Here is a 261,039-nt window from a genome sequence, read left to right on the forward strand (position 1 = left end):
ATAAACGCCCGTTGCATATCCCAAAAGTCACCATGTGGATCGCTATGTCGGCTAACAGCATTATTGGGCCATACTTTTATGAAGATTACAGAGGACATGCAGTGCCTGTAACTTCTGCACTCTTGGTCGACATGAAACGCAATTTTGTCTGGCCTCAACTGAAACCATATGAGCTTTATAACCGGCTGACTTGACCCCACCTGATTTTTTCTTTTGGGGTTATCTTGAGAGCGTGGTCTACGAGAATAATCCATGAAATTCGACACATTTAAGAAAATTTTGAACAAAAGATCATGAATATTCCTCGACCACTTTTTTAAAAATGTACGCAAACGGTTTCCCGAGAAGTTGGGGGCATATTTGCTGGAAAGTGCCTTCTATTCTAATACTCATATGTAATCCTTAGTATTAGACACACTAGTTCCATATTAATATTGATTTTGATTACAAATTTTTAGATATTTTAGCTTTGCCATATATTTAATTTTATTATCTATTATCTGGTTGATTCACATCAATGAATTCGTTATATTTTGACAATGTATACATGTAATGTAATACATTTTGAAAAGTAATATCCTTAGTATATTTTATATTTACATTTTATTTAATTTTTGAATTTATTTATTTGTTTGTTTTGTAGTTATTTACAAGCTCTTTAGTCCCAGAGCTACCTACAAAAAATGCATGTTATAAGGTACATGAAAGGTTAGTCCATAACTTTGCGGCCTAAAGGTGACACATTATGAAACTTTCGTCTGCCGGACCAGATCCGTCCCGTTTGAAAATCCGAGCCGCTTGAACTTAATGGAAATTCGGAAAAATAAAAAAATAAGGTACATACAAGATTATTTTCTCTAAACGTTATTTGATCGGTAAACTCATCTGAATAATTACATAAAATACACGCGAGATTCTTTTTTCCATTTCTTTCTTAAGTCATCAACAACAGCGAGAAAGCTATGGCAGACATTTTTTCTGTAGTCTAGTCCTCGGCAGACGTGAAAATAAGTCGTCGGAAAACTCACCTCACAAATGTAATGAGGTACACGCGAGATTTTTTTTGCATCTCATCAGTAGGTGATAACTAGCAGCGAAACAGCAGTGACAGATGGTTTTCCGATCCCAAAGTCCCTGGTTGTCGAAAAAGAAAATTGCTCTTTCCTCGCCCAGTGTATTTGGTTATTTCTTACAGTTTGATATTTACACTAATGTGTTGATTATGCGCATTTTGACAAGTTATCCCAAATAAAAAAAAATCGCAATAAGTGAAGGAAACTGTTTATTTCTTTTACTTATAAACTGAAAAAATCGTGACAAATATCTCATCTCATTTATATTACACTTTTTTCATAAGCTTTCTGCACAATCACATATTTTTACTATACATATCAACAATATCGGACAGATCGCAAACGACTAACCGCGCAGCCTCGACTGAGATGGGTAGTAATGAGCCAAGATGCTTCAAATGCCGGACACCGGAACAGTTATTTTCCTAACAAGTGCGGAAAGTGATACTTTCCCGCATGCGACTGCAGTTGTCCCGAACGACGCGGAGCGGAGTTCGGGCAAGCGGTCAAGTGCGGGAAAGACACTTTACGCACGAGTTAGGAACATTATTTTTTCTACGACCGTATATACGGCAGACGTGAAGTATGTGAAGTAGTGAAGTATACCAACCCATTTTTCAAAAATTATTTTATTCCAACAAACATAATAATATTCAAAATTTTAACTAAAAACTATTAATTATTATAAATATTAATATTGAAAACATAATTTGCTGTATTCTGTAGACTAGTAAGAATTGCCGGCCCAGTGGAGTTATTTGGTTTCAACTGGAAGGTAGATGACGTCGGTGAAGATGGCATCGGTTGCAGGTCGCATAAAGATGACGATGACGGCAACGGTTTTAAGTCATTTGTAGTACAGAGAAACTTTTTACCATCGAATAGCGGGACCATAATGTATTAGATTTCAAAACCTTACTTAGGTCTGAAAAATACGCCAGAAATACCTCTTCCTTATAAGTTTTGGCCCCTTTCTCCTTACACCAAGTAACAAAATGGTCGTATTGCTTCTCATACTTTAGTCTGGATTTGGCAGGTAACAGCTCGGAATTAGCTTCATTTGCAGCCTTCAAAATGGCTTCGGGATGAATCCATTAATATTATTGTATCGGATTCGGTTTAATGTGGTTTAATTTAGAAGAAGATTGCACTTATTCGGTCACTTCCAAGACGTTTTGAACAACTTTGACGTTTTAGTAACAATTAAACGCTTGGGTTGTCATAGAAACTGATATCAAACTCGGGTGGTTTGGTCTCCTTTAAAGAATGTCTTGTGACATTTTTGAAGTGAGTTTTCCGACGACCCAGTTTCACGTTTGCCGAGGACTCGGCTGCAGATAAAACGTCTGCCATAGCTTTCCCGCTGCTGTTGAAGAAAGAGAAAAAAAAATTAATCTCCGTGTACCTTATCTAATTTTTCAGGTGAGTTTTCCGATCACCTTTTTTCACGTCTGCCGGAGATTTGAGGACAGAAAAAACGTCTGCCAATGGTTTGCCGCTGATACTTACGGCTCAAATAACGTTTGGAGAAAGGAATCTTGTGTGAACCTTATTTTTTTATTTTCTCAAATATCGCCTACTGATGAGATGCAAAAAAAATCTCGCGTGTACCTCATTACATTTGTGAGGTGAGTTTTCCGACGACTTATTTTCACGTCTGCCGAGGACTAGACTACAGAAAAAATGTCTGCCATAGCTTTCTCGCTGTTGTTGATGACTTAAGAAAGAAATGGAAAAAAGAATCTCGCGTGTATTTTATGTAATTCTTCAGATGAGTTTACCGATCAAATAACGTTTAGAGAAAATAATCTTGTATGTACCTTATTTTTTTATTTTTCCGAATTTCCATTAAGTTTAAGCGGCTCGGATTTTCAAACAGGACCGATCTGGTCTGGCAGACGAAAATTCCATAATGTGTCACCTTTAGGCCGCGAAGTTATGGACTAGCCTTTTCTGTACTTTATAACATGCATTTTTTGTAGGTAGCTCTTGGACTACTTGTCTAAAAATTCTTCTCTCTCTTTCTCTATCGAAATGCGCGTCAGACAGTGTAATTGTGAGGGTTGGTATAGTGGTATCAATAACCAGTGTATTCAGAATGGATACATGCACTTCTGGATAACTTTATATTGCCAATATTTGTTGCAAATAATTTCTTCTTCTCATACCATGTCTCAATAAAACACTGGTTAGCCCAATTGAAAGTTTTTTAATGAAATCACTAAAATACGTGCGTGTCTTTGAAACTGTGTCATTTGCAATGCGTTAGACGCATTTAGGTAAAACGTGCACGTGATGATAAATTAATAAAAGTTTTAAAAAACAGACCGTGAATAATTGAAAAAATATCCAAAACTAAAAACATTCCGTGTGTTAATTATGAGTGAAATTCTAATTACACTTGGTGAGTTTTATTTATTATAATAAAGTTTATTAAATGAAAAGTCAGCGCAAAGCAAATGCGGTTTAATTGAGATTTTCATTGTCGTATGTCTTATCTATATATGGCAACTTGAAAGACATTAACGTCTTATAATCTAGATGTCACACAAATATAAAGAAAAATGTCGAATGATTTAGATTTTTATAGTTGGACCGGAATAACTAGACAACTGAGAAATGAATACGCGTTAGTAAACTTTCCATAAAGCCGCATTTTCTTCCGCGATCGCTAGTCGTAGAAATAGATTCACCAAGTCATGAGTAGTGCTTTCCAAATACGATTGTTTTTCTAGAATTTACTAGTGAACGAAAAAATTGAAACTGAAAAATTGTTTATATTTTGTTTTCTTCTTCTTTTAATGTTTATCGATTAATGGATGTTCGCGACCACATTTTTCATGGCTTTTCTATTTCTAGCGGTATGTATCAATGTCTGAATATCTTGTGAATATCTTGTATACCCGTCCACTGCCTCACGTTTCGCAACCAAGACATCCTCTTCCATCCCAATCCTCTCTTACCTTCAATCTTGCCCTCGACTATCAGCTAAAGGAATTGATATTTATGGCCTCGCATTATATGGCAAAGATATGCAATCTTTCGTTTCTTCACGATGTTTCTTTATTGATACGCCTGAGAATATCCTCATTCCTCTCTTTGGCAGTCCATGGTATCTTCAGGATTCTACGATATTCCCACATTTCGAATGCCTCTAATTTGTTGATGTTTTTCACCTTAAGGGTCCAACCCTCCATCCCGTAAAGAAGCACTGACCAAACGTAGCACCGCACAAGTCTCAGTCTAAGATCAAGATCAAAGTCGGTATATGTAAATACATTTTTAAATTTTATGAATATACTTCGAGCTTGTTCAATTCGGCATTTTATTTCACCGTCCGACGACCATTCTTCATAGAGCCATGTTCCTAGATATTTAAATTTTTCTACCCGTTCTATAGGTTTTCTAAACGTATTCGCTTCCCTAGTGATAATCATGAATTTAGTTTTTTTGATGTTGATGTTTAATCCCATGTTTTGGCTATGTCCGCCTACTATATTAATTAGTTGTAGGTCATCTATATTATCTGTAATCAGTACTGTGTCATCAGCGTAACGTATGTTGTTGATCCAGACTCCATTGAATTTGATCCCAATGTCTCTATCTTCAAGTGACTCTCGAAAGATGGCTTCAAAGTATATATTAAACAGGAGCGGCGACAATATACAACCTTGACGTACTCCTCTGCGAATCCAAATTTGCTCAGTTATACCATGATTTACTTTCACTTGCGCTTTTTGGTGCCAGTACAGATTTTCGATACAACGAATGTCTTTTTCGCCAAAATCCAATGCATAAGTTTGTGATGTTGAGCTTTATCGAAAACTTTTTCGTAATCTATGAAGCATAGACAAACATTTTTTCTTTGTTTATAGCAGTTCTGTACAAGGACCTGTGTTGCGACTATTGCCTCTCTTGTACCTAAATCCAAATTGCGAGTCGCTTATATTATTATCACATTTTCTATATAATCTCTGATGTATTATTCTTAGGAATATTTTTAGGGAGTGGCTCATAAGGCTAATTAGCCTATAATCTTCACACTTTCTTGAATATAGCTATTGTTCAGGGTAATGACCAGTATCATATATCTTGTTGAACAAAACATATTTTGTTTTGTTATGTATTAAATGTTCTGGTGAAAAAAATGACTGAAATTCTTCAGTTTTTTTATAAACATCGATAAAATGTCTTCCTTCTTTCGCTTTCTTAAGTAGCCCTATGTATAATTTGTTCATCTTGCTAATTTAATAATTTTAGAGTTAACTGTTAAACTCTAGCGTTGTTGAATTTTCCAAACCTAAATTCGTCGTGTAGCTCTGATACTTACCAATCGTGGCACTTTTGTAATAGAAATGTGTCATTACAGTCAATGTCAATTATCAAGATAAACATTTTTTCACTTTCCTAAACGCTTTGCTGATGTGTTCTGAATTGGAAGAATTTTGTAAAATTAAACATCAAATTATCCCTTGTGGGAAAATCATTTTCTGAAAAGTGATTTTACAAAATTCAATAGAAAACATTTGAAGTATAAAGTTAACCTATTTATTCCTGCCTTCATTGTATACTATCACAGTTATACTAAAGTTAATGACTCTATAATAAACCAAGAACATTCATTTGCTGTAAATACAGATATAGAAGACACTGATTTCATTTACACATAACACTTTTCATTCTATTAGAAAATGTTGATGTTGTAATCAAGTCTTCTAATTTTCATCGTTTAGTTGAAAATTTATGTTAATATTATTTTGTAAATAAACTTGTCCTAGCTCTAAGATGTTTTCTATCATGAATTCAGAAAACTGTGACATCTGAACTGGGTAGAAATGAATAACATAGAATACAGTAGATATTCTGTGTTGTAAATTTAAATGCACCGCGAAATTAGATTAGTTCTGCTACGTACCATCGTACCACTGCCATTCTCAGTGTATGTTCTGTGCGTGTAGATAATACAGAAAGTAATACAGGAGGGGTGATACAGAAAGATGGTGAATAAGCCGCTTTTCGGTCGTAGTTGCCGACGAACGGCAACCGTGAGAGTAAACGCGGCTTTAGCTGTAGATATGCAGTGGCTTAGATAAAGTTCTAATATTTCTCTAGTTAATATATTACCAGTTACATACAGTGGGCTTACAACTGAAACTAAACAAGTCAAAAATTAATTTGGAGTTAATATGACCAAGCCACTGATAAGTCACTGAGTGGACTGGACTACTAAAAATTTGACCTAGTCTTGTATTTGCCCTATGTTGTAATAATAATCTTGGCCATAATGACATTCGTCGCTTGCAAAACACCACCAAGTAAATTTAGCATGGAAAGAGGTGAAAGTTATTTATTATATACTACTAGCTGACCCGACAGACATTGTCCTGTCTTAACGATGAATATTGAATTCGAATTGGTTTTGGATTGGATTGGTAAAGCCGATTAAAAGTTATTTAAAAAATCAAAAAATATTTACAATCTGGCTCATTTTCGGAAACCAATGAATGTAAAGGTTGTGGTGGCGGTACCAATGGCGTTGACCAATTTGACTTGACCGCTAGCGCAATATAATCTATGAGCTTCATTTTTAAACTTAAATGCTTTGCAATACTGGCATACAACGTTCATTGGTCCAATGGCAACGATTTGCTGTGAATTGTAATCGATTTCTTCGTTTTAATTGAATGTAACATTTCTATGTTGTTGTTGATTTCGATTTCATCGATTTGGTTCAACTTCATTCCGCGCTTCGACTTGCTCTTGTATATATTTGACTTGCAGCATTGCGAGTTCTGCGACTTAAGTTTGTTACGTCTAATTGCTGGCAATTTCAAAAACAAAAATTCAACTGTAAATTAAACAAAACTATTGTATTCTTCTTTATAACTTATCACTTGTTTTGTTAGTAACGTTCATTTTATGCTATTAAAACCTACTAAAACTCTATATTAAATTGAACTTTTATACGTTTTAAACGTCATAAGGTTACATTAAAAAGTTTAAGGTTAGATTAGAAGTTAGTATTCTTGAGAAAGTATTCGCGCCAATTTTTGAAATTTTTCTATCATAAGAACCTTCTCCTGACAATAACCAACATAACAACAAAAAATAGTGAAATTGGTCCAGCTGCTCATGCGTGATGGTGTGACTAAGGGAAATAGGGAAGACTACAAAATGGCATTCTTCCATACAAAGAGAGATATTAGTTCGGTGCGTGCAATCATTTTAAAAATAAGAACAGCAGTCTAGACAAATTTTCTAGACAAATCTTTTTTATTAGTTTCCCTGAAAAACATAACTGAGGATAATAGCAATAGAGTGTCGTCCTTGAAAATTGAATTCATGTATCATGAAAAAAAAACCTGTTTGAATCTCTTTCAAATACTATACCGATGTTTTTTTGAATATATGTTAGAGGCAGACCAGCTTATCTTCTACAAAATATTCCAACATTGTAAACCAGTCTATTATCAATACCAGAAGAAGAAAAAACAGCCTTCTCTTCTCAATAAACGTTACTCTCAAAAGTTCCATGACTGGTATGAGTCAACCAAAAAATATTATGGTACCAGAACCATCCAACTATGAAAATGATTCGAAGTAGAATTCTAATTAGTTCAGTTTTGTGTTAGTAGAATGAGTTAATTCTGTTTCAACTTCATTTTGACCAAGGCGAGTGTTTATTCTTTTCTGTTGTACAGAGTCGTATTTTTTCAGAAAGTAAAATCAATTACACTATTATATTTTATACATTTATAAAAAATTCACTTGCGAAGGAATAGTGTCTGATTTTATAGATGTATCTAAACTTTTCTCAAGAAATATACCCAAATAGGGTATTTTTATTTTATTACATGAAGATCATGAAGATCAAAAAACAATTTTTTTCTAATCTAACCTAACTAACATGGAAATTAACAACTGCTAAAGTCCTACGCATTAGTATATCTTACTGTCATTTAAACTAGCTCCCTGGTTCAAACGGCTTTATCCTATTGCGCCTTTTCAATAAATTGGATTTGTCGAGGAATTAGATAACCTCAACGTTACCATGCTGTAGTATTCGTTGTTCATGGCTACTGACGAATTTGGTTATGGACGGGTCAACAGTTTCTACATCGAGATCCTTACGGAGATCACTCCTAAGACAGCACCAAGGTACATCAACGATGTTCCCATTTTGAAAGCATTGTATCGTTCGAATGTTTCTTTTACAGATACAGCTCCAAAGCTGTATACCATATGTCCGACGAGTTTCAATATTTGTTTGTAGAGAAGCAGTTTGTTGTGTGTAGTCAATTTTCTTCCTAGAAGCCAGTACATCTTTTTATATTCTATACCTAACTCGTTGCTTTTCTTTTTAACGTAGACTCTCTACTTTGTATTGCTAGTATAAGGAATTGTTTATTGTTACTAGAATATTTTGTTAGGTACTTTTGAATTCTGTTCATACAGAATAATTCAAATATATTTATAACTGAGTAGGTTTGTTTATACATCAGAGTTTACCTTCAGTCTCTGAAGACGAAAACTTGGTTATCAAAATACGCGGCAGATAGTGTAATTATGAGTTTTGATGTAATAGTGATGTAAACAGTGTATTGAGTTTTCGATATTTCGGAAATATATTAGAGTTAGTAAACTTTGGTGTTTGCCACAATCCCACTACGAAAACGCCCATAATCTAACTGGCAAAAACCTCGTTCTAATTCATAAATATGTATGTAGATATTATCAAATATTATTTACGACGCTCGCAGAAGAATGAAAATTAAATACTTGAACGGTATGCAGATCCTTGAGTCTCTACGCACGAAATTGTCCAACTTTCATTTTATGGTGTTACCAAAGGAATGGCTCTGGCACTTTACTCGCTCACTTGTACGCAGAGGGTTGTGGCCCATCATAGAGGTTTTTTGACATATTAACGCACTCGAAAAGGTTTGCGTTTACACTGTCATTTGTATGGGAAGAATCAGAAAATATGTACCCGGGTCCCTCCATACTGAGGGTTGGGCGCTTTTCCCACGCCACCGGACGCATCCGCAGGTTGCGGATAGAGGAGTCCGGTGCAAACCTAGGTGAGAGTAATGTCGCACAGGACTCTAACACAATGACACACAATGACCTGACCGTAGTGGCAGGGGAGCAAAAGTGCAAAAACCAACTGCCTCTAGCCTCGGTGTACATGCCCTATGAGGAGAAAGAACCATCACCAGCAGCTGTCAGAGATATGGTCCGAAGGGCTGGAGCTCAGAGAAAGCACGTGGTGATAAGATGTGATGCCAATTGACACCACACCCAGTGGAGAAGAAAGAATATAAACGAAAGAGGTGAGTCAATACTTGATTTTATTCTAATCACGGGCCTTGTTATTTGTAATAGGGGAGAAACCCCAACCTTTACGAATAGGAGTACCGAAGCTCTTATTGATCTAGCTTTGGCCACTAACTCGGAGGGTTTAGCGATTGAGAATTGGAGGATAACACCCGAATACGCGTTCTCGGACCAGGAAAACCCTTCAGGAATCCTCGGAAAACCGACTGGACGGGATTCGTAGAGATCGTGGGGGAAAAACTCGGGGAGATGAGAACCAAATGGGACTCGAGATCCGTACAGCCATCGATTGAGAAGCTCGAAGAAACGGTTGGCACACTGAGTGACATATTATTGAAAGCCTTCAGAAAATCTTTTCCGATTAGCTGAACGCGCAAAGAAACCAAACCATGGTGGAATGCGGAGTTGAAGCAAAAAAGGGCAGAGACTAGAAGGCTGTACAATATGGCAAAGCGAAACAAAGAAGATGATAGCCTTTGGCAAGCTTATAAAGCTAGCTTCAATGGCTATAAAACAGAGATTCGATGCCAGAATATCGAAAACCAAATGCCAAAGAGTCAAAGGGAAACGATTCCAGAGCACAATGAGAAGTTGATTAGGAGAACAATCACCAAGGAGAGGGTAGCGTGGGCGGTGGGCTCGTTTGGCCCATATAAGTCTGGAGAACCGGGCGAGATCCTGCCGATCATGTTGCAGAAAGCTTTGGGTGAGATAATGCAAGTGCTAATTGAGATCTTCTCAGATTGCCTACGGATCGGGCATGTTTCGAGAAGATGGGGGTAAGTAAGGGTTGTTTTCATACCTAACCTTACCCAACCTAGCCTAACCTAACTTAACCTCAACCAAGCAATACCAAACCGAAGGACTACAGACCCATAAGCCTATCATCGTTTCTGCAAAAGACACTAGAAAGGCTACTGGATCAAGTTGTCAAAGAAGATACAAAAATAGAAAAGCAGTGCATAGCTCAACACGCATACCTGAAAGGTAAATCCTAAGTGACTGCTCTGTATGAAGTTGTGAGAACAGTTGAAAACTCCCTTGAAAGAAAAGAATACACTATGGGAGCATTCTTGGACATAGAGGGAGCATTCAACAACGTCAAAACGGAATCAATCAGAAGAGCTCTGGAGAATCACAAGGTTAACAATACCATCTCAAACTGGCTGGTATGCATGCTGGAGAGTAGGTAGATCAGTTCGGAAATGGGAGAAATCAGAACCAAAAAGAGGACTAAGAGGCACACCACAGGGTGGTGTAATATCCCCATTATTGTAGTTAATAGTAATTGAGGAAATCCTGAGAAAACTCAGGAGTAAAGGAGTAAAGATAATAGCATATGCCGATGATATCGTGCTAGTCGTCACGGGCAAGCACCCACAAACGCTAAGCGATTTGATGGAGGCATCTCTCAAGGAAATCATCGATTGGGCAGAATTCAATAGACTTGGAGTCAACCCCGAAAAGACCGTACTGATTTTGTTCACTAGGAGATACAAGATAGCCAATTTTTGGCTACCAAAATTGAAGGGGCAAACTCTGACCCTCTCACTGGAGGCGAAATGTCTGGGATTAATCCTAGACTCAAAGCTTTCCTGAAAAAGGAATGTGGGGGATAGGATGAAAAAGGGAATCTACATACTACATACTACGCTTTCTACATTTGCAGAAAGATGTTTGGAAGAAAATGGGGACTACAACCAAAGCTTATACACTGGCTGTATACAGAGGTTGTATACAGATGTTGTAAAACAAAACATTTTCTTTAGAAAAACAAAGGCTAGGCCAAGTTTTTTGCGAGGCCCGCTCAGGCGGTCGCTGACACCTAGAGCCGCCACTGGTACAGAATCTTATATATTTCTGAATCTTTCAAGAACACACCTAAGATATTGATCCAAAATCATTCCAATTAATTCTTTATGGTTTTCTGAACCATTCGAATTATTGCCAAAGAAAAAATGATGAGAAATATAATGAAATAAGAAATTTAGTTCAAGATTCAAGAATGATCACAAAAATAAATTATATGAGGCGTGACACGCGAGATCAAAAGCCTCCCAGAAAATAGTCGGAGAAAGTAAAAGATACGACATAGTTCCGTTAAAAATTTCTTGATGCTGAAGGTCGTAGAAGTGTATTCTTTTCATAAGTAATTGGTCAACTAATTGGCTATTAATTATCAAAGATTTGTATAGAAAGTGAGTTAGTTTTTTGCGTAATAAGCTTTTACATGACACTCGTTATAATAAGGATGCGTGTAGAAAAGTAAATTTACACATTGTATATTGAATATTTATAACACACTTAATAAGTCGTGTGACTAACTAAGAGAAACACATTTTTGCCAAAAAATGGTTTTCATTCATCAATGTGATCTAATTCGAGAACAATACAATCATTCCAACGCTTCTCTAACTTCTCGATGCCGTGCTTGCCTCAAAATAGACTTGAGTTTCATCAACGACTTCTTTATTTGAACTGAATTTCTTACCAGTAATCACTGAATATCAGATCTTAACTATACGGGGGATAAGGAAGCAGTCGAAGTGTGATTCGTTCAATTTAACCGTCGTTGCCATCGACTTGTGAATCGGGGCATTGTCTACAGTAGTTTTTTTTTCGACATATAAGGCTGTTTTTGTATTCAAACGATCCAACAGCTCTATCACTATTCGCTATTGACTGTCTCGTTTGGAGATAATCGATAAACAATATTTCATGCACATCCCAAAATACTGAAGCGATAACCTTTCCAACTAAGTGTTGTGCCTTTGGAGGCTTCGGACATGGTCCACCGTCTACAGCCCACTCAAATGATGATCGTTTTGATTCCGGTGAGTGGAATGAAGGATCAATGTTTCATCCATTGTCACATATCGACGCAAAAAACTGATTTATTACGTGTAAATATGGCCAAACACTGTTCTGAATTATCAACACGTTTTTGTTTTTTATCGACTGTGAGTAAACGCGGCACCCACTTTGAAAAAAGCTTTCTCATGGTCAAAAAATCATGTATAATCGATATCGCCACGGTCTCAACTACCTCTCAATTTACGATTAGATATAACTATTTTGTGCATGTTTTCTGGAGTAACTACCTCAATCGGACGACCCTAAGGTCATCACCATCGGTGTCTGTACGACCAGAGTCCAGATAACACTTTTGAAGGCATTGCTAAGCTCTTACAGTATTTTTTTATTAAGAAGCAATGATAAATCAACACACGATTGTGTGTTGATTGTTTAGAATCAATTTTTAGGAAAATAACACAAGTAGCTTCACTAAAATGGCTGTCACTTTTTTCTGACTAATCGAAATGTCATGACATTTTACACATAGTCTTTTGAAAGTTGGTACTTAATAAAATGAGTCCATATGAACTCAGAACTAATTAACAACTGTATGAATTTTTCAAGACAAATCAGATCCAACAAAAGTTGTTCGTGACAAGGCCCGTTTTTTCGGAATAATTGGACATGTCACCCCCATTCCATTAGAGGTACGTAGAACTGTCAATTATAAATGGTATACCAGCTTTTGTTTGCCAGAAGCATTCGCAAAAATCAAGGAAACCAATCGCAGAAGACGAATGATTATCCACCATGACAAGCGAGCTCGCACACATCAGTTCAAACAAAAACGTTTTTGAACAGTCAAAATATCGGATTGATAGGTAATTCACCAACCGTTCAGTCATCGTTTGACACCTAATTATTTCTTTTTATTCTCGCAGATTAGAAATTATTTGCGATGTCAACGTTTCTCTTCATCTGAAGAAGCGGTCAACGCGTTCAATTCACATGTTGTGGAGCTACCTCAATCGGAATGAACTATTGGTTCAAACTCATACAAAAGTGTATTGATCTTAATGGAGATTATTTTGAAAAACAATAAAGCCATATCCAATTATAAATATTAGTTATTTGTCTCAAAACTTAACTAGCAACCCTCGTATTTTGTTTTTTAATGTTAATATCTGTAATAAAAATTGTACATAAATCTTCTAGAATTTTCTGAAGAATCCAAAAAAATAGATAATTTACAGAGAGTTGCTGGGTTAGTGGCTCCCCTGATTACTAATCGGGCATACTTTGGGAACGACTGCTTTTCTTGATTATGATATAATCAAGACGAAGTACAGAATACATTGTTAACTACTAGTCTCCGAAGAAGACAAATTGGTTGTCGAAACGCGCGTCAGACAGTGTAATTGTGAGTGATGATGAAGTAGTGATGTAAACAGTGTATTCAGTATAAATATCACCAATGGTTTTACAACTAATAAAAGCAGAAATGAAAATTGATTTATCTGAATTGGTAATATCGTCGAAGCAGTTGACTCAATCTATTTTGATATTGATGCGCTAAACTTCTCTAAAATCTAAATTTGCTTACTACTACTAACCATTGAAATAAAACTGATCAATTATTCATTTATTTTTTTAATATTTCAGTTAAATGAGATTACATTGATATTGAAAAAGAGCCTTGCATCAAAATGAGATCATCTGATACGGTATATTTGAGTTACTAACTTGGAAAGTTCCTTTCGGTGAGAATTTGTAAGGCATTTTTGGTGAGCGAGGAGTATATGAATTTTCTCCTTTCAGAACGGATTCCGCTGTTCTATACAATCTATTCAAATTTTCTGGATCTTTGTTTTTCATTACACTATGTTGTTTACTGGAAATATTAAAAAATTTGAGTACAATTATTTTTTAAAAGGTGTGCAGAAATTATGAAAATTATGTCCCCAAATAATAATAGCAGCTTATTAATGCTTTAATGAAAATTCCGAACAAAGAGTTTGGAAGGAAATATTTTTAAAACTGCTTTTCGTGCATTTTTATTAAATCAACATTGCAGTTTGAAATTGGTGAAATCACTAAATGAGAATTAGATATTTATTTGAAATACTACAACAGATTCTGCGAGATAGTTTGTCTGAAAAGTTTCCGACCTCAACCTGAAGAAATCAGCACTTATCAATATAAGTTGGGAAATATATTTGCACATGACTTTAGAGATTCCCGATTAAATTTCAGGTGTTTTGTACACTTTGTTTGTTTGATAATTATATAAGTCGTTGCGAAAACTCCGTATACGCTATACGGAGACTCTGCACCATTACGTTTTTTTTTATATGTCTTCTGGTATCACTTCTGACTTATGTGAGTACTTCATATCAGGTGTTTGAATCTTGCTTTTGAGTAGTAGCACCCAGCTTTCACTACCATATATAAGAACAAGTCGAAATATTGATTTGTACTTGCTAATTTTGGTGTTTTTGGTTTTCTTCCCAGAAAATTTCGACGCATAATAAAGTTTGATTGCGGCGCTCGTTCTTTCATTTACCTCTGCTTCTTCATTTCCATTGTTATGTATGTCTACGTCTAAATATTTAAAACGCTATTCCATCTATTTCGATTCTTCTTGTTTCTTCTTATTTCTTCTCGTTTCTTCTGGTTTCTTCATGTTTCTTCTTGTTTCTTTTTGTTTCTTTTTGTTTCTTCTTGTTTCTTCTTGTTTCTTCTTGTTTCTTGTTTCCCCGCCACCTTTTCTATCTTTTCCATATTGATATTCCTGTTCCACAATTTTGATGCCCATTTTTATATCAATAAGTTATGTTTCAATTGCTCTTCACTTTTAGCAAACAATAATAAATCCTCGACAAAAAAAAGTCAGAGATTTCAGCCATTTCCATATTTCTGTAGATATCCTACTGGTATATGTTTCAATTTAGTTTTACGTTAAAACATGTCGCTAACAGATTGTAGCGGAATCCGTGAGTTATTGGAAGTAGAAAACTAAAGATTATCATCATATATCAGCAAGAAAAGTGCTGCGTACAATAGGCTAATTATTAAGTACATCCCTATTAGTCCTAATGCCAATAGGGAGACGTAGTAAAGAAAAAAATAACCTAGCTAAAAGCCTCAGAGTTGCAGACAATCTTTCATGAGGACTTGTTGCTTCTCTCATCACGGAATTGCTTTTTTGTATTAGCGGTGTAACTAAAAGCAGGTGGTGTCTCTTCATTAATCATCAAATAATTGTGCCAGTCTTTCGGGGAAATTTTCAACTCGTTTAATAATTGTTTGTAAGAGAATGACTGTCTTTTAAGAAGCCAATCCTTACACCACACACTACGTGAATTTTTTTTCTTTTTGCACAAGGCTAGCGCAAGCGCTTCATCGTCTTACATCACCAATGACGTTTTTCTTCATAGTTTCTGCCGAGAATTGACACAACCAACGTACGATAAATTGAGTTAATGAACTGTGAAGTTCGTTTCGGTAGTTTTATCGCTGTCGGGTATACCGGCCATTAGTATATTTTGCCAGCTAACCTGCTTTTCTTCTTTTTTTCTTCACTGCACCTATATGATAACTTAATAACACCATATTGCATGAAATTTTTTATTACCACTGTCGTATTTTCCGATTGGTTCAAGTTAATAATGGTTTTTTTAAGAAAATATACTTTATATAATGAAAATAATGTTGCATTTTGTCAATATCTACCTCCTGTCATCGAATCCACAAACAAGTTCCCTGTGGTGGGTATGAGAATTCATACACCAACCAACTGGGTAGGCAACACGCAATGCTACTACGAATTACATTAACCCACAGCGTCCTCTTTTGAGGACAGTTTTCTAAGATTTTTTTTCGGCCACTTGGCAGTAATATTAGCAGCTTTCACCCTCCCTACTGTAAACGTCAAAAATCGCATTGTCAACATTCCTTATAAATGACATTTAACAATAACATGCACGTGCGTTTTGAGAAGAAAACTTAAACTTCTTGGTTTAATTAAATTACAATCAAATTTTTATTTACGTAAGACTTTATTTGGTCTATTTACACAAATTTAGTCAGTTAAAAAACAAAAAAACTTTCAGAATTAGCGAGATATATTTAGGATTGAAAGAGTGATGCCCCTAAATGTAGGCAGCACATTATGCAATTTCTTCAAAAATAGGACACGTTTTCTTAAGTAGCATGCATGAATGGGCGTAGAAAAAGTATAGTACGTTACACGAGTTATAAGCTTCGTGCATAAAATTTTTCACTCCGTGCGTAATGGGCTACTTACAACCCTTCTTATACTTTTTTGGGTTTTAGTAACGATTATGTGCATGACATATTCAGATTTCTGCAAAATTCTTTTAACGCTGAACGTTGATGTTTCGAAACGAAACGAAATCTTTAAATGATAAAGTTTTGGCAGCAAAATATCTCGAACACTTTTCAAAACGTCCAAAGAAGGCATGGATTATTTATACTCGGAAAATATCGAAGCCTACATAATCTCTTGACCTTCCGAGGTTGACAATTTCACCGACGAAGAGGATGTGGATGATGGAGATCTGCAAGTTCCCAATGTCTGTGATATCGATGGGCATATTGAATATGACATTCCACGTCATGTTGACTTGAGTGACGATGATTTTATTAGTGATGACGATATACCTTTGGCACTATTAACACCGTGTACAACGTAAAATATAGAGAAAAGGAAAATCATTTTGTCTATTTGGAAAAAAGCTCCTTCACATTAGAGGTCATCCATAAATTACGCCACACGTTAAGGAGATGGGAATCACTAATCAACAAAAGCAATTATATAATTCTATTAATATTTAATGTTTTGTTAATTTCTTTAATATAATAATAATTAATCGTTTTTTGTTTTGTTAATTGTTTGATTTGATGTTAAAAAATCATGGAATTTGTGGACTTGGTCAGTTAGACAATTGGATATGATCCACGCAGCGGTTCGAAGATTGTGCCAGCGTTATGAGGAAACTGAATTTTTGTATAAACAACCTGGAACAAGTAGAAGACGTTTTCAACCGCTTGTACTGACCGCTTTATTATGTCAATAGCATTAAGAAATCGCCACCTTAAAGCCGTTCAAGTACAACGACAGCTCCGTGAGGTGCGAGTAGTGACTGTTAGTCAAAGGACAGTAAGAATAAGACTGCAGGAAAATAATCTGATTCCTAAATCACCCACGATTGGTCCAAAACTAACTCCAGCTCATCAGCAAAGACGGCTTCGCTTTGCACGGGGTCCTTTAAATTGGACGTTGGAACTATGGGGATCTGTTCTGTTCTCAGATAAGACCAGAATATACCTCCATGGTAGCAAACGAAGAAGGAAATTATACTGAAGACCAAGAGAGCGATTTGCAGATTGATGCTTTAAAGAGCGGTGTCCTTATGCAGAGAATTCTTGCATGGTCTAGGGTGCAATTTCTGTAGGCGTAAGTAGGGTCGACCGTGTTCACGGAGAAAGAGGTTTAACGGCTGATAGATATATCGAGAAGATCTTAACAATTCATATGGTACCTTACATCAACTACATTGGAGACGAATTCACCTATATGCATGTCAATGTGAGGCCGCACACCACCAGAATTATGCCAGATTATATTGCAGAAGTCGGGATAATATCCCACAAGAATCAATAGCTATCTTGTTTAGATATTTGCCTAATCGTATGAGAGATGTTATTAGGACAAGAGGAGGTCATACCCATTTTTAAGAAATTAAGTGTTAAATTTTATATGGTCAATAAATCCATTTGTGTTAATAATAGGAATAAATTAATACTCACATTAAAGTATATTCAAATGTCTTTCAAACAGCATATATTTTTGATCTGATGAATAATTTAAAAATTAGATATAAAGTCAAAAATTTACAGTGGGCCGATTTCTATGCACGCAAGTATATATTATCCACACACTTGGTCATGAAATCGAAATTAAATATTAAAAAACAAAAAAAATCATTAGAACTTAGTTCTTTGTCCTTCCTGTAAAATATGAAATATGACACATCTTGGAACGGAAGGTTTCAGATATAACTTTAGTTTTCAACTACACCCATCGAATAAAATAAAAAATATGCTACTTACTTTAATTTTGAACCATTTTTATTGTAATAGAAATCGTAAGCGTTAACCTCCTTCATTAACCGATTAATGAATTTCTTTCCTTCAATGTATCTCTGCGTATATTCGCTTGCCAGCCGGTTTTTTCGGTAGGGCTCATTAGGAATCGCGTCAAAAGAGAATGGTTTCATATGAATGGAATATAACCGACTAAAATATCTATTCAACGGAAGAGCTCTACATGATAGAGGAATTCGTAAAAGGGATTGCATGAATGAAAAAATAATCTAGAACTTTAGATTTTGATTATACTAATGTCAAAACGGACATATCACATATTATAGATGATTTGATTTTGAAATTTAATTATATGATTTAAAGGGACGTTCGTATAGATGCGTACAAAATGCGAAGTCTTGAATAAAGCTTAGATATTCTTCATATATTTGCATGGAACATGTGTAGTGTGGCGAATAAAATAAAGTCTGCCTTTTAGGTAATAGTTTTTAATTAATATTATCTAAAAGTACGTCTATTATTATTTTTCGTTTTTGATATATAAACAAGTACCATTTTCAAAGCTGTGGAAGATTCAATTTAACAATTATTTTACAGAAAATGATGAAATGTATAAATATCTCACGTAGGAAAATTTGAAAAAGTGTTTTGCTGTACGCTGTAAATAATTCAAAAATTCATCGTGACTACGCTGATAGAGATACAGCGTATGAAATATGTCTAATTTTACTAAACAGTAAGTGACACTTAAAGACATTGATCTCTTACAGTTACTCGTACAAGGGACAGATTTTTACAATTTTTTAGATGTATAATTTGACATTCCTTGCCATTTATACCAATATTAAGTTATCAGGTAATTATTTACAAAAAAAATTTTAATTTTACCATAATTATTAAACCTTTCAGTCCGACTGAGAATAACTGAGAATGAGTATCTTCATTTCTTCTGAAGACTACTCAAGGGCAATAGGTCCTTCACTAACTAATACTAAAATATCTCTTTTTTATACTATACTTTAAAGTCGACTTTACAGTATGAGTTCGGAAAATGCCACTTTATGGTATCTTTGCACTTTGCAGAACTCTTAAATTCTCCCAATCCCGTTTGAACCAATTGAAAATAAAAAATCAGATAACATAAATAACTAAACTTTTATTCTAATTTTTGAATGTTAACAGTAACGGTGCATCTACTGTTACCAGAAACATTTCTTGTAGGAATTACTGGATTTACTTCTTTATTTTCCATAATGCTGGGAGATGTGTGGTTTTGGTTTAACACTTGTACAAAAGTTTCGCCCCCTTGAATCATTCTTGCTATTTTCTTGTTGCTCTCGATGGATTCTTCCACATATTTTCCAGCCACTGATAAACTCTTCCATCCACCAGGCCGTTTTAAAATATTGATATCAGCCCCAGCGTTGTCCAATAATGTTGACGAAGTTCTTCTGAAGCAATGTCCGGTGTAATTTTCTGGATGCTTAAGATTGAACAATTTTTTAGGTGCCCCGCCAACATTTTGTATTCCAGCTCTTTAAACTACGTATTTTCCTTGTCTGTAGCCTACCAAAAGTGCTTTTAGTGAAAGGTGTTTTCGAAAATTTTTATATTTTCTGAACACATCCAAATATTGCACCGCATTGCTGTTGATCACAGTAAAAACTCGTCGAACATGTGTTTTTGTGTGAACCACGAACTAAGAACCAGTATCCTCTACATCGTCTACTTCAAAATTATAAATGTCGTCCCTCCGACAACCTCCGGCAATGCCAATTAATATGATAACTTTCACCAGTAAATAGTCTTTGTCTGAGGCGTCCCTCAAGAATGTTCAAACTTCTTCCTTTATTAGCACTTTCGACTGGTTTTGATGGTAGTCTAAACTTTGTTTTTTTTTTAACTATTAATTTAGAATAGAAACCATAATCATTGATTTGACCATCGAGTATTTAGACCATAATGAAGAGCTATTTGATGTTTTTGACTGAAGTGACTGAAGGTTCGAAAAGAATGCTTTTAACAAACCACCGGTCCTTATCACATCAAAAAACTAAGCCAACTTCACATTTTCATTAGCACTTTTTACCTCGTTTTTCTTAAGCCAGTCGCAAAACATCGTATATTCTTTTTCATACCTTTTCGAATAATTAATTGGAAAAATTTACCCTATGCTTCCGCACTTTTCTCAGCAATTTTATTTGAATTTCAGCCATTTTTTCGGAAAATATTTTTAGTATTTTGTTTACAATGTTTCCTTAGTGACTTTTATTTTTTTAAATAATAAAAGAATAATCAAAGGAGCTATCTTTCAATAGAATTGTCAGATATGACATTTCATATTATGATATAATTTTGCTTTTTATTTAAAACCAAAAACAGTATTAAAAAAATAGTTATTTGTATGCCAAGGACTGAAAGTGCTACTTTGTTAGACGAGTTTAAAAATTGCGAGACGAGCGAAGCGAAGCAAGCAACAGACGAGTCCAACAAAGTAGTTTTTCAACCGCGGCGTAAACATTTTTTAGACGGCGCATAAGATCCAATACTTTATCAATTACCCCGAGGAAAGAAAATAAATAATAGAGAATTATTAACAATTTTATTTATATTTTTTTCTGGTGGCACCCATTCATAAAGAACTCGTACTGTTTTTCGTACCTTGCACGAAATTTTTCCGGCAACGAATTAAGAACGGCCGCATTGCTTTCTTCGGTGAAATCAGGTGGCGCGGATTCGAGTAACTCATAATCGTTGATATTTTCTTTTTCATCATCATTCATTATTATTAATTTAGACAAAATTTCGGATGAAACAAATAATTTCAGAAAATGAAAAATTTAAGGTTATGCAAAATCATCGAAGTGAAACTGTCAACTGTCAACATTGAAGAGGCTAGAGTCACATTTAAGGAAGTTAAAGTTGTCTACTCCAGACCGTTCCGAAAGTGTATGTATCCACAAGCTGCTCAGGAGTATGAAGGACTGAGTAGAAACGATTTTCGAAGATCTCTGATAAATGGATAGTCCAAATACGACAATTACACAAAAATGTAGAGGGACCTCTATGTCGGATATACACAAGGAAACTAACAGGAAATAGGAAATAGAAAATTGCGCGGAACTCTCAAGAAAAGATAATGAAACAAAAATTAGGTCAACTAAGAGAAACAAGGCAAGAACCGAACAGAAATCAAAAGAGGCTTATAACAAGGCAGGAAAAAGAGCCCATTGCGAATGAGAAGTCAAACAAAAGTTTTGGGTAGCTTCCAATGAAAAATCAGCTTTTTAGTACTGTTATATCTCCCTACATGAACACTGACCGATTCATCATAAAAAAATCGTGATTTCCGTTCATGTGAAGACATTTTGAGACGCGATTTCTAAAGAGTTGTATTATTGAATAGATTGAGTGTTGCAAATAGAAGAAAATGCTTACAGCTTAAGGTAAGAAGAGATTGAAAACTTATTTTCGTCAACCAAGTTTTCTGGAATAATGAATTTATTTATAATAAAAGAAATTAAAACAATTCTGTATCAAATGAATATTTTCACAGGGAAAACCTCAAATCCGTCAATTTTGTTTAAGAGTTTGCTGAAAAAATATAGCCCAAAGCTCTTCCTACCTAGAGATGTTAATATTATCTAAATTAATGAAATGAAATATGGAGGTGCTGTTTTCAATAGGTTAAATAGTACCTATTGAAAACGGCACCAAATTGTGTGTGAAATTGGTTCTCACTAATGTAATGCAAGTAAAATAGTAAAGATTATTAATAAATCAATAAAAAACGCCACATCACACATTTATACAATTTATTTTCAGTGACAAGTAATTTTGAATGATACAGTCTATATAATTATTATCAATTATAATTACTTGGATGTAAAGTTTCTGCCTGGAGCATTTTGGTATTTGTCTTGGGTTTCGGTAATATTCTTCATAATTTCTTTTTGAACTTTAGACAATCTAAGTTGTGAAGGCTGGTTTTCTATTAGTTTCGTATTTCGCATTTCTTTAAAAATTGTATTATACATTTTCTCTAGATTACCGGACAAACCCTGCTTCAGAGAATTGCGTTGAAGGGTTAAAAACATATTGATTTATATATGATTAATTAAACACAAATATTTCATGCAAGCGATATTGACGATACAATTTATTTTGACATTTATTGTAATTTTTAACAAATATTTAAATCGCAACCGCCAAGTTGTCAAATGATCAACGCGATTTGATTTTTTTTTTGTTTTTTAAGTCAAAGAGATTACTTGTAAGAAGTATAAGATAAAATTAAAAGCAATAACAATCCCAACCAAAGACCATAGGAGAGTGTTTACGTCGTACCGTTATGCTCATCTGATTTTCGATACACTCGACCTGCAGGTTTATGTTAGCTTCGACTTCTACATTCTACTAACCTTTGATCAGCAGATCTAGGCTAACTGCTATGTACAGTTTCCATAGAACCACTATGATATGTGTAGAAAACAACCCAAGTACAATCCTATCGTATACTAACATCATTAAAGAAGCCCTCAAAAGGAATAAGAAAACACACCGAACCCCTACGAGGATGGTTAAAAATAACAAAGGAAAATTGGATCAAATATTAGATTTAATGAGAGGCATGAAATCAGAAATGGTTGATATGAAAAATGCAATTAAAAATATGAGTTCTGAACAAAAGGAAAGGACGAAATAAAAATAGTAAAAGAAGAAAACGGAAAACTCACAAATAATTATGAGGTAATAAAAAAGGAAAATAAAAAAATTACCAAAGAACTAAGCGATATTAGGAAAGCAGTGGGGTGGCTGGAAAAAGAAAGAAGGAATAAAAGCGTAACGCTTATTGGATTAAAAATCGAAATTACAACTCAAGAGGAACTGAAAAAAAATTAGTAAATTCCTTGAAACAAATCTAAACTTACATGCAAAGATGAAAGAAGAAGAAGAAATAAGATACAGGCGATGGAGATGAAATATCTAAGACGAGTGAAAGGGATAATCAGGAAAGATATTAGAAACCAGACAGTAAGAGCTGAATTAAAAGTAGAACCCGTATTGGATTTTATAAAAAAGAAGCAACCGAGCTTGTGGGGACACTAGCACAGAATGAAGAATACCAGAGTAGTGAAACAAGTATGGCAGGCAAGACCAGAGAATAAAAGAAAAAGGAGGAGACCAAAAATTGTAAAACAATTGCAAAAATCTTTAAACAAAGAAATCTAACGTGGAATGATGCAAAAGCAAAAAACAAAATAGAATTCGTACATGGATAACAGATAAAATGTATAGGCTAATTTAAGTGGAATGTCTCTTGCAAGAAATGAAAAATTTTTATTCTTATAGGGGGACATTGGACTAATTCAAATATTAAAAAATCGAGATTTTCTCGAAGACTATCCAAAAAACCTATTTTTCTGGAGAGTGTATAACATCTAGACCATTGGTTTTCAAACTTTCTTGTTCCAAAGACCACTTCAAAAATTTTGCTGGATCCGGTTGACAATTCTCACAAATTATATTTAGAAAACTTCTCTTTCCAAGCGATAAAAAGAAATATAATAAATTTTCCTGTGTTATAGGTATTTATTAAAATATATAAATTATTACAGTTTGGAAAATACAGGAGTGAATGTCGAGAAATGTACGAGAGGCACGAAGTTAAAATGAGAAAGTATTGAGAAAAAAAAGAGGGTAATTAAGCGCCTGGTGAATTAGTACGATAAATATTGAACGTAGGTATCCACGCAGTGCTCTTCACTATCTAACAGACACAATAGAACTGACAATAGTAGTCAAGTATACCTGCTTGCAGAACCGTACTAATCCCTACTACCATCATCTATAAACGCGCATTGACGGGGGGGGGCTATTTCACACTATTAATAATTATTGTTATAACAGTCGTAATATAACCAAAGCTAAACACTTATATCGTAATGTTCTTGTTCAATAGTAATTACAGATAAAAATATAATTTCAATGAGAGGGTTGTTCTTGATAGATTGATAGCAAATTATCAATAGGAGACTTGAGTTTTGTAAGGAATAACCACAAAACTCCCCGTTCTGTGATAATCAATCTGCTCCTTCTTTTGTTAATAAGTTTGTAGCGTCACTGAAGGTTTTTTCGACGAAATATGACACTTTTTAATGTCACTTCCAGCTCCTCATTAGTGCTGACATCGAGTAGCTCCTCTTGTAATTTCACATCCTTCACTTCCGTTTCATCAAATGGATTTATGGTGGTATTTCCATCGACAGAATCTTTTAAAATTATCATGCGGGGCTATCAAATGTTGAGCGTATGAATGTATTTCTTCATCAAGACATCTTTGTTGCGACAAGTTTGAAAATTATGAAATTACACTTTTTGTTTTTATTATGAGGATGTATTGATATCTATTTAGCCTATACCAGTTCCATGCATAAACAAAATATTGCGTTACCATAGTAACGGACAATAACTTATTGGAAGTGTCTGTGTAAAGTTTGACGCCAAAAAAGTAAACCAGAGTTACGCAACAAATTAAAAGAAAAAAGATGTCCACCGAAATTGTGAAAATCGAAAAATTGGAGTATCGAGCCATCATCAATTACCTGTATTTAAAAGGGTTAAAAGGTAAGCAGTTCTACGAAGATATACTTAATACCCTTGGTGATCAATGTCCTTCGTATGAGACCGTGAAAAATTGGACTGCAAGCTTCAAAAGAGGTAAATTTTCCATTGAAGATGATGACCGATCGGGAAGGCCAGTTTCTGTATCACTCCCCGTATATCTGAAGCATTGAATATTTCAACGCGTTCATCATATAGTTCACGTCAATTTGGACATGAGAAAAATTGCTGCAAAATGGATCCCCATTTTTTTACCAAAAACGTGCAAGGGTAGAAGCATCGCGTTCGATCTGTGCTCGATATTAAAACAATGTAGACTTCTTAAGCCGCATTGTTACTATGGATGAGACTTGGGTACATTTCTACGATCCAGAAACAAAGCATCAATCGATGGAATGGCAACACTCTGGATCTCCAAGACCTCCAAGAAGTTTCATGTCCAAAAATCTGCTGGAAAAGTTCTTCCTTCAATTTTTTCGGATTGCCATGGAGTAATCATGATTGATTTTTTGGATAAGGGTAGAACAATAACTGGAGATTACTATTCGACATTACTGAACACTCTACGGGAAAAAATTAAAGAGAAAAGACGCGGAAAGCTATCCAAAGGTATTTTGTTTTTGCAGGACAACGCCCCTGCACACACATCTCATATTGCCATGCAAAAAATTCGTGATTTAGGGTTTGAATTACTAGAAAAAGCTCCCCCCCAATTCACCAGATTTGGCTCCGTCCGACTATCATCTCTTTCCTCATCTGAAAAAAACTTTAAAAGGTCGTAAATTTTCTTCCAACGAGGAGGTAATAAAAGCTGTGGAGGTCTGGTTTGCAGAACAAGAAGAAACATTTTTTTTTGAAAGGTCTAGAGACGTTGAGGTTGGCTGTAATAAATGTATCCAATTAAGAGGAGAGTAATAAAATATTTTAACATTGAAATTTTGTTTGGTTCTTCTATAGTAGGCTAAGAGTTTTTTAATATATCCTCGTATAAGCTCACAATAAACTATTTCTACATTGTCATCATTAGCATCTTTTATTTAAACGATTCTTGAAGACCAAGTGTACCAAGAATAAGTGAATAATATTAAAAAAATGTGGTTTTTAAAAATTTATTTTTCACCTAATTATTTGTTATAAATTTACACCCACGCTATAATTTTCCAAAATAAATGCACAAATTATTTTATTTTATAGTTTGTTTTTCCTTTTGACCATCACAATGACTAGTAGTTTCTTACATAAAGCATCAGCTACCCAAATTACAATCCGTATCATGAGGATACACACACTGCTGCTTTGATAAACTAAACTGCAAACCTTCTGGACAATACATAGTGATTGGAAAACCATGAGCACAAATAATAAATTTGTCGCAATCACTAGGATGCTGCAGGTAACTTCCATCATCATTCTTGTAACAGATAGAAATTAAACTATCGCTAGGAGTTGTACAGCTTAGAGTGACAAGTCTTATTGGAATCACTCTACTTATTTTACAATTAGATTTAGCAGGTTCTACACAACTAATTAATTGGCTATTAAACCACAGGTTGTTGTTACATTTCATGACATAAGCTGTACCGTAAGAACAAGCTACAAACGAAGTGCAATCATTGGGGTGAGGCGCTATAAAATATTCAGAGGATAGATCTGCGCAGACATAGTCCATGTTTTCGGTAGTAGCCACAGTTGTTGTTATATCTTCAGTTGGTATTGTTGAAGATATTGTAGATAGAAATGTATATTCAGTGGGCATTTTTGAAGATATTGTAAATAAAGATGTTGCATCTTCAGTAGGTATTTGTGAAGATATCGTAGATAAAGATGCTGCATCTTCAGTAGGTATTTGTGAAGATATCGTAGATAAAGATGTTGCATCTTCACTAGGTATTTGTGAAGATATCGTAGATAAATATGTTGCATCTTCATTAGGTATTTGTGAAGATATCGTAGATAAAGATGTTGTATATTCAGTCTGTATTTGTGAAGTTACTGTAGATAAAGATGTTGTTGTATTTGATATTTCTGATGTTATAAGAGGTACAGTACTTAAATCCAGAGAAGTAGTTTTTCTGGTCGTATAAACATTTTCAGAAGTGGTTGATAATATCGCTTCAGTTGATACAGATGTAGAAATTATTAAAGAGCTTGTTGTTGCTTGCGTAGTGATTGGTGAAGTTGTAATAGTCGCCTCGCTTGATACGGGAATAGTTTTCCGAGTTGTAGATTTTGTACACGCTGTAGATTTTGTAGATGTTGTTGTAGTACTCATTGACGGTACCTTTGACGTTGTCGAAGAAGCAGTTGTTGATGTGTATGGGGATGTTTCTTCGGTAATAGAAGTTTGAGTTTTATCAGCTGCTGTCGTTTCTGATGAATCTGAAAATACATATTAAAACTGTGATCAGTGGTATCGAAAATATTATTCTCCAACTTAATTTCCGAATTAAATCATCGAAATGCAGAAATCAAAATGTAAGCCATATAGTTAGGATTGCGGCAAATTAAACAAAATCTGATAATAATGTAATGATATAGAAAAAGATTAGTAAGAAGTACTTTTATTAATAATTATATTTATCAATTTCACAATTTACAGTGATTGCGGCTATGATCTTGAAATGTTAATCGTTAAGCTCGACTTAATTTATTTGCTTTTGTCGATTAGTGTAATGAATCGATTGTTTTAAAGGTAATTATAAGGGTCAGGAATTGTAAGGCAGTCAGTCTTAGGTTATATCCTGTGCAGCTAACTATGGAGAGCAAGTTTTATGCTAATATAGCACCCCAAATGTTCAATTGTAGCTAAAAGTCCCATATAATTTCCCTTATTTTTATTTCCCGGAAAATTCTGAATCACAAAGACGAGAGCTGTCTAATCCTTCAATTCTAGCTAAGTCATAAGTTAGAGTATCTTTGGTAAGTTGTCGTATTTGAGAGACATTAAAAATACCAGCTTCAATATTGTGCATTTTAAGCTATTTGTCAAATATAAGAAAAGAAGTTTCTCGATGCACACTTTTTTATGTAATGGTGAAAGGATAATTTTCTCACGAGCTACCAATGAATTCTGCATTCTATACCTGTCTTTGGAGACCTCTTACTTTGTCTTTCCAATACTCTTGTTTGGCTATACTGTCCCAAAGGCATAAAACAGAAAAACTTAGTGTAACCATTCTATTGATCGGCAATAATGATCACTAATGGTCATTGTATTTTATTTTGCTCAAGACAAGCAAAATGGTAAAATATTCTTCCTTCATTATTTTACTGTATTATAACTTAGTCTAGTTTTTGATATATGAACAAAAGATAATACCTCTATATTCAGAAAAATAACACCGTACTTTATGTCTTTCACGATAAAAACTTATTTTAGTATCTCTAGAAAGCATTTTTTTTTCATTCAGTTTTGAAGCTAACAAATCTGAACTTTGTTTAGAAATATTTGAATTTCATACAAGATCATTCAACTCAAACAGCATTTTGGCTCATTCGACGTACGTTCAAAATCAGCATCATTTTGTGATGAGCTTAGTCTTTCAATATTTTCTTCTAAGGGTTCAGTCAGATATGTGAAGAGTCAGATGATTGCTGTATTTGACGTTAAACACAACCATTTAGCTCAATTTTCAGTGTTTAAATCATTTAAGTTCACGCATCAAAATAACAAGTGACTCTCACCTAATAGCCGTAGTTCTAAATTGAAAGGCACTTCTTTTTTTACCACTTTTACATAATCTTAAATATTCCAAATACGATTCACAATTCAGAGCTCAAGACTTCTTATTCTTATCGAAGAGCATCCCAAATACAGGCAATTTTCGCCAACTCTAATATAAATATTTTGTGAACTAGTGTTATACAGGATGTTTCAAAAAAAAAGGTAGATAGAAAAATATTTGGGGTTTGTACAGTAGAAATACACATTTTTTACAATTTTGCCGCAACTACTGATCGATTCGGAAAATGGTGAATCAATTAATTACAACACCTTCTGTCAAAGTGCGGTGGAGCTCCATTGGGCAAAAGAAAATTGAGATTTTCGCTTGTTTAGCGTTAAATTTTCTAATATCTCGAATAAGTGAATGCTTAAAAATTCTAGGTTTTATTGATGGGGTCTCATTTACGCGACAAAAAATTTTCAATTCACACAATGCTGATTAATTAATAATAATATGATTAATAACTTTATCTATACTTTATCTATACATAGCAGCATCAGTTATTACTTCATAATTTTCAATTCAAAATATTCCGAAAACGAAAGTATCGAGTTTTATCAAGAGTAATATTGAAAAATATATGTCCAATACTACTTGGTGCGAACCATGTAACTAGCGCTCTCTATCAGAGTCAGACATAAAAACAAATTCCTTGAATGTATGAGCTTCCAAAACATATTCGTATAAAATTTAAATACAATGTTGCCAGTAGTTGCGGCAAAATCATGAAAAATGTGTATATTTTTTTGTCAACGCCCTTTATCTTGAATACGGGTGGCGTTACGCAAGCCACCAATATTTTTCAGTATCCTAGAGACGGGATCACCTTTTTTGAAAAAACCTGTAGGAGGCTAAAAATACCCAGCCAGACAAATACAAGACAATAACGTTAACATTATTGAGATAGTGTCAAATGGTATCACTCCAGTTAGGAGATGGAAAGGAGTCGACAAAGTCTGTAAAAAACTAATAACCATCCATGCATTCGTAGGAAATAAAGCACGCTGATCTGTAAGGTTGACACATTTTAAGGATACAAACATCTTTTATTTGATAACCTCCTTATTAGAAAGGAAAATGACTACCAATTTTACGTTTTTTTTTTTAAATTTAATTTGGGGTGGGCGGGTACAGCTGCGGCTGTATTATTCCCTATTGTCGGCCATTTGGCTGGAGAACCGGTTCACCAGGTTGCAAGGAAACCGCAGAAAACCTGCAACACCGACGATCGACGAACCGTATAGGGTGGGTGTTGGGGGTCGGAATTTATCTGATTGATATGGGGGAATTATCGTGGAAGTCGAGGTAGATTTCAGGGAGATCATCGTATGTTGTTGCTAGCAGTCGAGGTGGCGGATAAGGGAGTTTTTTTGGGTTTTAAGCCGAGGGGCCGCATATTGTTGATACAGGGGATGATAAGGGTTTTTTTCTCGCAGTGAAATTAGTTGATTCGATGGTACGAATCACAAAACGGGATTGGAGATCATTTAGGCGGCTTGAAATGGGGGTTATGTCTGTATTGACATAAACGGTTTTGCTGGGGCTAAATCTACACTTGTATTGGCAGTACCTGCGAATGGACAGCTTGCAGGTCAGGAGTTTTTTGAGAAGATATTCGGGCGAGGTGCTGAAGACGTTTACTCTATATTCGATAATGGGGCGGATGTATGTTTTATACGTATGAAGTAGGGTGGGGGGTGGGTTCGTCCGAAATTTCCTTCGAGTGCCTTGATGAGACAGACTCGTCTCCGTACTCTGTTTAGAGTGTCATTCAGATCGACCGTCCAACTGAGAGTGTGAGTAAATTTCACACCCAGATAGACGGCTTCTCTGCGGATTTCGTGCCTCTCTCCCAAAGTCTCAAGTGGAAGTTTTAGGGTTGATATTTGCTCTTTGAAGATATTAAAATATTAGTCAAAAAGTCAAATAAACAATTGATATGAATCTAATAGGCTGCTGTGTGTATTTAAAGTTACTAAAAGACGTCAGTGTAATATTTGTAAATTTAATTATGGCTCATTTGTCCGAGACTCAAAGAATAGACATTTCGATTATGATTGGTTGTGGTTATAAAACAAGAACTCAAAAGGAGGTTTGTGAAATTTTTAATAATAATACCCTAGTCAACATGTTTCGCAGTCTACAGTTAGCAAAACATATAAAAATTATATATAAAAACCAGGTAAAAATATTCAATTTACTGATGAAAACAAGTTAAATGTACTTCTAGAGATTGAAGAAAATCCGCATAGGACTCGAAAACTTGCCATCGACAATGATGTAAGTAATCATCTATTTTGAGGGTTTTACGTAAATAAAAATACCACCCTTACAAAGTTCAAAAACGAAATATTTTTTTCTGAAGCAGCAAAGTTTCATTTAAACGGAACGGTTAACAAACACAACTGTAGATATTGAAGCAGAAAAAATCCTCAACTGGATGTGTGAGACTCACACCCAATATCCTAAGAAAGAGAACGTTTAGGTTGGTATCATTGACAATAAAATTATTTGCCCTTATTTTGTTGAGGGCACAGTTAATGGTGAGGTTTATCTAGATTTTTTAGTGCCTACACTACAAAGACTTTATCTATTTACTACCTACAAGCGGGAGCTCCACCGCATGTTGCACGTACAGTTAGAAATTATTTAAACGAATATTTTCCCAATAGGTGGATTGGAAGACGTGGAACGATCGAATGGCTAGAAAGATCCCTCGATTTGAATCCTCTCGATTACTTCTTACAAGGCTTTTTTAAAATCTAAAGTATATTTTGATAGACCAGACAATATTGCTGTGGCTACCGGAAAAAATTAAAAAAATAACCCCTGAAATCACACAAAATGTTTTACAAAAATTTCAAAATCGCCTCGGTTATTGTCAAGAACTGAGTGTTGGTAATTTTGGACATTCAATTTAATTGTAAATTACATTGAAAATACATTTTAAATATTATGGGACATTATTAAGTTATGACCAAATTTCAAAAACTTCATATTGCTGAATAGAGGACTAAAATCCCAAGGTGCCCACGACCCCCTTTCTTATTTACAATTTTCGAGTGGGTGCTTATAATTCGGAGTAGATGCTGGAGGAGGATAATATTTTCTTATCGTAAATTGTCAATTTGAGAATAAAAATCGACCTGTTTCAGGTTTTTTCACATAGTACATAATAACGCTAAAATTGACCTTGATTTTCACGTGGAAATTATTTGAAGGTATTAGAATAACTCAAAATTCATATAAGAGCTGTGCCATGAGATTGCAGATATATTCACAAACAAACAAACAACGAAATAAAGTTAGGAAATTAAGGAATGTTAAAAATTTGAGAAAAAAAAATGAATAATGTCCTATACACAGAGAAAAACTCTGTGAGATATAAATTTGAAATATTTTGATGAAATTAGCGCACAAAACTAAACTAATGAAATATTAAAGATATTGCTGGTGGAATTTCAAATAGCCATCAAAAATTGGACGCGATTTTCAAAAACTATGATCAAAATGCCTATCTGGGTTGGGATTTGCAATGAATTGATAGGTGATCTATCTAATTCTGGATCATAGCTTCCGAAGAGCCCCAAGATCTGTGATTCAAGTTTATAGAGTCACTGAGGTTGAAGAACTTCCATTTTAAGAGAAAAATTAAATTTAAGCGCAGATGATTTTTAATACATTACATGTAATTATAAATATCTATTCAATGAAGGATTTCCTCGGAAGGTTCAAGAGACCCCAGATTACATTTTCATAATTTCTCTACAAAATTTTATTTCTTTGTATTTATTATTTTTTTTTTTGTTATTTATAAAACAATACTATGATATATGCTTTCTTTTGTTTGATAATACTTTAATCTAGAGTAGTAAAACTCTAATTAGTAGATATTAGAAATCCACCTCCATAAACTCAGATGAGACTCAACTTTCTGGAGAATAATGATATCAGCTTTATTATTGTTTTGAATTATTTGAATTGTTTCTGTAATTGATTGTAAAAAAAACGGACCAAACAAACAAATATGTCTCCCTTTTATTTTATACTTCATTCCCGCATTTACTCAACTCTCTCAAAATAAAATATGGAAATTCACGACTCGATGTCACTAGTACACACTATACACTAGTTTCCGTATAATACACAAAAATTAGTTTAAAAATTTGAAAGAAAGCACCCCACGCTTTTATAATAGTGACATTAATTTTATTGTTATTTTCTATTGATTATTGCGAAAGGGGTGTTTTTTAGTTTTTTTTTTTAACTAATTTATTTTCTACTTTATAGAAGAACTATAAAAGCGTGCTTCTCAGTGTTTTGAAACTGTATTTTATGTTTTGATTATTAGCTAAATTTGCTTTTTCAAACCCGTCTCTAATATGTATTTATGGTTGCCTCTCGATTCTGAAGTCTAGGAGTGCGCTTTTACGTATGAGGTTGTATTGATATCTAGTTAGCTTAGACCAGTTCCATATATAAACAAAATATTGCGTTACCATAGCAACGAACAATAACTTATTAGAAGTGTCAGTGTAGAGTTTGACGTCAAAATAGTAAACCAGAGTTACGCAATAAATTAAAAGAAAAAAGAGGACTATCGAGCCATCATCAAGTACCTGTATTTAAAAGCGTTAAAAGGTAATCAGATTTACGAACATATGCTTAATACCCTTGGTGATCAATGTCCTTTGTATGCGACCGTGAGAAATTGAACTGCAAGCTTCAAAAGAGGTAAATTTTCCATTGAAGATTATGACCGATCGGAAAGGCCAGTTCTGTGTCAGTCCCCGAAAATATCGATGCAGTTCATGACATGATTTTATCAGACCGTCGAATTGGGCTGAAGCACTGAATATTTCATACGAACGCGTTCATCATATAGTTCACGTCAATTTTGACATGTGAAAAATTGCTGCAAAATAGATCCCCAAATGTTTGAATGTTGACCAAAAGCGTGCAAGGGTAGAAGCATCGCGTTCGATCTGTGCTCGATTTGTAAACGATGTAGACCTCTTAAACCGAATTGTTACTATCGATGAGACTTGGGTACATTTCTACGATCCAGAAACAAAGCAACAATCGATGGAATGGCGACACTCTGGTTCTTCATGACCTAAGAAGTTTCGTGTCCAAAAATCTGCTGTAAAAGTTCTTGATTCAGTTTTTTGGGATTGCCATGGAGTAATCATGATTGATCTTTTGGATAAAAGTATAACAATAACTGGAGACACTCTAAGGGAGAAAATTAAAGAGAAAAGACGCGAAAAGCTATCCAAAGCTGATTTGTTTTTGCAGGACCACGCCCCTGCACACAAATCTCATGTTACCATGAAAAAAATTAGTGATTTAGGGTTTGAATTACTAGAACACCCCTCTTATTCACCGGATTTGGCTCCGTTCGACTATCATCTCTTTCCTCAACTGAAAAAAAGTTTAAAACGTCCTAAATTTTCTTCCAACGAGGAAGTAATAAAAGCTGTGGAGGTCTGGTTGGCAGAACAAGAAGAAACATTTTTTTTTGAAAGGTCTAGAGACGTTGCAGGTTCGCTGTAATAAATGTATCCAATTAAGAGGAGAATATGTCGAGTAATAATATATTTTGATATTGAAATTTTGTTTGGTTCTATAGTAGGCTAACAATTTTACAATTTATCCTCGTAGTTCGCCCACTAGCTTTATCTTACTCTCATGTAAAGGATACAAAAAAATTTATTAATCCGGTTAAATATAATCAGGATAATGTGATATTTTCATAGAATTATTTCATTGTCGTCAGTTTTTGACAAGAGTGCAAAGTTTAAATTAAATCTGATCTCTCAAAGTAGGAAAAAGTTGATATCAAAAAGTAAGTGATAAATATAGAAACATAAAGGATAAATTACTAAAAGCGTATTAAAAAAATACTGCTATTAATAAAGCAAAGAACCATATAGAATTATGCTTATATCTGGAATAAAAGCTAAAGAATAGAAAAAATGGAGCAAATCGAATATTTTGCAATCGCTTTCACAAATGAAAGAGACGAAGAAAGGGACAATAAACAAAACATATAATTAAAACACGAGATAGAAGATAGATGGGTAAAACAAGAGAATAAGGTGGGAAAAAACCAAAGGAAGACCAAGGAAAAAATGGTTTGAGGAGTATAAAAGAAATTAGAAAACAGTAGGGGTGAGAGACTGGTACAGTGAGGCAAAAAGCAGAAAAAAAGGAAAGGGAGAATAAAAGAACTTATAACCGAGGGAGGTACATAACAATAATCACCTTCTGTTGAAATTACACATCCAACATTCTGGGGGTAATCACAAACATTCAACTCAGGATTGAAATGAAGATTTGCTGGACAATTGAATAGATATGGGAGTCCATTTGAGCACTGCCAAAAACTCCCACAGTCTTCTTTATTCGGAAAATACGCCGCATTAGAACCGTCGCGTGGACAATCAGCTGTAACAAATGAATTCAATTTTAGTAAAACATATTTATTCAGAGTATTTTGATGCTCATTTTTGTATTAGTAATTTGTTTCATTTATTTAAAATACGCCATCATGATCTGAAATTGATCGAATTATTTGATTTAGGCTCCGGTAGTGGGGCCGACAGCGGCAGCCTCCCACGCACGAAGATAAAAAAAGTTTTTATGTTACTGTTAATGAAAATTAATGTTAGCTTGCTGTTTCTCAGTGGAAAGTTCGTCAGCTGATAACTTGAAATGTGTACTTGAAATGTGTAACGTAGAAACATCTATCACCTACTGAATCTTATCAGCTGACGACTTTTCCCTTGATTTACAGCTAGCTAATTTTTTTATTATTTACTAGAGTATATTCTCTTATTAATTTTCACGCGGGAGGAAATCACTTTTCTCTAGTTATTCTTTTTTTATATATAAATTGAAGTTATACATAAGCCCTTTTTACATTGTAGCTAGATTGTGAAGTCGAATTACCCTATCTAGATGTTATGCTATAGCTACTAAAGGTACACTGAGAGGGGGCAAGATGTACCCATGACTATATACAAAGGCCCTTTGTTATGTTGTATAGTACAGATGGAAGCTTCTAGGTAGAAAAGAAATAGGTGGGGAATATAATGCATTCTTCACGAAGAAGTAAATCTAATAAAATGTCAGAAGTGTTACCGGACCAGATTACAACAACAAATTTAATCGATGGAGAATGTGAAATTCCGGAAATATTCATAAACTTTTATATAAAATTAATATCTGGTGAAAATTATCGACGGAGACAAAAGATAAGAACAAGATGGCTAGCCGAATCCTTTTCTAAAGATATAATTTATACTATTTCGAATAGTCGAATTAAATTAATCGAAGCATATTTGTTTGAGCATATCTTTGAAAAGTTTAACCAACAGCAAAAAAAATATTAAATTTGTTAATCGGCATGGTCATTGCTGTAGTTATAGTACACTAGAAGGCCTTGAGACTGAGGCAACATTCACTTCTTGCGAGCTCGCCGAAATTTGTCCAGAAGGTATTTTACGAACATCTCATTTGTATACTGGAGTTGCATTCGGCAATTACAATCGTTTCGTAGACACTACCACTGGCAAAGATACACTCCACGATACTATAGGTGTCATTTTCCAAATTGAAAACAATATCGTCAGTGAGGAAGCAGTTAATGAAGCAGTAGTTGAGGATGATAATCTACATCAAAATCTTTAGACGGAAAATAATGTCATCGGTGAAGTAGACACAGGCATCAATGTGGATAATGTTTCGGTATCTCGATCTCGCAAACATAGAGGAAGTTTTGATATTGTTACTCCATAGCAACATAGGTTGAACAAAAAAGATTTATTTGCCAAAATTCAAGAGTTTACTTGCCAAATGTACAACTTTAACCGATTGAAGAAGATAAACGATGCTAGAGTTGCGATATTCCAAAAAACTTATTAAGTTTTTGGACAATACAGATGAATTCAAGTTGCCCAAAAAAGGTATTGACGGTTCTTCGCTACCCCCATGTGAATCAGAACATATAAATAATATTTAAGGGCGTGTTACAATGCCCAAATTTGATCTCACGAACACCTTGAAGTTCGTACAACTGAAGAACCTTCAGATTTTGGTTGGGAAGAAATTGATAATAGATTTGAATTTCATTGGTTTTCTAGGACTCAGTTACCAATGTCGATTGAAGAGATAACCATTCAGCCTGAAAAAGTTATCATTTCTTTTTTCATATTGATCATATTTTACTATGCACGCGTACTAATAATTTTTTTTATCTTTTAACAGATGATAATGATTATGATGACATGATCGTATGTAATAACTCCGACAGCGAATCTGGCAGTGAATTTGAGATAATTGAAAGCGACTCAAGCCAAAGCGAGAACGAAAATGAATAATTGTTATTATTATTTGTATTCATTTCAATAAAATAAGAGTTCAGTAGTTGATAAAATTATTCTACAATAAATTATTGATTAATTACATTAGTTATACCTATATTTCTTTCATTATTAAAGTCATATTTATTATCAACATACTCAAATCAAGTTTACTGCCAAACAACTAGAGCAAAGTGATTTCCTCCCGGATGAAAATATATAAGAGAATATACTAAGAGAGAAGAGAATAAGGTAATATACTCTAGTAAATAATAAAAAAAATCAAGGGGAAAGTCGTCAGCTGATAAGATTCAGTAGGTGATAGATGCTGCACGTTACACATTTCAAGTTACCAGCTGACGAACTTTTCACTGAGATACAGGAAGCTAACATTAATTTTCACTCACAGTAACATATAAACTATCACCAGATTAATTTTAAGTTGAGAGGAAATCATTGAAAATATAAATTATTTTTACATATTCGAGCGGCCAGCTGACGTATAATCCGCCATATTATAGTCAGCTGACTTTATTTTTCCTTCAAGATATTAGATAAACTATTATTCGAGAAATTTTAGAATGGGAGGAAATGACTAAAAAACCTTTTTTTTCTTCATGCGTGGAAGGCTGCCGCTGCCTGCCCCACTACCCAAGCCGGAGCCGCAGCTGACGATCGCGAAGCTTCATAACACAACTTCCTATTGCATTTTACGAATTCGTGATAAAAATTTGTCACTGGCTCCCGGACCATTAGTCTCGGCTAATTCATAAAAGTTCAGTTAGCAGTTAGATTTAGCGCGCACTACGTATACCAGCTCCCAGGACCGTAACTTGTGAACCACTTCGAATATCGAATAATCCTTTGACACACATTTTTTACAAATGCTATAGATGTGATTTATGAAAAAAAATCGATTTATTCGACCCGAGAAACTAGAGATCCCCTTGTGTGACGAAGTTCAAGTTGTGCTGAGTTACAACTTGCAGTGTGCAGTCTCGTGTGAATATGGAAAATTTGGAAAGGCCACGTGGATGCCGAAAGAAAGTCCTTTAACTTTTGAATTATTTCATTGTTGTATTTATGTAAAAGTGTTGTGAACACAGTGGAAACAATTAGTTTTACGCTTGGTGTTGGAAAATCTTCGAGTTACAGAGTAAAGAGAAATATGGCGAGTTTCAAACAGCAAACCTAACCAAACTTTCATATATGATATAATACAAAAGAAAGACTTGTATTCTTTCTTTTTACGAAAAATAATTTTCGACAGTAGGTTCGAGATGATAAGAATTACTTTGAAATTACTCGACACACATTATGGAAACTTATAAAAGAATTAGGTTGTGGCCGAGTAAATTATTCCAAAAAATCTATTTAAATAGAGAGAACGATATTGTATAATGGATAGAAATTACCTAACGACTATAAAAGAAATGAGAATTTATTCACCCAATAAATTTTAGTAAAATGAAACTGTCACAAGTCGATGACAAGCTTTTCAAAAAACTTTATCTACTGGTTTCAATCCACAATCAGAACAGATACTTAGACTTATAATAGGGCTCATTGGTATTTCAACGGTTTTCTTGAAATGTACTGATGACAAATCTTCTTCCTCAGAACTGTATAATAGTAATATATGTATGTATGTATGTAGAGATTGGGGTATCATATACACTATGACCCAAAGGATCTGTTGTATCATTCTTCCTTGCTGCGATATTGAGGAATCCAGTATTTACACGTGATCCATTAATTCCACTTCTTTAAGAAAGGTACAGAATGTGGGATAGCTGTAGCTACCAGATATCTTAGTCTAGGTGTAGTGCTCTGGAGTTCCATTGTGTTTCACACTTCAAGATGCCGTGGATAGAGGTTTCGTCCACTGTGTAACAAAATCTGCATGCCGCCTTATCTGCTAAGTCTAGCGTCTTCAAATGTCCATAGATGCGACAATGCCCCGATAGGACTTCTGTTAGTATTCTTAGATTGTTCTTACTTGGGTTGTTCCATTCAGCAGATCTTCTCTGGTTATAGTTTCCCAGGAGAGTCTTTGCTAATCTCAGCTTCTGTAGGTGGTTGTCCCAATAATTGGTTATGCTCCTATCTATCTTCTTTTCCAGTGCTTTGTCCATTGTTCAGTAGCTGATACCACAGAAGGGTTCAAGTCCCATGAAGGACTTGTCTGCCCCCTCTTTAGCGAGTTTATCAGCTCCTTAGTAATAGATAATGCAAATTATGACTCGAGAAAAATTACCCACAACCAACAATATTGGCTAAATTCAAAGAATATCAAGTTTGATACCGGTACTGCATTCTTTGTGTGTTCCATTCATATAGAGAAAAAAATAAAAAATTGATGACATGTCATTGCAGAAAATCGTAGAATGACGGTGGTTAGATCGCCACCATATCATTCCGAACTAAACCCGATTGAACTGGTATAGCCACAGATATAAAGATTAACATTGTAAATAAAAAAACTACGTTCAATGTAGATACTTTGCGTAGACTAAAAATAGAAATAAAGGGAAGGCTAATATATCAGTAATGCAATTTCTGATCATTTTTGCTAAAAAAATGACGTATTCTAACAAATCTGAACAAGTTCACAATGCCGAAATTGTCATGGACTTTTATAGAAAGTAAATTCAAATTTCGTACTTACGATACGTTTTCACAGCTACAATTGAAAGGAGAAAATAAAATAATCGTTGAGAATACATAAGTACGGAGGTACATTTTTTAACGCTTCTATAGGAACTACACATTTTACTGAATATGGTTCAATATTTTGTTGATATCGACATATGAATTTATGACAGGTTTAAAACATGGGAGATAATCTATGAATTCGACGAATACAAATTTATAGATATATTGTATAGTTTTAATCTCTTTTATATTGAAATACTTGATTGAATTTTCCAATTGATTGCGGAAATAATTTATTAATAAAGGAGTTTCATATTATTAGGAGTGTTAATGAAAGTTACTACGAAGTAGCTTCACTAGCTATTTAAGAGCGCGTATGCTCTTTCATTTCATCGGTATATCACTTATTTCGTCATCGATATGCTCTCCTTTCCATACTCTACACGATTTGAAAATTCTGAAAATCGCTTTCTCTTCCCTTTGCAATTTAGTAAAATTTCACGTGTATTGGGTATAGATTCCATATATTTTAGGATCGCTGGTTCCAAAAATAGCTCAGATACCTCAAAATGTGGCCCTGACGACGACGAGTCGATGGACGAAAAGTGACTAGTAAGTAATGATACTTATTGTTTTGCCGCTCATGTGGTAACTCTGGAGCATCGACTTCTACGACGTAATGTGGTAATACCACTCTTTCCAATTATCTCAGAAACGGCTTGTAGGATTTTAATAAATTTTTGTGTACAATGGTCTTATGATACGGCCGGTATCATTTGTTCTTTCAAATTGATCACCATGTATATTTATTATTTTTCATCTGTTCCCTATACCTAAATGCCATAATATTGCTTTCAGCTACATTTGCGTTATCTCCGCCATAAGCTGAAATAATACATTTAGGTGTCTATTACAGCTACAATAACAAATTTGACGTTTCAATAAATTATTATTGTTGAAGTTTATTGAAAGTCACAATGGATCGTTTATCTGAAAAAGAACGAATTGATATTTTAATGATATTAGGATATGATGATAGGCGTAGTAATCAACAAAAAACGTGGAATATTTTTAATAATTTATATCCTAACCGAAATCTCATAACTAGATCTACTGTTAGTAAATTAGTAAAAAATTTTAACGAAACTGGTTCAGTAGTAAAAAATTTATCCAAATTAGGGCGCAGAAAAACTGCATCAACTGAAAACAAATCTTTAGATGTTTGTGTCCTGTTAGAGGACGATCTTCACTTGAGTACTAGACAAATATAGTTGACAGATGACGATTTTGATAGAGGTTTCAGACCTAATCATGGAAAATATTACAACCAAAACGCTACAAATTTTTTAAGTAATGTTACGTTTTGCGCTGAGGCTACTTTTTGTATTAATGGAAACGTAAATCGGCATAACTGTAGATACTAGTCACGTAACAATCCTCATTGGATTCGTGAATGCCAGACCCAATTTCCCAAAAAACTGAATCTATGGGCTGGAATAATAGGCGGCAAAATAATTGAACCCTTTTTCATTGAGGGTAACTTAAATGGTCTGGCGTATTTAGATTTATTGGAAAATATACTTGAGTTGGCTCGGACATTTTCAAATCCCAATAAGTATTTTCAATTACATTTTAAAAACAAACTTCATTATTAGAAATTTTCAAACAATAACAATATCCCAAACGACAATATTTGGCTACAACAAGATAGTGCCCCACCTCACTATGAGTGTGTGGTGAGGCAATACCTAAATAATGTGTTTCCCAGGAGTTGTATTGGAAGGAGTGGTCACGTCACTTGAAAAACATCGTTTATAAAACAAAACCTGCCAATATTCAGGAATTAAAAGATAGGATTACCACAGAAATAAGACGAATTGAGCAGTCAGGGATGTTGCAAAATGTTATACAAAGTTTTAAAAATCGCAAGGATTGTTGTATTGAAGTAAATGGATAACATTTTGAGTATCTGCTGTGCTAAGAGCCTCGCGCCTCGCAGCCGAAAATAAATTTAACCACACTATATACGCGAATAATCTTGTATGATGTTTGGATCCCAATATCTCCGTAATTACTGTATATTATGCGTTCATATTCTACAGGTTATCAATATCGAAAATAAATAAGCTGGAAAATAATCAAAGATAAATTAAAGCTTGCTATGAAGCCTTTATCAGACACAAAGTGGAAAAGCAGAGTCCAGGAGGTGAAGGCTGTATTATTGCAATTTGTTGCATAAAAAACTTAAAATGCCAAACGGAACAATTGGACACACTCAGTGACTGCGATTCTGTTCTTAAACGAAATGTTTAGTTTGGAATTTATCATATCATTACAAACATGGTATTAATTATTAACGCGTGTCAATACCATTAGCAAATTATGGCAATCTGTACAAGTCCATTTAAGCATTACTAGTGAACATTTGCGTACATTTTGTGACTGGATCAAAGAATATCGACAAACTGGATTCAAAAAATGCTTGAAAGACGCACAAAATTTCCTGATGTTTCCAGTTTTAATTTAGTTACAACGCCCGAATGTTTGCCATCCATGACAGGAGCGCCATTCGTAGTTGTGCTGCTAAGTGTATTCCATTCGAGCACATATTCTGCTAATAAATGCTCAATAGCAGAATAAATATCATTTGCTGTTGTAATACCTGACAATGGAACGCACTTTAATTGTTTATACAGCAAGTTGAGCTGTATAAACAGTATCAGTGCTCTCGTCAACAGCCAGTGAAAAGTTTGTAAATTCCTTAATTTTCTCCTTTAATTGAAGAACCAAATTTTGAGATAAATCATTTATTCTTAACATTTTGAGATAGAAATGAAACGTCGGCAACTTTCAACATACAGTCTGTAATAAAATCACCATCAGTAAAAGGTTTTGATATTTTCGCGATTTATAATGCAATAATTAATTTCAGAGCATATTCGCTTTCTGTATTAGCTTTAGTAAACATCGATTGTTCACCTTGAAGTTTAAATTTTCAAAATGACAATGAGTGTAACAATCGAATTTTGACTTATGATTCGTATCATAGTGTCTCTTCAAATTAAACTCCTTACAAACAGCAACTGTACGATTACAAATCAAAAACAGTGGTGTATCTTTCCATTCTATGAAAAAATATGCAATTTCCCATTTGGATAGAAAAACTCTGCACTTACTATTTTACGTTTTTATGACATTATGCCAAAATCGTAACAATTATGGAACTCGACACAACAATTATGGATATCGCACGCGCACGACACAATTACAATTAAAATCCTTCTCCAACCGTATCGCTTCGATTACTGAACTCAACTGACTCACGTCGGCCTAGGGGCCGGAAACGACCGTTTCTTTGACATGAATGATAAAGGCATCGACTTTGTGGACTACATATTCAATGTTGAGATCTGAACTCACCGCGGGCAAAAATGTTGATATCAAGAGTAGTACATTATGCTTTTGGCTTGGCGAAAGCGACGGTCAGCAGGATACCATGGAAAAAAATCGGAGATTTTGACGAAGAAGAATATTATTAAATGAATCTGTTTCTTAGGTCCCAATGATAATAGGGAGTGCAGGAGCCTGCAGGAAGGCTGACTGACTGACGTATATTCCGAGTAGCAAAACTTTCTTGGTTAAAGATATTTGGGCAATAAAGGAGACGATGAAAATCATTTCGCCAACTTTTTTCCACAAAACAAATTCATTAATGGTGTGATTAAGAGTCTAATCATAATATGGCAAGAGGTCAAGGATACTAATGGCATTTTGGTAAAAAAAATTATTAACAAATTGAGTATGTATGTACGAATATGTATGGATTTGGGGTTTCGTATACACCTCGACTCAAAGAATCTATTGTGTCCCTCTTTTTGTTCACAGCTGATCTAACAATTCCACTCATTTAGAAAGTTTAGAATGTGGGATGACTACAGCTGCCAGATGTATTGTATACGATCCCAGGTTTAATGCTCTGTACGTTGCACTAACTGCCAAACCTAGCGTCTTCAGATGTCCATTGTGGCAGCAATGAGATCTTTATTGATTATAATTTCACTCGAGTCTCAACCCCTGTATATTGTCCAGTAAATGGTTCATCCCTTTCTATCTTCTTTTTCAGTATTGGAAAATTGAGGAAAAACTTTATAGGTGGCCCCACCTAGATTAAGAAAAATTATTGTCGGCGCCTTTTTTCGGATAAAAAAATAACTACAAAACTATAAACAACATGGCGCAATATTAACTAAACAACGGAAGTACCTTCTTCAGTAAATAATGATACAGCATATAATAAATAATCTATTTGTTTATCATCTTTATCATTAAATTCACATTCGCTCACATTCTAGTTGCTAAGGTTTATTTTTTATTAAAATATAGATAGATTAATAACAATAAAAATATATTTACTTGTCACTGAAACATAAAACTAATAAAATTTTAAAAAGCGATATATTTTTGTCTAATTACAACAGGTTATGGGCCATTAACCAATAAATGACGCATATTTCCAGAAATATTCAAATTTATACTTGAAAAAATAACATTTATTATATTGCTGTAACAATCTACTGGAATGGGAAGAATCACTGAAGACTTATAGATGGAAGAAGAAGAGGACTGTCAAACTAGAAGAAGAAGAAGAAAATGCTGTATTGTCAAAAAATTGTTCACAATTTGAAGACAAGAGTTTGTAAAATGTACATTATAATGAAGATTTAAGGGCTTTCCGGAAACTAAAACCGGGTTCAGGTAGATAACCTAACAGAACAAGATTTACATCGCAGTTTCCGAAAGTCGCATTCAATTTTCGGTGGAAATTTCAAATTAACAAATGATCTATAAGAACTTTAACGTTAATTCTTCCATGATTTTTATTTAGTTGTATAATAGATGTTTAAAAATTGGTATTAAGCAGTAGTCAATGATTTAGCAGAAATATTTGTCATATCTGTGGACAAGCTGTTCAAAACCTTATTCAAAGTTGCCGCCAATGTAGCCTAACCGTTCAGTAACAATAGAGTACAAAACAAACCTTGAAACTTCTGGATATTCCGTAGACAAAAGCACTAAGGACGAATCTGTTCTCTTTAACCATTCTGTCAACTCGTTGAACCAGGTAATCTGAAACGACAGATTTGCGTCCTTGGCCCCCTTCATCATTACAGCCATCTTTAAACTTTTGACACCATTCTCGCACAAAACCATCACTCATGAAGTTTTTCCCATACACACGACTCATTCTCTGATGGATTTCTGCAGAACTATTGCCTTCAGCCTGTAGAAAACGAATCACAATTCGCGATTTCCACTTGGCGGCAGCATTAATAATGGCGGACATGTTTACGTGACTATAGCACAACGCCGAATGACGCCTGAATGTCAACAATGGCGGAGTGTGTAGTGCGAGAGATTCACAGTCGCCTACAGGCTTTTACTTACTTTTAAGCGCAGGCCAAAATGAGATTTTCAAAACGTCTCCCGGGCCGGAGCACTATATCGCGTACGCTATATGGAATAAAGCCTTTTTTATTACGAATTATTTGTTTGATTAACCACGTACCTTAACAACAAGAATATAATGTTTGCCATTCCCGCGTTATATGGATTGTAAGGGAGATTACTGTATGTATTCTCCTTTTATAGACAGTGCATGATTTAGCACCACCAGTACCCTAGACGAAATTTCTCCGCCGCCCCTTAACTGCTAATTAAATCTATACCAAATTCATTAAATATGAAGCTACATTGGTGATAAGATCCAAGAAAGAGTCAACTGATCAACGGCGTTGTTGCCAATAATGTTGTTTTAACCGATGACAATGCTGTTGTTGGACATAATCTACCATTAGAGAAAGATATGAGGTACAACTATGCAGATAACTTTAAATTTAATGATACATCTTCACAACAATCCTCGAATTCTTAATCGCTTTAACAATATAATTCAATATCACAAAATTAGAGTTCTAGGAGATTTACATAAATTTGTAAGAGATTATAAATTCGCAGTAACCGACAAATTTGCTTATCACTTATAACTTTTTAAGGGATAAATATCTACTATCTAGTTTGTTTGGGAAGTCGTTTTGGCTTTTCAGTCGCTCTACACCTATACCCACGAGATATTTTGATCAAAACTCTAAATCCAATTCTTCTGATCCGAAAGGAAGCTATTTTTCTGATGTTTTGGCGTCCCACTTCTCAAGGTGTTAGTACCACTCCTTCAAGGTTTTTAAGCGTTTTAGCGAAATTGGCTTAAGGACACAGTAGGGCTCTGGTTATTTTTTCTGTTAATTATTGCTTTTAGAGTTTGTTTGCACTCCCACGCTAGTTTAGATGTGTACTCAGTAACTTTCAGAGCCTTCAAGTCTATCTGAATTTGAATGTGCTTTTCAAAGAAGCTTCTACTTAAATATTCCTGAGCACATTTGTTCATTGCTAGTTACTCCACCCGAAAAATTATGAGTGATTTTCCCATTGGTATGGAGAGCTTCCATTTTGGTCTATAGATGCCCAGTCCAGCTTCTTGCGCTAGCTTCCAATTAGAGAGATAAATTTCGAGTTTGTCTAAGATAAGATCTTTATTGACCCAGAATTGTTAGGTCCATTAATTTTATTATAGACCCAGAGCCAAAGTGCTGAGGAAACAAAACTGCCAACATTTGGGCTTTCTGGAGTTAATTATAAGTACATCTTAGGAAAAGAAACAATTAATACAAAAAACAACCTGGTCTTATTTCTATTTTAGAGTTATAACAGTTTGGAACATATCAATTCAAGGACTTCTCTTTTTTCGTTACTCTTCCTACCAAAATAGTATTCTGAATATCTCGAAACTTTCGAACACAGTATATTACATCAAATTTACTCATTGCATCGTCAATATCACAACTTCAACCACTACGAATCAACTAAACTGAAGTGGTGTTCGAATTTGGGATATATGTCCTTATTTTTGATACAGTTGAGACAAAATCCTTTACTATTAATGCATGCTACTAAGGAGATAAGAGCTGCTTTTTGTATCTGCAATGCTTATTTCAACATAATAATTTCCCAATTAAAATTATTCAATTTTAAAAACATTGCACGAATGTAACCCAGACAAAGATACAACCTATTGTGTGTAAATTGTCTCACCTCCTAATGGAACCATTAGGATCTTAAAGATTAATGTATTCATTAAGATTTATGGTACACAATCCTAATGGGGACCCACATCATTATTAACTGACTACAAGTATTTCTTGGACACTTTATTTTATATCGATGTGCCTCTAAGGACCATACATATAATTATTTACAGCCTTTTGTACAATAGGATTTTAGTATTTTAAAGCGGTCTGTAAATAGATACGAGGTCTTAATAGTCTGGCATTCGTCGAGTATAGTGGATTATTGAAACGAAGTTTAAATAATGATTTTATTGTTTAATAAATAGTTTATTCCAAAGTAGTTTTAATGTTATACATTTACACTTCTGTTGTTGCCTCATTAACATATAAGCAATATTCATAATGATTCTGTACTAAAACAACATAGAGAGAGAGATTCGTTGAATAGAATTTGGTAGGATAAGAATTATTTTAATAGGAGGATTTGTTGGAGTGGGTCCTGATATACGAATTTTTCCTCTGCAGAGTAAAACAACATAATAAATAAATAAATACTTTATTGAAATGGTCCTACATTTGATTCTAAAAATATGTTTAACAAAAAACAAATGAGGAGTCCAGTTGCAAAAGTCGCTAATTTACTTTTTTTTAAATTTTGAGCTGGCAATGTCAATCGCCAGCCAATTCTACCTTCTATCGTTCTGTCTACTATATACGGCGCCAAAACCCGCTTATTTCCTACAAAATCAATCACAAAAGTGAAATTGGTTGCAAAAGTCATTAATTTATCACGGCGTTTGACTCCATAACTCATTTATTTTCCGAAAGAGGTTAGTTGTCAAAACTCGTTACTTTTCATATAAAATTTCATGTACCGTTGCATACGTCATTCATTTCTCATTTTTGAATCTGACAATATCATGTTTGACGTTTTACTGTATCAGTGATCGTGAACAATTCAGTCTTCGGCGTTTGTGCGGTTAGAGTGCCGGCTTTGTGAAAAGGTAAATATGAGTGCGTGAAAAATGTAATAATCGTATAGTTTTGTTAATCTAGCTGTGGTTTACAGAGATGGGTCGATGTGTCGGAGATTACGATCGTGGGAAAGGAAGAAAGAGAATTGCAAACAAAAGGGAATGGAAAAGGGAGAAGGCCAAAAGGATTCGGTATAAACTTTGTAATATTATTTACTATTCTTTTTATTCAATTATCTCTTTTTATACACAGGTATAGTGCTCATGCGCCTCCACAACTCCCTTCTTGTAACCACAAGGACACATCGTCATTTAAGTGTGCGAAACTCACGCAGCTTGACATTGAAAATTTCCACAAAATGTTGTATGCAAACAAATCAAAACAATCACAAGATTGTCTGTTGCTCAAGTACACCAATCAATCGCTGCCGAAAAAGCGAAGTGAAACTGTTGATGGCAAACGAAAAGTTGCTGTAACTACAACATACTTTGTCCCGAGAAAAACGGGAAACGTTAAGGTCTGTCAGAAAACATTTCTGAATGCTTTGCGGGTATCAAAGGACAGAGTGCGAATTTTGTGCCAACGCCACTTCCTCAAAGGAGAAACGCCAAAGGAGCGACGTGGCGGATATCGAGTTAACCAGGCATTCGCTGAAAAAAGACACACCGTAAAAAATTTCATCGACCAGTTGCAGCCTGTTGAATCGCATTACGGGAGAGATAAATCAACGCGTCTGTATTTACAATGTGATCTCAATATCAGGAAGCTTTGGAGGCTGTACAACAGTGCACAAGGAAGTTCCTGTTCACAAGTGAAATATGAGTTTTTTCGCGGTATTTTTACCAAAGATTACAATATAAGCTTTAAAACTCCAGCAACTGATGCCTGTTCAACATGTATAGAACTTCGGCTCAGTATTCAAAATTCAAATGGTGCCGAAAAAATTCATAACATGGCTATGTTACGAGTTCACCGCCTAAAAGCAAAGGCATTTTATGATGAGCTGCGGACTGAGAAAAGCGACACCTTGATGTTAGCGTTTGATTGCCAAAAGAACTTAGTATTGCCAAAAGTGCCAGATCAGTCCGCATATTTTAGTCGGCAACTGTACTTGTTTAATTTTACTGTATGTGCAGGCTCATCTAAAAGTGAACAAAATAAGGAAACTGTCACTATTTATCCTTGGTTGGAAAATGAGTATTATCGCAATGCAAATCAAATTGCTTCCGCAGTTTTTTACCAATTAAATACCACTGCTTTTGAGACAAACATTACAAATGTCCAACTTTTTGCTGACGGTTGCCCTGGGTAAAACAAAAATATGGTTCTAATGGGAATGCTAATGTACTGGCTGCAAATGAAGGCACCTAAACATGTTAAAATCATTGAAGTGGTATTTCCGGTAGTTGGACATTCATTTTTGCCGCCAGATCGTGTTTTCGGAAGAATTGAACGGAGCATTAAAAAAAGAGAATCTATTGTCAATCCCAATGAATATATTGAAATTTTTGAGGAATCCGGCACCGTCAGACAGTTCGGCAATAACAACTTATTGGTATACAACTGGAAATCAGCCCTTGGCAAAATTCTTAAACCCACAGCGCAGTGGCATTTTAAAATATCACTGTGTAAAAGAATTAAAATATTAACATCGTCACGTCAAGGAACGACGGTCGTTAAAGGCGAAATTTCCTATAAGAACGAAGTCTCATGTTTTCGTTCTCTTCTGAAAAGGGGTTGCAAACTCAGTGATTTAGATAAGCACCTAGAGATCGTTCCTCCTGGAGTACCATTAAAAAGTGCCAAAGTGAATGATATACATAAGTTACTAGAGAAGCACTTTGGTAAAGATTGGGCTGGTGACGACCATTTGGCTCTGTATAAGTCACTAGTTAATGATAATGCAGAAAGTGAGGCTCAAGAAGAGGTTGAAATGTATGAAATACAAGCAGAAGTTGGTGATATAATGCAAATTTAGAAAACTAAGTATTGACAATATGAATAGTATGATATTATTTACTTTTGTTTTGAATTTTTATTTTTTATTTCTTACGAACTCGATGTTATCTGATGTTTATTAAATTCAATAAACGATGTCCATTTGTTGACAAAACTCAGTTATTTTAATTCATTCCCGTAGCAAAATTCATTCATTTTTGTGCACAGTAGCAAAACTCATTCATTATGATATTTGATCCTTTAGGGACAAGAAACGGCTTGTCTCTGATTTTTGATCAAAGGACACATAAATAACATACACGACACTATTGTTTAACAACAATAAATATTTGCAAAAGTATTAGTAACAAAAGTTAAACATTTTTCCTGATTTATGAAAAATAACAAAAAAGTATATTAGCGACTTTTGCAACTGGACGCCTCAAATACAGGGTAGCCCATTTCCCTCATATTTTGAAAATATCAAGAGATAGGTTACAATAGACTTATAGTAAAACTTTCAACTAATAGTTAGAACAATTGAAACGTTTTTGAAAAAACAGTCATAGTTTATAATTTTCACGTGCACCTCATGAAGTAAAATGAGTTTGAGACTGAGAAATTGTCTTGTTCTCAAAATTACAAGATGACCAGCTTTCGATGTTTCTACAAGTCTGTTGAATGAAAGGATTTTCAGTGATAATATACTTAAAATACAAAATTTGTTCACCTGATTGGTTTAATCTCTATAAAAAAATACTAATACAGTATAATATTCGATTTATAAATAGGAAATTAGAGCCATCAATCTGTTGTGAAGCATTCACAATACCTTAACAACCAAGTCAAATTATTGAAAGTTTTTCCTTGTATTTAATTTTTTTTCCAAAAATTGTAATATGTTGAGTGGATTATTGATAACAGAAAAAATTTTCAGCAACACCAGAAGCTTCAAACCCATCACGGGGAAAATCTCTCCAATCTCATTGGTAAGCAAAAAGGTTAGTTCAACAAAATGGGAATATATGACAAAGGATGTCACCGAAAACATTAGTAATAGAAATTGAAAAGTTGCGTTGAACGTTTTTTTGTTTGCGATTTTTTGATACACATACAGTAAAATATTTTGGTAATAGTGCAAGTTAGAGCCATCAACTTGTCGTGAAGCATTCTCAACACCTCTATGACCAGTCACATGATTGAAACTTTCCCGTAGATATAATTTTTTTTCCAAAAATTGAAATATATTGAGTGGATTATTGGTAACAGAAGAAACTCCCAGAGAACCACAGCCATACCAGAAGCTTCAAATTCATCACGAGGAAAACTCTACAATCGCATAGAATTGGTAAGAAAAAAAGGTTAGTTGAATAAAATTGGAAAATATAGCAAAAAATGTCACTAATAACGTCAGTGGAAGAAATTGGAAAAAGTTGTTACGTTTTGTAGAGATCGCGATAAACCTTATTTTGTTTTCAACTTTTTGATATACATTCAGTAAAATAATTTGGTAATTGTGCAAGTTAGAGCCATCAAACTGTTGTGAAGCATTCTCAACACGTCAACTACCAAGTCACTTGATTGAAACTTTTTCCATGGATCTATTTTTTTCCAAAATATGTAATATGTTGAGTGGATTTTTGATAACAGAACAAATTACCAGAAAACCTACAGCAACTCCAGAAGCTTCAAACTCATCGGAAAATTTTGTAAAGATTGCGTCAAATCTCATTTTGTTTCCCATTTTTGATATATTTTTTACAAACTAAACATATTATACTAGAATGTGATTTCTATGTTCTTTAAAAATAACAATTTTTGTTTATAATCTCCCAATTTTTATCAATACAAAACAATAAAAAATAAAATGTAAAACATTTGTATGATTATGATCAAAAGTAAAACCCAACCAATAGCTTCTAAAAGATCATATCTGTCATTCTTCGCAGGTAATTTGATATTTTAACCGTGCTTCGATTCCTAAAACAAGATTGTTTGTTGTTCCCCTGTAGTCGTTGAAGTTGTAACCAATTTTGATGTTAAAAAAGTTCAAGTAATAAGATTACATCAGCAGAGTTTCATGAGGGGAATGTATAGTAAAAAAAAATACCTTAGACTAACTGAAGAAGAAGCGAAACAAACCCTGAACTGTAATCAGTAAGATTAAGACCTTGTATAAAGAAAAAGAGCAGACCAAGAGGATCACAGAATGTGGCAAAATGCTCAGAAATAAGACATATTATGGATAGATGTTTTTGGTATAAGATATTCAGTAATAGATGTAACTTGAACCCTATAATATTCAATAAATGATTCAGTTTGTGAACCTTTTGATGAATTTTTTTCTACATCATTTAGACTATGACTGTTTTTGTTATGATACCAAATATATATATATATATATATATATATATATATATATATATATATATATATATATATATATATATATATATATATATATATACAGTGCTTTTCAGATATCCACCTTTAATAACTTTTGTAATACTGGTATTTAGAAAAAATCAATCCAAAAACACGTCAATTTATGTTGGAAGGGGCAAGCATTATGGCTTATTTAAACTTACTGGAAAAGCCACCCCTCACCCCTAGCAGCATCCCCTTTATTTTTTTAAATTACTTTTCATATTTTTTATGTAAAATTTGGATACTCCTCTTTGAGCTGATTTCAAAAATGTATAATACTTGTAGGTTAAAGTGGTTAGTTTATGAGATAAACAATTTTTCTTTTAAGAGCACAAATTTTACTTATTATTTACTTTCACCTTATTTGCCTGTACTAAAATGGGTTGTACAACAGTTCAAACTCTTTAATCTTTTTAACTGTGCTATTTATTCTACTTAAAAAATACAAACAACAAAAAACTCTACTTTTTATTAAAGTTTGACATTGTCAACTAGAATTTGTAGTCACTATTGATAGTGTAATTTGATACATTATTTATTTTGTTTCTCTGAAATGGTTTACTCTTTGCAAGAAAGAATTGAAATTGTAGGTTTATACTACCAAAATAATAATTGTGCAAGAGCTGCTGCTAGAATATTTAACGAATTACATGACGGAAGACATGCAACTCATAAGTATGTAATTCAACTGATGGAGAAATTTACCACAACAGGGTCTGTTTGCAATAAAGTGCATAAGCGAGAGGGACTCGTAAATAACGAAGCAATCCAAGTGGCAATTTTAGGGCAAGTCAGCTTAGAGGCTCAACAACCCCAATCGTTGTCAACAATAAGTAGAGCGATCGGTGTTTCATCTTCTACAGTTTTCCGAGTTCTACATAAATTCAAGTACCACCCATACAAAGTTAAGTTGGTGCACGAGTTGAATGAAGATGATTTTGATCGTCGTCTAGAGTTTTGCGAATCAATGACGCAAATTATCAATAAAAATCCAAAATTGTTAAACAATATTTGCTTTTCTGATGAATGCTCATGGTCATTAAATGGCTTAGTAAGTAGGCATAATTGTAGATATTGGGCTGAAAGTGATCCACATATTATGCGTGAATTCCATACACAACATCCCCAAAAGTTAAACGTTTGGTGTGGTATCCTAGGTGACCACATTGTCGGACCTTTCTTCATCAACGGAAATTTAAATGGTGAATCATATCTTGAGTTACTCAGGGAAGGGGTTGACCCACGTATTACAACAATAATAGAAAATGATGATAACCTTTCCGAAGATTTACTGGTATTTCAACAAGACGGAGCTCCCCCACACTATGCTATGCCTGTCCGACAATTTTTAAACGAAACATTCCCCGCTCGTTGGATAGGTAGAAGGGGGCAGATGATAGAGTGGCCACCTAGGTCACCGGATTTAACACCCCTAGACTTTTATGGGGGTATTTAAAAACAAAAGTTTATGCTACCCAACCAGAATCTCTGGATGATTTACGAGAGAGGATAGAAAATAAATGTCGACAATTAAATCCAGCCGTATTAAGCAACGTCAGAGAGGCATTTCAAAATAGATTATACCATTGTATGGAAGTGAATGTTACTCATTTTGAACACTTATTGTAACTTCATAATAAATAGCACAGTTAAAAAGATTAAAGAGTTTGAAATGTTGTACAACCCATTTTAGTACAGGCAAATAAGGTGAAAGTAAATAAGTAAAATTTGTGCTCTTAAAAGAAAAATTGTTTATCTCAGAAACTAACCACTTTAAACTACAAGTATTATACATTTTTGAAATCAGCTCAAAGAGGAGTATCCAAATTTTACATAAAAAATATGACAAGTAATTTAAAAAAATAAAGGGGATGCTGCTAGGGGTGAGGGGGTGGCTTTTCCAGTAAGTTTAAATAAGCCATAATGCTTGCCCCTTCCAACATAAATTGACGTGTTTTTGGATTTTTTCTAAATACCAGTATTACAAAAGTTATTAAAGGTGGATACTTTTATCTGAAAAGCACTGTATATAAACAATTCAATTTCTTTTATCAATAAATAATTTATAAATATTATTGTCTCACGAGAAGTTGAAAAGTTGTTTTTTGGGAGTAGTGGAGCTATGTATATGAAAATTCTTTTGGAAACTTTGCTTTTTTTAACTATGAAATGAAAGGCGACCGAAACTTACATAATACTTCAAATACATAAAAACAGAATACCCTGCATGATATATATTTTAATGATTTCGACGAAACATCCGATTGTAGGTGATTGAAAGCGATTATTTATTAATAAAACGTATATCAGTTTGGTCATTAACTTAATCAAGGAAATTACTAAAATAAAACGTAACCTAACAATTCTACTACAAAAGGCAGGTACTAGCACATAAGATTCAACAAAGAGTTTGCAAACGCCATCGGTTTAACGTTAGGATGGGGCTGAAACAAAAAAAAATAAATTAATATTTGATTAAACAAATAATTTAAAATTAATAAACGATAGTAAATTTTGAATCCAACCTTTGTAAAATGAAATTAAAATATTCTTTAACTAAAACATAAAGATCTTTTTTTACACTCATTATAAATGCAAACCTGGGAAAAATCGAATACAGCGGGTCTCATAACATGATAAAAAACATGTTTTCATACTACATACTTCCCATGTTCAAGTTTCTAGTTCATTCTGTTCATGTACTGATCAGTGATGTAATTCTGACAGAGGTTGCCACAAATCACATTTTCATAGTTTCCTAATATTCTAAGTTAAAGTAAATTTTAATTCCTAAGACACCCAATGTTTTCGAAAACGTACGCTCATCAATGCTGCGAAAGGTCAGGGCGTGTTTAAATGAAGATCTAGCACTTGCAATTTTATCGATTAGGTGCCATTTTTATTGAGTCTAAGTTTCAATTTTATAGAGAAATGAGTTTCTATACTCTATATATTACGGTTTATTCTCCTCGAGAGTTTTTTAAATGTATCTTCATCCATTATCTACTAATTTTACTATGTTTTAGGAAGACATAAATATTGCGAGTGTTTGAGGCTAGGAAATTGTTTACTTTTATTTTGGAATTTTGATTAATGGCAACCCTGATGCAAGTCTCTTACCATTGCATCAGGGTTGTCAAGCGGCCTTAAGAAAACGTGTAGTTGAACGAACAAATATCATAATCCAGGGGCCGGTAACAGTAAAGGACCCGTCATACCACCTTGAAGTGCATAAACTATATTAGCATCTACACCTAAATGTACGATGTTCAATAAATTTATTTTGGAGTAAATGCTTTTTGTGGATTTTTCTTTGCTTAGATTTAAAAAAATATGAGGGTTAATATGATTCAAGGAATAATGGGAGAATTTTTATATTAGATAATTGAAACTATAAAATAATATTGAAACAGATGACAGGAGTTTATTCTCAAATTTAGTATATTCATTAATAATTATCGAAATAAATTTCATCTATATCACAACGGTTTTCATTTTCTGATTCTTCGCGTTCTTCTTCATTTAATTGGCTACTAAGCTTCAATTTTTGAAGGTAATGCTGCGCCTTTATACCTTGATGGTTCCAACGAGGCATATTCTTCTCTATAATTAAACAGGTGTAGGCGTTCTGTAGCATGAGAGATGATAGTCTTTATCATTCAAATCATTTAAATTTAAACTTAAATCCGCATATTTTAAGTTTTTCATTCGTCTGAAGCATAGCACACTTTGACATTTTTGAAAAGATTCTTCTTTCGAGGTGAACGGTGTTATCTTCTCCTTAATAGATGTATTGCAAATAAAACATTTCATTTTGAATTGACACAGATATATAATTGTTTTACCTCAAAGTACAACACATTTAATTAATTGTCACTACGATACAGTACAAAAAACAATATGTGTTGATAATATCCAAAAATATAAAAATGCAACATTACTTTCCAAAATATAAAACGAAATGACGAAACATTCGACACTTGAAGGCGAAGCAGACTGAAATGACAGAATAGCTTCTACCTTCTAAAACGCCCAAAGAGAACCTTACCTGAATTTGAGAAAAGTAAGAAATATATACATAGAAACCATGGAGACTATATAGTTTATTCTCCACGAAAGAAACTATTGCAACTATTCCAGCTCTTGCGATAAGTGGCGAGAGGTACCCGGGATATGTAAAATATAATCCTTCAACTTATTAGTAATCAATTCTTTTTAATGCTCTGGATAACGTTTATGCCAGCCGGCAACATCGTGACGATTCCAATTTTAAAGGAGTCGCATAAAAATTAGACGAATAAGCGCGAGAAAGTCAGATGCTCAGAAGACGTGAGCACTGATGATTTATGATATTCTGTAAAGATGTAAAGACGACGGATCGCTTAATCCAAAACTTGTGTAGATTAACCATTATTTTATTTTGTTACAATTATATCTTCATAGTTCTTTTTTTTAAACTTACATTGTTAACGTTTATTTCTGCGTGAGTTATCAACTTTTCATCTAACCCGCCGAAATGTTTTATTCCAAAATTCCCTAGACAACACGACCTAAATAAGAACCCTACAATTGGAATCGTCGCTTTCATCTATATCATTTTCATCCCCAGATAATATATCAGCATATAACTCATCAGTCTCATTGCAAATATTATTACATTCAAAATCATCCTCTTCCATTATAAAACAGGTTAAATAATTAATTTATTTATAACTATTTAAAATCTGATTAAATAAATTTTGTTTGACTGTTTGATGACAATGCAACTAAAGGAATAATGAAACAAAGTTAGATACTGGATTTCGAGTAAAAAATAATGTATTACTATCAGAGGCCATTCATGGGTTAAAAATTATAATGTGAAATTTTACTTACCACAGCTTCATAAGTAGTATAAATGGGCTTCATAGATTTTCCCATTAAAGTAATAAATGCACCTTTATTACCCATAGTATCACTGAAATAGAAAAATACAAAATAAAAAAAAATAGTAATTTTATCATTATTGTGGACTTTTTTTATGTTTTCTGTACTCAATTGGACGACCTGAACATTCACCATCCTCAACCACGTTTAAATTCAAGAAACCAATAACAAATGGTTCTTTTCGACGAAACAGAGTCCGGATAACACTTTTAATGCCATTGCTGAGCTTGTACACGAATTTTTTTTGAATCCATTGTTTTGAAAATAACAAAAGTAGCATCACTTAAATGGCTGTCACTTTTTTCTGAGTAATCGAAATGTCATTTAATTTCACACATAGTCTTTTGAAAGTTGGTATGTGACTAAGTCATACGACTTAATAAGTTATGTAATATGTGTTCAGTGTTTCATCCTCTTCTCCTTAAAAGCTACAGACCCCAGCGTTTTTCATTTTTGTTCTCACAATGTGTTCATTTAAGCGACTATCCCTTGGGAATCCGTAGGTCTGCTTAAGTCTTCTTATACCTTTTGCGGTGATAAACAGTCTCCAATATCTAAGACCAAATATAGGTTATTCAGTACCTAAGAGATTCATCGATATAAATGGATCACACTATATAATTGAAGCACAATCTATTTATAGATCATTATATTTATAGTTAATAATCAAAATATTAGATATAAGGCATTGAAAATAAGCAATTTCTTTCTATCTATCTTCAAGCGTGGCAATGGCCATGACAATTTGGTAACTATCTGTGACTACTCAGAATAATTGTTCTACTCCCAGTCAAGTCCAATATCTTCAACCTTTCCCTGAATAATCAGGCTAAGGGTGTGATGTTTGTGTGTCCGAGGGTAGCTCGCATTATATACCCGAAATAACTTGACATTCCTTCTTTTTATGATGTTTTTTTTTTGTAAAAACCCTATTACACTCGAGTAGTTCGAGTGGTCTCTGCCGTGTGGAGATGCCTGTAGATATTGATTGATTGAATTTTTGTAGCGTTCGGGAAAGAAGTGCCTTGGTAACTGATTCTACGGGCTTGCATTTCTCCAAACAAAGGAGTCTCGATAAATTATGAATTGACGTTTTAGTCTTCTGCAGGCGAACTCAGTGGTCATGAGCCACGTCTGCCTGTCGAGTAGGTCTTACAAAAACTGTTCCAGGTGGGATTATATTGGACAGCTAAGAAGAGCATCTGCCGTGGTAGGATCGGTAAAACAGAGTCAGGTCAGCGACCTTTCTTCTATGCTCTAAGCTGTCCAAATTTTTGGTCAACTCTGGATCGCCTAAGGTCAAATTGCTTTCTTCTGTATTGAGTCGAGCATCCTCGGGGTATGCTTGGGGTATCCTTATCCAGCTGTCTGAGTACTTCTTCATTAATGGTATGTACAGTCCACTGGATCTTGAGGATTCTCCAATAGCACCACATCTTGAAAGCTTCTATTTTATTTATGATGTCGTCTTTAAGCGACCATGTCTCACAACCTTACAAAAGTATGCTCCATACATAACAGTGAAGTGTGTGAGCTATGAGGTTTTTATTAATGAGAGTTGGTTTACATTTGCTGTATTCCCTACGTGCCATTTCAATCCTCGCTCTTATATCTTCATCGTTATGTCATTGTTCAGCCAGCTACCCAAATATTTGTAACGTGATATAGGTTCAATATTGTGTTCATTGGTTGTAAACGGAATTGGTTCTATGTTTATTCTACCTGCAGTCATCTGTTTCGTTTTTTTGATGTTTATATTAATATCTCGTAAACAAAATCTGTAAACACACTTCAAATGTTACAATCCGAGTCACTAATGAGTACAGCAAATGCCCCCTGGATTGTCAGCTTTCACACACAAGTAGAGCCCCCTGTTATGTATGTGACTAATTAAACAATTTATAACGATCTGAAGATTCCACTAATCAAAGATGTGATAAAGAACTATTCCACAAGTTACAAAATTCGATCCAATGACCATAACAATGAATTAATAAATAATCGATTTAACCAGCCATTAGCAAAGAGAAGATTGAAGAGAATATGGCCAGAAGATCTCCCACAATAAATATTTTCAGAGTAGCGTCAATGGATGGTTCCTGACTCACTTTAGTGACTTTTTACGACAATTTACTTATTACTCTGCTTATACAGTAGATTGTAAAACTGCTGTATATTAATAATAAAAAATATGCAAATATATCAATTAAAAAAAATTTGGGTTAAATATATCAATAATATCGTTTCCTGAACCACATCTGGTGATTAAAAGTATGTCTCAAAATACAAGTATACAAGTATCGCAAATTTATGGCAAACTACAATCACCACTAGTGCAGTCATCCATCAGCAAGTCGCTAAAAAGATTAATAGATATATGTATTGGTCTATAAGGGTTGGTACCTGTTCAAGATAGACAAATCATAACATATATTTATAATTGGATATGGTTTCAGTATTTTTCAAAAACTTTTGCATGCGTTTGAACCAATTATTGAAGCTTTTTCCATTCCGATTAAGGTACCTCCAAAACATGTAATTTATTTTTGATCTGCGAAAATATGAAGAAATAATTTGGTGTCAAACAAGAACTGTAGGGCGGATGATCTAACGTTTTTGTTTGAACTGATTTCTGTGAGCTCGCATTGTCGTGGTGGAGAATGATTTGTCTTCTGCGATTGTTGTCTGGTGTACCATTCAGAATTGAACACTCTACGTTGCTCTAAAGGAATGGTGATGATATGTCTAATTATTCCAAAAAAAGTTATCCTGTAGCGAAGGTTCACCATTAAAAATCACATCAGTGTTGCCATATCTCAAAACTTAAGTACCTACTATTATATTAATTTGGGTAGATATTAAAAAACTTACCAATAGTTAGGAGCTGAGAAAACTGTTATGCACAATCCATTATGAGCAACCTCGTAACCATCATTTTTGACTTCATGACTTCTAATAATATAATCGAGTTTATTCAAGTCTAGGAATGTCTTTGTAACATCAGGTCCGAATTGACAACCTACACCTCTTTTACTAGGTGCTCTACCAGGTTGGGGTTGAGGATCTGACCATAATAATTCACACATAGGTCCTTCTTCGGGAGGTTGTCTATTCCTATCAATTTTTCTAATTTCGTCTAATGTAACGTCGTCTCTGGTAAAAAGACCTCCGTGCATTACCTAGGGTAGCAAATTGTTTTTAATACACACAAAGCTATGAAACATAAATGGACAGTGTACTTGTAGCATTCCACAAATATCTTTAATGATACACTTTATATATATTTACATTTTTTTGAAATAATTCTGAATCTTTGGATATGATTTAGAAATCCAATGATGCACAATTAAATTAAAGAATATTGGTAATGGAACAAATCCAGTAAGATAAAATTTATTTTTATATATTCAATTTAACATAGAAATTAGCTTACCAGCACTCTCTTATTTAGGCAGTGAGCTAACGGAAGCCAATTATATACTTCTGTAAATAAATCAGCCATTTGAGCAGTGTATTTCGACTTAACTTCTCCATCGAAACCATACACCTGATTCATTGTAGCACTCTCGTGGTTCCCTAAAGATAGAAAGAAAACCAAATAATATTTCAAGTCCTGCATTTTACCACATACTACCTAACAATGATAAGATACAACTTTATTTTTCCTCAAATAAACACTAATATTTGGAAAATAATGTGATATATTATAATAATAGTACAGCACTGAACCACTAATCAAAACAGAGTGCTAAAAAACACTTGATGTAATAAACAGAAAGTCTCTTCAACTTGGGTTTCTGATCATATAGAAAATAAAGAAAACAATACACTTGACGGGAAAGGAGAAAGAACGTGTTTTATTAACCCAAAGCTTTCTATAAGAGAAAAAATGAAAAAATCCTGAGAAGTTTTAGAAAAACAAGGAAACCAAGAGGATCACTCTGTAGATATCTTCATGGTAGACTTCCTCACAGCTTTAATACTGCTGACAACAAAAAGTATTTAGCTGCATAAACCAAGCTTAGAAGTTAAAAGTTAGAGAACTCTAATTTAATTTTAATTTAAATTTACTGTTAATTTTCAGCTTAAGCTATATATACCATATCAGTGTCTTTCAACCAGTAATTTGGTTTGTTAATTTAATGGTAATTTCTATTTTGGCTGCATAAACCAAGCTTAAGAAGTTAAAAGTCTGCGAACTTTTAATTTAATTTTAATTTAAATTTACTGTTAATATTCAGCTTAAGCTATAAATAGCGTATCAGTGTCTTTCAACTAGTAATTTAATTTGTTAGTTTAATGGTTATTTTTAATTTTGACTACATAAACCAAGCTTAAGTCATTTATAAGTTGTTTTCAATTTATAACTGCTTTGTGTTCTTGATTATGCAGTTAACAAAAATCATATTAATAAATTTATTTTGCTAAAATTTTTTTTATTGTTTAGAGCAATTTTTATCAATTTGGCGAATCGAGGTATCCAGGATAGTTTTATTTGTAAAATTAGATTAAATTTTTTAAGGTATTTTCAGTTTTTTCTTAATTTTTTTGTCACATTAAAGTGGTGACGTCCAATTCAATATTCACCCCATCTGAATATCATTTATGTATAGTTTAATTGGGGCCTAATATTACTTTCAGTGGAAGAGTTTTGAATAAGATCAATGGCTAGATTATGATTAATGTTATTAATAAATAGTTTATATTAACAAATCCATGTAATTTCATATTTGTCAATTCTCCTCAAAATATATAATTTAATGAAAAAAAGTAATTGTAATATCTTACCTCGAGACATGAAGAAATGATTAGGATACAACAATTTAAATCCAAATAAAGTAAAAATACATTCAACTGAAAAGGATCCCCTATCCACAAAATCTCCATTAAATAAATATGGATTCGTTTCGGACGGAAGACCATTCAATTCAAATATGTTCATGAGATCGTAAAATTGACCGTGTATGTCTCCGCAGACTGTAAATTTGGCGTCGTCTTCAATTGGTACATCAACTAGTGTGGGTTGCTTCATGAAATACGCTTTTATATCTAATAATATCTACAAATTTCACCAAAATTGTATTTGTCTATAAACACATATAAGATAATTTTATATTTCTAAATTGGAAGTAATTTAACTGGAATTATCACACTTTCAGTGTACCAAGAAATGTGGAAAAGTAAAATAAGAATAAAGTGAAATTGTGAGAAAGATATGGGAAGGATTGAAAAAACAAAAATGGAAAAAAATAGGTATTGAACAACACTGTTTAGGGAAGATATTAATAAATGTAAGAACTTAATCAAAAATACTTTAAAAAGGTCTAATTACATCTACAATACCTTATAGGCATATTTTCGGTGGAGTTTTCCTTGTTTTTTATAAAGTTCCATTAAATCTTTCATAAATTGAAGTGTGACTTTACCATCTTCTAATTCAGGCCCCGTATATTCATTTTCTATAGCTGTAAAATAAAAATAAAATTAATGTGATTTCATATTTTTGAATCGATTTATATGATTAAATTATGATTCATTATACAAGCAAAATCAAATGTTTTAAACTGATGAGGACTAGCAAACATTTTTTCGTTGCAATAATAAACATGTGAGACATCAAATTTAATTCTAATATTTTCAAAAATCATAAAAATAATTTATTTTGCTTCACCAGATGATCTTCAAAGATCCTTTAATCTCACAGGAAAACAGTATAATATGACTATTTCGACTAAAAAAAAAAAAAACTATGCATGACAATATCAAGAGCCCATTAGATGCAAATTAGAACTAAAAGGTCAAATAATACAACAAAGAATGGAATTCAAGTACCTTGGTGTTGACATAACCAGTTATGGAGACGTAGAAGACAAGAAACGAGGACAAGTAGGGATGTCTTTAGAAGGTAGTATGACAAAAGAAACAAAGGTACGACTTTACAAAGCAACGATCAGACCTATAATGACCTAAACATCAAAAACAAGACCAGAAACATCAAAACGAAACAGGTCTTTGAGATGAAAATTCTCAGGCGTACCTCAGGAAAAACACTACTAAACCGAGAAATAAGTGAAAATATCAGACGATCATGTGACGTTAACGAATGGGTATCACAGCGTAAGAAACAATGGATCGAATGACAGATGATAGACTGGTAAAAATAGCATAGAATAAACCTCCAATTGGAACACAAAGTAGAGATCGATCACGAAAGAGGTGGAGTGACAACCTAAATCCAGGACGAAGAAAGATTTCGAACAGGCGTCAGACCTACTATGGAAGAGAGAAGAATTTTGCTTCACCAAGATTTTGTATGGCACTATCAACAAGAAATCAGCAAAGATATGATGAGGAGATGACTGATAGAGTTTGATTTGATCCCCTGAGTTGCTGTAATTAAAGATTTTTTAACTCCAGGAAAATTTTAAGAACATTTTCAATGAATTTTGCGAAGCTGGTGGTTTTAAACCCAAGAACAATCAGAAAAGCCAGCAAAGCCCGTATTTCAGCCATGGTTTGCACTAACTCTACTGGCGATCACAGGCTGCTTATTGGGAAAGCAAAGCAGACTAGATGTATTAAGAGCATAAGCAAGCTCCCTATTGTATACAAAAATCAAAAAAACTCCTAAATGGAAATATAGATTTTTGGTGACTGATTTGAAAAAACAAAACAGATTTAACCAGTAATCGACTCACCCATCAGACGTTGTTGTGATCTCACATGATGGCAAGTTCAATGTGTTGTTTTTTTCCACCAAATGTGACATCAGTCCTACATCCAATGGACCAGGATGTGATAGAAATATTTAAATGTTTCTACAGAAAGCTATCACTTCAAATGCTGCTTCTAAATATGGAGAATAGTGAAAAAGAAGCATGAAATAAGCTTTGTCCTAAACCAGGAGTTTCGCAAGAAAATGGTGATACTGATGCAGATGATCCTCACGAACCACAAGAATGTGATGATCCAGATGAAATAAGAGAAATCATCAAAGAAGCATCAGGTTTTGAAGAGTGTGACAATGCCAATATAAACGATTGGGTAAATTGCGACGTCGACGATCTTGGTAATCAGATTCTTTCTAATTAAGAAATTGTGCAACAGATAAAGAACAATAATCAGAAAGTAGGAGAGGTAAAGGAGGATGGAGAAGTTACTGAAGTAGAAAACGATATTCCGGCCAAGGATGAGGTGTCTACCTGTTTGGAAAAAGCTATGAAGTAGCTAGAGCGTCAAGCTGAGTGCCACACCATTCAGATTTTGTCCTTAAAAAGATTAAGAGATTTACAACTACAACAAATATTAATGAAAAATAATGTAGTCAATATTTCAAAGAATTAGTAACGGAAGAATACAGTGAATACAAAGAAGATGATATAAGTGACAATGACATAATTAACAAACTGACATAATTAACAAACTGAAACACAATAATATAGGAAGACCAGACGAAATAATGAATGAACCAATAAAATATGGGGGAGATAACCTCGGATAAAAAATATTAAAGATCATAGAAAGAGTATGGGAAACAGAAGCAATGCCAAGAGAGTGGTTTACTGAATTGATTATATCAATATTGAAGGGAGAAAATCCCAACATATGTAGCAATTATAGAGGTATTACATTGCTTAATAACATAAATAAAATATTACCAACAATAATAAATGAAAAACTGAAAAAGATAGTGGAACCAAAAGTAGGTGAGTATCAAAAAGATTTTAGACAGGGAAAATCAACAGTAGATGACATCCATACTATAAAACAAGGGATAGAAAAAAGCTATGAACATAATATTAGTGTGAAAATGCTATTCATCGACTTCAAACAAGCATTCGACAGTGTGAAAAGAAGAACATTTACAGAGGGTATGAAAAAACTACAAGTACCCTTAAAGTTGATACGATTGGTGATGGAAATGACTAAACTAAATTCTAGGGCAAGGGTAATAACCAAAAACGGATCAACTGAGGAATTTGAAATAAATGCTGGGGTCAGGCAGGGTGATGGACTCTCAGAGGTATTATTTAACATTACAAGGGGAAGGCATAATAAGAGAATGTAATATCGATGAAAGTTTCATTAATAATCCAATACAAGTAATAGCATATGCTGATCTATTAGCAAAGGACCAAAAAAGTCTTGAGAGCACATTAGAAAAAATTGTAAGAGAGGCAGGAAAAAGAAGATTGAAAACAAATCAGAAAAAGGCAAAATATATGGAAATTGAAGAAGAAAGTTCACAAACAAGAAACAGTAAAGATAAATAACCTTATCTTCGAAGTAGTTAACACCTTTAAGTACTTAGGAACAATGATAAGCAACAAAAATGAGATAAGACAAAGAATTCTTGTGGGATATATTAGAGGAAACTCATTAGGAAAATTCATGGACCAGTGAAAGATAGAAATAATAAGTATAGAGATCTTGAAATTGGAATATATAAAAAATGAGGATATATTAAACACAATTAAAGCAAAATGAATACAATGGTACAAACACATTAAAAAAATGGAAAGACGGCAGGGTACAAGTATAATTACAGAATGGAGACCGAACAAGTAGATTGCTTGGTAGACCAAAAAATAGATGGAAAGATTAAATTGTGCAAGATATGCAAAATTTGGAAATAAGAGACTGGAACAAATAGATGCAGGACAGAAAGAAATGAAGAACAATACTTGAAACTTCAAAAATATGTAATAAGCTGGAATTAAATAGTGATAAAATAAAATGAAACTACCCACAAAAACACAAGGTTAAAAGAGTTCAATTTGAGCATCTACAATTCTCAATAGAATATATATTCTGGTATATATTTATATATAATCAATGCACTGACTGCAAACAAACTAAAAACTTCTGGCACTTGATTTAGGTGTACATTTGTTATTTCTTTTTTTTTTAATGTTATTGCGAACTTACTCATTGCATCTAGATTTATTGAATCGGCTATATTTTTCTTATTGTCATCTACAGCTATCGCCCGTTCAAACGCTAGTTTTTTAACCACTTTGTTGCATTCAGTATACTTCATTTTAGCATCTTTATCATTTGGCCTTACTTTAGTAACCTGAAAATTAAATTATGGATTTGAGAAATCAAATTGTATCTTCAACGATAGTGAACAAGACAAACCAATGAATATTCATATAATAAAGAAACCAAGAAAAGCAATCAGCAACAACAAAACTAAAATGACTGAGTAAAGGACAGTTGATTAAAAATAGAAAAGTTTTATTAAAAACCCCAAAAAAATATGTTCGAGAAGCAACAGTAAGTACGAAATTTCAGAAGAAAATGCCGTAATTCTGTGAAGAAGAGGAAGAAAAATAAGGAAAAGCTCATAATTTCCAGAATAAGTAAAAACAACCACTAGAAACAAGGATTGTATTCATAATACCCACCAGCCTTCCACTCAAAAAAAAACAGATATCACCGCTAAAGTAAAATTCAAAAGAAGTACAGTTGGAATAAAGAAAGTAAAGATAAAATTAAATGATAGAAATACTACAGGCAATGATGAAGTAGCAAATGCGCTATTGAAATATTGTAGAACCCTGATGATAAAGTAATGAAAAAAATACTTTCAAACTAAAATAATCCTTGAGAATAATAGTTATAATCAGAAAGAATCGAATAGATGTAAAATTTACGCTGACACCAATATTGCATGGATTGTGGAAATCCTTTATTTAAGTATTCATGTACCCTATGCTGTTGATGTTGAGTTAGTAGATTGATCTCACTCAAAGATTAAGTGGAATTCTTCAGTGAAAAATTTCTGCTTGACACTTGCAAAGCTTTGTACAATCTATCAAAATGGGTCGTTTAGATGAAGGATTAGAAAAGGTGTAAACATTTCTTAATCTTAGGTTAAGTTGGAATTTCTGGAACCGTTGGCAATAATCATAAAAGAATTGAAAATATGTTAATCAATAGTCACAGGTTTAAGAAATCTCTATGTGAAACCACTTTTTTTCCAAACCCAAAATTTGCTCTGATATCATTCAATTCTATTTATACAAAAAGATTGGAAGGAATATTTAGCAGAGTAGGTTTTAAATTGGTGTATAAATCCAACAATACATTTAAACAATTGTTGGGCAATTCTAAGGATAAAATAAAAAATTTGCTGTGGTGATTGTGACGGAAAGTATATAAGTATATAAAACTTTTAAATTGGTGCATTCAAGAAAATAAAAAAGCAGCAAAATAAAAAGTACAAAGCTATGAAGGCTTTTTAGTATTTTACTTCAAATAGAGATAGGATTATATTATAAACTAATCATATGAAAATTTATATTTAAATTATCTCACTGTAATATAGAATACTTACATATTCATAGTCTTTAAGGGCTTCTTTGAACTTTCCTAATGACATATGAGCGGCAGCTCTACGGTAATAACCTTTAACATATGACTTATCTAGTTCTATTGCTTTTGAAGCATCTGTTAAAGCATAACCAAAACATTCTGTTTTCAGATATGCGATACTCCTGTTTGCATAATAAACAGCTACAGTAGGATTCTTTTCGATTGCTTTGGTATATAGTTCTATTGCATTATTGAAATCTTGTTCTGTAAAAAATTACTACATTAATAAAAATTATTTAAAATGTATTAATTCGATAATCATAATTTGTATGGAATCATTACGACACTTATTCTAATAAAAACATTTGTCATGCGGTTTTTACATGTTATAGGTTAATTACTTTTAAAGGATTCATTAGCATCCGACTTGTACTTTTCAGCTATTTTTATATCTTCGGTTGTTACTTCTTGATTAGTTTGTTCCTCGGTAGTCATTTTTGATAATTTAATACTAATTACAATAAATTATTTCTTTTAATTCTATTTACTTGACCATAACACAAGTACAAAATTAGAAAATTAGGGATATTTGTCTTCTGTTTAATATATACTTTTTGACTTGACAGTTTTACAAAGCACTTGTCGATTTGAATATCGGTTTGTCTATCTGTCAGTTATTTCCATAGAACTGTATTAATTTTATTCTGGGTCTTATTTTTAATTGATTTATTGAAGATTCGCTAATTGTAACGTAAAGCGTTATATATAAATGTGGCTAATAGTACCATATAATTTTTCTCAATAAAGAATAATCTTTTTGAGTATCCCAAAAGAAAAATTCACATTCTTAAGCTGTGTAATTTAGGAACGATTAATTTATTCGTATTGACAATTGATGACACTCTGGGATTAATTAAGTTCTGTGCGGACTTGATAACAACATAATGGTAAATGTTATTTAAATTTTTAATGAAATACTTGTTCATTTTAAAAAATAACCATAAGCGTTCTCTTTTCATTTATTAGAAACTTTGGTAACAATAACTATAGTTATCAATTATTCAGATACCCCAGTTTATCTATAAAAATTTAATACAATTCAGGACTATAGATATTTAAAACATGTAACTAATCTACATCAAGGTTAGCGAATAATGACTTTTTGAATTGAATGATGTAAAATATGATTTGACGTTTTTTTATACATTTTTATAATGTTACAATTTTTAAATTCTCATATTCCCAATTGTATCGTCTATGGTGCGACAGCGGCATATTTCAGAGGTAAACAGTAATCTAATAATTATTTGTTCTTTTTTTAAGTTCTTAAATCTACGTAATTGATAAGAATTAAAAGTTTGATACAATAAAAATTAATTAATCATTGTTGAAACACAGAATTACAATTTTTATAAGTTTGAAATTATAATCCATAACTTTATAATTTCTATCAGTACTTGATATTGGTATTATATACATTTCATCTGATCTCATTGTTATCAGGGCTATTAATGTTTATTGGGTCATTTTATTAGTTTTTGATGTTTGACCCTTTTTAAATAAATGATACTCACATTTTCTCAGTTTTAGATACTTTTTGTTTGTCGTTCTTTATTATCTTTTCAAACTGAGCTTCAAGGTTTAAGTATTTCAAAATATGCTGCATATCATCAATTTCATAATTTTATTGAATATAAAGTACAGTAGAACGTCGATTATGCGAACTAATGTGGTCAGAGGTGGTTCATATAATCAAAAGGAAGATCTAAAACAACAAATTTGTGCAAAAAAGTTTCTTTATTTATATAAACATAGTATGTAAGTGCATAGTGAAGAAACAAGTGTTATGAAGTACACAAATATTGATTGTTTAATTTAGCTACATGTACATAATGAAAAGAATAAAAATATGTATTTAAGTGTAAACTATACACAACCATTTAAATGAATGGAAAGGGTCTCACAAGAACAGACAGAACAGGAACAAAATAGGTATACAGTTCTAAGTAAACAATATTTATCCAACATCTAATTTCATTGAACAGACGTACACTTATGAACCAGCTACAAATATGTAAGGAAGCAGTTTCTAAGAAATTATTCATAATGGCTTCCATTATAGAAAAATAATTTTGTTTTTATTAAACTTTTTTCATAATAACAAAAACTTTGGTTTCAATAATATAATGTTCAGATACTTAATGCTATACTGTATATACATATTGTAAAAAACTATCTATACCTGGAATTCTGCACCCGTTTTTGTACATCTACTTTATGTAGCTATGTTTGTTTCTTTTCTGTCTTTGGTTATAAATTTATGCCCTATTATCTCAATCACTGCCTACTTTATCATAATATTTGACCTTTTTGCTTTTATTTTCCTATTTTTCCTTATATCCTTTACCCTATTTTCTATATTAGCTTCTATTATTTTTATTTAGAAAATATATGTTACAATTTGAACCTTGTTTTTTTATATTATTTCACATTGACTGTCACCATTGAAGAAAATGGGGAGTTTATTGATAATATAAGTGAGCACATCTTGTAGAGATAAAATACATAACACTAAAAAAGGTCTAGAAAAAGTCTAACTGGAATTTCTTGGTTATATTCATACTGAACACACTGTTTACACTACCACTACACCAACACTCACAATTTTCGATAACCAAAAATCGTCTTCAGAGACTGAAGGTAAATGGTTTACAATGTGTTCAGTATAGAGTCTAACATAGACTTTGTTGTAGAATGGAAAATCCTTTATTTAATAGTTATTTGATGAAAATAATAAATATAAATAGATACAGATTTTTATTGGTAATACTTAAGGAAAATATGTTTTTTTGTTTCTTATTAATATAAGAGAGAGAATGGATCATATCTAGCAATTATGATGATGTCAAAAAAATTTTGTACATACTCTCTTATTTTAAAATTATCTGGATGAAACCAAGAGAAACTTTTTTGAACAATCCTGACATACATTATTGACGTGTAACTTTTATTTTGCAATGCACACAATGGAAGCTGTCAAAAGCAATAAATTTTAATAATTTTCTCCTATTGTTCACAGTGTGATGTTATATAGTCTTTCTTTATTAATGACTTACCCAATAGATGCTGTTATTAGCAGGTTCAACCAAACAGATGATATATTCAGCTGTATAATAGATATAACTGAGGGTGGTGTTTACCCTATTGCCTATTACCTACCTACTATAATTTGTGTTGAATGAATAATCTTATCATTGTGACAAGCAATTAATTTAATGAGTAAATATGAAATTTAAAATTTGGAATTGAATAGTTTTCTGAAAATTCTTTAATTTTTGAGTTTGATATTGACCAAATTTGTTCATGAAATATTGCTTCTTATTATTTTTGTGCGAGGGTTGTTGTTAGTTTTCTGATTCTAATATAAGATTTCCGTTACAGTTCGGGCTCGTCTGAATAACGGATTTAATAGATTTCACAGTAATCAAGTTACTATCGCATTACAAAAAATGAAGATCAAAATTCTTCCGGCTCTATCGGACAACTATATGTATTTAGTAAGTATCAATTGAAGTTTATTATATACATTCCTCATAAAAGTCAACACATGATTTTTTATTTGGCTATAAATTTTATGGAAGAACGTTCGATTTTTTTCTGGTTCAATTTTGTTACTGTCCAATTTTTTTTTAACTGAAATCAAGTTAATTTTTTGAAATTGATAAAGACTCATGGGTCTTCTCAATGACTTACTAATAACTGTAAGTCACAATTTGCATTCCTAGTTGTTCTACGTGCACTTGATAAATCCCCTTATAAAGCTAAATTGTAGTAATCGAAGGTATTAGGCAGGTGTCATTTTAGCTTTTACATATAGGTGAGACGAATATCTTTTTAGAGACCAAGGATTTAACTCCTCTTAGCTAAATTGTAACCTCTCCCTTTAATTTTATCATTACTTTTTGAATCTATTATGTTGAAAATTCTGAATATAAGCCATTATATAGAAATTTGGAAAAATGAAAGAAATAGCATCATGGTTCATGAATTCTTTTATTTGAATCAATGAAAATAGGAATAATAGAATTATGAGAAGAATGGAAACAATTTTTTGATGAAAAATTGCTACATTTTGTTGCAAATATTGACATTCCATTCAATCATGAGAAAAAAGGTGTACGATTATAGAATTGTGTTTCCGCTACATATTTTTATGAAAATTTGGAATTAATTTTAATTTACCCTGTAGATAATTTTTCAAACGTTTTTAGTACCGGCTTTTTTATTCTAAAGGGGTGAGAATCACTCCTTAGGCAGAATAATTAAAAAAGTTAAGTTGAAAAAATACCTTGCATGAATTGAAATCAAACTTTTCAATATAAAAAAGTATTGTTACATATCGCGGCATATAATTCTTAAAATATTTATCATATTTCAACCCCTATAAACTACTCTTAATGATAACATAAATAAAAAGATTTTTTTTCAATGCTACATAATAACTAATAATCATTGTAATACTTAGTGGTATAAACATTTATTCATAATAATATTTTCGCCCTTAAAAACAACCCTTTTATCATGAAAAAAGTGTAAACCCTTTTTTTACTGTATTTCTCAATGTTTGAAAGTTGAAATTAAAATAATATATATAATATTTTTTTATTGTGTAAAAGTGGTGCATAAAATTGTTTACAAAGGTCTAGAGATTTATATTTCTTTATAGATTACATGTGAGAACACCAAGGAGGCAGCTGTAGTAGATCCTGTTGAACCTGATACTGTTCTGGAGGCCGTCGAAGCAGAAGGAGTAAATCTTACAAAAGTTTTAACTACTCATCATCATTGGTATGTATTCAAATCTAAATATAATAACTTCGTTGTATAAAGATTTCATTATTGATTCTACCTCAAATTATTTTTAGGGATCATGCTGGAGGTAACGAACAACTTGTAAAAAAAGCAAAAGGGTCTTTACAAGTTTTTGGTGGTGATAAAAGAATTGGTGCTTTAACTACTGAAGTGAAACAAGGTGATAGTTTCAAGATAGGTGACATTACAGTTACGTGTTTATTCACTCCTTGTCATACATCTGGACATATTTGTTATTATGTAACTGCACCTGATCAACCACCAGCTGTTTTTACAGGTAATAATCTATTGATTATTGACCTTTTACTGTTAAATTTAATTAATAATACTGTTCCTTAGTTGTGGCAAACATTGTAGAAGATTTAGAACAATTTTTAAAAGATGTGGCTCATATATATATATATATATATATATATATATATATATATATATATATATGTATATAACAGCACAGCCTTATAGGCCATTTCTTGAAGTGTCTCTACTGCTTTTCTCCAACTCCCTTTGTTCAAGGCAGCATTGTGCCAATTCGCTATGTCCATCTTCTTTACATGCATCTAGCCATTTACTAAGTGGACGCATTCTTCTTCTTTTTGCACCTCCTCCACTTATTAAGGCTTTTTTCACCTACCTGTTCTCGTCCATTCTAGCTATATGTCCCAACCAACGCATTTTCTTTGTCGATCTATGCCTGACCATATAACCTTTTAATCTCTGCATTTGTTCTTCTTCTCCATTCATCTTGTTCCACTCATATGCATCCAAAGATTTTTCTTAACACTTCTCCTTCCCATGCATTTAACCTGTTCTCCTCTCTCTTATTCATGATCCAGCATTTAAAACCATATAACACCATAGGTTGTACTCATATAACTGTCCTGTAAATTCTAAGCTTCTCTACCCTTGAGATATCTTTGGACCTTAATAGGTTTACTGAAGCTCCAACTGTTTTATTGCCTCTTACTAATCTTTGTCGATTTCTTCAATTTCGTCTCCTTTACTTGTTACCGTCACTTCCAGGTATTCGGACTCTTGTAAACTATCAAACCATAACTCCTCGATTTAATCTGTTATGATTTTCAATGGGTTGTCATTACCAATTTCCATATACTTGGTTATATTTTCGTTGACACGTAGGCTATATCTTTTTGCTATCTTCAAGTAGTAAAAACATTTTCAGTAGTTCCTGTTTTGTTCTGGTTATGATCACTTGCCTTTTGCTGTTATAAATTATTCCTTGGGATCGTAATCCACTATCCCTGAGAATCACCTCTAGTAGGAAATAAAACAAAACTGTTGATAACGGGTCGCCCTTGTTTAGTGTCATTTTCACCAATTGTATCAATTTCTTAGGAATTCCAAGTTAGAGCTTGGTGCAGGTTTTTTCTTAAAATTGAATCATATGCCTATTTAAAGTCAATAAATAATAGCTTTACATTCAGACCTTGCTCATAGCTATCATTCTGTATTGTTTGCAACACAAAAATTTGATCGCTAGTGGATCTTCCTCTTTTAAACCCACCTTGATATTCCTCTACTTGTAGGTCCAAGTATTTGTTTAACCTGTTTTGTGTGATTCTCGCTAGCACTTTATACACAACATCCAGTAAGGTAATGCCCCTTTAATTACCGCAGTCATCCTAATCTCCTTTCTTACGTATGGGGCAAATAATTGCTTTATCCCATTGGCCTGACATCTCTTTTAGTTCCCAAATTTTGTTTAATATGTCGAATATGCCATCTAAAAATATTGTGGAATAACTCTCACAGTGACATCAAAGTGTATATCACTTGTTGTGTTTTTTGTTTGTTTTTAATCTTAAAATAAATAATTAAACTGAATTTTTATTAGGTGATACTTTATTTGTGGCGGGATGTGGAAGATTCTTCGAAGGAACTGCAGAACAAATGTATTCGGCATTGATAGAAAAATTGGGAAATCTTCCAGACAATACCAGAGTATTTTGTGGCCATGAATATACCACACAGAATTTAAAATTCGCTAGATTTATAGACAAGCACAATCCTGAAATATTAAAGAAAATGTCCTGGGCTGACGAACAGAGGAAAAAAGGTTTACCAACAGTAAGGGAAACATACTTTGAATTACTTTTTAACTAACTCACTATTTTATAGTTAACTATTTTGTTTTTTAATCCCCATTATAAATAATACTTTGTAAGCCACTGGTTAAAATACTGTTTTTTGCAAAGCGTCCATGTATTATATACATTAAAAAAATTTTTTTATATAAATTTACAAGGATTATTTGTATAATAAAAAATAAATCAACTTAATTTTGCAAGTGCTGCTGCTGAAATACCGACAGGTGCCCTTTGCTCCACAGACGATGATGGAGATGAATTAAGACTCCATACCACGGAATGGTTATCTTGATCTTAACTCAATAGAAAACTTGTGGATTTAATACATATGATGATATGAGCTAAAAGATCTATTGTACCCCTTCTGATAACTCTTTTGGAAACTAGTAGTTCTTCTATTTCTTATAATTTAATCGTTGTTAAGACATCGGTCGGTTTCAGTACAGGTAAATCTATCTGCTAAATTCAGTATGCTCCCAACCACCTCTGTCCATCAGTTTTAGATTATTAAGGAATCCAATCTAGCACCAATGTTCTGTTAGAAAGTCTGATATGTTTTATGGGGAAAGAAAAGAAACAAAGTTGTTGTGGGTTAAGAGTTTATACAAGACTACTTTGTTGATAAAAATAACGGAAATTGGACAAACTTATTGTTATAAGACAATACAGTTTACAATACTCTCAATTAAACTATTTCGGCGATCTACACTTAGATGGCACTAAATGAGTACCCTTTCAATTATTGATACAACATAATAACATGATAAACTTGTAGACTTGCTCTGGCTAATGTATTTATTTGATCTCTTCTGGTCATAGTTTCCCAATAGTATCTTCAGTTGTCTTAATCCTACTACCAATTTGAAATATTTTTTCCAATATTGCATCGGTGCTGATTCCAGTAAAAGATTCTGGTCTCCAGGAAGATGTTATGGCCTCTTTTTTCACTAGTTTATGAACTATTTCATTTTTTTTACTTAAGCATGGTGTGTCTAAGCATTCTCGAACCATTTTGGAACATATATACCTGTAGAAGAGATTACTGATTTAATGACTGTCTAGCCAACCAACTCAATTATTAGTATTTACCATCTATATTGAGTCGTGCGCACTTCCCTATACCATAAATGAACGTACCTTAGGTTTTTCCAAGCTTTTAGATTGTTTTGTTCCAAATCCGTACACTCATATTCCAGTTACTTTCTTTATTTTCCAACTGTGTGTATACCATTTAATGGAATTTTATTTGTCTGGTAATGTTTCGATACTGTATTATATATTTAATTTCTTCCAGAATATATTTTTTTTCTCATTTCATCCTGTAGCATATTCCACGATTTGTGTTCCTTGACTTCCAATAAAGTTCCACAACTTATGGGATATTAAGATTAAGAATGGAATAAATCGGATTAAATAACGAGTATCAAGATGTTTTTATGATTTGTATGGGAGATATGAATACACTCGTTTTCGATTCATTTACTGTCCCTTTAGAAACTTTTACCAAAGTCTGAAATTGACCAGTTTTTGAGACTTGTGTTATTGTGTGCTATAAAAGTTGTTCAACTTTCAGGTGCCGTCGACTATTGGAGAAGAGAAAATATATAATCCGTTTATGAGAGTTATGATGGGCGAAATTCAAAGTCATGCTGGTACCAGTACTCCCGTTTCTACAATGCAATATATTAGACGAGAAAAAGATGGTTTCGTTGCGGCATAAATTATTGAATTCATTTTAATAGATTTTACGTTTCTTGAATATACAAAATTAGTTTTTCCAAAAACGTTTTTTATTATTTCTAAAACGTTTGTTCAGCTTTTTGAGACACAATTGAAAAGCATCATGAAAATGGACAGCAAAATAAAGAAAAAGTAAAAAAAAACTGTAGATTTATTTATTAGGAAATTATGAGAAGTATAACAGAATATATAACAATCCTTAAAAAGTTACAATTTTTGAACCACAATTTTCAGTCACTTGTATAATGTATAATAATTTGTTGTCTTTTATTTTAAATGCATATTCAACTATATCAAGGATCGGTAACCTTTTGGGCCAAGAGGGCTAAAAATTGAAATTACAAAATTTCAAAAGTTTTAAAGAATTACAAAAATTTTTGTTGCCAATAATAAAGAGTATTCGGCATAAATAAAGTTTTTTGGTAAAAAAACAAATTTTTCCATTAAAAAAATTATATGGAATTATATAAAACTTCATATTAAATTGTAAGTACTTAAAATTGATATTAATAGCTCAAACTTGGCGAGAATTTTTTTCTATACGTAGATTAATATTTTTTTCTAGTCTAGGCACATTTCCATTCAATGGAAAACGGACCAACTACCAAGGATAAGGTAGGCACGGGCAAAACAGAAAACCTCGCCAAGGAACCAGAGAGCACGTCGTCCAGGTATTTTTAAGCCATGGCGACTCTCATTGTTTTCGTTAGGATCGTAGTAACCCCCTAACGATTTCCCTTCCTCTCGTGCCATGTTTTACTACTCTAAAAGGGTAACAGACAAGTTTCTTACCCTTGTGCCGTTCTGTCACTGGTGACAGCAACTACCCTCCTACACAGGAACGACTTGGTTTGATTCCTATATAAAGTCAAATCAAAAGTTATACTAGTGAAAAGCAAATTTATTAAATGTTATAACGATTTACTATGAATGCTAGAGTGGTTTTGATTTGCTAAAATCTGAACCAATTTATCTTTAATTTTTCTTATTATTTCAAATTTCGTGGTTTATTTTGCTCTGAAGAATCCTTGTTGCCTTTCATACTTCCGGCTCCATCGGTTGCTATTGAAACGATTTTATTTAAATTGATCCCATTATCTTTAAGGCATTTTTGCAAGGCATTCGCTAAATCTTCCCCTCCAGTTTGTCTCAAGAACTGTAACAATTCTAAAAGTTCTTCTTTTTGACCTTGGGAAGGCGTATATCTGACAATGAGAGCAACTTGTGCCGTGTCTTTTATGTCGTATGACTTATAGATAGCAAATGATAAGTCTGAAGAAATTTGAATATCTTCCACCTGGAAATATGAAGATTAGAAGACATTTTAGCTATTCTATCTTGTACTGTTGTTTTTGAAATCACGAAACAGCTCTTCAGACAAAGCAATCCTTGAGGTGTGTCACGGGGAAGAAAGCGAAAAAGGCGTTTACAATTATTGTTAATAGATTTAGAACGATTTTTAAATATTTTGTTTTTTGAGGATATCAATAAAAATTGCGTATGGAAGTAAAGAGCCGCAAGTTGCCGACCGCTGAACTATATGTATAGTAGTTCAAAATCCTGATAAGCTGTTAATATTTTGGAAGAAAACTTTTTTTTATTTCGAACTACTATGCAATATTTTGCTTCTAAAAATTGTAAAATATATTTAAAATATAGTAGAGCGTAGAATATCTAAACTAATGTTTTCAGAGGTGGTTCGAATAATTGCAGTCGATATATATATATATATATATATATATATATATATATATATATATATATATATATATATATATATATATATATATATATATATATATATATATATAATATATATATATATATATATATATATATATATATATATATATATAATAATTTCCATTTCATCTTTTCATGACAGAACTACTAGTTATATAGTTATATATATATATATATATATATATATATATATATATATATATATATATATATATATATATATATATATATATATATATATATAATAATTTCCATTTCATCTTTTCATGACAGAACTACTAGTTATCTTTTTTTTGACGACATATTTAACACAAATTCACAATACACCTCACAAAGAAAGGTTTCAAATTGAAAGTAAGCTATCCACAACCAGTCGGAAAGGGTTTCACACAAATGCAATGAACAAATTAGGTATACAGTTTGAAATAAACCAATACATATTCAACATCTAGTTAATGATATTATTTTCGTTTCATTTTATTCGAAATAACAAAAACCGGTTTCGATAATCTACCCTCTACTGTAACATTATATCATTACTAACTATGAAAGATAAACTAATAAATTCAAGAAATGTATAAAGAATATATGAAAGTTATGTATGTAGATATGTAAAAAAAGTGAACTGAATTTGAATATTCTACCATTATTTCTGTGTATACTGAAGAAGATCTATAGCGGTGACGATTCCTATAGGTTCTTCTTTTGTTCCTGAAACAATCAATTATTGCAATAAATACAGAGACTATATTATATTAATATCCAAAATAACTCTGTTTTTTACAGCCAGATATGAACACAGCAGTTATTATCACTACACCAACACTCACGATTACATTGTCTTACGATAACCTTGTTATCGTCTTCAGAGAAGAAAGGGGAGGAAGACTCATTTGATGAATCGTACCTATTACTACTAAATATTTTGAATGAACTAATGACTTATGGAAGGCTTGAGGGACCTGATAGTTTCAATGTGAATATTGGTGTAGTGCTTCAGTATAAATATCAATAAGATTTCCAGAAATTCCCACTTAGTTGATTAATAATAAAAATTCACGAGAAACTATGTTTTACATATTGAAGAGTTCATTGTTATTCAATATCATATGACTGTAAATACCAATCAGGAAACAAGCTGAATTATGTCATAACCAGGGATGTAACGGAAGTGGTTAAATAGAAACTGAAGTCGGAGGCAGATTAGATATGTGTTGTACTTTGTCCATTCGTTTATTATCTTTTTAGCAGCTACTGAAGAATATAACTTTTATTTTCTCATTATATGTTAGTACAGTAAGACCCCGTTTAACGCTGTTTTCGTCTCGCGTTCTTTTATTCCAACACGAGGATTCCCCGAAATTGTGCACAGCGCTTGGTTTCCAAGTAACATATCCGAAACAGTGTATGTGTATTAGATAATTAGCTAGAAAACTCAACAATTAGCTGAAAAAATTAAAAAAGCATGTAAAAAATTTCAAACATTAACTATAAAACTCAAAAATTAGTTAGTAAACTCGTAAATTAGCTAGAAAACTGACAAATTAGCCAGAGTACTCAAAAAACAGATATAAAACTGTACAATAACTTAGACAACTTCAACATTAGCTAGATAATCTCAAGAATTAGCTAGAATATTTAAAAAATTCGCTTGAAAATTAAAAAATTAACTAGAAAAATAAAAAATTAGCTATAAAACTGAAAAATTAGATGGAAAAACTCAGAAATTATCTAGAAAAACTCGAAAATTATGTATGTGTAGTTATATTGGTTAGGTAGTTGCGATACAGTACGGACGCATTTTTATCAAAGCATGAATAATTAGCTAGAAAATCTCAAAAATTTCCTAATGAACTTGAGAATTAACTAGAAAATTCAACAATTATCTGGAAAAATTCAAAAATTATGTAGAAAATCTCAAAAATTTGCTAATCAACTTCAAAATTAGCTGGAAAAACTTGAAAAATAGAGAGAAAATCTCAAAAATTAGCTAGGAAAACCTAAAAATTAGATAAAAATCTCAAAAATAAGCTGGAAAAACTCCGAAATGATCTAAGGAAAACTCGAAAATTAGCTATAGAATTTAACAATTTAAAAATGTGTGTATATTGCAAGTACTGTATAACTTTACTAATGAAAATGACACTTTATACAAAATTGCCATTTCATTTTTATCATATTACCAAAAATTCGTATGCTATGAAATTTCATATTTATATAATACTGACCTTTAGAATCCAAGACTAAAACATATGATTCCCTTTCCAAAATTCTGGAAACAACACCGAGATTTGCGGATTTCTGAACTTTAGGATATATTCTAACTAAACATCTTTCGATACTGCCTTCAGGCTTTACCTTACCAGATAGTAAACCCTGCATCAAATTCTGTAGAGTCAACATCCCAACCATACTCCTGAAAATAATGGAAATTATTAATTAAACTTGCAATAAGGATTATTGAAACTTGGCTATAGTTAGTATTAATTAATTTGTATTGTTTTTTCTAATTAAAATGACATTGAAAATATCAACATGAGATTGCCAGTAACAACGTTATATCTATAAATGTGGAGCAGTACAAATGGGAGCTGGAATAGTCAGTATTGTTACCAGATGTTCTCTACCGCTAGCCTCTTTTTAGGCAGTACTCTGTATTGAGTGAACTGCTCTGCTCTGGAGGATACTTTCAGGACTAGACGTCTTTGAAAAATTCCTGTGGAACTAATGCTGTAAAATCTGAGAAATATCTGGATTTTCGTTATAACACCTCACTGGCTTACTTACAGGATACTCCCACCTCAGGAAGCACTTGGTGTAAAAATCGGCAAGTTCACGATTTCTGTAGGGAATATAAAGAAACACCAGATTTCCTAGTTACAGAATGAATTGCCATTATAAAACAATGAAGGGAATGCTTCGGATGGAAAACCTGTAGGAATAAGGATGTGACCTTCTTGAAGCCAGCCTAGATATTATAATTCAGAAGCTAGTGGGTCAGCTGTGAAGAGCCACAATAGTAGCAAATGCTTTTTAAATATCATTTGAACATTTTCCAACACATTTTACAAAATAAAGTGCAAAATATTAACATATTTTCAATATCGAAAGTTAAAAAAAATATTTCTAAGGTTTACATTGTTTTTGATGGCAATTTATGTAAATCAGGTTGGAAATACCAACATGGAATAATTTCTTGCTAGAGTTTTATATCTGAATACAAGTTAAAAATTCACCAGTAATGAAGAAAAGGTGCTATAGTAACTAAGCACATGATATCATTAGACCCAGTATTGGAGATTTTCAAAGACACTTATTAAAGAAACTATAAAAAACCTTAACAAGTAAACAATAATTATTCATGATTCCGTTAAAAATTGAACAAAAATCTTTTCTGCAACAAGTTTCCTGCTAAAGTTCACTTTACTAGAGAAAAATATGAAAGAAAATATTTTTCAAACTTCTTGGGCTTTATTTGAAGATTATCGTTGACTAAATAATAGCAAAGCTCTAACAATTGAATAGTAAATTACTCATTATTAACCTTCTTTGAAAATTGAAATAAAAATCTTCTGTAGGAAATATTTTCCGTTGTTTATGGTGACAATTTTTGTAATTGGAACGGCATTCATAATGTCTGCATCAAAGTAATATCAAAGTACTGACAATTAAATATTAAATTACTTATTTTGAATCTTCTGTTAAAAATTGAAACATGCTCTTGCTAAACTTTATATTCTGAAAATAGGGAGCTCTACAAATGAATTGGCAATGGGCAAAAATAATCAAAGCAGCAAAGATAATCCATATTTTTTTAACTGTAGCTAGAAGGGTTTTAAAAATAATGGCATAATAATTAACAATCAGATGGTAAATTACTATTTTTAAACATTTTTCTCAAAATTTAACAAAAACCTTTAATTGAGAACTTTTCAAGCTTGCATTGTATTTGACAATTTTTTTAACTACAACCTGAATTTAAATTGCAGGTTTTTGAAAATGATTCACATAATAATAGCAAAAACTAATAAATAATAAATTATTACTTTTAACTATTCTGTTAAAAATTAAAAACTATTATTTCAAATTTGAATTTGTTTTTGGTGGGCAATTTCCATAACTGAAACGATATTTAATATATTTGCGTAGGATTTGTTATTCTTTTAAATCCTTTACAGGAGAATTTTTTTCAAATTTATATTGTTTCTTTGGTTTTTATTCTCTTAACTAAAATAAAATTCAGAAAGTTAACATGGGAGTTCCATAAATGTATCGGTATGGTAATGAAAAGGTATCAGAGTAACAAAAAAATATATCTAATGCTTATGGATGCTTAAATTGGAAATTTTTTAATACTCAATTAAAAATTAAACGAATATTTATTCTTAAAAACTAATTCTTCAATATTATTATTGCTGCTGTCTTAATATTACCCTTTTCAGGCAAGATATATTTTGTTACAATTATTTAGCAGGAAATGAATATTAATTTAATAAACAAAGAATCAATTTTGAACTTTTCACATCCACACAACTGTGTATAGTGCCATGTCAGTTATTGACTAATGACATGTACAAATGAACATTTCTAGGTATACAAATAATTATAAATAAAACCGTTTTTTCAATCCATAAACTGAAGTAACGTAAAATTTTAAATAGCACAACCGCTCCGTCATATTGTAGCGGATTTTTGGCACTTGATTTAGAAATTTAAAATAAGATAATCAAACATTGTTGTCTGAGAGAAAACATAGTAGTTGTATCAGATACCAACCCATCCAGTAATAGCAAACTGAAGTATTAATAGTTACCGAGAACGAGTAGATCAAGTTTCATCCTTAGGTTCTCTATTTGTCACCAATTGAGCATATCAGTTATACCACTTACTCTTTCAAGTTACTTTAGCATAAACAACATTTAAACATACATTTATGGTTGAAATAATCCGAACTACTCACCCTGTGCTATCCACTATTGGAATTTGATCAATACCAGCTTTTTTTATCATACTTAAAACTTTTTCACACTTCATACCAACTGTAGCCAAAAGTAATTTATTTAGATTTAACTTTGTCACTGGATCATTCCACCACCTGAAAATAGTATCAAGTTTTTTCATTTACACTGAACATAATGTTTATAATCATTATAAAAAAATCACCATTTAGAATGTCTGGTCCTTCGAGCCTTCCATAAATCGTTGGTTCATATCCGGCTCGAAGGACCAGGCTTTATAGATATAAGTTTTGGTATAGTAGTAATGAAGAGTAATTTCAGTTATGTTTTTGTGACAAATAATTATAATGGATTATATTCATGAATGTGAAGAAGATACAAAAGACAATTCGCTAGAATTAATTCCCGAAAATGGCAGTTTTCAAGAGTATTAATAGATTTCATCTTTTTACAGCTGGGAAGTCATTATTTCGATTCACACTGTTCATTGCCGCTACACCAAAATGGTCTATTTCATTATAAGCCAGTTCAATGGTTCAAATCCGACCCAAAATATCGGACAGTGTAATTGTGAAAGTGATATAGTAAATATTGTGTTCAATATCAATAGAATTCATTTTTTTCTCAACTAAAGTCCTATTTTTTCACGTTTCTAAACATACTATTTATTAACATTACTCCAAAGCTTACTAATTACAATGCCTGGTCCTTCGAGCCTTGCATAAATCGCAGGTTCATATTCGGCTGGAAGGACCAGACTTTAAAAATTCGACTTTTGGTGTAGTGGTAGTAAACACTATGGTCAGTTAGGTTTTTCCAACAAATAATTATGATCGAAAATATTCATGAATTTGATGAAGGTATTAAAGACAATTCGCTAGAATTAATTCCCGAAAATGCGTAGGAAAAAATTTTTTGATGCATATTATTTCTTACCAGTGATTCATGGTATTCTTAGGCATCCTAAGGTTTCTAGCTTCCATCCATTGATCAGAAACAAATTTTGTGATGTAATTTCTTATACTATCAGGTAAAACAACAACAACTTTTTTACCTGCCTCTAAATGTTTCGCTGCTCTAACTGCCGCTGCTACCGCTGCCCCACTACTTGATCCTAAAAAAAACTCAATAGTGAACAAGTATATTGAGCTTGGAGAAAAATAGTTTTTGTTTTTTTTTGAACTTTTAGGTTGTCATAAAGAGCTTTTCAAATATAACTACAATCCCTTTTGAAAAAGCAACGTGATTTTCCAATTTCGACAAGCAGTAATATTTCATTTGGGTATGAAAACTTACCAACTAACAATCCTTCTTCCTGAATTAATCTTCTTGCCATAGGAAGTGATTCTTCGTCTGTTGTTTTGATCCATATATCGACAACATCTCTATCCAAAACTGTTGGTACGAAATCATATCCAATTCCTTCTACTTCATAAAATCCCGCGTCGGTTTCATTAAGAGATTCTGGTAGAGCTAAAATTGATCCTACCGGATCGGCAGCTACGATTTTAGTCTGTGGTGATATTTCTTTAAATTTGCGTCCGACTCCCGCTACCGTACCACCTGTACCTGCACCCATAACCTTCAAACAAAAATCGATAATTTGAGATGTTTGAAATTACGATGGAGGACCCAATAATAACCGAATTTATTTTCTAAAAAAACTTTGATTCCAAATTTTTCACAAAACAACATTTTTCCATCGGTATTCTACTGTTCTACGAAACATTTTTTGTACTCATGTGTGAGAATGATTCACGGCTTCTTCCTTATTTTTTCGTGTTCTCTTCAATATTGTGGAATCGGTGTCCTTTCAGGTAAGGAAATAAGAAAATGACACACGGGACGGGCCAGGAGAACAAGAGGCACAGGTTAGTGTAATCATGACATTTTCAGCCAAAAACTGTTGAATTTAGATGGCTGTCCCTGCATGTGGAAGCCCCACCAGTCTCCTGTCTGCCACAAATCGAATCTTTTTGACAAACGTTGTTATGCTTCTTCTTAACACTTCCAAATAAAGGGTTTGATTGATGCTTTACCCTGAAGGGAACAAAAAATGTTGAACTTAAATAGCTGTCTATGTACGGGCATTGTCATGGTGGAAGAACCAGTCTTCTGTCTGCCACAATCGTATCTTTTTGACAAACATTGTTATGCTTCTTCTTAACACTTCCAAATAAAGGGATTGATTGACACTTTACCCCGAGGGAAACAAAAAATGTTGAATTTGGATGGCAGTGTATGCAGGTGCATTTTTATGTTAGGAGAACCATTCTCCAGTCTACGACAAATCGAATCTTTTTGACCAACAATATTACGCTTCTTCTTCTTAACACTTCCAAATTAAGGGTTTGATTGACACTTTACCCCGAAGGGAACAAAAAATGTTGAATTCAGATAGCTGTATATGCAGGTGCATTATTAGGTTAGGAGAACCAGTCTCCTGCCTGCCACAAATCGAATCTTTTTGACCAACACTGTTACGCTTCTTCTTAACACTTCCAAACAAAGGATTTGATTGACGTTTTACCCTGAGGGGAACACAAAATGTTGAATTTGGATGACAGTGTATGCACGTGCATTATTAGGTTAGGAAAATCATCCTTCTGTCTGCCACAAATCGAATTTTTTTGACATTGACATTTTGACGCTATAGCCTGGGGGGAATCAATTTGCATCAACTACACTCTTGCTATCACAAAATCAAATCAGCATTGTTTTAATGTTTCGAGTTGACTTGGTGGAATTTGTTTGGAAATGTTGACGTTGGCCTCCTTCATCAATTTGACTGTTTCTTCGATTCTGGGTCACAAACATAGTACCATGACTCATTACCACTAATAATAACCTTTGATAGAAACTCTTAGTCAACATTGATACGGTTTCAGCTGCATTTTTACCAAGTAGTAAAACAAAATATCATAGTTGTTCAAATGACATAATAAAAAATGAAACAATGACAAAGTAGTGCTAAAAAAATTACCGTCGACGAATAGAAGAAGCCATAGACAATACTGCACTGGTATTGAGTTGCACTATCCAACATCTTGCAGAAGAAATTAGTGTTACATAAGCCTCCTAGGCAATGCTTTTGTTGAGTCTCCAAGTAAATGATAAAATTGCGACAATTTAAGGTGTAAAGTTTTTGTTGCTAAATTCCTCAACATTATAAATATTGACACATTAAAAAATACTTACAATCATATCAACTTCTTTGTCACATTGGTCGTAAATTTCTTCTGCCGTGGTATCATAGTGTGCCAAAGGATTTGCAGGATTTGAATACTGCAAAGATTTAGATATCCAATGAAATTAGTAAATCCCAAGTTGAGACATAAAATTATATAAAAAATGAAGAATTTTGAGATGCATATACAAAATGTTAAATATTATACCTGATCCAATATAACGGAATTCGGAATTTCTTTTCTTAACTTATGCGTCATTCCGAACATTCCTTCAGCTGAATTTGAATCTGCATTCACCGGCGTTCTAACTATTTCCGTTCCCAAAGCAGATAAAACAGATACCTTTTCATTAGACATTTTTTCAGACATAACAATAATACATCTATAACCTAAAAATGGAAACCAAATGTTGATATAATAAATGTGATAATACAAAATGGAAAAGAAAAATGTGAAAAGCTGAATTTGAGCAATACATATTTAAATCTTGATAATTTTATTTTCGAGTACTAATATTACTGCTTTATACCTGGAAATATGCATCTTTGCAGCTTTGTTGGAGTTTATTATCCCACTTTAATTGTTGACGAATTTGAGGTAGATTGGATTGCAGCAATATTCTTATACTTGTCTTCTACTTTTATCTTTCCAGTTTTTGTATCAAGTTGCAGTCCTTCTTGTACCCCTAGTACTTCATCTACTGTTTTCATTCTTTGACGTTTCCAGTCACCAATAATCTGTCTTCATTTTTATGATATATCCACAAAAATTCAGCTTTTTCTTCTTTATTCTTGCTTCTTGTATGCAAGGGCGAATCCAGGGTCTTGACAAAGGAGGGGTCATTAGTATTAGGACGAGTCCTCCCCCAAAGATATGGTATTTTAATCCTTTTACCCACAAAATATTAGTTAATTACGTTATTTTTACAGCATAATGACGAATTTTACGCAATTTTTACTTTAAACTTCAATTCCTCATTGACTTTGAAGCAAAAAACCGAATTAATTAATCAGGGTTTATGGGGGGCTATGACCCCCATAATCCCCCCTCCTTGGATCCGCGCCTGCTTGTATGTATCTTGCTGCACTCAATTCTTCCCACAATTCTTCTCAGCTATAACGCCTATGATTTTCTTTCCATTTATATCTATATTCTTTTTGTTCCATTATTGTTGTATTCATTAGTATTTTCATTTTTTCTATTTCCTGCGAAAAGATTTTTTGGATTCTAATCTTAGAATTTGCTATAATGACTAAATCCTAAGGATACAACAGGAAAACCAATCAAGGTGTTCCATGGTCCTTTATCCAATTTTTGTACTTAGATGTTTAAAATGTCTTTGTTTAGGTAAGCAACCAAGTAGCCATCCTATGAAAGCTTTAATCTCGATGACATTGACAAGAACAATGGTAATATTTTCTGATACCGCTGTCAATTGAAACAATGATACAGTTGAATACTAATTTAGAAGCTCCAACTTGGAAAAATAGAGTTAAACTTATTAAAATATGATGTACTGTTCAAATTTTCATTGCTCACCTTATTATAGACCTTAATAGAATAATAGATTTTAATATTGTTAATGTTAATCATTTTATTAATTTGTTATGCTAAGAATCACAATTTTCAATATGATATGAAACAATATTCTAGTACAAGGATGAACTGTCATATAAGTCCTGAAAGCATTGTGTATCTTTTTATTTTGAAAAATAGAATTATTACAAAAAAAATGAAAAAATAAGATGAACCTTTTATTGCTGCTGCCAACGCCAATCCGATTCCAGTGTTTCCAGAAGAAGGTTCGATGATAGTCGATCCTGGTTTGAGAATACCTTGTTTTTCAGCATCTTCAATAAGCCTCATACCGATGCGATCCTTAACTGATCCTCCAGGATTGAAAAATTCACATTTAACATCTGACAAAGAAAAAGGAGAATTAGAATTTAAAAAAAACGAATATAAAAATAGTTATTTTAGGTTAATAATTGAATTTTAATTTGTATTAAATACTGGTGTAACTGTTATTTCCATAGAAGGTCACACAAATGTCGATAGCTCAAGAGAGTTGTACTCTATATTTTTCTACAATCTATTAAAGAAGCGACTTAGATTATTGAACTATCCGGAAATAAAAAACAGGTTTAATTTGGTGAAAAATTGGCGATTTTAAGTTTAAATTGGTCGGAAATTTCCATTTCTAAATTTAATTATGTCAACTATGAGCTTTTTTATATTTAACTTGGTCAAAATGTGCTTTTCTATGATAATTTGGGAAAAATTACCTTTAATTTCTTTCAAAACTCAGTTTTCTAACATCAAGAGTATCAAACATTCTTTTCTCTAAGTTGAAATTTGTCAAAATTACTTTATCTCATTTAATTTTGTCAAAACTTCATCATTATATCTTTAATTAGTTCAAAAATTGGATTTTCGCATTTAATTTTGTTAAAATCGTTTTTCTAACTGTATTTTGGTAAATAATACTTAATTTAGTCACTAGTGTGATTTTCTTTATATAACTTGTGCAAAATGGTGTTTCTCTTAGATTAATTCGCCATTCTATATTTAAATTCGTGTTTCTAAAATTAATTTGGCCAAAAATACTCTTTATAAGTTTAAATTGGTTCACATTAATGTAGTCAAATATACGTTTTTATAATAATTTATAAGTTTAGTTTCACCAAAACCACTTACAAAATTCACCTTTGAACCTTTAGTATAAAATTGGAGAAACTCGTATTTATCTATATAATTTGGGAAAATAGCATTTTTCTAAGATCAATTTGACATTATATGTTTGATTTGGCCGAAATTTCGCATTTCTATTATTAAATTAGTCAAAATTTTATTTTATAAGTTTCAATTTCTTCAGAAAAAGTTAATTTTGACAAAACTACTTTGGCTCATTTTGTTTCACTTTTTTAAGTTTAATTTGAAAAAAATTCGCCATTACATCTTTAATTTTACCAAATAGTGCATTATCGAATTTAATTTTATCAATTTCACTTTTTTAAGTTTAATTTGAAAAAAATTCGCCATTACATCTTTAATTTTACCAAATAGTGCATTATCGAATTTAATTTTATCAATTTCACTTTTGTAAGTTTAATTTGGTGAAGAATTTACACTTCTATATTTAAATTCTTCAAAAACTGTGCTTTTCTATATATAATTTTAGCAAAGATTAAGACTAATTTGCCATTTATATCTTTAATTTGATTAAAAACTAGATTTTCGTGGTTAATATTTGCCACAACATAGTTAGTTAAGTTAATTTGGTCAAATATTGGATTTATGATGTTTAAACTTGTCAAAATTAATTTTTCTATAATTCAATTGGTGAAACCTTAGCATTCCTAAGTTAAATTTCAATTTAATTTGGTCAAAATAACTCTTTCATACTATTCATTTAGTCAAAAATTCACCTTTCTACATTTAACTTGCTTTTTTCAAATTCTTATTTATCTATTTATTTTGGTAAAAAATGTTCTCTTCTAGTTATATAATTTGGGAAAATTTTCTAAGATTAATTTGACATTATATATTTGATTTGGTTGAAATTTCGCATTTCTAAAATCAAATTGGTCAAAATGATCCTTTATAAGTTTTAATTGATTCCAAATAAGTTAATTTTTACATAATTACTTTGGTAATTTTAATTTAGTGAATAATTTACGTGTATCTATTTAATTTGTTCAAAAATGTTCTTTTCTATATATAATTTGGATGACATAGTGCTTATGTAAGACTAATTTGCTATTTATATCTTTAATTTGGTGAAAAACTTGACTTTCGGGATTAATGTTTGCCATAACGCTTTTATAAAGTTAATTTTGTCAAATAATGGATTTATGATGTTTAGATTGGTCAAAATTCATTTTTCTATAATTGAATAGGCGAAACCTTCACTTTTCTAAGTTAAATTTAATTTGGTCAAACTATCGCTTTCATTAAATTAATTTGGTCGAAATATCTCTAATCTATGTTGAATTCGTTCAAAAATTCACCTATCTACATCTACATACAATTACTTTTTTCAAGTCCAATTTGGTGAAAAATTTGTTTTTAACAATAGTTTTTTCAAATTCTCTTTACTAAGTCAAAAATATGTTTTTCTAGATTTGATTTGGTCCAATTTTCACAAATCTATATTCAATTTTATCAAGAAATCTATTGTGCAAGTGTAATTTGTGAAAAAATTGATTTTTCATTATATTTATTATACATACATATATATTATCAGTTATTTGCATATTTTGTTTAAATTACATAAACGAATTACAACATGATGGGTATTTATTCCATTTTTATCTTATAGAGTTTTGTAACTAAACAGCTAGATAACTTTAATTGAAATTCCGACTTTAACGCGCATCATACAACTATGTATGTACGAGGGTTGTTTTAAAAGTTTTCGTCCTCAACCTGTCGGTACTTATCGATGTATGTTGGGAAATATATTTGCAGATTTCCACTACAATTTTAGATCATTTCAAACGCTCCGTTTCTGTTTGACAATCGTATTAGTGATCGCTTGTAAAGATTTTCCTTATTCTTCCTACTGATATTAAGTAGAAGAAATGAAGCAAACAAATACGTTCAAAAACGTTCTTAAGGCCCAAAAGATTTTATTTGCTTTAAACGTCTTACAATTATTCCTAGCTCAATTCTACTTCTCATGAGAGGGTCTCTCTCTCTCTCTCTCATATTTAAGTTAAGAATAAGTTTTTCAATTGCAATTTAATAATCACATCACATTAACAAAGTTTGTGTTATGAATCATTGGTGTACTATTTTGTCCATTCTTCTCCTTCACTTCAATGTCCTTGGGTTATTACTTCTAAAAAGCAATAAACTTGTGTTCTTTTCAAAATGATTTATTATCCCGAATTCGGGAAATCTAATAGATCCATAGAAATGTGACTAAATAGGATCCTAAAATCACTGAAACCACAACAAGTACATGTTTCTAAATTTATACTAAAAATACAATAATTTTTGCCACTTCTATTACAGCAAAAACAACTGATAACATTGGGAAATCCCTGAAATGTACACTTATCTGAATTTTGAAACGTAATTTTCAAATTATCTAGTTAATAATAAGATACTATATTACAATAAACACAATTGATCAATTAGTTAATTTGAAACCAAGATAAATGTAAAGTACAGTGTGTCCTATAATCTTATATGGGATCGCCAGGAAACGAACAATCATAAATGGAATCATTAATGAAAAAAACTTAAGAATCATTTATGATTATTTTAATGAATGTGTTGATAATTTATTTTAATTACTTAATAAATAAAAATTTCTAAATTAAGTATTAACATATATTCTTCACCAAAAACCTGATAAGGTTCTATAGATATATTCAATAAGACATTAATGGAGTTTTCAACAAGTTGCGTTTTGATTTAATTAAAAATAAGAACTTAGAAGTTATGTGAAGTTTACCCATATTTGAAAATTGTAAAAAAATTATTAAAAAATTTCCTGTATCAATTCTAATTTTAACTCTATGATAAAGTGACCTTCCAATAAATCTTATTGATAAATTTTGTTTCTTTACTGATAAATTTTTATAATTACTTAAGTTTAAACTGTGTCTGATTATTTTGAAATAACCTCAATATTTTTGAAAATCTCTCTCTCTCTCTCTCTCGCGCTCTCTCTCTCTCTCTCTCTCTCTATATATATATATATATATATATATATATATATATATATATATATATATATATATATATATATAAAGTTTAGAACTTAACCAGCCTCCTTTTCTTTCCACCTCTTCTATTGTGTCAAATTTTGAACTGGTAGCTCTGCTGGAAATTTTTTTGCAATTTGTCACTATCGAAAAAGGAAGGGAAGTGGCCTAACAACAGGAGTCAGAGGGCACAGCCCCTAGTGTAGATAGTAACTCTTCTCGTGTCACAAAATCTTATCTAAACATTCATTCGTTCATTACATAAACCGTTGAAAGCTTAACGTGAAAAATGTAAATATTTCTTCTATATAATATTATAGGATTCAGGCACTCGACAGTTAATTTGCAATGTACTTGTTAATTATTTTGTAATTATACAAAATTCATAATAAAAAATATAATAACTTTTTATTGATGTATAAAGAAATCATAAAACAGTAAAATAAAATTATGTTTAAAATGAGAAATATTTTTTTATTACTCCTTAAAAATAATGTTTCCTCTATCTTTACATAACTTATTTTACACCCTACAAGGATCTGAAGTGCAGCAAAAAATTTTTGTAGTAAGTTTGGGGTGGAACCCCACTTCTAAATATTTACCCTTATTCCACATAAATGCCTGTTATACTCACAGTACATGAATTTAAATGAGAATCAACTTGATCTACTATTATGTGCAGATTTTTTAACTGTATTGATAAAATTAACAGTACAAAGTTAATTAAATTAATCAGAGAAAGAGTCCAAACACAAGAAAATTTTTTCCTTAGTGAAAAAATCTATTTTGCTGCATATAATTTGCACTCAATAAATTGTAAAATGATATGCATGATTTTAAAAATAGATTAGACCAGATGACTTGCAGAAACAATAATTACATGACAATAACATTAATATAATTTATATAACACGAAATGTACTTACATAAATCACATTTTAGTCCTTCAGCTTGAGGAATTCTATTAAGTTTTATCATTGGAGTATTCCCAATAGCAGCAAGTGCATTTGGTAAAATTTTCGAAGTTCTTCTCCTAAAACATTTTTCAGAATTTTTTTGTGGTTTTAAAAAATTTCAATATTTACCAATCATGAACTGTATGTGGTGTTGTTGTTCTGTCAACATTTTTATGCCAGGTACAACTTGATTTTTTATCTGGAGGATTAAAATTGTCATTTAAAGGTGACGAAAAAGTTAAACCAGATTTAATTTTTTTGATGTTATCTTGATTAGAGTTTTCTAAAACGTTATTCATATTTTAACTGTACAAGTAAATCTTATAACCGAAACTAGCAAACACGTGTACCTACTCAAAAAATGTAAACACAATTTAACGACTGTGAGCAATGTTGCCTGATGATTAATAAAGCTGTTAAAAGCAAGAAGTGGGAGATCGAAGGGGAAACGTGAAAAAATTAATGAGTGGAATTTGAATTCCCCATTATAGGTTAAATATATTTAAGCCCAGTCTACACTCAGCGTTTCTATCCATTCCTATTATACAGTGAAGTGATTTAATCTACCGTATCGTATCGTAGAAAATCAATATGAGCATTAAAATTGTAAACCCAAATGGAATAGATTACGAGGCGTTTTGAGCGTTGAGATAAATATTAAGAAATAACAAAACAGAAAATATAAAGCGAAGCTATAAGAGTTTGTTATAATTTGAAAGTCATTGAACTTTTTAGTGGAGTGGTTAACTAATTTATATTGAAATAAAATCAAAATATCTTAGCGGCGACAGTAAAATATTCAACGCTGACTTCGATCCACCTCTTGTCAAGGGTCGTAGCGAACGTTAGTTATGACGTTCTAGCCGGAGGAACACCCAATTGTATTTCAGGCTATTTCAACTATAAATTTTTAATATAAAACAAATGTATACAATTTTATTATCTATTTGATTTGTTATTTTTATTGTTAATAATAAAGAGATTAATCGTTCAAAAATGTATTGGAAAAACGTAACCTTACCAATACTTTCTAGTATCCGATTTATACTAAATTTCTGATTACAAACACTAAATTAATTTCAAATTATATCTAAATGATTTGTTAACAATAACTTATTTTGGTTCTGAATCTATCATTCCATGTAATAATAAATATAAATAAATAAAAATAAAAGGAGTTATTATTATTTCTATTTATTTCAGACAAATCAATTACGGAATGACACTGTTTTTAAACGCAGGGTGTAAACTAAGACTTATTATTTTTTTAGTTTAAATCGATTATGGTACATAGAATAATTAAAACGATAGAGATAACGATTTGTGAAAATAGTTAGATATAGCTTCTGAAATGTATACAAATTCACATAAATTTGTGTCTATATGAAGGTAGAAATAGGGAATTCAACCAAGATTTATTTTTATTTGTAATTAAAAAGTTTGTAATATTGTCAAACCACAAATTAAGGTTCAATTTTTGATAATTAATTCAATAAAAAGACAAGAAATTCGTTTTCTATTATTATTTCAAGATTAAATAACAATAGAAATACTCAACTACATCATCAAATTTTTCATCTATTGTATTTTTTTGGAACATGAAGTATCGAGTGAACTCTCGAGTAATCGAAGTTCATTTGTCAAAAGAAATTTCATAAACGTCAGATTGCTGAATCTTTGGTTATGTTTATATTAGTATTAATAGTCCGGAATATATTAAATAACACCTAAATGACATTTGAAAATGATTAGAAGATTATTCAGTGTGCTAGAGACAACATTACCATCTGAACAAATTTCTTACACGCACTCAGTAATAAAAAATGAAAACATACCTTTTGGATGGCTTCTTACTGTTGCACCATGTTTCTCTGTAAGTGGTAAAGATATAACGATTTTAACGGAACCTGAAGAATTCTACAATACTCTACTAACAAACTGTTCTACTGCCAAAGAACGTATTACCTTAGTTAGTCTATATTTAGGAAGTGGTAATTTGGAACAGAAACTATTAGAGTCCATAAGGAATAACAAGAGTTATAGAAATAAAAAACTCAGAATTAATATTTTGTTAGATTATACTAGAGGAAGCAGAGGTACATCGAATTCTAGAAATATGATTTTACCATTAATTCAGGAAAATACTAATTTGAAAGTATCTTTATATCATACACCAGAATTACGTGGTTTTCTTAAAAAGATTGTACCTGATAGATGGAATGAATTATTAGGCTTGCAACATATGAAAATCTATATTTTTGATGACACGCTTATAATTAGTGGTGCAAATTTATCAAATGATTATTTTACTAATCGTCAAGATAGATATTTTGTAATCAAGGATAAAAATTTAACTGATTTTTATTCTGGTTTAATTAATGAAGTTCAAGATTTCAGCTTACATTTAGATAAACATGACAATATTGGATTGTCTAAAAATTGGAAACAATTGCCATACGAAAGCAATAAGAAATATTTTGTCGAAAAAGCTGCCGATAAAATAAAATATTATATACAAAATGCTATGGATAAGAACTGCAACTGCAACGATAACAATAATTCAAAAGGTAAGTGTATTACAGAGGTCCAAAAAAAATGGCGTCAATACAGAACTATAAGCATAAGAGGAATTTTCAGAGAGGCCGCACTAGCGCCAACTTTTAGTCATAGTTATTGATCTGAAACATAAAAATCTAGCTTTTTCTTAATGTTTAAAATAAAAGCAATAGAAGTACGTAGGGGTTTAAATATCAAATTTTAACAAAATGGCGGAAGTTTGAAAAAATAATTTTTTTTCGTATAAAAAAATCATGAAAAATCTTTCGTAAAACAAAAAACTTTCAATTTATTCTCAAAATCGTACTTAATTCCTTAGAAAATGATATTGTAAAGCTTCTTCTATCAAGGTTTTAAATTAATAGGATCAAAATTTGCTAAATAATTATGGTGTTAGTGTTTAAAAAATATGTTTAAAGTTTTAAAACGGAACGAAAAGCATGATGCATTGGTCAAACTGACAACTGACGCTACACTAATACATTAACACAAAGACAGTTCATAAGCTCACTAGTACCACCCATAGGTAGCCGTGTTTACTATTTACTAGTAGTAATAGTCTGGACAAATTAGACCAATAAATAATAGGAAGCTACATAAATTTTCACCAAGCTGAAAATCGGTAAAATTGCTTAAAATATAATTAAAAATAAAATTTGAAAGTTCCCGATTATGGAAAAAAATTTATTCAAGGTGAAAGGTCAAAAAATGTGTTTTGGCGATTTTCAGCAAAACGTAAGTTTTGTCAAAAAAATACTTCAAACAAACTATAATCGTCATAATATCCATAAGTACGCCACGTATATATGCTACGCTCATAGATCGAAAACGGCCAATGGTTGTTTAAAACAGTCACAACGCGTTCTGTGCGACTGGTGTTTGCCAGAATGCGTTGTGTAACACAAAATGGTACAACACTCATTATTTAAATAAATGTTTAATGACAACGTTTTTATATGTTTTATATCCATATAGTCAATAGTTAATATAAATTATTAACAGTCGTTTTAATGTAAAAAAGTATATTACTAAAATCAATCTTCGCTGCATATCAACTTATTTGTTTTTGCATGAGGAATTGTTGTGGCATTTTGAATTGCATTGAACTTTATGTTTGACACAGTTAGGTTAGGTTAGGTTAGTTTAGTTATATAAACTATTGACTATATGGATATAAAACATATATAAAAATGTTGTGCGTATCATATATACACATTTGAGTGAGGTGTTTTCTTAATTTTTTTCCTAATATCGGTTTTAGACACATGGATATATCCGATGGTACAAATGGGACAACTTGATATTAATCATGACGCCTTGATTACCAATAAAATATTGGCTGATGCTCCTCCAGGGAGTAAGTTGAAAATAGCTACTGGATATTTTAATCTAACAAAAGATTATATGAATACAATAATAGATAAATGTGAAGCAGACTGTGACATTCTTATGGCTCATCCCAAGGTAATGTGATGTGGTTGGGGCATTGGGGACTTGAATAACACGATTTCAAATGAACTTTACATGTTTCTAATAACAAATTCAAGAATCGGTGCTTAGTTATGAAAATTCCTTGAAAAATTATTTATTAGGTTCAGCTTTGATTATAGTTAAGACGTGACAGACGGTGACATTCATGTCGTGGCATCAATTGCTGTGACAGCGTTTGTCAATCGACGTTATGACATTAGGTGTTCACACGTACCAACACTTGAGTTTCGACATACTATTATCAGAAATGGCGGAGCTCGTAACTGCAGTAGCGGATGTATTAGAGGAACTAATTAATTGAAGTTGAGGCAGTGTGGGTAAGAAAGTAGATTAGACGTAGGAACACATTAGGTGCATCAGGAACACTGTTGAGGGAATTGCAATTGGAGGACCCCAAGTCTTTTTACAATTTCCATCGTTTTTGGAAAGGAAGGCGTGAGCAAAATTATATCAGTGGGACTTGGGCTTATAAATTTCATCAACACCAGAACCAGTTGTCATTGATTTTTTCACCTTTCGAAATTCATTGTTGTATGTTCCTCGAATTGATCTAATTTTTGCCCTCAATGCTTTCACATTTTCTAATTTAAAAATGTTCAAAAACGCTTCGTCCGCTTGATCCCTTTTATTTCTATCCTTAAAGGCTGAAATTGACTTATCCTATAGACAAGGGTTTTGCTGGTAACATTCCAGAAATGTAAATATGTAAAACGGAGACATGATCAAATGATAAACAGCAGATTCGCGCCAAAAAATACGTATTGTAGTATCGCACTCTCAGTACTGTCACCGTCGCCGATGTTCAAACGATGAAACAAGCGAGACATTTGATGTCACTGCCGCGACATCGCCGGTGCACGATGTCGTATATCAAAAATTTTTGATATGCGGCACTAGCGTCACGACACCATGACATCGAGACATTCAACCGTTCAGACAATGCATTGTTGCGGCATTCACGTCACGGCATTAGGTGCCACGACATAAAATGTCATTGTCTGAACGAGCCTTTAATCTCACTGGAAATAAGTCAGTTAGCCATAACATTGGATCTTGACTTACTATCTTTCTACCCAAACTATTCCAAGTATTTCTAACCAGTGTTCCAGTACAGTATTGGATTGTTGTTTGTAGCTTTTTAGGTTATAGGGCACACCAACCTAACCTAACCAACCTTAAGGACTTTTGTGCTCCTCTATCAGAGCTGTTTTTGATATCTATGACTAAACTTCAATATCTGTTCTGTAGATCTTCGCACCTAACGGTTTCTTGTAGAAGAATTTTTGCATATGATTACTACTGTGAGGAATTCTAGAACTATGTCCACAGAAGTGTCTTCCTCCCCACAGGATCTGTATTCTCTAGTTTCTGGTAGAGATATTCTCTTCGGGTACTTCCTGCGTCGATAGTGTCATGTAAAAAAGCTAGTGTGGTGGTTTATTTTCTTTTTACTAATATCCAAATACTTTTTAGCCTCCTTTTCGTCTTTCCTGAGCATTTTGTTGTACAACATAAAAGCTACCGTGCAATAAAAGACGTTTTTGGTAAAAGTATTGGTATCTTTGATTCATGTATGCTTCGAAACAGCAATTAAAGATACATTTTTAATCTTTGTTAATACTAATCCTATCGACTAATGGTAAGAAGATGGTAATTCATCAGTATTCTTCAGCACTTTCATGTCAGTTTTGAGCTGGTGATATAGAAGGTCGTTGTTTTAATAGCTGCTTCATTATAGATAGTTTCTTTCCATTTTCAATTTAACACATAATTCTTTTGAATGATTTGGTTACTAGACCTAGAGATTTGATTTAATTATATAACATTGGTAATATTTTATCTAAAATCTGATTGTTAATTTTATTTATTGGTTGATTATGATAGATACGCTAATTTAGGTGGAAGTTCCATAGTATAGAACACTTAAGGTTTTTAGTAAAAATTAAAAAAAAAACTATTTTGAAAACTTATTTTTATTGACAACTTAACTAACTCAATAAATTTTAAAATCAAACTAAAAGAACAAATTTGCAACCTCTGCAATAAACATATTCAAAAACATAAATTAAACTTTGGTGAGAATAAACGCAATCTTTGGAAGTGGCGGTTAGTATCGGATAGTCTTCACTCCAAACCCCTAGCATCGGACAGGTACCGTCCGGCGTTAAGGGACTTCCTCCTATCTGGTTCCCTACAAAGGTTTAATAATTAGGTTTTTTACCCACTTCATAGATTCGTTGAATTAAAGGAAATGAGCTAAAAGGGAGTGCTTGATAAATTTAAATAACTTCACATTTCTAGGTTATGTTCTTGACGTGTTTGCTTTGTTTATACTTTTGCTCTATTAATAAATTTTTGATACATAAATGTAAAAATAAGTGATTTATACATTTATATTTTTCATTTTTGGTAATAAATTTAGATGTAACTTATGATGATGATAAGGTTTAATTGTTTTGGTATTTCCGTTTATTTATTTATAAACAGTATTTAATCACAAAACGGGTGAGATGAATCAATACACACGGTATATCTTACTTAAATAGTCTATTTAAGCTCTAACTATTCACTAACACTTACACACTTAACTATTCACTTTGTCTTTGGAATTTCATATTTTAGGTGTTTATATCATATTTTTTAAGCCATGAGTAAAGCTTTTTGAGTGCGGTTTTTTGTTTAGTACAAATTTCGGAAAAATGGAGACAATTTAAAAAAAAATCAAATCTTCGCGATTTTTTCCCGCTAAAAAGTAATGCAAAAATGTACTATCGTAACAACGATTCGTCATTCCGTGAAGACATATTTTCTGAGTATTCTCTCTTTAAAATATACCGTTTAACTCACTTTTTGTATTCAGCTGTCGGTCACACTGTCCCGATCTATTCACTATGCCATTGAATTGTTGATTGACTTAAAGCTATTAGACTCTCGCTTTATATATTAAAACAGCTTTCTGGAACTTCCGGATTCTTAAGATCCCTAGAATACCGTAATCAAACGAAAAGGCCTTCTTAGAAGTTATCTCTATGAAAACAGTTACAAGAAAAAAAACAGCTCCTACAAAAAAAATACCCGCGGCATTCGCCAAACTTTAGCTTTTATAACCTAACAGAACCGACTTCGCGGTCTTTATTAGTGGGCGAGTAACATAAATAAGAAAGTTAACAACACTATACCAAAAATGTATGAGAAGTGCAAAAGTAAGAAAAGTATATTAGATAACTAGTCTTTAATTTTTCGTAACTAAGTTAGAAATTAAGGAATCCTTAGGGATTTCATACTAAATATACTGTTTAAACTAACACTACACCAACACTCATAGTTCATAGTTGTGGGCGACCAGGGAGCGGTTGAGCACATAGGCCTTCAGATAGGCCCGTCGCGCCCCACTTGACGTTACCAGATGCCGATGTCCTTTGAGAAGCCAATCGTGCGCTTTAGCTTGAACCCTTTAATGTCATTAGGCAAGTTGTGAGGTTTGCCTAGACAGATAACGTGGTCTGCGGTTTCGTTCTCCTCCGTGCACCTACGGCACTTCGGATCGTCCGTGATTACCCATGGTGTGGAGATAGCAGTGTTCGGTCACTAGTCTGATTTCGCGCCTATTTAGCTGGAGCAGTTGTTTGGTGAGAGACGCACGGGGTCCATCTATCTGAGCCTGCCTTGTGAGTAGACCGTTTAGAGACGCGATGAGAATGCTTTAGGCCACACCAAGGATGGGTTCTGCACCCATCGGTGGGTTCGTCGATCAGAGTGTAGCGAGTGAGTCGCACTTCGTCGTTGCCTTTGTTGTCAGATTCTGTAAAACTCTCTTGCACTCCAACACTAGCCTAGAGCACAGGTTTTCGTCCGTTATATCTTGTATGGTGGCTCTACTGTCAGAGCAGATTGAGATTACTGTGTTCCTGTGGCGTCTATTGAGTGTCGCTCGTCCGCATTACATCACGGCTTGGAAGACGGTGGCGTGTTCCCCAAGCGAAAAAGATTCGCTTATTTTCAAATGTCCTCCCTAGAAGCCTTTTTCGGTCAAGCCATTCCTTCTGGAGCCATCTGTGTACCAGGCGGCTCCATTATTCAAAATAGCATGGAATCACCATTTCATCGCTCCTGCTCAGTGATGTGTACTACACCAACATTCACAATAAACTATCTGACATGCGTTTCGATAAATAACCAAGTTATCATCTTCAGATACTGAAGGTAAACAGTTGGTGTTGGTGTAGTGATAGTGTAAACTGTGTGTTCAGTATCTAACTGATAATAGTCCTATCGATGCATAAACTCCTCAATTCATAAGACAGTTTGAAGTACAAGTACACTAAGCTACAATACAACTGTCAAAACAAAAAAGGGCAAGTAAATATGTCATGAAAATGAAACAATTAACACAGAAGGTGATGTGCAAAACATAACCTCGAAATGCGAAACTTCTCTCTATGTATCGAGTACTCTGGGTTAATTGATTCCCATTGCATGGAACTAATTTTTTTAGGCCAATGGTTTTTTAGGAGCAAAAGGTTTGGCTGGGGGGATACCCTATGCATATTCATACATAGCCAAGAATTTTAAAAAGTTATATGAACAAAAAAATCAACAACATAGAATTCGCTTATTTGAATATTATAGGGAAAGTTGGACATATCACTCTAAAGGTTTATGGTAAGTATTTCAGTATAGTTTTATGCCGATTAAAGCTATTTGTGTAAATAGTTCTTTACATGTTTTCTTCATATGACCACTTTAATATATTTATTAATATTCTCTAGGTATTACATGCCAAATGAAAATGTTCCCTCGATGACATTGATTGGATCTCCGAACTTTGGAGAAAGATCGGTGAAACGAGATTTAGAAACCCAAGTGGCAATAGTAACAAAAAATTCAGATTTGAGTAATCGCTTGAATCAAGAATGTTCGAGGTTATTTGAATTAGGATTGAAAGCAGAAACGGAAAGGAAAGTTCCAGTTTGGGTTAACACTTTTGTTTTATTTTTCAGGAGTTACTTTTAAAACATATTTTGTTGTAGATTTTGTTGATTTCATTTTTGAATATATTTAAAGTTGCCAATTGAGTTTACATCTTTGTCCGAGCGCGGTTCAAATCATTGGGCAAGCCTCACATTTTGCGTAATGACATCAAAAAGTTCAAGCCATAGCGCCTAATTGCCTTCTCAAAGGATTTTGGCCTTTGGTAATATCAATTGGGGCATGGTGAGCCTATGAGAAGGCCCATGTGCTTAACGATCCTTGGACGCCCACAACGCTACTATCAACATGTTTGCCTACTTTCCATGGTTTGTTGAAGCACTACTCTATATATTCTTAGCATGATTTCTCATCTAGGTTATGTTAGTACGGGTATGTTCGATCAAGATTGGTCGTGGTTCACTTGGAGGCCTGAGGCCCATTGTGTTAACCTACATTTTTCACCATTTGGAAACTTAACTAGCTAACCGATAGAGCACTGTTAGAGAAGATACTCTATGGTCTCTTCTTCTTTGCTACACTCTTTTCAACAGTTGTGACGTTTTTGGAGTATTGTGCTAACAGTATAATGTCGAGTATTCACTTCAATGGTCTTCTTACTTTCTGTGGTTTGTTAAAGCACTACTCTATATATTCTAAACATGATTTATTATCTAGGTTAGGTTAGTACAGGTATTCTCGATCTAGATTGGTTGGGGATCACTCGTAGGCTTGAGGCCCATGGTGTTACCCTACATTTCGAACCGTTTGGAAACTTAGTTACCTAGCTAATTATCCTCCCATGTTTCAAAGTCGTTTCTCACTTCAAGATAGAGCAGATACTCTATGGTCTCTTCTTTTTTCCTATACTCTTTGTAATAGTTGTACAGTGTCACTCCCTATTTTTGAAGTCTTGGTTTAACAGTACAATGTCGAGTGATCATACCAATGGTCTTCTTACTTTTCATGGTTTGTTGAACCACTACTCTATATATTCTAAACATGATTTATTATCTAGGTTAGGTTAGTACGGGTATGCTCGATCTAGATTGGTTGGGGATCACTTGTAGGCTTGAGGCTCATGGTGTTACCCTACATTTCGTACCATTTGGAACCTTAGTTAACTAGCTAACTCTCCTCACAGGTTTAAACGTCGTTTCTCACTTCACGATAGGAGCACTCACATAACAGATGATCGATTAAACGATAAACGTCGATATAGACAGTTTTTATAAGTGGAAGCTTTTCACTGGGGCGCTCTTCTATAGTCAGGCCAGTGAAGCTTTCCCGGCTTTGCCCAATTTTAGTAGGTTTTCAACATTTGACTGCTGCAACTGATAAAGTTAGTCCCATAATGGATTTCAGAAATGATTTATGAAGTGAAAAGGTTAATAGTGGGACATTTCCGTTTAAACTGTTCATATACGAGGGCCGTTTTTTTATCAACATCCAATCGCTCCGTACATACGCTAGGCGGACAGAAAAAAGCGGACAAGCGGTGTAGACGACTGCGAAGCTCTCGCATTACACACTCCGTCATTGTTGACATTCAGGCGTCAGTCGGCGTTGTGCTACAACCACGTAAACATGTCCGCCATTATTGATGCTCCCGCAAAGTGTGAATTGCGATGTGTGATTCGTTTTCTACAGGCTGAAGACTATAGTGTTGCAGAAATCCATCGGAGAATGAGTCGTGTGTATGAGGAAAACTTCATGAGTGATGGTGTTGAAAGTTTTAAGATTTCTAGAAGTTTCAAGATCTGTTTTATACTCTACTTGAATTCATTGGCGGCAACTTTCTTTGAAGAGGGTATTGAAAAGCTTGTCCACAGATATGACAAAAGTCGCAATCTCTTCAGTGATTATGTCGAAAAGTAACCGTACCAATCTTTTAGTAATAAAATTATTGTTTTATATAGATTTGTCTTTTATTTACAGCCTATCGGAGGTTGAAAAAAAAAACGGCCCTCGTAGAAATATTCCAAATATGTAAGCATGATAAAAATCATTCCGTCATTTAGAGTTTCAATAAAAATACACTTAATTTTAAAATCACTTTTAATTTTTGCTTTTTGTTACAAAACAGTTGCCAAAGCATAACAGCAACGGTGTTTAAAACAAAAATTGAACATTTGTGAAGACATTTGAATAGTTATAAAAACTATTTCTAAACAACACTGTTTCTACCTGAGTATAAAAATACAATATTTCTTTGCGATAGTGGTATTCTACCTTAATAAGGCAATTTTTGTAGTTTCAACTGGGTAAATATTAATTAACTAGCACTTTCTTTGGTAAGCTTTGCTTATTTTAAATTATATGACTAGTTATTGTATCACTGAAAACAGTGGTTTAACTTACACAATATAGACTATACATTAAAACACGATTTTTTTTATTATGAGAGAGTAATAAAACCTATTAAAAATGAAAGAAATTGTGAAGAAAGAGTACTAAAAAAATATTAAATGAAAATGCAGTACGTTCTGCTCAGCTTCTGATAGGCAGAAAACGTATCCTCCATCATGACAATTTGAAAGGAATAATGTACTGGAAGTAATAATTTGGTCATCACAATCGCCCGACCTCAACCTGATTGATTTGATGGGAGAAATTGGACAGGGAAGCCGGAAATAGGTTTCCTGCTTCCACTTCAAATCTTTGGAATATCTTGAAAAACGAATGAAGTAGAACAAATATTATTTTTATTTGTTGTTTTTCACGTAAACTTTTGAGTGGGTAAAAAATTTTGACTGGTAGTGTATAATAACAACGGGAAATAGTAATTAAAATGTTCTTTTATCAATAAATGTTACGTTAAATAAATAGTTCTGGTGTTTTAGTAGTAAAGTATTTCTTCTTCCATTGTTTCTTTTTGTTGTGCTTTATTAATAGTTTATTCAAATAAATATTTTATCCTATAACAATGTTAATTGGATATTAAGATATGATTAATTCGATAAATCAGTACAATATTGAATTTCAACAAATTAATAGTGAAACATATCTTGAAACCAAAAATGCAGTTGAATAGTGCCACTTGTTCATTGTTATTTATAATAGCATGACAATACTATTCTACATAATTCAGATATGAGTGTTTGGATCTATTTGACCTGCTTATATCCAAAAATTGGAAGAATCTACTCGCAAAATAATCACAACAAATAAAGATAAGAAATAGAACTGTTACAATAGTGATAAAAACAGCGAAAGAAAGAATTAATTCTTCTCTACTCTGATTGGACATACTCTGTCTGAAGGATCTGGGTTACCACTAATTACATATTTTTATACTCCTTTGAATTATAGTCATTCAAAGGAAAACTGTCATTTTTTTAGTTTCATAATTTTTTTAAACAAAAGATTATAAATCATTGTTGTTTCTTACTGAACAAAATACCGTAGAGTGAAAAATATTATAGTGACTCTTTTTTATGAAAATCAAAAATTTTAAAAAAGTTCCAAAAATAGCAGTGAAATTAAGACTTCCCAAAGTTATCATCATTTGATATAAGATTTTTCATGTTCAAATGCTCATGTAGGTTATTTGACAGCATGGAGAAGAAAACCACAAAGAAACACCTCATGCAAAAAGAAGAAAAATTTTTAATAAATAAAGAAAATGCACCATGTGAAATGATGATTGAAATTAATAAATTAACCTCAAATTGTTTCCATATTAAGTGTAAATTCTGATGTACAATGAAAAAGCACCAAGTGAAATGATGATTAAAATCAATAAATTAACTTCAAATTGTTTCGATATCAAGCATAATCTTCAGATGTACTTTCCCAGAAACTAGTAATTTATTTAGAGTGAAGACAACAGAATAAAATTTAAAGAAGTAGAAAACACCACATAGTTGCCTTATGGATATGTTTGCACGTTCAAATGTCCAAATAAAATGATGTGAGCATGAAGAATCTATTTCTGAATTGGTACCTCGTTTCCTGACTATTACTGAACATTATTTGACCGAACAAAGAAGAAAACCACAAAGAAACGCCTCATATGTAGAAAGAAACAAATTTTTATATTTACAGAGACAATAGAACATGTAAAATTATAATTAAAATTAATAAATTAACATCATTTTTTTGTACTAACCGTATGCTCCAGATGTACTTCCCAGCGAATAGTGGTTCTTTTCAGACTCAATAAATGTTCCAAAGAGAAAAATATGAATAATTTGAAACAGAAACCTTTTTGGGAACAAAGAAAAAAATAATTCTAAAAGTTGTACAGGATCACTGGAAACTGTTTTCATGAATAAAACGAAATATAACTGAAAAAACTTGTTTTCTTTTGCTAGACCAGAGACTTCCTAATCGATGTATCTTTGCTAATTTGGAATTGTAGGCTATTAATATAAAAAAACGTGTTTTAAGGCAATAGTTGTTACTTATTTGGTGCAAGTAAAAATATTTTATTCCAAGCTAAAGAAGCTACTAATTGTAGTTAAAAACCTATCAGTATTTTTTTCGATATAAATATCATCTTCAGCTTGGAGGTAATACAGTGAACTTACTATATATACTATAATAGAAGTTATTGTCAATTATAACATTATATTTATAAATAAATGACAATAGTAAGACATTTTTCACTTGTTAAAGACTTTAATAACAACTACATCAGACAGGTGAGTATCTAAGAGAAAATAAAAACACCGTTCAAGGTATTTTAACATCGAAATTAATGAAAGGTACTAAAGTTTTCAAATAAATAATAATATTCATACAACTTGCAATTTTTGTACCAAGATAGCAAGATATGAATACAATTCAGTTGAAAACTTTTACTTTCTGAAGAACTAAATTCTATATAGCAAAAAAAATGATAGCTACAGGTTACTTAAGCCACGGGGTAAGTACTAAAAAGTTGACACAATATTGACAATAACTTCTATTATAAACTCTATTCTAAACAACTTTTATCCAACTCAGTCTTTGGCTTGATATTAGAAATAAATAAATTATGTACATAAATAGTATAAACACAAACATACTCATTCACAAAATTCTTCTAACAAAAACCTATACAAAAAGCACAATGATTATTTGACCATTATGACAATACTAATGACATAAAAATCAGTACAATACACTCACAATTTAACAACATATTGTGTATATACACAATCAGAGACACAAATATATTTTTTTGAAATTTCTGCAATTCGGAACATAATACTACACAATTACTCTGTCTGGTCCTTCGAGCCGGATAGAACCATGGAAGGCTCGAAAGACCAGACAGTGCAGTTGTGAGAGTTTTGTTGTAGTGGTAGAAAATAGTGTTTATATCCGCAGTTAATCTTATTTTGGCAATTATTTGTAGTTCAAGATTTTCAGTAAATATATTGAATTATATTGATAGAATTTTATACATAACAGTGAACGATTAAAGAGGAAATAAATCAAAAAGAACTTACAAAAAAGCATAGAAATTAATTGAAGGTTACTATTAATGATACAGATTTTTAAAGATAACCTTGATCATGGATTATATGAACTAATTCATTGGTAGTAAAAAGATTAGCTTTATAAACAATAGGGTGGGTTAAAAATATTCGATAACTTTTTTAACAAGTGACACAGAAAAAAAATTCTCACCAAACAAAGATTTAGATGACTCCAACAGATATCATAATTATGAACCAAACTCTGAATGTTCTGAAGAGGACCTAGACTTGCAACTGTGCTCGAAATAAAATTACCTGGGAAATGTATTGCAAAATATATCTTATAACCTTAATCTTTTCAGTTACACTTTTAATTTTCAAAAATAACTCTTTGGATAGAACTGTCTCCAGGGACATAATTTTTCACAGCACTAAATGAAGGGATTTTATTCTTTTAGCGTTGCATACATATTGTACCTTCAAAAGCACATAATTTTCTAGCTATTGTGTGAAGTTTACGGAAAAAATATTAGATAACTTTTTTGTAGAGCATTAAATTTCCTGCGAAATTCCTCAAGAACATTTCTGTACAATCAATCTATGATGAAGTATAACTTTTTTTATATTAAATTGAGAATAAATGGAAAACTGCGATGGGGGGATATTCCTAATCAAATTAAGAGCTCATATTTAGTAAAAATTTTTTTAGGTGTTTAGCAACCAATTTTTCCGTTAAAAAAAGTTATTGAATATTTCTGATCCACCCTAATAAACAAAAACTAAAAGAAAACTAAATCTTTTTGTTTCATGAAATTTTCTGTAATATTGCCATTACTTTTAATATCCAGTTGGAAGTGTCTCTGTTGTATATTATTTGAAGCACAAGATTTTTGGTAAATATGTTGAGAAATCAAATTAACATTTGAAAAATTTTTTATATCAAGAAAATCAATGCATTTTTACAATAATATATTATACAATACCTAAAATATGACATGAAATGAATAGGTACAGTAAGAAATTTTGGAACAGCATGGAAATTATTGTTTTGTATTGAAAAAAATCGAATGAAATTGGCTCCCAAGAAAAATTTTGTAAGTTTTCATCAATTTTTTTGGATTATGAAAAAAATTGGCATCAATTTTTTTGTATTATGAGAAACAATGCATTTAATACATTATAATGAGGAAAATACCTAAAGCATGACATGAAATTAACAGATATAAAAAGAAAACTGTGAAATAGCTGGCAAATTAGTGACTGCTATTGAAGAAAATTGAAGGAAATGATGATAACATAAACAAGACGACATAGAAATTAGTAATTGTCGTTGAAGAAAAAATACCACAAGAAAATTTTCATCATTTTTTTTATATTCAGAGAAAAAAATGTTTTTTATACATTATAATGAGGGAAATATCGAAAACATGACATGTAAAGAGTAGATACAAAAAGCAACCGTATAATAGCATGAAAATTAGTGATAGCTATTGAAAAAAAATTACTAGAAGAAGAAAATTTGCATCAATTTCTCAATATTAAGCGAAAAAATGCATAAATATCTAAAAATAACATGTAAACAATATGTACAAGAAGCAATTGTGAACTAGCATGGAAATTAGTGATCGAATATTGATCGAAATGATAACTGCAATAAGAAATTAGAACATAATACAAAAAAATAATATAAAAATCCAGAACACTATTGATAAAAAATATGTTTAGATAAAAAATTATGTGGACCAAATCAGTGATCAACAACAGACTAGTTAGTAGTATTCGGTAAGGCAGAACTAAACCACATAAAAATCAAAACATATGAGGATGTAAAAGAGGAAGGTGAGCACAAATTGTGAATGAAGGTCAAATAATATAGTTCAATATCAATTTTGTATCTCGATTTGATCAGATAAGCTATACACAGTTTTAATTTGAACATCTCGATTTTTCACTAATAATATTTTAAACAACATTTTTCTTCAAATGCCATATGGTAGAAAAATGGAAAATAAAAAAGTAAACAGTAAGAACGACCAACATTCATTAACAAAAAGATGAGTTATTTTGATTACAATGCAGTAATTCTCTTGTAATACGACATATTTTCGAAAAGAGTACAAATAGCTATTCGAAAAAAAGGAAAGCGTTTACAAGATGACATATTCCTAATCAAGTTTTTAGATATGTGTAAACGAATAGTGGAAGTGACGTACTTCTTACTTCAATAAATGACCCAATTTAAAAAAAATCCACTATTTTATATCTATTAATAACAAATATTATGTTATAAATTTTAAGCAATTATGACATAATATCCTAAATGGTGTTTGTGTACCTTAGATTATAAATTAACAATCTTTAACAATAGTGATGTAAATATTAAAAATTCTACCTAAATAGAACCATTATTATATTAAAACAGTGCAGGTACCTAGAAATTACCTTGTTTGTTCATATTTAATCGTCAAATAGCTAAATTGTACTCTATAGTATAACGGATTAAGTGTTACACCCCCCATTTGTTATACATTACATAATGACTATTTACTCCATCTCCTAAATTTTCACTGGCATCTTCAGTTCTGTTCATAACGTTGAACAAAATGGCGAAAATGGTACAGGCTGCGTACACTCCTAAGGCCACCCACCATAGGAGTTGTTCGTGTAATTTTTGTTCGAAATTTTTCAGTACTAACAGACCGATTGTTAATCCTGCAAGAGCTCCTGTCAAATGAGCTACATACGACACTGGTAAGCCCATTGCATCATATCTTGAGTAAATTGCGTAACCGACATCACAAGATGCTGGAATAAAAAAAATAGAAGGTTAATTTTGAGCCTGATATGTAAATTCCGTTTAGTTATATAAAAATTATTCATTGTACAACAATCTACAAATCTAGAACAAGTTTTTGTATACCTTCTTCATAGAAGGTTGTCGTCTGTGTTTTCAACATGTTATTTTAGTTTGACCAACAAGGTAGGAACAAATGGAAATCGCTTAGAGCGAGGTCCGGGCTGTACGGAGGATGATCAAAAGCCAAATTCCTTAAGAGTTTTTCTTTTCATGGAAAGAAACAACACCTTTTGACAATAACCCTAGGCGCTTGTTGTTAATTGAGCAATTTCTTAATGGTCTCGCAGGAAATATGTGCATTGATTGTTTGGCATTATGGTAACAAATCAATTAGCCTTTTCTTCCCCAAAACCGTGTAATGAATTTTCGAGGTGACAAGATTTGCGTAGGTTCACCTTTTATTGTGAACGAAGTGTGTTTATATTCCATTGATTGTCGTTTAGTTTCTAGGTTGTCCCAAGATATCCAAGTTTCATTCTCCGTGACTATTCGAGGAAGAGAATCATCACGAAGAAAACACAAATATGTAAAGCGCATATTTTATATATTTCCATATTATATGTATTTTTTGAATATTTGCATATATCCTCAATAAAAAAAGATAATATTGAACAAATTTTGAAAGAAGTAGAGTTCTGGCAAGCGGTTCAAGACTGAAGCAATTACTCTTATCGCTGTTCTCAAGAAACTATATCTTGAAGCAGGTTTAAAACCCCAAACCCTAATTTCTGTTGGGCGGTGTGTATAGGTTATAGTCGAATTTGTGTCAGCTCTTATTGATAGGTGTTCTTAGTGACATTCTTCCAAAATCTTACGATGTCGCTTCTAAAAATTTAGAAAAATCAAATGCACTAACAGTGATCAGATTTGTACAAGAAGCTCTTTCAACATTTTTTCTTCCTACGCTGTTCACTTGGTTGTAAGCGGCTTTTTTATCGCACAAGAATCTTTTTTTTTTTTTCGCCGAAACGTCGTTGATTTCAATTTTTTTTTGAAATATCTATTGTGGAGATTCCAGGACTATAGCTCAGACAAACTTCCCCTAAATCCAATTCTATGGTTATATCAAATTTTCCAATACAAGTTTCACTAATTTCTAATGAACTTAATTACTTTCTCGATTTTGATATATATAATTCAATAGTTCTAATTTGAATTTTTCTCATTATACGAGGTCTGGCTATTAAATAACGAGACTGGTTACGAAAAAAGGTTTTATTATAGAAATTATTCTACATTCGAATGCTCCCCTTCAATATACTCCCCTCCCCGCACACCTTTCCATACGTTTTTTCCATTGATTGAAGCAGTGCTGGAAGTCTTCTTCGATGAGTGCCTTTAGGAGCTCTGCAGTTTTTTGCTTTACCGCTTCCATAGACTCAAATCGGGTCCCTCCGTTCGTTTCAAACCGCTACTGCACAAATATTATAATAGTGACGGAAACGTGTTTTGGAACGTGCATAGACAAGATATCTAGATACCCAACGCACTACTCGTTTTTTACCCCACCTGTCTAGGGCGTTATCTCGTTATTTAATAGCCAGATCTCGTATATTCGATTGATTTAACATTCATAATAATTTTTTTGTAAAATGAGATTTTGAATGTAAAATAGCATTGATAGCTTAATGGTCTAAAACTATTTTCAGTTTCATATAAACTTTTTTTAAAAGACCATAATTTATTTAAAACGCACAAAAAATTTTTTGCATAAATCTTAGATATATTTAAAAGCTAGATACTGATGATGTTAAACTTAAAAATATAATGTGAACATATAAGTACAGAAAAGTGAAGGAAAGTTTGTCTTCTGGGAACTTCTACTTTCTAATAATTAGCTGAAAAATCCGCTAAAGTTGAAATTCATCGTTTGGATACTAACGTACAGTGCGATAGAGTTAAAATTATTGGAAAATGGTTGTAATATGTAACTTTTCCAAGTGTTGTTTGAAAAAAATTGTCTTGTACTTACCAATGGCGAAAATTCCGAATAATCTCAATATGCCACATTGCATATTATTATAATTGAGCAAAACATTAGCTAAATGTGCAGCGAGGAGTGCGTAAACTCCCCCAGAGGCTCCAACTAAATAAACGTCATTATCAAAAACAGACGTTCCCAAAGAACCGGCCACAACGCCAGCCATGTAAATAAGCGCTACTCTCCCCGAACCGTGGACCATCTCCAAGGGCAGGCCCACTAAAAGTTGAACTACCAAGTTGAAACCGAGATGGAGCCATCTGAAAATGAAAATAAAATCTTAAATATTAAATTATTTGTAACTTTATTAGAATTTACAAAATAGAGCTATAAATTTTACTTAAATTATTCAGGTTTTTTTTTATAATTTATAGTATTTTCGTTCTTATGAATGTGAACCATTTAAAAAAATTCTCTTTTTCGTGTATTAGATTCCGTTTAAAGAATTTTTGAATCTTTATAATTGAATTTATTTTTTTGATATCTCATGGTTCGTTAATGTAGTTCTATTTTTTTATCGTATTGATGACCTCTTAGTCTATTTTTTAAATACTGAGATGTTTGCCCTATGTAGACAGCGTCACGATTAGTACAAGGCACTTGGTATATAATATTATTTCTTTTGTTTTTTGGTGTTTTAGATTTTAATTTAGTGAAATATTTGGACTTATACTAATATCATATTTATTGAAATAATTTGATAATTGAGACCTAAAATATATATATATATATATATATTTTCATTTCAGCTTTTTTTTGCTTATTGGTTCGCCTCTGAGCAGATGATTCCTATTGGCGACGTGCGATATTCTTCAATGATGCGACCTCTTCAATCGTTTCTTAGATCAGCTGACCATTTCCTTTTGAGTCTTATATTATCTTGTTGTTCTAATGGATGTGTGCTTTTAGTCTTTTGTAGTGTTTTCTACTTTATTTTGCAATTATATCCAGTGCGAACTGTACTCTTAAGTCTTCTTGGAGCGTTAGGTTTGACACATACCAAGGAGCGTCAGTTTAGTATTTTGGTTTAGAGTTGTATTTTTTCCCGTTAAGCTTTGAGTTGCGATGTTTTCCTAGATACTAGGGGATTGCGGAAGTTAATATTGTTAAGTAAAACTGAAGGTCACTTGGACAGATTTCGATTTCGTTTTGATTCTCCACTTGTGTAACCATGTCTGGACGTTATAAAAAATGTTAGATGTTGCTACTGGATTTTCTGGGGCTAGAATGACGGTATCATCTGCGAAGGTACCAGCGATAGTTTCATTGCGTTTGTTTCATCTTTAAGTTAAGGTCTAGCCCGTCCGTATTCGCAACAGTCAGTCAAGACAGATTTGGGTGAGACCTACCGTCGCGTCGTTGCCAATATAGGTTTCTGGTTAATTACATGGATGTAAATAATATTAATTGAATTTTTCACATATACTGGGTATCGACTGAAGACTACACGGTTGACATTCATCAGCACAGAATCGAAGGTTTCTCTATGAAATTTTTTTCATATATTCATAATGCTGCAATGGAAGTTAATTGTTTGAGAATTTTTGATGTTTCGAAATTGTGAAATCGTACACAACCTCCAAAACATCGTAAAAAATAAATATTTCCTTATTGAAGTTAGATATTTCAACGTTTCAAAATTTTACTGTAACGTACATATATTTTCTCAGAGTATACAGTGTAATAGTGATGACGGGTGGATTCCAAAAGAAAAACGAACTTGAACGTGGATCCATCAAAACATACCATAGACCAAACAGCGATCGAAATAGTGGATTTCTCGGAACGAATCGGAGCCAGACAAGATCAAACTGAGTGGGCCAGCAAATAAAATCTTAGCGTATTTTTGAGAAGCGTGCATAATTTGCATTATCATCAAGAGGATGAAAAAATCAATAACTGGTTTAATGGGTATTTGGAAAAAAAACATATTAGGTCAAGATAAAAGCTTTTTTGTACTAGGACAATCCAATGGTGCACATCTACGCAGTTTTCATTGTAAAAATCAATGATTTAGACTATGAATTGCTTCATTATCCACCATATCCTCTAGATTTAGCTTTGATTGTTTTTCAGTCGATTTTGTCCCGATTTTGATCTTAACCTACGACTGAGGTTCGTGCTACGTTTGGTCGGTGTTTCCCTACGGCATTGATGACCACTGCGATTAACAAATTGGAGGCTTTCAAGATGTGGCTGCACCGCAGAGTCCTTAAGGTGCCTCGGACGGCTAGATTGAAAAACGAAGAAATTCTGAGGCGCATCGGCAAACAACGTGTATTATTTGAATTAATTAAGAAGAGAAAAACGGCGTACCTAGAGCATTTTTGCACCTACTGATCGAAGGTAAAATTGAAGAAAAGAGGAAGGAATAAAATATTTTGGCTGCGAAACATCAGGCAGTTTACAGGACTACACGATATACAATCCTTAATAAACACCGAAAGAAATAGAGAAGCAATGGAAAATGTTATCGCGAACATCCATTAATGGATATGCATTGAAAGAAGAAGTTTTTCATTCCCAAACCAATAGAAATGGGTCGTTGGAAATATGTTTAACTACAATAATGAAAGGGATGAAAAAATTTGAGACATGTTGAAAAATATGATTATTTATCATAAAACTTGAGGTTATTTAAAAAGTCACGGACTCATTGTCACGCTTAAGCTTGTAGGACAAATTGAGTAAATTTTAGTTTCGGTGTCTGAAGGCGGTAACTTATTTTTCGAAATGCTAATCAATCAGATATTATAATTGTGATTGTTGGTGTAGTGGAGAAGCTACTATTATATATATGCTATAACTTCATATTCTTCATGCCTTCTAGTTTACTGATTCATATCCGGCTCGAAGGACCAGACAGTCTACCTGTGAGTGTTACTGTAGTGGCAGTTTACATTGTAATTGTGACTACTTCCACCATACTGTACAATCTGTTTACTGCCACTACACTTGAACAAGCAATACATATTCTGCTACTTGGAGCCTTCATAGTTTGTTGATTGATATCCGGCTCGAAGGACCAGGCATGTGGAAAATTTTCAGCACATTTGGGTCAGTTTTCCACAAAACAAAAGACGTACGTCGAAATAAATAATTACCAAACTTAATTTTTAGGTTTAAGAAATTAGATTTGAAAATATTTAGATTACACCTTCCATATATCGTTCACAGGTGGTTTTAGTTAATAAATTGACCTTTATATCGAGAACATGCGTATTTATATGTAAATATAGATATCGAAGGTGTATAACCTATAATTAGGTTTTTGACGTTTCATCTTTGAATTAAAATTCAACCTCGACTATTATCATCTAATTCTTAGTCAATTTCATAATGATACGAACCGTGTGGCGTCTATTCATCGCAGCTAATTCGAATAATAAAAAGAAGAGTATCTTCAGAACACAAAAAGAGGAAGTCGTTATAACTGTACAGGATGTTAATAGTTAATGCAACATTAACAATTGTTCTCTATTAAGAGGTTTTATGAAGCTACGAATAAAATAATTAATGAGAAATGTGTGCTATTTACGGAGAAATTATATGATATTTCGCTCGATTTATTAGTTCTTGTTACACAAGGTGTCGATTCGGAAACATACCACCCACGTGATACTTTTATGAGGGACACCCGCTGGACCCCACGGGCCGAGCAGAAATTACGATATCTTAAAAGTAAAGGGGTGGCTAACTGATACATCATTTTAAAGATTGTTCAATTAGCTGTTTAAGAACACACTGGTGGATAAGCAAAGACAAAAAGAGAGCATGCAAAATATACGTGAATAATAAGAAAGACAAGGGAAGCCATAACATGAATACAAACTAGTAAGAACAAAGGTCAAAAAAATGATTAAGGGAGAAAAGAAAAATACATGAAAAGACTGAAACTGATTCAGTCAGTTAAAACCTTTTCTATGACACGACGAGGAAACTACGAAAAAAGGAAAATAACCCTAAAGAAAATGAAAGACAAAAGAGGTTGCGTTTATATTTCAAGGAGACGAAAGTGAGAAAAAAAGAGAAGTTGTAGACGAATAAAATAGAATAAATCTGGAAGAGGAAATTACATTAGAAGTGATGCCAATAGCAATAAGTAAAACCAAGAATCACTATAATACGATAAATGAAATGATAAACGCGCTACTGGAAAGGGCTTGGAGTTATCTACAACATCTAATGAAGATCATAATGAAAATTGGAACAGCCTCCAATTGGGAATTAAATTTAAATATTTTAAAAAAGAGATAGCTATGAATGACTTACTGAGTAATGTAGCGAATATATTTGCCAGATTAATAAACCAAAACTTAATGGAAAGCAACAACTAAAAGAACGCAACATGGAAAAACAACAATATTTGAAACAGACAAGGTTGCATACGAAGATGGACCCAGAAGTACCTGGCCCAACAAAGAAAATCTCCTTTAAGCTCAATACACTTTTCTCAGCGATGTTCATTAAGTTCGATACCATTTCAAAAAGTGCAGTGCATCGTAAAATAAACTGAAAATTTGGTCATGAGAAAGCTGTGTGCAAATAGGTGCCGCGTTTGATCACAAAGTAGCTGAAAGGAGATTACATTAATTAATCAATATATTTGTTTCCAAAATTTTTGTGTACTCTAAGGTACTTTGATTTCGTTGTATCCAATCTGCTGTTAATTTTTTATCGCAACTACAACTTGAACTTTCAACTAATATGTTGAAATATATTTTTATTGATTTACTTACCCAGCATGTAATAGCATATACAAGAGGAACCTCCATACCTCAATTCTTTTATCTGGTCTGTATATAAATATCGAATCTACTAGTACTGATCCACTCGGATTCAGCTCTCCTGTTGTGAAGTAATAGTATAAGTAGAATCCCAACTGAAAAGAAAAAAAAATAATTTATTTAAGTATTGTTTATTAAAATCTTTAAAACCAGCGCTTTTTTGACCAAGACGGCGTAACTCGAATGCTTGAAATATATATAATAACTTATACTTTGAAAGCATAAATTCTGATATTACGAGGGTTGTCTAAAATATTTCCGAACTAGCAAAGAAACAAGACATTTTTCCAACTCAACGCTAAGATAGCTTGAGGTCACGTATAAGAGATGTTTGACTCATTCTACCAACCAGTTAGAAGTGCTATTTTGATCTGTCAATTGTCATAAACACTTAATAGTTAATAGAATAGTTGACATAACAAAAAGTTCATTGCTTCCGCACAAGTTGGGGCTTGTTACCCAGTTAGAACCGTCCAAACGATGTGCAATATTATATCGTTTGTCGGCTACCAAGATACTAATGAAAAAATTATGAATGAAGTTTTTTACAAATGAAGGGTGTTTTCAAACTTCCTAGAACCTAACCTAACCTAAACAAATCATCATTCACAAATGTATTATTATTTTTTACTTTCATTTATTTTAGTATCGATCCATGATTCGGTCCATCTCTTTACAGATCTGCCTTCTAATTTTCTGGTTGTTGACCGATCCTCCCCCATTCTGTCGACGTGTGCCTTTCACTCCTCCGTACCTTTATGACTACTTCCTCTTCCATTTATATTAGGGCTTGTCCTGTATTCTTCAATTTCTTGAGTTTTGATCTTGTCCATAATTCTATCCATATCTTTGGAGGTCTGCCTTCTGATCTTCTGGTGGTTTGCCGAACCTCCCCCATTTTGTCGACGTGTGCCTTCCACTCGTCTTCTCATCCGTGCCCATCTGACTACTTCCCCTTTCATTTATTTTAGGTCTTGTCCTGTATTCTCCAATTTCTTGAGTTTTAATCTTGTCCATGATTTTGGGGGTCTGTTTTCTGATCTTCTGGTGGTTGTCCAATCCTCCCCTATTCTGTCGATGTGTGCCTTCCACTCGTCTTCTCCTCCGTACCCATCTGACTAAATCCTCATCCATCTATTTTGGGGCTTGCCCTGTATTCTCCAATTTCTTCAGTCTTGATCTTGTCTGACTACATTTGTTATCTGTTAATTCGTTAATTAATTCTTATTTTCTCTCTCATCGATCATTTCAAACAAAATTTAATTATTATTCAGTTTAATTATAAAAGAAACAAAAATACGTCTCTGTACTTATTTATCTAAATTTCAAAGTTACAAACATTCTTCGGCTAATTTCTGTCATTAGAAATGGGAAACAAACGGCATCTGGTGAGGAAGCTATTAATTTACTAGTAACCGGTGTTTTTCAAAGTTTCTACAAATACGTAAACATATGTTGAAAAAGGCACGCGCTTATTTCTATTTTGGTGTATACGATTCAAAATATATCCAAATAAATAGGTGAGACACTTCACTGGAAACAGAGCGGTACTAATTTAGTAGATTCGAAAATTTCTAAGGTTTGATCGATATAAAGTAGTTGAAAACTGTTAGGTTATATATTTTATTTATTTTATTCACTTTATTGACCTTCATAAAATAATTAATTGAAAAAATCAACTATTTTTCTTTGAGATTTTGATTTAAGAGATTGAAGATCTATGATATCACCGATGCTATGTAAAGATGAAAAAATATTATCACCATTTTCTTCTGATCTCTCTAAATACTTTCTCAATGTATCAAGGGGACGTTTCGCATCATGATTTGGCACAGAGTGTAGTGTCTTTATTTTTCGAAATCGTTGACAATGTGCTACTAGGAATGCCAAAGTCTTTTGCTATGTCTTGCTTATTCTTTTCACTTCGATCCACAGCTTCAATAATCTTTATTTAATCAGGAATGCTCAAACATTTCAGTTTTCTCTTAGCACCTGCCGTGACAGTAGTCAAAATGTAAATACCGAGGCCAACTCATACGTACTATTTACATGCCTTCAAATTTTCGCATTTCGAGTTGCAGAGGCTTGTGATCGTCTCTTCGAGTTATAGAGGCTATTAGGGCTAAATATTGAAAAATAAAGGTCTTTGTCGGTCGATCAGATTTCGAGTTGTGATTTTACATTGATTTTTTTCAAGTTAGAGAGGTTTTCGCACGGGACAAAAATTTTTTTCGAGTTGGAGAGATTTTCGAGTTAAGGAGGTTCGAGTTAGAGAGGTTCCATTGTATTATAAATTGATTTCGATTAAAAAATCGTAGCTATACATTTATGGATCCGATCTGACCGAATGATAAAAGGTTATAAAGATGCTATTGAGTTTTACGTGGTTTCCGCTAGATAGCAGTGGAGCGCTTTTGTCTACGACCAGTTGAAAAAGTGTCCAGCTGTAAACAGCAAATTATAATTCGAAGAACCGTCAAAATAGCGCTAGTATAGCTAGAGGAAATGATATGAATTTAGCAGTTATATACTTTATGTATGATTTTCGAATGAATTTGTATAATAATAGTTTCTTTGAAATAGTTAGGACTTTCAAAAGAGATTTCAATTTACTATTCTAGCCTAATAGTTTGTGGCGCACTTTTTAAATTTCTTCCGCTATTATAGCGCCATCTTAATTTGCTTGCTTTCAACAGACACTTTTCGATACCCCGAGATGGTTCTCTTTAACTCTACCCTCCATAGTACAGCTCAGTGATTGTCAAAATGAAGTCTACACATCAAAAAGCGTTTGGTTAGGTTCGATTCAGCAGAGCCTCAGGAAACTTTGTGAACAAAAATTATGGATAAGAAATGATAAATGTATTTGTGCAAGGAAAAAATGCATTTTGATGGTTAAAAAATGAAAAATATTGCTGGAAATAAGTGCAATTTTACTACTGGGGGGTTTTCTAGGTCGCTGAACACATAAAAGAACTACATGGTACATGGAGTCCAGGGTAGTCGACATCTACGTCGACTCCTGGAGCAGCACCAAATTCCAGCATCCGTACCACCACAAAGTGACTTGGAGTGCCCCGGACACAAAACATTCACGCAAATTGACCATATATTAATAACAAGAAGGAAACAAAGCTCTGTAAAGGATGCCCGAACATTTAGGGGAGCTTGCGCAGATACGGACCACTTTCTAGTTACAGCAACTATAAAGCAGAAGGTTAAAAGATGTAGAAGAGATGCTAAAAAAAAAAAGAAATGGAACATTGAAAAATTGAACCACACAATTGCAAGAAAAAAATACAGAGATACTTTAACAAAAAAATTAAGAGAACAGACAAAGTCAAATGATATACAAACTGAGTGGGTACAAATCAAAGACTGTATAAAAGAAGCAGCAGCAGAACATGTCGGAATAAAAGAAAAAACAACAAATAAAGGCTGGTATAATGAAAATTGTCATGAAATACTAAATAAAAAAAACGGGGCAAGACTAAAATGGATCCAAACTGGCAAGCAACAGGACTTACAAAAATATAATGAGTTAAGAAAAGAATCAAAAAGCGTTAATACAAGAGCAAAAAGAAATTGGATAGACAGCAAAATAAAGGAAATAGAAAGGGAAAATCTAAATATAAACTCGAAGAAGTTCTATAAGAGTATAAATGAACAAAATAAGGTAAATAAAGGGAAGATAAAAGGCATAAAGGATAGCAACGGAAAAGTTACGGAAGATGAACACCAGTACAAAATGACATGGACGCAATATTTTAAGGAAATACTTACAGATAAAGAAGTACTCCAAGATGAAGAATATCAACAAATAGAAGATCTAGAAAATGCAACCGAAAATACGGATGAACCAACAAGAGAGGAAATCTATGAAATAATCAATAAAAGCCGCAATGGAAAAGCACCTGGATTAGATGGCATTAATATGGAGCTAATAAAATATGGAGGCTTTGACCTCCAATATCGGCTATATGAATTGATCAAAAAGATATGGATCGAAGAAAAAATGCCTTGGGATTGGGAAACTGGTGAAATTATTACTATACACAAAAAAGGGGATCAACAGATATGTAAGAATTACAGAGGACTCACGCTGCTAAACACCGCATACAAAATACTGTCAACACTCATACAAAAAAGAATTTCAAAACAAACCAAAACCATAATTGGACAGTACCAAACCGGGTTTACATCAGGAAAATCTACAATAGATGCTATCCATACGGTCAAGCAGATAATGGAGAAAGCGCATGAGTATAAAATGGAAGTGGAAATACTCTTCATAGATTTTGAACAAGCGTTTGATTCGATAAAAAGAAGTAAGCTCATGTCGGCACTAAAAGAACTGGGAATACACCCCAAACTAAGAAAACTAATACAGTGTACAATGAAGAAAACAACAGTCACAGTAAGGACACAAGTGGGGAACACAGAAGAATTTGAAATAAATCAGGGTGTAAGACAGGGGGATGCTTTATCAACGACGCTGTTCAATTTGGCACTGGAATATGTGATGCGTAAAATAGACAAGAGAACAATAAAAACTAGAAGTGGACAAATAGTAGCATATGCAGACGACATAGCACTTATCACAAGAAGTCGAAACACAATGGAAGAAATGCTAAAGGAAATAGTACTAGAAGGAAGTAAAATGGGTCTCAAAATAAATGAAAAGAAAACAAAAATAATGAGGCTAGATAAACGTATTATAGGAGGTAAGCAGAAAATAAAAATTGGAAATTTTGATTTTGAGGAAGTAGATACATTCAAGTACTTAGGAACAACCTTAAGTAGTGATGGAAATAAAGAGGCAGAAGTCAAAGAAAAAATAACAGCAGCTAACAGGGCATATTACGCTAACAAAAAACTACTGCAAAACAAAATACTAGGAAAAAGTACAAAAATGAGAATATATAAAACAGTTATTAGACCAGTCATGATGTATGCTGCAGAAACTATGACTATGACAAAAAAGCAAGAAGAAGACTTAAGAATTGTTGAGAGAAAAATATTAAGAACAATATTAGGACCAGTAAAACTAACAGAAAATGAGTACCGAAGAAGAATGAACCATGAAATAGCACAAGAAATTAAAGAGGACATAGTAAGAAAAATTAAACAACAAAGAGCAAGATGGCTGGGACATGTATGGAGAGCAGGAGAGGAAACAGTAGCGTACTCAATATTAGATTGGACCCCTGGAAGTGCTAGAAGAAGAGGAAGACCAAGGTCTACATGGTGGCAAGAGGTAAAAGACGACCTTAAGAGAATTGGGATGTGGAACTGGCAAGAAAAAACGAAAGATAGACGAGCCTGGCAGGATATGTGCCACAAGATATAAACAGAAGAGAATGGGGACTGATCTACCCCGAAACAAAGAAAAAAAAAGATCTAGAAAGCTCGTAAGAGCGGCGTTACCCCATCTGGGGTGTTTAGCCACCATATATATATCCAATTATGGGGGTTTTCGAGGTCGCTTAACACGAATTTCACGATGGTGATGACCTACGAGTTACTGGTGATCGGGGTGGCTGGTTAATATGTCGTCTCCTGGAGCCCTGTGGAAATTCATTATGAAACTGGCCAAATATGTATATCCTGAGGGTTTTCGAGGTCGCTGAATACGTATATCTCGACAGAAAAAGTGCACTAGGTTCTCATTATTAAGGTTTCATAAAATTTCAAAAGTTTTATATAAAAAATGAAAAACAAAAATTCTGAGCGAAAAAAGCGAGAAATAATCGTGGTATAACGCACGATTATTGGAGAATATGTCTTATATAATAATGAAGGTGTATCACATAAGTACCATACATACAAATTAAAACCGGGAGATTCTTCTTCTTTTTGTTGATATTCGTAAAGATATTTCATGAATGCTGTCAATTCCATTAAGAGCCCTAAATTTGGAAGGATTTATTCGGAGTTTTTCAATGAAGGCTCTGCTTCAGAGAATCTGCAGAGACTTCATTGAAACGGCAGTCAGTTTATCTACGAGTCAACGGAAATAAATCTAAGTTCATGATAATGACCACCACAAAGAAAGGGGGTAATGAGAAGTTTCTCAATACAACCACAAAAGTTTCCAGAAAGGCGTAGGCGATTACTTCGTACTGCCTCAATCGATAAATAAAAGACTTCAACTTTTTTATAAAATAAACAAAAAGGATTCCTTTTTTTTTATTAAAACTATTACCGTTCAAACGGTAGGAACTACTAGCTATCCTTTAAAATAAAAGAAAATACTTTTGAATAAATGAACAAATCGTATTGTACTTTTTGAATTGTCTTTTCGCACAAAACACTACTCACATTTACAAATTCGACAACGACCAATTGATTTTAGATTTTATTAATTAATCAATTTTATTTCACCTATTTCGTATTTATTTTGTCGCCGCCTCTGTTGGGCACGTGTGTTTTGTCTGGCCGCCGTTTCAAAAAAGAAAGATATTTCCTTATTCCAAAAATAAATGAGCATATTTTTCGACACATTTACCCTAATTTGAAGTAGGAAATAAAAACTGGGGAGGTTAAGATATCGCTTCGCAACTGACTCGTGCTTTTCGATGTACAGAGTTAAATAATTCGGATCTTTAATCAACTGTGTACGAGGTCTGGCTATTAAATAACGAAACAGGTTAAAAAAGGGTTTTATTATAAAAATTATTCTATGTTCGAATGCTCTCCTACAAGATATTGTCTTCCCCTCGCCACACACCTTTCCAAACGTTTTTTCCATTGAACAAAGTCCCTTTCGAAGCAGATTTTATCTTCGGAAACAAAAAAAGTCGCACGGTGCCAAATCTGCTAAGTACGGCGGGTGTTCGAGCACTGGAATGCGCTTACTGGTGCAGAATCGTGCCGTTTTTTACAAACTCGTTCTCGCAGTTTTACCAAAACTGACAAATCGTTAGTCTTGTTGACTGTCTCTCCCTTCTGAACCCACACGATACCGTTAATGTAGAAAAAACGATCAACATTGCATTGAATGTAGATTTGCTCTCTCGGCTCTCACTAAAGTGCTTACACCACTCAAAAACGCGCGCACCAGATAGAGAATTATCGCCATAGCCCTCTTACAACAATTTATAGCACTCAGTCGGATTTTTTTTTAATTTAAATTAAAATTTGAGATTGAAACGTTGCTCCTGTTTTTCGTCACACATGGTTTTCGGCACGTGCAGTCTCGTTATTTAATAGCCAGACCTCATATATTATAGTATTCGATAATTGTTATCATTGTTTTAGATGAATTTATCATTAAATTTTATAGTAAAATATTGGATTTTCTACATTTTATAATGTGTATCTGGGGTTCACATAAACATTGTTTTAATACAATAGACCTTTCATAGTTCATAGTAGAATGGTGGATGGCCAAAGGACGTTAAGCACATAGGTCTTCTGATAAACCCGTCGTGCCTCACTTAAAATTAGAAAAGCCCATCAGGCGCTATGGTTTGGATCTTTTGACGAATCAGGATGATTCCTAATCAACCGAAGACGAAAAAACTGCTGTGATTGGCGGATGAAGACCGCATGATGGCTCGCGTCGATAAATTTGTAGCACACGACTCACGGCCAGCATCACGATTCGATCGTTCCTCTGATTTCGCGTAGTTAGCATCAAGCTCTACTGTGGGAGCAGTTTTAGGGCTTTTGGCGCCAATTCTTGTCTTAACAGGCTTTACTTGGACCTCCAGTTTGGAAGCCCTGGACAGAGGATGATTGGAGGAACATGCAATCTTAGAATCCGGGGCCTTTGAGACATGTGGCATCTCGGGAACTTAGCATTGTTCGCGGCACCCTGGAATAAGTCCATATAAATGAGGCATCCTTTGCATCAGCCCCCTCCTTATGACCACATATGTGTGCCCGACGAGGGCGGCTGCTAGGACCCCTTACAAATGTCAAAGTCAAGCGGCTCCTTGAGGGGCAATAGACTTTTGTATGTACGTGGAACTATTTGTAAATATTCTCTTTTTCTTATATTTGATTCTATTTCTATAATTAAATGTATGTTAATTTGACTTTTGATGTTTTCTTGTTGCAGTTTTATTTTTTTTATCGTATTGATGACCTTTTAATCTATTTTCTAAATATTGAGATGTCTGCCCTATGTAAATAGCGTCGCACTCATTACAAAGTACTTGATATTTCATATAACTTTCTTGGTTTTCAAGTGTTTTATATTTAAGTTTAATGAAATATTTCGATGCTGTATTATGTCCTTTACGACTTATAAGAAAATATCTATTGAAATCATTCGATAGTTGTCTTTGTACGAGTACATATGGCAAGGAAAAATTATTTTATTGGTTTAGTTTCAATTTGGTTTATTGATTTTTCATAGTATTTGCTAGTCTTTGTCTGAAATATGTCATTTATCATTTTTCCGAGATAATTTGAGGAAGATTTTATTTTTTGAATAGCTACGCATCTAAATTCAGGATCTACTAGTCGTATAGCTTTATCAGCCAAATTCATTGTGAATCGATACGAATTAAATTCTTCATTTTTGTTTTCAATTTCGATTTTTTGGTACAGCAATAAACGCGTATCTATGTAACAAAAAAATAATGGAATATTCATATTAAAGACAGTTTGCTTAAGATCTTCCATTACTAGTTGTACTATAAGACTTGATACCTATGCTCCCATAGCACATATTAAATCAAATGGATACTAGTTTGAGATGTGTCAAGTCCCGGATGATCAAAAATAACATCAATGCTAAGATATGAAGGTAGGTTTGTTATTTTTGAGTATATTTAGATTCCTATTTTTAGGATACCCCGTACATTTGTTTCCAATGAATTAAAAAGCATATGGAGAAAGTGTATCTTTGGATCGGTTTTGTTTAAGTAGACTTTGTCCAAGAAATTAAACTTTCGGAAAACTAAAAAAAACTGTTTAAATCATAATATTTCATTAGGAATATTTTCAAAAAAATGTCAACATGTAAAGAAATATACCATTAAATGTCAAGTAAAAACTGTAAGACAATTACTAAAAATATAGTATAATTACTTAAATGAGTTTAAAAGTGGAAAAAAACCAAAGATGTAGATTTGAGGCCGTATTTCTGATTTATAGATCATGGATGGTTTCTTCAACCTCGAAATCGCTGGTAATCTCTTGAGATCTGTCGGCCAGTTAGAAATTTCTTCGAAAAATCCCCGATGCTTGTCTGGAATGTAGGATCTCAGTTTTTTAATATCTTCCATCTTTGCAGTTTTTATTGGTACTCGACCTAGGTAAGCCTTAACCGGAGGTGGGGAGAGAGTATCTGCTTTTGTTTTAGCCAGTAAAAAGTGGTGATGAATAATACCATTTATTGTAGGGTAGGCTTCAACACATCCTTTTAACTTAGATTCATAAACAAACATAAAGAGAGTACCAATCTGAAAGTACATTTTATCCGTTTAATCTGTGTTTTTTCCTTTTATTTCTTGTGATATACACGATTTTTTGTAAAATCTATTTTGCAATCTCTTGAAATCTAAAACTATGTCAGATGATGTAACCTCATGAACACTGAACATATTAAATCGTGACGATTTTTTCAAAATTATGTCAGTTATTTCGTGAACATCAAAATTGCAGTCATGTTTCTTTAAAGCCTTAGATATTATTCCGAAATCACTGTCACACGGGAGGAAACTGTGGCCGCGAACAGGGAAATACTGAGTGACCCTCTGGAAACGACCTGAATGTCTGTCAGTTATTAGCAGAACCTTGACATCGCTTGGTTTTTGTTTTGGCCTGAACAGTTATCACTGAACAGACGAAGCTCATCGTATTGGCTTGTACTGGACTGTACAAGGATGTTTAGTAACAGTCATTACAATATTTTGGAGGTTATAATAACAATAGACAAAAATGAGCAGTAATAGCTGACTGCAGATAATAGGAGAAAGTCCAGAAATCAAACAACAGAATCCATAGAGGAAGTGGACTTTTAAAAAAACTATTTGGACTCGCGTCCTTTTAAAATAAATCAAAAAATCAAAAAGCTGATTTGATCCATTGTGATAAAATCGCCATTTTAACAAAAATTTATGTATTCTGATGTTTAGACTACAAAATCACCAAAGCCTGGAAATCGAAAAAAAATGGAGTAGGTAACGTTACAAGAAAACCGATTGATTTAATGCACTCATCTATCATTATAGTGTAAAGGTTTGTGATCAAGACAAATATAAACATTCAAATGAGCGAAATATTCAGTATTTTTTCTGTTAGATTGTAAAACGTCAAAAAATTGCGGATTTTAATCCATTATCAATCATATTTATTATGTACTGGATTACTGGAAAATACAGTTTTTTCTAAAATGTCATATGATTACAATTTATAAACAAATGTGTATCAATTTCTAAAGGCCGCTTGACATAATGCAATATACCGTGCAAGGAATTGCACGCAAGTCTCGGTAAACAGTAAAAGTGAACCAATTCCTAACCTAAAATTTTATCTTTTATTTTGTACATAGTTTAACAATGAAAACAACTAAGCTAAGTTGTACGAAAGTCAACTGATCTGCATGCTTTTGATCAAGAAATATCTTGCACTGTATTACACGTTGTACAAATACCAAATACTAGTAGTACTATAAAAGTCACAAATCAAGAAGTAGAATTGAAAAATGATTCCCTAAAGGCCGCTTGACATGATGCAAGACAACATGCAAGAAATTGCATCTAATTCCTCAAAATATTTCATTTGACATTATGTCGGTCTTACCACTGCATCATGGTTGCCACTAATCAAAATTCCAAAAGTAAAAGTAAACAATTTCTAACCTCAAACTTTATTTAATATTTTGTGGGCAGTTTAAAATTAAAAATAACAAAGTAAATTAAAATAGACAAGAAAAAAGTGGCGAGTGCATCACTGGCAACAATTATATCTGCCTCTGCCTTGCTTTTGGAGTATGATGGACAGATTAGCTAGAGAATTAGATGAGAAAACAGAAAAATTAGTTGAGAATGGATAAAGAAACTCCCAAGGAAAATAAAACGTAATATCAGCAGATAAGAAAATCATTTGCGCATGCTTTTGATAAAAAAAATATTTTGCACGTTGTCTTGCATGATGTCAAGCGACCTTAAAAAATATTAATATTGAAAATCGCAATAATTGTAAATATGTAAATATTGTTTAAGTTAAATTATTCTTAATTACTCGTTCCTAACGTTCTCAATGTCTGAAATTACGCTTGTTATTATTTTACACCTAGGTAAATAAAACATTTTTTTTTTACATAAACGTAGAAAAAATTGTATGAAACTCGTGCAAAAAGGGTTTATTGCACTCGGCGTGTGGTTAAACTCCGCGTGTGGTCAAACTCGGCCTGACTGCCTCATTAGACAAATTCGCAATACTTTTTGTATAAATAACTGTTCCCAGCAGTATAATTAATATAATATTGCCTTACCTCGGCTAAAGTAATAACTAATATAAAAATCGGTGGTGGACAACAAGTGTAATGGTCGGCATAATATTTTCTATCTCTGTCATCTGTCAGAAATTCATTCGCGACTATAGTAACCATCCTGCAAAAGAAATTATACTATCAGTTATTTATTCAGTAATTACAAATTACAAAAAAAATAATAAGTAATAGAAGAATAGACCAACTTTCAAGTTCAAGTTTCAAATTTAAAAATTTTTCATGATTGATCGATAAGCATTTCTCTTACACAATGGCAATAAATATGCCTCGATGTTTATTCGACATTATTTGAAAAAATCTTCCGAAAATCTTAAGTTCATTTAGAATTAAATTTGTTACTTAGGCCCCTTTCACACCAAACGAATCCGAATCAATCTGGATCACTCCGAATCAAGTTGAATCTGATTCGTCATCTCCACTCTTTCACACCAGCTGCATCAACCTGAATCTATAAAAATCCTTTCATCTTCTTTTTGTTTTCCTTCTTTTAGTTGCTTTCGAACTATCATCATGGACGCAGTTGTTTTAAATGCAATTTAAATCGCCAATTTTCATCCACACAGAAGATAGGAGATTTCTGTTGCTGTGATTTTTATCACTGGCGTCATAAATCGCACTATTTTCTTCAACTTTTAAAATTAATAACTCCACGTCCATCTCGTATGGTTGACCGGACGAGGAATCTGACAGGTTGAATCAAGTGCGCCTCGAATCAAACCTGATTGAACCAGATTCGTCCGGTCTGAAGGCGGAAAAAGAGTCCCTTCACATTTAAACGGAGCGCTCGAAGCCAAATCTTGGTCAATCAAACTCAACTTGATTCGGAGTGATTCTGATTGATTCGGATTCGTTTGGTGTGAAAGGGACCTTAGATTACAAATAGCTACAGTCACCCTTTGCATTCTATGTGAATGGTCTAGTCGTGAGAAAAGCCAACAGTAAAAAAGAATGGTAAAAAATAAAAACGTTGCGAGTTGGAATTTGGAATCTTGAGAGGAAGAGACTTGTATATTAAAAAAAAAGTATTATTTTCACCACTTCGCATAAAATTGAGGTTAAGTGGAGGGATTATCAAAAGAGAGACTCTTTTACATAACTTTGTGAGCAGTTTATTGATATATCCGAGGAAAAACTGATAGGAGGTTTACTCGGCCTGACATCAGGAAAGGGATGCTAACTTTGAGGATATAAGAGACAAAACAAGACAAAAACTATCAAGAAATCGTCGTTGACATGTTGAACAAATCCATTTTCTACACTCATACGTTGATCAGTTTCCTTCAAATATCATTAAAGTCGGAAAAGATCAGAGCGAAAGATTCCATAAAAACATCAAAGAAATGAAGAGAAGATATCAAGGAAGATGGAAGGTCAGCGTGAAAATAAAATACTGGTTGATGTTAAAAAGAGATACATTGGCACCCATTTAGGATTTTACGATGGACCCAGTATAGACCCAGACTTTGGTCAAGTATGTACAATTCTGGCGCTAGCTTTGAAGCCGTTATTGGCTCAAACTTGGTGGTACTTTGGGATGATAACAATGTCCCTCGGTTGGTTTAGAATCCAGGACCAGTCCTGGTTGCCTAGATAAACCCAATACCGGTCTGCAACCCTGGGCCAGGCTGGTTACTGGTAAAAATAGATTTTTAATATATTGTTAATAAAATTATAGTTTTATGACAAATTTCTATCAATGCACTCTAATAATTTTCTGTACATAAAAATATTAGTTAAATAATTATACATACTAAGAAATGATTCTATTTTTCATTGTATTTTATAACTTTATATAACTCTTTGAATAACTTTATGTAGTTATTCAGAGTTCTATCAATCTGGCTGACTATAGGATAGCCGAGGCAGGGTTACCCAGAGTTCAGCCAGGTGAATATGGGATGGTCGAGGTTAGGTTATATAGAGTTCAGCCAAACATGGCGGACTACAAAATGGACGAGGCTAAGTTACCCAGACTTCAACCAGGCTTGGGCTATTATTGTTTTGTCAAGGCCATGTTTCCCAGCGTTTGCCCAATCTAGGCCCCGTTGTTCCAGTCTGGGGGATCCAAAATGGGACGGGAAATTATTTTAGGCTCAATTCCCAGAATTGATTTCTTCCACTGGTTTAGAGCGACAGAGGATCGAGAGGTCAAGGCGTACATTTTAAAATTTACTAAAACCCTTTTTTTGCTTTTCCTTTTCTTCTTTTATTAAAATCTGTGGGTAATACAGACCAAAATGGTGTTTTAATTAGTTATACATGGTGTTCCGGAACTTGATACAAAAAACGCGGGAGTAAAAATAATGCTGTGACATAGTGCATTCCAAATTATACATTCTAATATTATGCATTTTTAAAGGATGATTACGATTGTCCAAGAAGTGTGTTACACGGAATAAATAATTCTAAACTACTAAAAATCCGACACTTTTACAGGGACAACCTGTACAATATAAAGATAGCGAAAATTAATTTTTAATTCGATTTTCCAACAAAGAGATACTCTTTGTTTAACTCGACAAAATTTGTGGTTCAGGAAATATGTAGATTTTTAGATCGTTGTACATGTCAAGAAAACCGTTCGCCATAAAGAGACATTCTGAAAAAAATTATCATAAATTAATTATTTATGGAAAATACTCACAGGAGAAATTAGAACACAAATTTTTGGAGGATTAATAAATAAATTAATATTTATATATTAAATATAATTAAAACATTTGTACTAAAAACTATCGAAGATCATATTACTTGCATAAGGAAAAACTCGAAAGAGATTAATAATTACAATATAAAATTTTTATTTAATAAGTGAATTTGTTGGGGAGGTCTATTTGCATGGCCAGCATGTTCCCCTGAATTAAATACCTCAAAAACTTGGTATATGGAACAGTTGATTCTGTTTAAATACCTCCTGTAAGTATTTTCAATAAATAATTAGAATTTATGATAATTTTCTTCAGAATGTCTCTTTATGTCGAACAGTTTCGCGTGTAATCTGTGTAATTAACTGTTACTCGAAACACGTAAATTCGATGATCATTTGACTGGCCTATACTCGAAATTTTGGCGAGAGCGCGTCAGTCTCGCCATGGAAATCCTCTCACTTTCTTATATGTATTTATTTATATTCGAAGACAAGTCTGGACTTGAAAATATCAACGGGTCATGCTTTCGGAATGTCTGTAAGTTCTATTTCGGTTAATATGTCCGTTATTTTTTTGTTGTTTGAGTATATTATTTCTTTTATGAGTGTTGAGATGTGGTCGGATATTTTTGGTATGTAAGAGACAATTTTTAAAAATTAATCTAAATATTGATAAAGTATATTGAAATGTACTACATATGGAGATAAATATTCTATTTATGATTACAAATATAGATGCACAAACTATACAGTGAGACTATTTAAGCTAGAAATATCAAATTTGGGGAGCGTTTAGGCAAAAAATGTCGAGTTTCTTCAAGGTGTAGATTAAGTTTTGCTTTCAATAAAAGCCTTTATTTTTAATAGCATATCTAAATATATTCCAAAATATATCATACTATTTTCACCTGACAATATGAGAATTCTCTAGTATGCATAGAACTCTTCAATAGTTAAATTTTAGCACGTTAATTATTTTTTTTTATGTGTAAATTATATCCATCAATTGCCTTCTTATTGGGATAACGAACCATTTCATTATTGAAAATGCTTTATAATGTTTCACTAATTAATGAAGTCTTTATTTTTGTATCTTGGTGAAGAGTACATAAGAGAGTTAGGTTAGGTTAGGGTTGTTTGAAAAGTTACCCACCTCAACCAACAAAATATTGATATAAGTTGGGAAATATATTTACACATGCGTTGGGAGATTTTCTCTAAAATTCCAGTCATTTTGGACGATCAGCTTCTACTTCTTCTACAAGGGATTCCTTCATTCCTTCCCTCCACGCCGAATGTGTGCAGCTTTGGATAGAGGAAGAGCCAATGACCAATTTTAGGTGGTCAAAAGGCTTGAAAATCACCACAAATCACGCCGAATGGGTCCAGCTTTAGATAGAGGAAGAGCCAATGACCAATTTTAGGTGGTTAAAAGGCTTGAAAATCACCACAAATCACGCCGAATGGGTCCAGCTTTAGATAGAGGAAGAGCCAATGACCAATTTTAGGTGGTCAAAAGGCTTGAAAATCACCACAAATCACGCCGAATGGGTCCAGCTTTAGATAGAGGAAGAGCCAATGACCAATTTTAGGTGGTTAAAAGGCTTGAAAACCACAAATCACGCCGAATGGGTGCAACTTTAGGTAGAGGAAGAGCCAGTGACCAATTTTAGGTGGTCAAAAGGCTTGAAAACCACAAATCACGCCGAATGGGTGCAGCTTTGGATAGAGGAAGAGCCAATGACCAATTTTAGGTGGTTAAAAGGCTTGAAAACCACAAATCACGCCGAATGGGTGCAACTTTAGGTAGAGGAAGAGCCAGTGACCAATTTTAGGTGGTCAAAAGGCTTGAAAACCACAAATCACGCCGAATGGGTGCAGCTTTGGATAGAGGAAGAGCCAGTCACCAATTTTAGGTGGTCAAAAGGCTTGAAAACCACAAATCACGCCGAATGGGTGCAGCTTTGGATAGAGGAAGAGCCAGTGACCAATTTTAGGTGGTCAAAAGGCTTGAAAACCACAAATCACGCCGAATGGGTGCAGCTTTGGATAGAGGAAGAGCCAATGACCAATTTTAGGTGGTTAAAAGGCTTGAAAACCACAAATCACGCCGAATGGGTGCAACTTTAGGTAGAGGAAGAGCCAGTGACCAATTTTAGGTGGTCAAAAGGCTTGAAAACCACAAATCACGCCGAATGGGTGCAGCTTTGGATAGAGGAAGAGCCAGTCACCAATTTTAGGTGGTCAAAAGGCTTGAAAACCACAAATCACGCCGAATGGGTGCAGCTTTGGATAGAGGAAGAGCCAGTGACCAATTTTAGGTGGTCAAAAGGCATGAAACTATCCAGAATAAATTTTCTATTCCAATTGAAAATCTTTTCTTCTAGGAGAGACAATTCTTTATATTTTGAAGATCCCAATACAGGTATAAACAAAAACTGGAGATCTTCTAACAGTTAGGAGTATCGTATACGACTCAACAACTCAGTAGTCGTTCACGACTATTTTTAAAGGACAGTTTTACTCGTGCGTCAACAGTAGGTAACGACAACATTGATATCGAGGCAGATTATGCCAATATTGATGATAAATTAATTTTTTCTATAAATTGCGAACATCAATTCATAAATATTCGTAAAATATTAATTATTAATCTTGTTAATAGATAAAGCGAATTTAGAGCTTCGAATTGAGTCAATTGAAAATTCGAATGATCCTGAATTGAGGATCACGGCGAACAATATGATGCATGGTGCACGCGAGGATGAAGACTACCAAACAACTGAATAATTTCAGGGACCTAATTGTGACAAAAATGATTTATGACGTTTTGTTAATAATTAAGAGAGAGGCGTAAATGTTCTTGAACTAAAATAAGTCTTAGTTCTTACTCTCCTTAAAATTTACGGCTATCCGAAGCATGATTTTCGTATTGTTGGTTTCCTCTCTGGTTTCTATTCCGTAAGTTATGATTGGCCTTATACAAGTCTTATAGATCCTAATCTTGCTATCCTTTCGCATGTATTCGCATATTACATGCCTTGAGGAGCCCGATATGACAGTCGCTTTGTTGATCTGGCTTCTTAGGTCCTTCACTGCGTCGTGGTAACTCGACAGGTGCATACCCAGGTATTTAAGTTGTGAGACTTGTTCGATGATTTTGTCCTGAACTACCAGTTTACATAGTACGGGCTCTTCAGCAAAGGTTATGCTTTTCGTTTTTTCTGTGGATATAGTCATGTTCATCAATTGGCTGATATGGAAGAATTTGTGTAGTCTGTAGGTCGTCCTGCCTTTCCGCGAAAATAGCTGCATCGTCAGCGTAGCCTATCATGCTGATTCTTTTATTCTGTCCCGGGACGGAAATTGTATTCGTGCTAAATTGTGTGCGGATCCGCGTTTTTTGTCACTAAGCCATAGTTCTACCCCGATTAAATTTAAAAAATGGCAAAATATTGTATTCAAGAGCCAAATTTAATATATATAAAATAGTTAAGCAACATGTAGTAGAACGTTCTTACCTGCGAAATAATGGCGGTTCCACAAGAAGTAGATGGAAGTCGTTTTCTGACGAAACTTCGCGATCTCGATGATGGACGGCACATTTAAAGCTTCTCGATCTTTTTCCAGTCATCTGAAACCAACAATTACATGCGAATTAAATTATACTGCTCGCATCAAAATGACATTAGAGTGACAAGGTAAATTAAATTAGAGGTTATACGATCTTGAAACTTCGAAACAATAACTTTTCTAGCGATTTCTGATAGATATTTTCGAAAATAAATGGGCCCACGATACCATTGGCAAAATTGAAAGGTTATTGATTTGATAGTGACATTTATCACACAAGATAAAAGTTGAAAAATCTTTTCAAAATAAAATCTAATGATTGAAAATGAATTAATTAAATGCATTGTCTATTATGCTCCATATACGAGGTTTGTATCGAAGTATCTGAGATTTTCTGAAAATGACAAAACTCAAATATGGAACTGTCATTAAATATTTGTTTTCGAGGCAATACACCAACGTGAATGAAAGGAGTGAAATTTTGGATAGATGAAATCGAACGTTGCCATTTTGACTGATGACGAGTCGTATCATCGAAAAAGTTCACCAAATGTTCATTAATTCCGAATAAGGCAAAGACGGCTTCATCAGCCAGAAAAGTGATGGCGACCTTTTTTGGAGATAGTCATGGGATTATGTTCATCGACTATCTTCATTGCTTTATAAGTTACAGTAAGAAATTGCTAAAAGTGATCGCATTTGAAGAAAAAGAAAGTGCTTTTCCATAAGGAGAACGCATCTTCTCACACTTCCTTAATCGTCTTGGTTAAAATTCACGAATTGCACTTAGAAATAGTTGACTACCCACGGTTTTCACCACCATTCTTTCTTTTTTAAATTACTTTCTGTTTTAATAATATTTGTATAATCAAACTGATGTTTCGTTTTTATATTTTGTTGGAGCTGTGGCAGAATTTTTTTATCATATTTGTGACTTTTTGTTCTATTTTCCAGTGTATTGGCTTGTTTGGCTAATATATGTAACTGAACAATTATTACAATGAATTTCATCAACAGTATTGCACTTTTTTATTTCGATGTTATTGATTTCATTATAGAAAACTGTTTTAACAATAGGTTATTACGTTTGTTGCAAATTTTTAGATCATATTTCTTGACTAAATGTTGAATTGTTGTGACAATCTATTTATGGAAGGAAGAGATATAAATTGTTGATTATTATTTTGTGGGTTGTAAAATTCTTTTATTCTGAAAATTGTATTAATTAGTTTTATGGGGTAAGCATTTAATTGCAATGCATTTTTTGCCTTGACGATGCTAGTTTTTCGGTATTCAGTATCTGAAAATTTAATAGCACGATGTGCAAGATCTTATTATAACTGATTTTATTGTGAAAAAAAGTGGTTCGAGTTACAATTAATGTATCTAGATGACCAGATTTTCTTGGTATACCATTCTGTTTTTAAATTGTTATTTTTGTGATGTAAAGTAGTATCTAGAAAGTTAGTTTTATTATTTTCTTCAATTTCCATTGTAAATTTTAATTTTACATGAAAACTATAGAATTGTTTTATGACATTTTCTTTTTCGTCTTTAGGTATTGTTGTTATGCAATCATCAACAAATCTATAAAAAAATGGGATTTTTCATTGTTTGCTCTTCAAGTTCTTCCATAACTATTTGTGCTACAATGCTGGATATTGATGAACCCATTGCACATCCGTCTATTTGTTTAAAAATTTGATTTTCATATGAGAAGTAAGTAGAATTAAGGATTAATTCCAAAGCATATAGAAATTCATCTAGAGCGTTGTCGATGAGTCATGCGATAAGAAAAACACGACACAAGTTGGTATTCCCAAGGTCCAAAAGGAGAACCCGCTCTCGGGTAAAACTAGAGGGAAAGATATAGCAAATACCGTGCCAAAATGTCTTAAACACAATGGGATCAATTTAATTAAAGTCGTTTCAATAGCAACTGAAGGAACCAGAAGTATAAATAATAAAAGGGCAACTACGATTCTTCAGAGCAAAATAAACCACGAAAGTTTCACCGTATAATACATTTCCGGCCGAAATAGTTGAGGTTATGAATTTGGTAATCAAAATTGTTCAAAGCGTCTTGTCAAAAGCTTTTCACCATCACCAACAAATGGTTGCAAAAATTTTACTTTATGGTGGATATCATTTAGAAATTGAATGTACTAAAACTAAGATTACAAGGAAAGGGAAACCAATATTTTGGTAGAAGAACTGGTTTGTTTTGAAGAAGCGCTTTGTACTCAAACATTTTAGTATACTTTTGTCTAAAAACTTTTTTCGAAAAATTTAGACAACACCTGCATCTCTAAAAATTTACTGAAAACATTTAATATCTGGATAACGGTAAGGTTTAGCTATAGGAAAGTATACTTAAATTTGCCTTATTGTTAACCCCTGAATGCATTAAAAAAGAACCGGGTGGTTCTATTTGAAACAATTAAAAAATTTGATATTTATGAAGTTAAACTTTGAAAACTTATACACACCCTGTATAAAATGAAAAATTTTTCATCCGCTAGAATTTTGAAAATATTTTAGTTAAAAAGATCGTCTCCGAAAACCCAAACGTAAAAATTTTCATTATTTTACTATAAGTATTTGGCCATATACAGATAGTTTTAACTCGTCGTGGGACACCCTGTATATTCAAAGCGGTAAATAACTTTATTTCCAATTTTTAAAGCAATATTTTGGTAAAGCCAGTACAACTATTCACACGAATTACTTCAGCATGCTTATAAAAAAAAATTAAAAATGAATTTGCTGACAGATTTGTGCAATTCAAAACCAAAAAAAATTACTCTAATATTCATAGTAAATTTTCTAAATACAAATAGTAACGAACTGGATCTCTCGAAATGCAATTGATCGATTTAAAAAGTATAGCTTTGTGGAGTTGAAAAGTAAGTTAGAAGATTTGGAGGTCCAGAAATGTAAGTATCTAACGCACCAAAAGTGGAGAGCTTTGAAAAAAATTAAAATAAGTTAAGGCCCTTATATTCAACGCATAGAATAGTCTTCTAGATTGCTTCAGAGACGTGAAGAAATTGGCATTTGGAGTGCTGAAAGGTTTGAAAATATTTTTTGTTTTAAATAAATTTTAATTTTAATTTAAAAAAAAATTTATTCATGCAAATATTAGTTATTACAGACGACAAAACATTTTCTGCCTCTTTAAAAAATTTGTAAATTGTAATTTTTGGCTCTCCTGACTTAAAAGGTCTATATAACATGATTATGGAACAAAAATTTTATTGTTTCTTTGTTAATTCTGAACTGAACGTTTTTAAAAATTGTTGGTAGATTATGATGACATCAATTAATATAGGCATGTGATAAAACCCAGAATTTGTTGGATAATAAAATGTAAGAGAATATACTTAGTACATGACTTTGTAGTAATTTAGAATGCGAAATCAATTACCGCGGTGTGGCCCCGGTAAACGAGTTTTCGAAGAATTTTTCGCTGGGCGCACTCAATAAGGATAATAATTGGACATGCAATGGATTTCTGCTTAAATATACGTGTTTCGAGTTCCGAGCCAGCACCTGCCACTTTGATGATTAAAACTAAACGCTAGTATGGCATCTGTGTGCATCTCGGATCTCTTTTAGTTAATACCAGGACCGGCGTACAACAAACGTAAGGCACGTGCCTAAAATAGTAAACAGCTTCGTATTTTATGACCAACAAACAACGGTTTTTGTTGACAATATGGAAGTATTCGTTTTTTTTTATTACTTGAACACAAATAGCCCTAACTAAAACCACCGATACAATTGAGGGAACGCCAGAAAAGTCGATTTTAATAAATAATGTGAAATTGGACAAAATTTCATATTGTGAATAGCCGCAGCGAGCTTTAATTAAAGTTTGTACACGATTTCTCGTGCTTTTGACTACTTTGTATTGTTGTTGAGTAAATTGCCTCACTTTTCCAAAAACGCCAATTTATGTGCATCTATTTTATTAGAGGTTCGATTCTTTTGTCGAACCCTTCTATCCAGGCAGGCACATCGGATTTATATCCTAGGATCGTGCTAGCCAGGTCATTTGAGTGATGCCCACCTCATCAAGCAATTTTTTCATTATACGCGCGTTTGTTATCATGCATGGAAATAAAATTTCGTATATGAATGTGATTAAAGACATGACAGACATGGAGTTCTAAAATGTCTACCACGTATCGATCCATTAGTGACGATCACTAGCTCCGTACGAGCTCTCAAACATATACCACCTCATACCATCACTGAATTATCAACATATGACTCAATGACGATGAACTTTACTCTATTCCACGACGTCTCTACATTCTTTCTCTCCCATCCACGATATTAACGCTAAAACGACTCTCGTCTTGGAGAGATCTTGGAGAACCAGGATGTCGCGATTCCATCGATTGTTGCTTTGTTTCTGGATCGTAGAAATGTACCAAAGTCTCATCCATAGTAACAATTCGGTTTAAGAAGTCTACATCGTTTTCAAATCGAGCACAGATCGAACGCGATGCTTCTACCCTTGCACGCTTTTGTTCAACATTCAAACATTTGGGGATCCATTTTGCACCAATTTTTCTTCTCATGTCCAAATTGACATGAACTATATGATGAACGCGTTCGTATGAAATATTCAGTGCTTTAGATATCCGTTTTAGTTCAATTCGACGGTCTGATAATATCTTTTTTTGAAGCTTGCAGTCCAATTTTTTACGGTCGCATACGAAGGATATTGATCACCAAGGGCATTAAGCATATCTTCGTAAATCTGCTTACCTCTTAACCCTTTTATTGCGTAACTCTGGTTTACTTTTTTGACGTCAAACTTTACACTGACACTTCTAATAAATTATTGCTCGTTGCTATAGTAAAGCAATATTTTGTTTATACATGGAACTGGTCTAGGCTAACTAGATATCAATACATCCTCGTATTTGATTTATGGTTATAATTATTTCGATGCAAAATTCTTGATGTTAGTGAATCGATTCTGTAGTACCTGCGTTATCAAAAATAGATCTTGATTATTATTCGTTACTCTGCGGTGTTTTGGTTCATATAAATGTAAGAACCTTTTCTATGAACGTACTAGGAAATTTTTCACTTCGCACCACTCTCAATAACATTAGAAATCAATAATAGCAGCAGATCAACCCAAACTGTGTACTAAAAATAATGTTTCAAAACAAATATTTTTTGTTTAATATCGTTTTCTCAAGCAAAATTTGACAAAGACGGGTAAACAAGGTAAGTTTTCTTGGAAACATTTCATTTCAACACATATTTTTTTTACTACGAGCTGCCAATACGAGGGAGGATTTTATATTATTGCCTGATGGAGCTTCGTGCCATACGAAAAAAAAACAGTATTGAAATGGTTCGACTTGGTTTCTAGCTGTTCTGACTTATTGCCAATAAAAAATGTATGGCATAAAATGAGAAAGGATATACCTGCATCGCCCACGGGAACAATGGGAGACTTTGAGCCAGGCTTTCAGAAATATAGCATGTATTCACAGAAAAAATATTATCAAAAACTTATAAATACAATGTCCCGGGTAATCTTTGCAGTAATAAAAGTTAAAAGCAATTTAAAGCATTGGTAAAGGTGCGTTAATGTTTGTGAAAGGTAGTTCGCCTAGTGTTTCATTACATATAATTAGTATATTGATTTTTTTTATTAAATAATTTGTAATTATTGATGCTTGATGAAAAATAAACAAAAAATCGTTTAACATATTACTTCATCAGAGCTAGTGGAAAAAAGATAAATAGTTTGTTAGAGACGTAAATTTTGGAAACAAAATACAAAAATGTCCTATTTAGATTAAACCTAGTTGAATAAAGTACATTTTCTAACAAAATTCTGACAAGATAAATTCTGGGTGTATAACATGGCAGTTTGCTTGATATTTCTTACAAATATTACCATGAAGAAATAATTGCTGGCATTTTTTAAAGGAACATATTAGATGGAATGAAAATTTCGTCGACGTATAGATGGTGCTACTAATATTGAATCCACAGGATGTTGAGTTAGCTCTAATCTTTAAACGATGCCCGTAATGGATGCTCCAAAGAGGCTGTCATCGACGAAAAGAGTCCACAACATAAGTTCGGATAACCGTAACGCTGATTTAGATAGCTAAGATCCTAAAACCCAAAGAACTGAACTTATCCACCTCCTTAACAGTTTATTCTACCCTTATTGAGTCGCATCTCCGATATGCTCTTCTCTTCTGGGGGTACGTTTGAAGCGATTCAATTTGATCGAATCGTCAAACTACAAAAGAGAGCTATTAGGTATTTACTCAGACTAAACAGCAGGGATAACTGCGGGGATTTCTTTAAAAGATTAAAAATTCTGACTTTTCCTTCCTTATTCATCTTTGAATCCGTTTGCCTAATTCGTAAGCACGCTTCTCCAATTTCAGATCGTTGCACGGCTATCCACTTAGAAACGCGGAGCACGTCCTTTACCTACCTACTCCTCGTTCAGAATTAGTTAAGGGCTCAATATTTCACAATGCAAAAAATGCACAATCACTTACCAATTGAAATCAAATCGATATCATCTTTTCCCGCATTTCGCAATAATTTGAAGACATATTTACTGGAAAGTGCCTTCTATTCTGTAAACGACGTCTAATAATGTTATTTTTATGTTTGTTTTTCAGTTTTTACAAGCTTTTGTATACCAATTGTAACAATTTTTTGACAATAAAGCATTTATTTCTCTGTAAGATATTATAGGCACGTGATGGAGATATAGTGAATGAATATTTATGTAAACAAAAGCTCTGTTCAAAGTGGGTGCGGCGCGAGCTCACAATAGACCAAAAACAACAACGAATTGATGATTCTAATTAAAGTTTGGATCTATTGAATAGTAATGAACCCGGATATTGGATTCGATATGTGACAATGACTGACATGAAGACAATATCTCCAAGCTCCATAATGTACGAATTAATATGTACAACTGCACTAGAATGGAGGAATATGGGGCCTCTAAATCTATTGATCGAACTAGCTTTCATGTGATGGACAAAAACAAAAATTGGCAGCACTACAAGTCATTTTAGATTTTCCCTCTTTGAAGACCTTTCTGTAAAGTGAAGCAGTGCGATAGGCAATAAACGCATACAAGGAAAAGAATATGGGGTAACGGCATCCAAGCATTCTAAAAGCATGTAAGGTGCCCATTAATATGATCATGAGAACCATGTCTTCCAAATTATGCCTTATAACTAACTATGAAGTCATGATAAAAGGTCCATGGCTTCATCATTTCACACCGGAGTCAAATCGTCAGTCAGCCGAATAGATTGCACGTGATGAACCGACTTCAAAACGTGGAAAGACGCAAAAATCGGATGGAGAGGTTGGGGCATCAGTATTATGGGATGCGCATGTAAAACCGACCCCATTTGAAGAAGAGAGTGGTGGTACATTAAGACAATGCACCGTGTCAAAAATCAATTCGAACTAATAATGATATTTTGAATGATGAAAATTTAACAATGTACCTTAGGTTTTAAAGAATACACCTCTTCGATTGTCACCATAAGGTCGTGATTGAATCCGGATGAGCTTATTTGGAGACAAATTTAGTACATCACAATAAAACGTTGTGAAATTGATGATATTTGGCAACTTTTATCGCAATAATTATCGAAAATTGTCGAAAAAAGTACAAAACATTTGATTATATAGGAACAAAAACATAGATCGATTTGTTAGATCTTTTGAAACGGATTATAGACCATGTGATACCTCGACTAATTATTTATGAATATATAATTATGTTGGATGAATGAACATTGACTTCCCGTTTTAAAAAAAGCGAACTGAAAATCCTCTCTGGCTGATGTTAGTCTTAATGAAGGGAATAGTAACTTTTCTTTGGTCGAGAATAGGAGGAGTAACTATGATCTGAGACTACATGATTGTTGATAATTCCCACACTAGGTGAAATTTTTTCAAATAGTGTCCAAGAATAAAATTAAACTTGTATAAAGTTAATCACCTTCAAAGTGCCTGGAAATTGAAGATATAGTATGATTTCTATATTGCAATTGAAAAATACAAGTAAAGGTTGTTGTGATACGAAATTTCTCTTTTTTATAGGAAATATCTCATGAAGATGAAGCAAAGCGAAGATGAGAAACCGTTTAACGTAGACTCAAGATTAAAACTAGAAAGAAAAAATGTACGCTAACCTTTGAAGCTAACAAAAAAGTGGAACAATTTGGGCAAATAGATCATGACAGGATAAAACTAAAAGTAAATAAAATTATAAAAAGTATGCATGAAACGAAATTATAAGCCCGAAGTCGGTTTGACTGTATAGTTATTTTTTAACCTAATTTTCATTCAACTTTACACATCCAGTCAGGCGAATTTACTCCAATTTTTTCAAACAAAAATGATATTTATTCAGATTTCAGAACACGTGATCGGAGTGAGTTAAATCAGGTGAATAAGGTGGATGGAGCAATAAATCTTGATGCAGTTCTGCTAATTTTTCTGCAACAAAATCGGATGAAGGGAAGAATACTGTAATGATGGAACAAAGCTCTTCTTCAACAAATGCGGTCATGTTTTTTAAGTTCACCATCAATACAGTAAATTATGGTTTCGAACGTTCAGCATTGTCCGTATTCATATGAGCACTTTTAAACTCAACACTCACAAATCACTCCATGAGACAAAGAGACTTTTAGGATAATATTCTCATAAGGTTTCCTCGGTTTATTTATTTTTTCACGTGAAAAACATATTTAATTAAAATTTAGCCAGATATCGATGGTGGAAAAATTATATAATCACAGTAGAGAAAGTGATGTTAACCTCTAAAAAGTCATTCTTCCTTTAAGCGGACGCCTATTAAATAATTCTTATAAAGTCGAAACTATTTTTAAATAGGAACCGGACCTGTTCAGTATTCGGATCGCCTATACCTACTGAGTGAACGCGTGCTGCCGACACAACAACCCAAAGGCAGTAACCCTACGATTATATTTTTATTTTTTTAAAAGATCACATAACGTGCTCGAAATAATCAAAAGAGGATTCCTACCTTTTACATGTTTTCAACAATTTTCGAAAATACGCATGTAGAGTATAATAATGAAAAATAAAAAAAGCCGTTAACTATCAGTCTCTTATTTTGGGGTTTAAGTCATTTATACTGCAGATTTTTGAAATGGATCATAATTTTATGATAATATATTAGGTGATTACGTTGAAATAATGTTTTGTTAGGAAGTTAGTCCAGTCATTTAAGGTAGTTCACCTAGGAAAATCGAGATACCCAGCTATACGTTAAATGAATAAATTTTTGAAACAAAAGTTGTAGAGATTTTAATGCTCTACAATATTGATAACAAATGCAAATAGCGTAAAACCCATAGGACAACCCATGTGCAAAACATCGATTTTTTTTTTACTTTTGACTCTCGATTTTTAAAGTCGCTCCCATCGAATTATATGTGAGTTTTGAGGGGATTTTTAGGATGTCAAATGAACAAGTTTAAACGACTTTATAGCTGGGTATATCGATTTTCCGAAATTCTTGCCTAAATCTACTTAAAATAACTAGAAAAAGTCGAGGTTTTGTTAGAAACTACAGTTAAATGTAAAGTAGTCTAACAATCTTATAGTATAATTAATATATATGATAAACATTGAGAACTCCCCTTCCTATATTAAAAAAAAACAATTAGTATAAGTATTGAATATTAGATTACAGCAGCAGTAGAAATGATCATATAATGTAACATTCAGAAAAACAATTTCTTTGCAAACTTCGATTCTTGATTTACAAATTTATATACTTTGTATACTTCATCAATTTTTACTTGAAGGACTATAAAAAGTTTCAACTGTAAAAAATATTAAGCTCGATAAGAAATTCTGAAAACATACCATCTACTTCAAGATCAAATATTTTGGAAAAAAAAGAAAATACAAATATGACATTACCGTGTCTAGTTTCCAAACATTACGTTTCATTATTATAACAATGTGACCGTCAATATTGTGAATAATTAGATATTTGTTTCGAACCTTCAAAGAAAAATGAAAATACCGTTTCTTCGATTTTTGTGCAGTTTACATTTTTATTGTACCTCAATGAAAATTTCGAATGACATGTTATTCGTTATATTATTTCGCTATTAATCTATTAAAGACGTAGAAAAAGTATAATGTATAACTCACACGGAATGTTAATTTTCCATTCGTATGATTTGCAGTCAGTCGTAGGCTTCATACTATCAATGGCAGGTTTACAAAAAAGGTTATGAATCCATTAAGGAATCTAAGGGCCTTATCATACTAGCGGATTGCGAGCGTCTTCAAAGCGGAGCGGGCGCGCAACGATAACGACGCGCACGTGTAGCGAATTCGTTGCGGACATGTAACGAGATCGCTGCGAATAGTAGCGTGGACGCCATTTCAAAATTCAAAATCGTTACGTAATATGGGACCAAAAAAATAGAGAATTTAGTGATCGCAATTTAAAAAAAAAGCATGGGAAGAGGGTAATATGATTACGAAGTTAATGTAAAGGATGAACAAAGACAGAAAAAGTACTGAAAGTGAACCCGTAGAGTGTTGTCTCTGGTTGAAGATTTGAAATCAATTTGCATCTCTGCCACGTTCGCAACGTCCTCGCAGCGTGTTCGGGACGCATCCGTGAAAATGAGCTGAGTTATTTGTCAGTTTTTACACCTAATTATTTTCAGTTTTACTGCGACAGACATTCTCAAAGAGTTGCTACTTGAAGAAGTGCGAAATTTCCTTCCGGAAACGTAGCTTTGTTGTTTTTATGCAGTGTTGTGCTTAATGTAGGTGAGCAGGTATCAGCAACAGCTGCTTTCAGTATCCGTTGAAATTAAGGCCAGGCATAACTCCGCTTCGTTTGAATAATGCGGTATGAAACACCTGCAACTTTAGAAGTCCAGAATGTATCTACACGTTTCCAGTGAATTCTTAGTTGTTTGCTTTATCACTAAACATACGTATCACAGATCTAAACGAGTTTGGTTTTAGTTATTCATTGAAAATTCAACATGAGCTTCTCATATTTCGGTATGACCACCCACTTAATTACCAGATCTGACCCTCAGCAACTTTTTTCTGTTTCCTAACCCAAGTTTCATATGATTGTCATCAGATGAGTACGTTACGGCATTTGTAAATATCTATGATTATGGAAAAAAACCTCGTTTTTCATGCTTTTTTGTTAAATAATAAATATAGTCCAAAAATGAACTAAAGGCGAACTTCAATAAGATTATCTATGGTTTTTATCTATATTAATCATGATATGAGATCTGTTTCTCTGTAAATGAAATGTCATATTTCTGAGATATGCGTTTGTATCAGATATCTGGTATGTATTAATTCCATCAACATTAACAATTACATCAAAGTGTTCTCGTGAACGTAACTTAAAAAATTGTTTTAATTAGAAGACAATCAAATTTAAAGTATAAAATTACTACCATATTGTAGCTCCACCATGCGGGAAGCACTATAAGCGCTGAAATCTTTGATCAAAATCTGTGTAACCTCAATTTATAATTTATAACGGTCATTTTCAATTCGAAATGACTAATATGCTAAGTTTGTTAATGTTACGTTGTATTCTAGACCAATCAAGCAAATAAGTAAGTAACTCAATGATACAATTATTCTATTTAGATAATTAGCACTTCGAGTTATGTCTCCATTCGAGAAGACAGACGATGAAAAGTTGTATCAAATTAATCTATTAGTGTCGATTTAACATTATATAAACACTTCCTGTTTACTAATTAGAATCAATTTGTGCTTTAGAGGCCGTTTCACAACTCAAAGCAAGGTCGAATTATTATTTAGAATGGGTATTATGTTAGTATCATAGCTGCGATAACCAAAACTAACCCTTTTCTCTTTTATGCTCCTGTCGACTCTCCAGAATTTAAGGTAATGTTACGAACGTGTCTCCGCCCTAGAGCCAGTCCTGCAAAGATGTACTGAAATTCTAAAATTCGGCGAAGGTACGTGTGACGCCACTGACATTGACGAAATCTGTTTGATGTTTGTTCTATATAAGTTTTTATTATAGCAGATGGTTTATTACATTATTTATTTAAAATAATTTCTAGAAAGGTCTATTTATTATTTTTTTTTGTTTCTTTATGTTCTAGAAGTTTGGAGAATTCTATTTGTTCTAGTTAAGTTATAGTGAAGTTAGTTAAGTGTAGTGTAAAGTAAATTATGTACTGTAACGTTTAGTGTATTTATTTACACTCTTTCTTTTCGTGTGGTAAATTAATAAACACTGTCTATTACGTTCTCAATTTATTTACACACTATACAATACACTCAACTTATAATAATTTACTTATAAATATCACTTAAATAATTTTTGCGATTACTTTTTCTAATTCGTTCTTTTCACTACGACTATTTATATAAAACTAACTAACTGCGCTACATAAACTTATTTCTATACCTCAAATAGAATTCTACAAAATTCTAGAACAAAAAGAAACAAAAGAAATAAATAAATAGACTTTCTTAGAAATTATTTAAAAGATATACTGTAATGAACCGCCTTCTATAGTTAAAATTCCATCAAAGGGGCGTCCACCATTTATAAAAAACCAGATTAAAGGCGCCACGCGAATTTCCCGAATTTTAAAATTCTATTGTAGCTGGACAGAGTTGACCTAAGAACCCATTTCGCGAGCTTGTTCGTAACAGTACGTAGGAGAGTCCATTAATTTACCCCACGAATAACAAACTGATAAGTTTGGTGGGAGAGATGAGAAAATTCATCTCAATATTATAAAACTTTGGGGTGCTTTCTATGACATCTTTAATAGACCGGGAGGGATTGGATCGAAGTTCGTTCGCGATTTTTTCTTTCGTTCCATGTTTATAGAACGATAGTTTATTCCTAAATCGTTGATAAACTATCTTTCTATGAACGTAGCAGGTAGAAAATGTCAATGGAACCACAAGGATTTTTCCAGAAATCTCAAGTACTTTGTATACTCATTCAGTACTCCAAGAAGGCAGGAATTGGAAAATTGTGGACAATCACTGGTCCTACCCCTCCCGGTCTATATTAAACTAACTTTGCGTTTTGTAAACAATACATCTGAGTGTGATTCCCAGTTCGGGGATTGTCCGAATTATTTTTGTAACTACTGAAAATTATTCACTGAGTAAGACTTCCCATTCTTTTTTTTTCTTCTTCTTGGCAGTGGTGTACCTCAGGGTTAAGTTCTTTTTTTGGTATTCATTAATGATGTCATAGACTTACGAATTAAAGATATTTACTTTATTCACAGATGAGACCAGTGTAACCTGGAGTGGTCCAGATATAGAAGCTTTACATTATATCATAGGCAAAAATATCTAAAACTCAACAATGACTTAATACGATCCTCAAATTCGATCTTGGTCTACATAATGACGGTGCCCTTCAAAGGTTTGTACGTGTACAAAACTTTGCTAGCTTGATTCTAGTACTGCTTGAACAACTTACTACTCGTTGTTCGAACCGCGTCTTCGCTATGGTTTGCCTTTCTGGGGGTCTTGTAGTATGCACCTCTTCAAATCTATCTTCTCTACGGTAGCTTAATTGGTAAAGCTTTTAGTGCGTAACCAATAGATCTGGGTTCGATTCCTATTTTGGGTCATCTGAAATATTTTTCCCCTACCCAAATAGATCTTCACTTTCCTTTATCCTCCATTTACCTAACTCCAATCAGGACTCGATGTAACTCGTTATAATTTTTCACAAGTTTAATTTCGAAATGGAGGGTTAGTTTAAAAATGTTATAGAAAGCACCCTACGTACGCCAAGGATTGTTTTTTAACTTTTAATGTGATTATTACAAAAAAATTCTTAGTTTTTAAACTGTGTTTTATTTTTTGCTTTTTATTTCAATTTCGTATTTCAAACTCTTCTATATTATGTATATGAAAATAATATTTTTGTCGCCGCTTTGAAAATTTCAACATTAACATCGCTACTACTAGCGATATCTCCACACAGGTAGGCATGTAGGGAGCTCGGGTTTTATGCATTTCATTTCTATGCAACTATTGATTTGCCGGTACGGCATTATTAGTAAGTAACTTTACAGAACTAACTGAAATTTGCAAAACATTTATTGTAGGCTTATTTTTGCGTTATTTACGATTATAGGTAACCAAATCGCAGGTAGATAATAGTGAGTAAAGTAAACTTTTTTCACAAGTAGGGCGGCAATTCCTACTATGGAAAAAATTACTTTACTGATGAGTTTCATACAAAAATTTTTTGTACGTCTGTAGATTAAATTCTACAAAACTTTTATCAATTTTTATTTTGTAATAGTAATATTAAAAGTACAACTGTGAGCATTATTAATTTGAAGTGAAGAAGAAGTTACATTACTATTGATACTTGAATAACGTGTTCAAAGAAATAACATCGTCTATAGTTGTATTCGTACTTATTGGATTGTTGTTAGGATCGTGAACATTTACAATGTTGCTTGAAGTCGAACTAGTTGTTCCCGTTAAAATCCTCACTGCGGAATCAATTTTGTTTTCCATTGAGTAGTCCACGTAACCCTTCGCAACTGTGTTGGATTTCCACCCACCGTGCTTCTTTACTTGAATTATATCACTATCGGAATCCACTAAAAGAGACGCCGAAGAGTGTCGAAATGTATGCCCAGTGTAGTTTTTTGGATTAGGTAACTTCAAATATGTTGCGATAAGCGAGGGAATTTTTGAAAAGGTATTGATACCTACTATTTGGGTTTTGTTTTTTTCCATTTCTATACTGCAAAAAGAAATGATCTGTTTTGATATTTTACCAAGTTTACTGAGTTTAATCCATTATATATAAATGGACATTAGTCCGATTATTTTGTAATAAAGAACAAATGGATCCATTTTCGAAATATTAGTTGAATTATTGCGAGAAATTCTCGAACGGGCCGTCGCGTCGCCGGTCAATATTTAATTAGTCGTCAGTCGGTCGTTCGTATAACTTTAACGTGGGGTTTTAATTTAGTTAGGTTAGGGAGAAGGCGTGCATCTTAATCATGCCGCATTCCGATCTAATCGAAATAAATTATGAGTCAAGTGGTGGGCCTTTCAGTGGACCTGATGGGCCGCCAAGTAGTTAGCTGCTGCTGTTGCTTCTTCTTCGTTATAGACCCTCCAGACCGCTCGCCGATTATTCTCTCTTCTTGTTTATAGTTGGGGAGCCGAAGCACTTTCACATATCGCCAAATATTTATTTTTAGAATACAAATATTTAAAATGGGATGTTTTGTTAGTTGATGCGAGATTTCGATGATTTGAAGTTTAAAACGACGATTTCGAACGAAGTATTAAATTATACAAGATCTTAATCACCATCTCGTTATCTAAGACTGATGGATTGGTCGATGGGCTGTAATAAAATGGCCACTACCAACGTAGGGCTCTGCGCCTGTAGATAGCCTCGATATTTTTGGATATGTTTGAGTTTGAGAGCAGAAATTATCAATGGGAAAATTCTTAAAAATTCACTACAATAAGTTTTTTTTTTCATTATTTGTTTGACATTTTTGATAGAGTAGTTGAATGCCATCCTGTATATTTCACAATCTAATAAACTATTTTACCTTAAGAACAGTTTATTTCGAAAGGTGTACTGAAGATAATAAGAATCATCGTTAACAACCACCTGCTGCTTTGCTCACAAAATTGATTTGATTGGTCAAAATTTGGATTTTAAAATTGATATACACGCATTCCTGGTCAGTTTCCTAACTATAACTCAAAGGTGGTAATCGACTTTGGCGACCAGCGTCGGCACTTCTCTGACGAAAGAAGGAATAGGACAAAAGTCGAATCCTATAATTTCCGCCACCCGCAGTTAATGTATCCCAACGTAATTATTGATGAAAGTTTTTCATGAGAGGTAAACACTTTTTAAAATATAGGCGCCTGAACCATAAGCGTAACTTAACAGCGTGAAGGGATGTTATCATTTATCACAGTATCACAACCTTTGTTGAATATTCTGGAGATGCCAACACACAATCGAAATGCGTCGATATTCATGGAGATATATTAATGATACGAGGGCTGTTTGAAAAGATTCCGACCCAACAAAACTTGTTCCATAATTACAATCATTTATTTTCAACATTCCAAATAATCGTTACCGTCTCCGCAAAATAGGCGTTTACGTATACGATAAAGTCCTCGTCTGATGAAAATTTCTTTTCAGCAAATGAAAGTTTAAGGTTAGGTAACTGGATTTTGTCGTTAGAGGCCAGATATGGTGAATATGGTGGGTATTTAACCAATCGAAGTTTACTTCGTGAATTTTAGCCTTGGCGATCACCGAAGTGGGAGCAGATGCACTTCTTTTTCTTCAAATGCGATCGGTTTTTTGCAATGTCCACTCTCACCATTGCTTCACCATTTTGATGATAGTCAATAAATAGAATCCCAAAAAACGGTCACCATCACTTCTCCGGCGTATGAAGTCTTCTTTGCTTTTTTGGAAGCAGCTCCGCCCTTTGTAATCAACTGTATTCACTGATTTTTCGACTCAATAGGTTAGTGGTGGATCCAGGTTTCATCTACAGTTATGAATCGACACAAACATTAGGCTCATTTTGCTTTAAACGCATCAATAAGGTCTGATAAATGTTCATTCGAATACGCTGTTGGTGAGCGAACGCGTTACCCAAACGCAGATAACTTTCGCATGCATAATTCATCAGTCAGTACATGACAAATACTAAAGGCAATCAAAAATCTGAAAGCAATAAAGTAATGAAAAAAATGGTTACCACTTGCTCCAAGAGATCTTGTAAGCTACACAACATCAATTTACGTTTGTAAAGATAACTTTGATTTAAGTATAAATGGTTATATCCATTTTTCTAATTTTGTAATAACTGTTATTTATATAATGAAATGGAAACTCAACAGAAGTAAGCCAAATATAAGTTCAACGTAACGAAATGAAAGAACATGCCAATAGTATTTGAAATTTCAACGTTTCTAAATTCAGCACCTCAGAAATTGGAGAGTTGTTATTAAGTTTTGAGATAAACAAACGTTTATAATTGGATATGGCTTTATTGATTTTCAAAATATTCTCCGTTAAGATAAATACACTTTTGCATAAGTTTGAACCAATTGTCGAAGCATTTTTCCCATTTTTCCCTTTCCCATGTGATTTGAACGCATCAACCTCTTCTTCAGGTGTAGAAAAACGTTGACCTAGCAATTTATTTTTGATCTGCTGGAATAAGAAGAAATCAATGGGTGCTAAATAGACATTGATCCATCAATTCGATGATTTGAATGATTAGTCTTCTGCGACTTATTTTCCCTTATTTTTTCAAGACATCTTGCAAACAAATGCTGGTGGTGACATGTCCAGTTATTCCGAAAAAACCAGCGATCATTTTCTTAGGAAGTGATTCGTGCGCGTACAACTTTTATGGACTTTGCTCGTCAAATTATGCGGTATCCAACGTGAACAAATCTTTTTGTCAGCCAAATGTACATGCAATATTGAATGTATGCGACATGAACTAATACCCAAGTATGCCTCAATCTCTCGGTATGTCTCATGAAGATCTTGCGACATCAAGGTTTTCTGGTACAGCTGTCGATTTTGGACAACCTTCATGAAATTCATCTTTTAGCAAAGTGCGACTACGATTGAATACAGAAAACCAGCGAAATACGGTTGCTCGAGATGGGGCTTCATTACCAAAAGTCGAAGCGAGTTGAGTGTCAAAATCGGGTTGCCATAACTAAAATTTAGCAACTAGCACAAGACGCGTGAAAATCCCAATTTTAGTGCCCAAAACCCGGACTTGGCAACAGGTATTTTTAAACATAGCTAGTGTAATAAAAAAACAGTTAAAAACGGCATTATTAAATTATTAAACCTCACAAATCTACTTTAAGGTTAGAAGATACTATAAGTTGCTGAGGGCCTGATCTGATGAATACGACGGTCACCGCCTTTTCCTTTTTCTGGACAAGTTCGTCCTTCGCAATCCACTATATTGAATATTTTTTCGTTTCAGGAATGTAGTGTTTTTATCTACAGTTATGAATCGACTAATTTTGCTCAAAAGTCGACATTAAGGCCCGGGAAATGTTAATTCGAATGCATGTTTTGTCAAAGGTCAGCAAACGCTGCGTCCAACGCACACAAAGCTTACGCATTCAAAGCTCTTCAGCCAGTATACAACAAAAACATTGTTTCGATAAGATAACGTCTTCTATCTTCCTAACTATGAACCGGCGATCGTCCAGTACTATTTGGTGAACTTTTTCGATGATATCACAGATTGTTAAAATTTTTTGCCGCCCCGAACGCTCTTCGATAGTCAAGCTAATACGACTACGTTTGAACATAGCTGCTCAATATTTTCCAGTCGTAAATGATGGTGCAGTAACTCTATACTTAGTTTCTAACTCCTCTTTCATTAGCGTGGACGTATTGCCTTCCAAAAGCAAATATAAAACTCACTCATACTATTGTCAAATACAAACTAATCATCCAAAATGCATCAAGTTTTAGTGAGAATTTCTCAATACATACCCAAATATATTTCTTCAATTATCTAATAAGTGCTGACAGGTCGGAAGCTTTTTAAACAACCCTTATATAATGTTAAAATAATGTATGAAAAATTAGTTGAAGGAAATAGTAATATCACAAAGTGTAGACGTCAGATGTATACAGTCAGAGAAATATGGAAAAAATCTTAATGATGTGCGTTAGAGAAAGTACCTAATATGTATAGTCTTTTCTATAAACAAAAAAATGACGTTATTTATCAAAATAACCTAAAATCGATAGAAGAAACATAATAAATTTGTAATTCTAATTCAGTTTCTACCATATTTTTCTCAATTTCACATATTCTTGGCTATTAGCATATATTGCAACACAACTGCCCAACGATATCGATTGCTTACATAAGTTCGGGACTGGCGCCTATCCATAAAGTAAAAGTATATTGCCTCTTCAGGCCGATTTCGGTCATGCAGAATAACGATTTTTCCAAATGTATCAACACATGTAAAAAGTTCCATTTCTTTCATGTTTTTTTTTATTAAATGAATATTATACACGGTCAAAGCAATTTGCTCATTTGATAGTTTCTAAATGTCAACTGAGCGTTGTTTAACCCTACAAATCCTAGGGTGCCCTTTATGTCACAATAGAAAGTATCCCGGGTTTACCATCGCTCTTTCTCCTTTTTCATTGTACGGGGTGAATCACTAGTGCGTCTACCTGTAGGGGGCTCCGACAGTCAGTTTAGTGCAAATAGTGAGTTCAAACAGTTAGTATTTGTGTTTCTATTACAGTTTTAAAATTGGCCTACAATGAATTTAAAATTTTAATTGTTCCTGTTTTGGTTTCATTTGGCTCTAAGGATAAAGCACACAAGATCTTAAATTTGAAAAAAAAATATTTAGCTTCATATTTTCGTTTTAACTCAAAATATGTCACACTCGGATTTAGAACTAGGTACCTTTGTTAAATTTTTGTTTTTCAATTCGTCCAACATCACGTAGCACTTATTATTTTTTAAACAACAGTAGTTTTTTTATAATTGTTTCTAAATTCTCGCTTTTCTCTTTTAATTACAAAAATGAATAAATAAAAATAAATAAACAAAATGTAAATTTTGAGAAAATACATAAGAATAGGAATATAATTTCCTTTTTCCTTTTCCTTAGAATCTAAATAACAAAAAAATAATTGAGAAACAATAAAATATTTCATAATTTTTAATGATTTTCGAGATAGCCTCTTAAGTTATAGTTGTTCCAATATCAATTGCAAAAGACAGTTAAGGATCAATCAATATTTCTTACATACGCACGGTACTCGTACCAAATTAAGAAATAAAAAATAATGTTTATTCCCCGTATAAAATACAGTAAATACCTATCATCTCAACTGTTTACCAATGAAAAGATAAATACATTTCTATTGGCCGAAGCTGTCGGAAGGCATATGTACACAATTTCTTTGAAATACTCCTGCTAGACAGCCTGCGATAAGCAGTGGCGTGGCTCGGTGAGATTAGTTTCAACAATTTCTTCAAATAAATAGAAATATGTCGTTTTTAAGACCATTGGCGAATCAAGACAATGAAATTGCACAGTGTAGTGAAAATAAAGACAGGTATGAATTCAATAATAAAGATTTAGATATACAAACACAGCAAGTTATTTTAAATATATTCGAATGTTTAAAAAAGGAAAATATTCAGCAATCTGATAATGCAATTATAATAAGAATTGCTGAGTTAACTAGAGTAGTCACGAAAGGGGTTGTTGACGATCATTCACAGAACCGAAAAACATGTAAAGAAAAACTGAATATACGGATTTCAATAACCGAATCGTCAAGAGTAGTTCGATGCGTCAGATAAATGACTACAGACGTTCTAATAGACGAATAGGGTACAAAAAGGGCTCAGTTCACGTCTGATACCCTGTTTAAACCAAACTCCCTTAAATGCAGTTGCATTTTACTCGTCTATTTACGTTTTATAATTTTATTTCCTAGAAGGGGATGAAAGTGCTGCACAACCTGATGGCTGTGATGTTCAACAAAAAGTAGCTGGTATTTATATTGCTCCGCCTGAACCAAATACTTTGACAGTCGAGGACACTGCTGATGAAGACGAAGGACTCATCGAAAATCTAATTGCTAGGCAGTTAACTAATGATGCAGAAATTGTTCTTAGGAAAAATAACCACCTTGAGAGGAAGAATTCGAAGTGTCTGAATATGCGAAAAATAGAAAAAAAACATGGATTGAAGGTGATTTACTAAATATTCAATATGATAAATTCACCACGGAATGTTACGAACTTTTTAAAGATATTAATCCTGCAGAATGCTCTGGAAAGTTTTTAACAAATGAGATTTTTGCGTTTTTTAGAGATAAGTGGAATTAATAGGCCTGATCCCCAAATTAGTGTGGATTAAATCAAAGCTTTCATAGCCATACTTTTATCAAGTGGATGTGTGGACTTACCAGACAATAGGTTTGATTGGGAATCAAAATTAGATGTTTATAATGTCTTGGTTTCCCATTGCATAAGAAGAGATGAAATGCATTCATGCTGCTGTGCATACCATTACTTTTATTTGTAAAATTTGTTCAATAAACTAAACCTAATAAAAATCTATCAAAATTTGAATTTGAAATCACACCTTATGTTTTAATCAATTTTCTCGATTTCTGTACTAATAATAATTTCTGGTTTTGGAGGGTTAATAATAGCAACAAAAATAATGATATTAAGAAAACAAAAAATTCAGTTTTTAACTAATCTAATGATGTTGTAGGTCAATAGACAAGTTGGGATTTCCCAGGATAAGGCAGTTGGCTTATGGCGCGCCACGCATGCCTAATCTCACGGAATATTAGCTAAATGCCGGACAATAGATTATTCGTCGAAAAATGACCAAGCGTTTGTCTATTCTCTTGGGACTTTAGCTAAAATTTGAATGTCGATAAAGCAAAATAAATATCATTACGAGAAGCATCTTCTATGCAGTCAGCCTCGGGAGGACAATTGTTTGAAAAATGTGGATGTGGAACAAACCGGTGTTCTTGTTTTAAAAATAAAATAAAATGTAAATCACAATGTCATCAAGCCTCCACGTGTTGCAATAAATGATTGATTGATATAAGACTTCTTTTATCCTATTTTTTTTTATCTTATGTAAACCCAATAGTCTGTTATCCGCATTTTAGCTAAAGTCCCAGGAGAATAGACAAACGCTTGGTCATTTTTCGACGAATAATCTATTGTCCGATATTAAGCTAATACTCCGGGAGAATATGCAGTCAGTCAACTGCCTATTATCCTTGGATATTAGCTAAAATCCCAAATTGTTTATTTACCTACGACATATAAACTCCCTGACCAAGTCCACAGATGGACAGCTGAATAGGATATATCCCACCACACCATCTTATTTCCCGCATAGTCTCCTTTCTTTCCCTCTAGCTCTAAGGGAAATTCATGGATGTCTTCTCGTGAAGGGCTATACACTCTCGCTCTGCTTAATTCAATGGTAATTAGAAAAAGACAAGGGGTCTGCCAGATTTGTTAGCCTATTATGTGTTTTTATGTCAAATTAGAGAAAATACAAATGAGAGAGAGAGAGAGAGAAATGCTTTATTGTCAAACAATTGTTACAATTTTTAGACAAAAGCTTGTAAAAACTAAAAAACAAACATAAAAATAACTAAATAAAGATAAAACAGTGAGTTGACGGATCTATATAAAACTTCAGACGTGTGTACAGTGGAAAACTATACACATCAGTGGCGTAGCGTGCTTTGGAGGGGCCCTGTATCAAAATTAGTTGGGGGGTCCAAATTAAGGGTAAAATTTTCTCACAAAAGAAACAAAAATGCGTGCATTAGATTAAAATAAATATTTATCGATTAGTTATTGCTTCCTCCTGAGCTAGCCAAACAATTCAAGTTAAATGTACAGTTTTCTTGCCTTTTTTTCGGCAAATCGATTTGTTAAATCATCTATAGCTGAAAACGATTTCAGTTTTTCTAACATTTCTGCCAATGACAATAGTGACAAGTCTGATAGCCGTTCCTGTCCCATCGAAGTCCTTAAGTAACTTTTTGTCAGATTTAATTTTGAAAACTGCTTTCAGCTGTTGCGGTCGTAACTGGAAGTGTCAAGAATAGAAAGCATGCTGTTATTACCTCTGGAAAACTTGATGCAAGGATATTGAATTTATCAGCAATAATTTCATGAGTTCCTTAATGGAATTAATTCTTTTGAATTACAGATTTTAAGCATGTTTTCAGAGCAATTAATTGTTCATAATAAAGATTAACTGATATGTCTTTACTGTATTTAGCCGACAGTTTTCCGGAAGCATTTTTCATCACTCCGTTTGAAGAAGAAAGTAGTTTCTCTGGTTGTAATACTTTAGGGGCCTCTGTAGCCCGGGGGCCCCGTATCATTGATACGGCTGTAGCTACGCTCCTGCTCCACATCAAAAACATGTTTTGTTCTCATTCGTTGGAATTTATTGACTCGACCATGACTAATGATATCCTTCCAAAAAAAGTTAGCAGACGCCCTTGTCGGATGTACCCGCATTTTTTAACATGCTTTCACAGTGCTGATAATTATTTAAAGGCATTGTTCCAGAACGCAGTTTTTTGTTAAATAATTAATAGGTAGCGTCGTTTCTTTCTCTTCCCATTGTTTTTATCATTTCCGCAAAATACAGAATAAAATATACCACTTGATTATGCACTGTATTGTTCTTCAGCTTGAAGACACGATGTTACATACATATTCAATATACGAGGGCCACTTGGTGAGTAACCTTTACTCGTTAAAGGCGGTTCAAATATATTAATAATAATAACAATTTAAATAAAATTCCCGTCCTCAGAGACAGTTTACTATTATTCTCTGTTGCTTGAGGTGTATACCCCAATCCAGACTCTCCGCGAGACCACATACTCACGCGAGTGCGGGAATTTGGACGGTGTACTCGTGTCCACTCGCCCTGCCACGCAATCGCTCCTCTTCGTGTCAGTTTTTCGGGCGAGATGATGAAAATAATATGAATGACGTGTAGGATCGGATAAATGGCACAACTACAAATATAAGTACTATATTTTTTCGAATTTTCGTCAAGTGCAATAAAGAATTTTTATGTTGTATTGCAGGTATATAGGTGTTAAAATCTATAAAACAATTAAATCCGTTTCCGGAATAAACGTCGCTTAAATCACGTCCATTTTGTGATAGACGTAGCGAGCAATTGAATAAATCCATAGTGAATGGCTAGCAAACCACTCTGTGGAGGAATAGAATCCTATATCAGGGTCATAAATATTCATAAAAAACAAACCAAGGAGCATTTTTGTCTCATTCTTCGTCAGGGTCCGTCATTAAAACAGCCCGAGCCCTGCGCCAATATTTCTTCAAATATTTATATTGAAGAACATCAACCAACAAGGACATTCCCTCATTTGATCTTCTTCTTCAGGTCCCGTCATTGAAAACTCAGCCCCTGCGGAGAAATAGAATCTTATATCAGGGCCACACAAATCCATAAAAAACACAATCCATCGAGTATTTTCTTCTCTTTCGCTGTTTTTCATCAGGTTTAGTTATGGACAATCCAAGCCCTGCAGATGAATTGAGTGCTATATAAGGGTCATACGAACCATACTTTAAGTATCCAAAACCTAATGAAGAACACAAACCAAATTTCTCCTTGGTCAGAGTTCAGTCATTAAAAAACCCAAGCTCTGCAAAAATATAACTTCCAATATTCATAATATGTTAAATAACACTAAACAATGAGAACTTTCTCCCATTTGCTCTTATTTTTCAGTCAATAAAGACACAAATCAACGAGAATTTAATCCTCATACATAAGGGTTCGTAATTAAAAATCTAATGGTGGGTCCACACGACACAGACCATAAAATTCTATAGAATTTTGTCTGTGGAAACTAGACAGTATAGACAAATGTCGATGACATCCAAAAGTCGGAATATACATGTAAGGATATATATTTATCGTAGCTAAGTAATTTAAATTTTTAGAAGACTGAAACTTTGGAAAAATCTGAAGTTTGAAGTAATGAAAAGTCTGTACAGACATTCTATCCAAATGTTTGGGTAAAATTTTTTACTCTAACTTCATGGTCTGTACAGATATCGGTACGAACAAAAGGCTGTATCGTGTGGACTCACCATAAGACTTGAAGAGGTTCCGTCATTGAAAACCCAACCACTGCGTAGGAATAGAATCCCATATCAGAGTCATATAAGTCAATGAATAACAGAAACAAGCCAGATATCGTCTTATGTCTTCACTACGATCAGTATAGTTGTTTTCAAAAATGAGTATGAGAATTGTGCTGATAATCTTTTTTTTTTAATTTCTTTCAATATATTTCAGTTTTCACAAGAGATTTACAAAAAATATTGGTATTTACCACAACGGTTGAAAGGCGGTAACACCTTCACACTTATAGAAAAGTGAAAGTTGTTTTCGTTAGTTAGACCTGGTTCGATAATATTTGATAGCAAAAAAAATAATAGTAGATGAAAGCCATTGAAAAAAGACGAAAATATAATAAAAATTAAAGGAGAAATATTTTATGGGCCAACTGAGATCGGGAAAGGAAAGGGGGTGAGTTTTTAAGGGTTAAAAACTATTTATCTCGATTTCCAGCAAAACTACAAATGCTACGATAAAAAGTTAAATGGCAATGTTGTAGGTAATAAGATCTACAACCTTTGCATTAACAATTTTTCACATAACTCCGAAATTTATGTGAAAATTTTAAATAATCCCATTTTTGTCGCGAAATTTGGTGATTTTTTACGAAATTTGGTAAAAACTTACCTTTTTATGTGCCTAATACACTGTAATTTATTTGATTTGGATATTTATTTTTTCTCCTTATTTTGACTTAATATCGAAAAAGCACCCTAATTTTCAATTAAAAATTCTCCCCCCAAAATAGCAGGTTTTTTCAAAAATTCAGTGCGTTTTTTGTTCGTTGAAACCTCTAAGTTCTGATGGTGTAAAATATTACCATCATCATGGTACATTTTCTTAGAAAGGGCACAAAAAAAAACAACAAAAACCGAAATTTGTACAATTTTTAGCTATTTATCAAAATTTTACACTCTTATTACACGATAAACATGAGGCTACAATATTCATGAAATTCATAAAATATTCATAAATATCTAAAAATTGTAGATAGATAAAAATTTTAGAATGGGAATTTTTTTGTCATTTTTTTGCTTGTTCTGAGAAAATTTGCCATCAAAAAGTAAAGATTTCCACAAGCAAAAAACTTACCCATTTTTTAAAAAAGCTGATATATTAACGGAAATATTTTCAATTAAAAATTAGATTACTTTTACAATATTAAGTCAAAATAAGGTCTAAAAATAAATATTTCAAATCAAATTAATTACATTGTATTTAGGACATAAAAAGGTAAGTTCTTACCAAAGGAAAAATGTTTTTGTAAAAGTTGAAAATAAAAACCAAAAACTTAGTTATTTCAATGTTTTACATAAATTTTGAGGTTATGTGAAAAAAATGTGAAAACAATAGTTATTGTACATCTTTTCATTACATACAACTTTGCTATTTATTATCTTTAGAACTTTTACCTAGTTTTGCCGAAAATCGAGATATACAGTTTTTTACCCTTAAAAACCCCCTTCCCGACCATATATCGCTTGTAAAGTATTTTTCCTTTCATTATTATTATATTCTCCCCATTTTTATGTCCTACTATTATTTTTATTTAACTTTTTATCATTTTGAAAGGCTTCTACTACCTTGGTCTAGTATATAAAAGTCAATTATGAAAAAGCTTTATAGAAATTTGGGTATTTAAAAAACAAACTAAATAGTTTATGATTTAATCGGTGAGTATGAAGTTTTGAGATGAAAACCAAGTACGATTTGTTCTAGTATCACTTTGATATACCGTAAAGTAATTGTTAACCTCAATGTTAGGTTCCCAGGACCTACTTTCGTATTTGTTAACGATCGTATTATTTATATAAGCTATAAAATAAAATAATATTACCCGTTTCTCTGGGAAAATTAATATTTTACACCAAAGTTTCATGGTAAATTTAACGCTAGTTAGTAATAAAAAACGTGGCGTATTGGACACTGTAAATTCTTTGATAACTACAATTAAAAAAAAGAACTTTGATATTTAAAGCTTTCTTAATTTGAACTAAAATGTTGTGCAGGGTCGGTTATAGGAGTAAAATAGATAATTTACAAGGTGTTCCGGGACTTGATGTAAACAATTCGGGATTGAGTAGATTACGTGAAAACGTATAAAAAATTTGATCATACGATCTCTCATTTCTGAGTTTTAGACTTTTAAAGTTGCGAAATCAGAACTTATGTTTAAGTATATTTTTTGAATTACACATTAGAACATTATGGATCTGAAGACCAGAGGCGGCTCATGCCCAATGGTTAACAATCTGTAACTTTTATAGGGACAAACTGTACAGCCTAAAGATAGCAAAAATGAATTTTTCAATCGATTCTTTGTATAATCCGATAAAATTGATGGTTTAGGAGACATGTAGATTTTTAGATCGTTGTACATGCCAAGGAAACCGTTCGCCATAAAGAGACATTCTGAAGAAAATTATCATAAATTGTAATTATCTATTGAAAATACTGCATACTGCCCAACTTCATGTTACTAACATAAGAAAAAATTGAAATGTAGACGAAAATTTGGTTGATCAGCCCCAAATGAAAACAAATAAAATTATAATAAATATTATAAGTGGGCACCTTGCACTTCTAGAGGAGTCTTCGGAGGATTTCTTTGAGCTCGAAAGAGCATTCGCATTTCTCGTCAAATCGTCACAATAGGAGTTTATTTTATTGGTTACTTCGTTCCTCGTGTTTATCGGTGTTGCATATACCCAGCTTTTTAGGTATCCCCAAAAAAATTCACATATTAAGAAAAATATTATTAAGTTGATTTTTTTACATCATTCAGGAAGTGGGTAGGGACTCCAACGAGCATAAACCCCATCTCTCTGCGAATGTTTAGAGGAATATCACATAACATAGATGGGAGGGATATCATTTTGAAGAAATTCCAAGTATGCTATGCAGTTCAATTAGAAATGATTGTTTATGTATAAGTATTTTCAATAAATGATTACAATTTATGATAATTTTCTTCAGAATAACTCTTTATGGCGAACGGTTTCCTTAGCATCTACAACGATCTAAAAATCAGTTATACTAAGAATACCTTTTTGTTACAAAATCGATTGAAAAATTCATTTTTGATATTTAGATTGTACAGGTTGTTTCTGTGAGAGTTACAGATTGTTAACCATTGAACATGAGCCGCCCCTGGCCTTTAGATAGTAGTGTATATAAACACATTACATTGACATACGTAATCATCCATTAAACATTCGAAATGTTCGAATGTATAATTTGATTCTGGAACTTTGAATGCCTACAATTCAGAAACGGGGGGTCCTAAGAGAAAATTTTTTATATGTCACAGCATTAAGTACTTTCACGTAATCTACTCACTCCTAAATTTTTTACATCAAATCCCGGAATACTGTATATTTATCAACAAAAGAAGATATAAGAAATAGAGTGTAACAAGGATAAAAAGCTACACAAATTCTAAACTCATTGTTTTGGCCAGAAAAAATTGAACTAAACACAAAAATGACAATATACCGAGTCATAGTGGAGCCCATTTTAACGGATGAATGCTGGCATCTGACGGATAGAAAGGTGAAGATGTTGCCGGATATCCAGTACAGAGCATGTGTACGAAAAGAAGGGATACGACGGAGAACAGGTCGAGTATACACAGAGAGAATAGAGACTACTCTGGTTCGGACATGTGATGAGGATGGAGCAGAATAGGTGGCCCAAGAAAGCATCGATGTATCAACCACATTTATCTACATTGAATTTAATCCAACGTACGAATTTGAGATAGTCACGAAATTTATTTAAAACATAATATGGGTTTTAACCCATGGATCCAGTGTTGACGGAAGACAGAACAAATATGGTGCATTTTTATGGTAAATGTCTATATACAGGATTCCAAAGCAGAAAACTAAATATTGATAAAAGTCTTATCTTAAATTTCAATCGATTTTAGTACGACCACACCGACCAACCTCGAATATAATACACCATAAAATGGAAATGGGAACACCTGAGTTATTAACCATTAATTGTACGAGATCTAACGATTAAATGATGAGATTTTTTTGCTTTGTCACCGATCTTGAAATTCTTTACACATTTAATTTTACAATTCGTTGCATTTTTTTTTTGTTTTCAATTATATGCAAAATAAGCTTCAATTTTGGCGATAACCTCTTCGTCGACGCAAAATTTATGTGCAGCGAGCAAATCTTGAAGTCTGAGAACAAGAAAAATTCTTTAGGGACCAGATTTAGAAAATTTTATTGATGTAGAATCAAATCAAAGCCATACTCATGCAATTTTGCTATCTGTTTTGTTGATTTGTCTTGTTGAAGCAGCACTTTCTACTTCTATTCCTTCAAATGGGGCCGTTTAACCGCGATGTTGTCCTTCAAATGCTTCAATAACGCTACGTAATAGTCACTGTATATTGTTGTTGGACTCGGTTTATCACGTGCAGTCCACAAGGCCACAACTTTCGATTGGATTCCGTTGTGAAATGATAGAGCCATGTTTCATCCACTGTGACTTATCGACGCAAAAATTCGGGTTTATTATAAACGACTAGCTCCAAATATTGCTAAGAATAATCAATTCGTTGTTATTTTCTGTTGATTGTGAGCTCGCGTGCCATCCACTTTGAACAGAGCTTCTGTATACCCGTATACCCAAAAATTCAGTCACTATATGTCCACCACGTTCCTATAATATCTTAAGGGTCTCAGCTATCTCAATCAGCTTCACTCTACGGTTATACGTATTATTACGAATTATTTTGTGGAATTTTTTTATATTTTAGTAGGCGACAGCCTCTATGGGGTATCTAACACGTCTTAGTTAAGAACCAACTCTAAATCCTATGGATTAATTTCTTCTTGTTAATATTTGTCAGAAATTCAAGCTAACCGCCATGTTATAAAGCTTATATAGAATTTATCTCCTCAGATTTTTGTTAGATAATATATGTTACGATAGTATTTTTTTGTTAGAAAACAAAAAAAGTTGTTTCAGTCAAAATTCTATAGCTAACAAACTAATAGTACGATAGTTATCAAATTTATACACATGCCTTTGGAAGGTTATGACTAACTGAAAATACTAACTTTCAGTCTAGCTAATTCATTTATCGTAAAGAAATTGCTCTGTATGAAATTTATTTATTAGGAACAAATATTTCATCTACCAATTCTCTTTTTTTCCAGACAATTTTTACACTGTTACTAGTTTAGTTTTCTTTTCAAATGAAGTACTAGTGAAAATTTTTTATGGCATGTGCTGTACTGGTCATAAAATTTATTTGGTTGGTCGACAGAAATTATTATTTCAATAAAACCGATAAATATATTTCGTGAAAATATCTATTTAATCAATCAAAATTAATTTTTTTATCGTTTATATTGATAGAAATTGATGGGAAAAAACTGTTACACAAAAATATTTTCGTTTTGTAACATCTAAATATTAAAATTAATCGAAAGAATTGTCTGTGACTTTTTTAGGGAGTGTTAAGTCCTGTAGGTAGACGTGTTCGTATTATTTTAATATTTATTCTATATATATATAGAGAGACTTAATTTTAAAATTCTGTCCGAGATCTGGAAAGCGGCACCGTGGGTCGCACGCGTGGGTAGGGACAACAAGACCCACGCCGGTCCTAGCCCCGGTCGTCCCCGATCTACTCGGTACTTTCCTAATAGTGAGGTAACTGGTTCGATATCCGTAGATTGAATCATTTTAAAATAACTTGAAATAATCCTTGAAAACTCTAAATTTTGAAAAATATAAGGAGCAGTACTTCAAAATTTATGATATACAAGTAAAGTTTTATCATTTTATAATTTCTACCAAAGCATAACTGTATTGTAAATCAGACAAAGGGAAAAGAACAACCCCTTCCTTAAAAACTTTCTCATACTTTCAAGCAACCAAGAAAATGTAATATTTTAGTGAATTAATATAAGGATCAAGGAAGCTCCTTATTTAAATAAAAAATTACCAATATAACCTAATAACAATGTATTTGGAAAAGTCCCAAAAAAACTTGGCCAGGACGGTTGCCAATCAAGGACCCACATCTTTGTCCTTGATAGCCACTTTATACGAGGGTTGCTACTAAAGTTTTGAGATAGACAAATAAAAACAAATATCTACAAATGGATATGACTTTTCACATATACATCGTGCTTTGTACGCGAACAAATTTTTGTTAGATGTTGCTCGTTTTGAAAGACCAATACATTCGATTGTTGTTTAGTTACATAGATCCATGATTCATGTTAGGATCTTATAAAACTTCTTTTGAAGCACCACGATTGAATTTTTCCAGCAATTCTACCAATCAACACGAGATTTTTTTGAACGATTGTCAAATTATGCGATATCCAACAAATTTTTATGACAACCAAATATTCTTGCAATATTGAATGTATGCGAATGGAACTAATGCCTAAGTATGCCTGAATTTCACGGTATGCCACATAATTTTGCGTAACGAACTGCAGCCACGATTTAATACTGAAAACCAGAGAAACACTGTGGTTCGAGATGGTGCTTTATTGGTCCAAATTGAAAGTCATAGAAAATCATTGCACGGAAATATTCGTGATTCAGTTTTAATGTTTCACCAAGATGAATGTTTCAAGTATCTGTAAACAACTCAAATAACACTCGTATGACAACACGTTCTGAGTACGTTTCCAATTAAAAATGTCAAAGTTGGCATATTCACATCAATTTGAGAATTGAAATAAATTCAAAGTACTGTGAGAAAAAATAAAATTAATTCTTCACATTTTAAAGGTTGATAAAATTAACATAATATATTGCAACACTTGCAAGAAAAAAAATCACTAAGTGAAAAAAGTCCTCGTGATTTTCTGATTAGTCCTTGGCGGGTTTTTGAGATCGAATATTTCTTCTTTGCTCAAACAACAACATCTAACCTCGAAAAATTTCTAAAGTTCTTCTTCCTGCTGTGTATAGGCATCATTGCCTGTTTTTCTTCACATCATTGCCTCTGCTCAGTCACCTGGGAGGTTGTCACTCCATCTTTTCCTAGGTCTTCCAAGGCTTCTTTGTCCTGCTGGTGATTTGTCCCTTGATATTTTCACTATTCGTTCATGCGGTCAATGTGCTCATTTCATTTTATCTTTCTATCCAGTACCCAGTCTCCATCCAGTTTCTAAAGTTGTCTTGGACTAATTTCTATACAAGGATGGCTTTAGAAAAAAACTCGATTCAGCAACGCCATGATGCACAGTAACGATCATTTTTAAAAATTGACTTCTTCCAAAACAAGATTAGAAAGAGAACGTTTATCTGTCTTACCACAAAATTTTCGCTTGACCAGAGTATTTGTTTCGTATACAGGAAGATCCAGAAATGTATCTAATGAGTTTCTATTTTTATTCTGAGTTGCCTATACAAACGGAACGTAGTATGACACCATGAACAAAAAAGAATGCGAAAAACGTTCTGCAATATTTTTTTATGGCGTAAATGAGTCGGATAAGCATTAGAGATGAGACCTAGTTATTTGAGTATGACCCCAAAGAGCCGGAAACTAAGTCATCAGTCGATAAAAATGGGTAAGAAAGGTCCAATAAAAGTTGAGATGTTCAAATGGCGACCAAAGCAATTTCTTATTCTCCAAACAGTAACTGGACACTTTTATGTTATATATACTCGACACCGGCTATTTTATCATCTATTGTGCAAAAGTTTTTAATAAAAAAGTTAATCTAATGAAGTATGGATCACTTGGATCATCCCCGTCATCCCACGTCTCGGATTGTCCGCGCGTTTTTCAAATGCCGTCAGGTCTGCTAGACAAACGCAGAAGTCGATGCCATAACAAAATTATTATTTAAGAAGAAGAAGAAGAAGAAGAATTTTTATTACTAGCTACCATCAACAGAATATTTAAATATAATAAATCTTCATCGCAATTTCAAAGTTCATATATTAGTTATACGGTACATAACTGTTTGTTTCTCTTGTTACCATCTCCACCCTTTGCGACTTTTCTCCTTTCCCAAGATGAAATTACAGCTAACGAAACTCATCATGATGGCGAGGAGTATATGAAAGAAGTTGAACAAACGGTTCAGATAATTACCGTGGATATTTGACTGGTAGTATGACGATTTGTAGACAAAAGCTTGTAAAAACTAAAAAACAAACATAAAAATAATATTATTAGACATCGTTTATAGAATAGAAGGCAGTTTCCAGTAAATATCTTCTCAAATTATTGCAGAATGTGGGAAAAGATGATATGGTTTTGACTTCAATTGGCAAGTGATTGTGCATTTTTTTTGCATTGTAAAATATTGAGCCCTTAACTAATTCTGAACGTGTAGTAGGTAGGTAAAGATCGTGCTCCACGTTCCTAAGTGCCACGACCTTTCTAAAATTGGAGAAGCGTGTTTACGAGTTAGGCAAACGAATTCAAAGATGAATAAGAAAGGAATAGTCAGAATTTTCAATCTATTCAAACTATACTATAATAAAAGTCAATAATAGAATGTTGCGTGAGCTTGTTTTTTTTATCGATATATTCACGGAACTTACCGCACCTGGTATATACGTAATGGAAATGTGTGAAACAAGTATAAAATATTTAAAAAATGTGGAAGGTGTGTATTTATTTTTCAGTCTATCGGTTAGCTCCTAGACTATAAACGACACAGTCAGCGAGAGGTTCCCACGACTGCCGCGAGACTTGTCTCTAATTTTATTTGCACCACAAGTTGAGGTTAATGTCATTACACGCGTCTACTAGCAGTCGGACAATCGACGCCAAATCATTGCATTTCCGCAACTTGATAAAAAATTGATTGAAATAAGAAGTGGAAATAAATACCTAGTTTGATTAATTTATTTTTTATTATTATAATCCGATAGTGGATAATTATAATCGAGATATATTATTTTTCTTTATGGTGTTGTTTGATATATTTTCCCACAATCATGCGGAAAATTAACTTTTTCACATGATTCATCATATAAAAAAAACCAGTTGACCGCAAGGTGTCTGTACTACATTGTTTTTGATATTATGAAGGAATTTATGGTAATTTCATACTTTCGCGGTCCCCTCGTTTTTTGGCTGTAAAAAAGCGGAAAATCATCTGAATTTTTTTAAAATCTACGGCGGATTTATGAAAAAAATATGGGAGATTTCATAGTTTTATGACTTTAAATGTAATCATAAACGCACTTTTTCGCATATAATCGTTAATAACTTTTCAACAAAGCATCAAACGCAATTCATATCTTTTTTTGTTAATCTATAAAAAAACACATTTTGAAAAAAAAATTGAAAAATGTTTGTTTATTCAGTTTTTATCTCTTAACAATCATTTATTTAATGGTTAAAATTTTCAATTTTCGAAATTTAACTTTCAATATTGTAACTTGATTACAATAAGTGATTTTAAGAATGTTTTTGTTCATATAACTTCAATGATTTGATGCTGAATGAGAAAAGGTCAATTTTAAGAGAACTTGTTATTATTTTTAATTGTAAAAACATGATAAATCAACATTTTTGTATAAATTTTTTTCTATTTCTTCGTGTTTTGTGTAGGATATGAAAAAAAATAAGACAACTTAATTTGATTATTTGGAAAAAGTTATCAACAATTTTACGTGAATGAGTGAACATTCACTGCCCTGAAACAAATATGAGTTTTCTTTTTTTTTATTCCCATATTTTTTTCATACATCCGCCGTAAAAACGAAGATTTCAAAAAAAATTCTGTGAAATCGGATGATTTTTCAATTTTCTAGAGCAAAAAAACGTATAAAATTACCGATTTTATATAAAATTTTATAAACTAGTATGTTTTAATGTCTAGATTTGGTAAAAATCATGATAAAATAATTATTCATCACACAAGTATGTGAAGTGATACTTTTGCGCAACTCGAGTGCAAAAGTACTTCACGCATGAGAATTATACAATATTTTATCCACGTCCAAAATACTTTTATTAAAATTAGATATATCATTTGAATTTATGGTAGTTTCCAACATTGAATAATGGGACCATAACGGTGATGATTTCCATTGACATTGCCTTGACTTTTCCTAGAAATATGCAAGTACGTTTTCCGTGTAATTTTTGATTTTTTTAGTATAACACCTATCCATAAAATCGCCATATGACTTCATGTATTTTTTTCTTGATTTTTCCGAAAACAGGTTTTGAGTTACATTACACGCAATTACATTTTGCAATTACAGGAAAAGTGCGTGCAATCAGATTCTTCTTCCATGTTTATTTAGTTTAACTATCAGTCTTTTATCAAAGTGTGCGGAACCTCAAGTTATTGGGATTGCAGATTGGTTATAGTTCAATATCAATTGCAGATTATAAAAACCCTTGCTTGCCTTTGAATTAAACAAATCTCACCAAGCCACGCCACTGTTTACCGCAGACTGTCTAGTAGGGATATTTCAAAGGAATTGTGTACATATGATATTTACGATTCGATGTTTTCATTGGTAAACAATGGGGATGATGAGTCCACGTGGATTGACGGTTTGTTAGATATTTTATTTTTAAACGGGGACTAAAATTATTTTTCATTTCTTAATTTGGTTGATGCTTTCCGGTATTTACAAAAAATGTTTCCAAAAAATACAGACAGAAAAGTGGAGGAGGGTATATTTGTTGGCTCACAAATCCGTTTATCTGTTAATGAAAAATTTGAAGTTATTCAAAGTGGTTGTGGGAAATGAAAATTACCAAGAAATTGTTACCGATTTATCGGAAAATTTGTTCGAGATGTCGAGTTTATTACCTGAAGTATCAATGACGTTCAAGGATGACGTTTTTACCAAAAATTTAAAATTTTTCAAAGAACGACATCAAGAATTTTGGAAGGATGTTATGGGATTAGATTATTATGATAGAAATTAATTCAAATAGATATAGAAAGAAAGTAAAAATTGGTCATTTTTAATTTTTATTAGTATTAATACCAAAATTATGTATTTCAGTTTGGTTAATAAATATTTTTTAAACCAGTTGTAACAGGATTTAAATTTTGATAATTTTACGTAAATGAATAACAAAATAATAACTTTCCGCTGAGGTTTAAAAACCGTGTAAACTAGTGCATCTTGCAGTATGATGGAATACTTGTAAAATGAGTATTTTTTTAAAGTAATTCTTCTTTCTCATATACTGAATATCTTGTAAATGTGAATCTACAACAATGGTAGCGGTTCTTAGCTAAAAATTTCGTAATACCATTTGAAATGACATTCTATTAAAAGATACAAATTTTCTTTGAGAATATCCTTGACCGCATTGTATGGTAAAAATATGCGAATCATTTATGTACTTTCCGGCTAAACGTACCGCCTATTTTTATTTATCACCGTCATTCATTCACGTACCAATACCAATTGGTTTGTTAAAAAGATTTTATCATTCTTTTTATATACCGAGCGCGGTTAAACTATGGAACAAATTCATGCAAACAAAAACATAGTGAAGTCTCAATAGTTTTGACATAACGTAATTTTCAATTTGTTCAAATAGTACTGAAGTACCTCGTATATTTCTACGGAGTGAATAAAAATTCATTATTTTTTAGTGTTCTAAAAATTATTAGCAACAATTTATTGCAGTACACTATTTTATATGTTTATACGTTTTATCTTTTAGTATAAAAGAAATCCACAAAATACGACCGCAATTAAACGATCAATCAATATTTCATATATACGCACGACACTTATACCAAATTAAGAAATGAAAAATAATGTTTACTCCCCGTATAAAATACAGTAAATATCTAACAAATCGTCAGTCCACGTGGGCTAATCATCTCCACTGTTTACTAATGAAAACATCGAATCGTAAACATAAATGCATTTCTATTGGCCGAAGCTGCCGAAGGCGTATGTACACTATTTCTTCAAAATATTCCCCTAAAGGGCGTCTTAGACGAGTGGGGTAAAAAACGAGTGGTGCGTTTGGTATCTAGATATCTTGTCTATAAACGTCCCATAACACCTTTTCGACACTATTATAGTACTTGTGCAGTGGCGGTTTGAAACGAACCTATTTTTTTCTTATGCCGAATACCATGTCCAAAAGGAGTGACGTATCAATCTCGTTAAATTGAAAAAAAACTTCCGACTGACTAGAATAAATTGTTGCAAGAGGCCTATAGTGCGCATGTTTCGGAGTGGTGTAAACGCTTTAGTGAAGACCGAGAGAGCACTGAAGATGGTCAGCAACCAGGTCACCCTATGACTGTTTCAACTCCGGAAACAGTGACCAAATTCTACCAAATTGTGCGTGCAGATCGTCGAATGAACATCCGGATGAGGCTGTAAACGCCGATAAAGAAACGGTTAGAAAAATTTTACACGAGGAATTACATAAGACAAAATTCTGTGCAAAGTTGGTGCCAAAAAATTTGACTCCTGACCAAAAGCTCTTGCCTCAACGGGTCTGCTCAGATTTCCTTGAAAGGTTAGAAATATTATAAAAAGATCTGCTTTTAAAGGAAGCGGTAAAGGAAAAAAACGACAGAGCTCCTAAAGGCGCTCACCAAAGAAGACTTCCAGCACTGCTTCGATTAATGGAAAAAACGTATGGAAAGGTGTGTGGCGAGGGAAGTGGAGCATTCGAATGTTGATTAATTTTTATAATAAAACAATTTTTCGTAACTAGGCTCGGTATTTAATAGCCAGACCTCGTAATAATGATTTTTTCCAAGTTCCAAGTAGGAAGGACTACAATTAAGTATATTAAGATATACAAATTTTTAAAAGTATAAAAATAATATATTTATAAAATGAGGTAACTACTCCTATGGTAGATCAAACAAAATTGGCAACTGGTTTTTATAATCTGCAATTGAGAATTAGGAGAACTATAACTATCGTTCCAGCAAACGTGGTGCGGGTCCATTGGTTATTAGCCTAGCATAGAAAAAAGGTGATTAATTTGAAAAACTGTGATTATTCTTCAATATATTTTTTATTTATTTCCACATACTTTTCCGAACTTCTACGCCACTATAAACATATGAAGCATCTTTAGAGTCAAAATGTTCATACACCGCCATTTCATCGTCGCTGTTAAATATTTCAAACACACGAAATTTTTTTGAATCCATTGTTTTGAATATAACAAAATTAGCTTTACTTAAATGGCTGTCACTTTTTTCTGTCTAATCAAAATGTCAAAAAAATTTTACACATAGTCTTTTGAAAATTGACAATGGCAACGCCATCTGTTTGTCAGTCACATGACTTATTGAGTGATATATACGATTAACCGTCGGCCATATATGTCAGGAAAGGATTATAACAAAAGTAGCGCTAAGAAACACGTGAACATCAGAAATTGTAGATCCACTACTACAGGGCTTGTTTTGAAATCAGAGATATTGGGGAGAGTGGGAAACTTGTTATGAAAAAATGCCTGCAAGTCCGGTTCTGCTAAACCGATTTCTATAAATTTCATGTTGTTGGAAAGAGCTTTTGCCTTGCAATACAAAATATATAAATTCTCAGCAAATTAATAAGCAATGTGAATGCCAGAGTTTCATGTATTGTGAATATTATTTTTTTCAATGGAGCAGAGACCGGGTAAAACTTTTGAAGCCATTGCTGAGCTTGTACAGCATTTTTTTCCATCAAGAAGCAATGATAAATAAACACACTAAATTGGTTTGTATCCATTGTTTTCAAAATAACACTTAAATAGCTGTTACTTTGTTTTTGACTAATCGAAATATACACATAGTCTTTTGAAGTTGCTACTTCATAAACGTCGCGCGTCGTATGTCAGCTCCATCTGTGTGTCAGTCACCAAAATCATTGACTGATGCTATAAAAAAATCGGCATTATAATCGACATTATAATTAAAATTAACACATATGAGTATTTTTCTGTGGTGAATTATTGGTAGAATAATGAATTTGTTTTATAATTTAGCCGCGCTCTGTATATTTACTATAAGCGGATTTCGTTAGTGTAATAACTAATCGGATTGATTGTGTGACTCCTAGAACCGAAGCGTTTTATAGAAAGTGAAATGGTATGTCCGGTTTCTTATCCATCTTTAAATGAATCGGAAAATTTAAATATATTATATGGTGTATAAATGTAGTATTAATTGCGATCGTGGAATAGAACAAAACTATGGACATTTTTTCAACAAACTCGATCTTTTCGATTTTAATAGCAGTTACTAAACTCTACCGTAGTAGCATTTAGGATCTAGGCTCTTAAAAAATGAAGAATTAGAAAAAATGATTATTACATAATTTAAAATAAAGACGAGTGATTTTTTTGCTGGTATTTTTTTGGCAACACTGTTTCTGACAGATCACGTCTTCAGCGACAAAGTTCATTTCTGGTTGAATGGATACGTCAATAAACAAAATTGCCGCATCTGGAGTGAAGATCAGCCAGAAGCATTGCAAGAGATACCAATGCACTGTTGGTGTGGATTATGGTCTGGTGGCATCATCGGGCCGTACTTATTCAAAACCGACATGCCTGACATGTGATTTCAACAAGACGGTGCCACATGCCACACGGCACGCCAAACAATGGACAAGATGAGAGCCGCCTTCGGTAAATAGTTCATTTCACGTTTGGGGCCCGTCAATTGGCCTTTGGATTATTTCTTGTTGAGCCATGTTAAGGCTAATGTGTACAGGAATAAACCAGCCACGATTGACGCACTGGAAGCCAATATTGAAGCGTTGATTCGTGAAATACCGGCCGATATGTTGGAGAGAATGTGTCAAAATTGGAGTTAGCGCATGGGCTATCTAAAGCGGAGCCGCGGGCAACATTTGCACGAAATCATAGTCGAACATTAAATTGTACTGATGGTTCTATAGATTCCAATAAAGATTTCATCAATTTTTTGTGTTTTTTTTCAAAATCAAATCCTATACTTCTTAAAAAATCACATTTTCTATTTTTCTGATTTGGAAAAATATAGAAAAATCGTGGCTGTTTCTGAAGATTTTCGAAGACTACTTTTATTTTAATTATTCATTGACGTGACTGAATAAATTTCTAAATTTTTTAAATCAAATGATTGATACGTATTTTGAGGCCTGAGTAGGGTGTTGAACAAGTTGGTTATTACTAACTCGTTCTTGAGTCACTGTTACCTAAACACGTGCAGAATTCTTTATTTAAAGTCACGCTAATGTTGTTAATACAATTTTTAATATTATTGCCAAATTTTCTGATAATCTACGTAATGTAATGAAGAAAGCGTATATTATACGTTCATAGTGTATGTACAGGGTGCTTCAAAAAATGGTGATCCCGTCTCTAGGATAGATAGAAAACTGAAAAGTATTCGGGGTTAGCTCAGTACAAAAATTATATACATTTTTCACGATATTAACATCCCCAATGGCTCACAATTGCAAGGAGAGTTTGTAACTACTGACTAGTTTCGACGTTATTACGTCTCATCAGAGTAGTTCGGGATTGAGACTCGAAGTGAAGACAATGTCAAAGAGCATCGCTATTTGGTTCATGTAGTTAAACATTTCCTTGCGAACGCTAACTGGCGCCATCCTCACTTCCAACTGCGAACCCCTGGTCAGGTAGAAATGCAACGTAGTCACCGATAATATGTAAGGTGTATCAAAATAAAGGTTTCTACTATTCATCTCAGATATAATTTCGAAATTCAATATTTCGAAAAGGTATTCTGTTGATCTTCAAAGGAGAAAACAACTACTTACCTGGCTAATAACTCAACGAGCACCATTGGGGGTTGTTAATATAAACAAAAAGGTCGATTGAAATCACGCTCTTCAGAGGAGATGTAATTCAATATACGTCGAGGTAATAGCCAGGAGAGTAGTTGTTTTCTCCTTTGAAGAAAGGCAAAATATATCAAAGGTGAATAATAGAAACTTTTATTTTAATACATTTTACACAATTCATGTACCATCACAATTTACCACATTTACCACAACAAAAGAACTAGGATTACGGGTTGAACTACGTTGGAATTTTTTTGAAAATTCTCGACGTTTTGGCTCCCGCTTTGGAGCCATTATCAAGGAAAAGTGGGATAAGGGTGGTTGTTTTGGTTGATTCCAATGTCTCAATCTTCTCTATTTATATTGTAGTTTCTCTGTTGATGGAAAGAAAACTTCAATAAAGCTCGGATTTTTCGTTTAATAAAGACTTCTCATTTTCCAAAATATGGTTTCTAGTTATAAAGTATTAGCAAAAACTATCCGCCTCTTGACGCAACCCTTTTTAGCCCATAGCATGGAAATGATCTCCTTCCACTCTTTCTTATTTTTTACGTTCGTTTTCCAGTCCTGTTTTTCTCTCTCTTAGTTCTTCCATCACCTCTGCGTTCCATATTTTCCTTGGTCTCCTTTTTTTCTTGTTCCTTCCTGTTCTAAGTCCATTATTTGTTCCTGTTGCTCTAAAATCTGGCATTTTCTGTATGTGACCAAATCACTCTATTCTTTCGGATGTCATTATTTTGCTTAATTCTGCTAACCCCAAATAATTTCCGTATTCCATTATTCATATGTTGTCGCCTTTTCTAAAAAATGAAGTTCCTCCTGTTTTGCGCTAAGATCAGTTTCCAAAAAACTTAATTTATCCACTTCCTCAACATTTTATTATGCCCTTATTGAGTCGCATCTCCGATATGCCCTTCCCTTCTGAGGTACATTTGGTGAGACTCAAACTACAAAAGAGAATTGTTAGATATTTACTCGGACTGAGCAACAGGGCTATTTAAAATTCTGACTAATATTTCCTTATTATTGAATCTGTTTGAATTCGTAAGCACGCTTCTCCAATTTCAAAAAGAACGTTGCATTTAGGAACGCGTAGCACGACCTTTACATACCTACATCACGTTCAGAAATAGTTGAGGACTCAATATTTTACAATGCAAAAAAATGCACAATCACTTGCCAATTGAAATCAAATCGATGTCATATTTTCCCGCATTCGGCAATAATTTGAAGGCAAATTTACTGGAAAGTGTCTTCTACTTTGTAAACGACTTTATTATAATAATAATATTTAATTCCGGGCATGCTGCATACTGGTTTAATTTTGGACTTATATACTAATTATCACCTATAATTTTGTTTTCTTCTGTATATACAATATATTGAAATTTATATCTTCATTTAGTTATTTTTATGTTTCTTCTTTAGTTTTTATAAGCTTTTGTCTACACATTATAACATTTTTTGGTAATAAAGCATTTCTCTCTCTCTTTTCCAAATATACCTATGATATTATTAATTTGAACCCACACAAAGATAATATATAAAAAATGTCGTGGCGTACGATCTGGGTGCGACTTTATGTATCCATACCGTTACTGATTGGAAAAGGTGTGTGTGAAAACTTCTATATATATATATATATATATATATATATATATATATATATATATATAGAATAAAGAAAGTTCAAATAAGGAAATAGACTAAAAACCAATTAAAGTTGGTGACAATAGTTTTTTTTCTAAATACTTTGTTGATTTTGAAATGTTTAAAATGAGTAATTCTGAATAGGTAAATGACAGTTTTTCGGTTTCGTTATTCACCTCACTTTACCTAGAAAATTATTTCACACGATCGATTTGAACAATTACTCACAGTCCGCGTCGGTCATTTGATTACTATCATTGAAAATTCCGTAAAATGACGGCTAATAATAGATACAGGAATATCATTCAAGGTGAAAATATTAGAATAAGTTCATTATACCCTTCACTATTTGGGTATTTATTTATACCGGGTGCCGCTGAAGATAAAATAATAACGAATTTTTCAATTAAGGATAAAATGAAAAGTTCGATAATAAACCAATTTACTCCTAAATATCTAATATATAAAATTCTCGTGTCTCCCGAAACGGCTTGACCGATTCTCATGAAATTTTGTGTGCATATCGGGTAGGTGTAAGAATCGAACATCTATTTTTCATCCCCCTAAATGTTTTTATAGTAGTGAGTGAGTAGATAAAGTTTTTTGGTTTTAATTTTTTATGATACAACATTAAAAAATACATACAACCATAAATTTTCAATCCTCTACGACCAAACCCTACTATTTATTTGTATTATAAACTTCAATTTTTTTGGCAAGTTTTTTATTTTTTTTGTCATGACTTAGAATAAAAAATATTATATTACTCTAAATTTTTTCTCCATTGCGATTTTTTTATTTTATCCACAGATCCGCAATAGGATTGCAAAATGGCGATCGAATATAATATTTACTATAATTATAGTACGATAAATTCTTATTTGTAATTTCCTTTTCGTATCCAACATATAAGTGACTGTTATACGTATAATTTTGATTTTTCTGTGCTCTCATGTTAATTTTACTCTCATAGTAAATTTATTATCAAGTTGCAATAATTATGTAATGATAACTGATACTCTCATGTGAATAAACATTTGTGAGCTCCCGCTAACAACGGCCATTATCGTACCTGTACATATTGTACTTAACATTTTTTGCAAATAGTTTTAAATCAAAACAGAAACGTGAAAGTGTTTAATATAGTTTTATTATTGTAAAAGGTAAGTCAAATAATAAGCAAGCGAATACAATATAAAATCACTGTTTTTAACAAATAAGAATTTTATTTAATTTATTTACTTGTTGTATGTACATTCAGCAATGCAAGCAAGAATTAAAGGGACCAATTTGAGTCCTCAAACAATCAAATTTCATGCATATAAGAGCACGAACATCAGGCGAACAAAACAATGCAGATGTGCTTGTGAGCCATGCGCGGATCCAGGGAGTCATAGGGGGTCACGATTAATTAAATTGATTTTTAAAAAAAAAGCGTAATTAGGAATATGCAAAACTTTATTTCTAATTTCAAAACAATACCTAATAAAATAATCGAAAAAAGACCCGTAATTGAACTAGTAAACTTATGAATCGACTCACTAGAAGTGTTAGTCGGTTTTCGGGATAGACGAGAAGGTTGAACTAATGAGGGAAGGCAAGGAAAGTCGCAGTTCTTTTGGAATCGTTCGAAAGAGCGCTTTTTTAGATGAACGATTCATAATAATCGATTTTCGATTCACTTACCCACCTCTGGCACCTCTACGGGGCTCAGTCGCACCTCGGCATTCAAGGTCCTACTCTCGAGTAGTTATATTTTGTGAGTAAAAAATATATAAGTTAATTGTTAATATTTAATGAAGCATTGTTTTTAATTAGATAGTAGACCGTAATTATCATACTGGACACGAGTACGATTTCCTTGGCGCCTGGATTTGACTATGCCATTTTGTAAATTGACCCAAAATAAAACGAAAAATTTTTTCGATATCTCGATACTTGATGTTTGAAAAAGTTATTTTTAATATTTGTATATATAAACCTAACCTAACCTTCTCGTGGTGCACTTTGCAAAAAGTTCAAAAATCGTGAATTTTTTACAGCCAAAATTGTCTAAAAAATTTTTCTTCGCGTGAGGATTATTTTAGTCTGATTTTATTATTTTTTTCCTTATGAGAGGCTTCGCCTCGCTTAGAGCCCTTGGAGGCTTCGCCCCTCGAATCCCCGGACCCTGGTTTGCCCAAAACCAGGGTCCAGGCCAAACAGACCGCGAGGAACGGGTGAGTTTGGAGAGGGGAAATTGGGGGCAGATAAATTCGGAGCGGGTAGATTTGGAACGATTTTTCTTATTCGGTTGATTTTGTCGTTAAAAATAGGATAAATGATGCAAAAATAATTGCTAGAGAACTTTTCCAAGATAATTGTGAAATACTACACTAGTCTGGCTATTCAATTATAAAACAAACGAAAAAAGTAACTTTTCAAAGCATGCAGAACGTACTTTTTGCTCGAAAGAGGAAATTTTTACATTGAATTAAATCTTCAAACTATCATTAAATATATTTTTTTATTTTATAAATTATGAAAAACAACCGACAATTCTTTATGAAAAACATCAAATTATTCATTTTTGAGAGTTGTTTGTTATAGAAATGTCCAATTTGATATTAATAGTTGAGTCCGTCCAAGATTGATTAGTAAAAAAATTCCTACGTGTTCAATTTCAGTTTCTATTTAATAGTGGCACCCACCATCGATATATTACAAATAAAACTACATAGATACACTGATTTGGTTGAAAATTTATCTCTCTGAATAATTACACTGGTCGACAAAAAAATGTTTTTGTAGTAACACAAGAATGAATAAATAGCCTATTGTGATAATTGTGATTTCCAGTTTTATAATATCTTGGTGGAACCTTTCACCCTGCTCATCACTGACAGCTCTCAAATTTTCGGGAAAAAATGTCAGATAACCCCTAATCGCGTGTTAAATCATTTAACTCACTTTGAACCATCAAATGTGGCTCGCCGGAACTGGTAGGGTTGGAGCATTGTTCTTCGGAGCTTCCTGATGACCATTGTCTCCAGTATCAATATTTTGCGGATCTAAAAGCGCAATCGGTACTGGTAATTCTTCGTTATGGGGAAGAATAACCTCCAGTCTTTGTTAGACAAAAATAGCAGTCGTCAAAATGGTTAGTAGGCTGCCGCTATACCATTGGAATTATCCCCATTGCACTAATGACACGCTACAACTAACACAGCACATGTGGGGGGCCCACTGCTTGTCTTGGTCTCCAATTAAAGTACCAAACTATTTGAAATGGGCTTTTTTCACATTTTCAACAGAATACTAATTTTTAATGTTATTTTTCGGCCAGAAAATTTACCAATATTAACCGCCCCTTTATAAAATTACCCACCAGCTAATGTAAACAGGGATAATTAAGCTATTGAAAAGTGGTATGTGTTAAGTGCTTAATAAATATTTTTTCTATTATTCGACGGGTATTTCTATTTTAAAAATGAAGGTCTCGCCTGTGTTACGAAAATCTTGTTGGCCAGTGTTATTTTTATTTCATTCTTTTAATTTTGCTGGTTGTTTAATTATAATGAGAATATAGTCTGAATTGAAAACAAATATGTCTTGTTATTCAAAACCTTGCATGTCTGGCTATGAAGTTTATAATTATATTTTTTAGTAGAAACCATTGTAAACAAGTCATAACCAACTGTAATTATTGGTTTATCAAAGATCAGTTCACATAATTGGGTTAATTAGGCCAAAAAAATGGAAAATTAATAATAAAATTATTTGATACATTGCTTCGTTTTCGAGATATCGATACTTAAAGTTATAATCAAACGTTAGTTCAAAATTCGCTGTATTGAACAGATGGCGTTCAATACTTCGTTCCAAATCAATATTTTATTACTTCAAATTTTTCAGATTTTTTATTTAATTTTTATATTATTTACCCTGATACTGAAACCCCCCATAAGAAAAAAAAAATAATAAAATAAAACCAAAATAATCCTCACGAGAAAAAAATTTTTTTAGACAATTTTGGCCTTAAAAAATTCTCGATTTTTGAACTTTTTACACTCAAAGTGGACCACGTGAGGGTTAGGTTAGGTCGATATATACAAATATTAAATGAAAATAAATTTTTCCAACTTCAAGTATCGATATCTCGAAAACGAAGCGAGAAAAATTCTATTCTTCATTTTCGATTTATATTGTGTCGATTTACAAAATGGCATAGTCAAATCCAAGCATAGGTTAGTGTAAGTAAAGTAAGTAAAGTGTAAGTGCCATACAGGTTTTTCATCCCTCCTGTAAAAGTCAAAACTGACTAAGGAGGTTCTGAAAGTAAGCTGATGATATAGAAAATATATAGTGTAATAAAAAAAACGAAGTATTTTTTCAATTTAACTAATTCTTGCTCCACTGCCGCAAGCAAGTCTTAACTCGTCTGTGTAGCAAAACATTTCAAAATTCTATTACTACACAACGCGTTATTTCAAATGTCAAATCATTGATGGTCAAAAATGATAAAGTCAAATGCCGATCAAAACAAAATCAAAATGTAAATGTTTTGCAACATGTCCACTTATTTATCAATTTAATTCGCATTGTAGAAACGGTCCACTTGAAAAATATATAAACCTGGAAACCAGGTAAAACCACACACAGACTATACGAAAACATGTAGATTTTACATGTAGAATGTGACAGGTAAAAAATATTCAACCTAAATTTTAAGGTGCTTCATGGTTTGGATAATGATGTATGCCATGTATTTATAATAATTATCGATATTGAAATAACATTATTACATGGTATTTAACATAGTATCGACATTCTTTATAGGACTAAATAAATTATTATATAGTTACTTACCTACCCATTTTTAAACAAGTTAAATCAACTAGACGTCAACACTACAGATATATATCTACCACCTACAAAATATAAACACAACCGTAGACACTAAATTTCGATCAACAAAGTCTTAAAACATCATACCGGTCCAAACAAACGACTAAGAATGACTAAACCAAGATACAAACCGAAGCGAACTGAATACTGAATCACCGATCCGAAGAATTACGCCAAACAGTGTTGCCACTAGTGATTATAAATCTCCTTATATAAAGTTATTTAATTTTATGGTTGTTGAACGGGATTTAAACTGTCAATATTCTGTCAAATTATATTCATTTTTGTAATTCGCTAAAGCCAACAATTCAATTTTGGAAATGTTCGAAACCTACTTATATTATAAAGAGACAACAACAAACTTTCCTTGACAAACTATTATACTTTAAGGCTGCTTGACTTGATGCAATACAACGTGCAATACAATGCAAGACGCAACATTTCTTGATCAAAAGCATGCAGATCAGCTGACTTTCGTCAAATTTAGCTTCGTTATTTTCATTGCCAAGCTATGTATAAAATATTAGTAAAATTTGAGGTTAGGAATTACTGTTTACAGTGACTTGCATGCAATTTCTTGCATGTCAAGCAGCCTATAAGGTTAAGAATGATACGTGTTGAGATTTATTTCATTTTTATTTTTTTGGAAAAATTTAAAACTCCACTTCTTTGATTGAAAAATTTACTAAATTTATTCAAAATAAGAAAACTCCCGCATAAATGCAAACGGTGTAGCTACCGCCATCTATCGAAAATTTTGGGAAACTTTTTAGACATAAGAAAATTAAAACCTTTTGGACTTCAATAATTATTTATGATTCAGAAAGTTTCATAAAAGAGCCCAACTGTATGTCTTTAGGAACTGTTTTACAAAAAACTGTGATTTGTCATTACGTCCCGTTTCAAGAATAATATCGGTTTCTAATATTTACTTATACAAAAAGAAAGACTTGATATTTGAAGTATAGCTTATCGTATTCTCAACATTGTCTTTGGTTTCAAATTTTTCTCCCACTCAAGAATTTCGGCATGGATCTGGATAATTAGGATCCGTCGGTTTCGGACCGAATGCTGGAAGTGGTATGAGTTCAATACCATCACAAATTTAAATTGAGTCTTTGAAATTTTTATATATGAAAACCGACGTTATTTATAAGACACTAACGAAATATAATTTGCAAATGTAAATCTCCATTTGACAAATGGTATAATTTCCTAATAGTTAACTAATATCGGTGTAATATGGCAACGCCGATGATAAGACCGCCGGTAAGCTAAATGATTTGGATTATCGAATTCCGCATGGACACAAAACGTGTAGTTATCTCCCCACCACACTAGTAGTTCGCAAGAGCTGTTACATTTATATAAAGCGGTCAATAATAGAATATGTATTTGTTTATATAAAAGTTATGGGGAATTTGCCGCTTTTATAAGATGTGGTACTTAGTATTTGGCCAATGGAAACGCCGACAAAGAGTATAGTGGGAACGAAGGCGGGTCGAACATGTGATATGTTCTGATAATTTTTTTAATGAGTCTTAATATGGAGATATATTTATTACGTTTTAATTAAAGAGAAAAGTTCAACTAATCATAAAAAAAACTGAGGAACATAACCTACCTGATTTTATCAAGAATATTTTAATTTTTTTCGATGAAAATGTTGATGACCATTTGAGGTAATTGAAATTAAAAAAAAAAAAAAAATAGAAGAATACGCCGATCGAAAAATTATTTACGTAACTTATTATGAAAAAACATTGAAAGTGAATGGTGTATAACTGTACATTCACCCATACGGGGGTTGTATGAAATTTTCCGAAATAACAAAGAAACATTTTGAAGTCTAGCGATCTTTAATAAGTTTTGCTGGAGCTTATGACGCAGCTGGCAAGTATAGGGCATAGCACATTCGAAAATCGTGAATTATATGCTGATATTTCTTCCATTTTTGCTGGCATCAAAAAAATTGTACACATCAAAATACTGTATTTAAAAAAAATTTAACCTTCAATTCAAATTTTACAATAAAAACTTTGGAAATTATTCATGTAAGCAGCAAGTTTAATCAAAACAACGAAATGAAGTTTCTAAAAAAGTTGATGCTTTCCAATTTTGCAAATTCAAAATGTCGGCCGCGTAAACCGACTTGTTTATCCAAAGAACGGCATTTTTAAAATGCCTACTATGTCTACTAGGTCTCGTACTTGCAATTGACGATCATCCATTACCGCTTTCTGAATTTTCTTCTGCATTCCTGGAGTCGCCACCTCATTTGGTCAACCACTGCCTTGCTGGTCTTTGCAGGCGTACAGCCTCGTTTAAACTCAGCTCCCTAATATTTTACTGTTGATAACGAAGGAGCAGTCGGATTTTATATTACTTGGACTGAGGCCTTTCAAATCAAAGTATTTTATCACATAACGTTGAGCAATTTTTCCCATGTTTACAAATCCACTGAAAATGTTCACTATCGATGGCTGCCAAACAAATACTAAATAATTTTGAAACATTTGCTGTATATATTGTGCACTTTTCAATATAGTGTTTTTTTTTCAAGCAGCTACCACCATCTCTAGGTCACGCCAGATACTTCTGGAACCATACTCGTACTGTCACCAGAAAATATTGTTTATAAAATAATAGCTAGTGAAAAAGTAATTTCATATGGTGACGAAGATAATAAATCAAAAATAGAAAGTCAGTTTACGTGGCTACCATTTTGAATTATCAATTAGAAAATACCAAATGTTTCTCTATATGACCGTAAGTTATAAATTTCATTTTGTTAAACAACTATTTTCGTAAAATTAGAGATAGAAAAAACTTTCTTTGAAATGTACTTATATAATGTTATGGGGCATAAGATTTCCCATAAATTTCACGCATTTAAGATGCTAGTAAATCTTTTTATTTATTTATAAGTATGTTAAGCTTTGTAAGTTTCTACAAAATTACTCTTGATCACATTTTTAAGCTTTAAGAATGTGAGAATAGCACGAGCTTCAAAAATTTGTTTAGACCGTGAGAAATTTCCTATCTTTTTCAATGAACCACCCTTTTATTTATGTACTACCTAATTCGTGACAGGTAAAATGATGGGACCGATTTCTTTTTCTATCATTTGTGAGAATTTCGGCTTCTTTAAATTTGTTAATCTCATGCAGTACTATTGGACACGTTTTCTAACCCAGCACGACCATCGTAAGCCTATAATACAATAAAAGATTATTCTGATATGGAAAAGGAATATTTCGTGAGTTTATGGAATAATAAACATTATGAGGGTTGTGGAATACTTTTGGATTTTGTCACGTTTTTCGAGTCTATTGTAAATATTTGAGACAAATGTGAAAAGTAACACAAATTCAATTCGATGTACTTTATTTATTGAGGTATATTAAAAAAAAATGCAAATCCTATGAAAGAAGCTAAACTTAGGTAGAAAGTTATTATTGAAACACGTACCGGATACTTCTAGAAATTATTTCGTTTACCGCCCACTTTGAAAATTAATTATTTTCTAGGGACCTATAAGTATTTCAAAATTAGGCCAGGAACCATCCGATTTCTCGTCGACTTTTGATAATAAAAGTCGATTTTCTTGGAAATTGGTATGAAGGTAATATTTATAACCTTCTTCAAAATCTATACTGTGCCGAAAATTTATATAAAAATGAAATAAGTTGGTACTTTTAGAGTTATTAACCATTGAAACTGCTCATTTTTCATTGAAAAAACGCGCATTTTTTACCGTTTTTCTTAAAAAATTTGAAAAGTTTTCATTTTATCAACAAAATAATTAGGAACAAAATGTAGCTAATAAAAAAACAAAGCGATTAGTTTTTTAAGGACTTCTGTAAATTCAATAATAGTAGAAGTATTGAAATTGAAAACCTTTAACCTCAAATAACTTGAAATTGATGAAATTTTTGAAAAAAAATCAAGAGATCTTTTTCAAAGCACTTAAAAAAACCTTTGAGGTGAGCACTGTCAAAAATCTTTTACATGAGATTTGACTATAATAACAAAAATAAAGTTTCTTCTTTTTCTTTTTTAAAAGAATTTAATAATTATACCCTCGCCATTACCACCCTAATTGAAATTAGTCGTAATCCACTTGCAATTAACTTTATTTATGTATTATTGATATTATCATTGTGATTTTACCGGTTTTGAAAGCTTATTTTAGACAAGATAATTGATTAAATTGAACATTGCATTCCCATAATCTTGAAAAAAAAAATGAATTTTTCCTAAATAAACTATTGTAGGGTTTTTCTTTCCAAAAATTTCGAGCTTCTTCAAATCTATGTATCATGAAAATTGAAGGAGATACATTAGTTCAAAGTGTGCATTCGCGTACCAAATGTGTCTTGTACAACCCTTTTTAGCTGCACCCTTTTCGAAAGCAGGGGTTGAAAAAAGTTTTAATTGATATGACGTTGAAGTACTTGAAATCCCCTACAAAATTCTTTTTTAAAAATGTTTTTATCTTGAAAATTGAGCTAATTATTGTCAAAAACCCACTGCTCTTTTTTTTAAATTTCGGAGCACGTACTTTTGAGCATTGGAGAAAGAGAAACGTGGAGCGTACAATTGAGCAACAGCTGTCATGAACGAGAGAAGAACAAAATTATTTTTTATCTTATTTTCTAAATAAAAATTTTTATTGATTTCGAAAATACTTCTAATTTTATTTTTTATTATTTCTGAAAAAAAATTTGAACGCAATTTGGAAATTGTTGGTCATTGAAGGTGGGTTTCATAAGGGTTGAAATATTTAAATAGCAACATTTCTGAAAAAATACTAACGAAATATTTTCAATTTAATATAAACGCACTTTTGAAAAATTTTTAATTATTAAAGAGATTATTTTTTAGCTTAGGGGGATGATTTGGAGGAGTTGCATGAATCTGATTGATCATAAACGTGTTTGAGAATGTCAACGAATAATACATTTAAACTTGATTTTACCCGAAACGTGCATAAAATCTGAGATTTTCATTTTTTTTGCAAAAAGGGGTAGTTTACACCCCCCAAAATATAAAAAACCCAGTTCGGTACAGGGAAGATTTCGTAGAAGAGGGTAAGTAGATCTTGATTTCAGATTTTCATGAAATTCGAGATTATAATGAGTCTTTAAAAAAAGCTTTCAATATTACTACCCTAAGAGGGGTTGCATGAGACCGATTAATCAAAAAATTGTTTGAGAATATCAACAGTTCTACGAATAATTCATTTGAACCGTATATTACTCAAGAATATCTTTCATACAATTAAAATAATTAATATAGATATTGATAACATAGCTCTACAAAAAAAAACTTTTTTATAAAATGACGTGACATTTTTAATTCAAGCTAAATTGATTAATAATACTTTCATACCGAAAAGAAAAGAAAACTTTTGGTACTAGTGTTAAAAGTAATAATTTTATAGAAAATAAGATTTTTTTAAATTATTTATTCATTCATTTACCGTGAAATATATTTAATCAAGGTTAATTTGTGAAACATTAATTAGGAGATTCGGAATATTTTTCATTAGGTTGACCCTATTAAAAATAAACCAAATTTTTTTCAGGCTTTCCTAGTCATGTTCATGCAAGGATCTATGGATCTCCTTGCTAAAATAAAGACAACTGCTTATTAGGTTATCCTAAGACGAAGTCTACACTAGAATCACATCAGTATTACCACATATAAAATAAATAATTTTTATCAGGTTTTTCTGATCCTGTCTATATAAAAAACCGCTCAGTTTCATGTGCATATAAGGAACCACACAGGACCCCTATAGTGGAAAGAAAAATATTTCCAATTAGGTTATCCTGACGAGGTTCACACTAGTATCACATTAAGTCGATCCTCTTAGAAATAAATTAATTTTTCTCCAGGCTATCCTGATCATGTCCATGCAAGGAATCTCTAAGGATCGTTTTACTAAAACAAAGACATTTTCTTATCAGGCTATCCTTACGAGGTCCGTACTAGTATCACATTAAGTCAATCCTATTGAAAATAAATTATCTATCATGAGGACTTCCTGATCATGTCCAAACAAGGAACCTCTGAGATTTATCTTACTGGAAAAATCTTTTCGAATATTTCTATCATCAAATTGCTAATTTTAAAGCATATAATTGGAACCTCCTATGAATTTCAATACAACAGTTTTCTCATTTTAGTGAAAAACAATAGGAGCTCTTCCACTGAGACTTAGAAGTGGTGGATGACTGGTATCGTCAGAAGATACGGAAGAAGATATAATAACAAACGAAGATAATAGCATTGGAAGGAGGAAACATATCAAAGAGATCTTTTAGAGGGAAATTATGTAAACGAGGTAGAAAACAAGGATACTAAAGGACAAATAGAAGTAGTAGAAACTCAAACAACAAAAGATAAAATAAGATGTGGAAAAGAGAGCCCACGTAATGGCTCCAACAAGCCTTAAAACTGAAAAGGTAGAAAGGCATTAGGATTAAGTAAGTACACTCATCATTCTTAAATACGAATTGTAGCAAAATTTACGCAAATATTTTCGTGTATTTTACATGAAATGTTGTTTGTAATATTTTTTTTAATAAAACTTCCTTTTCATTTTTATATTCCTTGAAGTGGATCAAGCGTATCCAAGTATAGGTATTACCTTAGTTATTCTATACATGTTTTCTTAACAAACGCGCATTCTTTGTAATCAATTCTATCTAGATACGCATATTGAATATTTAAACTTTCAAATAAAAAGCGACCTGACATTTTGTTTAGTAAATCAGTTCTCTGAAATATTTATGATTTTTTGTGGCATTTTTTATGAGACTAAATTCATAATTTACAGTGAGATATTTCGTATTTTTAGAATGTACACACAAGTATGGAATAAAATTGAAGAAAGAAACATTTGTTCAAAACAAACTTTTATTATTATGTTAATAAAATGATCTAAAAAGTAAAAATAAACTAACTTTAATAATAAATATAACACTTTATAAGTTCCTTGTAACCTTATTGCCTTAATAGCACGCAATTAACTTAATCCTTTCCGATATACTTGATAGCACATTTTAGGAAGAACCTACATACTTACATCATTGTGCCTTTCATACTGCTTTATGACACCCCTTCCTATTCTTCACTAAAACGAAACAAAACAAGATGATAGATCGGGACAGACAAGCGAGCCAATTTGGAACGCCTAGATCTCAGCGGAGCTTCGCTGCTCCTAGAGATTCGGTACGCTATCTCTTCGCAATTCCCGACCTTAAGATTCATGCCCATAGTTCACTATTATCTAATATTTTTCACTATAGTGTCTTAATTCGTAACAAACCACAAGGCATTATCACACATACCATCTTAGACTGGAAACTTTTTTGGAATTTTTGGAATTGGAAATTTTTATTTTTTATTGATAGTTTTGACTTATGCCCAATAAACCAATAGTTTTTTGGAATACCAAACCTAGTTGTTTCCGTTTAGATCATATGTGAGTTCTCCAAGTTAAAGTCTTGTCCAGATGCATACCGGTTTGTCAAAACAAAAGGAATTATAGTCTAATTTATTGAATAAGTGAATATTAAAATTCTGAAGCATTCGTAATCCATAGGCGCATCACATAGTTATAAAATTTTTTCATAACTTTTCTAAAACGTTTCACAAGGTATGAAGAACATTGTGTCAAGCTGGTTATATAAGTATAAACCGATTCTTTGAACATTGGAAAATAAACTTGAAATTACATCTTTTTCTTCAAACACGCGTTCTTTGTCTGCACTTTGATTTCTTTCCGGATTCACTAAGAATACGTAAACTAGTGAATTTCACTATTTTTTCTAGCGCATGGATATTATGAGCGCTATGTTGCCAGCTCTAATTCCCCTAGCTTCTCAAATATATACAGTGGCTATTATATTGAGCGGGACATTTTAAAATGTTGAATGATTCTTAAGATAATCATAATCTACAGTACCGTTGTAGAAATATGGCACAATCACTAGGCAAACCTTTTTTCTAGCTCCTATTTTGATCAGGAGTTTTTACTGTCTACGAATTGTTTGTGGAGTTCCAACAATGACTTCTAAGCACAATTTAACGATGACAGCACGTGTTCTCACGTGAATAGATGGTAAATTGTTTGCACCTTAAACAACACGTTTTAATAATACTTCAGCTTTATTTATGATAGAACATAATTATTCTTCTAGGCAGGTGTTTTCCACTTGGATTCAAACCACTGCCAATGGCGTGTTTGCGTAACGGAACCGAAGTCGGCTCGTGCCGGAAACGCTCTCTTTCGTTTGCCGCTCTGTCGGCTATATCAACCGTAGGGAGGGAAATTACAGTGTCCTTTTGTTTAACCATCGATCCAAAGCCCAACGCCAATGTTGTCTTTGTTTGCAACGGAGCAGGTGGACTTTTATAACTACCTTATTTATCTATTAAATATAAATTGTTGTGTAGTCGAAATTAGAATGATGGTGATGCTTCCAACACAGCAGCGTTTATCTGTGTAAATATAAACAACTGTAATTTGGAATTAATTCAATAGTTTTTCCGAAAAATCCTCACACTCGTTAATTTTTATATTCAATAATACGAGGATTGCTACTCAAGTTTTGAGTTATGAAAACACTGTTGTGAATATGTCTTTTATGTGATAACTTTCTATGACTTTTGACATGAATTACACCAACATCAGTGCATCGCAAAAGATCGTGACATGCGACGAATCATGGATCTATGCATATAAACCCAAAACTAAACAACAATCGACTGTATGGGTCTTTCAAGACGAGCCAAATACTACAAAAGTTGTTTACGCACGAAGCAAATGGTTGCCTGTTTTCTCGGAATAACTGGACATGTCACAACCGTTCCATTAGAGCATCCTAGAACGGTCAATTATAAGTGGTACACCATCAAGATGTGTTCGTAAAAATCACGGAAACCAATCTCTTGTTCTTACTTGGTTGATACATTCAGAAGATCTACTCTCGTTATAGTTTCCCTGAAGATATTTGCCTGTCTCAGCCTCTGTAGGTTGTCCCAATAATTGGTTTTGCTTCTATTTACCTTCTTTTCCAGTTCTTTTTCCATTGTTCTGGGGCTGGTCTGCCCCCGCTTTAGCAAGCTTATCAGCTATTTAATTTCCCTTCGCTTCAGTGTGCCCGGAATCCATTGTAGGGTAATTTTAATTTTATTTCCTAGCTCGTTCAATTTTTCTAGGCAATCCAGAAAGTTTGGATTTTATGATATTGGAGCTTGGAGCTCTAATGGCTGGTTTACTATCAGACAGGAAGATGATCTTCTGTTTGCGATAGTTCCTCTCTAGATTCAACTGAATACAATTTGCAATTGCAAAAATTTTTGTTTGAAAAATGCTTGGTGCGCTGCCCAGGCTTTCAAAGTGTTCCATTCTGGGCCCATACGCTTCCGCATTCCAGTTCTATCTGCTGCTTTTGATCCATCCGTATACCATTTAATGGAATTTCTGTTCATTTCTGGTATGGTATTTTAATCCCGCTTTTACAGTTTATTATTGAGGTGTAATTTTTCTCAAAGCTAAAATTTTTCGATGTAACATCCTATAGTATGTCCCAGGGTTGCTCATTATTTAGGAACGGGTTTTCTTTGTCCGTCTCTAAACATTCTAAGTGATATATTCTCTACCACGCTTTCCAGTACTATGTAGATAGGTGGGAGATTTAGAATCATTACTAGTGCTGCTGTTGAGCAAGTTTCCTGGCCCCAGTTGCACATGAGTCTTTGTACCTTTGAAAGATTATTCCTCCTAGTAATCAGACTAGTTCCTGTACCCCATATGTGATGATTGGTGTCACAATTGCCATGTACAGCGACTTTAGGATCTTTGGGTCACAACCCCAATTCTTTCCTGCAAAGTTTCTGCACACCCTCAGAGGTTTTGTGGCTTTGGTGAAGATTATGTGTGAAGTATCATTATAAAGAAAGAGAAATTTTTCAATTGGTTTTACAGCCACGATACTGTTCGTAAGGCCTGGCTAAATGATAATTGGAAATGCCCATTCCAGGGCTAAACGCTTACGCATATTACATTGCAAAGGATAACAAGGTTGGGTGGATGATGCATTATTTTTATGCTCCAAGCCTATTAAGAATAGATTTTTAGATTACCATTAAGTTATTGAAGGGACCTATTATCGGATTATAGGTGAAACTTTTTAGAAAGAGATTTTTAGAATTAAAATGAAACAAAATTTCTAGCCTTCATTGGGAAATAGCTAATTATTGAACCAAATCTTTTAATACGGCTGTTTAATCATTAATTCACAAGGCTTTGGGCCTGTAAAAACCTTTTTCTGTGGTTCTGTTGAGCTGTTTTATTAGTTTTATTAGTCTCTGGGGCTTGGAAATAGAATATAGGTGGAGTTAATCGAACCGCATTGGGAATTCACTATATAGTGACGTCATTCGCAGCTGATTGTAATGTCTGTTTTTGATTACATGACAAAATTGTTGGGCTTAATGAATATCTTATATCTGATATTTTGTTGTTTGGGAAGCATACCAAATGTGAACATTTGTTCTGAATTTATAGCAGTTCCCCTAAACTAACCTAACCTAACCCAACCTAACCTTACCAATCTAAGTTTTCTTTTTTTTATTCCCATATTTTTTTCATAAATCCGCCAAAAAACGAGAGGATCGCGAAAGTATAAAATTACCATAAAGCTAAAACAAACATTCTTCCGAATGACAACTTATCAGAGGTACTTAGATAAATCAAAAATTTCATGTGTTATATAGTCCTATAGAATAATTTCTTACAAGCATACAAAAAATATATTAGATATCATAGTTGAAGAAGGTCATTTTTGTTAACTACTCTGTAGTAATCAAATATTTTTGATAACTGACTTTGGTCTGAATGTTCTGGTGTTTCTTTAAAAAAATTATTCAGTTCCTCTAGCGTAAAGGTCCTTGCTTTTTCAATTGATAGCCTTCGGATTGGTATTTTAGGAAAACTTGCAGCTTCAAATAAGTTTCCAATCATGGATGTTATAGTGAATATTGAGAATGCTTTTAGCATCTAGTAAACAAGATTGTGAGAACTTGCATTTCTTTTTTAATTAAAAAAACTACCTGAGTAATTTATTTTCAGAATAAGAAGTAGATTTTTAAGTTGATTGCCAACCCATGAACTTTCTCTTTGATTCTGGAGGTACCAGGTACTTGTACTAGGTAAAGCACTTGAATAAATCGTAGTTTTCATTTTATATGTGAAACTAACAAAGCTTAAGATAGAAATTTACATAATACCCCACCTACTTGCGCCAGAATTATGCATTTAGATTTGATTTTTACGTAACTTCAAGCTTTGATGATTTAATAACATTACTCCATAGAATTGTCAATAATATTCTATTGACAAAAGTAAGAAGTGTCAATATTCTTCATAGTAACGTATATAATATATAATAGTTGTAGATAAAATATTATTTTCCGATATTCTGAGTCAGATTCATGGATATTTGACGATATCTACATTTAAATAAGTTACTCTCGATAAACTACAAAGTTCCATTAGTTCCTTTGTCTCAACTACTCTTTATAATAAAATTTTGAACTGTCATATGTTTTTGATTTAGCCATGTCGAACGTGTTGCCCTTTTTACAAATTATAGTTATCCATTGAAGTATTTGGCTCTTATAAAATTAGTCAAAGTTAGTGTGGTACTGCACCCAATCTTGTAATGATGATACTAATGTCAATGAGTATACGTCACGAGCCCAGATTATTATTTTCGAATTTGTACATCTATACAGAAACTAAGTAAGCTTCTTGTCTATTTTTATAAAAATGTTTAACAACTTTCGAAATATTTCAATCAATCGTTTAAAGGACTATCACTAATGTATGTATATGTTTTAATTTATGACCTACCTTTTATATATACCTCCTACATCATCTTACTAGCTATTTAAGCAACAATATTCTCGAGAATTAACTGCATCCGTTATAAGAAATAGTCTACAGGTAAATATTTAAAATCAATGAAAAACCGCCGCTCAAATCCAAAGAATACCCAAATCCAATTTCAAAAATTACATTAAAATGGTTTCTAGGTAATTCTGTAACATGTCATTCAAAGGCAATAAATATTTTCGTACAAAAACATCGAATTTTAATACTTTTCAATGCCACACAAGTTATAACATTTATATCTCAAACCGTATGGGGAGCAGTCGTTGAAACTGCCTGTGATGATTTTGTTGGGCTTGGTCAAAGGAACACACACACGATCGCCCACTCACAATTTTATATATTCATTGTCTCTCTGATTGTATTTTGTGAGTCATATATAGTGTCTCGGCCTCGACCAAGACCCTGATCCGTGAGAAAAGCATCTAAGTCAATGTTCTGGGGTGCTATTTTCGTATCTGGTTTTCAACATTTAAATAAATAGAAATAGTCAGCGCACTACTATAACCGAATGGCGTTATCGAAATTTTAGTTAACGATGGTATCTTAATTCGAATGATCTTATTTACGTTGTTGTCAGATCTATAATTAACTTTCCACATAGGTGAAAATAATGACAACAATGATAATAGACTGTTGATTCGAGGAAAAACTAATTTAGATTCTAATTCTTATTAGTTGCGTATAAGTCGAAAATAAATGTATAATGATTGATAATTCATATCCTAAACAAAATCTAATCTTCCTTGTAGTCAAAAATAATGTAGAATTATGCCACATTCAATAGCGTCCCATTGTTCAAATATGCAAGTTTAGTATTATAATAGAGAATTGTGTTATATACAGTCGAACCTCGGTATATCGAAGCTAAGGGGGAACGGAAAAACTTCAAATTATCGAGGATTTTGATATACCGAGGTTCGATTTATTGAGGTGATTTCTGACTGATTCATGATAAAATATGAATATACTCAATGTAATATAGAAAAAATGTGCCTGTTTTATTAAAATATTATACATATACAACAATACAATTTATGCCAATTAACATTGCTTAAGATTGCTATATTTTGAATATTTAAATGAAGAATTTTAATGACAAACATAAAAAACAACAAAACAATTGACTTGAAAATAAGATACATATTGAATGTGCGAAGAATGTGTGAAGAATGTGTCTACCTGAAAACGACACTTTGTCCAATGCATCATCCAATACTGCAATAAATTGGATTGCCCGATTACTCATTACAGTTTTCTTTTGCAAGAATTTCCGTAAGATGGTAATAGCACATCGAGCATCACAAAGTGTGTCGGTTCCTCGACCTGGCTGTCCACATTGTCCTCGCTGTCATCTTCTTCTGCGTCTGTGGAAACGGATGCGATGATGTCTGCATCGCTTAACTCCCCACATATAGCCAGATCATCGTCAAAACTTACAAATTCCTTGAAAGTGAGCTCTTCAATGTTTGAGCTCTTTGTAATTTCGCTCCATCGTGCAGGAGTTTCATCTACATTAAGTGGTGCATCAACAGCAATACCATCCTCTTCAACTATTCCTTCAATTCACGATCTTGATATTTCCGTTTTAACCCGCATTTCTTGAAACAATTCTCAAAGGTTTTTTCTGTCACATTTGTCCACGCCTTCGAAGCCATCCACATGGCATCAAGCAATTTCATTTATGTCGGATTTTTCTCGTCGATGTCAAGGAGAAACTGGCGCACCACTTCTTTAAAGTTTTTTATTATACCTTGATCAAGAGGCTGTAGTTTGGATGTGGGAAGATCCCCATGTGCTGTACAATTGTCTATAAACATGAGAATTTTCTTTTTTTTTCTTATCATCTCCTTGTCCAGGTCCGTTAACCATTTGCCAAAAATGTCAGATTTCATCCAAGATCTTTGATTTGATGTGTAGTCCATTGGTAGGCTTTCAACCCCTTTGAAACATCGAGGCTTTTTTGCTTTTTCAATCAACAATAGCCTAAGTTTCACAGTGCCGGATGGGTTTGCTACAAGAAGTACTGTAACTCTCTACTTGCTATTTTCCACCATGACACAAGTCCCCTTTGAATGCTAAGGTTTTGTCCGATAAGCACTGATAATAAAGTCCAGTTTCGTCAGCGTTAAATATATCTTTTGTACCCTTTTGTTAGTTCAAAAAGTTTTTCACTCCAATGTATACACGATATGTAGAGGTAAAAATAACATGGGAAATATAGACAGATTCAAGGGGAATAGAAAAACTTCGATTTATCAAGGAATTCGCTATATCGATGTTCGACTGTAATAGAATTTTTGATATTGGAATTATATGTAGATTATAGAAATTTTTCGAAAATCTGTCCAAGTTTCCCACAACTTAGTTTGGCCATAAAAATATTTGCCCAAGCACTTTGATTTGGAAGGTCCCACCTTTGGTCAAAAAAAGGCTTTTATCATATCTACTACAACCTAAACAGCCATCATTCCGCCGCAACAACTTTTTGAGATTTTTCTAAGACTTTCGATTGTGTTTTTCATAATACATCAATTAAACAATTGAGGTATTTCAGGGGAACACCTTTCGTATGTTTGTAGTCATACCTTACCAACAGAAGTCATCTTGTGAGAGTTGATACAACGATGTTTTCTTGCAAGCCAATAGAATGTGGATTGCCTCAAGGCTTAGTACTATGCCCTATGTTGTTTCTTCTATTATAAATATACTAGTTTCTCTTGGAGCAACCCTGATCTCATGGCATTTCATAGGACCATATCTAGTGACCTAATCATCCTTAAATCTTGATGCGATTATAATAATACATTGCATCCTCTTCTACTAAATAATACCACCTTTGAATCTGTGAAATTCTTAGGACTTTTTGTAAACAATTCTTTGAAATGGAACTTTCTCTTTCTTATTTATCTTTGAATCAGTTTCCCAAATTCGTAAGCACGCTTCTCCAATTTCAGAAAAATCGTTGCACGGCTATCCACTTCGGAATGCACGACCTTTACCTACCTACGTTCAGAATTACTTAAGGGATCAATATTTTACAATGCAACAACTTGACTATTGAAATCAAATCGATATCATTTTTTCCCGCATTACGCAATTATTTGAAGATATATTTACTGGAAAGTTATATCTTTATTTAGTTATTTTTGTTTTTTATTAGCTCTCTGTATCAAGATAAATTAAAATGTCGGTCTCAAATTCTTATTTTTACAAAAAGAGAGACGCCCTACTGCGAACTGAATATTAAACAATTTATCCAAGTCCACATCACAATATTTGATATTCAAAATCAGTGAAACATTTAAAAGTACAGATAAACAACAAAATTACACAAAAAATAATCCCTTGAAATTCATAAATAAAACTGGTTACTAAATCTAATACTGAGAAAAAAATAAACGTGAATATGGTATTCTACATAATTCTAAATGTTTTTCCTATAATCATCAGGTTAGTAGGGTTACCAGTTCACAGTATTAAAGGTCAAATTCTTCCTTAATAACAGATTTATGAACAATAAAGTATACAGCAGCCGTGGCTTCAAAATCAGCCGTCAATTTGCTGATTCGGTAAACGTCCTACTAAAGCCTAGCATAGAGAGATCCTAACAGTTAAAAAGAGATGGCAAATTCTTCTCAGACTACACTCTACAAAATTGTAAATCAAGGTGTGACGCATCCTACGATATCCATTCAGTCCACTGCTCATAAGTTTCCCTCAATTCCAAAACAAGACAAAATTATTTAGAGCTTTTATATTTAGAGTTATAATTTACATGTTTTACCGCTAACAACAAACTTAGTTAGAGAAGTAATACGAGGATATATTGAAAAATTCTTAGCCTACTATAGAACCAACATGGCAACATGAGATTTGTGTGCAGGGGCGTTGTCCTGCAAAAACAAAACACCTTTGGATATCTTTCCCTGTGTTTTCTCTTTAATTTTTTCCGGTAGAGTTGTCAGTAAATAGTAATCTGCAGATATTGTTCTACTCTTATCCAAAAAATTAATCATGATTACTCCATGGCAATCCCAAACTGAAGCAAGAGCTTTTCCAGCAAATTTTTGGACACGAAACTTCTTAGGTCTTGGAGAACCAGAGTGTCGCCATTCCAACGATTGTTGTCCATAGTAATAATTCGGTTTAAGAAGTCTACATCGTTTTCACATCGAGCACAGATCGAACGCGATGCTTCTACCCTTGCACGCTTTTGGTCAACATTTGGGGATCCATTTTGCAGGAATTTTTCTCATGTCCAAATTGACGTGAACTATATGTTGTACGCGTTCATATGAAATATTCAGTGCTTCAAATATTCGGTTTAGTCCAATTCGACGGTCTGGTAAAATCATGTCATGAACTGCATCGATATTTTCGGGGACTGATACAGAAACTGGCCTTCCCGATCGGTCATCATCTTTAATGGGAAATTTACTACTTTTGAAGCTTGCAGTCCAATTTTACACGGTCGCTTACGAAGGACATGACCAAGGGTATTAAGCATATCTTCGTAAATCTAATTACCCTTTTAAATACATGTACTTGATGATCGCTCGATACTCCAACTTTTCGATGTTCACAATTTCGGTGGACATCTTTTTTCTTTTAATTTATTGCGTCACTCTGGTTTACTTTTTTACATTGACACTTCTAATAAGTTATTGCTCGTTGCTATGGGAACGCAATATTTTGTGTATGCATGGATCTAGTCCAGGCTAACTAGATATCATAAATCCTCGTATATAGTTTTTTCATCTTTTATTTATTAACAATCAGAATATATCCTGTACCGTAATGAGGTATTCTCCAGTGAAAATTCCTCTTAAACCTTTTATCAAGTCTGACCGCTATTTATTTTTAAGTCTCCTGTTATTATAGACCTCTGCTACTCGTTGGAGAACTACTTTTTCGAGTTTTTTTCTTTTTTCTTTAATGACGTTAATTGTAAGATATTTTTATATCTTTGTGTATGGTCTGGTTTGGTATATACCAAGATTATCATTCTTAGGGTAGACCTACATTGGATCCGTATATCTCCCGATTCGATCACATATCTGGCGAATATCACGGCCAACGTCGTCTAATGTGACTCCCTACATTAGTCCCGGCCCTGACCGATCCAATCTAGTTGTGAATTCACGGATAAGTTATTCAGATGACGAATTTTTGTGCTGGGTTTCGTTGGAAAAACGTTCTTCTGAAGAAACGCAATGGAAAGGCTTCTGTACACGACTTTAATTTAGATAGATCTGGATGAGGGTTTTTACCACAAGCCAGCTTTTGTGGAATGACAATGATGCAATCATATATGTCCGATACCTATTTGGAAACAAACATGTTTGAAGGGTTTTCGAATTCCGAGTCATTGGATCTGATCGGGTCGGGAATAAAGAAAGACTGTCGGCACCTGCGTTAAAATGCTCGTGTTTGATGTTCCTTTGACGGTCGGGAGGAATCTGGTCGGATCTGATCGGAATTTCGTACCCAAAGCTTGACTTGATAAATATTATTTGGACTTTGCCCCAGGAGAATCAACTGTTGAGATGTGTTTTTTTAAGGCGAAAGGAGTTCCGAGGACGATGTACGCAATGGACGCCGCAAAGAGGCCATAAATGAATAAGCGTAAAATGAAGCCGATTGAGATAGCTGACACCCTAAAAGTATCAAAGGAACATGTTGCACATATAGTAAATTAGGGAATGCGAAAGCTTTCCTTAAAGTACGTGTCACATGAGCTCATAAAAACAATAACAAATCTATGAAACATTGTTTAACACTGCCCAATCGACAGTCATGGCAAAATTGCATGAATTGAGATTCGAATATCTTCCAAATTCTTCGCATTCTCCAAATTTTGCCCTTAGAGAGTTTTTCTTGTTCTTGTACTTCAAGAGAATGCCCACTGGCCAAAAATTTTGCGCCGATAAGAAGAGGTTATCGCAAAAAATAAAACTTATTTTGATGCTAAAGACCAACCTTATTACGAGGATAGTCCCAGAAGTACCTGGCCTGACCTAGAGTTGGCGGTAGTTGAAAAATACCACTGTATTGAAAAGTACACAAGACGCGGAGTTATTTAGTATTAGTTTGGCAGCTATTAATAGTGAAAGTTTTCAAAGAATTTGTAAAATTGGTCATCGTTATATGAGGTGATGACTCCAGAAATGTTGAAGAAAGCAAACACCGTTCCATCTGTAGACAAGGTCTGACTATCTTGAAAAAGGAGAAACCACCAATCGTGAGTATTATGCGAATTTATTGGAATGTTTGAGCGAAGAAATCAAGAAAAAACGGCCGCATTTGGCAAAGAAAAAAGTGTTGTTTCATCAAGATAATGTCCCAGCTCACACATCCGTTATTGCAAAGGCCAAAATAATTGATAAAACTTTGAATTGCTATACCCATGCATCCCATTCTACGAATATAGCTCTCGGATTATTTTCTTTTGCCAGACTTGAAAAAATGGCTCTGTGGTTCAAGATTTTCTAACAATGAGGAGGTGATGTCAGCAGTTATTGGGTAATTGGAGGAGCTTGATGATTTTTATTATAAAAAGAGTATCGAACTTATTGAACATCGCTGGAAAAATAAGGTAATTATACACTTTCACGGTCACCTGGTTTTTTGGCTCTAGAAAATCCAAAAATGGATGGATTTTAATGATCTTGGACTCAAAATGTTCCATTTTACGGCGGATTTATAAAAAAAAGTACGAAAATTAAAAAAAATAAATATTTTTTACAGTTTCATGACTTTAAATGCAAAAAAATGACTTTTTACATATAATCCTTCGTAACTGTTATATATATATATATTATATAATATTTTGAAAAAAAAAGTTTTTCTACTATTTAAGGTTTAAAACTATTAAAAACCGCAAATTCAGCCATTACCCCCGTGTTTTTCATAAATTTTTCATAAATAAATGGAACATTTTGAGACCAAAATTATAAAATTTATCTATTTTTCAATTTTTAATGGTCCAAAAACTATTAACATTGAAGAATATAGTACGAAACTATTCACGAAAATTGATTGTTTTTCATCGATTTCATTTTAAGCTATAAAAACTGAAAAAATCATTCTTTTCGGATTTTTTTTTAAATTATTTATTAATTTATATAGAATACAAAAAACATATAAGAACTTTATCTGATAATGAGATAATTTTTTGTAAAGGATTATTGTGCAAAACCGTTTTTTACGATTTAAAACAGTAAAACTATGAGAAATTTTCATTCCAGCTATTTCTACTAATTTTTTTTATAAATCCGCCGTAAAATGGAACATTTTGAGACCAAGATCATTAAAATCCATCCATTTTTCGATTTTCTAGAGCCAAAGAACCAGGTGACCGTAAAAGTGTATAATTACCAAAAATAAATATATTTTTTTCCAAAATTTTTGTTTTCTTTGTTGAGCTACGTACTTCTGAGACCATCGTCATATATATAAGTGAGTTAATCATTCTGTTAATGGTATAAAGGAGCACAATTAAGTTCTAAATCAAGTTTATAATCTTTATTTTCATTTCGTGCGCATGTAAATAGGAGCAGAAATATCCGCCATTTTGCTTAGGTAAGGGTAGGTTAAGTTAGGTTAGGTTTACTATCAAATTTATATTTTTCTTTCCTTTTTCGTTGCACGAATAGGCCTTTTTTGACCTAATTTTTAATTCAATTTTTTAGCGCATGTGCGCGATCCCAGGTATATTTTCTTAGTTCTTATTTGATTGTGACCATTTCCTATCATTTTTACCTTCCAATTCCTCTTGGCGTTTTTTAGAAGTTGATCCAAAAAAAGGAAAAAATGAAATTAAGTACTCCATTAAAAATCAGTTTAAATACGTATAAGAAGACCTAAAATTACATACCTATTTACCTGTATATAAATATTTTCTAAGTGTAAAAGGTTGAATTCTGTATTTTAAAATACGATCCTCGTAAAAATGTATTTAAAAAAAATTCGAAAAAAAAACTGCGTTCAACCGAGTCGAATGTAACTATACAAACAGACCACCTACACTATCGTCGGCGTTAAAGAAATCGAAATTAACCGACCCCAGAAGTTTTCGAATTAATGTCTTAACTCATTTTGTCGACTGACACTCGTCCCATCTTTTACATATAATTAGGTACCTTGACGTATTGTGTGGTTAACTTGAAAGATCCGTAGCTTATTGTCCGAATATATACATACCTACATGGGAAAGGAATTATATAAAAGGGATTTTGAGATTTGGGAATGAATTTAGTTTTGCCTTCGCTTACTGGACACATTTTTTCAGCTGCTACCTCAGAATTCAATATATATGTATACAACTACCGAGTTAATTTTACAGGGTGTTTCAAAATCGACGCTTTTCTTTTAGTTCGCGAAATAAGAAATTAAATATCAATTTAAATCTGGCGTTTTATATTTTGTTTATCTACAAATGGTTTATTAAAAAATAATTCAGTCTCTACGACGACTATGTAATGATCTACACGCTGTTTGAAGGTGATTCCGTCTCTAGGGTAGATATAAAACTGAGATATATTTGGGGTTTGCTTAGTAAAAAATTTTCTTAACGCCATCCGTATTCAAGACAAAGGGAAAACTTGAAGTAACTAAATTCAAATCTGTACACCGGACGTAGCTTTCAGAGGTTTTCTGACACCTTTCTGGTTGATGAAAGTGAACGGGGCTGATGATGATGATTTTTTGACATAAAAAATGTATACTCGAATAAAATAATTTAATTGGTAGAAACAAATTAACCCGCTCAGCGGGTTGACAATACTAAATGTCTGGAAGCATTGCATCCGATTAGTCATTTTCGGAGTTACACGTTGTTGTTTCGCAGACTGTTATCGTCACCCGTGTAGCCAGAGTGAGGTTATGTCAGTGCCGTATGTGTTTAATTCACGTGTACACGTTTAAACTCTTTCCTTGTTTATTTTTAATATGGATAGTTCAAGTCAAGATAGTTCACTATCATGCAGAGTGGAAAATCGATTACTTTTTTACTCAAGCTAAAGATAAATGTGTGTGTTTACTTTGTAATGTGAGTGTCTCTGTTGGAAAGAGAAAGGAAATGTTGAGCGTCATCTCAAGTCAGTTCACAGTGGAATTGAAAAAGATTATCCGCTGAATTCATCTCTGAGAACAGAGAAGTGGATGCAGTTAAAATATCAGCTAAATGCACAACAGTCAACTTTTCTTAACAAGAATAATGGTGAACAAGATGGTGAGTTGATTAAAACTGCATTTTTATAAGCTGCAGATACATTATTTGATAACTTCAAAAACAAAGCTGAGATCATGTCTGCTATTAAATCTGTTCAGCTTTCTGCTAATACAGTGATGCGAAGAGTTGAAGCTATGAGTTCTGATTTAGTTTCACAACTTAAAACTGATTTTGATCGTTGTATTATTGTTCCTTACAGCTTGACGAATCAACTGATATAGTTGATACAGCTCAGATGGCTATTTTTTTAAGAATGGTATTTGAAGATTTTGACACAAAAGAAGAGCTAGTAAAGATTGTGGCGCTTACTGGGTATACAACAGGAAATGATTTATTTTTAGCATTTACAAAGCTCATTAAATCTGAAAACATTCCTGTGAAGAAGTTGGTGGCCCTAGCTACGGATGGAGCCCATGCAATGATAGGGGTAAAGACAGTGAAATACCAAAATTTTGGTCTTACCATTGCATCATACACCAGCAGTCACTATGTGGAAAGTTCTTAAGTATGAACAATGTCATGAAAACAGTTGTCAATATAGTAAATAAAATAAGAGATCATGCACTCCAAAGACGACTATTCAGAGAGTTAGAATGCCAGTATGATGATCTGTTGCTTCATAAAGAAGTTCGTTGGCTTAGTAGAGTTTCAAAGAATTGCTTCCTGCACTGGTGAAATTCTTGAAAGATCGGAGTGAACATCTCACCGAACTGGAAGATCCCACATGGCTACAAGATTTTTCCTTTCTTACTGATATAACTGAAAAGTTGAATTGCTTAAACTTGTAGCTTCAAGCCAAAGAACATCGGTGGAATGATTTCAGATGTAACATCATTTTCAACAAAGCTCGATTTGTGGGAAAAGAATATAAACCAGTTTGAATATAAGCAGTGTGAAGCAGATCGTTGTCAAACAAAATCCTCTATAACACACCAGCAATAACCGAGAATACGTGGAAATTCTTTCAGACTTAAGGCAACAATTTGATCAACGATTCCAAGTTTTTAAAAGCATATTGATTGAGGCACTGTTCGTCAACTCTCCCTTTGTGGAGATCGATGCAGAAGATTTTCCAGCTTGTGTTGTAAAGCATTGTGGTGGAGATCAGGCTGCGATTGAAATAGAAGTTGTTGATTTTCAGAATGGCCTGTATCTAAAATCCCTCTCTACCCGTGACAATATCTGGTCTCTAGTCCCCAAAGAAAAGAATCCAATTGTGGTTTAAGTTGCATTGAGATTGAAAGTTATGTTGAGTTCTACATACTTTTTTGACTATGAAATAAAAAACAAATATAGAAACAGACTGATTGATGAATATTTGGACAACTGCATCAGAATGGCGGCTACAATATACTCTCCAAAATTCAAGACAATACTTGATGGCCAAAGAGAGTTCCACTCCTCTCATTGAAATGAACATTTAAACTTTTTTTGTTCCCCTTCCTATATATTTTGTATAATACTAGAAATAAATGTTCGTTTGTAATAAACTGATTTAAATTCCATTTTGCGGTTTATAAATGGCTCACTAACTCAAAGGTTTAGCGACCACTGGTGTAAGACAACACCATCAGAAAGTATAAGTGCAGGTTACAATTATTAGCAACAAACTACAAAACATCAAAAACCGCCGTATTTGGCACACATCCATTATTGCAATGGCCAAAATTGATGAATCAAACTTTGAATCGTTAGTTTGTGCACTCTATTCGACAGATTTAGATCCTTCTGATTATTATCTGTTCCCTTGAAAAAATGGCTCTTTAGTCAAAGATTTTCCAACAATTTAGGTGATATCGGCGATTATTGGTTATTTTGAGGAGCTTGACGATTCTTATTATAAAAAGTATAACTTTTGAGCATCGCTGGGAAAAGTGTATGGAGCTAATAGATTATGATAAATGAAAAATAAATATACTTTTTCCAAAATTTTCGTGTTTTCTTTGTTGGACCAGGTACTTCTGGGACCATCCTCGTATTTCTTTATTAAAACATCAGTGGGCTCGAAAATTTATTGCTTTGTTGTGCTTTTTATCATGGATTAATTTTTAAAGTTTAATTTTTCTTAGCTGATTTTCGAGGGTATAAAAATTGAATACAAGCAGGTATATAAATTTCAAACACCTTCTGTTACTGTTATCTGTTCCGCAATATGGTTCACGTCTCTCGGGGCGGGGGTGTAAACGTAAGATGAAACAAGGCACGCGTCCTTTAGGACAGATGGTTTCTAACAAAGCACCGGGCAATATCAAATATCTTCTGGTTACTCAAACACCTGGATAAACTGTCTGCACTTTTCTAATTTCGAATTATACCGTACGCCCATGCACCAGCGTCTATAAGGTCGATTTTTACGGGTAAATAATCTATTTACCCGATGATTTAACTATAATAATATTTTTCTACAACCCGATTAGTTGGATGTAAAAAATCGCACAGTTGACATTCCTTGTAAGTGACATTTAACATTAGGATGCACGTAATTGCAACCTCATAATCGTTGTTAATATTCATACTGAACATACTATTTTCACTACCACTACACCAACAATCACAAATACACTGTTTGATGCGCGTTTCGATAACCACGTTCTCGCCTTCAGAAACTGAAGATGAACAATTTTTTGAAGATTATGACGACTGTGTTTTGTGATCGGAAGGGGGTACTCCTCATCAATTTCATGTAGCCTGGGACGACAATAAACTAAATAAAGATGTTGGTTAAATATTAGACCAAACTTCGGCAAATAATCCAAAAGCTCTGGAGGGAGGAATGATGTAGGGAGTGATGCTTCTTCACGTCAACATTTGACCCCACGTCGTACGTTAAACACAAGGGCTTTTGAAGAAATTTGGATCTGAGCAGAGGCCACATGCTTCCTCAACGAATTGGTAGAAGACTTCAAACCCGAGGAAGGTTCTAACCACATTTTACTACCGAAAAATTAGGAAATAAAGTAGAAGTTAACCAAATAAGCGAATTTCTATGTGTTATTTCCGGTGTAAGAGCTTCGACGATGCGTTCCAGTCGAGGCATCCAACTGGGAGCCAAATACCACAACAACAGAAATTGTTAACAACGAATTATTATTTTCAATTTTTTATTTGGAGAAACACTCAAGATCCTATTTCGACTCCGCTCTGCATAATATTTTCAGCTCCAGGACCTGGTTTTTGACCTAGAGAAATCTAAAACATTTTCTTTCTCATTTTTATACGTTCGAAGATGTTTTATAATTCTGCGGATGGATCGGTACCGGTGGAAATAACGAAAATAATCTGGAATACCGTCTTCAAAAGTGGGTCGGAAAAAAATTGAGACTATGTTGGAAAATAAGCAACAATTAGCTGACCCGGCACACTTCGTACTGTCTCAATCGATAAATAAAAGATCTAAACTTTTGTATAAAATACAACTTGAAACAAACAAAAGGAATCCTTTTTTCATTAAAACAAATAAAAAAATACTCGTTATGAATAAAATTTTCGACAATTTAGACAATGTTGCTTATATTCAAAACAGTTTTCCTGAAATACTGGTTATTTATAAGGTTGCAATTTGATATTAACAGACACATACAGTTATAATACAGTCTGTTAATCAATTTGAACCTTTCTGATAAACTATATTTTTTGTTTTGTTTTATGATGCTTAAATAAACAAAGACAGTTTTCCTACGCGAGAACACGCGACGTATAATTGTCTACACGCGAAACAGGGAAACTCCAAGTTCATTCCGCAAACTTCTAATGACTGGCCTTGCGATTTATTTATGGTCATCGCAATGGTCAGACGTACCGAAAATTGTGAACGTTTAAATTCGAATGGTAAATCGATGTTGACGAGGCAATTCCACTGAATTTAAAAACTCCGTGAGATAGTTGACTACGTCATCCTGGTTTGTAAAGGTGTCGACTGTCAACTGCCCAGAAAGAAATATCTGAATGGTCGCATTGAGATCCTCGACATCTTTATTTTTTGTTCGTTTTCCCAACCAATTACGCTTATTGAACTGTTGAGCTATATCTAGTAAAAGAGAATAAGCTCCTCTTTTGAGTCTGTGATGTGACAGAAATCTGTGTGTAATGTGATGAATTCTGTCGAGGTCTCCACTGCGACTTTATTATTTCCAAAGTCTAATAACTGCTTCGCAAACACATTTGCAGTTTCATATTGTTGCAAAAATACTCGCATTTCAGCAGTAAAGTGTCACTTTCACAAAAGACCAGCAAAAAAAGCATTTAACTTGAAATGTCACTACAAAGGGACACCGAAGTGAAGAAAGTTCTTGCGCACGTAGAGGTAATCGTTTCTCACAAAGATAGAAGGATGCACTCTTTGTCTGAGGTGTCGATCCACATAGAGGATGGATCGACATATTAGTTGGTTGTCAAATGTCAAATATCATGGTTGAGTTTATAGAAATTTAATTTGTGACGTAAGATTCATCAATCTGCATATAGTTATGCAATTAGCAATTTCCCCAAACATCTTCCTAAATAAAACAGTAAAAGTTCGACCCCTGACTGATCGATACCTGACCCAGGCAATTCCAAATAACCTTTTTTTCAGAATTCTAAGTCACGTACATTTTATAACGTTATTAATGTCCTAGTTTAGTATTCAATTAACTTCGATATACCTGATACACGTTTTAAGTAAAACATATTTACATGCGCAGCTTCTAGAGATTCGTCACGCGCGACTTAATTTAGTTTTTCGTTCTGTATATTATTTTGTTGGGTATTTCTCCTCGACCTAAGACTAGCGCCCATAAAACAATCGTTTATAATTGTAAAAAATATGAAAACCTTTCTGTTGATAGAATCCTCGTAAAATTTAAATTAAGTTGACAATAAAATATGACGTGGCATATCGTAAACTTCAGACATTCTAAGAAAGGAAGTTGATTAGTCATCTAAAACAAAAATCGTCCGGTACATTCAAATATGTTAGCATCACTTTCAATATAACAGACTTTTAAAAGTATAGTGAGGTATCGACGACGAAAGACGTGTGCTGGTAATTTAATAACCTTTTTCCTCTTATACGTACGTTAGGTATGAGAAATAAGGAAATATTTCCGGCCGAGTACTTTGCCAGGATTCAATTATTAACAAAAGGATATTGTTTGATCAGTAGCGTACTATAAGCAGATTTAACCGTGAAGGTAATCGATGAACTATTCTCTGCAGTTCGTTTATTGGGATCTCTAGCATTCGGATACGCTATCTGGTGGCGAAATTTAATATCAGTGTAGGTAGATCGAACCGATAACAACTGATTGCAAGTATACAAATATTTATGCAGAAATAATCATATTTTTTTACTTGATTGTGTATTATTTAAAGTTAGTTCCTAAAAATTGAAAAATAGTTTTAAAAAACTTTTTTTGGGTATGGAATTCCTAGCAAAGAAAAAAAGTTAATTGTGTTGTTATGTATTTGAATATAAAAGCTTGTAGTGATAAAAAATTAAGATTTTCTATTTTCCACCTTCCAATAAACATTTGCTGAGAAAGAAATGATTAAGAGACGTATAGCGTTGAAAATTGGAAAAAGTATAACTGCCAGGATGAGAGTCTGTACACTCCTTTTTATTAAGGACGATTTTCTACCATCACGTAAGTATTTTTAACAAATATTCTTTCTGGTGATTATGAATTAATCAATCCATAAATTTATTTATTCCATAAGCACTTTTTATCACTGCAAGTGATCATTTGCAAGCTTTTCAAATCATTTCTGTAAAAATAAAAACCACTGATAGAGAATAAACTGTTAAAAAACATCTTACCGGTTACAATAGAGCAATACGACAAAAATATGTTTACATATACCAATAGATGAACAAATGCAAGACCAAGATGTAGACCGGCTTGGACTTGCATGTGTGGTGTTGGTCTTGCAAGCGAGGTTTTGGACTTGCATGCGTGGTCTTGGTGTTGCTTGCGAGGTTTTGGACATGCATGCGTGGTCTTAGTCTTGCATGCGAGGTTTTGGACTTGTATGCATGGTTTTGGACTTACATGTGTGGTGTTGGTCTTACAAGCGAGGTTTTGGACTTGCATGCGTGGTCTTGGTGTTGCTTGCGAGGTTTTGGACATGCATGCGTGGTCTTAGTCTTGCATGCGAGGTTTTGGACTTGTATGCATGGTTTTGGACTTACATGTGTGGTGTTGGTCTTACAAGCGAGGTTTTGGACTTGCATGCGTGGTCTTGGTGTTGCTTGCGAGGTTTTGGACATGCATGCGTGGTCTTAGTCTTGGATGCGAGGTTTTAGACTTGCATGCATGGTTCAGGACTTGCATGCGTGGTCTTGGTGTTGCTTGCGAGGTTTTGAACATGCATGCGTGGTCTTAGTCTCGGATGCGAGGTTTTGGACTTGCATGCATGGTTTTGGAGTTGCATGCGAGGTGTTGGTCTTGCATGCGAGGTTTTGGACTAGCATGCGTGGTCTTGGTCTTGCAAGCCTTTAACTAGTCTTGCAAAAAATGCAACTCCAAGACCAGTCTTATTCATCACATCATATACCACTTAAACCAGTCTTACATGATTAACTCATTGCAATTATTCGAGCGTCTTTTATTATTTCACCTGTTAGTTCATTAGGATTATATTTATTATATTAGACGTTTGTAAACAAAAAGCGATACCCAATTTGAATTTTGCGTAGGTATAGGAACGGGGGTAGCACAAGACAGCTTATTAATACTTTTCCAGAAATGTCGTGACATGAGGAAAGATGTCTGTTTCATGGACTATTCATAGACTATATATAAATCTTTATTGGAATGTTAGATATGGCCAAACAATATCAAAACCGGTGTGTATAGAAAAGGGGGTACGACAAGGTTGTGTTTTGTCGACAATGCTGTTCAATGTGTACTCTAAGCACATATTTAACCAAGCAATAGGTGATGACGAGGATGGAATAAAAATTAATGGCGAGACATTAAGCAACACACTTTATGCAAACGCGGTTAACATTGTAGACAATCAAAAAGCCCTACAACGCCTAATCAACAAAGTTGTAGAAGTGGAAGATCAACTAGGCATGAAAATTAATGTAACAAAAGCAAAATTAATGGCAATAACAAGTCTTCCAAGCCCACAACTGAACATAAACATCTATGACACCGCAATAGAGAAAGTTGAGAAATTTAAATATCTGCATAACGACAAATGTAGACCCTGACGTCGATGTAAAATCACGTAGAGGTGAAAAACCTATTATGTAACGCAACCTTGAACTTAAACTTAAGATATCGTTTTGTAAAGGAACACGTCCACTCAGTTCTCTTGTATGGAACAGAAACATGGACATTAAAAGTGGATACCATGAACAAACTCGATGCTTTTGAAATGTGGATCTTCCGAAGACTACTATGGATTCAATATATACCTAACGATGAGGTGTACACAAATGGTGTAGCGATTTTAAAGAAGGACGTCCATGACGATCAACATTTTGGTCGGTCAGCGTTTTCGGACGAAGTCATTTTGAAAGTGGAAGAAACATCGAGGAGTGACGGCTCGGAACCTCATCCAGATGATCCTTGATATCAACAAGTCCTACATTTACAACATTGTGAAAGAACGCTTAGGATGTGTGAAAGTTTGGGCAAGGGGAGTCCTGAAAATCCTGACGGATGACAAGTGGCCTCCGAATTCCTTTTGGGACAGATCTGGTGAATAAGGTGGGTAGTTAACTAGTTCTAAGTACAATTCGTGAATTAAACTCATAGCTATCACCGGAGTAAGAGAAGGTGCGTTGTCATGATGGATAATCATTTAATCCTCGTCGTCAATCAAGCTGATGCTGCCAAGTTGGAATTCAACTGCTCAAAATTTTACGGTCGTTAATGATGGTGCAGAGTCTCCATTGTCAATCGTTGCTATTTCCAAAAAAATATTCACAACTACTCTAAAAATTATCAACGGGAGACTGAGCATCCAAAATGGCTGAATTTTCAGTGAAAATTTCTATATTGAAGTGCTGACATCGACAGGTTAAGGTCGGAAACTTTTCAGACAAACATCGTAACCTAACTTAAACTATCGATCTAGTTGTTTATTCCCACTCCTTCGTTTCCTATAATATTTTTGTTATAATTTGTGTTTCTTTTAATCCCGCGTTTGTATGTGATTCTGCTCTTACTTCCATTACAACCATTTTTTTTTGGTTCTTCCACCGTACACTTTTTGCAACTTCTGGTCGAATAGACGTTCATCGCTTATCTTATCGTAATGTTCTATTCCTGCTGTTTATTTCTGTTCGTATTCCATACTGCCGAGGTATAGGTGATTATCTGTATTATGGAGCTTTTTATGAATCTAAGTTTGATGTATCTCTTCCTATCGTTTGTCACGCTTTGTCCACGGTGTTCTACGTGTTCATCGACAGCGAGCCCTATGTACGCCCAAGTATTTGACCTTATTTGTCCACTGGATTTCTTTGTTCATTAATTTAATATTCTGGTCAGGTTTTATCTTGGAAAGTCAGGATGCTAAGTACCCCCATCGCGCATCTTTGATTGAGTTCGTTTCCCTACTACGAGGATGTATTGATATCTAGTTAGCCTAGACCAGTTCCATGCTTAAACAAAATATTGCGTTGGTGATCAATGTCCTTTGTATGCGACCGTGAAAAATTGGACTGCAAGCTTCAAAAGAGGTAAATTTTCCATTGAACATGACCGATCGGGAAGGCCAGTTTCTGTATCAGTCCGTCGAATTGAGCTGAAGCACTGAATATTTTTGCAAAATGGATCCCCAAATGTTTGAATGTTGACCAAAAGCGCGCAAGGGTAGAAGCATCGCGTTCGATCTGTGCTCGATTTGAAAACGATGTAGACTTCTTAAACCGAATTGGTACTTTGGTACATTTCTACGATCCAGAAACAAAGCAACAATCGATGGAATGGCGACACTCTGGTTTTCCAAGACCTAAGAAGTTTCGTGTCCAAAAATCTGAGTGAAAAGTTCTTGCTTCAGTTTTTTGGGGTCGCCATGGAGTAATCATGATTATTTTGTTGGATAAGGGTAGAACAATAACTGGAGATTAATATTCGACATTACTGACCACTCTTCGGGAAAAAATTAAAGAGAAAAGATGTGGAAAGCTATCCAAAAGTATTTTGTTTTTGCAGGACAATGCCCCTGCACACAAATCTCATGTTACCATGCAAAAAATTCGTGATAGGGTTTGAATTAGTAGAACACCCCCCTTATTCACTAGATTTGGCTCTGTCCGACTATCATCTTTTTCCTCAACTGAAACAAAGTTTAAAAGGTCGTAAATTTTCTTCCAACGAGTAAGTAATAAAAGTTGTGGAGGTCTGGTTTTTAGAGCAAGAAGAAACATTTTTTTTTGAAAGGTCTAGAGACGTTGCAGGTTCGCTGTAATAAATGCATCCAATTAAGAGGAGAATATGTTGAGTAATAAAATATTTTGATATTGAAATTTTGTTTGGTTCTATAGTAGGCTAAGAATTTTTCAATATATCCTCGTACAAGAGTCGCTACTGGTATACAGTCGTGCGAAAACTATCGATGTACATCATTAATAAATTTAAAAAAAAACATTCAATCAACGTCCATTTATGATATTAAACAATACAAGTACGCGATGAGGTATCGCCGAATCTCTAGAACCAAACAAAAGTCCATTCGCTATTTCCGAACACAATGGTGATTTCGTTTAAAAAAGAAAATTGAGAGGCTGTTCGGTCAGGAACAATTGTTGAATTGAAATATCTACATACAGTAGAAATAATACTCGAGAAACAAACAGCATAGTAATTCCACTTCCGACGGAAGTACGCATAATTTTTATTCATTTAGGTACTTTGTCTTAGACTGCCCGTAATAACGACCCCAAATATTCCACCGAAAGGTGTTCGATGCAGCTGATAAAAACACGTAATCCGCTTTGTTATAACAAGAAAATATTCCGAAATTTTGGGGGTGTCTCATAAATAATGTCAGTTTCTAATATTCACTTTGTTCATTAAATAATCATAGAAAAATAAATCTTGAATAATCGAAATTTCAGCTTATCGTATTCTGTGACGTTCAACAAGCACTTAGATCATAAAATCATCTACAAAAACGTATGAATACTTTTTTCCTACAAGCCACTGTTTCTGAGATATAATGATTCAAAAAGTTGTATTTAATGGTTTCACCAATATATTTTCAGCAGTAAACTTTTCTTACAACATTGAAATGAACCGAGACTTGTGAGTATTTGTAAGAAATTTCTGTTGACTGGTGGTTCGACGATGTTGGTATGCAGCTTTGGTATTTCTCGTGCAATCATTAAATACAACAGTAACTCTGAAACAGTATAACTTTTACAACTTTTTGTAGATAATTTGATGGTCTACAATTTTTGTCTTAGATATTTTCATAATAAAACTTATCGTTTTGCTGATAATCGCGAAAAACCCATTTTTTTGACGGAAATGATGGAAAACATTCAAATTTTACTGATTTTCAGCTTGATGGGAATTTATGTAGCTTCTAGGTTTGGATTAAATACTGGATGTTGTAAGAGTTAGAAACCACCAAGTTTAGCATTGTCTTGTATGTTAATTCGCTTTTGGTCAACTTGACCTGGATAAGTCTCCGATAAAGCCTTATACGAAGGGGTACCCAAAAATAACCGAAATTGTTTTTTAAATACATACTATATATTTACAAATATTTACAAAATAACTTTATCCCCTTCAAAATACTCTCCATTACAAGTAATACATTTGTCCCAGCAGAGCTTCCACTGTTTGAAACATTGTTTGAACTCATCTTTAGAGATGGCTGCAAGCTCCTTTCTCGTTTTTTTCTTGATGTCTTCTATGTTTTCGAATCGTCGTCCTTTCATGCCCCTTTTCATGCGTGGAAACAAGAATAAGTCGCATGGAGCCAGGTTGGGCGAGTAAGGTGCGTGGGGCAGCGGAACCATGTTATTTTTAACCAAAAACTGTCTAACAGTGATGCTGAGTGTGCAGGTGCGTTGTCATGGTGGAAAAACCAGTCACCTGTTTGCTGAACCGAGCTCAAGCACAAGCTCTCGAATTCTTTTAACATTTTCATCGATTCGGGCAGTTGATGGACGTCCAGAGCGAGTGTTTGTCATCAATCGACATGACGCCATTTTTAAATCGAGAAAACCACTCATACACTTGAGTTCAACATTAAAATAGTTTCAGCAGCGTTTTTAGAGAGTAGAAAAGAAAATTTCACAACGGCACGTTGTTCATTTAAATTTGCCCATCATAAAAAAACGAAGCAGCAGTAAAACAGCACTAGCAAAAACGGTCACTAGCGACGAAAAGAACGTGGCAGGTCAACAGCCCGCGAGGCACTGAACTGGGGATGAATTGTGCTAGGCAGGCCCTAGCGGCAGAAATCAGTATCATAAAAGCTCCACCCATGGCAATGCTATTCTGGTTACTTTTGGGTACCCCCTCGTATATTCGACTGTCCAATTTACAAAGTGGTACGGAGCTTGATGCAAAAAATTCGGGAGTGAGTAGACGACGTGAAAATAATGATTTCGAAATCACTAAACATTCATACGTCAGACACACAAGACTTTATGCCTCAAGTGATGGAGGATTGAAAGATGACTCAGGTGCGAGAGGTCCTATGACGGAGACTACTCCAGAACGTATTAACTAAGTGGAAGAAATTGTTCTTATAAAAAATGTATTAGCTAGAATCATCAGGGATCACTAGTATGTAGCAGAATCTTTGGAATAAATTTTCTCACCCACTTAAACGGATAGGATTAATTTAAAATGTTGCACACTTATTAATGGCCGACAACAGCATACTAAATTCACGGAGTGTGTGATTTTGCTCCGATACATCCTCGACATTGCTATATTTTTCCTCGTCATCATCCTCTTCTGAACCTTGCGAAACGGATATGACAATGTCTACATCGCTAAGTATACTGTATACAGCCAGTTCTTCATCGAAATTAACAAATTCCTCTAATGAAAGTTCATCAAAGTTCAGTGTCTTCGTTCCATCGATCGGGAGTTTCAATTGGATCTGGTGTATCACTAATGTTAGGACAGTTCTCTTCATCATTTTGTTTCTGCTGTTCAAGCCCGCTTTTTTTGAAACAGTTCTCAATTGTCTTTTCAGCTTTTGTTCCAAGCCTTTGAAGCCATCCACATGGCGTCAAGGACATTGATTTTTGTTGGGTTATAAATTTTCTATTACTTCTTGATCCAAGGGTTGTAGCTTCGATGTCGTACTTGGAGGTAGAAATTCAATTTTTATGTTTTTGAGCTTTGGGATATTTCCATGCAATATGCTATTGTCGATAAACATTGGAATTTTCTTTTTCTTTTTTCAGGTCAGCTATCCATTGACCAAATAGTTCAGATTTCATCCAAGATAGGAAAAATTCGAACCCCTTTGAAACATTAAGGGTTTACGTTTCACAATTCCAGTTTAATTTGCTCCTAGCAGCACAGTAACTATAAGCTTCCTGTCTTTTCCACCATGGGAAGATTCCCGTTAAAAGGTTAAGGTTTTGTCGAGTAATTACTGGTAATGAAGACCAGTCTCGTCAGCATTGAATGTATCCTCTGCTTTATACCACTTGGTTAGTTCAGGTAGTTTTTCTCTCCATTGTGTACAGACCTCTTGACCATATAATGCGAGGCCATAAATATCAATTCCTTCAGCTGATAGTCGAGGGCAAGATTGAAGGTAAGAGAGGATTGGGACGGAAGAGGATGTCATGGTTACGGAACGTGAGGCAGTGGACGGGTATACAAGATATTCAGACATTGATCCATACCGGTAGAGATAGAGAAGCCATGAAAAATGTGGTCGCGAACATCCATTAATAGATAAGCATTAAAAGAAGAAAGAAGTACAGACCTCATTGTCGACACTTGCACTTTCACCAGTTATCTTTTTGAAAACAATTCCATTCCTTTTCCTTTTCAATTCCTTTTCTTAAAATTACTAGGACAAAAGTAACTTTCACTTTTACCAAGTTGTTGAGCAAATAGACTGGCTTTTTCTTGTAGGATTGATCCACTTATCGATAGGTTTTTATCAAGGCACTGCTTCAATCACTGCAGAACGCAATCTTCGATGTCTTTGAATTCAGCTCCTTTAAGTCTCTTTGATGAAGATGCTTTCTGTTCGTGTTTTTCCTTATTTTTCAGTATTGTAGACAGTGTGGTGGCTAGTATACCAGATTCTTTAGCAATGTTACATTTTTTCTTGCCACCGGTGTTCACAGCCACTATCATTTTAATATTTTCTTCATAGGTTAATGTTTTTCGCTTTGCCTTCGCACGAAAAATAAAAATCACGTGTAACACGTTAACTTTTAGACTTTTAACTTACTTCGTATTAAAAAAATTGACATTAACACAGTACTAGTCTGCGTGCAGTGTTGTAATTCCCCGGTATGAAATCTGTAATTCCCCGGTGTCAATGACAAATCGGAAGATGAAAGTTTTTTTTACATACATAGTTTGTTTACTTTGTGTTTTTTTTTATTGGAAAAACTTATATATAGAGGTTCTTCAGGCCGTTTTTTCGATATATAGAGGTAAGAATAAAAGAAAAGATAGTCAAATTCAAGGGGAATAGAAAAAATTCGATATATCGAGGTTACACTGTAATTACCTTTTAATTCTTTATTGTACTGAAATGATTGAATGAAATGTAATCTATGAAAAATTACAACGAAATCTTTATCCAACAATTACCCTAACAAATGTCAATTCGCCATTCCGAACAAGTAGCAGTAATACAAACTGCCAAAAACTAATGCTAGTAATCAGTGATTTTGAAAAAAAAAACACAAAAAATTGATGAAATTTTTATTGGAATATATAGAACGATCAGTATAATTTAATGTTGGAATATGATTTCGTGCAAATGTTGCCCGCGGCTCCGCGTTAGATAGCCCATGCGCAAGCTCCACTTTTGGCACATTCTCTCCAACATATCGGTCGGTATTTCACGAATCAACGCTTCAATATTGGCTTCCAGTGCGTCAATCGTGGCTGGTTTATTCCTGTACACATTAGCCTTAACATGGCTCTACAATAAATAGTCCAAAGGCCAATTGACGGGCCCCAAACGTGAGATGAACTGTTGACCGAAGGCGGCTCTCATTTTCGCCATTGTTTCGCGTGCGTGTGGCATGTGGCACCGTATTGTTGAAGCCACATGTCAGACATATCTAATTCTTCCATTTTGGACAAAAAAAATCGTCAATCATCACACGGTAGCGCTCGCCATTCACAGTAACGTTCCTGCCGTCGTCGCTTTTGAAGAAATACGAACCGATGATGCCACCGGACCATAATCCACACCAAACAGTGACTTTTTCGGGATGCATTTATAGCTCTTGCAATGCTGCTGGCTGTTCTTCACTCCAGTTGCAGCAATTTTGCTTGTTGATGTATCCATTCAATCAGAAATGAGCTTCGTCGCTGAAGACAATTTTTCGATGAAAAAGTGGATCTCCCTCCAACTTTGCCAGCGCCCATTCACCAAATGTTAGACGTCGTGGGAGATCGTGTGGTTTCAATTATTTCACTAGCCATATCTTATAAGGTTCTACACCCAAATTCTTCCGCAAAAGTAGTGGAGTAGCAGATGCCCACTTGCTGCGAACGGCGACATTTCACGGTCATTAGTAACACTGGCGGATACAGCTACAATATTTTCTTCGCTCCTCACTGTATGTTTGCGTGTTAGTAGTTTAATGTCCAATAGTCTAAACTAGGTTCGAAATTTAGTCACAAGCTGCCGAATAGTTCCCTCAGTAGGCCAACCAAACTGCCCATAAATTGGAAGAAGTGCACGATGCACACTTTTAACCGAACTTGAATTTTTATAGTAAAATTAATAATTTGCAAGTTATTAGATAGTAAGTCGATTTATGATTAAATTATAGACCAAACTGAATAAGTTTGACAATAACACAAGACACGATTCACTCGTGATCTGTCAAAAACAGTGTTGCCAAAAAGATACTATGAGGGAATGATTATCTAATGACCTAAATTGAGAGAAATTTTGAGTTTGTTGTAGACAATAGACAAGTCATAGTTTCAAACAAATTTTTTAAAAACTTCTTAATAAAAACTTAAGACAATTTTCTAATCTCGATATTGGGACATAGTGAGGGAATGATTTTTAGAGTACTTACTTTTTATACCTCACAAATACAATCCCAAAGTTATTACCAACATTTTTATAGCCTTGATAATGTTCTTTCGAAGAAAAAAAACGTCCTATGTCGGTTTATTATAATAACTGCTGGAATGGTAGTTTCAAGATTTTATGAGAATTACCCACAGGTCAAATTTAACTATCAACACTTGATACCGAAAAAATATTGGTGTAAAAGAATTTCATTCTACTTGATACTAAAAGTGACTTACCACGTTGACGAATTCTTGAAACGTAATGGCGTGTGTACTGGACGTTCTGAATTTCTCCAAGAATATTTCTCTTTTACCCGCGCTAACTTTTTGACAAAATTCCGTTTGGGCCATTGCATTCAAAAAATCCGACCAAGGAATCTCTCCAAACCCTTCCGGATCGTAGTTGTCAAAAAACTGTCGCCATTGCTATAACAATTTCAATACATATTTGTATGTATCTGAATTGAATATTGTAAAAAACTGTGTTTACAAAGCGTAGCTGGTAGATATACGAGGATGTATTGATATCTAGTTAGCCTATCATGCATAAACAAAATATTGCGTTACCATAGCAACGAACAATAACTTATTAGAAGTGTCAGTGTAAAGTGTGACGTCAAAAAAGTGAACCAGAGTTGTGCAATAAATTAAAAAAAAGATGTCCACCGAAATTGTGAAAATCGAAAAATTGGAGTATTGAGCCATCATCAAGTACCTGTATTTAAAAGGGTCAAGAGGTAAGCAGATTTACAAAAATATGCTCAATACCCTTGGTGATCAATGCCCTTCGTATGCGACCGTGAAAAATTGGACTGCAAGCTTCAAAAGAGGTAAATTTTCCATTGAACTTGATGACCGATCGAGAAGGCCAGTTTCTGTGTCAGTCCCCGAAAATATCGATGCAGTGCATGACATGATATTATCATACCGTCGAATTGGACTAAAACGGTTATCTGAAACACTTAATATTTCATACGAACGCGTTCATCATATAGTTCACGTCAATTTGGACATGAGAAGAAAAATTGCTGCAAAATGGATCCCCAAATGTTTGGAATGTTGACCAAAAGCGTACAAAGGTAGAAGCATCGCGTTCGATCTGTGCTCGATTTGCAAACGATGTAGACTTCTTAAACCGAATTGTTACTATGGATGAGACTTGGGAAAAAGGGAAAGAATTAAAGAGAAAAGACGCGGAAAGCTATCCAAAGGTGTTTTGTTTTTGCAAGACAACGCCCCTGGTCACAAATCTCATGTTGACATGCAAAAAATTCGTGATTTAGGGTTTGAATTACTAGAACACCCCCCTTATTCACCAGATTAGGCTCCGTCCGACTATGATCTCTTTCCTCAACTGAAAAAAGTTTAAAAGATCGTAAATTTTCTTCCAACGAGGAGGTAATTAAAGCTGTGTAGGTTTGGTTTGCAGAACAAGAAGAAACATTTTTTCTTGAAAGGTCTAGAGACGTTGCAGGTTCGCTGTAATAAATGGATCCAATTAAGTGGAGAATATGTTCAGTAATAAAATATTTTGATATTGAAATTTTGTTTGGTTCTATAGCAGGATAAGAATTTTTCAATATATCCTCGTATGACCACTGTATTTTCAAGTTGAAGAAAATATTCGTTATCATTTCTACTGCAGTACGGTGAAAACAGACGAGGAAACGACCTTTCAAAAAATTACTAAAGTTCAATATTTCAAATATTATCACGTTGACTGCCACGGCAAGGTTCAGGAATTCCGTTTAAAATGACAATTTGATTTATTTACATCATATTATTCTCAAATTCTAGTGCATGGTTATCATAAGAAGCATAAAAAATGTGTTTTTTTTTCAAAAAAGGTGTTACGAGTTATCTTGTAGTTGGTAGTCTGGAACATAATTCTCGCGAAAGCCAACTACGAGTTAATTCGTACGCAGACACGATTAAATCTAACTTACAGTTTAAACATGTAGGTACACCAAAAATAAAACAAAATAGATCTGCTTACGTCTCTTAATAATTCCTTTCTAGTATCTTCTTCATCAACTTCACTTCCTAGATCAGTATGATCAGTATCGTACTGATCCAATTCGGGATTGCAGGGAAGAGAAGCAAGGCTTCCTGTGATAGTCGCAATCTGTCCGGGTTCAATTCCTAACAAAAAAAATTACTAATAATGACATATATATTCCAATTACAAATATTTTATATAATTTCCCTCAAGTTCGCGACTAGCAGGAAAATGGCGCACGCGACGTGGGGAAATAACCAAGGTAACAAAACATCCACGTAATGGAAGAGCCAGCCCGTGAAAATTCCACCCGGTCTATTCATAAGCGCTCAAGGGCATTAAATATACCTAATCAACGTTACAGCAGATTTGAATTAAAGATAATATAAGATAAGTTTCAACAATACAAAATTCTATTTATCGAAGAAAAATAATGAAGCAAAACAATGATCAGTGCGTGATCAGTACGTGTACATCCCAGGCGAAACGCGGCATCGCTGCAGAAGCCGTTAGGTGTAGTACAGTGAGATTATTTACATTTGTATGTTGCGTAATTTTCTTAACACGTGATAAACTATACCCAGGGCCCATATGGGGTGTGGATACAAGGAAAAATAATAAAAAAATTATTTCGAATAAAAAGTGCAAAAAATGATGTTTTTTGTGTGTATTATACAAGTTTGGAGTTAGCCAGAAAGCTGCAAGTAAACCAAACACATTCAATGGGGACATTGCAAAAAACTAGGACTGCCCATAGACATTGTTCAAAAGAAGCTAAAGAAATGAAATTACTAGCAAAGGAAACGAAAAAGTAATAACAATACTAAAATGGAAGGATAATGGTGCTTTCTACAAAGTATGCTGATGCGACAATAAGCATTGATAGACGACCAGAAATGGTTGTAAAGCCTTAAGCCATGGTCGACTATAACAAAGACAAATCTTCTATAGATCTGTCTGATCAAATGCCAAGCTACAACACTTTTTTGAGAAGGACGTTGAAGAGGCATAGGAAAATTGCTATTGAGCTGTTATTTGGTACAGAAATGGTAAATGCCCATTATATTTATAAAAGAATAACAAAAAAGAATATAGCAAACACTGATTCTCAAATCCTTAAATCAGTGTAGGTAGCAAAGAAGTTACTGACGAAAGAAATTACGGCTGTTGCTGATTAAGAGACGCCAAAATAAAAAAAAACCCATTGCCTAGTGAAGAAAGAAGGTCCAAGTCACAATGTAAGGAAAGATTGTATAGGGTATAGTAAAAAAATCTTGAAAAAAACAAATTGACCAAGTGTAAGGTAATGTTTCAAGAACCAAAGACGGTTCAACCAGACTGTAAGACATATTTAAATATAGTCCCTTGAGCCGCGGAGAAGGTTCGATAAAAAATACGCTGTGCGGTCCATAGGACAACTCTGGGCGGGCAGTGAGGAAAGTGCAGTTGCGGGCCTATGGACCGCATCGAAATTCAACGTGTTAAACATGTCTGACACGGATACAGCTGTAGAAGTTGTTGACGTTAGCTATACTCCACCCAAGAAAAGAGCTAAAAAGCTTCATTTTAACGCGAGCGAATAACAAATAATTGTGAATATTTATAAAAATGAAATGCAAGAAAATGATGACAGAGTGTTGATGACGTTATTTCTTAAACGGCAAATATTGCTGGAGTATCTTCTTTAAGTGTCTACTGAATCATACAGAGTAAAGAGCTAATCATTCAGTGCCGACCCAAAAAAGTAGCAGAGTGGGCACCTTGCGGAGTCTACGAAGGATATTTCTTTGAACTTGGAAGAGCATTTCAAGATTCTGCCTTATAGCGTCACTAACAAATCCTCCTAATAAGAAAAATGTTACTAACATAGGAAGTGGAGAGGGGCTCCATCGTGCATGAGCCAATTTGAAGGTGCCCACATCGAACATTTATTCTAGCTTTTTCTTTGTTTTTATTTGATAAGTTGGAGATAAGTAACACAATGTTCGACATTATGTAGTTCAATTAGATAAGTTTGTATGTAACTAACCTCCTGTAAGTATTTCAATGAATAATTACAATTTATGATAATTTTCTTCAGAATGTCTCTTTATGGCGAACGATTTCCTTGGCATCTACAACGATCCATAAATCTACATATCTCGTTAACCATAAATTTGATCGAGGTTAACAAAGAGTACCTTTTTGTTAAAAAATCGATTGTAAAATCCATTTTTGCTATTTTTAGATTGTACAGGTTGTCCTTGTAAAAATTACGGATTATTAACCTTTGGACATGAGCCCCTACCCTTCAAATAGTAGTTTAGAATCATTTATTCCATCAAACATGGATATACGTAATCATCCATTAGAAATTCATATTGTTCGAATGTATAATCTAGAAAATATACTTAAACATAAGTTCTGATTTTGCAACTTTAAAAGCCTATAACTCAGAAACGAAGATCGTACGAAAAATTTTGTCCTATGTCACGTCATCTACTCACTTTCGAATTTTTGTCCCAGAACACCCTGTAGATCAATAGGATTCGGTTATGGGGGTCAAAAGCCAAATCTCACCTTGAGATGATAGAGAGGTTTCAGTCCAAAGTAAAATTACCGACGCACTGTGGTTCATATCCAACAATGAAATCGGGAAAGATCTCCAAGTGAATTCCTTCCTTTCTGAAGGCTACTTAAACAAACAACCTCCCGAACGAGCTACAGTGACTACAGTGAAGAAAAACAAAGATTAAATTTAATTCCGCTATCAAATGTGACACTTAAAGTCACACATTGACATTAGGAAACGTCACATTTTTCATAATCTCATATATCAGTTATGAAAAGTAGTTAGGTAAATAATTTACATAACTTTTTATGTTTCAAAGAAATATTTATTTATTACTGTAAAAACTGATCAAATGAAATTTTTTCATTGTTTCAACTGTCAATTAACTAACTAAAATTGAAAACAACATTATTAGAGATACAAATATTTGAAGTGAGTTCATTTTCTGGGTCAATATTCTCTTAAACTTCTTGTCTATTGTAGACCAGGTACTGAGCAATCTTTGCTAGTAATTTTCCAATGGTATACTTTTTGAGGATGTCAACAAATCGACAACAGCAATATTTCCAGCAGTGGCCACAAATTGGCGAATAACATGTGTTTTGCTTTCTGGAAATGTAATTTTAGAAAAGATGGGTTTATAAAATACGTCTCCTTCTCATAGGAACGTCATTTCAGCCTACCTGCAGGCTCCTGCGATCCCTATTATCATTACGACCTAAGGTACATATTTATTTGATAATTAATTATAAACATATCTTAAATTAAATCGTACTTTTGCAAATAGAAATATTTCGCCTTCAGCCTCTTTCATATATATATATATATATATATATATATATATATATATATATATATATATATATATATATATATATATATATTGTTATGGTATGATTATATTCAAAATAAATTATTAAATAATAATAAGATATAAATAAAGCAATAAGTTCAGTTCTGTTATTCGGTTATTTAGAGCAGTTTATCACAATAAAATAAATAACATTCTTTATATTAAGTTTTGGCCAACACTATATTCTAAATTATTATTTAATTTTGACAAATCCTGTATAATCAAAGAATTTAATCCATGAATTGACAGATAAAAACAGGAGCACCAACTTCAAAAATTTGTGTGACATACCAACATAAATTTTAAGGTTATAAATGATAAAATATAAAAATTTTGACAACTGCAATGATAAAATTAATAACATAGGAATGAAATAAATACAACAAAGAAATTATAGAACAATATTATTTGAATAAAGTCACAATAATTTAAAAATTTAGAAATGACAATTTAGTAACTAACTTTTAAAATAAATATCATTGGTTAAAAGAAAAAAAAAAGTTTGTTTATAAAAAAAGGAATGAAGAAAAAATCAACAACGAAAAAAATTTTTTTGGCAAGAGAAAAAAGAGTAAAATAATTTTAATTGAAATTTAAAAAAATTAAAATCTTGATAAAAAAGGCATAAAATATTCAAAGGATTGATAATTAATAATTGTATAAGTGTAGTAATAAGAAATTAAACAATTAAATAAAGTGAAATAAGTGAGAATACTCACAAAGGGACAATTTCCAAGATAAAGAAGTTGTGAAAAGGAAAAGAACAGGAGTGGAACTACAGCGGAGTATCTGTTTATTCTGCAAGGCCATAACAATTTCCAATTAAAAAAAAAAAAAATTTAAAAATACAACATAACAAACACTTAAGGTACTGTTCTATTAAGTTTAAGTATTTCTTTTAGTATATAATATTTGAGTTCACATTTCCATATAATTTAGTTTTATGAGTGTAATTATGAGTATGAATGAATGAATGAATTTTGTAAAATAAAATAATTGTAATAGCTAGTTAAGAAATTGTATATTTTGAATATTTTATTCATTATAAAGAACAGACCCGGTCTTAAAACTATTATGATCTGACCTTATAACCATAACAATTTATCGCAATAAAATTTTTTAATTTCACCTCACAATATAATACCCTGAGAATAAAAAAAATAATAATAACATAATAAAATAAAGAAATTCAAATAACTATTAATGGCGCCCAAATTAAAATCTGATTTTATTTAAAATAAAATTTATAAAAATAAACATTACACACTATTAATACCATAACAATATATATATATATATATATATATATATATATATATATATATATATATATATATATACTCTTCTTCGACGAAATCTCCGATTTTTTTCCACGGTATCCTGCTGACCGTCTCTTCAGCCAAGACAAAAGCATAGTGTACTTCATGATATAGAAATTTTTGCGCTTGTCAAATTTTTTGAAAAATTAATGTGATTTTTCTAGCTTGCCCTTTCTCAACGTTTCATTAAAACGAAAATATGAACTGTTTATTCGAAACAAACAAGACCAAAATAACAGAAAAAGATTTAAACTTTTGACAAGTTTTATCCCACTCCTCAATATATTATTCAAATAATAATAAAACGATAATTATTAATAATTAATAATTTACCTGATTCTTCAGATTGCGCATGGATTAAATTTGTTGTCATTCGTTGGAGAGTATAAGGCGACAAACGGTGAGGCCAAGCTGAATGCGAGAGCATAGTCTACTTTTGATCGGGCAGTATAAACTGAAATAAAAAAAATAATTTTTCTACTACATTGTATCTAGTACAGTTCTACTACACTTTCGAAAGCGTAAAACTTCACTTTACGCACTAGTGCATAGAGAAACATACTTTAAGCAGTAGTGCGTGAAGAAAATTAAGGTCTCCGGAACGTAGTGGCTAGAGTACAAGGCTCACATGCATGAAGTCCCAGGTTCAAGTCGCTCTCATTCCTATTTTTATTTTTCTCTTTATGTATATATATATATATATATATATATATATATATATATATATATATATATATATATATACTAATATAAGTAATATTAGTCATTGAATTCGTCTGTTGTGTTGTTAATTTGTTCTATTATAAGAAATCAATAAAGGCGTTATAGTTGCTTCTACCGAAAAATTAAACTTACTTTATGCACTAATCGTGAAGAAACATAATTTACGCTGAAGAAAATTATCATTAAATTGTATTTTGCTAAAATTTTCGGTAGTAGAAAAAATATTATATGCAATTCGTGTGTAAAGGCCTTTTTTCGACTCATGTAAATCGTGGAAAAAAGGCTACTTTACACACTTGGCTCTATAAATTATAAATTTGGCTATTTCAAATATTTACTCATTAAATTACATGAATTAGATTGGAGTTGATGTTTTTACAATTAAAAAATCGGGCGTTTGCGAAGTAAATACAAGAATTATCTAAAACATCTCCGACCTCAGCTTGAAGATTTCAGCTCAATGTATCTGTGTATGCGTTGAGAGATTCTCGAAAATTTCAGCTACAGTAATACCAGACTTACGCTACCCAGTTTTACGCGAATTTGGAGATGCGCGGTTTTTCATTTTGATTGCCGCGCAGCTTTCTCTCTAATTATGTCATTTCTTCAAACTCTGGTCCCGATTAAACATACTTTATAAATATTTATATGCAAAGTTGAACCCTGACTTACACGAATTCGTCTTACACGGTAATCGCACGGATCCACCTACCGCGTCCGGGGTATTACTGTATTTTGGACACTTAGTTTCTGTTTGACAATCGTATAATACAACAGTAAAATTTTGGGCAGCTGGTCGTATCAGCGTAATTGACGTCGAACGTTCGACACTGCGACAACCAGCAATATCATCGAAAAAGTTAACCACATGGTACTTATCGAACATCAGATTAGTGTTAGGACTAAAAGTGCAATCAAATGAGCATTTCTTGTTGATGCGTTAATGCGTAATTGAAACCTGGATCCACCTGAAACGAATTAACAGTTGACACAGTGGATTGCGGAAGGCGATCCTGCTCTGAAAAGGGCAAAGACGCTTTCATCGACTGGAAAAGTGATGGCGACCGTTTTTGGGATAATCAATAATGTGTTGTTTCTTTGTTAGGTTTGAAATTTTCCAGATAACCGTCTTAATGTTATGTGGCAATCACTCCATGTGCATTTAAAAATACATAATAGGAGGTACATTTCCATTCATGACATTTTTCATCCTCCCACCGGATTCCTCGAATAACTTCCTCAATAAAAAAATAATCCTTCGACCCCTGACTAATCGATGCCTGACCCAGGGAATTCCAAGTTGCCTCCTTTAGAAAATTCCAAGTTACCTTTCTTTTATAACCTTACAGTACGCAATTAACTTAATCCTCTCCGATATACCTAGTAGGACGTTTCAGGAAATATCTGTGTACATTCCTCTACCTTCTATGGTTCTATGGTTCTAATGGCTCATTATGACTATCATAGGTTTTCCACTCGTCGAAGTTGTGCTAAAGTGAAGCAGGAGAAATGTACCACAAAAAGGGTATTTTCGCGGTTTTACGGCAATATCTCTTAAAGGACTCACAATATCAAAAACATGGTTATTAGAGAAGTTCTAGAACATTAAATTCTGCATTGAACGAGACTGGTTGCACTTTTTTCTGGCCACTTCTTCCCATACTATTGCACATTAATGTTCTATTCCACATTTTTAAACGTTTTAACTTCAGATTTTCGATAATATCATCTAAACTAACCCATTTTTCAATAAAGTGATTATCATAAAATTTAAAGAGATATAAATTCTTCGTAGAATGCAACCAAAAGTGAACTCCATACAGTTTCCCTTTTAACCCTTTAAGGCAAACTGGTAAGTAAAGCTACTTAAATATTTTTAAAACCTTTCAGAAAAAAGTATAAGTGGATGTGACACAACGTCTGCACTCTTCAAGCAGGGTAAGAAGAAGGTGGTGAAGGTTGAAAAAAAATGAATCTCTTCTCGAAGATATCAAAACTTTCTTCGACATTAAACATGAAGCTATTGCCGAAACTGGCCTTCGATTGTTAACAACACTTTATAGCGACAGGGAAGGAGATACTTTGGATAAAATGGGTTTCGACTACTTTTCCAAAGCCCTTGTGAAGTCTAAATTCAACTTACCATCCGAAGCAGCTCACCAAGATTACTTGAGAAGATACCTACAAGTACAACTGAGGTTGGGACATCCGATCCCCTTCATTGGGACTGACAGGCTTTAAAGTTTGGTCTTGTTCCTGTCACCACCTCCAAAGAACCAGTTCCTTAGTCACTTCTCTCTATAATTTCTTGCAAATATAACAAGGGTTGTACAGGTCGTTGTATGTGTCAGGCTATGATTAAGTGCTCGTTGATTTGTGCTATCAGCAAGGGGACCTCCAGCCTAAAGGCATTTCAGAAGACTAAGACTCAATATACGAGGTGACGGACGCTGAAGAGTACATTTAAGACTTCGAGGAGTCGAGTGGTCTAACGATCATTTTTCTATTTATTTTCAACAATTTTTCTTATTGTAAAATCATCATTAATTTATAACAAGAATTGTATTGTTTATTAAGCCGTCTCCACCGTTATATCAATTGAATGGATCTCATCGTATTTGATATAAAACTATTTTTTAATAATCGTTGTGCCTAGTATGTATATTAACACTTATTGAATAACAGCAGTTAAAGAAACTGCCAAAACTGATGATAACTATGATAAAAAATAATCTAAATTTAAATTGACGTTGAACGAAGACGGTTAGTCAAAAAAGTTCACTTTTGATTCCATTCTTCGCTGAATTTATTACGCTTCAACTTCAATAATAACCACTTTATTGATAAATGGATTAGTTTACATTATATTACCAAAAACCTGAAGTAAAAACGAGAATTTTTCAAAAATGTTGAAAACTTTGATGTGCACTTGTATGAGAAGAAGTGCTTAGAAAAATGTGCAACCAGTTTCATCCAATACAGAATTTGATGTTCTAAGATTTTTATTATAACCATGTATTCGATATTACGAGTCCTTCAAGAGATATTACCGTAAAACCGTAGAAATACCCCTTTTGGTGGTACATTTTACCCTCCCACTACTTTAGTACAACTCCAATGAGGAGGAAACCTAGGATAGTCGTAATGTAGTAGAAATGAAGCCATTAAAACAATAAAACCTTTTGTAGCAATTAATTCCGAATAGAAGTTTATTTCTACTGGACTATAACGTCATACTACACAAGTCGATATGCAACCAGTATTACAAAATCAAATAAGATTTGTTATTAAATTAATATTGCGCCATGCTGTATTATCATTTAGTTGGCACGTTATAAATCTTCTATAAAGACAACAATAAAATCTACATGATGTCGTATTTTCAACTACAGTTTATCCTATTTTTTTTATAATGATAACGATGATAAGTAATCGGTCATTTAAAGTGTAATATATATGTAAATTATATATTATCTCAAACATCTATTCAATTGTATATTTCTTGTATGTATTAGAAAAATATCAATATTATTAATAAACGACGAGTTATGTAATTTACCTGATCGATTTAAATTATTATTTCACATTAAAAGACACTAAATTACTAAATCATATCCAACACATTCTCATACACATGAAAAATTTCACAGAAAATGTAAAAAGTAAACAAGAAAACGATGAAAATAACAAAAACACTGCCGAGGATTCTGTCAAATGTCAACTGACGGAATTTTCATTTCACTGCTTTTCACTTTCCCCCTAAAATTTCAACCCCAAATATCAGTAGAAGCGGGAAGGGATTTTCAGCAGGAAAGGTACATAAATTGGTGTAGAGATGTGCACGACGGAATGGAACGTGTTTACTTGCTATATTCATAATTGATTGTGTTTTCGTAAGCAGTTAAATATACGAGGTATTCTCAATTAAATTAATAGAGTCACGTAGAAAAATCGTATATGATTAAACGCAAGGAAGAAGAGCAACGAAGTTAAAAATAGTGAGATACTTGAAAAAAGATAGATATAAAAATAAAAAGTTCACTTGAGTAAATTAGAAACATGTCAGAAAGCGGTGATGAGGAGGGGAAATTAAAAAATAATCCACTGAAAATGTAGGTAAAGCTTCAGTATAGCATCCATCTTTGATCCTGATGAAACTACATATTCATAATGTATATTCAATGAGAAAATTATTGACCAAATTTGGTTCGGCGGAAACGACTCAATTCGGAAATATGGAAATTCGAAGTTTTAAACTGAGGAAAGGAGATGATGGGCCCTGATTTCGGAACTAGAAAATGAGTTTTCTTGCTTATGACGACGCGAGCTATCGATAAGCTGCTTCACGGAACACCAAGAGGAGGTAACAGATAACACGGGGTAGGCATTCAAAAGTACAAACCTAACCTAACCTAACTAAGCCTATCCTAACCTAATCAAACCTAACATCTCAAACTTCATTATTGACCACATTATGCGTCGAAGGTAAATCAAATTCTCACGCACGCACATTGCAGGAGAGAGAGAGAGAGTGATGTAAGGGGGTTACATGGATAGAGAAAGGGGTAGGTTATTTTTTTAGGTTTGGCCCAGATATAAGAATAGTTCCCTTTACAGGGCTGGGAGTGTGTATAGTTACTTTAACTGTGCAGTTCAACCACTGCATCAGGAGAGATTTAAAGAGAAATGCTAGAGGCCGAAAATATCTAAAAATCTTATGCCATTATAATAGATTCTATTTCCATCCAATTAAATTACACAGTGTAGTGAAAATAAAGATAGATATGAATTTAATGTCAATTTTCAAAGAAAACTAAAGGAGGTAACTGGAACTTGTAGAAAACACACCATCGACTGGATTAGGGTAAATAACAGAATTATAACTGAGCCAGAGGAACTATGCGATGCCTGGAAGGAATACATTCAGAATCTAGTTTACGATAATAGAAGGATAGATGTAAATAGTTACGAGAGTTCAACGGGTCCAAGAATAACAAAAGCTGAAGTGGAATTCGCTATTAAAAATTGGAATAAAACGGAAAAGCTCCTTGATGTGATAACGTTAAGCTTGATAAGCCACGCACTTAAGGCTTTTTTGAAGATTATACATAAACGAGTATTTAAAAAGTGCGAAGAGGTTAGTGGTGAAACGCAGTTTGGGTTTAAAAACGGGCTAGGTACCAGGAAAACACTATTCTGTATGCAGTTACTAATTCAAATATGTTATGATCACAAAAAAGATGTTTTCGTTTGCTTTATAGACTACCAAAAAGCGTTTGACTCTATTCAACATGACTTCCTGTTTGACATCCTAAAGGATGTTGATATCGATAGTAAAGACATCAGGATCATACAGAAGCTGTATGCAGATCAAACAGCGGAACTTCGAACTAGCGGCTCTCTTTTAAGGAACACCTTCAGATACTTAGGGGAATCCGTCAGGGATGCATATTCTCACCCATGCTATTTAACATATACGTAGAACGAATTTTTCAGCAGGTATTAAAAGACCATCGAAAAGATTAAAGTAAATGGAGCTCTAATAACTAATATTAGGTATGCCGACGATACTGCGACATTAGCCGACAACGTAGAAGACCCACAAGAGCTAGTCAATTCTATCAACGAAATTGGAACCAAATACGGACAATAAACGCGCATAAAACCAAACTAATGGTCATAAGCAGATAACAACACGGCGAAGCTCAATTACTTGTCAATGGAAATAACATAGAGAGAGTCAATAAATTTAAATTCCTTGGATATATGTTAAATGAAAAATGGGATTGCCACGAGGAAGTTAAAACTCGGATAGCAATTGCAAAAACAGCTTTAACCAAGTTTGATCCCTCGAAAGTTCCCTTAAGCCTTAGATTGAGGGTGATAAAATGTTATCGTGGTCCCGTGGTCCCTTTAACAGAATAGAAGCAATGGAAATGTGGCTGTTGCGCAGATTTCTGCGGATCCCATGGACCGCGCACATGACGAATGAAGAAGTACTGAGGAGGGCAGGTGTGGAAGGAGAACTGATCGCGGTAATTAAACAACGAAAAATATCTTATTTGAGAGGGCCGAGATATTCAACTCTCAAGCTCATACTGACGGGAAATATCGACTGAAGGAGAGGACCGGGGCATAAACAACTTTCCTGACTACGGAATATAAGAGACTGGTGTGGCATTCAGGGTGCGGCAACAATTTTTCGTCGTGCAAAAGAAGGGTGCCTTAAGATAATAGATTGGAAAAATTGAACAAGAGAACACCTACACCCTGCAAAGTGTATGATACTTGAAGAACAGACAGATGAATTTAATGATGAAGATTTAGATATACAGTGATTCTTCTTTAAAATTTTCAACCAAAAATCTCCTTATTGACAAAAAATCTTCTCTCTTCTGTCGCATTGCCTTGAGAAGTTATTAGAAGTTGTACCATCTGTTTTAAACTACTGTTTTCGATCATCTCCTTTTAAAAATCTTCCTCTATCACATCTGGAATAGTTTTTCATCTTATTTAGAGTTATCTGATTCGTTAGAATTTCTCTAACAGCCCTGTGTACTTCATCTAGTGTAGTGACGTTGCATCTGTTAACAAAATGTTAAATGCATCATACATCAGATGCGCGGATTGCTCTAGATCGTTGCCAGACTTGTTGGGATTAAGGAAACTTACTGCTTAAGTTAATTTGAATGCTAAGGGGTATTTTTCCAAGAGTATATGTAGAAACTGTATACATCAAACAGTTTCTACAATCCTTGCGAATAAACAACATAAATATCTTGCACTTTTTTGTGGTAGCAGAATCAACCATTGGTGTCTTTTTTCGAAAATGTGTATTTTATAAATAGGAATGATTTGAAGAATTCCGTTTCCTCATCTAGTTATTAAAAGCCGAAATCAGGTTTTTATAAAGGAATGGAGTTAGGGGCCAATCACTTCCAAAATTTTTAAGTAATGGCTCTAGTTCTTCGGACAAGTACTGAAATAAGGATAGTTCAGCCAATGGTAGTTTACTATCCAAAGACTTTTCCACGGTTTTAAAACTTTCACATTATGATTTCTAATTCGTGTTTAGTAGAGATGTAAATTTTTTCAATATAGTGATTGAATTTATTGAGAAACAGGTAATTCTCTACCCATCGTACTGAACAAAAGTTCAGAGCAGCCAGTAATAGATAAGAACATCACTCGTCTGGAAGAACTGTCTTTGAACAAATTATAATATGTCCTCAAGAATGCTATAATATTCCAACCTGTTTTTGATAACAGTTTTAAACGCGACATTTACAGTAATATTTGAAAATGGAAATGGAGAATCTTTAGTATCTTCAATTCATCTTCTAGAAGAGATATGAAACAGTTTCTTTAAAAAAAGACCTCGAAAACCAGCTTTTAAACCTGAAAACAAATCGACAGCTTGAACCAGATTCCTGCCGCTATCCCAATTTAACGTAGATGACCATTTGATGTTTTTGCGCAGCTTAAGAAATGAATTTTGTAAAAAAAAACAACATAAGATCCTAAAAACTTCAGGGGAATCCCAAAACCGGTGTCAATAACAAGCGACGTCGGAGCGCGTTGGTTAGACAACTATAGATACGTGAACCCGTAAGAGTGCAGTTACGTGGAATGTTAAACATGTTTCGGTTGGTTGATATGACTTTCGAAATCAGTCGGAAGGTTTTATATCAACATCAACTTACTATACCAGGATGGCTCACTTAAAATTACTGACTCTAAGAAATTCTCATCTTTTTTCCAGTTTTCAAGGCTCTGTAATAGGATATGCCTGTTAAAATAAACTGCATGCAGTGCAGCAATTGGACACTTTGGGAATATTCCGGCAAGCAAGTCTCGCTAGCAGTGCCCTTTTTCGCTCAAATATCACGCTAGAATTGTCCTTTTCCGCACAAATATCTCGCTAGCATTGTCCCTTTTCGCTCAAATATCTCGCTAGCAGTACCGCTTCTCGTTGAAATATCTCGTTAGCAGTGACCTTTCTCGCTCAAATATCCCGCTAGCATTGTCCCTTTTCGCTCAAATATCTCGCTAGCAGTGCTCCTTCTCGCTAGCAGTGCCCCTTTTCGCTCAAATATCTCGCTAGCAGTGACCCTCATCGCTCAAATAACCCGCTAGCAGCGTCCCCTTTCGCTCGAATATCTCGCTAGCAGTTCCCGTTCTCGTTGAAATATCTCTCTAGCAGCGCCCCTTTTCACTCGAATATCTCGGTAGCAGTTCCCGTTCTCGTTGAAATATCTCGCTAACAGTATCGCTTCTCGTTGAAATAACTGGCTAGCAGTAACCTTTCTCGCTCAAATATCACGCTAGAATTGTCCCTTTTCGCTTAAATATCTCGCTAGCAGTTCCCGTTCTCGTTGAAGTATCTCGCTAACAGTACCGCTTCTCGTTGAAATATCTCGTTAGCAGTGACCTTTCTCGCTCAAATATCACGCTAGAATTGTCCCTTTTCGCTTAAATATCTCGCTAGCAGTTCCCGTTCTCGTTGAAGTATCTCGCTAACAGTACCGCTTCTCGTTGAAATATCTCGTTAGCAGTGACCTTTCTCGCTCAATTTACCTTGACTTACTTTAAAGTCTTTCACACAAACGGTTTCCGTATAAACGACAACCGTTTACACGGATGTCGACGTTTCACATGTACACGGTTTTCTTACTGTTTCTTCGCAGGTCGCTGTTAGTAAAAACATAAGCTAAGCGCATTTTGTTTTATTTTTGTCCATTAATGCGACCGACTATAATGAAAAGATAAGCAAACTAAGACTGCACAGGTGCTACTGATAGCAGAGAAACCGTACAATTGTGTACGTGTGAAAAGTCGACATCCGTGTACGTGTGAAACGTCGACATCTGTGTGAACGGCAACAGTGTACGTCTGAAAAGGGCTTAATCTCGTTACTGGGAATGTATACCATTGGAAAAGTAGGTAAGGTTTATAATAATAAAAACACAATCACGTTTTCTTAATCTTTAACTTTATCAACATTAATATCTATTTTAGCAGGTACAATGGATTGTTCTTCAACTGGTAAGGTAGCTGAAGCGATTTCAGTTGGTTCTATTTTCAATGGTAACAAATTACTAATCGGCATGATAATATCTTCTTTATTTAAGAACGTTATACCTTCTTCCTGTAAAATTTTTACACTAATACCTAATTTTGAGGCTATATGACTTGGCGGATATATAATGTGAATACACTTTTGCACGAAAGGCACTAGATCATCTGAAAAACACATACAAAGTCTAGTAAAAGCATCCCTAGAATTTGCAGAAAAAGCTTGCTGCTCTTGACTATAAAGTTTCTGGAGACCTTTAGCGATAAGGGTCATAGAAGTTTGAAGATTTTCTACGACTTCATCGATCAAAGCTATAGGTGGACACAATCTTAACTGATTTAAAGCATTTAAAATGTTATTAAGATATTCTGCTAATGGGTAGAATTCTAATAAATTATCTGGGGGCCTTATACTATCTTCCTTTGCGAGTTTCCAAGGTAGGGAAGGATTCGTTTTATCAATCAAAGTGAATGTTTCAATGCTTCTCATAAAATCTTGATCAGCTTTTATAATATAATTCATAAAATTTTTATGTATGTGCTTGGTGAATATTGGAAGAAGTAACGGTCTGAAATCGCATCCCACTTTACTGAAGGAATGACCAAAGTACATACATTGATCAATAATCATTTCCAAAGTAGTTACCTCATTTAACAAAATATCAAGTTTTTGAATAAAAATCGAAATTCTATGTTGTAACCAACTTTTAAATATAATTGTCTGATTGATTGTTTTATTTGTTGATCCTATAAGTGGACTGTGTTCATCATCATTAAAAATGGCAGTATATTGAGTTAAAATATTAAACAAATTGATCCTAGTAATTTCTACAGTTTTCGTCAAATGGACCATTGGGTCATCTTTACTTAAATTATTCAGCTGCTGCTCTAACCAACATGTTCTTGCTTGGAGGAATTTAAGCCTGAGTTCGGGTTCTAAAACAAACATATACCAGATAACCTCTACCATGACTGCAAGATATACTTCAGAACAAAAGTTTAAGACCACTTCAATTAAAGTAGGAAAATTAAATAAAACTGTTATATCAACCAATGAAACACTTTTTGGCAATCAATATACTTGAAAATCGTGTGACAAAACATTAACAGTCCTTGCTAAAAAAGGTTTCAGTTAGCTAAACTGATTTTTCATCAAAAAATCCTTTTTTACATTCTATGACTTTTTTCACAAGTATCGGCATAAGGACAATCAATTTGTTCTCAATAGCATGTGATCTATTGATTTATCCACATTTTTTCTCACAAGGATGCACCATAATTATGGACGTTTGTATCAAGCTTACCCCACAAAATTTTAATAGAATTGAGATCCTGGTTCTGAGAAGGCAAAATCATGTTTATCAACACCACTTGGTTAGAAAAGCAACCCTAGACCATAATTAAGTCACCATCATGCTTGATTGTCTTGCATAATCTCTTCTTGGTCGAAAGTGAATTCTTCTTGGATTCATCTGTCCAAAGAACTTGTTGAAAACCTTTTTCAGTCCAATCTCGATAGGCAAGGGTAGTTGTTCACTATTAATTTCCCGTGCTTTTCCGCCTTTTTTCTTCACTTTTAACTCTTTCCTTCAAAAGCTAGTGGCATCCAATTCAATATTGATTGTTGCCCCATCTAAGTACCAGCTATTTATATACTTTACCTGAGACAAATACCACCACTTCCTGAGTCTCCATCCGGGAAATAAGGTAACATGTTTGAATAACTTAAGTTAATTCTATACAGAAGTGGAAATATTTATAGTATTTCTATGATGTTACAAAAAGCACATCAATTTCAATATTGGTATAAGTAAGCAAACACATTATTAAATCACTTGTCTATATATAGTATAGACAATACAAAGAAATAAAATATAAACAAATATTATTTTTCTCATACCTCTATCCAAAGTACATACTTTCGTCCCTAATAGTTGATATGAAAGTTTAACATTTACTCCCTATGAGAAGTACATGTTTGCATTACACTATAAGGCCAAAATTTGAATTTTCTTTTTTACATGTCATGATGCCCAAAGCAAAAAGCTGAGGGCATCACAGGTAGAAAATGTTAAATTGTCCTTGCACGAAAGTACATACTTTCGACAGGCCAGGAAAAAAAATTGTATATACAACATGGGCTTTTCGCCACGACATGCAGGGCCAAAAATGAAAACTCTTTCAGTAATGATATGTTAACATATATAAAGAAAATCAGTGGTCTGAATTGTAAATAATACCTGTGAATAATTCCATTCGTCTTAAATGCCCTACAATCTGTAAGCATTTGGGTAATGATATGTCCTGGCGCAGTTGTGACAATAACTGATGGAGCAAAAGAATCCAGGCTTTGTTAACATCATCATTAATATTTTTGAAAATAGCTACATCAGAATGCTTAGAATATAATTTTCGTACATAGTTGCACAGTTCCAGAGCATCTTCATATAGTCCATCTCTAATAAATGAGTCCATCAATTGTGGTATCTCAAGTATTTCAAGAATTTGAGCACTTTTCGATAAAGTAATAGAATCTATTCTACGTAAGGAATTTATTTCACTGGATACTTTTCCAAAGTTTTCACATTTTTCTTCAAATATTGGAACTCCCTTAAGAAGATCGTTAACTTTTTCTTCTATTACACTAAATTTAGTAAAAAGATCTTTAGAACATAATGCAGTCTCTATAAATGTTTTATAATTTGTAATTGCAAGTTCTTGAATTTGCTCTTGCAAAATAGAGGCCTCTTGTTTTAGTTTGTCCGGTTCGGAAGTTAAATCTTTGATTTTATAGGATCCTAGTTTCGTCAGATAATCATGGACAAAGTTGTTATATTCTAAAGTCTCTAAAGATTCGTTTGGAAGTAGCTTGGTTAATAACTCATTCTTTGACATTTTAAAAACTAATATGATACATCCCGTTCGATAAAAACTAAAATTGTCAGTATATAATTTTCAAAAAATAGATTACCAATGTTTACGAATGATGACGTTGACAATTAACTGACATATCTCTAGTGACAGCATTTAGCATAATTATGTATTATTTCTTCTGTTTAATTTGCATCCGAATATCAAATTAACACGTATCTATCACAATACTTGATCAGAATATGTAATAGCAAATATTTCGTTATAAAACGCTAACGATAGCGATTGCAGCAGCCTGCAAATAATAGTACGTATTTATTGCACATTTTTAAAAATCAAGTCAAATAGTCATATCATATTGATACACAATGATACTGATTAATCAGAATTTCGATTGCATATATAAAATCATCACAATCAATCGAATATCATCTCTTCTGAGGACCTCTAATTTGAGAATTGAGTCTATGACATTAAACAATTTTGTTTATATATAGCGCTAGCTTTACATATAAACAAAAATAATATAGACAGCCCTCTATACTTTGGTATATAAAATAAGGAATTTTATTTTTTGAAGTATGAATAGTTACATGAAGAGTTCCATATTTCAAATTACCCAAATATTTTTTGTGTGAATTTTAAGATCATCGAACTGTATTTACATTCTTCTATTGACATTTTCCCCCCTCTCCTCTAAGTACGATCTTTTTGACAAGTGTAGTTTCCTTTAAGCAGTTCTTTCTTTTTAAATTGGAGGTTGAATTGGTAAGTATAAAATGTATATGTTAAATATATTAGTGTTAATTTAAAAAAAATCACCCATTTGTGTTTATTTTGGAATTGCACCGATAAATTATTAGGCGATTGCGAAGATTATCGCAGATTTACTTTTTTTAAGGTTAAGTCCTGCGTGGTATATATATATATAAATATATAACCTTTATACTCATCGATGATTTTTTCCTAATACCCCTAGCTTGATTATTTTCTTTATTACAGTAAAGCCTCAAAATGGTTAACGGTAGGATACCGTCAGTTCATTCTAAAACTTACGTTACACCTAGACGTCCATATGAAAAAGCTCGTTTGGACCAAGAATTGAAAATTATTGGTGCGTTTGGGCTTCGTAATAAGCGTGAAGTATGGCGTGTTAAATATACTTTGGCTAAAATTCGTAAAGCTGCCAGAGAACTTCTCACCTTGGAAGAAAAAGATCCAAAAAGATTGTTCGAAGGTATGTACAACAATTCATTATTAACTATAAATTCATACATTCCATAATTATGATTTCAAATTTTATTGTTACAAATTAAAAGAATAATATTTCCATAAATACTTTTGTTTATTTTAGGTAATGCACTGTTACGTCGTTTAGTGCGTATTGGAGTACTTGATGAAAACAGAATGAAGCTCGATTATGTGCTTGGTCTTAAAATTGAAGATTTTTTGGAAAGACGTCTACAGACACAAGTGTTCAAATCTGGTTTGGCCAAATCTATTCATCATGCTAGAGTTCTAATCAGACAACGTCACATCCGGTAATACTTTTTTAATATCAATTTTTATTAACCTGTTTGAGAAAAAAATTCGTGTTTAGAACACGTTTCATAAAGGCCACTTAGTCAAAAGACTAATGCCTCGAAATATGTCTTGACTGTACTATAAAGGTAAAAGACATTTATCATTATAACTCTTATTAATTTCAATGTAACTTTAACCCTTAAGACAGAACAAGATTTTTTTTAGCTATGAAGTACATCTGCCTCGTAGGAAGCTATGAGGGTCATTCCATATGAAATCAACAACTAAAATAAAAAAATTACTGGACCCCCTCTTAAATTAAAATTTAAGTTAAAGGTTGTTCCCATAGAGATTACGAAAAATGCTAATTTTTTCTAATTTTTTAAATAGTTTTAGAATTAAGGTTATGTAAAGTTTCCCAAAATATACAGAAGAAAAATGTAATTGACATATCTTGAAATCATTACTGCTTTTTTCCTAATTGAGCTAGCAAGATAGGGTGGTGTTATTTTTTTCTCAGTTTTAAATGTTCTTTTGATATACAACACCACATACTTTGTTATAAAAAGTGCTTCTAAAGAATCAAATTTAAAATTTTGGAGTTTCATTATCCACAGTTTTTTTGGTCTACCTCTTCTCTTGCTCCCTGTTTTCTTCCATGGATCTCTTTTTAAGAGTGTCTTTGTACATTTGTTTTAGATGACATAGCGATTGTAACCTTGTCTTAAAATCGCTCTGATTGGTAATTCATTGAAAAGTGTGTTTCATGGTTTGATTATCTCTCCAATAGCAAGTTGGAGTTGCTATAGGTGAAAAACCTATCTAATCTTGAATATTGCATAGAGAGATGTTGAACCTTCCTCGTAATTGCATTTTTAGCTCACGTAGCTATAGTTGCCTATTTAATGTGCTCTGACGTCGCCTTATACTGATCTGGTTTTGGGATTCCCCTGAAGCTTTTAGGATCTCTTTACAAATTCATTATTAAAGCTAAAGATTAGTGTTCGATTCTCTATAAAAAGTTGGTGGACTAAAAAATGTAGATATTTCAAAATCTATCATTCTGTCTATGAGGAATGCCTACTCAAGATATGGCACTGGCAATATTTATCATCATAAAACTGTAAATTCAAGAAATTTCAACCAGGAAAATGTTAAATCAACCTGGAAACACCGGGGAATTTGTTTTTTATTTTCATTAAACACCTCTTACTAAATACATAATTATGATAATAATTAACATTCTAAAGAATTTAAGTAAAGTTAGGGTACATTCTTTTTTAAAATTATTGTTTAACTATTAACCCATTAGCTTCTCACTTTGAAATTTTCATAATCAATTACCAAAAGTTCCATTTTTTTATAGGAATTGATAATCTACGAAGATGACTGAAAGTGGTTTTATGAAAGTACTCTCCACTTTTCCCATGACTTTTATTGATATCATAACCTAAAATTTATCGAATGTATGTATGAAGTTAATTAAAGATATAAAAAAAATATGTACATATTCCCTATTAGGCGAACAGCTATGGTGATTTTAAAATATGTCTACGTTTTTTGGATGGAATATGGAAAACTTTACAAAGCCGTAGTTTTTAAACTGTTCCGAGATATTTGAAAAAAATTGGCACTTTTCTTAATCTCTATGGGCACAAACTTTATACTGAATTTCGATAAATTCTGAGGGGGTCAGGTTTATACCTCGTGTTAATTTGATATGGAATGTGAACTTAGCTTCTTTTTTGTGAACTCTATATTTTAATGAATTTATTTACCTCATCTTAATTTTTTTTGACAGTTCATAGGTGACTAATAAATAATTAACAAAAACTTATTAATCATAAAATTATTTATCTTTTTTTTTTGACTATTTGTCAAACACAAGAGAGTATAATATAATAAAAATATGCCAAATATCATGAAGAAGTAATTAAAACAATGAGGTAACTTGAGCAATTACTATCAGTCAAATACAAGAAAATCTGCTTATGATTTGGTAAAAGGATTGAACATACGTTATCAGTAACCCTTTACTTGCTCCCTAGCGAGGTTTAGTACCAAATCTGCAAACTGTATCCATCTGACAGACAGATGTTCCATTTGAAGGATTAATGAAAAAACTTTTATGAATAAAATTTTTAATTAAATCATAATTGAAAATAGTTTCGAACAATTATGTTTATAAAGTAAGAGTTGCAGGATCACAGAAAAATAGATGTGGAAAATTACGATTTATGGTGAGGGTGTGAGAATAATAGTTCTGAAGACTGTGATGAGTAGTGACAAATTCTGTTCTTATTTAAAGTGTCAAATGGCACCAGTCTCACTTTTCATCACTAGAAGTAAACCTTGGAACTCGTAGTTCCCAAGGGAAAATGAGGCACATCTTGAAAAACACTGAAATCAATATTGTGGCGAAGCTATCAGTTTTTGGAATGAGAGTGATTGCATTCAACGGCACTCTACATAACAACAGAATTGATCACACACTACCTGGCACAGAACACCTTTAGAACTCATTCTTGTACCCTCACCTTAAAACGCAATTTTCCACCTCATATTTTAAGTCCTCGAAAATGAGCCCCTATTTTATTTATTTTCAAGAGTAAAATTGCCTGATAGTGTGGATCATAACACATGCTTCCAGAAAAGCTCATTTTCAAAAAAAAATTTATTTCATCTTTTATGTTTTCAGAGTTCGCAAACAAGTTGTGAACATTCCTTCATTTATCGTCCGATTGGATTCACAGAAGCACATCGACTTCTCTTTGAAATCACCTTTGGGAGGTGGTCGTCCAGGACGTGTAAAGAGGAAGAACCTCACCAAGAAGACCAGTGGTGGTGGAGCAGCCGAAGAAGAAGAAGATTAAACTGTATCTGTTGCTACTAGTTTTATAACTAGTACATCAAATGCTAATATACTTTTTTAAGTCATTCAAATAGTTTTATTTCAATATTATTTCCCATCATTCAACTAGAATTTACTACTGTGGTTTCATACAGAGGTGTTTCGAAATTGATGCCTGGAAATCCAGTATTGTCATTATATAGAATATTTTAATACAACCAAGGGAATTGAATTAACAATAAATTTAAAAATTTTATTTGAATTATTACAGATTTCTCAGTAGGTAGGTTGAAACAAATAAAATTTACAAGTATAAACTAGAAGAAAATACTATATCTCTTTTAATTAGTTTTATGGCCGTATTAAATTTATCTTCCAAATCTGTGTTACCGATAGTTTTGGAAGCTTGTACCATCTGCCTCAAAAGTTCTTCGAGTCGTCGCATACACCGAACTATGGAACCTTCGAAAATATCTGTTATTTCACATAATGTCTTGAATGGACTACCACTGCACCAATTGAAGACGACGTCCATTAAAAACGGTTTAAAACGTTCGACATAATCATCTTCGTCAATTGTTAGTTTAGCTTCGTTGCTAACTTTGGCTATCCGTCTAGCTAGATCCTTACAAAAGAGAAAACTGTTTTTAAAATGTTAGTAATCGGAAATTATTCACTTACTTGCATTATTCTTAGAGGTCCAGATAATTCATCAGATAACTTTATTGTTTTTTGGCTTTTCTCGTCGCAAACAAAACAACTGAGCAATGCACAACTCTGGGCGGGAGTTAAAGTTCCAAAGACACCATTAAAAATCAATTCCGTAATTAATAGTTCATCTGCACTAAAATAAAACAAACGTTTATCACAACCAACTCGGATGACATGTTTTGACTGTAGTTAGGTCTCATCAGATTGTGGATTATATTTAAATGTAATATAATAGTTGCACTACCTGAAGTGTTTCATGGAAATATTAAAAATATAACCATCTAATATATTTTTTATATCAATTTTCAAAATTATCGAATTACATATAAAAGTAGACGTAATTTATTTAGAGGTTGCATCAAGCAAGTCCCATAATCGACGTTAAACATTTGAACACGTCAATATTTTGCAGTAACTTTTAAGATATTTAGTCAAATTATGCAGTATTGGAAAATATTTTGGGCGTAGGATTCAATCTACTAGTGTGAATTTGATTAGAACGTGTGATGAATTATAATAAACTGTTTCAGTCTCCACTCTTTGAGAACCCTACTAATTAGAATCAAAATCGATCAGTATCAAAACTAAGAATGCATATAAATGAGAATTTTAAAGACATCGTAATAACATCTCTAAATTCTAGCTTAACATATAAAGATATTACAGAGATAGTTCATCGTTCAATTGTCATTTAATACAAAGTTTAATATATTTTACCCTGAATCTATCATTATGTGACTCTTTTACAAACATCTTGATAAACATAATACTAAAGAAAAAAAACTACTGAGATAAATCTGGTGAATTTGGAGGATACCTGAATCATCGTTCAATTGTTATTCTCATACCAAGTTTAATAATTTTTTCCCTGAATCCACCAATATTTGTCTCTTTTTACAAACATGTTGATAAACATGATGACAAAGAAAAAAAACTACTTATGAGATAAATCTGGTAAATTTGGGGAATATCTGATGTATAATTATTTTCTAAATAATTTTTAAACTACAAAATCAAAAGTGGTGATGAGCGACACCGATTTTTGCCTCTGCTGGGTAGCTGGACACCTTGAAATATAAGGGAATTCTAAGGCAGATAAGCTTACTAATAATGAGATGATGGGAAAGAATGCCGAGAAGACAGTAACAGTGCTTGTACTGATGGAATAGTTAAAAGATGACATTGACACAGGAATCAGAACATTAAACGGTATGGGATGACCCAATTTATCGCTTCGGAAAAATACTTCAAAATACGCTGTAAAAAGGAAAAAATTTAAAAGTGGTTAGCTAAGTTTGGAAATCGATGAAAATAAAAGGTACCACAATGGTCCTCGGGCCTCCAAGTGAAGCTCAATCTAGATGATCTACTCTCCCTACTTAAACTTATAAGTATATATGATCTAATTTGAATTAAATTTTGTTACAAACCTGCTTAATTCGCAGGCAACTCTGCCTTTTAATTGGATTACATCTGTGTTTGTACAATAACCCAATCTCCGTAACACTCTTTTCCTTGATTTTAATTCATCGAGTTGTAAAACGGATTTGGCATCCATCAATTTTTTTCTGGCAACTTCTAATTCTGCTTGAGCGATAACTTTTTGCTCGTATTTAGGATATTCTGTTGCTAAAAGTTCATCTTTGTGTATTGGGTGTTCGTACATTCTGAAATGATAATTGTATAGTTACTTCTTGAGTGAGTTGGTTTTCATCAAAGAGCCAAAGCAACAATGGTATTAAACTAATACATCATCAAAAAATTAAAAGAATGAATGTAATGATATAAATGATATATATATATATATATATATATATATATATATATATAGAGAGAGAGAGAGAGAGAGAGAGAGAGAGAGCTAGAAGAAATAAAAATAGTACCATTTAACAAAATAATCGTGAAAAGAGGATAAAAAAGAAGATAAAAACACAGATTGTTCAATGGGTACACAAAATGAAAAAGGGTCACATAAAAGATCCTATCTACAACAAATTAAGTAATACAAATCATAATATAAAGGAAGTAATAATACTATTTTATGAACATAAAAAAGGATGTCATGTAATAAAGTCAAAAAGAGAAACTCTAGGAAATTAGGCAATAAAAAGATGAAATAGAGAAAGAAGAATTAGAAATATTGTTCATTGGGTATAACAAAAGGAGAAAGGGCTATTCAATGGATTCTAGTAAGGAATCTACAAGAAATTAAGGATGGAAAACGAAAAACGGTTATGTAACAGAGTCAAACAAAAAATCTGTAGGAAATTAAGTGATAAAAAGATGGAATAGAGAAGAAAAAATAGTTATATTGTTCAACGAGTATAAAAAAAGAAGAAATCGTCGTTTTATAGATCCTTATAAGAATTCTTCATGAAATAATCAATAAAAACACATGGAAATCCACAAGAAATAACATAATAAAATAGTGAAATGGTTATGGAAGAGAATCAAAAAAAGAATCTATAGGAAATTAGACAATAAAAAGATGGATTAGAGAAGGAACAAATAATAATATTGTTTAATGGGTACACAAAATGAAAAGGGTCATGTGAAAGATCCTAAAATAAGAAATCCACAACACTATTAGGTAATAAAAATTATAATATGAAAGAATAACAGTATTTTATGATCATAAAAAAGGATGTCATGTAACAGAGCCCAAAAACGTATCTGCAGGAAATTAGACAATAAGAAAAGATAAATTGTAGAAAGAAGAAGAAATAATGTTTAATGGGTATAAAAAAGAAGAAATCGTCATTTTATAGATCCTTGTAAGAAATCTATACATAATTGAGTAATAAAAACACACCGTAGATAAAGAAGACATGATGATACACTATTGAATGGGCATAAAAATGATGTCATATAAAGAGTCCAAAAAAGTATCTTCAGGAAATTAGACAATAAGAAAAGATAAAATATAGAAAAAAGAAGTAGATATAATGTTCAATGAGTATAAAAATGGAAATATTGTTAAGTAAAAAAGAAATAACAATAAATATACAAGCGACTAGATAATGAGAGGTTTTTGGGGGATAAATTTCACATTTAAAATTTTCACTGAAAATAGAATAAGACAGTAGGAAACTCGGATCTAGATTAGGTTTCGCAATTAGATGATAGGCGTGATATTTTCCAAAAAGCCCTATTGATTTATATATTTCTTTAATTTCTTATTTCTTAAACCTTTTGATATATTAATGTATCTAAATGTTCTTGATTTTAGGTCTCTTCTTCTCTTCTTTTCTTCTCTTCTTAAAATTAGTTTTTTTTAATAATCTTTAAGTCTTTATCAAAATATTTATATATTGATCCATATTAGTATCAATAATTCAAAAACATAAAATAGTGAATAAAATATCAAAATATACCCTATCGAATGGTTATATAAGAAACAATTCATTTTGAACATTTATCCTTTTGAGTAATTGGAATATTTTTTCTGCAAGAATATGTAAATATACCAAGACCAACTAGAGCCATAGTAACATTTTTTTATATGAATCAAAGATTACTTACTTTTTTTCTAAAATTTCAATTTTATTTACAATACTTAAAAATTCCGAATCTTTTATTTTCATATCTGTGATGGGGTTTAATAGAGGAGGACCATCGGGAAATCTTTTTTTCACTTCTTTTATTGCTTTATACATTCCTTTTCGACTATCTTTAGTCCTCAAATCATTTGGACAGAACAATCTCACAGAAGACAGATGGGTTATCAAAGTTGAGTCTACACTAACAACTTCTATCTCTCCTTTCTGAAATAAATTTATTCAAACTTAGGATTTTACTATTAACATACTGCCACAGGACTTTAGATTGGATTCTTCGTAAGTTCCACCCCCCTTTTCGATTTGTCAACATTTCTGTCTTAGTTGAAGTCTCCGTGTTTACTACATTTTTGTTAGAGTGATAGATCAACTTTGCAGAGAATATAACTTACTACTTCAAAGACCAATTTTCGGAGACTCCATGAATATTACAAATGGTTCCAGAACTATTAACTTATTACTTACCTGCTCATCTGTACATGGCTTTGGAATAACCGTTTCTTCACTCAACTCGGAAACTACATGAAGCAATATGTCCACTTTTACTTTCGTTTGCGTTTTACTTTGACCTTGTTTATTTTTACGACCTGGTACAACTTCTTGAACTTTTTTAAAATTCACTACTGCTCCCCAATCGTATTCGTCTTCTTCTGTTTTGATCTACAATTTAAATCTTTTTGTGAATCACACTTGTACAATTTTAAAACTCATCCAATTCAGCCGAAGAAAATGAGAAGAGCCTTTAAAAAGGTTGACCAAAATCAAATTTGAGATACTTTGAAAAATACCACAGAATAATATGATAACTGGGAATCCTAAAATATAAAAGAACAGTGAAGGAGGGGAACAAATATAGAGAAACAATATTAAGCAAGCGATACATTACAAATATTTCAGGACTGTAAGGAAGAGTAATGAAAACCAAAAATGCGATATTAGAAAAGAGCTAAAACAAGAAGGAAATTTTAAGAAAAACTGAAATGACAGTATCCCAAACAGACCAATGTAAAAGGAAAGTCAGAAGAAAGAACACAGAAACAACTGAAAATCTTAGATTAAATTGTAGAAAAAAATCGATTTGGTGGGGGGACACCTACATCAAATGGATAACAGAATGGTAAAACTATGATACTTACTAACAATGACCAAAGCAGACCAAAAAAACCCAAGATAACACTATAGCTAAAACTTTATCGAGAAAGCTTCAAACAGTAACAGCATAAGACAGAAAGAAGTGGAAAATTTTTGTAGAAATCTATAAAAATTCATCCCTTTAGCAAATGTTTGTCAGTGGAGCCGATAATTAACTCAATTAAGATTACAATAATCCCGTTTACCCATAGAAAGGGTATCTATATAACGTAGTGAAAATCTGCTAGTGAAGCATAAAGGTTCTGTTGGCTTGAGGAAATTTGAATGAATAAATTGTTATAATCAAATAATACTTCGCTGTATGTACGACATTATTTCAAGACACATAATCTGGGCAGTACTCTGGCATACTAAAGTAAGTGGAGCAGTAGGAAAATCCTAACTTAAGCTGTAGATCATAGATCTTGTAAATTTTCACCTGATGATACATAGATCAGAAATCTATGAGAAAATTGGAGAACAAACAGCTTTGTTCTCTCTGATAAAATACATCTTATATCTTCCCAGAAGCGCAATAATCGATGTTAAATAGAAAGAACAATGGGGAAAGGAGACCTACTACCATAACTTTCAAGGAAAATACCTTCGAAAGTCACGACAGAGGCACCCGCTGGAGAAATTGGGACCAGAACCAATCACTACTACAGGATCCTGCGTAAGAGACTTTCTGAGAATAAAGTAGAAAACTGACATGACATAGGCATAAAAAACAAGTTCTTTTTCAACAAGGTAAACGAGGAGGCCAATGCAATTGCCGGAAAAGGAGCGTAAAAGTTTTTAACTGAAGTAGGTACAAGTGGGAAGCATCAATATTATAAGATATAAAAAATATATGGCTCTTAATAAAAATGAGCTACTGGCTTTCTTTCAGGACACTTCCATATCTGAAGTAGCTATGAAACTAGGTCTAGAAGAAATTGACAAATATAGGTTCCATTGAGAAGGAGAAGAAACTCTTGTTACAGAATTCCCCACATCCCAAGCAAACACAAAAAATACTTCAGACAAGAAGCTTGTAGAAGCGAGAACAAGACTTCCTTGAAGCCATCCCAAACACTGAAGTTAATTAGAACTCTGGAAATAGAGGGCACGATCTCTATATATAATTGTAAATCAGAAGGTAGAAAGCGAACGTATTAATAGAAAAAAATGGTAGTACTGCTGTAAACTTTTCAATGACTGCAATAGTGGTTGTACCATAAGATAATGATCAGGTGCATTTTGATTGCCCTGTTGAAACATTTAATCTCACGTAAACGTAGAAGAATACCAGCTTGATAACTTACATGGAATTGTGTTTATAGCAAACAATTATTACTAACATAGCACCTCCAGTTTACTACAATTACTTGTATATATTATAATACTTACTTTTAATAGTCGACCAGGTTGTAGAAAAGGTATAAGGTACTCCGATTTTGTTAAATATATTCTAAATTGGGCACCTAGAAGATTTAATTCTTGTCTAATATTGTAGTAAGTTGATATTTGATCTTCTTTTTGAACATCAAACGAATTGAACTTTTCTAATTTATTATGATAATCTAGAATAAAAAAAATTATGATTATGTGAAACTTTAAGATGTATATTATCCAAAAAATTTTAATAGAATGAATCATATAAAAAACACAAACAAAAATGCATCTAGATTAGGATTAATATTTATTTTAATAGAAATAATAATTAGTCTGTTATGAACTAAAAAAAATATACCTTCATAGTAACCGGGAATTGCGGTTTGATTTTGAAATTGAAAGAAGGATCTTTCCAGCATATATTCAGGATTGATCTCCTCGACTCTCAAGAGGTTCAATACCATATTGTAAGTTAGATGAAATGCAGAATTGATGGGATCAGCTTGACCCTTAACTATATCTCTTCCCGTTGCCGGAGGCACCTTTTCATCTACCATTAGGATTACAATACCTAAAATAATATATATGTGAGTGAGTGAAGAGTGAGATGGCAAGAAAATTTAATTTCTACACTTAAAACATTTAAGTGTGGAATAGAGTGAGCTATATACCATTTAAGTGGAATGGAATCGTCATTATCAGAAGCTGAGGCATTCGTCAGGCCAATATTGAAGCTTATAGTTGAATTTTATTCATTTTTATATTAAATCGATTAAGTAACAAATTTATTTCTTTTGATTGAATACATGATATTAACAGTTTTTCAACATTACAACATTAAAATAAAAGTCAAAAAGGCTTTCGCGGCCATCGTTCAATATTTGTACGGTTTTTGGGCTGTTCAGTCGTCGTCGGTTGTCGCTTACTCTGTCAACCTCTCACCAAAACAAGAGGTTGACATCTTCAGAAGCTGTGATCAGTTTGACTGTTAGCGAGCTACCGGAACCTGAGGTTGCCTGAGTTCGTTTTTATGGGTGACTCTACGGAACCAACTTTAGGCCGTGACGATTGTTGAGGTGTCTTTCTTCGGTCGTGACGATCGTTTTCTTTGTTGTATGAAGCGATTTTAGCGTTTTTTACATTTGGAATCCATGTTTGATGTACCTTACCTTCACCATACATGCTTCCACTTAAGCACAGTATGCAGTATGATCTAGAAAGAGGGTTTAACGGATCTTCGCCTTTTTTATTTTCTTCGTTCGTTTGTATATCGTTTAATTTATAACATGAACCAACAAATGAAATAAGCCTTAGACCTACTAAAGACTCTTTCTGCCTCATATACCTCATACCCTGTATATGTGGAAGAGTATACATAGAAAGAACAACCTATCAAAAGAATTGCCTCAAAAAATCAATAATTTTAGTACAGCTAAGTTCGTTATGCTTCCTTTATATACACTATCAGTCAAATAGTTTTGGCTTCACTATAGTTTGCGTGATACATAACAAAACAAAGTTTTTTTGATTCATCGATGCTACCCCCTTTTGCTTTCTGACTTCCCTGTTCAATTTGTCTCACAATAACTCAATAGGGTTTTGCACAGATTCGAGAAATGCTTGCGATAGTTGTCATGTTGGAAGATAAATTTTCTGCTGATTAGGCGCTGGCCAGACCATACAGTCGCTCTTTTTTCAAAACATACCTAAACCATCACCGAGACTCCGCCATATTTTACACTCTTCTCTCAATTTTATTTTACGACTTAAAAGAGGTTTCTTCACTGCCACCCTTCCTAATCTAACCAAAAAGTCAACTCAGTACTCAAAAGCAGATTCCAGATTCATTAATCTAAACTGTTATCTCGGGGCCTTTGAGTCTTCGATCACATTTACTGATCAATATAATACGTTTATCTTCAGCAGTTGTGGTTTTTCGAGGCCGCCCTGAACGTTTTCTATCGTGCCCTGGTGGATGCATATTTTTTTCATGTTATAGCCCACGGTATTTTCAATTCGGCGACAATAGTACGGTTACTTTTGCGTAGGCTATGAAGTCTTGCGATGAATGCATAAGTTTCTACTGATAGTTTCTTGGTTTTAAAACTTATAAGTCTGTATTTTCGAGAATGAAAATAATTTTATTTCTGAACCTCACAAAAAGATACATTGGTCAAAAAATATAATGACAGCACGTTCTTGCGTCTCACATTGGGACTAAACTACAATTATAAACGCCGAAGAAATAATTAAAGAATAATTAATCAACTGATACTTACTAGTTGTAACTTGTTGCACCCACTGACAAAATGGAAATATGCGCTCGTATAATAAAGAAAACAAATAACGGATACTATTATTTATGGTTTGTTGAGACAATATGAAAGAGAAATTTGTTAAAGTGTATTATTTTGAAATTTAATGAATGACTCAAGGGATAGGCAAAAACTTTTCACCAGTAGTGTATATATTGCAATGGTAGCATTAGATTATCACCATATATATAACGTCAAAATTTTAGAAGAATAATAAACCGAAGCCTAGTGCAGAACACAAACTGGTATAGCATTCCTTACACTTGTACTGGCTTTCTATTTTCCTTATGTTTAGTTTTTTTTCTATTTCTATCGGTATTTCCTTCCTGTTTGTACTAAACACACTATTACAATGTAAGACTCACGTTTCGATAACCAAGTTATCATCTTCAGTGACAGATCACCTTCAGTGTCTGAAGACGATAACTTGGATAACGAAACGGGCGTCAGAGAGTATTGGTGTAGTGTGTTTACTATGAATACCAGAATATCACCAACAGAGGACACAATAGATCCTTTGGGTCGCAGTGTATACAATACCCCAAAATCCATACATATATATACCTCTTACAATTGATATATCAAGTGTTTGGACTTTAGCTTCATCAGTCAATTTTTACCATTGAGTTTTCTTTTATTTTTTCAGATTCTGTCACAACTGAATTGATTATAAAACAGTTTGTGTCCTTATCGATCCTTTTAGTTATCTCATCATCAATAAAGGATTAAAATATTTGTAATATGTTAGTATCCAGACTACTGCTGGTAGTAAATGGAGTTGATTTCAAAACATACCCAGATATCCAGAGCATATCACCAAAATCAGAAAGTACATTTAAATCAATTGCCTTTTGATTTGATTTGATCAATACTGTCTGTTTTATATCCACCTAAGTGGATATAAATATATATGTTTATGCTCATCAATACACACCACTAAGTTCTCCACCCGAGAATGGCAAAGCCTTACAAATGAGCCACATGTTTTTATATCAAGACTACAAGTAATGCTTTTGCTTTTAAAAATGTTTATCTTACCCTTGTCATCTAATCCTCTTCTTCCAGCTCTTCCTGACATCTGAATGTATTCACCAGAAGTGATCTATGTAAAAGAAACATTATTACAGAAAACTTCGGCAGAAAACAATGTGTTTATATATTTTTTATGATTATATTAATATTTGCTAACACAAAGGAAGAGCTACAAAGAAGTGGATTAATGAAATGACCCAATACAGAGTACAGACACATACATACAAAAGACAAGAATAATGAAAATATCAGGGAGAAGCTAAAGTATCCAGGAATAATGGTAAGATATTGATTTGGAAGAATTGACGAAGAGATAGCCAGTAGGTTATACATGAAAATATTCATCTACATTTATAATAGAAGGGGCCTAGAATCAAGAAATTTATTTATCTACATAGCACTGTACATACATACAAAAGACAAGAATAATGAAAATATCAGGGAGAAGCTAAAGTATCCAGGAATAATGGTAAGATATTGATTTGGAAGAATTGACGAAGAGATAGCCAGTAGGTTATACATGAAAATATTCATCTACATTAATAATAGAAGGGGCCTAGAATCAAGAAATTTATTTATCTACATAGCACTGTACAGAGTACTCTTCAGGAAAAAAGAGGTAACAAAACATACAATAACGAAAATTTATGAGCCAGTATTACTATCAATACCTACCTATGGTAGCGATTCCTGGGTGTTAACCTACAGATTGAAGCAGAAAATAATGATGGCGTGAACCTATAGCGAGAATGGAGGAGGACAGATCAGTTAAGGTGATAAAGAAAACAAAAATAAACAAAAAAGTCAAAAAGCAGACCCAGAAGAAAATGGAATGTGGAAATAGCAAACATTCTGGAAAAAAGAGAGCTGAACTGGAAACAAGCTAAACAGGAAGCAAAGGAAGGAACCAAAAGGAGAAGAAATATTACCTATACCTACACCTATGGTTACAATTAGCCTGGATCTTGTTTTCTTACCCAACGATACGAACTACCATCGAATTTTCGCATTCCAGTAAACAAAACGGTTCTTGCAGGCATATTTAATCCCATGGCAAATGTTTCTGTCGCAAATAGAGCTTTTATTAACCCCTCTCCAAACAAAATTTCGATCGTCTCTTTAAGTATGGGTAAGAGGCCTCCATGATGTATACCAATACCTCTACGTAGAAGGGGTAAGAGATTCTCAACTTGAGGTAACTGTTTATCATCATCTGACAGTACATCCATCGCGTTATTGAAAACTTCATCAACCAGTTGTTTTTCTGCAGCTAAAATGTGAAGTTTTGATAAAACAAATATAGTTTACTAGTACAGATAGGTTACTTAGGATTACTTAGTAGTATAAGGCAAAATTATTCATAATAAGTGTTAGATAATTATATTTTTTCAATTATTTCTGTATAGCGCCAACATCACCCCAATTCATGTTGGAGGGTATCTAACATTTTAATAAATATATTTGAAAACCAGCCTGTAATATAGGGATTCGATTTAAATAACAACAAATTAAACCTCTAAATTGATTATTACTGGCGAAAATGAAGAACTACTAACTGGAAACGCCTAAAAGTTAATTAAAAACACACTAAATAACCTCAAAATGATTGAAAACAAGTAAAATTCACTAATATTGGTACAAAAATCACATAAACAAACAAATTAAACCACAAACATTGATTGAAACTGCCAAAACTGAAAAAAAACTACTAACTAGAAACGCTCCCAAATTAACTGAAAACACAATAAATAGCCTCAATATGATTGAAAATAAGTCAAATTGCAAAGAAGTAACGAAAAAAACACAGATATTAACTGAAAATCGTTCAAATTTACTAAAAACACACTTAATAGCCTTAAAATGATTGAAACAAGTAAAATTCATTAATATTAGTACAAAAATAACAAAACCAATCAAATTAAACCTGAAAAATTGATTGAAACTGCTGAAACTAAAGAACTACTAACTAGAAACGCTCCAAAATTAACTAAAATCACAAAATGCGAAAACAACTCAAATTGCAAAGAAGTAACGAAAAACTACAGAAATGAACTAAAAATACTTCAAATTTACTGAAACCACATGAAAACAAGTTTTTGAAAACAAATAAAAAACTATATAGACTTTGTAATAACCAAAACTACTGAAATTCATCAAACAATTTAAACAAAATCAATTTTAAAAAACAGCTAAAATCAGGTATCAAGTCAAATAAAATCTTTCACAAATCACTTGAATATTAATAAAGAGAAATGTGAACAAAAAACCATTCAAATTTCTAAAATGAAAATTATTTAAAATAAGGTCTAAACAAAGAAAATTTTATTTTAAAACCATTATTATGTTTCAAATTAACTTTCAAAATTCGTCAAAACAAATTATCCCCAAGAATTTGGCACCTCACTATAAGGTTACAAAAATTTTGATGGTTGTTCCAGGTTTGCTCTACTTTGTTCCAGAACGGCATAGCACTGAGTATGAAACTTTTAGATCAAACTGCAAAAAAAAGAGATTTTTGAGCTAACACTGTACACGATGGTTGTTTTAAGTTTGATCTATATTGTTCCAAAATATAGTGTTCAACAAAAAATGATTTTTCGCAGAAATTTCGAGTAAATTACATTTCATCAACTTTTTACAGCATCATTACTTGTAATGATGATTTGTCTTGATTTTAGCTACCTTTTCTATATATTTTGAAATCAAAATTATTATAGGTAAAAGAGGTTCTTGAACCCTCATCCAACATCTGAAAATATAAAAAACAAGAACAAAAACAATAGGGAATAAAAACGTACTAGTATTGAAATCCAATTTGGTCATCTGCATTGCATATACTTCACAATCTTTTTTACTAAAACTGAATACAATAACAGGAGCAAAATTTCGTTCCATAATCATTTTTGTAACTTTAAATATATCAGTTTGGGTCGGATCCTTATTGGCAAATCCTCCTTTCCTTCCTTTTTGATCACCTTTCGCTGCATCTCCGAAATTTTGAAGAACTGCCATTGCTGCATTAAAACTGTCATCTTTAAACGTACCCTAAAACAAAAAGAATATTCAAGTTTGTCAATTTTTTTAAATAGAATTTTGGAAACTGGAAACTTACCGTTTCGTCTACAACCATATGTATTCCATTACCCCCAGCTGGGTAAATGAAATGTTGTAAAGGAGTAGGTCTATAATCAGTGTATACAACATGACAAGGTTGTTGATGTAAGTGTGCTACCCATTCAACGAACTGTCTAGCGTTCGGTATTGTTGCAGACAAAAAAACGAAATGTACGTTATGCGGCAACAATATTAGAGTTTCTTCCCAAACTACTCCTCTTTCTTTATCACGCATGTAATGGATTTCATCGAATATGACCCAACCGACTTCTCTCATGATTTCTGAACCTCGATACAGCATGTTACGTAAAATCTAAAATAAGCACAGTTTTAATATAAATTAATATCATAGATCTTCAAAAAGAATTTGACAGCATCAATAGTAAAGACATGGTAAATCCTAGAGTATAGAGGAATAAACAGACAAATAATTATGCCTGAGGTAGGAAAGAGGAATCAAATAGGTTCTAAACAATAAAAGGAGTATATTGAGCCCATTTTCATTTATCACAGCATTAGATGAAGGAATAAAAAAAACAGTATAAAGTCACACACTGGAAAATTAAAGATACTATACACAGATGACAGGGTAATATTGGCAGAACATGAGAAATCTTGAACTCAAACTTAAAAATATAAAATGTCAGTTTACAATAATGAATATGACATAAACGAACACAAGACTAAGACGATAATGATATGCTTGAAGAAGAAGACACATAAAAAAAGGAGAATATAAAAAATTGAGCTGGTCAAAAGCTTCAAACATATTTGCATGGCACTAACACAAGATGAAAAACTGGAACAAGAGATAAACAAGAGAACGGGAGCAACTGGAAGATCATTCAACACAATCAAGACACAGTTTCTAGCCAAAAAGGAAATATTAAAACAAATAAAAATAGAAATATATAGAGAAGTAGCCATACCCATATTGACATGTGGCTTAGAGATATGGACATTCACACAGAAACAAAAAAGGAAAGTACAAAGTGCAGAAATGAGGTTTCCAGGAAAAATAGACAATGAAAATAAAAATAGACAATAAATTAATATACAATAAACTAAATAATAACATTATACCATTATAACTTAAAAATCAATTCAAAACAAAATTGTAAAAAAAACAATTAAGATGGTTTAGCCATGTCATGAGAAGATATTTGAAGCACTAACTTACAAAAAAAAGAAGACCTAGGAAGAGCTGGATAGTAGAAATTAAAATAGCATGGAAAATCGAGGAATAAGATGGTAAAAAATAAAACAGAATACACAGGATAAGAATTGAAATAGCTGTAGAAAAGGGAGTCCACATAATGACGGAACAAGCCTTACATCTGAAAAGATAAAAAGTAATTGGGTAAGTAATAAAAAGGATCTGATATGCCACCAAAATCCATGGAGAAAATAGATGTTGTCAGTGTTACAGGTATTATACTCATACCTCTGTTGTCATAATTAAGCAAGACGCACTTGGATTAATTGTCACGTCTCCGGTAATCAGACCAACATCTTTGAATTCTTCAAGAAATTCTCTATACTTTTGATTCGATAATGCTTTTATTGGAGTAGTATATATTACTCGTTGTTTCTTCTTCAAACTCGTTGCTATTGCATATCTAAAATAAAACCAATAAATATCAACTCAAAAAAAGAAAGGTAATAGAATTGCAGAACAAAAAAAGAAGACAAAATGAAGGTAAGATTTGAGAAATTGGGGGGGGGGGGCATTTCAAAACACAGAAAAGAAAAGTTAAAGAAAACAAAATTACTTGAAAACACCCGACAGGAAAAATAGAAAAACAAATAGACCATAAACTAGCTACTAAAAAGATTGGCCTAAAAGTAAAGGACAACATATCATACAGAGGAGCAAAGGCAGAAACCGAACACTATTTAATAATAGCAACATTAAAAGATATAGAGCTAACCAAAAAACTACTACATCAAAACAAGATCAAAAAAGTTGGAGATAGATGCTTAAAAAAACGAGGAGACAATAAAAAAATATGTGAGTAGCATACTGAGGGCAAACTGATAATACAAGGGATATAGAAACACAATGGAAAGAACTACAAGATAATATAGTAAAAACTGCAGAACAAGTATTAACAAATAAAACATGCAAGAATACAAACAAAGTCTGGTATGTCGAAGAGGGTAGAGGAGCCAGAAAACAAAAAATATGGTAAGAATGAAATGGATTTATAAAAGAGAGGAACGAAACAGTAGAGATTATCAAAAGCAAAGAAACATAGCAAATATAACACATAGAAGAACGAATAAGAAATTAGAATAGATAGAGCAAGAGAGATATAAAACAAATATGAGACAAGAGAGATAAAACATCAAACCTATACCCCAAAACTATATATACTAAGATGGGAAAAACATAAATGAGGAAAATTCAAAAATGACAAAAGAAGAAATGGAAAAACCACTAGAGAAAGTAGAATAGAAGCTGAGCTGTTAAAATACGGAGGTGATGTACGCCAAGTAAGCAAATGTCATTAATAAAAAGGAAGAAGAAGACCTGAAGATAATTGAGAGAAAAATACTGAGAGCTATACTTGGACCACAAAAATGGTGAGGAGGATAACACAATGGATATGGCTAAGAGACAGACCAAGAAATACCAGGTGTAACCAAATTGAAGAAGATAACAGATTCCTCGAAATAGTAGACTGGAAAAACAAATGCAAAAGCAGAAAATAATGGAGGAAAGTGGCAAACGAAGCCAGAATCAACAAAAAACTATAACAAAATAACAAGGGGAGTAATGCACTCCAATATAGGGATATGTAGGCGCCCAAAGCGCTAGCCATAATTCAAGAGATTAAACAGCATGATGATGATAAATAGTGAGTGCACACAGGTTACTGACCAAATTTTCACTTTGACTTGACTGCCACAAATGGCATTAATTGGAATACAATTATTTCAATATCTTTGAATATAACAAATACATCATGTGTTGAATACAATCAATTTCAAATATTGCTTAAAAATTTCATTAAAATAATTCAGACCACTATCATGGTATATTTGAACAGAAAATAGAAAATAAAACAAAATAACTTACTCAGCTATGACAGTCTTTCCTGCAGATGTGTGAGCAGAAACTAAAATGGATTGATTATTTTCAACACAGAGAATAGATTCTTTTTGAAAAGGGTCCAATTTGAATGGAAAATTTTTTGCAGGTTCGCCTCTTGCTGGTTGCAAAGGAATATATACTTGTCCTGGTGGACATGCTACTTCATGGGTGCATGAATCTACTGTATCAATGGTATGAACAATAATGCGATTTTTCAGTTCCTCAAAACTAGAAATTCACAATGAGCAATTAGTAACTTTGATAATAAGAAATATAATAATATAATATATATATATATATATATATATATATATATATATATAATATATAATAATATAATAATATAATAAAAATCCACAGTCTGAAGTCCGATTCCAATTATTATCTAGTCAGTTGAGATGTGAACATAGTAAATCTTGAGTCAGACAGACTGCATTGCTAGTAAAGATTAAGTTAGGTCATTTGTATACAAATGACCATGCTAATAATTTTTTTATGGGATTGCCCACTCTCTCCGGTAACTCACCTACTTCACAAACCTTAATCTTCATAATTTATGTGATTTAGGAAATTTACTTACTTAATATCTATATTGATGTCATCATTTTTAATCCTTTTAGAGTTATTTTCAGTTTCTTCTTCATCATTTTTTCTCTTTCCTTCGGGGCCACTAAAAAAATAATTAGCTAATAATTCTATTCATTCATTCCTCCTGAATATATTTGTTTTTTATAAAAAACACTTCCCACAGCATATAGTTTATTATTGGCTTGCCAATAAATAAAATATTATCTCCAGACACATTATGGCTAAAAACAAAACCCACAATAAAATGGATTATGTGGAAAGATTAAGCAATATTTATATTAAAAGGATTGTTCACTGAATAGCCGATAGATTATATAATATAATTCTGTCTTAGATATACTAAAGATAATATTAAAAACGAAATGTTTCCATCTTATATATCATTTTTTTCATAATATATTTTGTGGGGTTATATTTACTAACCATTCTAATATTTGTTCGTTTTCTTTACTTGTTGCGTCTTCCTCAAAACATTCAAAAAGATCGTCAATTAAATCTGCCATTTCTAAAGTTTATATTCAATCAAATTTTAATATAACTTCGTTTTCAATGTTGTATTTGCTTCACGATAAATAATTATAATTTACCCGAAAAAAGAGCATGCTGTTAGGTTATTATTGTTAAAAACAAACTTTAGACATATGTCAAAGTCAGATAGCACGACAGTCTTATAGCCGCGTTCGGTAAAGTTAATCGGAACGCGGAACGAAGTGAGCGGAAACACGATGTAAAGACTACAAGGTGTACCATAGCGGACCAACTGGTAAGCAGCAAATGAGAATTCGCTCCCAAAACGACGCGCCAATTTGAAACATTTGAATTGAATACTTGTATAAATGGATTTTTTGCAAAATTTGGAACTACAGTCTTTATATTTAGAATACTTCTTTTACGAAAGTATTCAATTCAAAAATTTCATATTGGCGCGTCGTTTTGGGAGCGAATTCTCATTGGTTCTTGAGAGATGCGCACAACGAGTCGAAAATTACCCTTCGGGAAAAGCACACCTTGTAGTCTTTACGTCATGAGCGGAGAACGATTTGTATCACGTGATCATAGGTTGTACAGTTTGTTGGTGTTAATTGCCGACGAGTAAACTAATAAAGACAAAAAACTTAATTTAAAATAATTCAAATTAGCTAGTCATAACAGTAACAGGTGAAGTATGGAGTCTTATGAAAGTACACAAATTGGATTGCCGAACGATACCGAATAGTGAGAGTCATCAGATTTACACAGCTGAACACAGTAGATGTGATTTTTCCTTCTATGATTTTTGAAGAAAGCTTTGAAACCCGCATAATTTTTTGTATAAAAATTGAGCATTTATAGAAAATCAGTTTGGTACAAAAATATAGAATAAATAGTTGATGTGAGATGGAATATTTCATATTACTACTATATACATTCCATTTTATTTTGAGCACTTGTGTAGGATGTATAATTTTATCAGTTGACATTTGTTATCGCGAGTCGGCGATTTTGAAAGAGTTTGTAAAATTTCAATTTCATATATTGCTAAAAAACTGTCCTAAAGATCAAATTCTTTTTCTTCTAGCCGAAGATCCTAAATATCCGCTTTTCCTCCTCCAGAAAAGTTAATGATTTAATCAAATTATGACTCTAGTTTAGAGGATTTTGACTACCATTATTATTTATATAGAAACTTTCGAATTGAAATATTTTTTTCTTTTGTTTTATTTGCAAAGAATATATTTTATTTTGGGGTCTTCGCTTTGAAATTTTGTTTTCCAGAAAAACGGATGGGATACAAGAAGGGCTCAGTTCAAGTCTGGTACCCTGTTTAAGCCAAACGCCCTTACCACCGGTACATTTTACTCGTCTATTTACGTTTTATAAATTGCTATTCAGTTGTAACAAGTTAACGAGGTATATTGATGATTTTTTTCCAAGTTCCAAGTAGGCCTACAATTAAGTGCATAATAACGGCGTACAATGCCGTCAAATTTATAATGATTCGATTGCCTTTTATCGAATACTTCCTCGCATAAGACATAGATATTTTTAAAAGTATTTATAAAAATAATAAATTTATAAAATGAGGTATCTACGCTTGTCGGCAAAGGTTTTTTTATAAGTTTTTATAATTCGCAATTGATATTTGAAGAACTATAAACCCTATTGCACTAAGAAAAAAAATAAATGTTTGCTATTTCATCCTTTGAACGATGATTCATGCATTTATGTAAAGTGTATAAAATGTTTTGGAAAATGTTAGGTATATCAACGTAAATTGAAGGTAGCACAAATAAAAAAATTTATTCAAATATTATGTTGAAGAAAACAAAGAAAATATTCAAATATAAAGTTTTTGTATTTTACAATGGAATTGGAGATCATGGAA

General features: G+C 33.0%; 9 protein-coding genes across 14 annotated transcripts; 3 read left to right on the top strand and 6 right to left on the bottom strand.

Annotated features, from left to right (window-relative positions):
- Positions 1-26,205: 26,205 nt before the first annotated feature.
- LOC130446877 (chondroitin proteoglycan 1-like) lies at positions 26,206-39,821 on the bottom strand. Its single transcript, XM_056783383.1, has 3 exons — positions 39,719-39,821; positions 34,952-35,134; positions 26,206-27,338 (listed from the first exon to the last, which is right to left on the bottom strand). The coding sequence occupies exons 1-3, from the start codon at positions 39,819-39,821 to the stop codon at positions 26,206-26,208; spliced, it is 1,419 nt and encodes a 472-aa protein (XP_056639361.1).
- Positions 39,822-53,615: 13,794 nt separating this feature from the next.
- Positions 53,616-68,049, bottom strand: LOC130447030 (serine/threonine-protein phosphatase 5). The gene is made up of 9 exons (XM_056783636.1): positions 67,814-68,049; positions 67,435-67,676; positions 66,021-66,168; positions 62,436-62,557; positions 61,881-62,151; positions 60,526-60,668; positions 59,964-60,271; positions 57,042-57,123; positions 53,616-54,610 (listed from the first exon to the last, which is right to left on the bottom strand). Exons 1-9 carry the CDS (start codon positions 67,905-67,907, stop codon positions 54,551-54,553), a joined length of 1,470 nt encoding a protein of 489 aa, XP_056639614.1. The 5' UTR covers positions 67,908-68,049; the 3' UTR covers positions 53,616-54,550.
- Positions 68,050-68,265: 216 nt separating this feature from the next.
- Positions 68,266-76,173, top strand: LOC130447031 (hydroxyacylglutathione hydrolase, mitochondrial-like). 4 transcript variants are annotated; one of them, XM_056783638.1, is made up of 6 exons: positions 68,266-68,359; positions 70,854-70,969; positions 72,139-72,260; positions 72,338-72,561; positions 74,137-74,369; positions 75,963-76,173. In XM_056783638.1, the coding sequence occupies exons 2-6, from the start codon at positions 70,922-70,924 to the stop codon at positions 76,107-76,109; spliced, it is 774 nt and encodes a 257-aa protein (XP_056639616.1). In that variant the 5' UTR covers positions 68,266-68,359; positions 70,854-70,921; the 3' UTR covers positions 76,110-76,173. The 4 variants fall into 4 exon arrangements, with proteins under 4 accessions (XP_056639616.1, XP_056639615.1, XP_056639618.1 ...); XM_056783637.1 differs by having other exon boundaries at positions 68,337-68,696; XM_056783640.1 differs by lacking the exon at positions 68,266-68,359 and adding an exon at positions 69,140-69,230.
- Positions 76,174-78,101: 1,928 nt separating this feature from the next.
- On the bottom strand, positions 78,102-93,107 carry LOC130447033 (cystathionine beta-synthase). The gene is made up of 10 exons (XM_056783641.1): positions 92,821-93,107; positions 92,662-92,768; positions 87,770-87,937; positions 86,226-86,407; positions 86,029-86,115; positions 84,127-84,412; positions 83,767-83,944; positions 82,833-82,967; positions 80,101-80,288; positions 78,102-78,583 (listed from the first exon to the last, which is right to left on the bottom strand). Exons 1-10 carry the CDS (start codon positions 92,988-92,990, stop codon positions 78,519-78,521), a joined length of 1,566 nt encoding a protein of 521 aa, XP_056639619.1. The 5' UTR covers positions 92,991-93,107; the 3' UTR covers positions 78,102-78,518.
- A 1,220-nt stretch (positions 93,108-94,327) lies between these two features.
- LOC130447034 (CDP-diacylglycerol--glycerol-3-phosphate 3-phosphatidyltransferase, mitochondrial) lies at positions 94,328-101,809 on the top strand. The gene is made up of 4 exons (XM_056783643.1): positions 94,328-95,258; positions 96,509-96,711; positions 101,234-101,400; positions 101,508-101,809. The coding sequence occupies exons 1-4, from the start codon at positions 94,436-94,438 to the stop codon at positions 101,749-101,751; spliced, it is 1,437 nt and encodes a 478-aa protein (XP_056639621.1). The 5' UTR covers positions 94,328-94,435; the 3' UTR covers positions 101,752-101,809.
- LOC130447035 (protein rhomboid) lies at positions 98,903-181,719 on the bottom strand. Of its 3 annotated transcripts, XM_056783646.1 has the most exons (7): positions 181,539-181,713; positions 134,378-134,490; positions 128,192-128,309; positions 116,692-116,834; positions 111,944-112,212; positions 109,648-109,919; positions 98,903-98,929 (listed from the first exon to the last, which is right to left on the bottom strand). In XM_056783646.1, the coding sequence occupies exons 2-7, from the start codon at positions 134,488-134,490 to the stop codon at positions 98,918-98,920; spliced, it is 927 nt and encodes a 308-aa protein (XP_056639624.1). In that variant the 5' UTR covers positions 181,539-181,713; the 3' UTR covers positions 98,903-98,917. The 3 variants fall into 3 exon arrangements, with proteins under 3 accessions (XP_056639624.1, XP_056639623.1, XP_056639622.1); XM_056783645.1 differs by lacking the exon at positions 98,903-98,929 and having other exon boundaries at positions 101,895-109,919; positions 181,543-181,719; XM_056783644.1 differs by lacking the exon at positions 98,903-98,929 and having other exon boundaries at positions 101,895-109,919; positions 181,539-181,719.
- A 52,682-nt stretch (positions 181,720-234,401) lies between these two features.
- Positions 234,402-237,514, bottom strand: LOC130446466 (conserved oligomeric Golgi complex subunit 8). The gene is made up of 2 exons (XM_056782741.1): positions 236,747-237,514; positions 234,402-235,442 (listed from the first exon to the last, which is right to left on the bottom strand). Exons 1-2 carry the CDS (start codon positions 237,399-237,401, stop codon positions 234,412-234,414), a joined length of 1,686 nt encoding a protein of 561 aa, XP_056638719.1. The 5' UTR covers positions 237,402-237,514; the 3' UTR covers positions 234,402-234,411.
- Positions 237,506-241,838, top strand: LOC130446467 (40S ribosomal protein S9). Its single transcript, XM_056782742.1, has 4 exons — positions 237,506-238,145; positions 238,380-238,614; positions 238,732-238,918; positions 241,600-241,838. The coding sequence occupies exons 2-4, from the start codon at positions 238,392-238,394 to the stop codon at positions 241,772-241,774; spliced, it is 585 nt and encodes a 194-aa protein (XP_056638720.1). The 5' UTR covers positions 237,506-238,145; positions 238,380-238,391; the 3' UTR covers positions 241,775-241,838.
- A 141-nt stretch (positions 241,839-241,979) lies between these two features.
- Positions 241,980-259,315, bottom strand: LOC130446677 (exosome RNA helicase MTR4). The gene is made up of 15 exons (XM_056783058.1): positions 259,098-259,315; positions 258,667-258,756; positions 258,072-258,314; positions 256,434-256,608; positions 254,988-255,302; positions 254,674-254,920; positions 252,853-253,145; positions 251,882-251,945; positions 248,887-249,099; positions 248,544-248,716; positions 246,486-246,680; positions 245,986-246,227; positions 243,894-244,130; positions 242,434-242,596; positions 241,980-242,377 (listed from the first exon to the last, which is right to left on the bottom strand). Exons 1-15 carry the CDS (start codon positions 259,175-259,177, stop codon positions 242,057-242,059), a joined length of 3,051 nt encoding a protein of 1,016 aa, XP_056639036.1. The 5' UTR covers positions 259,178-259,315; the 3' UTR covers positions 241,980-242,056.
- Between the last annotated feature and the right edge of the window lie 1,724 nt (positions 259,316-261,039).

The sequence above is a fragment of the Diorhabda sublineata genome, chromosome 7, assembly GCF_026230105.1.
Source record: "Diorhabda sublineata isolate icDioSubl1.1 chromosome 7, icDioSubl1.1, whole genome shotgun sequence".
NCBI lineage: Eukaryota > Metazoa > Arthropoda > Insecta > Coleoptera > Chrysomelidae > Diorhabda > Diorhabda sublineata.

What these genes read in the sequence shown, in the direction of transcription:
- LOC130446466 (XM_056782741.1), bottom strand. Translation starts at nt 237,401, where the DNA reads ATGTCAAAGAATGAGTTATTAACCAAGCTACTTCCAAACGAATCTTTA. An exon ending in ACGAATGGAATTATTCACAG is followed by an intron (nt 235,443 to 236,746) that starts GTATTATTTACA and finishes TGTTTGTTTTAG; the next exon opens with AACCCGAACTCAGGCTTAAA.
- LOC130446877 (XM_056783383.1), bottom strand. Translation starts at nt 39,821, where the DNA reads ATGTGTAGTTCCTATAGAAGCGTTAAAAAATGTACCTCCGTACTTATG. An exon ending in TGTAGCTGTGAAAACGTATC is followed by an intron (nt 35,135 to 39,718) that starts GTAAGTACGAAA and finishes CATTTGTTACAG; the next exon opens with CTGATTGTCCACGCGACGGT. An exon ending in ATGTGTAATTTCAACAGAAG is followed by an intron (nt 27,339 to 34,951) that starts GTGATTATTGTT and finishes ATGTATTTTCAG; the next exon opens with ATTCATCAGAAACGACAGCA.
- LOC130447030 (XM_056783636.1), bottom strand. Translation starts at nt 67,907, where the DNA reads ATGACTACCGAGGAACAAACTAATCAAGAAGTAACAACCGAAGATATA. An exon ending in TGCTAATGAATCCTTTAAAA is followed by an intron (nt 67,677 to 67,813) that starts GTAATTAACCTA and finishes AATTTTTTACAG; the next exon opens with AACAAGATTTCAATAATGCA. An exon ending in AATAAATCTAGATGCAATGA is followed by an intron (nt 62,558 to 66,020) that starts GTAAGTTCGCAA and finishes TTTATTTTACAG; the next exon opens with CTATAGAAAATGAATATACG.
- LOC130447035 (XM_056783645.1), bottom strand. Translation starts at nt 134,490, where the DNA reads ATGACTGGAAAAAGATCGAGAAGCTTTAAATGTGCCGTCCATCATCGA. An exon ending in GAACCGCCATTATTTCGCAG is followed by an intron (nt 128,310 to 134,377) that starts GTAAGAACGTTC and finishes TTTCTTTTGCAG; the next exon opens with GATGGTTACTATAGTCGCGA. An exon ending in TAGTTATTACTTTAGCCGAG is followed by an intron (nt 116,835 to 128,191) that starts GTAAGGCAATAT and finishes TTTTCTTTTCAG; the next exon opens with TTGGGATTCTACTTATACTA.
- LOC130446677 (XM_056783058.1), bottom strand. Translation starts at nt 259,177, where the DNA reads ATGGCAGATTTAATTGACGATCTTTTTGAATGTTTTGAGGAAGACGCA. An exon ending in CAAATTGGATTTCAATACTA is followed by an intron (nt 253,146 to 254,673) that starts GTACGTTTTTAT and finishes TTCACATTTTAG; the next exon opens with CTGCAGAAAAACAACTGGTT. An exon ending in ATGGTAGTTCGTATCGTTGG is followed by an intron (nt 251,946 to 252,852) that starts GTAAGAAAACAA and finishes TCTTTTACATAG; the next exon opens with ATCACTTCTGGTGAATACAT.
- LOC130446467 (XM_056782742.1), top strand. Translation starts at nt 238,392, where the DNA reads ATGGTTAACGGTAGGATACCGTCAGTTCATTCTAAAACTTACGTTACA. An exon ending in TCCAAAAAGATTGTTCGAAG is followed by an intron (nt 238,615 to 238,731) that starts GTATGTACAACA and finishes TGTTTATTTTAG; the next exon opens with GTAATGCACTGTTACGTCGT. An exon ending in ATCAGACAACGTCACATCCG is followed by an intron (nt 238,919 to 241,599) that starts GTAATACTTTTT and finishes TTATGTTTTCAG; the next exon opens with AGTTCGCAAACAAGTTGTGA.
- LOC130447033 (XM_056783641.1), bottom strand. Translation starts at nt 92,990, where the DNA reads ATGAATAACGTTTTAGAAAACTCTAATCAAGATAACATCAAAAAAATT. An exon ending in GGAAGAAGGATTGTTAGTTG is followed by an intron (nt 83,945 to 84,126) that starts GTAAGTTTTCAT and finishes AGTTTTTTTTAG; the next exon opens with GATCAAGTAGTGGGGCAGCG. An exon ending in AAGAATACCATGAATCACTG is followed by an intron (nt 82,968 to 83,766) that starts GTAAGAAATAAT and finishes TACTATTTTCAG; the next exon opens with GTGGTGGAATGATCCAGTGA.
- LOC130447031 (XM_056783637.1), top strand. Translation starts at nt 68,627, where the DNA reads ATGTTACAATTTTTAAATTCTCATATTCCCAATTGTATCGTCTATGGT. An exon ending in ACCACCAGCTGTTTTTACAG is followed by an intron (nt 72,562 to 74,136) that starts GTAATAATCTAT and finishes AATTTTTATTAG; the next exon opens with GTGATACTTTATTTGTGGCG. An exon ending in GGAAAAAAGGTTTACCAACA is followed by an intron (nt 74,370 to 75,962) that starts GTAAGGGAAACA and finishes TTCAACTTTCAG; the next exon opens with GTGCCGTCGACTATTGGAGA.
- LOC130447034 (XM_056783643.1), top strand. Translation starts at nt 94,436, where the DNA reads ATGATTAGAAGATTATTCAGTGTGCTAGAGACAACATTACCATCTGAA. An exon ending in CGATAACAATAATTCAAAAG is followed by an intron (nt 95,259 to 96,508) that starts GTAAGTGTATTA and finishes TATCGGTTTTAG; the next exon opens with ACACATGGATATATCCGATG. An exon ending in TATCACTCTAAAGGTTTATG is followed by an intron (nt 101,401 to 101,507) that starts GTAAGTATTTCA and finishes AATATTCTCTAG; the next exon opens with GTATTACATGCCAAATGAAA.